This window comes from Solea solea, chromosome 7, assembly GCF_958295425.1.
Source record: "Solea solea chromosome 7, fSolSol10.1, whole genome shotgun sequence".
Lineage (NCBI taxonomy): Eukaryota > Metazoa > Chordata > Actinopteri > Pleuronectiformes > Soleidae > Solea > Solea solea.
Window position 1 is genome coordinate 7,464,514 of NC_081140.1, and position 288,358 is coordinate 7,752,871.

At 41.5% G+C, this 288,358-nt stretch overlaps 7 protein-coding genes and 1 long non-coding RNA gene across 18 annotated transcripts in view; 6 read left to right on the plus strand and 2 right to left on the minus strand.

The window, feature by feature from the left end:
- The first annotated feature begins 37,607 nt into the window (after positions 1 to 37,607).
- On the plus strand, positions 37,608 to 197,404 carry fat3a (FAT atypical cadherin 3a). 8 transcript variants are annotated; one of them, XM_058634777.1, is made up of 32 exons: positions 37,609 to 38,026; positions 43,662 to 43,768; positions 102,220 to 105,546; positions 128,703 to 129,026; positions 143,971 to 144,032; positions 145,803 to 146,117; positions 146,213 to 146,423; positions 148,312 to 148,380; positions 152,543 to 152,682; positions 155,998 to 156,273; positions 156,498 to 156,708; positions 156,824 to 159,552; positions 159,644 to 161,015; positions 163,166 to 163,362; positions 163,846 to 163,999; positions 164,085 to 164,318; positions 165,038 to 165,430; positions 168,538 to 168,752; positions 169,600 to 169,737; positions 173,602 to 173,745; positions 174,558 to 174,755; positions 176,755 to 177,556; positions 179,055 to 179,189; positions 179,592 to 179,746; positions 181,419 to 181,670; positions 182,045 to 182,291; positions 183,862 to 184,015; positions 185,412 to 186,109; positions 187,389 to 187,502; positions 189,726 to 189,785; positions 191,609 to 191,644; positions 194,237 to 197,404. In XM_058634777.1, the coding sequence occupies exons 3-32, from the start codon at positions 102,237 to 102,239 to the stop codon at positions 194,860 to 194,862; spliced, it is 13,971 nt and encodes a 4,656-aa protein (XP_058490760.1). In that variant the 5' UTR covers positions 37,609 to 38,026; positions 43,662 to 43,768; positions 102,220 to 102,236; the 3' UTR covers positions 194,863 to 197,404. The 8 variants fall into 8 exon arrangements, with proteins under 8 accessions (XP_058490767.1, XP_058490760.1, XP_058490764.1 ...); XM_058634781.1 differs by having other exon boundaries at positions 165,041 to 165,430; XM_058634779.1 differs by lacking the exon at positions 43,662 to 43,768.
- Positions 93,671 to 99,898, minus strand: LOC131463095 (uncharacterized). The gene is made up of 3 exons (XR_009240944.1): positions 99,797 to 99,898; positions 94,607 to 94,671; positions 93,671 to 93,864 (listed from the first exon to the last, which is right to left on the minus strand). It is a non-coding gene; the product is annotated as an uncharacterized LOC131463095 (long non-coding RNA).
- A 4,957-nt stretch (positions 197,405 to 202,361) lies between the features above and the next one.
- LOC131462947 (coiled-coil domain-containing protein 40-like) lies at positions 202,362 to 205,681 on the plus strand. Its single transcript, XM_058634529.1, has one exon. It carries the CDS (start codon positions 202,605 to 202,607, stop codon positions 205,329 to 205,331), a length of 2,727 nt encoding a protein of 908 aa, XP_058490512.1. The 5' UTR covers positions 202,362 to 202,604; the 3' UTR covers positions 205,332 to 205,681.
- Positions 205,682 to 205,747: 66 nt separating this feature from the next.
- On the plus strand, positions 205,748 to 237,050 carry mtnr1ba (melatonin receptor type 1Ba). Its single transcript, XM_058632958.1, has 3 exons — positions 205,748 to 206,266; positions 231,190 to 231,308; positions 232,018 to 237,050. The coding sequence occupies exons 1-3, from the start codon at positions 206,071 to 206,073 to the stop codon at positions 232,765 to 232,767; spliced, it is 1,065 nt and encodes a 354-aa protein (XP_058488941.1). The 5' UTR covers positions 205,748 to 206,070; the 3' UTR covers positions 232,768 to 237,050.
- Positions 237,051 to 242,743: 5,693 nt separating this feature from the next.
- On the plus strand, positions 242,744 to 244,120 carry LOC131463142 (uncharacterized). Its single transcript, XM_058634857.1, has 2 exons — positions 242,744 to 242,871; positions 243,442 to 244,120. Exons 1-2 carry the CDS (start codon positions 242,752 to 242,754, stop codon positions 243,988 to 243,990), a joined length of 669 nt encoding a protein of 222 aa, XP_058490840.1. The 5' UTR covers positions 242,744 to 242,751; the 3' UTR covers positions 243,991 to 244,120.
- A 4,878-nt stretch (positions 244,121 to 248,998) lies between these two features.
- LOC131463150 (vascular endothelial zinc finger 1-like) lies at positions 248,999 to 259,673 on the minus strand. 3 transcript variants are annotated; one of them, XM_058634867.1, is made up of 7 exons: positions 259,585 to 259,673; positions 254,235 to 254,992; positions 254,053 to 254,122; positions 253,695 to 253,863; positions 251,008 to 251,049; positions 250,419 to 250,484; positions 248,999 to 250,219 (listed from the first exon to the last, which is right to left on the minus strand). In XM_058634867.1, exons 1-7 carry the CDS (start codon positions 259,615 to 259,617, stop codon positions 249,855 to 249,857), a joined length of 1,503 nt encoding a protein of 500 aa, XP_058490850.1. In that variant the 5' UTR covers positions 259,618 to 259,673; the 3' UTR covers positions 248,999 to 249,854. The 3 variants fall into 3 exon arrangements, with proteins under 3 accessions (XP_058490850.1, XP_058490851.1, XP_058490852.1); XM_058634868.1 differs by lacking the exon at positions 250,419 to 250,484; XM_058634869.1 differs by lacking the exons at positions 250,419 to 250,484; positions 251,008 to 251,049.
- Positions 259,674 to 261,663: 1,990 nt separating this feature from the next.
- LOC131463153 (gap junction delta-2 protein) lies at positions 261,664 to 264,821 on the plus strand. The gene is made up of 2 exons (XM_058634873.1): positions 261,664 to 262,144; positions 263,025 to 264,821. The coding sequence occupies exon 2, from the start codon at positions 263,033 to 263,035 to the stop codon at positions 264,128 to 264,130; it is 1,098 nt and encodes a 365-aa protein (XP_058490856.1). The 5' UTR covers positions 261,664 to 262,144; positions 263,025 to 263,032; the 3' UTR covers positions 264,131 to 264,821.
- Positions 264,822 to 266,841: 2,020 nt separating this feature from the next.
- LOC131463152 (RNA-binding protein Musashi homolog 2-like) overlaps positions 266,842 to 288,358 on the plus strand; it is a 121,980-nt gene continuing 100,463 nt past the window's right edge. For both annotated transcript variants that reach the window (XM_058634870.1, XM_058634871.1), the window contains exons 1-5: positions 266,842 to 267,040; positions 269,070 to 269,110; positions 269,298 to 269,379; positions 269,783 to 269,867; positions 271,656 to 271,697. In XM_058634870.1, coding sequence (XP_058490853.1) covers positions 266,979 to 267,040; positions 269,070 to 269,110; positions 269,298 to 269,379; positions 269,783 to 269,867; positions 271,656 to 271,697 — 312 coding nt within the window. In that variant the 5' untranslated portion in view covers positions 266,842 to 266,978. The remainder of the gene's footprint in view (positions 267,041 to 269,069; positions 269,111 to 269,297; positions 269,380 to 269,782; positions 269,868 to 271,655; positions 271,698 to 288,358) is intronic.

A 288,358-nucleotide genomic window follows, 5' to 3' on the forward strand; every position in this document is an offset into this window, starting at 1 on the left:
ATGATATTCAGAGAGGGAGTGGATGACACACAGGGAGGAGAGGAGAGAGAGAGAGAGAGAGAGAGAGAGAGAGGGAGAGAGAGAGAGAGAGAGAGAGAGAGAAAAGTGATGTATTTATGTGCATATGGGGAGTGTGAAATGGCCTGCAGCTGCATTTTACCCTCCTGAGCCCAGACAGCTAAGACACCTCAAAATGACAATTCTATGTCAGCAAGCCACGTGTGTCTGTGTGAGAGAGAGAGAGAGAGAGAGGAAGGGAGAGAGAGAGAGAGAGAGAGAGAGAGAGGGAGAGAGAGAGATTGTATGCTCCTAGCACAGTAAACATGATATAGAGCTGATAGTGACTGCAGGGAGGCACACACAGGTACTGTATGCGAGTGAGTGAAAATAATTATATTATATTACCAATGAAATGCACAAATTTCCTCTTGTTCCAAATGTATTTGTGAATTGGGTCACGGTTTGCGTCTAAAAAGTTGCTCTTTTACGTCTCTCTTGCTCCCCTTTGCCCTTTGTCAGTGTACTCCAGCTCAAACAAACAGTCTACATCTGCTGATGCTACGCTGTCAAGAGCGCGACCTATTATTGCCCAAAATTGGTGGTTGTGATGTATTCATGAATGAAAGGCCGCCTTAAAAGCTGTCACATAACCAACCTCTGTCTGTCACTATCACAGTCACAGTAAAGGAACACAGCTTTTGATTACTGTCAGTTTAACGCCCTAATGAGCTGCCATGTGCACACAAACCCTGACTCAAAATCCTGGAAATTCAGTGGATATAGACAGTGGATGACATGATTTAACTCAAATGCTTTTTGACTATCATCTTCTTTTTGAGGGCCAATTATTAAAGTTATTGTTATTGGTTTCGCTCTTATTTTAGCTATACTTTTACGATACTTCTCGCATATCCAGTTTCTGTTTTCTCCTACTTCTTCTTCTTCTAGTTCACAAAATGCTCCTTTAACTTAACCACTGGATGGATGGGTTATGTTTCTCTTTCCATTCAAGCACAGTTCAAGCACTTAGTGTAGCCCGTTTTTAATTTGCATAGACAAGGACTGCATAAACCCAGTATGGCCCCCCTGGGAAAACATAAAGGGGATTATGGGAAGGAGATATTATTTCACAGCAGTGATGACATTTGGGGGTCATGAAGTCATGAAGGTGGTGGCATCGTTATGGCATTGTGATCAGCTTCTCACTTCCCTAAAAAGAAGAATAAAAAAAAGATCCTACTGAGATTAAGAACCTCTGTTTCATGATGAATAATGGAAGACATCGAACATTTCATGTTCTTTCCTCTTAATCACAAGAAGAAGAAGACAAACTTTGTTTAAGAGACGGCGGCAGGCCTGTACCGAAGTGATGATTCTTTGTTGATTTCTCTGTCGACAAATCAACTGTAGTGTGTCTAGCTCCGCCCTGTAAGAGCTGGATCCCTGTCCTTGATGGCCCGACGGTAGGGTGCAGCAAACTGGGACAGTTGTCTTGGTAGCCTTTACAACATTTGACAATGGAAACACAAATCTATCTAGAAATCTGCCATCTAACATCTGTCCATCTGTCTGCATTTGGATGAGAAATGCAAGAAAACAGGTACAGACACTGTACTAGTAATTGGATGATGTACCAAACTGAACCAAATGGTGGAAATAGGGCTTCTGCTTTATGTTCATGAAGGTAGTTTATTCTTAACCAGCTGTGGTGTCATATGACTTAAGATTAAATTATTCTCCATGGTATGTACAAAGTCAAAACCACTGGTGAAAAACCACAAGGTAAACACATATCTGTTAATCTGTAATAATGATATTTAGTATATCAGTTTTTGTAATTCGTACCTTTTTTCCTCACAGCACTCCCTCATTGTCAGGTCCTGCTTACGCAACAAAATCCAATAGAGAAAAAAGGTTTTGCACCATTATTGTCACATATTGTCTGCATGAGCAATGCATTTTAGTGAAAAAGAAAAGGAGGCAGCCATTGTGAAGAGAGTGCTTGATGTCCCCTAACAGTTCATTGTCATTCAATAGATGCTTGACAGTAAGTATCAGGTCGTGACAATTTGTCATACATATTAACCTGTGTTAATCACCATTATATACAGTCTAAGTACAAGTGAAATGAGTGTGACAGACATGGTCTCCTCACCCAATCTCTCTTAATTTAAAAAAAAAAACAAACCCTGTTAACTTGTGTCAATAACATGTGACGTGTCCACAGACATCATTTATTCCCATGCCTCTCTCTTTCTCTTGAGTCGGATGAAGACCATGCAGGCGGCTGCAGCAAATCAATAGTATCCGCATGAACTGCTCATAAGATGTAAGGCATGTGAACAGAAACGATTTTAAACCGGGAGATCAATGTAATTTACATAGTTTCATCTTTTACATAAAGGATGGATATTGAGCTGCCACAAAGGCCAAAGGTGACTGCCTGCTTAACCCATATCTCCATTATTATCTTTTATTACTACCTGAGTACATACCATCTGTATTCAGTATGAACGATTGGAACCGTTCAAACACCACCTGACAAAATTTCACATTTTATCCTGACTAATTTGCCAGGTGCATCTTCCACTGGCATGGAAGGAGAATATCATTTATTAGAGGTGCTAAATGCAGAACTGAGCAACAACACGTCACAGGAAAACAAATGTGATCGCAAATGTGCAGCCACACCAACAGGAAAACAGGCCACGTCAACAAACATACACAGGATGCATGCAGCAAAAACCGCATGAGTCCAGAAGGAGAAGAGCTTTCTTTGGAAGTAAGGACGGTCACCTTCAGCTGGACACTTTGACCTACTTTCTGTAACCACTGAGCGGCTCATTACTCACCCTGTCTATTGCTGCGTACATTTGGAGCTTGTGAAGTTGTAGTTACATGGAAAGTCGTGTGCAGGACATCCTGACGTTTTCTTAAAACTAAATAGGTCGTGAATATAAGAGGGGAGTGTTCAAATGTGCTCATCACATGGTAAATAACCCAATTTGAATGCAGCATAGTACAAGACCAGCAGTTGTGACAGTACACAAATGCAACAGCCAAACCAACTACGGACACAGAGGCTCAATAACAACACTCAGAGTGGATTACGTACAGTAATCCACTGTATATTTACGTTCATCCATTTTCTACTACTTAATCCTCCACATGAGGATTTACAGACGGAGGTGGAGCCAGTCTTAGCTGACATAGGGTGAAAAGCAAATTACTTTGATGATGCGATAACATGTAGCTTGAAATTTGTCAGGTTTGGGACTTTTTTACTTTATCTTGTTTAGTTTCTGTTGACTTTTCATTTCTCTGATTATATTAAAACTACTTTCTTGTAATGTCAACATTGGGGTTGGTTGGTCTCTCTTTAATTGTGTTTTTATGTTGCTGTTTGGTTTGTTACCCAGCTGTGGGTAATTTCATTTGACAAGGGCTGGGGCAGAGATGCAGACGTATGATAAAGTGAGCTTTAAGGGCTCAGAACTTTTTCTAAAAGAAAGCCCTCACATGCTTGATAATTTCACTCAGAGATAAGCCCTCACTTGATGGTATTATTAGGTGATAATATAGAACAGGCATATATGTTGTGCCTGTGTCATGGTTGTGTTTAACTGTCTGACTTTGTCTATGCTGTTCACATCTGTGGGACTCATTACATACACTATACTACTACTACTACTACGACATCCACACAAAAAAAATCCAGTCTATCTAAATGTCCAAAAACATTCAGAGCCAGATTATGACTAATTGTATGTGATAATTTGCTTTCAGACATATCACAAATTGTAATATGACAAAGTGAGTGACTTGATTTGATCACACAATGGTCTGTAATTCAAACTGTCACATTTTCATTTCTGGATTGTGCTTTATACATTCACATGTATTTTAAGGTGCAGTATGCACACACACACACACACACACACACGCACACACACACACGTACATAATCCAAATACTCCCTGCAGACTCATGTACTAACCACACGACATGGATATTGAGCCTGGGTGCAAGTGCATGCATCTGCAAGAATGTGTGTATTTGTACATTCACACACAGAGAGAGACCTCAGGCACCTGTCAGACACTGTACAGGAAGTCTGCCAAGTGCTTTTTCTATGTGTGTGTGTGTGTGTGTGTGTGTGTGTGTGTGCGTGCATGTATGTGAGTGAGTCTTGTTGGCTCGTCTCTGCTGGCTTCAGAGTCTGCGTGAAAGAATCCTAGTTCTGATGCTCTGCCATTGGATGTGTGTTTGTTCATTAACCTTTTATTGTCACTGTGGGGCTTGTTATTGTGTTGTATTGTGTATTGTGTATTGTGTGTATGTTGGTGAGTGTGCATGCATGCACGCTGTGTGTGTGTGTGTGTGTGTGTGTGTGTGTTGTAGAGTAGCCAGCCTTTGGCCAAAATCGAACACAATGAAAAGTAAATCTCAATACTTGCAGTAGGGGGAAGAGATTAGCATCTGCTCAGTTTTTTCTTTCCCACCGTTTTAATTCAATGGACACACTGTAAACTGTGATTTCTTGCCATCATGAAAATAAGATTAATATATAGAGGTGACATCTTTGGGTCACATGTATCTATAAATCTCCGCAGGTGCTCAGTCAACACAGTCTCTTAAAAAATAAGTTCTGAGCTAATCTGCATTCTCTGTGGTGTTTTGTAAGGAATGGATTTTCTGAAACTTATTTGCATAATTACAAACATGCATATCTTATACTAGACTTAGAATAGAGTCTTAAACTGCTTATTCACCCCAATTTCCCATAGTCTCCTTTGTTGGCATATGTTTTTAAATTCCTCTGTGTGCCTCTTTGTAGCTTTTGGCACTTTTCCACTACACAGTCCTGGCACGCCTCGCCTCGGCTCTGCACGGTTTGGTATGGTTTTCCATTACAATATAGTACCTGCTCATTGTGGGCGTCGTCACAGCACGGCTGCATGAAAGTGCCGTGACTTGCTTTACATGGGACACACACAAACTAGTGACTTGAAAACCAGTTGTTTTCGGTGTACTGAATCATTAGAATCACATGACCGGAGCGCAGGTTTTAAACATAACCTTGCTAAATGTTGGAGATTAACACAAGTTTGCAGGATTTTAAAGTCCTTTTAATTGATCTAAAATACATTTACATGACATGAGCAGAAAATGAATCAGGGTGTTAGTCCAACTAAACTTGAACTTTTACAGTAACATGTTTGCATGACTGAAATTGTACGAAATTGAATTTCTCACACCTAGATAATGGGATTGATAGTTGAAATACTATTGCATGTATAAGTTCACTTGGACTAAAGCCTAGGCACTCAGCACAGTTCACACCCCCCTGGATTTGGCTGGTGTACTAGGACAAGGGCAGTATTGAGTTAAACATCGTAGTGAAGCTACTGAGTGTAGCTCAACTTAACTGTTAATGGAAACGTTGTGATTGTAAGGTTACAAATAAAACCAGCTACTCAGGAGGCTAATGCCCTCCTGAATGGCTGCCAGGGTTTGTGTGTTGTTGTGTAAAAAGCCTTCTTCCTCTTTCTCTATGGCTGGTGAACCCAAAGGACACCATTACCCTTTGTTTTGGCGACAATAGGCCACTAACTCTCCCCCGCCCATGTGTCAGCGTCTTTGTTGGGGGTTTTCCATTCACATATTCAGTCTCTCTCTGTCTGTTCTCTCCCTCACTATAAATGACTCTGATGCTCCTCATTAACAGATAACAATAATGTCCTGCGGTTGACAGCGTCTCTCCAACATAGTTGCACTCATCCTTCGAGGAGTCACAGCTTATCAGCCGCCTGGTCCATTCCCACAATCGCCCTTGCCTTGCTGAACTAATTATCCATATGTGTGATTTATGTATCTATATTTTTGCAGCAGGAGCCTTTCAAGCTCCTCGTCTCTCCTCCACCGCACCCCCCCCACTCCGTTCTCGCTCCTTGTGAGATGAAAAAGAAAATAATGCAATGCCAAATATGAATTAGAGATCTCCATCTACATATTATCTCAAATTCAAATTTAGATCACCAGTGGTGGAGTAATTGCAATGATTTGCATGCATGTAATCGAAGAAACAAGATGCACTGCATACACGGTCCACAGATCGTCTGCAATTCATTTCTTGGCCAGAGTCCATAAATCCACACAGTGCTGTGTGTGAACTGTGGTGCATCTCTGTGTGTGTGTGTGTGACCAGCGGGTAAAACACAGGACTTTTACTTTGCTTATCTGCTGGGTGATGTAACTGATTAACAGTTAGTCGAAGAATTGCCTTTAAAAATGCAACAAATTAGGAATTAATGAACTACTTCACTTCACAAATATCTGCAATTCAGTTTGTACTCATTAGAATGACGTCACATTTTCGCCGTTCATGTATATATGGGGTCTGTCATTATAGAACGAATCAGTCGTAGATATCTCTAACTCCAGTTTCAGCTATCTACGTTAGTATGACTAGTCACAGTTCATTTACATTTAAGCATTTAGCAGATGCTTTTATACAAAGCAACTTACAAAAGAGGAATAGAAGTCATGGAAAGAAATCCACTAGATCAGAACAGTGCAGAAGTGGACCCAAGTGCAGAAGGAGGTCGTGCAGGACAAACTGACCAACCCAATACACATGAACAGCAAAAGTGACGTGATTCTGACTAGTGCCAACTATTTCTATGTCTTATCTCTAATGAACATAAATGACACATTTCACAAAATGCTAAATAAGGACCATACTGTATGGTCTACAACCAAATAATGCTTAACAGGTGACCACACTTTATCAATTTACCAAACTGCCACATGAAAAGCTGCCAAACCTGAACTTATAACATAAATAATCAAGTTTACCCAACCACCAGTTGATTCCTCCTAATCGCTGCAAACGAGTCGATCAAAATATCTCCTCACTGACGCTCTCGTCAGCCGCGCTGTTTCAGACCAAAACCACACCCCCAGAACGTGGACTGTGTTGTGATTGGCCAGCCAACGAGAGCTTTCCCACTGTCCTGTGATTGGCCAGGTACCTGGAAGTGAGGTAATAGATAGGCCAGCTCTCAGATACACAGCTCCCCCTCTGGCGCGGTGGATGCTCTGCATCTCAGCAGCTACAACGAGAGTAGTTCTTCTTCTTCTGCGGTTGAATGTACGCAACCGGATGTGCCCGGACTAGTGCCCGCACCAGGAGGCGCTAAGGTGGTGAGAGGAGTGGTAAGGATTTCTGATGACGACATCAACCTACGGAAGTGCCGATCCGCTTCGCAGAGCCCAGGAAAACAATACAACACTATTTTCTCAGCAGTGGCTGAACTGTTGTTTTGAAACTTTAGGGTTTCATAAACGAGGTTATGACGCAGATACACACACAAACGCAGCGTTAATTGGAGCTTCCGGTCTATGTGGGCTTTAAGAGATTGTGTCTATGGTGGACGCTCTCCCTAAACACACACCGGGATGTCGTCATAACACAACTATCACAACTATTTGGCATTAAACTGTGGTGTGCTGCTTGGCAGATATGTTGTTTGTTTGCTGTCTAATCAAGCTAAGTCTCTCTTAATTAAAAAAAAAAAAAGAAAATGCTGGAAGAAAATGACATATCTAATTTCACTGCAATAAGTAAAAAAAAAAATGTTTTTGAAGGAATAGATCAGCCTCTTTAACCATCAAATTGTTCACTAAATATTCATTCATTCATTTATTGTCTGCTGATTTATCCTCCACATGAGGGTTACTGGAGCCAATCCCAGTTGAGGCCGGGGCGAAAGGTGAGGTTCACTCTGGACAAGTCGCCAGGACCAACACACAGAGATTTAGATTTAATTTAGATTGTCCAATTAACAGCTGCCTGTTTCTGGACTGTGGGAGTAAACTGGAGAACCCAGAGAAAACCCACACACTCATGAGGAGAAACAATGAAAACTCCAGACCTATGTCTCTTAACTTTAAGTGCTAGCCACTACTCTACACTACGCCATGTTACCCTGTTCACTATAGAATACTTAATTACATACACAGAACGTCTCTTAAGCACTTTGGGAATTGACACCAACTGCTGTTGTCACTTACTGACTAGATTGTGATCAAAATCAGTACTTTCTTGCAGACATATGGCATTCTTGGTAGCTTTCAATTAGATCTTACCCACATTATAACTCTGAAACTACATGCACACAAAGGTATTTAATGACATTCACCTGAATAATTATTTAAGGACATCCTGTTCTTATGGATCATATTTATGATCACGGAGAACGCTTCAACCTCATCATGTAGTTTCAATTATATTGAAAAAAGAAGATATTGGACATTGGATATGGTCAATATCGTTCATTATGAAAATAAAAAACACCAATGCAATTTGAAGTCCCACATGTGGTTGCTTGTCATATTCATGTTGCTGATATAGTGTATAGCCCTGTGTTTGTGCCTATCCTCCAGTGAGACCGAGACAAGCCTGAAGTAGCTATGGTTGGCACATGTTAAAAGTTCAGTGTCCTCATCAAATCTGTATCAGAATCATCGTCAGAATCTGTCAGAATCATCCAAACAAGCTCTTCATAAAAGCCCCTGTGTGTAAAGTTGCATTTACTATATTTGTATTATCTTTTTTTTGGCAAACACTTTGTATAAACTGTGTGTATAATGAGCACATAATAATAATAATGTTGTGAGGTGGTTTTGCTTCCTGTCACTGTGTTTTCTTTTTGCTGTTTATCTGTCTCATTTGTTAATTAGCGAAATTCAGTAAATGTATATATGCTGTCAGGATGTGCCCTGCTCTCCTGCTCTCCTGCTCCTGCTCTACCACCCCCCTTTGGTGTGGACATGGCCAACTCTCCTCTCCCCGCGCAGCCTCATCACCTGCAGTATATCTACCCTGCTCTTCTTCTCAACCACTGCCAGATCGCCGGTTTCCACAGCGTGGTAACAGTGCTGGCCAGCTCTCTGAAGTTTTTCCTGGGTGATATTTTAGAGAAGATTCCAATTTTATTGTCTGCCTCAAACGCCTGGCTCACTCACCTGCCCTGGATCCTGGACTAATTAACTCTCAGCCCTGCCTGCCTGTCCACTCCCCCACCCTCCTCCATTGGACTTTAGTTTGACTTTGAATAAATCCCCTTTAACTGCTTATCCAGTCTGAGGTCTCTGTTCTGTAACATTTGTTTAGGACCTTAGAAATTACACAAATATGACTTTTGTTCCCCTCATTTTGATTGAGTTTTAATGTTGAAGTGTTTATAAGCTGATGCCACTGCTTCTTGACTTTCTGAGCACGCTGGAAGCCTTTTTCCTCTTGTGTTGAGTAAATCTTCCTGCCTAGTTGTGCTTCACTGCCTACATTTGGGTGTTCTATTGTGTTCTTGCTGAATCATTTGTGACAATCTTGACAACTTGGGATAAGTTCCAATTCTATTTTATTTACAAAGGGAACTAGAGGAAGTTCCAAATGATCATGGTTCACTGAGCTGTCTTTTTTCCCCCGGGTTTGCTGACATGTATCTGTCCACTATTGTATTTCAAGAACCACTGCTGAAAACAACATAATTCCACTGAAGTCCTCTTGCCCGTCTATATTTATCTATCTGCAGAAAACAGTCATCCACTTCAACGTGATTGGGAAAATAGGAATCAGACAATTTAAAAGGTTGTTTTTAATGACATCTTTTCTTCGTGTGATCACGTTGTCTACAAGCTGAAACGTTCATATCTACCTATGAATAATAAAATAACACATTTTAACCTTGTTGCTTCAGAAACCGCTTGGAAAACTGCAGTTATACTCGGTCAAGCCTGAGAGCAGAGGTGCACTTTGATTAAATCTTTTACTGGAGACTGTCATGTAAGAGTTCCCATGTACTCAGACAAATTGTCAGTGTCTGGAAGTTGAGACAGATTGTCATCCTGCGGTACAAGCACTTCCACAGGCTCCACATTAACCCTATGTGTAGTTCTCATAAATCTGTCACTCTCTGGTCAAGTTATGTCCCTGGGATGGAGTTTAAGTGCCTCAACAGCAGCAGCAGAGACATACATCTCAGGTCTTTGGTGCTCAGTGCTTGGTCTTGACTTGTCAGCAGACGCTGGAAGAGAACCAGATTCAAGACTAGGTTCAGATGACTTGCTATGTTTTTTTTTATTATTATTATTATTCAATTCCAATTAGATTTTGCATCTGGACATGACTGCCATCTCAAATACATTTGTCATCAACAACAGAAAACATCATATTTGTGAGACCACTCACTCTGTATTGAAATGGGAGAAGTGAAATATACTTGTTTTGATCTCCTATAAGGAAAAGCTGCTTGAGCAAATGTGTGAGTGAGATTTAGTTCTAGGGGAAACTAAATCTTTTTTTGAAGCTTTTCCCTCCACTGTCGTGTGATTTTTGCCGGGCTTCTTTGGTGCAAATTGAGGATGTCGATGCTCAGCCCGTGCACACTGTCGGTGCCTGATATGACTGCTTTCATTCATGTCGCATTGCAACATATCGAATCTGGTAGCACCGCACTCTGAAGAGACACAAATCTGATTTGAAAATTGTTATTGGCAATTGGATTTCTGTGTCTTCTTAGCCCTAGAAAGATCAGATCTGAGTTACACCAACTGAAATAAAATCGGTTATGGTACCCTGGTACCCTGAAAGTTGCCTAAGTGTCTGACTTAGTCTGGATATCACTATGACTGCTTCTTCCATTGGGCCCAAACACCAACCACCTGGAAAAAAAACTACTCAACATTCACAACTGCCAGGATAACGAGTGAACATGTGGGATCCAGTTTGCAGCTGGCAACTGGAGCTTTAAGGACAACAAGTGACTCATCTACAATTCCACGACAGAGAGGAACACAGAAATGACCTCCACTCCTTTCTGGTGGGTGCAGACATGAGACAGTTTTATATAATAGCAGCAACACCAGGGACAATCATAGCTATGGATTGGATTGGATGCTGTTTGCAATAGTCCTGGATGAATCACATGTGGGCAGGTGTCTGCAGCACAGAAAACAGTGGTAATGGCAACACTGGGAAGTAGTGTGAATGTAATAGTTTGGGTTTTTTTAACCTAGGAAATGAAAAAGTCATTCTAAATTCATTCTCATTTCTCGCTCTCAGTAGTCGTGTCATTTCTGGTGCAACTGGCTGTTCAACTAAGCAGATACAGAAGGTACAACAGCCTAAACTGGAACCAAAAAAAACAGTCAGACAATAAATGCAATAAAACACATGTCCATATGGATGAACCGTTCAGGGATGAAGAGATTGCCTCTGCTCGTGTGTCACATATTCAACAAATGCATCTGTCCGTGTTCATCTGGTGAGAGGAGCTCTGGTCAGAGAGTTGCTATCCCAAAACTTTACCACTGGGGATACAGCTAAATATCCTCCTCGAGTTTTATGTGTTCTTTTTTTGCTTCGTAACTTTATACCCATTTCATTCTTTTGTTACATAGAAATATGCTAAAAAATGATGTCTGCATTAACCTGACTGTGTTGAGTTCAACTTGCATGTTGACTCTGAACAACTCTGAACAACTAAACAAAAGCGACACAACTAAACTCAGCAACACAGCTGCATTAATAAGGAGCGCCTTATATAAATGTTTCTTCCCAAAATTGTGCGACTACTGAGGCACGTTCTTGTTTCTGTAGCTCCATCTGATTTGTGAACGTGGGATCGCAGCCGTGCTCATTTAGGTGTTTGGTAACAGTCTCATGAATCTGATTAGCAGACGTTGTTAAATTGTTTCTATGAGGCAGCTGATAAATGACAGCCAGCCAATCAGAACGAGCAATTTCCTCACAAGGCCTCTGATTACTGCAGTGAAATTAAGCCGATTCATTAAAACACAGTCATTTGTTGAAGATGCTTTGAAATAGAAAGGTTTTTAAGCATCACATTCAAATATTATGAAATATGTTTGAAACTCTCTGCTTTTAAAATGCTACTAATCTCTTTTGTGTTTCTATTTTTGTCTGTCCCGTAGGAGATGGAGGAGATGGAGTGGGGATCATATAGCGGCTTTACCCAGAAGCCTTTGGGGTTAACCTGTTGCTGTTTGGGCTGCTGTAGAAAGATGGCAGACCATTAAATCATTGTGTTATCGTCATTAGATCATTTCATTTGCTAGTTTGCTACCTTTGCAAATTAGCAAGTTACATCAATCCAATTAATTTATAAAGCCCATTTAAAAACAACAAGTTGCTGTACAATTAGACATAAAACAACATAAGAAAACACGCCAAGGATGTTCACAGGGGTGAAAAGAGTGGTAAAAATGTTAATTGTAACTTCCCTACTTCCACTATACATGACAGTTTAGCTATGAATGTCCTTAGAGGAACTGTGATGTACTGTATAGAATAAATGCTCATCTCAGTGATAGAAAGTAATGCAGTGCTGTAAATGATGTCCCTGTAGACCTGTGGGAGAATGTGGGAAATATTATACTAGTGGCGCAGTAGGTGCCCTTTTCATTTTTTTTTTAAGTAGGTGCCCTTTTAATTTTCGCCCCTGCCCTTCCAAATGTCTGTGCATGCCACTGCATAAAGCAACACAACAATGTATCCACCAGTAGGACAGTACTGTGTGAATGACTTATTAAATTGGACACAAAAAGACAGAAGTGGTAAAACAAACTACAGCTTTGATGCTCAGAGCAACCATTTTAAATTGTAAACTAGGGGCTTAAGTAGAAGATGATGGGTTGGAATCCCTGGACTGTCCAAATTCCAATTTCTTGCAACTAGAAAAAAATCTGAACCTCAACTAAAAGCTTTAAAAGCTTTGGCATTACAAGATTAGGATAGTTTCTCTCTGACACAGGAACTGTCAACTTTACCAATATGGTGGTCAGCTTTTCAAATAGCCTTCATGTCAACCCTGAAAAAAATGGATATTGCAGCTTTTTGTTATGTCCGTCCACTACCTGAAAGTCTTCCTAAAAGGGAACAATATTAACCATTTGTGGTAATCGTTTTGCAATGACATTGATCACTGACTCAAAATGATCAGCCCTCACATTTCCCCTGACCTGTTATAAAATTGTAACATAATAACACCAATTATTTTCTTTATTTTTCAAAGACTGGCCTTAAGGACTCCTCCTGTGCTGATGATTGATGCTGAGTGTTCATGTGTGGCTGAAGCAGCACAATACAACCATTAAGTGTACAGCTCTCCCAGCTGAACATCACCGCTGTGCTCCTGAGCTGCACAGGCAGGGCAACGCCGGCACAAGCCAGTAATTATGGTTAAGTCTGTGAGCTCCGTGATATCACCACCAAGAAACAATCAGCATAAATTGCACAGCAGACTGAGCTGATCATGCATTCTTTTTTTCATGGTACAAAATGCAAAACTGCATGCCAGCAGGAGAGCAAAGCAAACATCATGGAGCATTCCTGTCGTAAATGCTCCTAAATGAATCAATACACTCTCCTATCTCACAAGATTTTTTATTTTTTTTTATCTGGTTCACCACCAAAGCTAATTATTTCTTCTTTGGGCCATAACCTACATCCAAAAACAATTAGTATCAAATTACTACTTCAAGATAAGTATCAACCTCGTTTTAGTTTTGTTCACTTTCAAAAATGTCAAATCGTCACACTATAACGTCTGTTTTTTCAGCTAGATTTGATTTTCTGTTGATATTTGTCATCTACTATAAAATTGTATTGCCTATACTTTGGGTTGTTTATGTTCCCATTTTACTTTGAAGTTTATTTCCTTTTGCATGAGTGCTCATTTTGCCTTCAAACCTCCGCGCCTGATTTTTCTAGATAATTGTCAGAGGCCACGAGAAGGTCATTGCTAACTTTCCCCAGTGTTGTTTCTGGGTAATGATGTAATCTAAATGCTATCTGAAAATCTAACAACACACTAACTGTGCAAATATAATCACATAATTGGTTTGCGACAGATTTGTTAGGATTTTAAAAAAATAATAAGGGGAGACTGGATATAAGTCTTTGATTGGTAAATCATCAGGGTCAAGATTAGAGGTTTAATCACTGCAACCTTGAAAGTTGGGACCTGGGGATTGTGGCTCTCTGTCTTGAGCTCCTCTCATCAGATTGTGACATACGACCCGAGGCAGATTGTCCATTTCTGAAACGCTCTGCTGCTAGTGACATGTTTCAATGTGTGAATTGTCCAGCCGTCTTATAGACTTTATCCTTGAATTGAGGTTTCTCTGCAGTGTAGCCAATTGTTGCTTGAGTTATCCGTTCACTATAGGGAAATGTTTGCCAAGTAGTTTGACTCTATCTCTCTCTGAACTGCCATTTGTAAGTCAAACTCTCCTGTGAGAAGCCAGATTTCCAGAAGGCTGAGCCAAGAAACAGAGCCAAGATGAGGTACATAAGTGTCATTCACCCCAATAACTTTACCATGGAATTCTTGATAATACACCACAAATAATACCGACTGAACTTCTTTAAAGGTTTTAATGGAAATATGATCTAAAAGAATAGTTGATGGTTTAGATGAACAAGGTGATAAAAGGGTGGTTTGGTGGTGGGACTGGATGTTGTCATCGGGCTGTAAAAGCCTGCCAGCAACAAGCGATTAAGTGGTTGTGGTAATGACAACACACCACATGCGTAGACAGCCTTACCAATTGTTCAATTAACCACTGACCCAAGGAGACTAAATTACCCTACATGCTTCCTTTTCCTTTTCCTTTTCCTCCATGCTCCACTTGACCCCTATTTAACACCCCAGCTGTCCCATCATCAGATCTGCACTGTTACTCGGCCTTAGGCAAATGTGTTTGCCTTGAGTCTTGCCAGAATCGCTGCCAATCTCCTCTAAGGCTACTCAGTCAAACTCCACAGTAACATAAGGCATAAGACATCATTTTTTTTAAGACAATACAAAGGTGAACAAGTATCTGCATTACCTCTCATTATTTCTTCTTTGGCCCATAACCAACACTCCCTGAAAACTGCAAACATCTCCGCCATAATTATCACCAATCAGAACAACTCTGTCTAATCTGATGACGGAGGAATAAACAGTCCAGACATAAAACAATGGTTAAAGCCACAGGTTTGTTAGATTCAAACACCTGCAGTTCAAATGAAGGGGAAACACGGTCCCCACTGTCTGACTTTGGAGCAAGTCCCTGAAAACCACTGTGAGTCCTTCACCCAAGCATGCAGTCCTGGGAGTGCTAATAAAATGACCGTCCAGCGTGAATAATTCAGTTAGTGTGGTGGACATGCTCTTCAGCCAGGTCTCAGTAGGGAGCAGGAAACCAAACCTTTTAAGGGTTCTGGAGAAGTCATTCAATATGGATTTATTCTCAATGGAGCAAGACTTTGCCCAAGACAATTAATCAATTATTGGATTAGTAAGTGAATGCCAAATTCCCAACTGTTCTGATAAGTGATTCATTTGTTTGAGTGATTTTCTTTTTTCTTTTTTTTTCAAAGGAGAATCAAAACATGTTGTATAATTTGTTCATTGCTGTGAGGGGGTGGGGCTACACCCTGGAGAGGTCACCAGTCCATTGCAGGGCCAACACACAGAGACAAACAACTATTAGAGTGTCCAGTTAACCTCTGCATGTTTTTGGACTGTGGGAGGAAACCGGAGAACCCAGAGAAAACCCATACACACGGAGGAGAAGATGCTAACTCCATGAAGGAAGGCTCTTGTTCTGACCGGGTCTTTTTTGCTACAAGGCAACAGCATTAACCATTATCCACCATGTGGCCTTGTTGTTCTGTCATTTCTCTTTTTAAAGGTGAATTTGCTCTGATTTCTCTCCACGTTCCAACATTTTAGGACCAAACAACTAATCAGTTCAGAAAACAACTGGCACTAATTTGACCATCTTGAGGAACACAAGCTCCCATCACAGGTCTGTGCCATGGTGTGCAGCTAACAATGATCTGCTGTGCACTGCCGAAAGACCATCTTGGGAGTGTAATGTCTGGACTGGGAAATTAATCTTTGAAGGGGCCAGTGTTGAGAAAATACACCAGTGGGCAACATCAGAAAATGGCAGTCTGAAGGTTGCAGGTATGAGAGAGTCGTTTCACATGAATAGGATTGTACCACATATTGTGTGTCAACAGTTTGTCTGGACAGAATGCATCCAAGATGTGGTCCATATTGTAAAACACACAGATGTTCTGAGCTGGAAAGTCAGATTCATAGCCAGGTGCAGTCCTCACACACTTAAAACACACACAGTATCATCAATTTCTTGTGGACCCAGATCGTTGCCAAGCTGTATCATTTGTCCTCACATGAATTATTCATTGCTTGACTGACGATGGGAGTGAGCTGCGGGAGTTAACCCAGGATGTGAAGGCCAGTGCCTTGAGGAAAGCAGTGAGTGCTGAAGAAACATTTCTGATTTTGGAGTCAGCAACTATTGATGGATTTGGGGGGGGGGGAAAGGAAGCTGGGGACAAGGAGATGATGATTATTGATCCTCATGACTATGAACTGATTCCACACTGTGTGTCAGAGATGCTGAGTGAGGATAAGAATGTCCCAGCAGGTGAGTGATGTGGTGAAGCAGAGATAGCACTGCTGACAAAAGACGTTCATGCTGCCTGAGGGTGAATAAAACATCCAGATGTTCTGACCACTGTCTCTTTCTGGACAAGGAGGTTTGAAAGGGACCATAGGTCTTGTCTTGTCTTGAGCACCATCAAAGGTTGAATTGGCATCGCCGTCCATCAGGCACAAAAATGATAAGGCAAGCAAAGTCTTAGTAACAAGAGGGCACAGAGCAAGCACCTTTCAGACATATGAACATTCTTTCATACCATTCATCCGTCTTCTACCGCTTTATCCTCTACATGAGGGTCACAGCGAGCGCTGGTGCCAATCCTAGCTGACATGAGAGTGAGAGCCGGGGTACACCCTGGACAGGTCGCCATTCCATCACAGGATCACATATAGAGACAACCATCCTCTCTCACACTCACGGTCAGTCCACTCCACATCAGGCAGGCCCCCACACTTCTTGTTTTTTAATCTTGTTCATTCCGTTGGAACCAGAGTGAGTTGTTTCTTATGTGTGTCTTAGCTTATTTACTTATTTAGTTCAGTTTTTTTAAACGCTTCTTGTATGTGTGTTGTTTAGCCCTCATTAGCCCTCTGATTGTTGTGCGTTATAAATAAAATTGGATTGGATTTGGTTGGATTTAATTTTGACATTGGCATTTGACATTGCTTATTTTGTCACTCAATGACAAACAAAGGGTAAACAATTGTGGGGTGCTGAATAGCTTGGTTTGTCTGTCAACCAAAAGTGATCTGGTCAAAGCAAATGCATTTCAAACTTCATCCTTATCCTTAAAAAAATGTCTAAACACAGATTCCACAGCAGTTCCAGAGCATCAGGGCAAGCAGAAATCTAAACGACGTCAATTCAACAATACTGATGTCGGAGTCTTTTCTCAGTCTTATTTTACACATGTGAAACTATTTGCCAAAAGACTGTTTATTGCGTAGAATGTGGCGTTGTTTTTCTGGGATACCATGGCTCCCTCACTGCTGCTGCTGCTGCTGCCTTGCACTGGATGGAAGCCACTCTTAATTTTGCACACTGATTTCCACACTGCAGCTCTGCCTGCCTCTGTTGAAAAGTCACAGCACATTGTTCCACATGAACTGAAGAAAGTGGGAAATGCATTTTCTCTCTCCCTTCACTGTGACACTGGTTGAAATGTCAACTGTAACAAAGAACCCAGCCTCTGAGGAGCATGTCCACATTTTTATCAGCCATTTCCTCTTAACATTCATCCCACTGGAAGTTTTCAGAATGTTTGACAGCCAGATTCTTTTCAGGAGTGACGAGGTCGTGGCATTTTGATCTGAGACGATATCAATGCTTTATTTCTCCTACTGTTAAAAACCACAAATTGCTTCATAATGATTGCAGTCAAATGTGCCTGAGACAGATTAGAGCTCTGTGACACACCCACTGTTTCCCTGTAAACGGTTTACTGCTGACTACTTGAACTATTTCACATATATGCAGTTAATTTGTGCACTGTGGCTAAGCCGAGCTGAATTGCATTTAAACAAAAAAAAAAAGGGTCCAGCAGCGGCACAGAAGCACAGAGCACTGCTATTGTTCTTCGTGTGCTGTAAATCTAATCCTCATCTCAGTCAATTGAGGGTTATGAAGGAAGAGGAAGTGTTTGGCTTACACTACAGATGGTACATCCCTGGCAACACTGGAAGAGTATAGATAATTAAATGCTTAACAAACCCCCACCAGCCTTCCCACCACTCCCCCTCATCAATTCCCATCATAATTCTGTAGCTGTCAGTTCAGTTCCTCCCCACTGAGACTCTCATATTGCTGCATCCCTCACATCATCTCTCTGCTCCTGCTCTCATCCTCGCTGCCTCCTATCTTCTGTCTTTCAATCTCTTTTTCCACATCATGAGTTGCAGAGTCAGTATACTGCTCTATTTCTCCAGAGGAAGTCAAGACATTGACTTTAGTCTTTTTCAGCAGTTTTTCTGCTTACTTTTATTTCTTTTCCCTTTTTTTTAAGATTCTGGTTTATTACACTATAGATGTTGTTTTGGGTCAACTGTTTTTGCATTTTCCTGGTGATGCTGATGCGGGATGATACCATCGCCTAATCCTATAGTACCTATGGTATCAGTATCAGTATCTAAATGTATGTATGTCTAAAACCTTGACCTAGTCTATGAGTTATTCCTCATTCATTCATCAGTTATGTTGGTGTGATCTGGCCTCAGGGACAACTATTTTCATTTGTTTTGGGTTTTTTCCATCATTATTATCTTTCTTGCAAAAACAGATAAAAAAGAAAAACAAAGGAGTACAAAAAGTTAAAAGAGTAAAGGATGAGGTTTCTCAGAAAATACTCCAAGTCCCTGAGTGTCAAAGATGCTTCCTGCTTTTCTATATACTGCTGTTTTCAGAGTTATTTATATGAGGAATCTTCGTTAACTCCCACGTCAGAAGTAGCAAAAAACACAAGATATGAATCAAGCAATTTAATATATCAAACCACTCATGCAACAGAAACAAAATATTAAAGTTACAATACTCTTCAAGCAGCCTATGTATGGTCTTTTTAGATTTGACCTAAGAATATGGAACCAAAACTTTTGCACTTCTAGATCCTGTCAGCAATGCTTATGTCTTTGGTATTCAGCTCTGGTCCATTCTGAGGACATGTGTCTGACCATATACTCTTTGCATATTTTATCTTGAAGACACACGCAGTCTCATTCAAACCACCGCCAAATATGCTTTAAATCAGATTTCTACGTGTCTCAGTCTGAGTATTGCGGCTGCTCAAATTGGATTCCAAATTCAGATCTTTTGCACGCCGTTTAGCACGACGCGCGGCAGCAGTGCCAGAACTGATTGCACAGCAGGCTGCAGTCGCGTCAGTCTCTGCTGTGGCTGAGTTTTTCTCATGTGAGTTCTGCATTGCGACTTTACAGGGTGATTGTCTGGAGAGCGAGACAGTGCACCTCCATTTGTATCCACATCTGTGTTAGAAAAGCCGTGGCTCAAAGGTGGGTGACGTCTATGCTGTTGCCACAGGAGTCCACGCAGATTTGTTGATTAAGTCTGGACCCACAAATCCTTCTTCATCACTTGCAGTTACAGGGTAGACAGTCGGCTTGAAAGAATTGTCTTCTTGTACAGTTCTGTGTTTGAGATCTTGTTCGGTCAGACGATGCAGCGTCCAGTATTTCACCGGCATAATAAAGAACAGGTTTGACATTGCTGGTGAAGAGTCTGACCTTTGTTCTCAGGTTGTACTGCTTTAAATTCAAGATGGACTGGAATCTTGTAAATGCCCAGCGTGCTTTCCTGATGTTCAGACCTGTTTGTTGGGCAAAAGTGTTTTTTCATTTTCCTCCTGCGGGGGAGGTCATTGTCAAACTCCAGGTATTAGATTTGGCAAAAGAAAGTCCAGTGTAATCCTTTGCTGCAGGTCTCCTCTCCTCTCTCTGCCTCCTCTTTCCATGCTTATCCTATAAAAGAAAGATTAAAAATGCACAATATCCTCTAAGAATTGCAACAGATTAACAGCGAGATGAGGCCGAATAAAGCTCTCGGTCTATTGTCGTGACACAGCTTTCACTGCCGGGTCTTTTGACACCAAATGAAATATCTCTTTATACCTTAATGATGACACAGATGATGATGATGATGATGACGATGATGATAACACAGAAGCTGAAACTAATGAACATGCATGATAATGATGGTGGTAGTGGTGGAGATGATGATGGTCATTTAATCACTGATATTAACAAAGGAGGATATTATCCAAGCTACACAAAGTGACTCTTAAGTGGTTTTGAAGAACAGGTTATAAAACTTAAATAATAACAACAATAATAACTTTTATTTATTTATAAAGAGCCTTTCACAGAAGCTAAGGTCACGGTATACAAGTAGAAAAAAGACAAATCAGAACAAAAACACAAACAAAAAAAACAATCAGGTGGCATAAACCTCCAGGAGCAAGTGTCGCTTCAACATTGATTTAAACGACTCCAGAGTTGGTGCCAGAGGGAGTGAGTTCCGGAGGGTTGGAGCAGCGACCCTGGAAGCCCAGGTGGGGGAGGTGTGGGGAATGGAGAGGAGGCCGAGGTCAGGACAGTGCACATGGAGGATGTTGGAGAGATAATGTGGAGCAAGTGAATGGAGAAACTTGAAGCTTGAAGATCATCCGGAACTTAACGGGGAGCCAGTGCAGTTGTTTCAGCGTGGGGGTGATGTGTTCCCTGGAGTGAGAACCCTGGCAGCAGAGTTCTGTGATGTGTTGGAGCCTATCCAGGGTTTTCTTGGGGTCTCCAAACAGGACGGATGAGGGTCTCAGCAAAGGAATCCGGGAGCAACGGCCGGAGAAAAGACAGATTACATTACATTACATTCAGCAGACGCTTTTTTCCAAAGCGACTTACAGATGATCCGATACTGGAGTACAGGAGTGATGAAGGCTAAGACCAACAAAAACTCCAAAATAAAACACAACAATATACGAGTTGACACTTGTATATTCTCAGATCAATACTCCTAGACAGTATAAAGCAGAGTGACAACTACCTTGATCTTAAAGCGCAAACATTTAAGATCAAATGTTGATGGGAGGCCACGGAAAGACAATTTTGTGAGTGGATCTTATTCAATCACCCGCAGTCTTTTCTGCTGCCTGTATGAGTGAAGTGTGGAAAATGTGGAAATGTCACCATGTGTAACTCACGAAAACATGAAAAAGCTTTGACAGTTCACGGGAGAGGATGAGCACATAACATCATGAGAGGTCAATTGCTGTCAATACGATGACCTGACCTCTGTGTGTGTGTGTGTGTGTGTGTGTGGTCCCAGTAAATTGAACACCACTCCTCAGAATAGATGCTGAAACACGATAACAAGGCTTTGATTACAAGACGCAATTGATTGTTGACTGAGGGGCAGCCATCTGCAGTCTATCTATATTTATACTGCATCATCAAACAGAGTAAAACGATATCCCGCGGATGTTTAAATGAATCGGAAATCACATCCTTTCACAGATTTTACAACAGAAACCTGAAAACACCTAGTTGTTTGATAGTGCTGTGTGCTGCATGTCGTGTTGTGTCCATTCAGCAAGAACTGCAAAACAGGAGCAACGTCATTTCTGAGCTGGTGGCACATAGAAGGAAAATGTACAGAGAAAGATGCCACTCATACTGAAGCGCTAGACCGTAGCTCACCTGAGTCGATGAAGAGTAGCCAGGGAAGGAGTCCTCTTCACAGCTATTTACAGCTTGGCATTAAATGAGGATAGACTACTGTTAACAACAACAGGCTCCTCACATCAGATATTATTTATGTCTAAGGGGAGGAGCTGGGTTTGAAAAGTTAGGGTTATATTTAAAACCCAATTACATTAGTTACATTATCATAATGTTTATGCAACACAAGGGACCAGTAAAATACATGCTATGTGGAATTCATTTAGATTATTGTCACTTGCTGTAATACTTATGTGTTCTGTGTTTTTCTTTTTCTTAAATATTCAATCTTTATGAACGCAGCGAGACTGTGCTTAAGAAAGATTTTCAAAACTAGGAAAATCAAGTATAGCACATTGTATTGTGTCATTGGTCAACGCAATGATTACACATCAATACAGTGGAATAACAACGTGATTAACAGAGAAATGTTGATATTGCAAAATTCTGCAAACCACTTGAATGTTTAAATGTTTTTATGTGGCAAATATGTTCAATATTTACATTTTTTCACTCTTTCCTGTGAATAATGTGTGGTTTGGTTCAGGCACAAAAAAAAACACCTTCTCAGGGCTATGAAAAGATTATGGCTTTGCCTCATAGCAGATGTCTCGTCATATTTCACACCACCGCCAATATGAGATGTTGATGTTATTTTTATTTAATTCACTATGTCTGAACATTTAATTCTATGTTCAGAAATGTCGATATGCTATGTTTTCTTCTTCTTCTTCTTCTTCTTGCTTCTTTAAATACCCCTCCAAGGTTTGACCATGTGTTTCAGATAATAATTAGGTTGAGTTTACATCCTAATTAGTGTATTGTTCCGTCATCAGACGGGCTTTCACGACCACCATGAGGTGTGTCTCCTGTGTAAAAGAGGTTGAAAATGAGGCTGTCATGTTTTTGGAGCTGTGGCTGAAACCTGTGATTAGTCTGCAGAGTAAATGCAGATTGTATTCACGTTGAAGACAAAAGCCAGATGTTAGTGGCTGTTGGTGTTGTTTTGTTTTACGTTGTCAAGTGTGAAAAGTGTGAATTAGTGCGATTTGAACGCTAGACCAGCATATTTTTACACATCAGCTGTTGTGTTTGTTTTTAAATGAAAATAAAAAAAATCTCTGCTCGTGTGAAGATGACTGTTAAAGGCATTATTGACAGCAGATGAAGTCAGAGTGACTGGTTACACAGACGTGTTACATGCATTTTCATTACTCATTGCAGCAAAAGGATCATAATCATAAATAACTCAATGCATACATTATGTTAATGTTATCACTGGCGAGTGGCTACACCAGGCATTGTGTGTGTGTGCTCGGCTGCACTCACGAGTGGCGCTGTTGGACCTTTAAAGGCAAAACAGGACAGGTACAGGTGATGAATAACCCATAAGCATCTGCTAATGTGCCAAAAACTACAAGAGAGCAACGATGCAGGCAGCACAGTGTGCTGAGACATTAATTACAGTTGTTACACTGACCCAGTGACCGAGTACCAGCAGCACCTGACCAAATCCCACAGGTCCCTGTGAGCCACAGCCTCATGTCTCTGTCCTTGAGGTGGTCCTGTCCTCTGTGACACACAGTGGACTCATGTGGGTTCATGTTTCTCCTGCAGCCAGTGAGCTGTAGGACGTGTGTGTGAATGTGTGTGAATGTGTGTGAGGGAGTACCTGCAGTGCAGCCTCTACAGCCGGCTTTCTCCCTACAGGTGTTTAACGCTGTGGTGACGTGTGCTTTCATGTCACACATGACTCAGACATAGAGTATATGCTGAACTTGAAGGATACAATGCACTGACAAACGGAGGCAGAAAGCAGAGGGAGAGGAGGAGAGACATAGAGAAGACTGCAGACAATGCTGCAAGATATAACAGAGAGGAGAGAGAAGAGGAAGAGGCAGGCTGTTATCTAACACCCTGTGAAAGCCTCTCGGCTTCTCACTGTGCTGTCCAGCACTGATCAAAAGAGGAGAGACGGCTGTGATTCCTTCAAGTGCTGCTGTGGTTAGAATCCCGTCTCTTATCTAAGATCTGTTCATAGCAGCCGTGAACATGTATCTTGGGTGAGCCAATCAGAGTAAACACGTCTACAGGCATCGGTTCACAGGGACTGCTTTTGATCTGATCTCATTCCCCCACCGTATATTCAACACTGCTGAATTACAAAATGTGTTTTTATTATATTTATTTTATATATCATACCAGCATACTGACTCTCCCAAGCCTGGATAAATGGGAGGGTTGTGTCAGGAAGGAAAAAGTCTCTGCAAAGAGGGAGAGGCCAAATAAATAAATACATTTTTTTAAACAAATCATGATACAGATTCGCCCTATTATTGTGTACAGATCTGTATTACTGTGTACTGCTCTTTTTCTAAGAGTCTTGTAATGGAATATCCCAGTATAAAGTGATACGTATGACCTGGTCACGAGAGTGTCTCCAGATAACCTCGTAACCCTGGATTTCCACTGGACGCGGAACGGCCGCGGAACGGCCGCGGCGCGGTAGCCGTTGCAAATAGCTTCCATTCTAATCAATGTGAGCATTCCCACCGGCCGCGCTGCGGCGCGGATCAGCAGCGGCCCAGAAGCGGCTCGCCGCGCCGCAGCGCTATCGATAGGAATCAGTTCTATTTTTTCCGTTGCCGCTGCTGAACCTCGTAAATTTCAACGAAGCAGATCGCACAAGACAGGAAGTCGGACACAGTATCAAAGTAAAACACTTCCGCCCCCCTTTCAAAATAAAACACAATACGCAGGTCACAACTTCACCTCAACGTTACGTCATAACCGGTGCTCCCAGGTCAACAGTCATTTGATCCGAGGGTCTCGGAGACAATGGACGACGAGAGACTGATTATGGAAGTGGAGAAATGAAAGAAGCTGTGTTGTTGTTGTTTCCTTTATACACACAGTCTATCGCGGGATCTCGCGTCCGTTCGAGATTATCGCGCGATCTTCCGTGAATACCGCTGGCTCCAAAGGCTCCGCGCCGCTGCCGTAACGCGCCCGGTGGGGATTGACGTTTGGGAGAGGACGAAGCAGAACCGCGCCGCGGCCGTTCCGCGTCCAGTGGAAATCCAGGGTTACACACCTGCACCAACATGTGTCTTCACTTTTCTTTCCAAGGTTCCATTGTCCTGCTCCTCCTCTCTGCCTGGTATCAGCAGGTTCCCACAGTCTGTAACACACAGAGACTAAAAAGAAAAAAAGAAAAAGAGAAGAGGTCTGACACGGCGTCTCGCATCATCACCACTGGATCTCAACCAATTCAATTCATCTTAACATCCAGACATGTGGTGAGTGTTTATTAAGACAAAAAAAAGGGAACAGATAAGACAAGTGTTGCTGCAGGTGTGCTACAAAGTTATTCGGAGACCAGTTCATACATATCCATATCTGGCTTTCACAGAGTGACTCATTGGTATCAGTATTTACAAAACCATATTTGATAAATATCTTTGTTTATCGCCGTAATTTAAGCTCCAGTAACTACATCAACTTACTCATTCCAAAAGCTCGCACCTCCTCTGGCCGTGCAGCTCCTTGTGACTGGAACCAAATCTCAGCACGTTCATTTCCATTTCCTCCTTCACAAAAAAAATCGTCGGTGATTGTTGCTCCTGATTTTAGTTGAATTTGCTGTACATTGCACAGACTGTGATCGCACACTGTTGTACATTTGATTCCTTGTAGTAATTGTTAAATTAATTAATTCATTAATTATTTGATTGTTTCGGGGGCAATGGTCGCACAGTGGTAGAGAGAGTCGTCGTTTGACTTGAAGGTTGTGGGTTTGATTCCCGGTTCAGACTGTCTACATGCCGACGTTTCCTTGGGCAAGACGCTTAACCCCATGTTGCACATGTGAATCAAACCATTTATGTTGTCTTTGCTGCCTCTGGGCCAGGTGGTCATTGTAAATGAGAACTGGTTCCCAATTGACCTACCTGCTTAAAGTTTAAATAAATATCTATTATATGTATATGTATATATATATATATATATATATATATATATATATATATATATATATATATATATATATTATAATATATAATATATATTGTGATTTATTCCATTACAGCCTGCACAAAAATTCCAAAGCACCCCTCCTGTAACTGTGCATGTACAAACATGAGATAGTATTTAAACCACTTGTGGCACTTTTGGTATAATGAGGGTGATTATAACCACTTCCTGCTTTTAAATGTTGTTTGGTTTAGTCACAAAAAGCACCTTAGAGTTAGAACAATTAAGAAATCCTGTTTTTATCAATCAAACTAAAACTGGAATGTCCTCACAACACCATGGAAATCTGCAACACAGGGAGTCTCTTTGGTCTCGGAAGGGTCTTGAACTCTCGTCGACTGCTTGGCCAGTATGTGTCACCCTCTGAATGTGATCTGAGTGAACAGGTCTCAGATGGTTACTGTGGCCCGTACCTGAAAAGCATTTCTCTGGTGTGCTGCTCGGTCTTTATTCATTGGGAATGGCAGAACAAACTGTTCAGTCACTGAAAATATACTACACGCGGGGTTGAAAATAAGTGATTCAATACTGTTACCATTTAGATGGCACCAAAGCTGCCTGCCGACACACACACACACACACACACACTGGTTTGCAGGGCTATTCTTCTTCGGCACAGCCTTGACTTTCATTCATTGGGACAGCCCAAACAAAGTGCTATCTCTAACCTTAACCATAACAAGTTAATGCCTGACCTCAACCCAACCTGTCTCACGAGGACTACTGGCCCTGACAAGGTCAGTGTTTTTGCCAGAAAAGATCCGAAAGTGATAATAAATTCAAGTACACAAACAAGCACACACACACACTATTTGTGCCCAGACACCTGTGTGGCGGCGGGTTCTAAATCTGAAGTGCTGGAGGGAAAAACAGGCTGCTGCGAACATCAGCAGGGCTGCCTGACATCAAGCCCTGCAGGTTTGCAGCAGGCAGTCTTTGTTTGCCAAAACATCCCAAGTTCATAAGTGACAGACAAAATAAGTTGTGATATTTCATGATGTTGGGTTTTGCTGCGGCGCGGACAGCAAACAAGCTACACGCCTTCAGTGGATTGTGGCAGGCAGCTCTACTTCCTATAAACAAAAACAATGCCTTCGGGGGTGCATTTGATTTATTGCTCTTGTCGGCCTACTTTGGATTTTTCTTACCGCCACACCATACACTTCACTTGATATCATTAATAGTCAAAGACAGAGACGTGGTACCTGCTGCTTTTGAGGGATTTGACTGAATTCGAGATTTAAAACAAAACAATTGTGATTATGAATATATGATGATTTAATAATTTAATGGTGATTTAACTGGTGATTAGCACTCTTGCCTTTGCAGCAAGAAGACCCGGGTTCAAGACCCGGTCGGAACAAGGGCCTCTGGGTTGTTCTCCTGCTTCCTCCCACAGTCTTCAGTAAAAACATGCACATTAGGGGGATTAGGCAAATTGGACACTCGGTCACAAATTGACCATAGGTGTGGTTATTTGTCTCTATGTGGCCCTACGATCTACTTGCGAACCGTCCAGAGTGTACCCCGCCTATCGCCCTATGTTAGCACCCCCCGCAGAGGATAAAGCATTAGAAAATGGATGGATGGATGATTGCCGACTGAAAATGGTGCCACACGGTTGGTTAGCACTCTTGCCTTTGCAGCAACAAGACTTGGGGTAGCAACACAGTCGGAACAAGGGTCTTTCTACAAGGAGTTTCCAAATTCTCACCATGTGTGCGCGGGTTCTCTCCAGGTTCTCCTGCTTCCTCCCACAGTCTACAGTAAAAACATGCACATTTAGGCAAATTGGACACTCGGTCACAAATTGACCATAGGTGTGAGAGTGGGTGGTAATTGTCTCTATGTGGACTGGCAACCTCTCGCCCTACGTCGTCTAGGATTGGCACAGCGACCCTCATGTGGAGGATAAAGCGGCAGAAGATGAATGAAACTAAGGACTGACTCACATGTGCCGAAACCTGTATTTACCTCAAATATCCACCACCCAATCTTTAAACCCTTCATTCAACGTGATTACAGGTCTCCTTTTCACATTAATAGAAAAGTGGCAGTCGCTCTGTTGAAGACAGAGGTGGAATCAATGTATTCATGACTAAATGGGATTTGGAACATAAACAATTCATACGGGAAAATTATCGAATCAAGTACAGCAGAGGTGCTCACTGTGGATTTGATTAGTGTGAAAGAGTGGTGCGTCGCTCCGGCCATCAGAGAGTTTGTTTCATTACATGCAGCAATTGGTTTGACTACAGCTCACACATAGAAATGCCTTCAGAGACACAGAGTGCACAGAGCTGAGGGGGTCAATTGAACGGTGACCCCTGAGCTCACTATTTATGTGCTGAATGGTCTCCACAGCAACACGGGTCTCTGAGTTTCACAGCACAAGTAAGAGTAAAGAAAAATATGAACAGATTACTGAAGAGGTAAAGCAGACGGTGTTAACGAGTCGCATTCATGTGAACTGACTGAATAAAAGAAGTGAGAATGTATTGAATGTGTAACTTCATTTATTCCAACGGCATCAGTGATGTGTAGCAAGTCCTCTTTGACCAGACCTGGATGTGAATAATCTGACCTGGACACCATGTTTGTGTTGGCGCAGGGCCAGTGCTTTATTAGAGGAAAGGATTAGGCCAAAGAGCGCAACTGTGAGCCAATGATTTGAGTGAGGACTGCAGTGTTTAACGTGAATTCGCCCTCTTTTGACATGCGTCACAGAGAGGAAGTGACTTACAAACCACTATTTAGGTATAAATCTATAAAGTACATAAAGTAGAAGGGTGAGCCTCACTCTCTAGGATTATATTGTGTATTTCTGTAAACATGCGAGACCTCGTTAAACAAAATGACGTCACTTATTTACGCGTCCACAGATGTGTATATTAACGGTGTTTGTGGCAGCTTGGGCTGAAATGAGGAAATTAGCATGATGACAACTATTTCCTGGTGATGAATGTAGTTTACGAAAGCCTTTTATATTGTTAGCACATGGTCTCATTGCATGCTCTTCTTAATTGTTTACATTATTATTCATTCTATTAGAGTTTTACCATGTTAATTTATGTATTATATGACTTTTAATTGCCTGGTTTTATTATTTCAACCATTTCAACCAACTTCTCCATAAGAAAAACAAACAAACAAAAAAAAAACACACACAATGTATCACACGGTTAAAAGGAAAACTAGATTAGATTATTGTAACGGTGTCTTTAAAGGGTCATAACAAAAAAATCAATCCGCTGCAGCTGGTCCAGACTGTTGCTGCCAGAGTCTTGACTAATACCAGGAAACTTGACCACATCACACATCACAAAATCTTATACACTTGGTCTACAAAGCACTGAATGATCTTGGACCAAAATACATCCTAGACTTATTAGTTCCCTATGAAGCATCCAGAGCTTTAGGATCATCAGGAACAGGTTTGCTGTGTGTTTCCCAGGCGCAGAACCAAACAAAGGGAAGCAGCATTCAGTTTTTCTGCTCCTCACCTGTATAACAAACCTCCTGAAGACCTGAGGTCTGCTCAGACTGTCAGGCCTGAAAACCTTATTATTTAATGCATTTACCTTTTTCTTAAATTCTTCAATAATCATCTCAGTTATCAATTAATTCTTGTCTTTTGAATGCACGTTGTGTTGGCAAATATATCTCTCTTGATTTTAATGACAATTTTGATTTTAATGTTGATTTTAAATGCCTTGCTTTTATTTTGATTGTCATTTTCAAATCTAATTGCTCAATTCATACCTGTGTCACTTCAGTATGTGGTTCTCGATAAGATACGGTGTATATCCAATATGTGGCCATACGACATGAACGGTAATGGTCAAATTGTTGTCTTCCACCGGTTCTGGCAGTCTCTCTCCTGTTGTTGTTGTTGTTGATGACACTTGCGTTAGAATGTGAACCAACAAATCTGATCTGTAATGGAATACATTTGAATTGGATTTGAACAATGTGGCCGGTCATCTGAACATAGCCATATGTAGGGGTGGGCGTGGCTGGCAGTCCGCCGCAGGAGGAAGTCCAGGAATGGAAAATTTGGCTTATGCAAGCACTTGCAGGTGAGCTGATTGTCACAGCTGCTGCTTGTTTGTAATCATGTCCTTCCTTCATATGCAGCATTGACTGAAGCCAAAAAGTACATGGAACATGCGAGACATAGAAGCCAATGCTCATTTATTTGGGTGTTGTTTGTGTATGCAGCAGTGTATTAGAGATTCTTCATTTCTGAGGGGCAATTAGCTGTCTGAATCATGGTGAGAGAACTCAGTGTGACAAATCAAACACTTTTCTGTACACTTTTGGTCATGGAGAGTTCATTTTGTCAGTGGTTTTTCCAAAGGCCATGGAGGACTACTGTGGATATCTGCTCCCGCCAGTTCTTGTGCTCAGCCAAGATTGGTCTGTAGTCTGTGTTTAAACCCTGACTCTTCCCTGCAGTTTCCACCTGATGACACAAAGGTTATGACATCAGCGTGCATTGTTCTGATATTACCTGTTCATCTGTTTACTCTAACACGCCGTGTTCCTGCGCTTTAGGTTAGTCAGCCAGCTGTGTCCGGAGTCCAGTAACCGTTTGGAACCTGCCAGTCATATCTCATCTCGGGTCTCCAGCCCACCACCTCTGACAAACCTATCATTCATCAGTTTTGACTTTTAAAGAGCCATAGAACTTCTCAAATGTCTTTGTTTGTAACAGAAAATTGAAGTTTGTGTCATTTTGTTACAAGAATGTCAACTGGAAAGAAATGTTTTTCGGCTTAAGCGGACACCGTCTACTGCTGCCTCATTTGGTGAGTTTGTGTCACTGAGGTCACTGTAAAATTGCTATTTTAAGAGTGAAAGACGACCCATATCAGTGGAACAACCTACTGTACAACACCACTTACAATACAAACTCATTATGACTATATATTCCACTTTATGGTCTAACCTCAATGTTAATAATAATAATAAAAAAACAAAGGAATAATAATCAAGCCACCTTTACCCCAGAAGCACATTATCATACAGAATAAAGCAGTGGAAATTGAGGACAGGACAAAAACTGTTCCTCTTTCCGGATGGGCCCAGTCAAAATGTATACATTCATTTATACCAACAGGACCAATTAATCATGTGCGGCAAAGCCTCTTTGACCAGATCTGGATGTGTATAATCTGGCCTGGACACCGTGTTTGTGTTGGCTTAGGGCTAGTGCTTTATTTGAGCGAGGGATTAGGCCAAATAACTCAAATTTGAGCAAATGATTTGAACTAAGTCTGCAGTGTTTAATGTGAATTTCCCCTCCTTTGACATAGCTTAGCGTTGCGGAATGTCCGTGACTTGTAAGTCTTCACCTCAATCAACCCATTCTCTTGAATTATACATGTGGCAATATGTCAAATTGCTATTTTAAGACTGAAAGTGGACCCAGATCAGTGACAACACATTATATTCCACTTTGTGGCGTAACCTCAATGTTCGAGGAAACCAAAGACATCATAATTAAGCCACCCTCACCCCAGCAGCACATCCTTATCAGTAAAGCAGCAGGACAAAAACTGTTTCTACCATCAGACAAAATATCCACTTAAGCAGCAAACAAAGGCTCTCGGCCATTTAAAAACGCACACGCACGCCTCCTCTTCCTCTTCTATCATTCTACCGTACCGTCCCTGCTGTTTCAACACGTTATCTGTGTCCAAGCGAAATAAAAATGTGTAAAAATGCTGCTACTTCTTCCACCTACTATTACAGAACTATCAGCCAGTAACATGCATCACAGCCACAATAGCACAGTTTCACAGACACTCAGCCACCACATAAACCTTCTGCCCTCTGGGAGAAGAGACAGAGCGCTGAGGTGTGGGCAGGCTCGCTTTGGAGAAAAGCCCCCATCCCAGCAGCTATATCTGCTTTAAACAATAAAGCCATGATGAATGTTATGTTGTCACTGCTGTGAGTTAAATGTGTGCTGTTTACACACTCGCTGTTTACTAGTCTGCTTCTTGTGTGTGTGTGTGAGTGTGTGTGTTTGTGCTGTGAAAAGGAACCACCCCCTGGGGACAATTAAATCTACATCTAAATAGAAGTGTCATGATGAACTGCACAAGAGTTCTCGTCCAGAGCTGACTTTTTCCCACTCTAACTTAAAGGGAACTTCTGTCTGAGCCTTTTTTTGTTGTTGCTTATTTTAACTAAAAAAAGGGTCAGAAAAATGTCCCGTGAGTAAGAGCTTATGCTTTTAGAACTTTTAACTTTTATCTGGCAGTTATTAAAATAATCTATTAATAACTTAAAATTAAGAAAAACCAAAAGGTTTCTTTTTAAACAAAACAACAATGTAGTGAAATTTGAACAGTATACAACATATTTAAAATAACACTTGTTTGAATATTTGTCTCACTGTCTAAAAACTGGCCAAAAAATGGAAACTATGCAAAGACACTGATTCGCGATAGATAGATAGATAGATAGATAGATAGATAGATAGATAGATAGATAGATACAGATCACACACATGTAAACAGAGACACACACACAGAGGCAAGGACATAAACACAGAAAGAGTCTAGATAAATAAAGGGCATAGAAGATAGATTTGGAATGACTGACATTAAATAAAGACGAAACTTGAGGAACAGCCTCAGTCTGGTTCAGATATAAAAATAACCTTAATGTAGATCATCAGATGGTGGAGATATTCAGGTCAGGGAGGGAGGGACAGTTCGGTGACAGAACTCATCAGTGGAGAAATTCACTGAATTGAAAAGATCCACAGTGAAATACTGAAAGAGAGAGAGAGAGAGAGAGAGAGAGACAGAGAGACATCTGGGTACTTGTCAGTCTGAGAGAGGGAGGGAGAGAGAGAGAGACATGTAGTTTTTTTTGCAGCACTCTCCAGTTGCTGTGGCTTCACTGAGCGTACAACCAGCTATGTCAAACGAGACAAGGAAATGCAAGGCTTTCTGCACCATTTACTGAAAATAATGATAGTGGAGACGAAAATATGATTCAAAGGTCACTTCATTTTGCCCTGTTGTTATCCAGCAGCTCTATTTAAAGATCAGATCACTGACTGAGCTCTACATAAATCCTCATTGGGAGATGTTGGCAGGGGGAATGGTCATATAACAGAGTGTGTGCTGTGCTTTTGTTGTTGAGAGGGAAGATGAGAGGCTGGGTCTTTTAACTGAATTGGAGTCCTCCACTACAGTAAATTCAAGCTCAGAGTCATGAAGCGCTGTCTGATCAGGCAGCAAGGTCTGCAGGGATGGCAACATCTGTCCTCAGCCACCCAATTTTTTACATGCTCATGCTTGAAAAGCCCCAAATCAACTTTATAAGTATGCCTCTATTAGATCTATAATCTTGGTATTTATGCAGAAGTGTGAGCATCAGTGTAGACAAAATATGCATACTTTCAGAATGCACAGCCCCTATAAATCATGCAGTAGGAGCCAAACACCTGTAGCAATCCAAAGCACAGCAACTGAATATTATCTGGGACAATATTATGCTAAAGGGAAGCAGAGCAAAATTACGGTTACAGGGGACGGTGACGTGAAATGTGGTTGGTGGTGGTGCTTACGTGATGAGATGAACCCAGTTTGAGACAAAATATTGTCATAGTTTTCCATAATTCCTTTCCTTGCCTTTTAAAACCAAGTCTAGCTGTAAATTCTTAACATTAACCTCAAAGCACATTCACATTCATATGCACATCTGTAAGAAGGCAGTGTCTTTTCAGTTCACAAACATGAGCTCACACGTCTCTGTGGTTTGTACAAATAGATAATGGCAGCTCATGGATACTGAGTTGTCGAACCCCAGCATTGTGTATGTGCATTTTGTAAAAACCTGCACATCAGTGTAAAAAGTAGGGCTGTCAAAGGATGAATTTCTTCTTTATTGTGATTAATGCAATTAATTAAAAGTTCAAAAATATTTTTTCACACGTTTATCACCCGTGCACCAGTTTTTACTTCCATTTTAACAATGTAAAGCAACTAAAATGAATGTAAGAGAAGATACTTTAGATTTATATGATTATAACTTAATGTTAATGCAACAATTAGTGTGCATGTTGCAGGAGTTCCACCACGCTGCGTATGAGCCACAGTGTTAACATTTGCAAAGAGTCCAAAGCGATTCAAGCAGAGCGATTTTGTGACGCAGAGAAACGGCGACAATTATTTTTGCCGTCTCTCAGCAGCTGCAGCTTTATTTATCTATTCATTTCATTTCCTGACTAAGCAGTTGTTTTCGCAGTCTTTTGTGTGAACAGCATGGTGTGCGAGACACTTCATGTGAGTCATGCCATTTGAATAAAAAAAAAACGACACCAGGTCAGCTCTTAATTAATAGCAATTGTCCCGATCACAAGTATTGAGAGACAACTGTGGCACATCCACAATTCAGAGGGTCGGTGGTTTTAATTCCCTGTCTTTCCAGTCACGACTGTGAGGGTTTGTGTTATTGTGAGGGTGAAATATAAAGCACTTGGTTGGTAATTGCACAAATATGCACAACAAAGTGCATGCACAGCCAAACTAAATAATGAGGGATTTATAAAATGTGAGATTAATATCAGTTGTCTGTCTTGCTGCAGCGACACTGACTGTGTAAAGATATAAAAAACATTTGTACATGAGATGTTGTCCTCAACGAACGGTGAATTATCAGCGGCGGCCACGATGAAGCCAGAGCACTGATGCATCCCGTGAACATGGCAGTGCCCAGACCGGAGATCCTCCTCAAACACTAAAAGTGATGAGTTTCTGTTATCATGCAGAACAGCAGCTGCAGTCAGCCAGGGCTCCTGTGACAATATGCATCTTTTAAATCAGCCTGTCTCCATTATCTGTATATATATATTTATATAAAAAAAACTGTGCAGAGATACAATGAATTAAGGAAAAAATACATACTCACAGAGTGAGCAGAGAAACAATACCTCTGCAGATATGTCTCCTATCTTCCTGCAAATCAAGCAATATAATAGCAATCCACCGCGATGGCTTTTAAGGGAAATGGTAAAAGGAAATGTTATGCATAAAACGCTTGCAAATAATGCATCCTTTTTTTGCCACCGTTAAAGTAAGAAATGTTGGACATGAACCATGTGCGTGTGTGTGTGTGTGTGTGTGTGTGCGCTTAGAATGTAAAAACCAAGCTGTAAAATTCTGAAGGCTGGACTGCAGCCCCGTGGGATTTATTCACTCCCACAGAACAAATGTATTGGACTCAATGGTGAAGCTTAAACAAAGACAAGCAGGTTTCATGGTCATCCCTGAAAAAGACTGTGAAGGTGTAGACAATTATAGGCTGTCTTTCACTACCTTACTCTACTGTATGTGAAGACAATATTGGATTAGGCAGGTCTGATGATAGGTTGATTTAGATATGGGTGATTGTGGTTGGTTTTCTGTCTGATTTGCATGTTTGAATGATAAAATGGTTGAAACGGAACAAAAATCAAATATAAACCTAAATGACAATGGAATTTCTGTGGTACATGGATATATGACAGTCTGATAAGGGATTTCAGGAGTGGATGCTTTCTTATATCCCGGTTTCTCCTCTTCTTCTCAGAAGCATCTCCTCCCTTCTCTCAACAGAAAAAAGGGAACTGAGACGGAATCATTTCCAGGTAATCCAAGGAGTGGGATGATCTGAAATAAGACAAAATTACAAAAACTCAGCTTCTATGGAAATAACTGAACATCTAAGTGATTGAATGAAACCCTGCATTTAGTTGTGTTTGTTTTGTCAGTTTTATGTAGTTCTTCTTTTGACTTATTTGTTCTGTTTCCCGCCTCTGTGATATCTGTCCCACCCTGATGTTTTTCACCTGTGTTCAATTATCCCTGCCTCTCTCGTGTATTTAGTCTCTGTGCTCTCCCGTCTCTTTGTTGCTTTATCTATTTAGTTCAGTGGGTTTGTGTTTGTGAGCCCGTTCCTGTGTTTGTTCCTTATGTTTTCCAGTTAATGTATTTAGCAGTCCCCCCCCCCCCACACACACACACATTCCTTGTTTGATTTAGTTTTTTGTCTATTTTTCACTTTTTTTTAATTTTTATTCCTTTTGGTTTGTTTTCACCTGCTTGTTCGTGTGATTAATTAAAGACTCATTTATTTTGCACCACACCCTGCAATCGGGTCTCGATCACCCTGGTGCAGAACATGATGATGCCGATACAGACTCATGACAGTCAGGTGAGTGCACGTTTGTTTGTCTGCAGACTTTCCCTGTGGGGATGTAACAGCCTGATGGTCTAAGATACGGATGGAAGTCAAGCCCTACATTTACTGGTCAATAGTTTGCCATAATTAAGCACAGTTGAGCCTATTATTTATTTAGACATATCACAGATTAAGTTTCCTGCTCCAGTCAATAACAATTAGGTTGTAATGGACAAACTGCCTTCAGGTTAAAGTGCTAAATCACCTTCCAGTACACTTAATTTGGTCTTTTTACTTTTTCAATTACAGGTTGAAACATCAGCTCATGGTCTCTCTGTTCTGTTCCAGTTCACATGGGGAATCACACCGACGACAGCTTCCCCTATCACATTAGACAAAAATGTCCACACTAGCTGTTCACTTGGGATATGCATGCTGGTTCCCTGCAAACATAACAAGCAGAAACATGAAGGGATTATTAGTTTCCACATATTTTGGCAGCCGGCTTCACTCACCTTTTTGGCACACTGTTTTATCAGAGGTCATCAACAGTGAATGGAGCCACTCTGTTAGTTGGCAGTGAATACTCCTGGGGTTGTTTCTCACACATTACCATTATTAAATCTCCCAAGTTTCTTTTTTGGTATTTGCCGGCGCTTGGCATTTGTTGATGTTGCATCACTGCCCCTTTAACCTTTATCTTTTCTTCAGCTGGAACTCAAATGATGCCACTTGTTTACAGTTCAGCAGCGTTTCAATGGCACAGAGGTCACTCTTTAAACCTTTAAAAATGTGTGTTTTTTACACGAATAAACTGCATACAGAATCATTCAACCACACAAAAACATGAACTATCACTTGAGTGGGAAGTAAACAGTAACAGGATTATGCCAACCAGTGAGATTTGACATCATTTACCTCATTAACGGTACACTTTTTGGTATTAACATGGTTTGTATAAGCGTTTGCACCTTTTTGGTAACGCAGACATACTCTTTGTTCCTTTTTGATGCTTTAATGTAAGTAAGAAGTTACTTTATAATAGCAGTCATCATGTATCATGCTGTTTCTGTGTGGCTGCTGATTTTGACTGAAAGTCATTCATAAACACAAAACGATATTCAGTGCTGTGCCACATTTAGGTTCTTTTATTGCCAGCCTGTCGGGGCTGAACTATTAATCGTTTTCAGATTGTAATTGCAGTTTGAAACAGCACAGTTAGCAAATTGCAAAGACTGTAATTCTTTTATTCCTTCTTCTTTTTTTGATTGATCTGTCTTCTGTGCATATTAAAAACTAACTCGTAAATGGGGAAACAAATCCTATCTTTAATTTCTCATCCTCGCAATAAAACACAGATGACTTAATGACGTTGGTGGTGTTTTGTGCACACTCATTTTTACTTTACAGTGAATATTAAACTGAATCTTGACTTCAAAAAACGATGCGTTGCTAATGAAATCACAAAAATCACAATTACATATTTTCCCCAAATGGTTGAGCCTTATAGCCTGTACTTTAGCCTTTCAATTATATGGTCAAATAAAACATTTTTTATATATAAAAAAGTTTATATTCATATTATTTTATTTATTTATTATTATTTTTTTATTAGATTTGATGTGATATGTAGGTGTTTTCCACATGTGTTAGTGCATCAACCACTCATCCCATGGCTCTGCGAATAACTGCAGGTTATATTTGTTTAATATCAATTAAAGTGATGAATGAACATTTTAATTACATTAGCATGGCCCGTTACACAAATGCGGGGCGAGAAATCCAATCTGTGCGGTCTCCGGCAGGCTGCGCTGTGCCCGCGCACTGCTTGCGCGCGACCCTGTCCCGTCGTGAGCGCGCAGCACCTCTAGCAGCAGCAGCACCAGTAGCAGCAACAGCAGCAGCAGCAGTAGCAGCAGTGTAGTAGCAGCACAGCGGACGGTCAGTGAACAGTTGAGTGTCGGAGCGGCTCTACAGCTGTGGATGGTACCGAGCAGGACGCACTCCTTCACCGGGATATTCAGCAGCATGGCCGGGTGAGTCCTCAGCTGAGACGCGGGGTGGGTGGGAGATGGTGATGGTGGTGGCAAAGTTAAGAAGAGGTGTGCGGGGGGGAAAACGTGCGGGTGCGACGCGGGTTTCCACAATCGGTGATGGTGGTTCTCGTTTTTCTTTCTTTCTTTCTTTTTCTTCAATGGGACAAGGTGTGTGACCTGAGGCTGGAGCAGCTGCTTTGATTTAAACCGGTTTCTGCATCTGTGGAGGACGAGAGTGTGTGTGGAGGGAAAACGCTTGTGTGTGTGTGTGTGTGTGTGTGTACTGCGGGGCTCCAGCCTCAGATGCATGGGACACAAACACGCACGCACACACAGAGACATGATAGTCCGGTCCTGCTGCAGCCATCCGGACCTGATGGTGTGTAGTTATCATTGCTTCCCCCTTGTCTTTCAGCCTGCGTGATTCAAACACAATGTGGTGATCTGAAGTCAAATGTGAATGAATCGAAGCGCTTTTTGCTGCATGTAAGCCCTAATACTAATGAATCCTGCACCGAGGCAGGTGCATATCTGTTATCGATCAGGCGTCAGAAGCTCCAACTTCACAATCTGTCAGGAGAGAAATAATAAAAAAAAAGCCCAGTAAATCCAGGCCGTGCACCCGCGCCTTTACATCAACTACCTGCAGCCTATTATACAGTCAGTGCTGCTGTGTGAGGCACATCCAGCAGCTGCACTGCAATGCAAGTCAAAAGAAGGAATAGTAATGAGTGTGCATGAGCTGGAAGCCCGGGGACACGAGGAAATGCTTGGATTCTTTTTTTGTCCAGTGAAGGAAACATGATGGCAGCAGAGGTGCATGTGCACACACACACACACACACACACATACATACACACGAGAGCGAGAGAGCTGCTTAACATGCACACTTGTTTTCACTGAATGCCCACGGGACACTTCAGACCAGCTCCAGTTGTTGCTTCTGTGTGTGTCTGCATGTGCAGCCGGTATTGTGTTACCTTGACAGAACCCTCTCTGCCATAAACACTGACCTTGTCAGAACCGTTGTTCCCCTTGGGGGCCAAAGCCTGGTCCTAGTGAGACACAACCTCAATTTTGAGGCACTGGTTAACTGGTTCTAGTTAATGTAAGCCAGGGGTCTTGAACTCAAATTACCTGGGGGCCACTGAGCGTCAGTCAGGGGCCAGTCAAGTGAAAAAAAAATCCTAATTCTTACAAAAAAGAGCTTCCATCATGATATCACAATAACGATATCCATCCCTGACCATATTTCTGCTTGGTTTTCAAAATAAAAGTGTTTGTTTTGCAATGGCATGATAAATATTTCACAATATTAACATATTTATGATGCAGCATGAATATATTCATTAAAAAAAACATACCCAAATTACTCATTATACCTTGATATCGAGTGGCGGGCTGCATGGAATTAATTGGCAGGGCTGCATGTGGCTCACAGGCTGCAGGTTTGAGACCTCTGATGTAAGGGATGGGGCTTTATTTTGAAGGAATTGGTGTCTGGAGAGACACACCTTTATTGCTGTTCAATGAATGTTGGTTTAACTGAAGCAGTTCTGTGTGTAAGGCTAAACAATGAATTTGTTTTCACATCAACATTTCAATTTTGGACAAAATTGTTCTATTGCATCAGAACACAGTCATTGCAGTCGCCTTATATATATCAGCAATATCCCAATCAGACATTTTAACCAAATTGCACAGTGATATTTGTGCACCATCTCTTATTATTATTATTAATATTAAACTGTTAGGTTTGATAAAATGGAGGAAAAAAAAAGGTAAAAAGCAAAAATGGCATGAAGGATATATCGACCATATACCAGCTGCTCTGATTGAAAAACCCATATTGGTTGACCTCTACTTTTGTCAGGCTGTCCTTATTGAATGGACGTCAATGCAGTGTCCTGACTAGAATGGCTGTGCCAGCCTGAGTGTGTGAGTGAAGGTTAGCAGCAGTCAGTGGAGGGTGGAGCTACACAAACTGTCATTTTATAGGGAGGTTTCTGTAAAAAGCATCAGGACGGAGGAGACCGTGATTTCACATGAGACTGATGGGCACATCTGGTCTGTGGTCTGTCTGTGTCTACCTGTTTACCACATGCACACCTGCTTGTGCGTGTGTGGAGGGTGTGTGTGTCAATGCTTCCTCTCACCTTTCAGCAGGCAGGCAGCCAAGCAGCCACACACAGCTGTCTGTTCACTTGCTGTGCCGGCCTGCGTGTTCCATCTCCTCCTCCTCCTCCTCGCCTCTTTTTCTAACACCGCCTTCTCTCCGTCCTCCTCCTCACCTTTCTTTCCCCCGCACCTCCTTCCTCACACCCATCCCCTTCACCTGTTTCACACAGGCTCATTGGAGCTAAGCCAGTACACTGCCGTGTTAATGTGATTTACTGTGACCAGCAGCATTGGCTCTTCCTGCTGCTGTTAGTTGTAGCTACAGTGACGATAATGTTAGACCTGCAGTCAGTTGTTATTGGAGAGACACCAAAGAAATCTCATTTGCAGAGTAACAACTGTGTTTTCCTCGAAGCTTGTCCTCTAAATGAACGCACCTCCCAAACTCTTTCCGATTTAATGTCAGACTATTGGATTTGAAAATGAACTTAGAGCATTTCACTTGTGAGAACACATCATTTTGTTGTTTAGGATTTGAATAGCTTCATTGGAGAGTTGGGACAAGGACAAAAACACCAAAGTGAATGTTTAACAACCATTTAAATGTCGTGTGTTGTGCTGTTTGTTTTAGATTGTTATTGCAATTTGGAAACGCGCTGTTGTTCGCCGCTAATCTCAGAAACCATCGGCTCTGTGGGCTTTTTTTCGGAGCTTCCAGGGAAGAAAGCGGATATCTGAGCCAAGACTTTTGTTTTCCGTTCCGCTTACTGTTTACGGTCCAAAGAGTAACGTGAGATGCAAGAATGTAGACGCATTTGAGAGACATTCTTTTTGTGTTTCCACAACTGGCACGTTTTGATCTCTATAAACAGCTATCTGCATAACGAGTGCAGATCGATTAAAAAGCCGATAGTCGATGCATTTCCGTCCGTCTGTTCTGCCCCTTGTGTTCCCGGTCTCCCACACAGACTGTTTACCTGCGGGCAGCCAAAGTTGGCTCAAACGTGAGCTAGAAACAGAAACCGGGGGACTTACGGCCCTGATTCTGCCTCAAGATTCTGCAAAAAAAAGCAGTTTTATAGAGATAAGTTCAGCCTAATAACCTGAATCTCTTCTTGTATGGAGTGCCTACATGTCCGGTCTTGGAGTGAACCATTTAGGACTGATATGGGAAAGGTTACCAAGATGGAGGTTTTTCCTGTCAGTGCTTCTCCGCTGACATTGCACAAATGTAGGATTAGCATCTCTAACGAGCAAAAAGCTTCTGATTTATTAATGAGCTTTACAGGAGTTGTTTTTGTTGGATCATTTCTCCTCCCCTTAATGGAACTAAGCTTACCCTTCCTTTGCAATGCTGGGGGTGGGGGGAGGCGGCTAAATCGGTAAAACAGGTTGTCTTTTACCCAGAAGGTCAATAGTTCGATCACCAGCTACTCTAATCTGAACCCTAGATTGCTCCTGGCTTGTGTGTGAATGATGGAAAATAAAAGTGTGTAGAGGCTCACGGATGAAACAGTTGTGAGAAGCATCATGTAAATGCAGTGCATTAGCCATTAAAAACACACTAGACCTGCAACAATGAATCAACTAATAATCCCATTTTTTGATAATCAGTTAATCAGTGTTTTTTTTTTGTAAAATAAGATTTTGCTAAATTAGATTTCTTTTTTTATGATTCCATTGGCCCTCTTTAACAGTACACTGTTTTTAATTTAAGTTTTGGTTGAAACATTTGAGGACACTGGTTGATATTTTCCATTTCATTTTGACATTGCTCTGACATTTTATGGACCAAACGTTGAATTGTTTAATCAAGGAAATAATCGACTGAAATTGACAGACTGATTTTTACAAGAATCTGTAGTTGCAGCCCCACAACAAACACAGATTACCTCTAATCTGGCAGGAAATCCTATCTACCAAAATGTTGGACTTGTTTGCTTGTTACTGGTTCTTCTCTAATATCACAGCTACTTATTCCACCCGAGGCTTTTACAATGTTGTTTTCATGGCTGCATCATTTTGACAAACACGTCGATGCCTGTGGGGGCTTTAACTCACATTTCCACATGTAACTAATCTACTGATATGTGGCTGCAATACGCGAGAATCCACTGTTGGACCTGGGGCTGAAGCGACTCTGTTGTTGCATCTCCTCGCCTGTGTGTGTGTGTGTGTGTGTGTGTGTGTGTGTGTGGTAGAGGTTACCGTGGTACAGTGAGGCTTCGCCTTCCTGCCGGTGCACGGAGCTGTATCTGAATTCCGACTGCATCACTGCAGATAAAGTGTGCATGAGATTTTGCAGAGGAGCTGCTCCTGCCTGCAGAGGCTGACCTCCTGAGCACAGTGACCTCCACATGGAGAAGGGAAAAAAAAAGGGTGGGTGAGTGGGGGGGCGGGGGTGGAGGGAGGCCCTCCCTCTGTTCGTTTTTGTTCTCCTTCTCCCTGAGTGCCTTGCTCCACAGGCTGCCTGCTTGGAAATGGCATCACTGCAACCCCTCCTCGTCCTCCTCCACCCTCCCCCTCACTTTTCCTTCATCTCTGGGTTCCCGAGGGCTTTGTGAACGTCTGTTCGTGCCAAATGCCAGCACTCTGCAGCCCCCCTATCCTCCTTCACTCTGTGTGTGTACGAGAGAAAGACAGAGAGGGAGAGAGTTGGGGGATTTCTTTGGTACCCCTTCTTCTTTTTGGCTTTGGGGGGGGGGGGGGGGGGTGCTTGTGTGCTTGTGCTACGTCCTCACAGATTGTGATTCATTTGTGTGTGTGTGTGAGACCGGGTCTGCTATTGTTTGTAGCCGCTGCTGGAATGCTTTTGAATGGGGCTGGTGGCAGTGTTGTCTATCTTTGTCATTTCCAATTGTGTACAGTCCATGTTTTGCTGTCTTGTGTGCGACTGGTTGCTCTCGCCGTGACCCCGTCCCCGTCCCTCTGCTCGCTGCTCTGAACACGCTGTCGACATGTGGCCTCAGTCGACAGCGTGTTGCATGAAGACAGATAAAAATCTACATTTTGCTTTTCTTTGTTGGAGAATTGCACCGTGCTGTGTCACTTCACATCGTTAAATGATGGTGAATCTTCAGCGTTAAATCATTTTCTTGATTTCCCGTGTTGTGATATTTGAGTGTGGATGTGGTTTTCAGGGTTCAGGATGTTTATACCTCTACAATTGATATTAACATCATCAATTAATGTGCTGATTAAGTAAGGAAGAATAAGAAAGATACCTTATGTTGGAGACTAAATGAGAAAAGAAAAATGTTCAGTCTACATAGCTGACAAAAACACATTTATAATCATTATAATACATGCAGTGCATAGTAAATGTAAATGTTCTAATACAACCAAACTATTAGACTGGTTATAAAATCCAAGTCAGCCCTTTTCTTCAGTCCTGTTTGTGCACATACTAATCAGAGCTGATGCACGGTGGCAGATGTTGTGAACTCAGCTTGCACAAGACTTTTAATGTGACTTCTCATTTTCTATCACTTCATTTTCACTTTCATGTTTGCTACAGGTTCAGCTGTTTGCCAACCCCAAGTGTGAACAGATAACGGCGTGAGCGACACACAAATCCATCTCCCACAGCACTGACTGAGAAGTCATGTCACCGCACACTGTCGGGTGAGTCCATGAGCTCCACACTTCATGTGCTGGGTCGTCCCCGTTCACTCGCGACATACCGTCATGTCTCACCATCCCCTCGTAGGAAAGTCTAGCAACTCAGCTGTCATTTTGGTTAACATCTCTGGGCAGCTGTTTCAAGCGTTAGAGAGCAGACGCTTATCTGAATGAATGGGGGAGAGAGCCACAACTCCACTGTTAATGGTAGCTTGCACATAAAATAAACTTATATGGAATCATCAGTCAAATTTGATTAAAAAAAACTTAAAAAGATCAGTGACTTTGCCCCAAATAAGATGTATAATTGCCTTGTTTCCAGAGGCTACTCTTTTACTATGCTTGCACAAGGTTGCACCACATCAATCTCTTTAGCTGTGTTTCCACCGAGTTGTTAAGATCAGTACGGTACATATTCTTTTGCATTCTTATATGGAATAGTACCAAAATAACTCAGTTTTGCGGTCTCCTTCCCTTGGGCTACCAGAATAATGGTATGGTGGAGCTAGACCCACGACAGTCAGTCGATTGGGCGACAGAAAAGTGTCACTCCCTTGGGACCGATGCTTCTTCAGTGTCCACTGTCTATTCTCATAGGAAGTTTGACGTCTCGTTGTGACAAAGAGCCACAAACGGAGCAGGAAAATCACAAGCTACAGGATGTCCTCTATTGTGTACAAGTCATGCTATTGATCTTGCTGCCTTCAGTTCTGTCTATGGCTCCTCCCACCTCAGCACTTAAACAGATATATTTATTTAATCCCGGGTTTTAGCTTGATTTCCTAATCTGTGGTTTAGTTCCAAGTCCATCGTTCATCCTGTGAACCTCGTCTGTGCACTTGCACTGCAGCAACATGGCTGCTAGATGGTTTTCAAGCAGATGATTGGTTAGTGTCATCGTCATAGTCCAACATTATTTCAATTACACTGCGTTCACACACACACATGGTGTCACTACTGTTGCTTGGCGGCTGTTGCATGTTAGCAGATCAGTGCATGTCATGTGGCCAATGATGTAGTAACATTCCTAAAGTGATAGTGATGTGATGTGATCGTCGTCCGACAAAAAGCAGGCCGACCTTGGCCCGAGAGCTCTGTTTCAGCCATGTAGAATAACGATTAGAATTGTAATTACTGCCGAAGCTGTTACTGGAAACCCGATTTGTTCCGTGCATCTGCGAAGTATGACTCCAAATGGGGGTAATGACAGGAGGCATGAACGTGATTGGATTGGCTAGCGTTCATGTTTTGATTGGCTGTCACGTGGATACTCGAAAACTTCTCGAATTCCGCTGCACACAATGTGAGCAAAGTACAGCGACGGACCCACAATCAGTTCACCGACGCTTGACGCTGCAGCGTTCAAAGTGAATGGGAAGCACGTCGGTTCCAATGCATATGTGTGTGTGTGTGTGTGTCAGCGGTTACTGACTCAAGTTAGATTTGTACCTCCAGAAGCTGAAGCTGTGACATGAAACTGTGTTCACTGCCTCCCTTGTTGATGTAGGTGATTCTGAGCCAAAACTGTATTTAGTTAGTACCCAGCTGTCCATGCAGTCTGCTAAGTCCCTTTCCAGTCCGGCACCAGGACTCACGAGCCAAACCTGGAAATGAAGCTCTGAATTAATTAGTGCACCGACAAAAGGACTCGCTCTCCTTTGACAGCTGTCTAATCAGCCTGCAGAATAATTCACTGTGAGCTCTTTGTCATGTTAAATCAGGTCCACCGCTGTTCATTTTGGTCACATTTAGCTGACACAGTGCCAGGAGTTTCTTCTTACATCCACATGCACAGGAAGAGAAATGACAGTCTTGCCAGTGTGTGCAGAAAACATCAATTAAACATTTCTCCTCCCCTGAAGCCGTGGTGATTGCTGGCACAAGTCATTACAGGTGAATAATTGTACTTCTATTAGTAAAAGTGTAGAATCATGATTTAAGAAGGCGTGTGTTAGGCAGGCGACGCCTCCACCCCTGTTTTGTCAGGCAGGTCTGTCTGCACATCTCCACCACTTTCTCTATGAAGGATGTGAACAGTAGGCACTGCTCCTGTTATGCTAGCTCAGCGTGCATGTGTATACAACAAGAGGGCAGTTAAGGGATTGTGTAACTGGCCTGGAGGTGTGTTTAATTGGGCTGAAAATCCCGGTCCAAGTCATGAACATGCAGGAATGTGAGCAGGAGGCACCACGCTTCCACACAGTGCAACGAGAAGTGGGCAGGTCACGCTGTCAAGTGCCCATATGCGTTGACGTAACGTGATGTTTGTCTTAACTTTTGTTACTTTCCGCATCATTTGCGCCACACTTTCCAAATTCTATCACAGTTGGAGCAGCACCGTCAGGTTCCTGTCCAGTAACGTCAGACACCAGCGACAGACTGCAGCATGTTGCCGTGTATCCACAGACACAGCTGTCTCGAGTGCCCTCGCATGTTCCTTCATGCCTGACCATGTGTGCCTGACACTCAGTGCCGCCACAGAAGATGGCCATTGATCCCGTGTGTTGGGGGCAGGGGGGGTGGGGGGGGGGTTTGTTGTCTGACGCACCGGCCACACATCTACGGTCAGTCGAAACGCTGCTCCACCGCGTCACCTTCTACCCACGGGCCCACGTCGTCTCCACTAGACAGATGACTACATTGACACCTCCAGCACCCTTGCACTTGTTCGTATTCAGAGAGCATGACTTAAACTTCAGGGGTGAATACTGAGTATGAAAACTGTTGGAATGAATCAGAATTTCAAACACTGTCACATAGTGAGGACGGCCAAGCTTGTATGGAAATACGTCATTCTTCCCCGGGATAGTGTAGGTGAAACTTGGTTAATCGACAGATTATTCTATATTATTATGTTGGATGTTCTTCTGCGCACCTTTGGCGTAACAGGTTTATTTGAGCTGCTGTTATTAGAGCTGCTGCTTAATGGACAGACTGTTCTCTGTAAACCGTTGTTTGAGATGTTTCTGTATGAAAAAATCCAGTTTACCATTCACACAAATCACCATTGTTTCCCATTCTGATGCTTTGGTTTGAATTTGAACAGGTCGTCTCAAACAGGTCTAGCGCCTAGTTGCTGCCTCCTGATTGGCTGATTAGATATTTGCCCCAGCATGCATTTAGACAGGTGTACCTTTAAATAAAGTAAGTGTGTGGGTTATAGTTTGGTTTGTGAATAAAATGTCAGATAATATGAGCGATTGAATTCATCATCTTTCAGAGCCTGTCTTTGCAAGCAGTGAAAAGCGTTTTATATTTGTGAAAGGGTCTGAAACCCATCAGCGACTAGTCGGAGCAATGAAATGTCAGTGTCTGTGACAAACAGACACTGACGTGTTACCACACTATACCATGCTATAATTCATTCTTCTTTTAGAGTGAATACACTGTCTGGTTCATTTTACAATGACATTTTAACAGACCCATTTACATCAATGGCATCTTGGCCGACTATTACACAGTTTGGGCATCAATGACAACAGTGTTGTGTATTAAAAGTGTTGATTTCCCTTTCATTTTAGTTTCAGAATGAATGAACATACATATTTTTTCATTCCATATTACATCTGTTGGTGTGAAATGTCGCCGTGGAACAGCCGCAGTTTGGCTCTTTCATCCAGATCTCAGCTGCATTTTTGTTGTTTTTTTCCTGTCGTGAACATAAGCCTCTGCCTCTCTCCTATGCTTTGGGAGAAATGCATTCCGGTATTTAAAAAAAAAAGCCTGGCTGCACAGTGATGTGCTATACTCCATACCAAAGTATGCTGATAGGGCCGTAAAAAAAAAAAAAAAGGAAAAGTCCAGAAGGAACAGCTACCTCTCGGCGGAGTTGAGTCGTCCTGTCGCATCATTTGCTATCTAAGAGAGACTCTCATCAGCCGCTCATTGAGATGCACAGAAATGTAGAGAGGAGAGCTGAGAAGAAAGAGGCAGGTACACAAATGATGCTGAACATCTTGGTCCATATGCAACCATATTTTGTGTGTGAGATGGAGAGAGCCAGCCACTCAGTCCTGCCACAGTTTTAGTTTTATATTTTTAGACCAAATCCTCTCACTGTTTTTCTTATCTTCTTAATCTGTGCAGATTGAGTTTTTTTATCACTTTTAATTACAGCTACATGACCAATTGAAGCTATGGATAGAGCAGATACCATAAAGACAAATTAATACTTAGGTAAGGGTTATTTGTAATATTATAATCATTTCTCACGTTTTATAGAGACACTCAGTCAGTTGAGTCCACATCACATCAAATTCTCTCTTTCTCTGGTCTGGTTAACATAATGTGTAATAATAATAATAATAATAATAATAATAATAATAATAATAATGATGTGATGTTCCCAGTTAATGAAATGCAGTGAACTCCTCGCACACTGGGTTGAAATTAAAATGCACATAAAACAACGCATTTCCTCGTAATCAAACAAGGATAATCAATTATGAGCTCTGACATCAGATTAATGTCATGGCTGTCTGCACTTAGTGCAACCAGTGGGAAAGAAAAAGAGACCTTGTGGTTGTTGTGTCTCTGCTCATGTACAGACACTCCTTTTCTTTGCCGAGCAAAGCTGCTTGTCAGAGATAACCTCTCAATCATTTTCTGCGTTGTTGCTGAAGGTGCTCACCAATTGGCCCCCGGCCCCTGCAGTGGCCAGGCCCCTTCTTGTCTTTGATAGATGTCGTTGTTAAGAAAAAGAGACCTTGGCTGCCAGGAAATTGGAGAATTGTGCCGTTAGAAGCGGAGCACGGTGGCGTTTGGGGGGGCGGGTGGGATCGATAGCTCGTTAAGGGAGCGTTTGATGAGCTTCACTGTGGAATGTATTTCATCTAAGAGCCCAAATAATAACTGTGTCACTTCCTTTGTCTTGACTTGATCAAAACTGAACAAAATATTTGATTTGTCTTCATATAGGTTGACCGTGTGTGTGTGTGTGTGTGTGTGTGTGCCCTGAGGGCAACTTATGACATGCTCAGACCAAACCTTAACAAATGACTTAGTCAGCTCATTTTCACTGTGTGTGTGTGTGTGCGTGGGAAATACAGGGAGCTGCTAACAGTTGTGCTCTTATCCTCTCACTCACTCTGATGTCTGGAGCCAGGTGGCTGCGTTGGTTGGTGTGCACTGCAATATTAAGCAGACAAAAGGCTAGTTTCATTTCAACCTTGGACCGCGAATGTGAAATGAATGTAATGTGCATTTGTTACTTCAGCGAGAGAGAGATAGTGATGCTCAGTCCTGGAGGATTCCTGCATTCCTCTTCGCTGACAAACAGATTAAAGATAGATTTTATCACCCTGGAAATGGATCTAAAACATTCATTGCTCTTCCCTGGAAAAACCAAGACACCCCCATGCTGTTTTTTCCTCTTTGTTTTATTAAACATTTCTCATTTTCTCATGTGCAGTTACTAGAGCTGTAATAACCGGTGCCTTTTTATGATTCTGCTCCCTCTGAGTCACTAAATTGAGTCACTTGAGTCAGTGTTGCCAGCAGAATTGTTTATATCCAACTTTAACGTAGGTAATCAACCCTAACATAGAGAACTGTCCACAGTTTGAATACGACTTTGCACAAGCTTGACCGGTCATCAACACCCAACAGTCAAAACTCACTCTGGCAGCACTTAAGTCGTCACAAGGTGCTTATGGGGTGGATGTGTGAACAGGAAGCAAATGCACTCAGAATGCACACGTCTTCACTCTATGTTGCAGATGAGCACAAAGCAAATTATGACAAACAGGCATTAGTGCAAGTAAGATGGATAGAACACACAGGCGCACAAACACACACACACAGAAGCTCACATCCATCATTGCACTTGCAGTAATGGAAGTAAAAAGGTCTGTGCTTCAAGTCCAATGGCCACGATTACTCAGTGGCCTATGAGGGTTGTTGGGATTCTGCCGTCCTCATCTCTGTGTTTCTCGCTGAACCTGCTCCTCTTCGTCCTCTCTCAGCTTCAAACGCTCTCACAGTCCCATCACACTTCTTTTTTTGGGTTTAATTATATTCAAAGCTTTGTGGCTTTTTGCTGGGTCTGTAGCTTTAGGCCCTCCACACTCTTTAGGGAATCTCTTCAAATCTGGCACAGTTGTCCACTCAGACTGAAGGATGACCTGATTTGAATTCTAATTTGTGGTCAGAGCTTTAAGGGAAAGGTTACAGTAACCTCAAACATTTATCTGGTGATCACTCCAGAATGAAACCTCCACATCAAGGTTTCATGTGTGTCAAGTGTTCATGTGTTGGGTGATGTACACATTTGAACACAGTTTAAACTTCCTGCACATTTAATTATGATATATACATATGCTGATATAAAGCCGTCCAACACACTTTTGCTTGGTCTTGGTCTCACGGCAGCCATGTCTTAGTCATGACTTAGTCATGTGTATATATATGTATATATATGTATATGTGTGTGTGTATATATATATATATATATATATATATATAACGATTTAATGAATGTGGAACTCGTATCCCGTCAGCTTAGTGTCACATATGCTGGCAAATTTAAGCTTTGTAATTATCACCAGTTAAACCTAAATCTCCTGTGGTATTGTCTTGTCAGATTTCTAATAGTGTCTCTACTTATTCTGTGACTGGCCAGACCCTGAATTAAAACTGTCTACATTCATAACGCAGAGGTGTTTAACAAATAGTCACATCAATTGAAATCCAGCAATGAAATAAGCACTAAAATAGGATAAAACAAGTAGTTTAAAGTAGTTTATGATGGATTAAGAGACTGCTAAGCTTAAGAGGTTGAGGTTCTTCTCAGTTCAATCAGTAGGCTTTTCCAAAAGTATGTGCTATAGACACTAAATGCTGCTTCTCCAGAGTTCATGGTCTCCACTCTGGGAACAAATGAGAGGCCACGACCTTTACATTAAGTCCATTAAGATATTTAAAAACCATTAAAAGCATTAAACAATTCTATATCAAAACTTGACAAAACTACATTTAAACTCTCATACAATTAGTTGTCAAAGTTTTTGCATTATATAAAGTTTAGTAAAGTCTAAAGGTATTATTTTCCATGATAATTACATTGTTTCCTGATGACTTCTCCTCCTGGCAGAAATGAGCTTTTCATATTTGTCTGCAAGTGATAACAAGAGCTGGTCCACAGTAATGATTAGTTCTACCTCCCTCTCACAGTCTCACTCAGGGTCTCATTTCCATTTCCATTTTATTTGCACTGTGAGGAGGAGGAATGAAACATTCTGACCTGCTATGACTCGTGCACAGTCTGACTCGGAGCTCGACTTTGAAGCGGCTCACACACGCCTCTGTTTTCCCGATGAATGTGTTTGTTTGCAGCTCTGTAACCAGCTCTGTAACCAGCTCTGTAACAAGCTCTGTAACCAGCTCTGTAACCAGCTCTGTAACAAGCTCTGTAACCAGCTCTGTAACCAGCTCTGTAACCAGCTCTGTAACCAGCCTGTGTGGCTGATCAGCCTGCAGGCTCTCATGTTGGATGTGGTTAAGTGGGACGGGATGAACCATTTCCTCTTTGTGAGTGTGAAGCAGGGAGATGGTTGAAGGTGTAGGTATTCTGTGAGTGCATCAACAAGCAGGCTCTGCATGACGGTGTGATGAGCGAGTGATAGAAAATGCACTGCATATACATGTGCTGTATGAACGTGTGAGTGAATGATTGAATGGCAAAACTGTAGTAAAGCAACTTTGAGTGGTCATCAACACATCAAGACTTAAAAAGCGCTTTATAAATACAGACCATTGACCATACTGATGGCACCAATTCATTTAATTTGAATCTGCAGTGATGATTCAGCACTTGGTAGTACCAGGTCGGTACCATTTTAAAAAAAAATAAAATACCCAAACGTCAACCACTTGCCTTTGTTTTTATTTTAATTAGGAGCAGCAAGGCCCATAGAAATCGGGTTTTGTTTGATTTGATGGACTGCCTGGGTGAAATGCAACTCTGTGCCTTGTGCTGAAAAGCTGTAAATATTGAAATTTGTGTGTGGGTGGAAAAACTGGAGGATGCACAATAAGATTTGAGAGCAGGTGCTGTGTGTAAACAAAAACTGTGTCGCCTTTCATGTCACGATTCTTAGTGTGTGTCTGAGTTTTTGAAGCACTTTAGTGAAGTTTAGTGAAATCTAGAGTCATTTCTTACTTGCACATAGATGCAGTGATACAGTGATAATGTAATGAGGAGGATGCCATGTCTCATTTGTGTCCAAACTGAATAGAATCAAGGACCACACGGTTGGTGTAGTGGTTAGCACTCTTGCCTTTGTAAATGGTAACTGGTCTGTATTTATATAGTGCCTTTCTTGTCTTGATGACCCACTGATGATACACTACAGTTTTGCCATTCACACCCATTCACTCACACTTTCATACAGCGCATCTATGTGCAGCACACTTCCTGTCCCTCATCTTTCATACACATTCACACGCTGCTGGCACAGCTGGAGCATCGTGGGATTATCAGAATCAGAATCAGAATACTTTGATTATCCCGAAAATTGCTTTGGATTAAGTGTCTTGCCCATGGACACATCAGCATGACCTGTATGTGTGTGTGTGTGTGTGTGTGTGTGTGTGTGTGTGTGTGTGGGGGGGGGGGTTCTCTGGGTTCTCCAGTTTCCTCCCACAGTACAAAAACATGCAATATGGGGATTAGGTAAATTGGACACTCTAGATTGACCGTGAGAGTGAGAGTGAATGGTTGTTTGTCTCTGTATGTGGTCCTGTGATGGACTGGACTCGCCCTGTGTCGGATGAGTGAAAATAAAAGTCTAGTATAATATAAAATTATATACATCAAAAAACCTTTGTACTTAAAAATGCTATACATTCAAGTTTTAAAACTGTTATGATAGAAGCATGATTTACTTTGTTTAAATGTAAAAACAACAGTGGATTGTAATGTTATCAGGTTAAAACTGTCAGATGAATTCTGTAATCATTTTGATCTGCACACATGCTTAGTTTGCACATGTCTGTGCTTTAAATTGCAAATGCTGAAAGGCTGTGGAGCCCTGATATCTCTCTACTTCTCCTCAGCATGTCCCTCTGTTCTACATCCCTCTGCCCTTGCAAGCAGCACAAGGTCTGCTGCTGCTGTACTACATCCCTACAGGCGTGATGAATTACTACAGGGAGTGTGTCTGTATGTGTGTGTGTGTGTGTGTGGATGAGACCTGAGTGCAGCTCTAACCAGACTCCAGGGACTCAAGATGTGACTCCAGCATTGCCAGCCTCTGATAATGGTAATTACCTATTGTTGGATCCTGAACATCCTCTGTGTGCCCGACTTAGCTATTGGCTGCCTCTGGACACACACACACACACATGCACACACACACACACACACACACACACACACACACACACACACACACACACACACACACACACACACACACACTCACACAAATGTGTCTCCATGACTTCCGAGGACATTACCTTTACTTACATTTATTTCCCAGTTAAATAGTTCAACTACTATTTACAGAAATCGGGCTGACAAGCTACAAGAATTTTGTTTCATTTGAAAGTCTCTGTTATATTGTTTCGTCTTGACCCTCCATAATATAAAATAATATAATATAATATAATATTATATAATATAACGTGATATAATACGTAATATAATACGTAATATAACAGAATAGAATAGAATAGACATCATTTGCATTGCACACAGGGTACAATGAAAAAGTGTGTGCTTCACTCAACAACATAAGTTACATGACATTAACTATGAAGGTAAAATAAAAAAAAGAGAAGAAATACAAAATTTACTGTAATCTGTACAAAATACAAAATAAATAGGAAAAAAAAATCAACATATAAATAAACCTGCAAGAGGTTGCCAGGATTGTTGGTCCTAAGAAAGACGTGTACATTTAGGATGTACCCTTGCATGACTCATAAACATAAGTAATACAATAATAATTATTTTTTTCTTTCTTGCGGATTGTGTTACTCTCATATTTTGTTTGATGCTCTTGCTCTTTTACCCCGTGCAAATTCAAGAAAGGGTGTCTTGCAGTCCTTGTATCACTGTTTTATCATTATTGTCCTTTTCTATGCAGATGATACGCTCCCCTCCTCTTTCAGAATGTAGCTGTTCAACTTATTTGCTTAAAATTGTGCAATATTTTTCATATTTGTATGAATAATAACTGCTACAGCCCTAGTGCTAGATAGTCTTTACTTAGTAGAAAGTTGGATTATTGTAGTAATGGCCAGTAAATGGTGTCTATTATTTCAGAGAGATAGAGACTAGAGATTCTAAACACAAACTCTGGAGACTCATGTTGCATTTTATTTAAATCTGGATCCACATGGATGAGTGTAGCAGTGTAGAGTTGATACCCCCCCCCCCCCCCCCCCCATCTCGGCTCTCATTATTATTTTGATGGCACTTTTGTAATCTCTTAGAATTACCACTCAAAGTGCTTTAGCACAATGAGTCTCATGCACCCGTTCACGCACACACAAACGCTCTCACACACTAACGCTGAGTCACGAGGAGCAATTTGGGGTTCAGAATCTTTCCGAAGGACACTTCGACAAGTGGACTGGGACATTAAACCGCTAAGTGTCTGGTTGTTGGACAGCTCTGCTCGACCTCCTGAGCCACTGCTGCCTGTTGTGAAAGAAATGACAGCAAAGTAGCAAAAGATGCAAAATCATTGAGATTCAAGGTCACGGGAGATGAAGGTCTGTGTTCCAACTACGTAAGAGTGAGCAGCGCACGACCAATAACTGACCTGGTTGCAGGTGAAGCTGATCAATTCATATGAATGGAACTGTTCAGCTCAGATGGAACTGAGGCGGTGCTTTTAAACATTGATATTTGACAAACTGAATGTCATTTCTCTGTTGAGGATGTAGACCAAAGTTGGTATATATATATATATATATATATATATATATATATATATATATATATATATATATATATATATATATATATATAGATGACTACAAGCCTGAAAATAGTCAGCGTGTTGGTCTCCTTTCTTTTTTTTTTCAATTCAGCGAGGAATCATATACTGTTTTGAGGAACTTTTCTGCATTTGTTCCATTTTCACTCAAGACTGATGTTGGTGTGCTACTAATTCTGTCACACCTGTTATATTGTCCTGTTATTTGGTCAAGTGCTGCAGTACAACATCTAAAACAACTTAAAAAATGATTAGGTTAGTTCCTGTATGTGATATTCATAAAGACTATATCCGTGCTTTTTGTTGTACACTTTGAGAGCTCAATCTTTTTTCAGGTGGTACTTGTTTGAGAACCACTCCTATAGTAAATACTCTCATGGGATTTTTATTGTGGCACACATTGATTTGATGACCCAGTGTGAACTCAGAGGTTCCCAATATATGTTTTTGAGGTGCACCAGGGAGGTCAATGCTATATTAGAGCGTAATAAAGAAATAAATCAAGTTTCCTGTGAAGGGGCATGCGTCAGGTAGAGGTAGACCTAATATTTGACTTTTTTTGTTTTTACTAACCGGCACTTTTTAAATGATTAAATTGTTCTCAGAAACTTGATAAGCATTGCTAAGTTACAAAAACTTTTACATCCAAAAGTTTCCAGAATTTCATGCACTAGTTAATGAATCAAAACACTTCCAAGACAACAGTGGGTTTCCGTGTGAGAAAACAAATCATGTGCGGCAGTTGATGTTAATGACAGTGTGAAATGTGTGTGTAGGTCCTAATAATCTAGCTGCGGCAGTGTGGAGCCCAGTTTCACTGCTTCATAATCGCTGTTTCACACACATTTGAGTGTGTACCAGAAAAGTTTGTAGATTTGGTGTTTGGTGGGCATACATAAGCGGTTCTGACTGACTTGTATTTGTGTATATTGGATCGCTGCATGCATGCTTTCCCTTGACTAGCACAATGAGAACAATTACACATCTATGGCGTCCACTGCTGTCAGTGTCCACAACATAACTGAGGCTTTACGGAGAAAAAAATCCATTTACTGGAAATCGAGGAAACCTATGTATGCCCTGCCTGCCAATCAACCGACACATGCAGTTCACTTGTGATTTGTGGTCTATTCAGCTCTAATTAAAGGCAGATCTGCTTGTCATGATAGCAGAACAACAGTCCAATCTACAAAGAGACCCGGCTCTAAGAAGAGGTGTCGGGTTCAACTTTCCATTCTGCTGAAGAGTCCTTAAGAGTGCAATTAAACTTCACCGCTACAGTCTTGTGTTGTGCATCTGCCCCTGACCTCTGACCAGGAAGAAAGAGGATGTTCTCTTTCTTATTCGCCCGTCACTGTCGGGGATTTGGCGATTTGAATTTCTTTGGCGAACCGAGATAAGAGCTGGGGAAAAGTCAAACACGTGGAAAAGGAAATAGCATGGGGAGCCTGGCTTCAATGACAGGCTACAGAGACGGGCAGCACTTTCAGATAGTAATGTTTCACACACATTTGAAAAGGTGTGTGGACCTTATCATCTCTCCATCTTCAGTGGCAGAGACTTATGTGTGTGAGTGAGTGAGTGAGTGGATGACAAGTAAGCACAGAGGTATCAAACCCCAGTGAGGACGGAACCGTCTTTGTTATCTTAAAAAGCAGAGAAAAGGGGATCCACAGATTAAACGGTTGAATTCTAAACAGCAGCTAAACCCTGACAGGATGTAAAAGATAGTGAACCCAGCTCGACCGTACCGTCTCAGTAGAATTGATAAAGGATGAGTGGCAAAATGTTTGAAGATGAAAACCTGCTCTGCCAGAGGAGGAACATGCAGAAAGCTTTGTTGTAACCAGGACTAAAATACTGTGACCATTTTTCTTTTAAGTTCAAGCTAAACTTGACTTAATTTAAACACTTAAAAGTCTAACTTTAACCTTTCCACCCTCACTTCCTCTTTATAGACTTATTGTTCACTCATGAAAAGACTCACAAACACCTGGATTGTTGTAACAGAAACAGTCGGCATTTACTCCCAGTTAACATGGATTTTTATCTGGTTCTGATCAGCAATGTGCTTATTTTTTATTCTTATTTAACCAGGTAGAATCCATTATAATCGAAATCTCTGGCCAAGAGCTCAGCAGCATACGAGATTTAGGAAACATGATACAAACAACACCTCTTTAGGCCGTCTGTAGATGCTTGTATCACATTTTTCCAAATAGCATTCAAAAAATTCAAAAATAAATCAACCCCCCCCTCCCCTTTTAGCATCTTTAGTTGTATTTTAAAGTATTTTAACTTCTGTATAATTGTTATTTTTGTTGTAAAAGTGGTGGATCTAGGTTTAGAAATGTTGCCAGTGAACATTAGTCAGTGATACGTCCTTAATATTTATTATTTGTGGCATATTTTTGTCACATGACCTCCAGAAACATTCATAATGATAATTAAGTCTTCAAGGTCACATTTTAATGTCCCTTAAATGTCGATTAGGAGCTGTAGCTGCTGCTTATATGTTTGGTTATGATCGCTTGTCTGTTTTGACTTCTTCTTCTTCTTCTTCCTGTTCTTTTTCAAACAAACTCTTCTCTGAGGCAGTGATGGACCGTCTGGATAAACGAGCACATGTTTTCAGTGCCGGAGACACACACAGACACTGCACTAAGCTGCTGGGTCATCTGTGTCCATTTATATTCAAATTTGAGTGTGTGACCCCTGAAGTTCCTCCTGCAGCAGCCCCACCACCACCCTGTCTCCCTCCCTCTCTCTCTCTGTCTCTCTCTCACTCTCTCACCCTCTCTCTCTGTGTTTCACTGTCTTTGTCTGAATGGATTCATCAGGCTGGAAGCTGTTTGTTCACATCCCAGTGCCCTCATTAACATTTCACTGCGTCTCTCTCTCCCTCTCTCTCTCCCTCCCTCTCTTGCCTGCCTCTTTGTGCACAACGTGCACACACACACACACACGCACACAGTCTGAGAGTAACCATTGGCTCTGAGTATCTGGCAAGCACAGGCAGTTGACTCAACACCAAAGGAAGAGTCTCTGTCCCCGGAGAGAGACTCGACTCACAGTGGCCACAAATGTGTGTTTGGCCTCATTCAGACCTCCGTCCCCAGAGACTCGATCACAAGTTGACAGCGAGTCTACAGCAAGTCGGAGGACATCAGCTGAGGAGGTGGACTTTTAAAGTGTCCCAAGGACACCTTGCGTTCACGCGTGAAGACTAATGTGACCACATGTGTCCCAGACGACCTCCACATGTGATCTTTTGTGATCAAACCCAAAGATGCAAATCAGGACACATGGAGTTTCACCGCGTCTTTCAGTCAACACACACACACACACACACACAAGTAACAGGCAATTCTACATATGTAAAATGTATGTGACGTTATTTACATGTTTGGTTCGTGGTGGACAGTTTACAGAGTCTGGAGAAGTTTGTGTGTGTGTGTGTGTGTGCTGAAGCCGGAACTGACAACTGTGTTTCCTGAACTTGTCATTTTGACATTAAAACTGATTGCACCGTTTAATGGAGATGTAAAAAACCGACACTATAATTATACCCATCCCCTGTAAGCCTGACTTTGACTCTATTATTCTCTTGCCCTCTGGGATGTTTTTGTTTTTGTTTTTTTTGTCGAAAAATGGCAAACTGATTTATGATCCAAAGACACTGTGCAATTCAAATCACCATAGATTAAAGTGCTCACTTCTACACACAGGGATGTTTAATAAACAGTGAAAGGACAGGAACATTAACAGTTTTACAGAATTAAGAATGAACCACCCTGCAAACAGGAGTGACTAAAATAGACTCAACTGAAATACTGGATACGATAATTAATAAGTGTCATGATGTTTTTTCACTGATTTAATTTAGCAGACTGGGTTCAGTGTGTCTGTGTGTGTGTGTGTGTGTGTGTCAGCTGTGACGGCTGGTCTTCAGGATGAATAGAAAAAAGATATTTGCGTGAGAGTGGGCTTCTGTAAATTGGATAAATTGGCAATTTCTTAGCAGGGATTCGTGTGGAATGACATTGGTTTAAGCAGCAAAGTGAGGAACATATGTAGATAATAGAAATGGAAGTCTATTTGGGGGCTTTTATTGGCTGCACTCCACGCCGCAGTCCGGGCTACCATCTCTGGTGGAAACTTTGATGTGGAGATTGGATTTGTAGATTTAGCTTGTCACACCTCGCTAACGTGACGGCCGCCGCTGCTCTAACAGTAACTGCACAGAATCAGAGTCACTGGATGACCGGGGGGGAAGAAACTGATTGACCTCTGATGAGTTTAAGACTTCTCTCCGTTTGTGTCACTCTAAATTGCTATTTATATTATGATTAGCAGCAGCAGTCTGAAGTGTAAGTTGTTGGCCGTCAGCTCCACTGCCATGATACCACTTTATTGTGCTCCTATATGCAAACAGTCGGTAGGTTTGCATGACGTGAGTTAGTCGGGACTAAAACAGGACTTTAAAAATACAAGTAAAATTGTACTGAAGCTGCAACTAACGATTATTTTCATTATCGATTAATCTGCAGATGATTTAGAGAGAGTAAATCAGATTTGTGTGAGAATTCGTCCGTTTGTGTGAATGTCTCACCTAAGATATGCAAGCATACATGGTGAAACAAGCGATATAAGCAATAAGTAAGAATCGAGTAATTCTTTGGTCCGTAAAATGTCAGAAAAGGTTAAAAATTGTTGATTCCAAACCTGGAAATGATGATGTTTCTCGAATGTCTTGTTTTTGGTCAGCAAAGAAACCAGAAAATACTCACATTTAAGAAGCTGAAATGAGCTAGAAGCTAATGATCGAACACACACTCAAAGTGATTAATCCATTGTCAAAATAGTTGATGATTTATTTAGTAATTCATTAGTAGTCGATTAATCGTTGCAGCCCTAAATTGAACCAAATTGAGTTTTCATGCAATTATCATGCAACCGTTAGTCAAATAACTACAGAATGATCCTTGCTCGAGTTTGCTGGGACTCAGCTCTCACCTCCCAGCTTTGTGTACAGATGAAGAAAAACGTGTCTAAATCAAGACCGGTGCATTTGTGGACTGATAAGGTGACAGAACAAATTGTTATGAAGTTAATGGACGATATAAAGACTGAAAGAGAGCACATCGCCACCTAGGGAGGAGGAGGGACACACACTTGAATCAAGAAATCAATTTCCCACCAGCGTCTTTGTACTGGGAGAAGAGCAGTAGTCCAATTACACGGCATTGTCGAGCTACAACTGTAGCTCAACTTAAGTGAGCATGACAACATACTGACTGCTAACTGCTGTCACACAAAAGGTTGTTGTGGCACAATGCATGAAAAATGCTTGTTAGAAGGCCAAAAGCTCAACAGTGTCGTGGTATGTTGCTCACAGAGTAACAAAGGCTATAAACAGAACCCAGAGGAGGTGCACATGTATTATTCCTTCTCAGATCACTTTATGCCAAAAGGTTGTTAATTGTTGATCAAGAACAAATCCTGCCTACTGCACCTTTAAGGAGAACATGAAATAATGATCATAGCTCTCTGATTAGTAAACGGCGTCCCTCGTACATCGGATGACGCGTGTTGTTGTTGTTGTTGTTGTTGTTGACACACGAGTTGCGTTAATGAGAAGGTTTGGTGACTTTTCTGCCGTCGGTCTCATGTTCCAATTTGCCTCCGTTAAGGGGTCATGTGACTCGACCTGGAGCCGTATGATAAATGTGAACGCCTGCGCGGAATACTAATGCGAGTTATGAGCAACACAAGTGCTCTGCAGATATGTAAGATGGGACTGAAAGATATGCTAAATAGTTTGATTGTGAATGTGATTTCTTTTCATTTTCACTTTTTGTGCACTCGGGCATAGTGTGATATTGTCATTGTACAGACCAGATGTAAGCACATGAAGACGAAGGCTTTATTTTTAACAGGTAAACTGCTGACTGGGCATGTGTATTGTTATAAATATACCAGTTATTACATAATAGTGACAACACAGTACTTGAAGAATATAAACACTCTGTGTTTTAACGTTTAAATAAAGATTCCTGTCAGTTTGAGTATGATGGTTAGCAGACTCTGTTGTCGGGAAGTTTATTTGTAATTATTTTTGATTTAGTACTCGGGTCATATGAACTGGATCATTCAGTAATTCATGTGCAAAGAGAAGGGATCTCATTAACGTGAACAAGACTAAATGGGCTGATACTGATATTTCATGTATTACTGACACAGACAGACAATGTCAGCTGGATGTGTGCATGTCACTTAAATGTAGATGTATTTATATAAAATTATGTGTATATATATATACACAGTATATATACAAAAACACAAAAAAAATGTTAGATACGCTATGGAATGAGATTTTAAGAAGCAAACAACACAAACATGAACCACAAAATCAAAATACACAACTTGCAAGTAAAGTATCGATTTAATCATTCAAAAATATTGCATTTTTTATAAAGTGTATTTTCAAACAAATAGAATACAATGTTTGTGTCAATATTATATTTGCAATTTGTGTTTTTTTGTGTTTTTGTGGTTTATTTTCCAGGTTTGGAAGTGTTATTTGCTTCAGGAAAAGTGTTGCTGGAAAATATTGACACAAATCTAATTCCATACTAAATGTATTGATGTAATGATGTGATTATTAAATTGCAATTACATATTTTTCCCAAATTCTTTAGCACGAGCAGAAAGTCATGAGTGGTGAGAGATAGCATAGCAAAATACACGATAGACACAACAGAGCAAACTCAAATAAAACAAATTGATGGTTTGAAACTTTAGCCGCAGCACTTGTCATCCAGCAGGGCTGCACACCACACTGTTGCCATCATTCTTGCAAAGTTTATGTTCCGGTCGTAGATTTTCTCTCTGGTGCTGATCTTGTTCGATTTGTCTCTTTTCTTCAGCTTTTTGGTCTAAATAAACACTTTGCTTTAGGGTAGCCTGCTCGTGGGGTGTCCACTCAATCTTCCCCTGGCACTCCACTCATCTCCCTCTTTCGCTCCCACTGGCAGACTTCCCAAACGCTCTCTTTTCCTCTCTGATGCTGTGCATGAGATGCTGACTTGCAATGGTGTTCTGCCTCACTGTCGAGAGAGAGAGAGAGAGAGAGAGAGAGAGAGAGAATATGGATGGCCAGGTCAAACAGGAGGAGGGCCAGCCAGCAGGAGGAAGAAGGAGATGACCAACTGGGAAACTCCCACTGCCTCCTTGCTGATGGTGACAGATTAGTGCTGCTGGAGTTAGTGGGCCACGGAATAGATATGAGACATTTAAGGAACATGAAAAATTGCCTCCAATTTGTAGCAAACCGCCAGTGGTGGAGCATCGCTTCCTTTCATAGAACCCATTTCTAATCCATTCTGGAGGCTCACACTGTGCCAGCGGAGGCCAGGCTTTTGTCTGTGTGATGGAACGGAGGAGCCGTGACCTTTGACCCTTGTAAACTGGTGATGTGGATCAGTAGTCAATAAGATTATAGTGTGCATGTTTGTCCGCGAGTGTGAGTGTGTGTGTGAGTTTGTGTCTTTAATTCAGTTTGAGTGTGAGTAACTGAAGAGAATACTGATTGTGAAATGTTTGGATATATGAAATGATAAATGAAAAAGGTTATGACTGATACTAAGGGGATTTAGATTTAGATTTTCTTGGCCAGAATTGTAATATACAGAAATAGCTCACAGCCACAGTTGCCAGTTTACTTCAAAAAGTATTGTTGTGTTGTGTTGTGTTTTGCCAGTGATCTGTGCAATACAGGATTGTTGAGTGTGATTTGAAGCATGTTCACTGGAAGGCTCACATTTCTCCTGTGTCTTGTTTTGAGAGGCTCTGTTTGTTCTGGACCAGCATTTTATCTTATTTTATCTCATCACAGCCCTGGCTCAGTGAACACTTAGTGAGCAAAGCTAAAAAAAAACACTTTGTTTTCTTCTTGGCCTGATTATGTTTATTTTATTATTAGCAGGGGCAGCTGTAAAAAAGAAGAAAAGAAATAAACATCAAATCTGCTGCATGTTATGTAACTCTGTCCCATTGAATTAAGATAAGACAAGTCAGACTGACGGACTAATGTGATGTGCAATGATTTTGGATAAATGACTCGTGGCCTATTATGTCAATAAAAATCATTCAATTTTGGTTTAAGGAGGAAAAAACGAATCACAATTATTGATACCATTGACTGGCAGTAATTGAAGAATTGTAATGAAATTGCCGTTCAAGTACTGTGAAACAATCAAATCATGACAGAAGCCCAGCACGAGTAAATGCATTTGTGCAAATTAGTCTTATTGATGGTTGAGTTTTTTAACAGAGGTAAAAAAACAACAACGCATCAGACTGATATCAGTCGATACTCAATGTTGTGAAATTGTTATTTAACGGGCAAAAAAGGAACAATATTTTTTAAAGCCAAAATGTCTGTTAAATTACAATACCAGATCCATTTTTCTTTTTTTAATGTGAGCATAATGTTTTTGCAGACTGAATAGATTGTTTTAATCTTTGCAGAATAAAGTCACAATCTCTTGAGAATAAAGTTGTAATATTATGGGAATAAAGTCGTAATATTATGGGTATAAAGTAGTAATATTATGAGAATAAAGTCATAACATTATGAGAATAAAGTTGTAATATTATGTGAAAAAAGTTGTAATATTAGGAGAATAAAGTTGTAATATTATGAGAATAGAGTTGTAATACTATGAGAATAAAGTAGTAATATTATGGGAATAAAGTCGGAATATTATGAGAATTAAGTTGTAATATAATGAGAATAAAGTAGTAATATTATGGGAATAAAGTCGTAATATTATGAGAATTAAGTTGTAATATTATGGGAATAAAGTAGTAATATTATGAGAATTAAGTTGTAATATTATGAGAATAAAGTCGTAATATTATGAGAATAAAGTCGTAATATTATGAGAATAAAGTCACAATCTCTGGAGAATAAAGTTTGAAATATTATGAGAATAAATTGTAATATTATGAGAATAAAGTCGCAATCTCTTGAGAATAAAGTCACAATCTCTTGAGAATAAAGTTGTAATATTATGAGAATAAAGTTGTAATATTATGGGAATAAAGTAGTAATATTATGAGAATAAAGTTGTAATATTATGAGAATAAAGTCGCAATCTCTTGAGAATAAATTTGTAATCCTTATGTTCAGGTGATAAAAAGCATGAGCGCTGATTACTGAAACTATTCAGTGGTTAAAAAGTGCTAAAACAGTATCAGACTGATATTGGCACTGCTAGATGAGATGGAATACCAGTATCAGTGTTTGCAATATCAGTATGCAAAGAACATGCGGGTGTGAACACCACTTTACAGTCTCTTTATGTTTGGTCACATTGTGCGCGTCGGCTCGCTGAGCGCCGCATGAATATTGACGTGGTGCCATGATGTGTCTAGACTCTTCAGCTTGTCATGGATGTTAAAACAGCCACTTAGCAACAAGAGCAGGGTTGACAGTCAGCGCGCCGGGCTCAGTCGGCCTCCACTAAGCCACCGAACCAGGAATGTATTAGCACCAGGGCCATGAATTATGCAGAGACAAGAGGGCGAGTGGTTTGAAGAAGGTGAGAGGAATTTTGTTTGAGGCACTGCTGTGCGGTCCATCACGTAACGCAGTGTGATGAACTATTTTCAACTTTTTAAGCCAAGAACAGAGTTGGTAAAGTTTTATGTATGAACTGTAGTGCATTTCAGTCCACACTCAGTACACACTTCCACATATATCAAATAAACGTGGAGGTAGCTACTGTCTCTCTATCAAGTATAATCACAAGTTTATATTGTTTCTGCAGGAGAGATCACAGAAGTGATTCATCTCTTAAATAAAAATAAATAAATAAAAATAATAGCGATTCTTTTGACTGAAACCGCAATGTTAGAGGGGACGGTCATGTTTACATAATTGTTCTAGTTTTCATCGAAACTGTGTGATATTTGTGCAGATCTGTGTAAAAACAAAGATGTTTTCTTCAGTCTGTAGAATATCATGTGTAGGTAGGGACAATATTTAATCTAAAATGGAATTCTGACAGACATGGCTTTAACCCAGTACTTCTCAAATAGTGGGGCGGGCCCCCTGGGGGGCGGGGTGAGGTGTTGGGGGGGGCGTGATAGGCAGGGCAGGACAACTCATACAGTGGTTTATACAGATAAATAAATAAAAATGATCAGGTTCTCAATAGTATTTCAATTCGGGGGGCCATGAAAACATTTCTGTCCTCTGGGGGGGCATGACATAAAATAATAGAGAACCAATGCTTTAACCCTTTAACACCTAAGCCTCAAAATGTCCATCTGGCCTCTTTTGCTTATTGTACCCATAAAAGGGTTAAATCTTTGAGTATAAAGTCAGAATATTATGAGAATAAAGTCGTAATTGTTATTCAAGCAGTGTCTCAGATGATCAGCTGCAGCCTGCGTCAAGATGAGGAACGCGGAACATTTTGTGAAGTGACATTTTGATATGGGCTTCACAAATAAAGCAAATAAATACTCAATATTTTTGTCACATCGGCACTGCATTATCTTTAGCACCAGGACTTTGAAAGAACATTGTGCAAGAAACTGATTCTGTTTGGAAGAAAGAATCACACACACGCCTGGAGGAAATCATCTCTTTTGTGGAGGAGGAAATGGCTGGTAGTGGTCGACTGCAAGGATAATGCTGGTTACATGTGCTGCTGCTATTTAATGATAATAATACATTAGATTATGATAAAAAAGAACTTTATTCTCTCGTGCATCTTAGAAAATTATGACTTTATTCTCATATAATATTACGACTTTATATTTAGGCCCAGTTCAGTTCATGTTGTTACTGAGATATCCAATCAGAAGTGGATATTTCTCCATCCACCTTTTCACACCTGCCATGCATGGCGTTGCTTTCTGTGACCACTTATAATCTGATATCATCCCAGTTGACGAAGATTTGCCAAGTCGAACGTCATGTTCAGTCAGCGTGCAGCCACTTCTGGGGTCATGTCAGTGTCCAGAAGTAGCTGTGGAGTGAGCCCTCCTCGCTCTCACACTCCTCTTGGGAACACACTGCTCATTCAACTACACCAAGCTGTCCTGTCCGCAGACAATGTGTGATGTATACAGACAGCTGCAGACCGGAGACACAGGGAATACTTTTCTTTTGGCCTTTGCTTTAAAATGGTGACTTTATGACTCGGGGCAAGCTTATGTGGATGTTTAGTAGTATAGAAACGCGGCCACTATTATTAACCCATGGAGGCCCCCTGTGCCGCAGGTGCCTCCATGGTAATTTGCTGTGGGATAATAATACACAACTCCTTATATGGACATCCTGGGTGTGTGTGTGTGTGTGTGTGTTTATAGGTCTCATTATCAGCCTCTTATGTGTTGTTCAGTCAAAGTTATGATTCATTTTTTTACTCACGTTTTTAGTAGTGATATAAAGTTGCAATCATTTTTTTCCTGTTTTGTTCATTATAAACGAGCCAAGTGAACTTTGAACTGTGACGTAACAAAGAAAAGAATGAAGATATTTCTCAACTCAGGGGAAACTGAGGTTAGGAAGCACAATTTTTCAAAAATACTACCCCTGTTCTTGTAATACAAAGCTAAATGCAAATAAAAGTATTAAGTATAAGAAAAAAAAGTAGCCTGAAGATGGAGGGTTCATTTAGTGTTGGACTAGTGGAATAGAACATGTACTGTGAGTACTGTGAGTACTGTGAGTACAGTATGTACGGGGAAAATAGTCTCAATACGCTGAAGAAAACCGCACAGATTGTGTGTATTGTTTGATCTCAGTTTGGCTGCGTTGAATTTGGCATGCAGGTTGTCAAGATAGTGACAGGAACTTTGCGATTTTAATGGAAACACGCTAAAACGGTGGACCCTAATCAAATGTGGGTTAAACTGCATACTGACCCTGAACGGTGTTTATCTTTCAGTGCAGGCTGCGTGTGATAGACAGGCCCGCAGCCCAGTGTGAAGCTGACTGAGCTCTGCAGAGGGGCCACTGATTGTTGGCCTCAGTCCTCTGAGGTATGTGGTGTGAATATTTAACCCAGAGCGGCTGACTGGACAGGACATGCATACTGAGGTTAGCCTACTTTCTCTCTCTCTGTCTGTCTCTCTTGTCTCTCTTGTCTCTCTGTCACTCTCTCTTGCGGCGTGTTTAGAGTCGGGCTGTGCAGTGACTCTGAGTAATGCAGAACAGCCTTCTGCCAACATAACACCATCAGCATGATTTAGCTATATATAGTCTATATATATACATAGTCTATATATATACATACATATATATATATATATATATATATATATATATATATATATATATGTGTATGTATATATGTATATCTATACATATATATGTATTTATATAATTTTATATATATATATATATATATATATATATGCTCTCCATTGCTTGACACTTTTGATGATTAGTGGTTGTAAAACTTTGAGTCATCTTCAATGTATGCTCTTGGCTCAAAAAGGGTCCAGTCATATCTGTGGTAACCTCACGCTTCCAGCTGACTCTCCCATGTAAATTGCAGTGTTTCCCCTCTAGCCTACATTCATTCAGGTCATTAATATCTCTGTGTTATGATTAATGATTATCTCTTATTACTTACACACTGTAGGAGGGCACCAAAAGCAGCAAATTAAAATATAGGGGACAAAAATGAATAATCCATAATTACTAATAGGCCATTTAATTAACAACTATTTGTCCTTAAATGTAATGAGCTGGGTCTTTGCGGCATCCTCAGCAGGAATGCTGATTAAAAAAAATGTTCTAGGGAAATCATATATCATTACAGTTTTGACACAAAAGTATTTCCTTCTTTCGGTGTCTTTATTTGTGATAGGTTTCAACTCATTTAGATAATGGATGGATTTGATTATTACCCTTTTAAATGAAGAGAAAGAAACAATTGAAAAGAAAGAGAGGTGATTCGTACATCTGCTGAATATATGGTTCAACAATAAATAGAGAGAGAGAGACACAGTGTTGTCTCTTGCTGTGACAGTATGATGTTGTTTTCAGACTAGTTTGATGTCCACAAAAGTTTATAAAGACACCATGGACGCAGTCATCACGCGTCTCACCTGCTGTGGCGAAGACGCGTGTCCACACTGGCGCTGACGGATCTGCAGCTGCACGCAAGAGCACGTCCCGGTAGTTAACATGTTTATTTCTGGTTAGTTCACTCTTTGGGTGCACACATTTTACACCCCAGAGTTTTCCTGTCTTTTGTATTGGAAGAACGTGCCTGTGTGCATGCGTCACTATAGCGAGAGAGTCTATGGTAAAGGTTTGTGCGCCCTAAAGGAACAGGAAATACTGATTACATATATATATATATATATATATATATATATGTATATGTATATATATATGTATATATGTGTATATATATATATATACTACATATATATATATATATATACGTTGCAGCGTACAGCTATAAATATACTCGTTAATTGACACTCTTTATTTTCTCCGTACTTTATTATATGAGATGCTCCATTTTCAAGAGGGTGTATTATTTTATTGATACTTCTTCCCTGTTTCCATGTCCTGCTGTCTTGATAAAACCAATATAATGAAAACAGTCGTATCTCATGTGCCGCTGCTATCAAAATGCTACTTTCATCCCTTTTTCAATTTTTTTTCTATTTCTGATCACTGCTAAGCTGCCATGACTCAAAATCAACACCTCCCTGAATAATATTTCACACGTAAAGACTTCCAGCTGCTGAAGACACACAATCCTGCCTCTTTCCCGGTAGCCTTTCATTATGAAACGTTATCCTTTCAAAACAGTAACTTAACGGTGAATTAAAAACGGAAATGATTATCATAGATCGTATATCAACCAGTGAATGAAAACAGTATGTGGTGTGGGGGACAGAGAGCAACAGTGGTGCTGAACATGACTGCACTGGTGGAAATAGTGTTGGATACTGTACCACCTTTAGTCTTCACGGCCACTCAGTGATTTACACAAGCACAGCTGCCAGGAGCAAATTTCACTGTCTTTTCTCAAAGATAGATGAGGCCACAACTGTCTTGTTAGACGTCTACTGAGATATTACAGACCAGATGCAAGGATTAAAAAAGACGAAAGAGACTTGTGTATTTCATTGTTGCCTTTTTTTTTTATTATGAAGTTGAATTTCATCACTGCTGTTGCAGCAGCGGACTACGGCACAGGTTAAACTAAAAATTAGCATTCAAATGAACACATAACTGTGGGGAGACACCCCCACAGCGAAGGGCAGCTTGCTGACTTCCAGTTGGCTGCTTTGCTTGATTCATGTGTGTTTGTGTTGTGAGTAGGGATGGACTTGATTATAGGAGGATAAAGTGGTAGAAGTTTAGTGAGTGAGTGAGTGAGTGAGTGAAGATCCTCCCGGTCACATGGTCTAGCGTTGCAGTGAGTCTCAGTCTGAGCGCTATACAGGGGGAATGGAGTCATTGCAGCTTTCCATTTTTATTCACCTTTAAATGTGTGTTGCTGTGCTATAGAGCCACAAGGAGGATTTCCTCTGTGACTGCTCAGACTGGTCAAAGCGATGACCTGATAAAAACACAGTAGAATATCCCCTTTGCAGCCTCTGCAGCACGGCTCTGTTACAGCTCTGTTTCCAGGGTGTACCCTGAATACTGATATATCAGCGTGTATAGTCTGAGAAACGTTGAACACATAACATACCTGAGTAACTGTGTGATGACTACTGGATAAATCCAGCAATAGTAGACCAACATTTTTGCATAAAACGCCCATCCCTTACACAGAGTGTGAGAGTGTGTTTGTGTGTGTGTGAAATATGAGCCTCAGTTCAGTCAACGCTGAAAGTGAAGAAGTGTCTCTTCAGCAGAGATCGGGGCACAGAGACTATTAGGATTCAAGCTCTGCAGTGAGAATAAGTGAGTGAACCGAGCTCAGCAGTGAGCTTTGATCTGAATCAACACTCTGCTGCCATGCCACGGCCAGACGCGTGGCCGTGCATTTTAAACACGGCAGCGAAGAGCTCTTTGCCCCGTTTCACTTCCCCACACTTTCATCTGTCACTGTTGTCCGCACACCATAGGTCACCTTCTCTTCAGAGTCCTGCGGGCTACACTTCACATCGTCACCGCTGTCATCAGAGGAACACTGGCCCAGCCTTCACACACACATGTGAGAGTGTTCTCTCTGGACACGAGAACATGTCCATGCGAATACATGGAGAAATGCACTGTGCTGCTGTTCAGAAAATCCAATCAGACTCATACACAGACATTCACGCGGTCTAGCTACTGTCTAATGATGAATTAGCCAGTACTGATATACTGAATACTAATTGTTTTTTATTAGGATTTTATTTTAGCGTAATGGTAATGGCGCAGCAACCATGTGCAGTGTGGAGCTTCTGAAAGTGAGAGTTTAAGGTCAAAATTGGCCATTCTAAGGGTACCCAAAGGGGAATATTGTTCTTTTTAAACCTTATATTCTTGTACCTTTGTATCTTGGCTCAAGATATTTAAACTCAGAGAAAACCCAAAAACTGAGATAACACTTTTATGCTTTTATCATCTATGATGACATTTATCATTTTTGTACGACAGATCTGCCTGAAAGTGATTGGCCGAAATAAAAAAAATATACATATATGTATATTAAATAGTTGTATTTTATTTAAGCTCAGAAAACACATTGACCACCCGACATTTTCAAGTCTAATCTCATGGCAGAATGCTTTTCATTCAAAATGTATTTGATGTGGCAGTTTAGTTATAATATGAGAGCATCTCTCATTATTTTCCCTTGTGTTGTTGCTGTGGTGATAGTGGCTGCCTCAGTGTAACATACAGGGGGTCCCCGCTGTGTTCAACGAGGTCAAGCTGGAAAAAACCCCCACAACTGCTGAGACAAAGGGAACAAAAAGCATCTCTAACAAGGTTTTCATAAGTGGTGTGTATTAGTCCATTACATTATGAGAGAGAGCACTCCAATCTTGTCAGCACTATGTGATTTAGAGAAGGAATCACCATCTGGCCCTGAGCAGAGGGCCTTGGTGATGAAACTGAGGTATGGAAAATGTCATTATGTCTGTGCCTGAGGTGCTGATGCACCCAGCAGGCCAGTGTTCATTCTCAGGCCCCGGCAAGACAATGAGAAGGTGTCGATACCACAAACACGACGGCTTCATGTTTTTCATCAAACCTGCTGTAATGGAGCCACCTTATAAATGTCTTTAGTGGTTTAAGATGGCTTTATGAGCCACGGTAGTATGAAAGCTGAGCCCGGCTCTGAGAGCCAGCCACAGGAAATCTGTTTTAGTCATAATGGGGCTTTTAAAGAACACACTGTAATGTATAGTCTGCAGCAGCTGTAGCATGCTCCAATGATTCAACTGCACATTTAATCATTCTGGAAACATGGAAGATTTATACCTACCATTTCAAATTACATGCCGAATATTGCGCCTTTTTTTGACTTCTGCATTTGTGTGGCTTCACACAGCCATTGTTTTCAGTTTGTTTTCACAAAATCAGCTCGCTTGGATTTGAAACTTTACGCTAAGGAATGACTTTCCCCATGATTACTCACCTCAACTCTGTCTGAGTGTGTGATGTAGTTCACAGGCATGAGGCAAAAGTCCCACAGAGAGACCGAGGGCATGGTGGTGGTGGCATGTTACACAGCACCAGTGAAGGAAATCAACTCTCACTCCTGGGTCAAATAACTGCAATAAACACAGTTTTTAACAGCTCAGGCTCTAATGATTAGCTGTATTGTAAACATAACACCCAGCGTAACGCGGTAATTTCACCTTCTACAACGTAAGTTTGGCATCGAGATGCAAAGTTTGCACTTATTAGTGAGATGTGCACCGGTCAAGTCGTAATCTTTAATTATTTCCAAAAAGAGAATGTCTGCTCGGACTGAAAGAGTTAAAGAGTAAAATGTAGTTTCAACTGAATTTAGCAATGCAGTGATATGTTCTTTTCTTGTGTTGCTTTACTGCTGCACCATGTTTGTTTGTCACTTGCTTTATTTAGTGGGTTTAATCACATTTATTATTAAGGTGTTTCCTTCCCAAAGGTTAATAAGACTCATATTAAGATATTAAGATGTTTGAGCTCAAAATATACAGCCTAGAAGTTCATCAGAGTATGTTATAACCATGTTATCTAGTGGAGGATGCTCTGAGCGCAGGTTGGAACTTATGGTGTTTTCAATTATACAGTTCGAGCTCAGCTCAGCTCAGCTCGATTCTACTTGTGTTTTTTGCTTTTCCATTAGTGATAGTACCTGGTACCTGGTGTTTTTTTGATATCTGCTCCGGTGAGGTTCAAATTGGTCTGATTGGTCAGAGAGTGTCGTCACTGGCAGAGTCATGAGTGTGACATTTGACACAAACAGTAGATCATTTAAAAAAGACTTACACACCCTAAAACCATGTTTTCATCTCAAACATTTAGCAAGGAGATTTCTAAAATCTCAATATATAACAGAGGATTCATGTTTTTAGCGACAGCACTGACGAAAGCCAGGGCTCGTTAGCCGAATCACAACCTTGAGTGACCTAATCTTTTGAATTAACTGATTCTAATGATTCAGTACACCGAAAACAACTGCTTTGCTCTTCACCAATTTGTGTTTGTGTCGCGTATAAAACAACGTCATGGCAGTTACTATGACGACCCTGTCTCAATGAGGAGGTACTATAGTTATGGAGAACGACATGTCTGATACCAAACTGAGCAGAGACAAGCCGAGCCGAGTCCTACTCAAACTGGATAATGGAAAAGTGCCATTAGATTAATTTATAATATAAATTAAATGAGTTATATAAAGCTTATTCTTTTAATAATTTAGAACACGAGAGGTGCAACTGCCTACACACCGTTCAAAGTTACCTTTTGCTGTGAGAATGGAGGACTCAAGCTTATCCAACCTCCGGCACGGACAGTTAAGACATTAAAGCATCTGAAAAGCAGTGTGTAGGTTTGGATTCTATACTGTAGCTCTACCTGAGTGAAGCAGCAGGGGAGGCATCACAGATGGGCAGCACAATGAGTCAACAACCTCATGTGACTAATACTAAGAGTGATAATAAATACTGTTGTCGGGTTTGTCTGTGTTTATATAGATATGCAAGTAATTCATGTCAATTTCACAAAATGGTATGAGTATACACTGCAGGTGTGTGTGGAAACAGGATTTTTAGGAAACGGGTGAGCGTTGTCGTTAATGTGCATTGACACAGTTCCATATGGAGGAGACACATGCAGGTCGCCTGTTGTTTTTTCGCTGTCTCCACCTGTTTCGTGTCACTCAGCTGTGTGAATGCACACACAAACACACACATACACACACACACACACACACGCCCGAATTCAGCTCCCTCTGCATGTGGATAAACACGTAGCTGTACGTTCTGCCTCACATTCAGTGTTGAATAGCAACAACCTGCAGAAACAATGTCCCAGTGAGAAAACGGTTCCCACACTTGGTGATGTGGAGTTTTTATTTGATGACTTTTCCTGTCTCCCTCTGTCCACTGCTGCCTGATTAAAAGCTGCTGCGTGACATTTGAAGTTTGAAACGAGTGCAGTCACTTTACGAGCCTGTAATTTCTTAGTCATTAAAACAGATTTAAAAAAAGAAAAAAGAACATTATTTTTAGCCGGGTGAGAAAGTTGTTGTTGTCTTTTAGTGTGCGTTAGATGAAGAGGACAACGTATTAGTGTCATGCTAAAAGAAAATTGTCCTCACTGGATCTGTAACTTATATGCACAAGTAAACGCTGCTGTCAGCGATGTCATCACTTGGCAAAGTTTTGGATAACTTCCTGTCTGTTACTGTCATTAGCATTCTTCTCCCTCCTTCATACTCTGCTTGTATCCAGCAAAATGTGTCCTCAGGTCCATGGAGGAGTTGATGATAGGACATTGATGGGCATCATACAGCTATAAATGTATGGGTACATACACTAAATGCACTACTTTGTGCCACCTTATTATACAGTAAACCCCAAAATACTCTTGTATATTTGTATATTTTATGATATACTTGCTCGACTACAGTTGGCTTTTACTATTCTTATGTCCGAGCACAGCACTTTGTTTTAAAATTTAATGTGCACAAATAAAATCAAATCTTCTGTATAATATTTACAATAATTCTAAAACTGTAAAGTAAACACGAGACATCAAAACGTCAGAGTCGTGCTGAACTGAGACTCAAACTCATTCAAACTCTCCCTCTCTCTCTTTCACACACACACACACACACACACACACACACAGTGTCTGTCAGACTGCAGTAGACTTGTGAGGAGGATGTAGAATGATGATGTCAGTACTAAACCGTTACTGACTGTTATTGCAGTTGCCAAGAGTGTTAGTGCTAGTGTTCTAGCTGGAGGAATGCTGGGACGGTAGGCACCGGCCAGAAGAGACCGTGGCATTCACTGCCATGGCAACCCCCCTCCCACACAAACCCCCCCCCCCCAGACCTCCATTTATAGCTGTAGATAGAAGAGAAGGGTGAAAGGGAAAACAAAAGACTGATGGACAAGCTGAACAACCGAGAGAGACAGAGGTAACGGTCACTTTGTTAGCCCCGCCTCTACTTGAAGTGAGGCAGAGGTGTGTGTGTGTGTGTGTGTGTGTGTGTGTGTGTGTGTCCTCTGGGAAAGTGCATGCAAGTGTGAAGCTGTGCGGTAGCTCTAAATTGTAGCCAGTCTTCTTCTCAGCCACTGAGCTGCCATTAATCTTGGATGTTTGCCTGTTTGTTTGTAACGGATTATAAGGTGCCAGAACTAACGAGTTTCAGACCTGAGACCTTAGCTCACTCTAGCAGAGAGAGAGAGAGAGATATGGGGAGGGGGGGGTGAGAGTCAGGGAAGTGGAGGGGGTTGGCAAGGTAAAGAGCAAGAAAAAAAAAAAATCAAGCAAGAGTAATGGGATGAGACGGAGAGTCAGAGAGAGAGAAAGAGTCTAATAGGAGTGTAGTTGTCGATGCCTGTGCAGCAGCATCACACACCGGCACGAGCTGCAGGTCAGTGCGATCTCTGGCTGCAGATATTCGGACAGGATCGAGAGAGAGCGCCACAGACATGAGTCAAGAGGGAGGATTTCCACTGGTAGGAGGCTTCGCATGAGCCAGAACAAGCCTGGCTGAACAGGATTACACTGATGCACTGTGTCCGTACCAGACGACCCATTGTTTCCAATCAGAGCATGACAGAGTAGAGTGACACCAGCGGAGTTTGTAAAGGTGAGACCCCGACGTGTTCTATTTTGAATATGCTCACCGTGGAGTGCGTTCACGCGGCACTTTCAAGTTCAACTTAAGTAAATGTTTGCCATTGATTATATTTGTTGTCCGATACATGTCAATCAACTTGTTGTCTCTGCCAGCTCCTGCATGGGTGTCTAAAAGCTTTTTTCCAAAAGTGTCATCTTGAATGTAATCATTGGCTGCAGCGTTGTCATTCATGTGTGATAGTAATGATTATTACTTGTAACGTTCAGACACAAACAAACAACAGTTTACTGCAGGTGGTAATAGAACAATCAGCTCCCGCTAATAAATATGTTTCCCTGACATTAGAGTGAGAATCCACTTAAATGGCAAGAAGGGTTCAATTTGTTATTGTGTTTTGATGCATAGCAAAACACATTCAATCGAAAAGCAAATACTGTAGGTAATGTAACGGAGGATATGAACAAAATATGACATAAAATCATGCAGAATGTTTGTGCCGTGCAGAGATTTTAAATACAAATACAAGTGATTGCCAAATGAGTTCACAGCTCCATGCAGCTCCCTGTATCGCGTTAAGATCTTGTGTCTCCTGGCAACAATAATGATAACAGACACTTTTAAATGATTGTAAACCATCCTATGTTGAAGTTTGAGGGAGAAACAGATGATTAAACTAAATGAAATTCATGATCACGTTACAGAATTACATTTGGTGTCAAAATATCCTCCTCCTTTTTGCGGGTTGAGGATTTTTCGGAGGGCTGTGGTGCCGGAAGTGACGTATCCCAAGGACTTAGCTGAATAATATAGCCGTCGATGCCTACAAAATATAACCTTAACTTGACTTTTTTTTACTTGTTATAAGGCCTTACCAGGTCATATTGGCTCTAACTCTAACCTCACTTCTTCTCCATGCCTAACCCTAAACCCTGGGATGCTCTTTTCCCCGAAATGTAGTTGTTTCTTCTTCCACTTTTCTGAGATTTCTCTCAAAATCCTCTATTGTAGTGAAAACTTTGGGACTTCTAGCTTGGGGAATAGTTGCCGGCGGCGGCTTTTCATTGGCAGCCGGCCCTCAGTACGTCACTTCCGGCACCAAAAAATCCTCAACACTAGGGTTTGGAGCTGCTCTTATCGTGGGAATTGTCAAACCTGGTCCTGGGGAACCACTACCCTGCTTGTTTTAGATGTGTTCTCCGCTCTCAACACACCGGGTCGTTATCAGGCTTCCGTTATCATGCTCACTGATTATCTGAGGGAAGTGGGTCCCCAGGACCAGGATTGAGAAACCCTGCTTTATTGTGGTGGAAGTAAGAACTGCAGTATGACATGATGTTGATTGAATTGTCTTTACTTATTTCATATTGAATGTGAGCAAGGATTTACACCATCAGCTCCACACGACTCTCCATTTTTCAGTTTGTTCAGATCTAGTGTTTCCTGGTGGCACACAGAAAGTGATTTGTTTAATGTCGAGACATACAGAGGCCACAACAATGTTCATGAGTACAGTGAGACAGCAGCAAACAGGCTGGACTATGACCGAAAACAAATAGAAACACCCTCGATGTGAATTCTACAGCTTGAAAAACACGGCCATTCAGCCGGTTGACAGGATAAAGGCTTCTTGCCTCACCTGCCCCAACATTTGCCACTGTATACACACAAACACTCCCTCTGTCAGGTCTAATAGTTTTGCTTGACAGAGCCCATTTTCAGATGAAGGATGTAGCAAACCCATATTCTCGTCTCGGAAGAACAAACAGAGTTACAAAAAACAATAGCAACGTCAACAGCAACAAGAATCGCCAAAAGTTACGCACCGTTGCTTTAAATGATACATTTTGCAGCGACAATGTATAAAAACTGTGTGGAGTATAGCTGCTGGTCACAGCACCGTGGATCACTCAGTCTGTGCTTAATGAGGCATTGGTAGAAGGATTAGTTATCAAACATCTACATTTTTAACGTGGCTGCTTGTGCTGCACGCTAATACATTAATAAGTTATAAGCTGAGGATGGATGGGCCGTATGTTGCTCGTAGCTGTGAGCGATATAACAAAGCAAACGTTAAAGCTGCAGAGCAACATTTCCCCTAATGAGACATTTGGCTGCGTTTTAACGTGCACTCTTCTGCCACTCATCCATGCTGTTGCTGCTCTTCACTGTCCACTAAAGTGCTTCTCTGCAACAAGAGCGGGAACTAGGCTGAACATTAGCCTCCAGTTTCCAAAGTTTCCCCCTGGAGCAAGACTATGGTCATGAGCCATGCAACCATGATGGATGAACACACACATACTGTGGCCTCACTGTATTCATTAATATTCATCTGTGCACATTTATGATTCACTGCTCCTGCAAAGAAGTCATAGATACAGATGGAAACGGGGACAGAAGGGTCTGCCTCCTGTCAGAGATGGACAGTGGATGTCTTCACCACCTGTGGTGCTATCAGTGCTGCTTGAATGCTGCAGTGTTTTAATTGTAATGAGTAGTCAGTGTGTGTGTGTGTGAAAGAAATGCATAATCATATTTTTTTTTGGTGACAAAATTGCGATTCCAGTGTGGTCACAAGTTCATTACCCGTTGGGAAACTGTGAGATTCCTATTCCAAATGCTTCAGTTAGTCCTGCCGGTCTTGGTGGTCCTGATAACCTCGACCTGAACCCCCGACATAAACAGTCTTACTTATCGAGTTTTTTTTTTCTTCGGCCTTTTGAAAAATAAAGAACTGGTTCACGATGAGGCGCCGGCTCTGAACTGGCCTAAAAATGCCCAGAAGCAAAACTTTAAGCCCAATCCTCCAGACTGTCACGTTGGATACAAGTACCTGTCGAGTCAATCCACTGTAATCTAGCTCATAAAACTAGTTTCCTTTCAAACGTCCACCCTGCTGGACCCCGCTGGTAGACTCATTAGCACAACGTCATTATAAACAGATCAAACACGCAGACACACTGGAAACATTTCCTGAGATTGTTTATTTTCACTAAAGGTCTGAAGCACTCCCAGCGCACACTCTTCACATTTGTCCTCACTGTTTGACACAATCGCACATGCGATCACTGTGATGCTGACACTGGGACTGCACCTTTAAAGATACAAGTAGTCGTGCTGCATTAAACTGTCAGTGTGGAGCCTGACATATTTGCTTGTACAGGTTGGAACAGCACCACGCGGTGTTTGTTTTAGTGCTCACGGACCCTGCTGTTGCATCTGGCAGCGCAGCAGAGGTTAAATGGGGCAAATCATGGCTGAGGAGATGTTTGTTACCTCTAATGGATTATTCTCTACAGTTTACCGCAGTCGGTCAGTGCCCTGTCAATTTCCTAAACAGAAGAAGATCTATCGTTCCTATGAGGTAAACTATTCTTTCTTTTCCCGTTCCCGCTCCTCTGACCTGCCGACTGACTGCTTAGATGAGACTGGTAAACAACAGGGATTTATTGTGTAGCGGTTCGGTTGTGCCTGTGGTTAGGCGTCGAGGATTACAGAAGAGCCCGCTCAAGCCTTTGTGTTGATGTGTTGCATGATGCCGAGGAAGTCCTCCCAGGTGAAGTGTCATGAACAAAGACGCACAAAAACACACGGAAGGGATTTGAGACAGAGTTTGAAAGAAACGAGGATTTTTCTCTTATAGCCGCAGTTAAGTTCCTGTCCAGATGTTCCTGCTCAATTATCCTCAAAGAAAACAGCTGTGTGTAAATTCTATACGTGCCAGTGCATATGAATGTGTGTGAATTTATGTTTGATTATTATTGTGTGTACGGCCTCAGGCAATTACTGAGGCACAGAAGCTCTCCACCTAACAATAGCAGCCCTTTCAGGTCAGAACAGGAGGATTTTCGCTATAAATACCTGCCTACCTGCTTCTGTTGCTTCTGCAGAGGCCATAGATGAAACCTTCAGCGTTGGCACAATCCTACTGGGAAAATCCCTCGTTACTGCCGAGCCAGCACTTATGGTGATGACTCTAATTTACCTAGAGGACGTAGAACCTTCACATCTGCTCCAAAAGACTCATGGTTGGGTTACACTTAGCTTTTTTTTTCAGCAAGAACCAGACTCAAGAGTATGTTGAGCTCTTCCAGTGTATTTCACTTCTCCCCTTCTAGCCCCGTACTCACTTTCTTCATCTTGCATCCAGTCAGCTGTCAGCCAGTCCCGTTTGGGCCCCATACATCTTGTCTCACCTTAACACATTGTGGCTGCTATGGCTGCAGGCTTCTCTTCTACACCGAGCGGCCCAGTCACAAATCCACCCACACTCGAGACTAAAATAGTCGTGCTATTGCCAAGCACTCTGCAGAACTCATACAGTAGAGGATGGCTGCACTTTGTGCAAGTCAATCACTTTAACCCCATGTCCCCGACTACACATTTCGTGTTCGACTTTTTAGAATTATTGGCTACATCTACGCGACTCAACTCTGCTCTGGATACGCCTGCCATCCACGTTATCCATTTTAAAGCACCGTAAAGACTGTGAAAATGCAGATTTGTTTTCAGTTTTCACCGAAAAACTCAACTTTCTGTTAATTTTGTTGCCCCTCTCATATAATAAATCCTGTCTGTTACTTTTTTACCCTTGTTTCTCCTCAGCTGTGTTTTCTAAATCAATGCAAACACCCTCTAATCTGCCTCTGGTTCATACCATGCATGTGTGTACCTGACTGGTCATGTCCATTGTGAATGGGGATTGTTAGGATGCAGGTTACTTCTGAGATGCTCGTCTTGATGCAGAGGAAAACGTATGGATGTGTAGCATGATACCAGTTTAGAGAGACGTGAACAAGCTCCGTGTTGGTGTGTGGACTCGAGCCAGACAGTGTTCTCAGCATGCAGGAACTTCCCAGCAGGTTACACATGAGCCTTTTCACTGGGTTCCTCTTTTGTTTCCACTCCTCTCCAACGGATTTTGAGGAAGAGTTGTTGGAGCAAAATTTGGCCGGCGCCCAGGAGGGTGATATACAGTTAATGCGAGTTGCATGTGCTGTCAGCGAGTGCCAGAAGATGGTGATGAGTCGAGCAGATGTGTAATCACCTTACAAGAAAGACCGCAACAACATATTGCGGTGGAAACCCTTTCTCGCATGTGTTTGAACCACAGCGGAGGTCCTCGTTACTTTTTATCACAGCGAAAACATTTAGAGTCAGAAAACAGGGCGAGCCCGAGTGAGTGCACTGAAGTTTTTAGAAGAAACAGTAAAGTTGACAGACAGACCGACTCTTTTGTCTCTTTCTGTCCCCCCTCCTCTCCCCTGTCCCCAATTTGTCTTTTCAACCCAACCGGCCAAAGGCAGATGGCTGCACATCTTTGAGTCTGGCTCTACCAGAGCTACAGAGACGGACAGAGAGAAGATAGTGGAGTGAGAACAGACCAGATGAGCAACATGGTGAATTCCCTGTCTGCTGAGTGTTGGTGAGGTTTCTGTGGGATGCTTGTCGGGACACATGCTGTTATCATTGCAAGTGTGTGTGTGTGTGCGTGTGGCCCATAAATAAGTCAGGTCTGCAGGGTGTTTTCTGACTGCTGTTAAAATATAAGGTAGACAGAAATCTCTGGCAATCCATAGCTGTTAGCATGCTAATCTGCTGGCTCCCATTCATATTCATGCTGCCTCTCTTCTCCCACGGCTGCAGTGTAATGTGCATGTGTGTGTGTGTGTGCACTGATATGGTGATTGAGACGTACAATGAGCTAGAGAATGAGAAAATATCTGTTTTAAGATCAGCACGGGAACAACATGAGAGTGTGCCTGTGTTCCTATTTGTTCCTCTTTATGTGTCACTCACATCTCTTTATGTATGCATGTGGTCTCCAATGGCGAAATTGATATCCACAGTGCGTGCGCGCGTGTTTGTGTACAGAGCAGCAGACCCCCATAATGCATTATTCATAGCATTAGATATTGCAAAGATGCAAATTGACTCATAAAGCGATAAAGCTGCTCCCAACTTCAGCCAAGACTCACACTGATTCTCTGCCCCCACCCCCCCCCAATATAAGTGAGTCACAGCTAAACTGCATGGATGAACACACCAGCGCATATGGAATGAAAATTATAGCCCAGGAAGACAATAGGGTCTGGAAGGAGCAGAGGAGGTATCAAAGTCAAACACTTGACAGTTAATTTAAATGTTGCCAGATGTTCATGGAAAAAAAAAAAAATTCTGGGTCAGCCACAAGTCTTTCTGATATGTCGATGAGTATGTGGCACAAGGTATTTATGAGCACTTACGATATCACTTGATATGGTTGCGCGACTGTTTCCTATTATACTCGTGACGTTCTGAAGTACACTTCGTGGTTCGGGCTTTTGTTGTGGGGTATTTTGATCCGAAGCTGTCGTCTGTTTAACCTGCGACTGTTACCCAAATTCAATGTGATATACAGCTGTTTATTTTCCACGAGCATTGCCACACAACGACCATTAATCCTGACGTTGGACGCCAATGCAGCAACAGGCATTAAACACAGAATGCTTGTAAAAGTGTGCAAAGAATGCTTTGTTTTTAGACTTATACTTATTATTAGCATTAATAAAGTAAGTAAATAATATGGTTGCAAAGTTTATCATGATGAAAACTTCCAATCAGGCTGGACTAACAATTTTATAATACATTTTGAATATTTTAAGATTGACTTTTTGAGTTAACCACTTAAAGGTGCATTAAGTGGGATTATTGAAGATGAATAGTGGATTGCTGAGTATCATCTCCAAGGCATTAAATGCTCATGTTTGGGGATCACAGCTGTCCGTCCTGAGCTCAGACAGATGTTTCATATGTGACAGATGACCTGAGGCAGTCTCTACATCTTTTTGCAGCGTAGGCGATTGCTGCTGCTGGTGTTGCAGACTAACTGTAGGAACAGGAATGCACTTTGAGGAGGTGCAGAAGTGTCATTCCCTCTTAGATCACTTGATTTACATTAAGCTGAAAGGCTGTTATGGAATTATTGAGAAATAACCCCAAAATATGTTGCTTATCCCGGTTTTAATTGTGATTATAAACGACTTGATGACACGAGGCGGACACACATTTCACAAATCGGAGGTAAAACTTTCAAAGCAACGCGTTCCAACTCAAAATGTGTTTACACGACGCATAAACATAATATTATAGAAATTTACATTGTGGTAATTAGTGTTGCCCAGGCTTCATTTTTTACAGTGCGATCCAAAGGGCTGCACTCTATTGAAGTTTCAGCTGTACGTATGAACAAAATTCAGGAAGAGTATGAAGGATGTTGGAGGGGTGTGGAGTGTTTTTGTCTCATCTTGTGTGGGATCTTCGCCCGTAAACATTGACTCCAGCAGTCTTCGGCGCGGCCTCTGCTGTGGAGACACATTTCAGATAAACACATTTGTCCCTCACAAAACATTTACGAGATTTGGGAGGTGTATGCATTGATTCCTTTATGAGCTATGCATTACCCATGACACCCCTGTCTGGGTCGAGCCCCAGAGATGTTTGTTGTTTGGAGAAAAAAATCATTACAGGCCGTACGACTTGGAAGAATTGGGATAATAAAAAGTGGGTTTACTACAGTTGTATACGTTCTCTCTTCTTTTTATTGAGCATAAAGTCCAAGAACATGAGCAGCTGTTCCAAATCACAAAGGAAAGATGGCTTTAGTGATGCCTTAAAGGTCCATTGCGTAAAATGTGGGTGAAATTATTTTTTATTTTAAAGTGCACAAACTCCTGATTGTACAAATTGTTGTTTTTCATCATCTAAGAATGAGCCTTTTATATTTATATTAGGAGGCGGGTCAATGTTTTTGAGCTTTGATGCTAACTGAAGGCTACATAGGTTCTCCAACACTCTTGGAGGGGAAGTGATATTTAGCTGCGACTTCATCACTAAATGTTGCTAAATTTGACACAGTGTACCTTTAACACTTTATCAGCCTTGCACCTTCAAAGAAAACATTGATGAGCTTGTCAATTCCTACAATGTACAATGTTCTAAAGTCCCCATCCATGCCAAGCCTCAACAAAACATGTTTAGGTTTTTATTTACTTACTTTTCAACTCTGCATTTCTTTCTTTTTTTTCATGTCCGTCCGTCCAGTGTTTGTTGAAGGATGGCAGGGCAGTGTGTCTCGGCCACTGTCTGCTCCTCTGATAGCCATTCTCGGGCAGAACAGATGAATTACAGAGCAGCGCATTGTTGACTGGCCCCAGGAAAAACTGGAGACCTTTCAGGGAAACCATGTAACCAATTTCGCCAGTTTTTAACCTGTAATCTATCAAAGAAGGAGGAAACGCCGAGTGGTAATCGGTCACAGAGTTCCAGTGGTGAATGCGTGACCAGAGAAGGCATGTATGAATGAAGTCATAAAAAATGGGTTTTTACGGTCATATTTTCTATTAGTTTTCATCATGTGTGTCTTTAAAAAAATATGATGTAAAAATAGAATAAGCTGCTGAGATATTGTCACTATCTGTGGGTGATGTCATATTTATTTTGAATCTAGTGATATTTTGTCAAACTTAGTTTTTTTATTAGAAAGACCAAACCAGTTTTTCGGTGTTCTGTGACTTCCCCTCCCTGTGCCAAACCAGTTGGTTCTTATACTTTTTTTTTTACTTTACTATTAAGAACTACATCAGACTTTTAATTCACATGTAGTAATATCTCAGAAGAGCTGGGCACAGTAGTTTTTATCAAACAATTTTGAAATAGTCTCTTGGTTGGCGAGCAGTGTATCAATATTTTGGTTTGTATTGCATGTCTGAGGGCAGCAGGACCATGTGCTGGATCATGTGTGATCATGGTGACGAAGGATCATGTGAGTGTGACTCACTTAAATACTGATAGGCTGCTGGGAAACGTAGCACAGATGAATAGGATGTAGAGCTCCAGGTTTTCCCATCATCTTGCAATTTCCCTGCAGGAATAATAAAGTACTTTATTGTGATTCTCATCAGACTTTGCAGGTTCGCAGGCTGCATCACCACGGACCAATCGGACGAGTGTGTACAGTATATCTTGTTAGTAAACTACATGAGCGTATGAATTTGCCTCGGGCTTATGTTGTGGCTATTGACAGCCAGTTATGTACGATTGCCCAGTCATTGTGCTGGTACATTAACCACTTACTTCACTGTAGCATTGTTTGGCCCTTGGGGGCCCAGTCAGCAGGACATGGCTGAATTAATCTGTGTGAAGACTGAATAACAGCTCACAGTGCTGCAAGTGTCCTAGAAAAGCCACTTCCAATGGAACGCCGTCACCAGCAGGAAATGTCAGATTGCACTTATTCAGGATGACAGAATCATATTGAAGATGACCCGTTCATATTCTCAGCTCCCGTAATGAATCATAATCACTCAGTGTCACATGGGATGTGATAGAACTCGGTCTTTGCTTTAATTATGTTTTCCAATGTTATATGACCTTTATTGCATCACATTTGTGTGATGATGAGCGGAACAAGCCCCGGGCACCAATACTACACGGGCGATGATTAAAGCTGCTGTCAGTGAAATCCTCAAAATCTCTTTTAAATAGCTTTTAAAGCTTTTTTTTTTTAACAGCGAGCGCGGTCGATACAAGATAGTGTTGCGATATTTTGCATGGGGACATTGTATCGATACACAAGCTTGTTCAGTGTGCAGGGATTTTAATTTGTTATTATTTTATTATTTTAACCATAAAAGGTCCTGTGATTAAGTGCCCATTTTTTCAGAATGACTTTCAATATCTGGCGATTATATACAATCAACTGCATGTTAAAATAGTGTATTAACAATTTTAAATTGTACACAAACACCAGAATGTGCATGTTAAATTTAAAATTTGAACAATATATAGTATACAATATATTTAAAGTAACATTTGTTTGAGTCTTTGACTCTATGTCCAAAAAAGGAAAACTATGTACAGGCGTTTTTTTTAACTTTGTCTCCTCTCTGGTGACAAAGACGCTGATTTGCCGACTTCCTGCAACAGCGCGAGTGAAATTACCATAATAACCACATGTTGCCTTGGACTTGCAACTTCTCAGCTTTTGACAATGACTTGTTGTCATTGATACACTCTGTGTTAAAGGGGTTAACAAATTACAATATACCACCATATTTTTAATGGTATTGTGCCGTAAGTATCATGACTTTTGGCTATTCCTACACATACATTACAAGGTTTCATTCAGTGACACTGGGCAAGCTGATTTTCTCCTCTTCATTGAGAAGGTGAATCTAAAACGGAGCTTTTTGTCCACAGCTGATAGTCAAGCCATTAAGAACCAATCAGGAGGCAAATGTGAGTAACTGAGTTATGGTTCCATGTGATATTTGTTGCTGCCACATGTGTTTGTCTAAAGGTAAAAGGGGAGATTTAACTGGGACTTTTCCCACTGATTTTGTTTTTCCCTCCATCTGATAAAATATCAGATTTCAATAATAACAAATGATGCCCAAACGACTGTTTAATAACACTTTGTCTCTTCAGTCTGCATTGGCTGATGCTGTGTATTAAAACTTAACTCAAGTGTAAATAACCGGTGAGCGTGTCAGTGAATAAAAGTCTGCTAATCCTGTAGATTGGGGCTCTGCAGGCCTCCACAGCGAGATTGCTTGTGGAATATATTCAACTCCCGGCTGACTCTACATGGAGCAGTGAGCTGATGCATCCGTATGATTGGCTGCCTGCAGGGTTGTCCCAAGTTGTCATTGGCTGCTTATTTCCATAAGTGTGGGTGGCCCTGCTCCGTTTCAACAACTGCCTCGACCTGAAGCGCCTCAGCTGATCATTCATCAGACGACCGCGTCGTCGGACACTTTGTTTGACTTTGTTTGACTTTCTTCGTGTTTTCTTACGGTTGGCCTGATTCTGTGGGGCAGTTTGGAATTATCCATTGGTGCTTCTTTATTTTTCTTTAGAAAGTTCTCCATTAATGTTCCTCCTGTCTCTGCATAATAGTTTGGAAATTAACTGCAGATTGCGAGTTAATGCATGCACACACACACACACACACACACACACACACACTGCAGCCCTGCAGTCTGTCATGATTTAATAAGTCTGCTGCCATTTTAGAATGTCAGCAAGAGCAATTTATTCCTAATTAGGTTGAAGCTGAACTTTTGACCTGCTGCCCACTGTGTGTTTATGCACAAGCAAAATGTCAGCGATACACAGGAGGTGGGAACACGACAACCACACACCTAACCGCAGGTCCTGAAGAGGTAACTAATGCAAGCACGCGCACACACACACGGTGTATACAAGCTTAAACACATAAACCCACATTAACACACACCGATATACAGTATATATAATACATACACACCTCTCCCTCCCTCTGTATGCTGAGCCCTGAAGGTGTGAGTGATGCCGGCTGCTTGTGAACATCCCTCAGCTGAATGTGCTGCTGAAGGTTGCTGTGCGATGTGGGTCAGCCTTGATCTGTAAAATACAAATGTACTTTAATATGCCATTGATTCAGGATGGCAGTCTTATTTATACTTGAGTGTAAATATCCACAGAAGCTGCATCTCAATTCAGAGGAGGCTAAACCAAAAAGTGACGGTCTGGCCTATTGCGTTAGCAATGCATCGTGTCATTTTGTCAAGTTATTTTCTTCTTTACTCGTACTGGTAGCTTTTCAGTTCCTGGCACCTGCATTTAAAAGTGTGTTCTTTGGATGTGTTGTTGTTGTCGTCGTCGTCGTCGTCGGCTGTGGTTATCTCTTTTCAAAACATTCGTCTCTGGGGTGCAATGAATCCTGGGATTTGTTGGGCCGGGAATGATGCATTTGTTGTATCCTTTGTTGCTTGGCAATGGGTGGACACATTTGTTGGCTGCATTCTGGAGGAGCCTGTGAAATGGGACAGCTGAACTGTGACACAGTCAGCCTTCAAATGATGCTGCCCTTGAACAGAGACACCTTTTTATAGTAACATCCATCGTTACATTATAATACACACAATTACAACGTGCATGCGACGGTGACGGACCTATTTTATGATTATCCTTGCTGTTGTGTGAGGTTCTGACATATTGTTGGCACTAAATTTTGCCAAATGCTCTTCTGTCACTGGGAACGTAGCCGTAGCTATAGGAGCTCAGCCTCACTTATAACACGACTGCTCGTGAGGAGTTTTTGCAGAACAGTGAAGAAGACCCTGGAGTCTGTGATGAGTTATGTTGAGGAAATGTTTATGAATATTCTTGCTCAAGGAGAACAGAAGCAACACCATGTACACGGCCTGACGCGACCTCCACTCCTGAAGATCAGTTGACAATTTTAATCATCTGTCTAATAACCTTTAACATATTCAGTTAGAACCAGGAAGACACAAAATCTCTCTGGAATGATCTGCTCTTGGCTCCATAATTATCTATATTTTGGTTTTTGGACCAGGCTCTGATTGGCTTCTTACTCGCAAGGAATGAACACCATAGCTTTCTCTTGGAGCCAACCTTGAATCTAGCTCAGTCTGTACAATAACATGTACTCTAGGGGTGGGACAAAATATCGACTTGGTGATCGTCCTTCCTCGTGCAGTATGATAATCGATGTGCCAGGACAAATATCAAACACATTTAACAGCCCCTGCTAGTTCCACTCGCCGTGTGAATGAACGAGGGAAACTTGGAAGTTACCTGAAGAAGAGGGAGTTTACAGCGGGATAACGGCGGAAGAATAAATAGAGAAATCCTGCACTTTTAACGTTTTACTGATGTTTTGTATACATAGCACCTATTGTGATGTATCACTATGTCATAGAATTGTTGTATTGTGATATTATTGGACCATGTATCATGCATCGTATCACGAGGTACTGTGTGATTCCCGCCCATAATGTTCTCTAACTAACAATGGCTCTAAGTTTATGATAAATAATATTCAATGACGCCAAAAGACTGACCGATGGTTATGAATTCGTCCATAAACACAAATATTTTTTGTCACATATGTCCAAGAATTTGAACTATTACCTTTGTAGAGGAACCTTTGAATATATGACTTAGTAGTATTTTTCAATTCTTGAACTATTACACTGATTTGAATAATCATTTCCACCTCTGCCGTTGATCAGATTTCGAAACAGCTGAAAAGTCTGTAGATCCAGCATCTGTTGGTCCTTTGAAGGATTGCATTAAAACTTCATTGCCCAATCTTAAACCCTTCTTTTGTTCTGGCTAGAGATGTAACGATATGAAAATTTCATATCACGGTTATCGTGACCAAAATTATCACGGTTATCAATATTATCACGGTATTGTTAGATGTGTTCAAAATGTTCCAAAAGAACTGAACACACACACTGAAATCTTTTAACCAAGTTTTATTTAAAAAAAGATATTTTATATTATATGATTATTATTATTATTATTATCATTATTATTATTATTATTATTATTATTAATAATAATAATAATAATAATTATCATCTGACTGACTGACACACACACACACACACACACAGGTCCTCACTCTGTGTCGGATAATAATTAAGTAGCAGCGGTCGTACACAGCATAAAAATAAAATAAATAAACACAGAAACAAACACATTTTGGTCTGCTACGGTATGTGTCGTCTGCACACTACTCGCTTTCGCGAGACAAACCATGACGTTTCCCACTATTCCGAAATCCCGTTTTTGTTGACTTACTCGCTGAAAAGTTGTGTGTGGTGGTCACGGAGATGGCTCATCATATTGGAAGTGGCTTCGCGGAGATTTTTTTTTTGCATTTTCTGCACAAGGATTGATTTTCTTCAATTAGTTTACCCTCAACATCCTTTAAAAATACAAAATATGTCCAGACTTCTGATCTTACGGGGGGGGGGGGGTAATCTCTGGAGCGCAGGTGGCTTCAGCCGTGTTGTCGCTGGACAGACAGTGCAAACTGCGCATGCGCGCCCGCTTGAGCGAGTGCCGTTCAGGTGCTGCTGCTTCTCCAGGAAATGAGCAGTATCACTGTGAGTTTTTCGGTAATCAGTTGCGGTAATCAATCACGGTATTAACGATAATTAAAATTTGAAACGGTATGATAACCGTCGGGAATTTTACCGCGGTTTATCGTCATACCGGTAATCGTTACATCCCTAGTTCTGGCCTTAACACTTTATCAGATCGCCCAACTCCCCCTCCCCCTCCTCCTACTGGTCCTCCTCATGTTTCGTCTCCCCATCCTCCCCTCATTGTATTCTGTCTGCACTGCCCAAGACCTCTGGGGACTCCTGCAGGGACAGGGTGAGTTTAGTGTTACATGGTGAACCCAAAAGTAGAGAATAAACCACACGTATAACACACACATACACATACACACCCAATCTTGTACTACATTGTTAGTGAGGACACTCATAGGACGCTCCGTAGAATTCTAACCCTAAAAACCAAGTTATCGCGGTGAGGACCTGCCAAAATGTCCATAGAAAGATAGGATTGATTCAGAATGTGTTGTCCTCACAGCCTACTAAAGACCTGTATGGCATACACACACACACACACACACTCAAATACAAGCTTGAAATGGATATCAGCTTCCAGAGCAGAACAAATGGGCCTGGTAGGAACAGAAGTGGAGGTTAGGGGTGGTCTGGACCAAGCTGGAGCTCTCACGCCTATACATCCCTGCAGGGACACTCTGTCTCTTTCACTCACTCTCTCACTCCCTGACGCACACACACGGGCATGCACGCGAGAAAAAAGGCCAGGTTGATTGGATTTATTTTTTCCATCATGTGAGGTGCAGCAGCAGGGAAACACACTCTCTTAGTGCCATAGGATTTTCAACACACACACACTGACGCGCACACACACACTGACGCGCACACTTATCCCATCCACTTTTGCCTTTCTTCAGAGCCACTGAAGTAAATGGGGTGTCGGAGTCAGTCTTATGCAATTATTTCTGCTTCTCTGCAATGCACCCACTCGGAAGTGTGTGTGTGTGTGTGTGTGTGTGTGTGTGTGTGTGTGTGTGTGTGTGTGTGAGATAAAGGGTATCTCCTCACATCATAGCGGCACCCATGTCTCTCTGGTGAAATGTGAAACACTTTCTACTCCCCTGAAACATGGCGAGCGCGAACCATCCCGTGCACACTTCCAGTAGCAGAGGCATGAATATGCATGAGCGTGAACCAGATTCCCTCTGATTTAACACATGTACACATGAGTGGACGTGGAACACTACTTTTCCAGCTGCCAGATGACCATGAGCACAGATAGCACTTCCTCAGGCGGCTCCAAGGTCAAAGCTGCTTTTTTTTTTTAACCTTGAGTGTGCATATTTTAATCAGACACTTAAGATTTGTGTGAGAGAAGGGGAGCCACTCATCTTTTTTTTTCAAGTACTGTGGAGATACTAGCAGTCGTCCTTGGTGTTCAAGTATCTTTTTTCATTGAGCAAAAGGCTCAGAGACACAGATATGGCTGCTCACTTGGTTTCATTATCTGTGTGAGTGTGAGAGAAAAAGAGAAGGAGTGCGACCCAACATTTGTGTCCTTTTTCTGCCTGAAAAAGACCTGAGACTGACATGTTTTCCCTCGTTTGATTGTCAATACCCTTTTAAAAGTGACATCGAATGCTGGTATAGCACATATATGTTAGTTATGGAGGTCTACATACATATATTAACTTGTTTTCATGGTTAAAAACCTCCTAATCGCTGCAAACGAGCTGATCAATATATCTCCTCATTGATTCTCTTGTCAGCCGCGCTGTTTCAGACCAAAACCACACCCCCAGAACGTGGACTGTGTTGTGATTGGCCAGCCAGCGAGAGCTTTCCCACTGTCCTGTGATTGGCCAGGTACCTGGAAGTGACGTAATTGGTAGGTCAGCTCTCAGATACACAGCTCCCCCTCTGGCACGGTGGATGCTCTGCATCTCAGCAGCTACAACGAGAGTAGTTCTTCTTCTTCTGCGGTTGAATGTACGCAACCGGATGTGCCCGGACTTGTGCCCGCACCAGGAGGCGCTACAGTGGTGAGGATTTCTGATGACATCATCAGCATAGGGAAGTGGCAATCCGCTTCGCAGAGCCCAGGAAAACAATACAACACTATTTTTTCAGCAGTGGCTGAACTGTTTGTTCTGAAACTTTAGGGTTTCATAAACAAGGTAATGACGCAGATACACACACAAACGCAGCGTTAATTGGAGCTTCCGGTCTATGTCGCCTTTAAATACCCTTGATTGAGCAGCCTTACTGTATGTGTGCATGTACCAGCTGTATACACCTTTAGAATATACCTTTTTTTTAAATCACAGTCATTGATATTAACCCCTATCCCACTTACTCACTGACTAAGGCAGACATCAAGCTTTATTTCATATTTAAGTGTCTGTAAACCATGTGCCTAAACTAAAGGGGGAGGTGGTCTGAGTTAGACAGTGGTGATGATCACAATGAATGGCTGTTGAAACCCTCCCTTACCAAGACCTCTTAGGTACCAGGACGCCCCATTTCCTGGATTTTAGAAAATGTTGAAAATAAAAACAAAATGTACCTCCATCCAGAACATTCCTGCAATTTCTGCCAAACCAATTACAGTGGATTAGAGTCCAGACATATTGTATGTATTGGATGTTACCGGGCATTAGAGCAGTGGTAACTTGAATACATATGGTCTGCTGCATTTCTGGACTACTGAGTAGGTCCATAATGTGAGCAGTCAGTTAACATTAGCACTTTGAGAATGACTTCTATAAATCATATATAGCAGCTGGGTCGATGCAGTCGGATTGAGTAAATGGTGCTCGTATGTTTTTTATTATACTATATTATAGAAACCCTTCTTTGCCTGTATAACAATATCATAACTGAGAGGGAAGTCCAGTCCAGTCAGGGAAATTCATCATCTGTTATTGATCAACGGTCGTCTGTATCAGCGAGAAGCAGCTTAACACTAAATTGATTGCTCTGATCTTTATTTGAACCCGTGGGAAGGGTTTGGGCGTTTAACAAGCACGGACTGTCCGTCAAATAGACGGATCAAATAGGATCCAGTGATTTTAGAGCTACAAACAAAATCAACTTTCCTCTTCATAGTCTCTATCTTTTGAGAGCTTCAGTTCAATGGAACCAAAGTATTTATATGAAGGGTATTCCATGCAAAGACTATTTGGCCATTGTTGGGAGACAGAAATACAGCATGAAGTTTGGTTGCAACTGTGTATATTGGCACAAGTACGATCTAAAACATGTGGAGAGTTAAGTTCCCTGTAATTGTACAATAATTAACAATGTTTTACTCTGAAAACCTGGACCTGAAACAAATGCCATACTTATTCATACTACTGAACTCTTTGAAGGGGGGGGGGGGGGCAATCATGTTTCAGATTGAGGTACAACAGGTACAAGTGCTTCATTTAATGTGCATGTGAATGAGTGAATGGCAAAACAGTATAGTGTAAAGTGATAGTGGTACAGAGTCAACACTAGAAAAGACAAAACATAAAAAACGTCCTATAGAAGATCATTTTAGACCTGTAATATATGTATAACAAGACCCCACCCATTCATTTCCGCTCCTCATCTGTCCTGTTGTCATGTTTTGAGCTGCAGGGGCAGGTAAGTCATTTAGCAGACTCTCTGTCTTTACATCTCCCCCCCCCCCCTCTGCCAAAGCATTTGTTCTCTAACCGCGCACTGCCCAGCCTCACTCTCCTCTCCCTCTTTCACATCGCTCCACTGGGTAAACATGGGGGTTCTCATGTTCCACAGCAGCTGGACGGGGGATGGAGGAGCGCTTTCTGACAGTGTGTGAAACACTGCTTCATTCTATGCAGCCATTTTGTCGTGGTGGCAGCACTATTTGATTAACTTTGGCTTTGTGTGTGTGTGTGTGTATTGTTGTGTGCGGGTTGTGACACACCAACCTCCTGCAAAGCTCTCTCCCTCTCTGTGTTTGGTTTCCTGATTTGTGGTTAAACTAAACACTGCTCACAGCAAAGGCTCTCGCCACATTAGCCTCAGGTATTTCTTAAAAACAGAAGTTGATTTTCACTTTCTCTTCAGTAAGTGGTGGTTGTGTGAGCCTGCTGTGCACATACGTTGAAAGATGATGCGCGGGGCAAAGCAATGTTCCACCGTGCTTTCTTGCTTTGTGACCGAGAACATATGAAAGCAGCTCGTCTTGCACATGGTAGCATGGAACTTCATTGTTCATACAAAAGGCGGAATTTGATTTGCTCCTTTCATCCGTTGCTTATTAAATTCTACATTGGCACAAATACTGCAGAGCATCTAGTCAATGGACGCACATGCGTCTACTTGATGAAATATCCCCATATCATATATGTAGTTTTCTGTGACCCTTATTAACCGTTATTATCTTTAGCCTTATTAGAATCTGATGGGGTTTCCCAGTTATTTGAGTTAGTATTTAGGCAGTGGAATATCAGTATCCGTCAGCTTCTCCACCCGTCGTCTCGTTCTCACAGTTTCAAGTTGCTTATGGTCTTGCTTATGTGCTTTATGCAGATAAACAGTCAGGATAGTAGTTGTTTCTGTAGCTGCTGGGACTCAATACATGAAAAAGAATGATGTAGGACATGAAAGGTTCTGCATAGAGATGCATCATATGGCTGTCTGTGTGTGTGTGTGTGTGTGTGTGTGAATGGGAGAATAGCAGTGCACTGTGGTTTCTGTGGTCAAGACTAGAAAACTGCTATAAATCCAAACCTCGTGTCATTTATCATTTTTATCATGATTTATTGAACATGGTCTTCCGTCAAACAAAGAACAAGCATGTGTTCTGGTCATAGCTCGGTAACACAATCTTCAGTTCCTGAAGTAGCACTGGGAAGCAGCAGCAGCAGCGCAGCGAATGGCATCGATCGGATGATGATGATGAGTCGTTAAACCAACTTCTTCGTCTTGAGCTGAAAGCATCAGTGTAATGAGCACAAATAAGGATGAGAATGTAGGCCACACTATCATTGCCCTGCCCTCCTCTTTATTACGGTTCATTTACTCTTAAGAGATCCTGGAAGGACTTTCTCTCTCAATGTGTATCATTGTTCTTCAAACCTCCTCTACAAACATGTCATTTCATTTGGATGTGATTCAATCCCCCTCAAATGCTGATGGGTCAAAACAATTGAAACTGTTCCATGTTGGATTCAGTGTAACTACGCACTGGCTGCTGTGCACATGAATCGTTTGTCAGTGTCAGTCCGAGCAGTTGTTCTCAGAGCAGCCTCATGGAAATGTGAACCTCCTGCTCTTCAAGCCTCCCATTGGTTCCCTCACTGAAGCTTCTAACCCTTCTCAGTGAGAGGGGATGTGACCCCCTCTCCACACGCACACATACACTCTTAGTAGTCTTAGTAGAGAACAACAAACCTGCTTGGAACACAGACAGGAGCCAATTAAAACTGTGCACCGTCAGTGTGCTGTTTAGTATTCACCCTGTAGAATCAAACCCACTTTACACAACTTACGGTGAAAGTTCACTGCCACACACACACACACACACTCTCAAATTCAAGTAACCTTTGTCCTTCGGATGTTCAGTGTCTGTATTTCTCATTTGATTTTTTGAACGATTAGTATTTCAGTCTAAATACTACAGTATTCCAACAGATGTCCTCTGCTGTAAGTCCTCCAGAACCAGGTCCTCACCATCACACTGTCTTTCTCCGAGGGGCACAAGGGAGCTGAAAGAAAGGATTGAGGGAGGACAGTGGCTAGGGTGAGGAAAAGGGTAACAAGGGTGGAAGGAGAAAGAGTGAAGAGGTGAAATTAAGTAAGGGGAGGAGAAGGGGAAGGAGATTGGAGAGGTTTTTGAGCATAGATGGATGGGCAAGTGAAAGCGGAAGAACAATGATAGGGAGAGGGAAAGGAAAGGGGGGGAAAACAAGGGTAAGGAGAGGATAGATAGAAAAAAGAAAAGGGAAGATTAAAAGAGCAATCAAAGAAACAAAGAAATCCAGAGAAGGACAGAAAAGAATGAAGAAATGTTGAAGCCTTTTGCAACAACAATGATAGCAATGATTGTTGCTGCTGCTGCTGCAGTGAGCATGAGACCTCTGTACAGTAAATGTTTGCAGAATGCATGAAATCAGATATTGATCTCTGTCCCTCAGAGTGTGGGGTGATTAATGAAAGCTGCTCATGCCCTTAGACACTGTTCAATCACCAGGCAATCTGATGAAACATTTTTATTTTCACCAACCTCATCAAAATGTCTAAAATCCGACTGAATTTGTGAAATGTGGAAATACGTCCCAGTTCAAAGTTCACTTGGCTCGTTTTTATGAACTAAAACAAAAGGAAAAACGGTCTTTTTTGTGACTTCTGCACAATTATTGCTACTTTACATCACTACAAAAAATGCGATATGAAATGAATCATGACTTTGACTCAACAACACATAAGAATACGAAATAAAACACATTTTTTAAAGCCTGAATATACGACCTATAAACACACACCACCAGGATGTCCATATAAGGAATTGTGTATTATTCCCACGGCAAATGGCCATGGGTGCACCTGCGGCACTGATCCGTGCCACATTAAATACATAACTTACCAAAGTACATACGTGCCTAAATAATACATGTTAGTGTTGGTTTCCTTGCCACTGATTTATTATGAAAGCCAGAGACAGACTCATTAAGTTAGTGGATTTTAATTCTGCAGTATGAAAGCATGACAAATCCACACCTGTGCCCATGTGCTCAGAGGTCAGAGGTGTTTAACAGTCTGTCAATGATTGTTTGGACGAAATCAGCAGTTGATAGGAGCGAGAGAGAGGGAGCGTGTGTGTGTAGGTGTGTATATTTGTATGCTTTATCGATCCTCAAACAACAATGAGGTGGTAGCGAGGTGGCATTGACATATGGCCCACATGGTCACCAACGTGTGGGCTGCATGCAGTATTTACATCATAGGGACCATAGGGGACTTCAGTGGACCTAAGTGAAAGTCCGGTTTTAATCCTGTATCAGAAACGGAACCCTCCTCGTCCGACTGGACGCTCACACTTGGTCGTAAAACGCGTCCCATTCAGTTCTTGATTTGTTGGTACATTTCTAAGAATAGCCTTCTGAAGTGGGAGCTGAAAGACCAAATGATGAATTGTGGGTAATTGAGTTATTTCATGCCAGGTGCCTTTCTGCTGACTGATGTCTTAACTGGTGTTGACAGAAGTGATTGTAGTTGTCATTGTGCTGTAGTTCTCTGTGTGGATGAGATAATACACACTCGCTCTCCTCTATTCTTCCTTCTCCTCCCTCTGTGTTGCTCTGCCGTTTATTTCCTCCTCCACCTCTCATGCTTGATTCCCTATCGTCTGCCAGTCTTTCTGCTCGTCTTCCTACGCTGCATACAGAGCGACGAGGCTGTAATTATCTCAGCGGGACAGAAAACACTCCCAGTATTTTTTTTTTTTATATAGTGAAGCCTCTTAACTGACAAAACACATTTTTTTTTTTTTTTAAATGGCTCATGTTTTTGTGTGTGGTGAGAGCGGCGATACGTAAATCACCTGAACTGAACACTTCTAGTTTAGGTGCAGGTTCACACGGGGGAATGGTTGACTGAAATGAAGAGCGTGGGTCTGCGTCTCCACATGTGGTGATTCAGATAAACCTGCTTTCCCACTTGCACTGAAGTCCTGACATTCTCTAGAGAGTTGTCTGCAGAATGTTGGACACCCGTCGCTCCACGAAACCAATGCCAGCTCTCTAGTGAAATATCCAGATCGTGTCTGAGTGAGCCCACGTAGGAACACAGCAAGAGAATCCTGGGAAAATTCACAGCAAGCGAATGTGTTTCCTGCTCCTGTCTGCATGGCCTAGGGTCCAGCTCTCTCCTGGATCCTCCGGAGATCCCGCCTCACCAATCAATCTCCTGCAGCAAACAATGAATGTCCTCCACGCTCTTAAAAAACCTTCAACGGTTCATGTCTACAAACTGTTACGATGTTGCTGCTCTATTTCCATTCATGTCTTTTTTGCTGACATTTGAGTTGACAATAACTACCACAAAGACCAGAGAATGCAGGCAATATCCAATATGTAATTGAATACAGTATAATAGCTTGTTTTGGAGTTCACTGCATCCATCAGTCTTTTCTTGACAATACTTCTTTGTTCTGCCTACAGGTTTTTCCATATCTTTACATTTGCTTTAATGGCTCAGTATAAACAGAGCTTTTAAAGCAAATGTTCTTTTTATAAATGTCCATGGTTCTTGTAAATCGTCGTCTCTGTAATGTCCTTGCAGAGGCTCAGACTGCACCTTCTATTCTTTTTTTTACCAGTTATTCAGAGTTTAAATAAGCCGCTTATTTTAAAACAAGCTATTAGGTTCCCTCTCTTTCCTGTAGGTTTACCAGCATGATCAGATGTTGTGCTGTACTGCAGATTATCATCCATTCATTTTAATTCCCAGAAAGCATTTTTTCATACATCGTCATTTACTACCGAACTCGACAGATTTTGAACTCTCAGAATTGCCCTTGTTTATTTCTGGACATATTAGCGGTTATTTCTTTCCATGAAAATTGCAAATAATTATGGTGTACTTATTTATGGTTCATTTTATTCGGCTGAATACTTTCCAGCAACATTCATTTGAATCCGACTCATTTTTAGACACAATTTGTGGGTTGGCTTATGATGAATTGTTGTGGTGGTAGTTGTATTTGCAAACACTGGTGCTGATCTGATCATGAGTGGACAGCTCTGAGTAAAGGTATCAAGAAAACACAGAAGAAAGAGAACAATTCATCCTTTTTGGGGGCATTAGAATGTTCTTTCATTTCAGTGTCTGTTGGTTACTCACTGTCTGGGTCTATATTAGCATATTGCGTTGGTTTCCTCATACACGGTCCTATTCCGTACTTATGTCGTTTTTAATCAACGCATCTACAACCGAGATGTTCCCCCGGAGAGCTTCCCTATGGTGTCCATGTAAACTGTTGTCTCTGCGCGCTATGATTCATGCTTTGCTTTGTGTGGGTAGAGAAATATTTTTATACATTATTTTGTTGACAGCTTTCCCGCTGTGTGTGTGTCTGTATGTGTTGTGTTGCTTTGTCTGTATGTGTTGCTTTGTCTGTATGTGTGCTGGTTACTGACGTATGGCAGAAGTGGCAGCCGCACCACTTGGCCTGTGTCTCTCCGTATGTATAGCTATACATTGGTGGGGTCAGAGGGGTTGGCGGCAGCTGTGTGTGTGCGTGTGTGTGTGTGTGTGTGTGTGTGTGTGTGTGTGTTTGTGTGTCAGGGGCGTGGAGACTGCTGGCTGCTGTTTGCCACACAATTCAAGGCCAATTAGCCTGTAATGAAAAGCTAATGAGAGGCTGTTTAGAGCTGACAGTAAGTGGGGCTTCTCTGTGGAGAATGATAGTGTTTTTGTGTGTCGCTAAGTCGTCTCTCTCTGTGGGTATAGTGCGCACGCCCACTCATACCCACACACACACACACACACACAGAAAACACAGCGTTGTGGTGTTTCCTTGTGTAGAGGCAACATGGCAATTATGTGCTTAAAGGCAGAAGAGCCGATGACTTGAATTGAAATGATTTCCTGAATGTCTGTAATTTTTTCAAAGGCTGTTATAAGAAATATTTACCACTTTGACTCTGTAGCAACCATGAGTGTGTCCACCGTTACACACTCCTCAGGCACGGCCGAGCATTTCTTGATCCAACAGACCTTTTATTTTTGAATTATTGTATGTATGCATCCAATGATTCTGTAGTGGTCAGTTTGACAATATAATTCAAATGCCTTCTTGCGTCTTAGGCTGTTTGATTTGTCCAGGACATTCAATCAAATAGTGAGTTTTTGTGTGTCATGCACTGTAGTATGGATATATCACCATAAATCTATCTGAATGAGGGATATGCTATAAACCACAGCTGTGTTTTCAATGATCCTTGTGTCTCTCTCTGTGTGAGACTCCACTTCAAAGTCTGTTCTTCTCATAACCAGCAATGTCATTGGCTCTCAGGAAAAATAGAGGCTGTTTCAGTTTTTTGGATTTTGTTTGTGCTGCCATTGTAAATCCAAAGAGCATTCAGTGTTTCCCACATTGTTATTTGAAGGTCAGTGTTTCCCCCATTTATACATTGTTCAAAAACCATTGCTTGTAAAATCATATCTACAGTGTATTGGCCACTTTGGATAGCTGAATCTGCTGTGGCATCAGGTAGGTAGGTTTTTTGGAACACGCTCAATTTTAGTTGAATTCAAAACTCTTGAGTTGCTTTTTAATTTTGATGGGCAGGAACTGAAGCCTTTAGAAAAAGTGATGCAGTAAGTTACCTGAAACCTAATAAACAGACTCAAGAAACTGCTTCCTGTGTACACTGGTGTGCACATGCACGTTGTTTTCAAATGGCCGTCTGAGCTGCACTTTCAGTTTTCTGATAACAGTGCAGAAGTGCTTGTCTTGATGCAGGTACTTTTTGTTTTAAAAGCAAATGAAATTGTTGCAGAATCACAGAGACATTCTATGCTCTTGGTACAAGTAACCCATCACTCTGTGCAGATCATGCCTTGTGTTACATGGTTATATACTGCGCTCTCCTCTATATGATTGTAAAAATGTATTGCTCCACTGAAGTAATATTCACTGACTTCATACATGCAAACCCTTAGAGAAAGCAGATGAGGTTCATTGTGATGGATGTGGCTGTTCTTTTGTTCCATGTTGTTAAGTCTGTGCCGCATAAGTTATGTAGTGAAGAGGATAATAAAACACACACACACACACACACACCTCGCACACACTTTCAGACGCATTTAATGGAAAACACACACGCAAGCACAAATTGTGAGAATGGCAGCACCAACCTGCCGATGGCTTCTTTCTCTGGTAGATCGTCTTGGTGAACACTGTTGTCACTGATCTCAGCAGTTTTGTCTGAAGGGAAGAGCAGAGGAGCATTTCAGATACATGTGCTCATTGTCAACCTGCTGCACACTGTCCTCTAACCAGCCCTCAGGGCAATACTCTACATATGACGGGCAGGAATGAACTCTTATGGCTGCAAATGTCTATGGGTGTGTGTGTGAGAGGGTGTAGAAGGGAACACTTTACCCAGATGTCTGTTTATAGTCCTCCCAAATCTGGCCGCCTCTTGGGTATTGTGGGATTGTAACAACTGAGAATAACAGCAGGCTGAATAGAAGCTCTGCAGTAACAGCAGTGGTGCCACAGGCTGCTAAGGTCTAATGACCATTTTCCCTACACATGCCATTTATTCCTACATACACACAATAATAAACACCATTTGGAAGTAAATGAACTTTGACTGACTTGTTGGTTATTCTCTGAGCTGCCTGGAGTTCACTGTCTTGCTTATAAGATCATTTAAAAGTGAGCACGCAATCACTGTTCAGTTATCAAACCCCTACTGCTCCAAAGTACTGGTGGGTTTTATTTAAACCAGTATGCATTTCTGTGTCATACCTGTGCATACGCCCCCCCAAAAAGAGGGGGACAGCCTAAGAACCCAACTGAAAAAGTCCTGTGAAGGGTGAAGTTGGAGCCAAATCAAGTAGACATTGGGGCGTGAGCAGGTTAGAACACCCTGGACAGTTCACCAGCGTATCATGGGACGAACATACAAAGACAGCAATTTAGACTTCATTTTATATCAGATTACCTGGACAACCAGTCGTCAAAAGGTGCTTTGGACGTTTTCCAGAACCATTTCCCTAGTCCAATCTCTGGCTATAATGTAACATAAAATACTGCATAATGTCATTCAGTCAAAACTTTAAATTAGCTGTACCACTTTTCAACACTGTCTCATTATAACTGCAAGACTGCATTTTGTGAGGAAAGAAAATATAGTATATCTATATATTTTTTTTCCACCATAAGCACATTTTTTACAACAGCCTTTGGCATAGGTCTTATAGTCCTTGGACATTCACATATATTTTTCAGCAGTGTGACTTTCCAGTGTCAATAATGAGGAGGGTAAACCAAATAAACGTGGTTCCTACACCATGAAGTCTACTACTCCCATGCCAAATGATGAGAAGTGTCAATACGCTTTTAGTTATTTATGACGGTGCCATAAATAACTAAGTAGAGTGAACATTGAGTCTGCATTCAAATGGTTAATGCAGTGTTCCTCTTTCTGTGTTACCGTGCTTCCCTGCTGGCACTGTTTTTTTTTAAGGAGAATGGTATTGACTCTGTAAAGCTGACTGAGACAGGGCCAGCAGGAAAGTCCTCAGTTCCCCCTCCCATCCAGCTTTGATGAAGTTGACACAGAGATGACGGAAGGTCATACAAGACCTGAAGTGTTGTGTTTGGCATCCTTCCTGGATTGTCTCTGACTTGTGTTTGAATGCAGACTTTGGCATTGGTTTGCATTGTTTCAGATGAGGTACAATGCAGCTACAAAACCAAATGTTTTTTTTCTTCCTCCAGACTCCAGTTTGAAAAAAGCAGCTTGTACCGCAGTTACTGTAAGCATGTGTGTGTGTGTGTGCTGTAGTGAATTAGTAGACTTAACCGTGTGTCTTAGCAGTGTGTTATTATCAGTGCACTCGGACATGGTCTGTCTTTCCCTGCCCCATCTCTCCATCCCTTGTGGTGGAAAGTGCAAAGTCATCAAAATGCAGACCACTGTGGCACTCCTACTGCCACAACATGGCTTTAGCTGGATCAGGCTTTACCCCCAGAGCCCAGATTGGCACATATTTGTGGCTGCTTGCTTTCAAAACCTCTTTTTCTCTAAAGGAGAATAAAATATGAACACAGCAACTACTTGCCTCTGAGTTTCATAACCGTATCTGGTTTGCCTCTGGAGATATTCCATGGTTTGGAGACATAGGGCTACATTTGTGTATTTCAGGAAAGGGGTTATGATAGGGTCATGGTGTAGCAGCCCATCATTTTGCTCTCTGCAATTTTTTTGTGTTTGTTTTGGTGTTGCTACAGTCCGCTTCCTAGCCATACAATTATTTTGTCCCCTCTCAAACCACCTCTGGTTTTTCCGAAACGTGCAATTGACTGTCAGTGTCCAAAGACCACACAAGGATGATGTCAGCTTTCATTTTGGCTGCCCGGTAACTGTGCACACCTCCTCCCCCCCTACTTCCAATCAATCCCTCTAGCTCAACGGATAATTAGTACCTTGTCAGTCCCACCAGTTGAAAGGTCAAGTTGTGGATATGTGGCATGCCTTTTGTTGCTGTGAATCCGTCCCCCATGGCTAACCTTTTTCTCCATTTCTGTCTGTTTCTTTATGTTGCAGGATCGAGTGATGATGGGATGGATGTGAATATGGGCCAGTGGGCAGGCATGCGAGTCCCACTCCTCGGCCTGGCCCTGCTGTTGCCTTTGCTGCTCTTCAAGCCACAACTCTGCTGCAGCCAGAGCACACAGGGGGCCCCACAGGATGGACCTCACTTTGGCTTCACTCAGGCTGTCTACCATGCCACAGTTTATGAAAACTCAGCAGCTCGCACATATGCCAACAGTAAAGTTAAAATGGGCATCCACCTGGCCCAGCGCTCCTGGGAGATCCGTTACAGAATCACCTCAGGTGATGATGAAGGGCTTTTTAAGGCAGAGGAGTTTGTGCTCGGGGACTACTGCTTCTTGCGCATAAGAACTAAGGGTGGCAATGCAGCCATCTTGAACCGCGAGATCCAGGATAATTATGTATTGACAGTCAAAGCCTCTGTCAAGGGAGAGGCTTTCCTTGAGACCTGGACTAAAGTCAGCATCCAAGTCTTGGATATGAATGACCTACGTCCCTTGTTCTCACCCACCACTTACTCTGTCACCATAGCGGAGAGCACACCTCTCAGGACTAGCATAGCACAAGTTACTGCCACAGATGCCGATATTGGCTCTAATGGGGAGTTTTACTACTTTTTCAAGGAGAAAATGGAGCTATTTGCAGTACACCCAACCAGTGGAGTAGTTTCTCTTAGTGGAAAGCTAAATATTGATGAGCAGAATCGGTATGACTTAGAAATCCTAGCAGTGGATCGTGGCATGAAGCTCTATGGAAATAATGGGGTTAGCAGCACAGCGAAGCTCTTTGTTCATGTAGAGCGCATAAATGAGCATGCCCCAGTGATGAATGTGGTCACACACAACCCATCTTGGCTTGACAAAAACCCTGTGTATGCCATGGTCACTGTTGATGACCTAGATGAAGACATAAATGGAGAAATAGACTCAGTTGACATTGTAGGTGGAGACCCCTCAGAGCAATTCTTCATAGAAAGATCCGAGGAGGGCGAGTTTGCTATCAAGGCTTCTGAGTCAGTGAATTGGGAGATATATCCTCATGGCTTTAACCTCACTCTTCAGGCTAAAGATAGAGGAACCCCACAAAAGTTCTCTGCTGTCAAGGTTGTCCACATTACTGCCAAGAAACGCCAGACAGAGGAAGCAACATTTGAGCAAGAGTTGTATGAGGTTAGCTTGAATGAAATTTCCCCCCCAGGCACAATTGTAGAAGCTGTAAAAATCAAACCAGAGCCTGATGATGCGGAATACATCCTGGCACCGTCTGCAGATTCAGCTTTCTTTCAAATGAACACCTTAACAGGTGTCATTTCCACAGCTAGGTGGTTCACTCAAGTGAGCCAGGATGTCTTTAATCTCGAGGTCATGGAAATAGACAGTGAGCTCAAAGTTAAAGTACGTGTGATTATCGAGGATGCCAATGATAACACGCCGACTTTTGCTCAGTCCTCTTATGAGATTTTTGTGAACGAAAGTGTACCAGTTGGAACCAATGTATTAACCGTATCTGCAGTGGATGAGGATAAAGGAGAAAATGGATACATAACTTACAGCATTTCTAGCCTTCAGCCATTACCTTTCAAAATCAATCAGTTTTCCGGTGTCATAAGCACCACTAAGGAGCTTGATTTTGAATCGTCACCAGAGAGCTTTGTGTTTGTTGTCAGAGCATCTGACTGGGGATCACCCTATAGACGAGAGAGTGAAGTCAATGTAACGATCCACTTGGAAAACGTAAATGATAACAAGCCATTGTTTGAGAATGTTGCATGCCAAGGTGTGATCTCAAGGGATTTCCCAGTGGATGAAGCAATCACCACAATGTCAGCAATTGACATAGATGAGTTAGAGCTAGTGAAGTACAAAATCATTTCAGGGAACGAACTGGGATACTTTGACCTGAACCCAGATTCAGGGGTCCTTGCACTGCAACATTCCCTTGCCACAGCCAATCCAAAGAATGGCGTTTTCAGTCTAAAGATAACTGCCACAGATGGTGAGAACTTTTCTGATCATATGTTTGTTAACATCTCAGTTGTTCATGGTAAATCTCCTCCTCGAGGTTTCAACTGTAAAGAGACAAAGGTAGCCCAAAAATTAGCTGAAAAGCTGCTCAAAAAGTCCAAAGCCAGCACCAAGCCCAAAATTGAGGAAGGATTCATTGACCTTTTCTCTGTCAATCGGCAAACACCCCAGTTTGACAAAGCTTTCCCCACAGATATTGCTGTGATGGAAGACCTACCTGTTGGCTCAAGTGTTTTCAAGGTAAATGCCTATGATGGCGACACAGGTTTCAACGGTCAGATTCTATACTCAATTTCAGATGGAAACCCTGACAGTTGTTTCACCATTCACATGGAGACAGGCCTCATTAGTGTCTTTCTGCCCCTGGACAGAGAAAAGAGAGATCGTTATCTCCTCAACCTGACGATCTTTGACCTTGGCTTGCCACAGAAAACTGCGTGGCGTTTGTTAACTGTCTACATTGAAGACGCTAATGATAATGCACCTCAGTTTTTGCAAGAGGGAGGCTATCGAATTGTCATACCTGAAAACACAGCCATAGCTACAGATGTCATTCAGGTTGAGGCCACTGACAAGGATCTTGGACCCAATGGGGAGATCGTGTATTCTGTATTGACCAGCACCACACAGTTTAGTATCAACTCCTCTAACGGCATAGTGTATGTAGCTGGCCAACTGGACAGGGAGTTCTCATCTACTTTTAAACTGAAGATTGAGGCTCGTGACAAGGCAGAGCGAGGGAGCCAGAAGTTTTCTGTGACCACATTAAAAATCATATTGGAGGATGTGAATGACTGCCCCCCACTATTTATTCCCAGTGTATACAAAGCCAAGGCTCTAGAGGATCTTCCAGTGGGAACAGTTGTAGCTTGGTTAGAAACCCTGGATCCAGATTTGGGGTTGGGAGGCCAGGTCAGATACTCTCTTTTGAATGACTATAACGGATGGTTTGAAGTGGACAAAGCCAGTGGAGCTATTCGGCTGACCAAGGAGCTTGACTATGAGACTCAGCAATTCTACAACCTAACCGTAAAGGCCAAAGACAAGGGGAGGCCTGTGTCTCTTCTCTCTGTCACGTTTGTGGAGGTGGAGGTGGTAGATGTGAATGAAAACCTCTACACCCCATACTTTTCCCAGTTTGCCCTGACAGGATTAGTGAAAGAAAATGCCCGTATTGGAACTACTCTTCTTCAAGTCACTGCTAATGATGATGACACCGGCAGAGATGGAGAAATCCAGTACTCTATACGTGATGGAAGTGGGCTTGGAAGATTTGCCATTGATGAAGAGACAGGTGAGTTTTCTTTTAAAAATGATCCAATGTGTATCATACTTTGAATCTGTGTTGCCTTACTCCAGGGGTTGAAGTATACAATTTACAACTGCAGATGAGAAGTTATACTGCTGAACCTTTGATGTGCATTTTTGGATGATTTCTCTGACTACCTCAGATAGACATGGATAGGTCTGGCTAGGAATCTTTTGCATTCTACTTCAAAGAATCGTAAATGTGTATGTATAGAGACATCATAATCTGACATCCAGTCCTTAACACCAGAAGTTGAATTGACATACGAAAGAATAGATTTAATTACTAAGATGTGGCATGCTGTGTGATCTTCATGGTTACTTGATGGTACATAGTTAGCTATGTACGATGTTCAGCCCATGCTTGAAATTGAGCAGGTTTAGAGAAAACAATGCAGAGTTTAAAAAAGAATCAGTGAAACTACCATGTTGTTGAATGTTTCCATGGCATCAGGTTTTTACATTGCTTTCAAGTGGCCACGTTGAGAGTACAGTGTATTTAACCCATAGCTCCTCAACTGATTGGGAGATATTGTTTGTAAGCATGGAGGTAGCACAGTTTATGTTTATGTAAGTTTATGTGGGTTTATGTAATTAAACAATTAATTAAATGCAATTTTATCAGCCTAACATCAAACGCTCGTCTTGAAAATCTGATTAAACAGCTGAGACAGACAGCTCCCTTGCTTTGAAGGAGAAATAGTGTTTTTCATCTTTAGATCAATGTTGCTGCTGGCATCATCAACTCACTGCAAGCCTCACTGCATTATCTGTACTGCAAATATACAGAATTTAATTCCATCTGTACTGGCTGTTTATCATCACTATCTAGTCTCCCTTAGGAAGAGGATTAACGTCTTTTTGATCACTATTTACCAACATCTCACGGTAATAGCTGTTGCACCAATGTAGGTTAAATCCAAAGAATTTGGTTAACATTTTAAAAAGCATTAAATATTGTGTATAAGTAGAAGTTTTAAAGATATGCTTCGAGCAATAATGCAGAATACTTTGGACCATAGCGATGGCACTTTTCTAGTCTTGACGAGCACTCGCAGTGCTTCACACTACTTTGCCATTCACCCATTCATACAGCACTTATTTCTATTATACATAAATCTCACCCATTCACACACACTGTCAGTCAAGCTGTCAGGAGCAATTTGGTTCAGTGTCGTGCCCAGGAACACTTTGCTCATGTCGAATGACCCAGCTCCTGCTTTACCTCACACCCTACCTCCTGCATTTCAGTTGCCCCCTCTTGCGTTACAATTATACTTTTACCTGACTGGGATCCATTAAGCCATTGGTTTGGATACTGGGTTTGGTAAACTCTTTTGTAACACATAGGATAGAGCTGGCTTTAAATCAGGATTCAGCAAATTAACATGAAAATCAGCAAATATAATATATATCAAGTATTTAATTACTCATTCATTATTATACATATTTTCTTTTTGCTGTTTATGATCACATATGTTTATGTCTTATTGGTTGTTATTGTTATATAGTGTGATGGAGGCGATACCTGTGTTTGTGAAGACCTACGTTCGAGACATTTTGGCTATGATAATGATTATTTAGCCACTATAATAGATGCTTTTTAATTATTTTTTCCTCTAATTAGCTCACTTGTTTGGAGTAGTTGTATCACCTTGTTTTTTCAAGATTATTCACAATGCACAACCCCTATTTATTTATTTATTTACTGGACATGACGAAACACAACATTGTAATTATAACATAGTGTAGTGCTGGTAACACTGCTTGAATCCAGGTTTCACCAGATTGCTGTTGCAAGGATCTAACTTTCTTGCAGACGTATTGCAGTGGATTGCACTGAACTGTGTGGGAGTGCTTTTTCTGTACATAGGTGCTTTTTGTGAAATTGTCGCAGAGTCACAAAGGTCACATTTTAACCAGGCAGAAAGGCGGATCCTTTCTAATGGCATTTCACCTATACACACACATATATATATATATATATATATATATATATATATATATATATATAACCTTTAAACTTTTCATATTTCACATATCTACCTGTTTTCCAAGTTTACAAAGTCTACAGCTGCGTGTTTGGTTTAGGTTTCACCAGCAGCTCTAAATATAAGTGTATCAAAGCTTTGATTTAACATCATGATCAGATGTTGTATAAGCATCCTTTATCTTCAAGGAGCACAAACTCAGTTTCATCTGATTTGGGTTGATGTAATGGTTGCTATTTGCTCAGAGCTGCTCTGCTCCACTGACAGGCGAGATAGCTGCATGTCACCAGGATAGCACTGGTAGAAGATAAGTGACAGTATCCAGGTACGAGGTGTCATTAACCACTTGCAGGGAAACTGTGGCATCAAAATTGTCAAAGAGATTAACAAAAATGTCCACTTAAAGCACAAATGTGGGATTTGTTGGATTTGAACCAAGTGCACAGAATTGAACTGCACTAATCAATCATTTGTGTGTCCACTTATTTTGGCCACTGGACGGCAAAAGCTTTGTTTTTTATTTAAATGTGCATTTAGTGTGTGTGTTTGTTGTGTAGGAGTTTTTAAAATAATGAGGCGGTGGGTGGCTTAATGCTGCAGAGATGAAACCATAGCCTGTTGTTACTCTATTGATATAGATGCATTGTAGTATGCTATTAGCTGATGTAACTTTAGTCTCAATATTCAATGCCTGCCTTTGCTTGCTACATGCACAGACTAACATTTGGCTTAGAAGCCTAACCTCTCCATGTCATTCTCCCGCCCACTCTGTTCAGCAAGCTCTTCACATCAAGGCTTCTCTTAATCATAGTGTCACTTCTCCCTGGGAACTGATGTATTCTGGCAGAGAGAAAAAAAAGAAAAAAGGAGGAGGTGAGGGAGAATTCATGGCTCTCAGTGATTAATTTCTAACAGGCAGGGAGGCCCACAGCTTTGTTTCTTCACAAAACCAGCATTGTGCAGAGCCTTGAATGTACAGCCAGGAGGAAAAACACACAAACAGACACTGACACGTATACACACCATTAAAAACTGCCATCACAGGTTGGCATTTAGTGTAAACTCACTTTGTAAATCCAAACATAAAACCTACTGACCTGTTGATGTGCCTGTATTTCAGTGTTCCCATTGGACTTTGGCAATTTGTTGTTCTGCTTGGTCCTACAGTATCTACCATTTGTGGTTGAAAGACATGTTAAAAATATAATCTGTTGACTTTCAGTTTGGTGTATCAAGTTGTATTTATGGTTATTAGTTGGAAATGTGAGCAATGTTCGAGTGCCAACGCTGATTGACTTTTACAACATCGTGTCATATCATGTCAGCTGGAAGTGGATTGTGCAAAATCACATCACTGTTGTCTTCTTCTTCTGATGAGCAAAGAGGCCAAGCTGCACTCACAGCATCCTCTGCTGGACAACCTGGTAATTACTTCCAATAGTCCAGCCCCCGCCCAATTTTTACAGCCCTATTTTATGTTATCTCGCAGAAAAGCGCCTTTGTGTTTTGTGTGAAGGCACCATTAGAGATTTTCCTCATTAAGATATTAAGTCTTTCAGGAAACATACACTCGTCGACTAATTTATTAGGGTAAAAGGAATTACCCCCCCAGTGATGTCATCTGCTGCTTCTGATGTGTACAAATGGTAGTTGTGTCTTTGTAGGTCTCGGGGCAGCACATAACTTCCCTGTGACTGTGACCTTTACAGCCTAATTCCCTTAGAACTGCCCTCTACTGCTTGCCTTTAAGGATCACACGGCAACATGCTTGGCCAAGAGCACACACTAATCAGACACTCTGCACATTGCACAGAGCTCCTTCTATCCCTCTATCACCATAATTAGTGAATTAATGACTGCATTTATCATAATTACAAGCTGAGAAGGAACAGGAGTCTCTTGTAGAGTACTTTGCTGTGTTGAGGTGTCAGTGTGTATGTGTGTGTGTGTGTATGCGTGTTAGTGTGTGTTCTTGTATTTGTTCCTCTTTCTGACCTTTTCTGACACAAACACTGACCTTGTCAGGACTAGTGGTCCTCATGGGGAGCAACACCTGGTCCTAATGAAGCAGAACCTCATTTTGGAGGAACTGAATAAGTGGAAGTCAATGCAGTGTCCTAAGAAGAATAGCTGCGCAGACCTATGTGTGTGTGTGTGTCTGTATGTGTGTGTGTGAGAAGGTAACAGCAGGGAATGATCATAAATAAATGATGTTTGGATGCTTCACTGCTTATTGACTAAACCCATATTTTTAATATTTTAGTGTTGAGCGTTACAACTGCTACAAATGCTTTTGAGAAAAGGCAAAAATGCAATTTTGATGACAACATCAATTTTCAACAGAAAAGTAGAGAAAAACATTGCCTCAGTACCATGATCTTATTGTTTGATGATTGAAAACAGCACACACACACAATGCACTTCCCTCTTTCACAACTATAACAAAGTAACACTAATGTAAATTGACATTTTGGCCATAGCCTGTTTATTATTCTACACATTATTTTTGTCTCGTCTAGACACTGCTGCTGTGTCTCTCTTCACCCTCCCAAAAAATACCAGTCTCGGATTGGTCACATTGCCAGCTATATTGTGATTGGTTAGCCACTTATCTAGTGGTTTTCTTATCAGCCGAAACCACAGCTGTGGCCACTGTGACACTGGTGTTGGTTATGCTGCACCAAGCAACTGATAGATCTGTACCACTTTAGCAAACAGCACTTGGGCAGCTTCACGGTGGTAAACAGGGTTGGCCATACTCAGTCTCCAATGATAGAGAATACCATCCCATAGTTACTAAACGCGCCTCAGTCTGTTGCACTTTTTGGAAACGGAGAAACATAGAATACACTTTGTTCAATCAGGAGAGAGACAAGTGAATGAAAGATAAATATTATTTCACATTGCGCAATCCCTGATAACAAAGTGTTTCATGCTCAGAACTCAGTGGGGAAATAACCATCTGGCATGTGGCCTGAGCAGCAACAGCAGCAGGTTAATCCCCCTGGAGTTGAGACACTGTCTGGGATTGATGGTGGTTGATGATTTGGAGGATGAGACATGATGGATCTGTTGATACTGGTTGTTAAAAAGACATACATCAAGATCTTTGCAGATTGAGAGAAAGTCCAGTGTATGTATATATGTATATATATATAAATATATATATATATATATATATATATATATATATATATATATATATATATTTATATATACATACATATATGTATGTTTGTATATATATATATATATATATATATGTGTATGTATATATACATATATGTATATATGTATGTATATATATACATATATGTATACAGTATATATATGTATATATGTATGTATATATATATATACATATATGTATATATATATACATATATGTGTATATATATATATATATATATATATATATATATATATATATATATATGTATATATGTATATGACCTGCCTTAGTCAGATTTACCACGACCAGTCTGGTTATGGTATTGTTAGTGTAGTCTGACTACAACACTACTACTCACCATTGCTAATGCGAATGATATTTGCTATAGTTGATTAGACTGTGATGTTAATCTGTTTTGCGTAGTTTCTCTACTTCCGCTGCATGTGAGCATGTGAGCGTGGCTCTGCGGTCTCACTCTCCTGTTCTCCCCCATTGGTGGGTCTCAGAGGAAGCAACGGATCGGGTCCCTTCTGCGTCATCAGGCTAGAGTTAGATTGTGATGTGTTATGTGACTTCAACAATATTTGCTGCAAAGTAGCACATTTTAATCAGATTAGAAAATGTCAACTCAGCGATTTGGAAGAAAAATACTGAAGACTGGAGTCAGTAATCAGCTGGCCTGTAATAGCATATACACCATGGACTGTGTATACATAAAGAGGAAGTGGTTTTATGTCCTTCACCAATTTACTGTCTCTTTTTCCTCTTATGGGCTGAGGTTAAACTGATTGTGGCTTGGACATGTGGAAAGTGCTGCTCGGACTCTGGCTGCACCAACTTGCTCATAGGCTAGATTTCCTGCACTGGGTATGGGGTTGCCCTTACTGCAGGGGCAGCAGAGTACACAAGTACATTGTGTACTGGTAGTGTATAATTTCATCTGCAAAGTTGTGCAGCTTGGAAAGCAGATATAATGAAACCTGTGTGGGGAAAAAAAAGCCGACAGCTCTTGTGCTCATGACAAAAGAAACACATGGATGGACAAAGAGAATAATACACACACATATATGCTTGCACACACACATCCACACATACATTGTAATGCACTGCTCCTGTCATTAAGAACAAAGCCGCAGGTGTTGTGAATTAGTGAACTTGAGACACGGTTTTTGTTCTGGTTAGGAAATAAAATGTGTGTGTGTCCATGCAGTGTGTGTGTGTCTGCACACCTTTGTTTGGTACTGCATGTTAAAAAAAAAAAATAAATAAATAAAAAAAAAAAACGAAGTCCCTGTTTTACTTTCTGTATATATAAATGTATAAGCTGTTCAAGCTAATGCAGGTTGTATTTGCAGAACTAATGACACAAAACATTGGAGCTGATCCGTGGAAGTTATGGAGATTAGAAAGCAATCCATCCATTAGCTTCTTTATATTCAATTTTAAGTTACTTGAATCAAGGCCACCACATAGCAACTGCAGTTACTCAATGTACATAAGCACAGGCAACTGTGTCGAGTTTAAGATTAGTAAAAAAGATGCTATATTGCATGATTGATGAATCTAATCCCCTGTGTCCTCATTTGCTATGCAAAAAAAATTCCACTAATGTAAAGTGAAAAAAAGGACTGAATGATAGGACTCCTAATTTGCTCTTCATCTAATTTGAGAAGAGCCTCTGTTTTATGATCAAAGTTGTAAGAGCAGTTTAAAGCATAGAGGTACTCTGGTAATGGAGTTAGGCTGTTTGGATTAATGGACCTGAACATAAAATAGCATTGTTTTACATCTACAAACAATGATTAATTATGCAAACTAATGATTTGACCTGAGGGCAGCATGTTAATGGAGACAAATAATGGACCCAGAAGTCACCCTTGAGGAACCCCATGTTTAAAATGAGAAACTGGAGATTGGGAGTTTCCAACAACAATTGAGGAAGTCATGTTTGACAGGTAAGAGTGTAATAAATGAATACCAGATCCTTTACTGCTAACCAAGGTTTCAAGATGCTGTAACAGGATGGAGTGTTGTACAGTGTCAAAGGCCCAGTCAAGTTTATCAGAAGTGGAATGGAGCTCTCACCTTTATCTGCGGCAAGGAGTAGGTCATGTGTTATCTTAACCACGGCTGTCTCAGGGCTGTGTAAATCTCTGAAGGCAGACTGAAAGGGTTCAAAATTGTTGGTGCCATTCACGTAGGGTATGAAATCAGCACAAATGTGAAGCTGAATGAGGCCAATTGATGGTTGTGCCAGAGGAAATGGAAGAGGATCCCCAAAGTTATTTAGAGAGCTCATCTGAGGAGCCCGGATATCTGTACCAACCGTCAAGGAATTAACACTGGTTCATTTTCAGTCTAGCTCAACATGGAGGACGTACAGATAAACATTTCCCTGGTTCCAGTCACATCACATCACCGGCAGTGAGTGATCATAGTGGCTCATTGGTTGAAATGGAGATTGTACTAGACTGTGTGTTTGGAGGGCTAGCTGTGCCAGGCTTCTCCTCTGTGAAGATAACAACAGTAGCAGATATAATCAATGATTACTTGACACATTGATTATTTAAATGTGTCAATGTGGATTTTTATTGTTGACGGGTGTGGTTTACAAAGAGAAATCAATAGAAAAAAGGAGGTTTTTATCACAAGGACCACCTCACTGCACTGTTACCCCACTTATTGCAGAAGGGTTGATTTTAAAGTTATTTAACTCATTACGGAAGCTTTGTAGTTTTTCCTTGTAGTAAAATAGTCCATTTCCGCGTCCTCTTTACACTTGCATGCACTTGTCCAGTGTATGATTTGTCGTGTTTTCCGGTGTTGGTATGGACGCCTGTTGTTTCCGACACAGAGATGAAAAGCTTGTCTGGACGCAGATTGTGTTAGTTTGAAAACGCTGTTTATAAATGAAAACATAGTAGCAGCACTGTCTCTGTAGCTCACCTCCTCAGTCCACCTCAGTCAGTCAGTGCGTTTACATGCACAGTCCAATCGAGCTAAGGCCGTAGTCTGACTAAGACAGGCAATTGGGCAACTTGCCGTGTCCGAGTACACATGCCGAGGAGAAAGTCAATTTATTAGCTGTGTACGTGTGACTCCACCGCCATAGGTGGCGCTGTATCTCTCGCTATCAGTTTCCTCTTGACCTTGCAGGTCAGTGACTGGGGTGGAAGGTTTGGTGCATGTGCAGAAAGCCCGACTAAGTGTATACATGCAGGAGTAATCAGACAATGAATCGCATTACCCAGGTGTGGTAGTCTGACTAAGACTAGCTCGACAGACAAAAGTGTTTACATGACATTTAGAAAACCAAATTGTTGTCTTAGTCTAACTAAAATGTGACTTTTAACATGCATTTAAATGCTTTTTAAAAGTACACACACACTTGCACCTTGTTCTCATCAATATTCTTTTTTTACCCCCCGTAAATGTGGCTTCTCAGCCTCCCTCCTGTCCATGGGTCTGTGTGTCTGCGATCCTTAGGTTTATTCAGTATTGTGTGAAAACACCAATTAGAAAGCTGCTGACAGGGCACACAGAGTGTAAATAAGCCCCAGAGGGGGGCTGATTAGGGGGTTGTGGAGGATACCAGTGTTGCAGGTGGAGTCAGAAGGTGGAATCAATTGCTGGGCAGAGGCCAGCGGCTGTTACAGTAACAGCAGGATGCTCCTTCATCTACACAAGAGACACTTGCAACTTAAAAGCTGTGGTAGGCAACATTGTGAGAGAAATGGTTGATCTTGGATTCTCGATTGTGAGTTGTTCAATATGTTTTGGTCTCTCTTTCTTGGGCGCACAGATGGACTTGTTTTAATGTGACAGATGATCAATGGCAATCTCTCCATCTCTGAGACTCTTGCTAGATATTGACAAGTGTTAAATTGCTTTTATTGTCCCACTCTCTTTGAGACTCTGTAAGTGTAATTCCAAATGGGGCAAAAAACAGGGAACCATCTCATCAAAATATGGTAGAGAACGAGGCTCTAGTAACCAGGCTGAGATAGAACGCTGTCAGTCAGACTGTTTCTATCCTCCTCCTGTTATGGCACACAGATCCATCAATTAATCCTCCCTCAGGCTGCATCTTCACTCTAAATTTAGCATCAAGCTCATTCTACGAGACAGGGACAAACCCAGAGTGAGGCTTTTTCACAAACCAGACATGATGCCCTGACTTTGTATTGTTCTCCGCCACAGCGCTTACAAAATTACAGCGCATTCTAATTTGTCGACTTATAATGTAAGATTAGCTTATCTCGGCGTTAAAGACGCAGTCGCTCGAAACCCTTTCAGTTCAGCCTGACCCCGTTGTCTCATTTCGTTCACCTGCTCCTCCCCCGTCATCTGTTTAACTTGCTCTCTTCTCCGTTGTGTCTTTCTGAGAATCATCTGAAATAAAAATAGGGTGACATTTTATTGCTGAGTCTTTTAATCACCCTCTCTGCAAATCGCCATGGCAACGGGTAATTAGATTGGCAGCCACCTATCCGGCCATAATCTGAACGGAGTAGAAATAATATCAGGTAAAGGAGAATTAAAATGCATGTGTGTGTGTGTGTGTGTGTGTGTGTGACGAGTTTTTCTAAATGATCACACAACCAAACAAAAGCAAATGAAAAGGTAAACACTACACTGCTTTGATAATGGGATCTGCCGACCGCAGATTCATGTGAGCTCACTTTTTTGAACCACAATACCGTTACTTGCATGTCAACATCATCGCGATAGCGGTTGTAACCGCTCGTGGCACTTTGGACGTAAACAAAGAAATGAGAGCGATGATAATTATGAATATGGTCAGGTTTAGGCACAATGAAGTAATCTCAAACACAATCAAAAAAGACTCGAATGAGATGCCAGGCCAGCCGTGCAGTGGGCCGCTGCCTCAGTGTCTCCCCCTCTAAACGAGAAATACAACAGTAAACCTAAATCTAAGTCAAACAAAACGTGAAGAAACGAGGACTAGTGCTGATCTCCAAACCAAACTAAAATAAGGGAAAAAAAACCTGACATGAGTCGGGAAACTAGAAACCAAGCAGGGAAGACTGCTGTGGTCAAGAGGGAGAGCCAAGACTAAACACCCGCTCTCTCTCTCTCTCTCTCTCTCGTAATGCTCCTCTAACCTAGTGGCCACACATAACAAGGTTTAGACAAGGACAAGGACACATTTTTCCTCATATCATCACATAGAGACACTGTGATCGTCATGATGATCATCATCATAAAGTCAGTGATACAGTGTTAAAACACACCAGGAAGCTGCCCCTCCACCTCCTTGAGGGAATTCCACTTTTCACCAACATTTGAGAACTCCATCACTTTAAAAGTGTTTACGTCACCCAAAAGGAGAAACAATATCACATTCCATTATTTTAACAGAACGTGCAACTGTAACGTTTTACAAATATAAAACTGCAATGTTTTTTCTGAGATCGTGTCCAGGCTGATATAAACGGCCACGTTATATAACTGTTGGGCATGATAATGAGTGGTCTGAAAAGTGAAAGTGATGGACCCGAGTATTTTCACGGTACTTGACGGATCACGGATGTATTTACAGTGACAGAAACAATACAGTCTTTGCCTGACACGGTCTACAGCACTGCTTCTAGCATGTGTGAAGAGTGTGTCGTCAACAATAGTGAGCAACACAACACAGTTTACCTGAGTGCAGCTATTTTTATATGTTTTTGGGTCACACCATAAAGTCTCTAGGTAATACGGAACATGGCTCCTGGAGGGATAGTCTCCCCTTCATTCATTAAAAACCCGTGTTTGTGTCGTTCTTCAGTGCTTTCAGCACCACGGACTAGATTCCATTCATCTTTTTCAGTGTTTTTTTGGCAGGTGATGTGCTCACATATCCTCAATCGTTGTTTCCCTTTGAGGTGTACATAATGCTTTATGCATTACATCTAGGAGTAGGAATCTCATGGTACCTCACACTCTGATTTGATCGGGATCTGAAGGCCTGTTCAAAACGGTCTTGTATCAATGAAGCATAATTAGATAATCGTATTAAATCCCATTATATACAAATGGGAGAAATGTGTCGACTGGAGCATTTCTGATGAAACCAGGAAATTAAAAGTGTTTCCCACTGATTTCATTCAGTCTATGGGGGGGGGGGGTGCGCACACAGGCACACGCATACTATGTGGACACAGCAGCAACACATCACAAGTGACTGGTACACACAGGCCCAACGCCACGAAGAGTCATGAGTCATAAGGCTCGGTTGCATTTTCTCAATTTAAGCTCGATGCATCGGAGGAATCATTTAGAGAACGGCAAAACAAGAGAGGATTATTATTTTAATGGATCGTTTTTTTTTGCTTCGGGTGTATTTAGTGACAGCACATATAGCTGATAGCTGAATCACAACACGTTCGGTCGTATTTTAGTTCAGTGACTGTGTCAGACGGAGTCTATGCTCCGGTCATGTGAAATAACGACTTTGCTCGTCGCTAGTTTGTGTGTTTGTGTCGCGTATAAAACAGAGTGTAACTGCAGTTGCCATGACGACCCCACCCACTCTGAGGAGGAATATAATGGAAAATGACGCGACTGGAGTCGAGCCAAGTACAAGTAAAAAAAAGCTGCTTTTGAAAGAAATGAATACATTTGAACCATATTTACTACTTTGCTTGTTCTATGTCATTTTTAGCACGCTAATTCACGTTGTGTTTCACCGTCTGCATGGTCAAAATAACCGTCACATATCTATCCATGATTTTTGTATTTTATTTCCTCCATCTGTATCCACACCTGGACACCTCTTACTCCACAAAGAATGTATATAAAAAGTGGCTTCACAGTAGTTTCCATCTTGCAAGACTCCCACTGTGAGGCCTGGAAACTTGCGATTTGACCGGCACAATGTCTGTTTTTGAAAGTGGTCATTTGAAGACATCACCTGCAGGCAGACAGGCAGGCGACTATTATAAGATACCGGCTGTCAATCACACTGCTGTTCACTCATATGTGACGTACTTTATCTTCCTCTAATGAAGGAAACCTGAAAAAAGACCATTAACTCTCGATGAAATTGTTTCCTGTCTCCATTCCCGCAGTTTCAGAGTTCTATTTGCAGCCTGCGGAGTCGCCTCCTGGTGGCTAACTGCTACTTCTGTCCTCCTTGCTATGGCAGCAATATTAAAAGTGGAAGACTGCTTCCATTTTTATATGCAGTCTATGTTCTTCCACTGAATTAGGTTGGAGGGAACGATGTCTGAAAATAAGTATATCATCATGCAAATGCTTTTTTATTACCCGGCTTCCTAACTTCCCTCTCGGTATTATGTTTTTTTTTTTGGTTTTTTTTCCATCATTGCCCCTTTTGAATGCTTGCTACATTTTTGTGAAGCCTCACGAGGGATAAAACCCCTCTCTTATTTATGCACTAACCTTTACCTCCCCCCACTAATGCTGATAGAGGCCACATTGTAGCGCCGCACATTATCGCTCTAATGCTAGCTGGCTAATGAGGGTTTTACCTGAGGGGTCTCAGGTGCTAATCTCCGCTCCAAGCTGAAGGACTAGCTGAGGACTCATTATAACCCTCAGAGGGGGCAGCTTAACAGGAGCCTGAGAAACGCTCCCTGCTGCTCATTTCTCTCTAATAGCCTCTTCACTATCTGACAAGACTGACCACCTGACCTCTCACACCTGCAGTAACCCCCCCCCCCCCCACATTCCATGGAAAACTCCACAGGAGGATGAGGTTATTTCCTGGTGCAGGTTTGTTTAAGTTTAGTGCCGCAGCAGCATCTTTTACTTATTCTGCTGCTCTTTTTTCCCCCTTCTCATTCTTTCCATCCCATCAGCATCCACCTCTCTTCCGACCTTCTCTAAATGATGAATGAGGCAGCAGATAAAAAGCTGACTGTGGTGAGAGAGAGAGAGAGAGAGAACGTGTCTCTCTCTGGGTCTGTTCAGAGATGTCAGGTGGACGACTGAGAGCAACCTCAGACGGATTTTGAGTTGTGATCCCTCAGACCACAGTCAGTGGTGTAAATGAAAACGTGACATGGTTCACACCGCAGTCGGTGGACTCGGGTGACGTCCCCCGTGAAAGTGGAAGTGTGTCCACAGTCGCGAACAAACACGAGAAGCACACATTTGTATGAGCCGACTTTGTCTATGGCATCCTGAGAAGTTTCAGAAAGCTTTTACCGCGATTACAACCACGTGTTTTCCATCTTGCCAGAGTTCCATCATGAACTACAATCTCTTCTATTGATGTCTTGAGAGACCATAGTTCAGAGCAGCTGCTCTGTAGGGCTGCATGCAGTGCTAGTGCTGGGCAGTGTGCAGAGTATTTCACTGCCACTCTCGCTCATTATCTACGGGAAGTAATCCCATCTGACACAGAGTGAAAGGCGCGGTACACCCTGAGTAAGTTGCCAGAGATGAACGTGAATGATGAAGAGTGAATGGTTATTCACTCTCACACCTACGAGCAATTAGCCCCTGCATGTTTTTGCACTGCTCTGTGGGAGAAAAACCCGGAGAACCCGGAGAAGAGCCACGCATACACAGGGAGAACATGCAAACTCCATGCAGAAAGGCTCTTGTTTGGTTCGGGGTTGCAGACCCTCGTCTTTTTGCTGCAAGGCAACATTGCTAGCCACCATGCCATTGTGTGGCCCACTGGAGTTTTTTAATTATACCAAAATATTATAGAACTTCTTTGTGCATTGAAGTTCCAGTGTGTGCACTCTTCATCCATCGTCACATCTCTGTGTACAGCATGTACTGGAATCTGCCCAAACTCCGAGGTTTGTGTGAGCCTCTGGGCTGTGTAGCAGAGAGTCCTTTAGAGCTGGATACTCTGACCTACGGCTTCACCCCTTTTTATTTTCTGGCTCCACTGCGGGTTGCCTTTTTATTGACAGGGCCAAACGGTGTGGTGAGTTTAGAATTCTAGGAAGAAAAAGGTTTAGTGTGACTCGGCGGAGTAAAGTGAGGAAAGAAAAGTCCTCTGGTGGAATGGAAAGGGCAGTGATCTTATAACTCAGCTGAGTCTTATGGTATTACAAGGTAAAATCAAAGACCAATATCCAGCTGTACAACTGCATTGTAAATATAATGAAAATAATAATAATAAATAATGATTTCATAGATGTGATGAGATGGTAGGATATAAAACACAAAGATAAGTAGTATGTTGTTTTTTTTCATAAGTATTGCTGGGGATATCTTTCTACAGTTTAAAATAATTCCAAAAATAAAATTAAACATAAAAAAACAAATTAAAAACACCCATTGATAAGGGGTGCAGCAGCTCAACCAGCCCATGGTTTAGTATAAATTACATTTTCTTCATAACAGTTTCAGTACATTTCAGTTTGTTCACCTCTTTTCTGAAAACAGAAAAGAGGTGATTTATTCTTCTTGTTATGAAGAATAAATGTCTTACACAGAGAGGTGTGATAATAAATGAAAAGTTATAGAAACTGAATCATTATAATGTAGTAATTATAAGTATTATGAATATAATATGGTTATATCTTAATGGAACATTTATTTTTAAGTGTGGCTGGTGCACTAATGCATAAACAGTACATGTATGTCATGTCTTGCTTTATTGAAAGGGTATTTTGAATGATGCATAAGTGAAAATTACAGCCATTAAGATTTAAAGTCATTAAGCTATCCTTTTTTAAGGTTTAGTCCAAACAATGATCTGAAATGACTTCTTGTTTTTTTCACCCTGTTCAAAATCAGTGAATCGTCCTACCATGACGTGTTCATTTGAAGGATATTTGTGTTTGATATCATGGTATAGACACTGGAGAGACAGATCTCAAAGCAGCAACGTTGATCACATCACTCCTGTCATTTCCAATTATGGCTCCCTGCATGAACATGAACATCATAAAACTAGCTGTGAACACCACGGCTTCCTGTGACATTTAGCGACGTCATTATGAATGCACATTAAATATTAACTAAGTAACAGAGGGTGCAGTAGTTTGTATCGTCAAATATTCTGTTTTTAACTGTCTTTATTTTGATTGGTTCAAATATTACAATTGGATTAAATGTTTGACTGACATTATATTATATAAGGGTTGCACTAGGCTTTGCTGTATCTATGTTTCTTTAAAACCAAACTCTGTTCCATGCTGTAGCCCTATTAAATCTAACGCTGTACATTTAGGTTCAACTTTATACTTCAGTATATGAACACTTCATACATTTCAAATACAAAGAAACCCAACTATTCAAAAACTTGAGAGGTTGGGGGTCAATTCCAGGCACATCAATTCACTCAGTTCCACAGTGTAATTGCACTTAGTCCAAACTATTTCTTGTAGATATTGTTTGTGTATCGTGGGAGTTTAAACCACTTTCCTGAGGAGCTGTTTACATTTAGAGTGAAATTGACTCACATCGTTTGTAATGTCAGGAGCTTTCTTTGTAATTCTCCGCATATACTTCTCACTGCGTTAGTGTTTGTTTTTTTCCTGATTTTACTTGCGGTATTGAACACTCTGGCTAGTTAATCTCAACAGCAAATGTCTGACTTCATTTTTTTGCTGATATATAATGATATGATGGGATGATGGGATCAGTAGTGGCTGTCATTCATACTGAGCAGCTTTGCATCAATAACATATGTTTATGGAACAATCCAACTCTGACTTGACACAATAAGAGAGGAATAAAACTGCATTAGTTTTCTGCAGATGATGAAAAACACTGTGCAGTCTGAGTGCAGGGGGGAAAACGAAGCAAAGAGAAAATGGCCTGGTTTGATCTGGATCTGCCGCTGATCTTGTTCAGACCCGGTATTACCATCTGTCTTGAGGAGTAGGCGGCGGTATACGATGTGACAGCTGTTATTGGGCGTGTAGTTCTAATTAACTAACGTTAATGTGCTGACATGTACAATGTGTCTGAATAAAAGCAGAAACCTCTAGTTACCTATTTCCTGTCATTTTCGGCCTGGAGAATGTTACTTTTCAAGCTCTACGGCGTCTTCAAGGGAATTCTTCTTTACATGGAGAGCTGAAATATTTGCAGCCGATGTGGTCTGGTCTGGTCTGGTCTGGTATGCGCTGCATGGATAAACTAAATTAAGCTTTGTTAAATGCCAATTACTGAGACAGTTCACATGATGTTTGGATTCTTAATGTATACAGACACACACTCACACATTAGTCACTGTTTGCATGTGGCACCACTGCAAATGGGATGCATTTTCCTCCAGCTCCGGAAAGCATGCAACAATTAGAAACAGTGAGTGCCTGCCCACTGGGCCTCCACTCACGTGGATTCATGCACATGTGAATCACTGCATTAAGTAATTCTCTTAATTCCCAATTAGGCTTGAGAATAACATCTTTGGCTTGTTGAGATGCACTTCCCCAGAAACCCAGAAGCCCCAGAAGGTCTGGCAGACTCAAGAGCCTCAAAATGAACTGTAGCTACAGTAGCATGAGGGCTGAAGAGGACTGAAGTCTCTCACTTCAGCTCACTTATTGGTCTTAATGTATATATATATATATATATATATACATAGCTGCACTTGTATGGGATGCTAATGTCAGTTTTCAAACACATCCTGGAGGAAAGGATCTTTCTTGATAGTATATATCTAGTATATACTGAGTTTGGCACATTTGTTAAGTTCCTTAAGCCTCAGCTACCCCACTTTTAATGATGTTCTCCATCTTGTCTCCGTTTATCGTCATTTACTGTACGCTGTCCGCTCACAGCAGCGTGCAGACATATGGAGATTGGAAATAGGCCATTAAAACACACACAGTAACACACCCGTTTGATGCCTGTGGTGTTGCTCTTGAGGAAAGTGCATCAGCGCTCAATTTGACAACAGAGCAGATGTTGGAAACAAAAAAAGTAAGCATTGGGCAGGTGATGGAACACGACTGATGCAACGGTCTGGCTGATTTTGTTGTGGTTTTCTCGGATTACAGATTGAATATTCTTAATACTGGAGGTAACAATACAGATTAGGAAAGGCCAGGTCTGGTTTGCTGGTATGGTGCAAAAACATAGAGATGATTGACTGTGAATAAAAAGGCATGTTGTCTCTTGGTTCGGAGATTGAAGTCTATGCTGAAGTATTTGAAACAAGCATTCTCTCGAATGGCCACCAGGGAGCAACCCAACTGGTTCGTAGAGTATGTGTGATGAGTTTATGAGTCGCAGTCACTAGTTACAGGTCTTCTTTAATGAAGCATGATGTCCAGTTTATAAGTTATGGTCCCATTTAGACCATAAAAGCAGGGTATAGTTACACCATGCTTGAGGACATGGTTATGCTATGATTGAAATACAATAGGTGGACGTACACTGGACAAGCTCTCAGTGCGGTCTAGGTTTGTGTACTTGACGGCCAACGGATTTTGTTTTAATAAAATAAAACCGAAATGAGCCGTTTCTATTATTTGTAAATGGAAATTGGGAAATGGCTCATTTTGGAAAAATCGGCAATCATTGAAAAGGCAAAAAGACAGAATGATCAGTTCTCTCAATATACAAATAAAGAGAAATCGGAAATTTGCCTGTAGTCTAAACATGTCTTTACAGGAATTCACTAGTTTTATAGCAGAAAACAGACTGAATGGAAAAAAGGTGGGATGCTGAGGTCCAAAAAGTCGCGCAGCACAAATCCAACTGTGGCTCGCTTAACCGCGGTCAAGCCCCTGCTCAGCACATTCCGCTCAGAAAAACCCCGGGTTGCTTCATACTGAGTGTTTAACACAGCGGAGGGTTCACCACAGGACTTTCCATTCAGTCGGTTTTGCTGCTATAAAACTAGTAAATTTGTGTAAAGACATGTTTAGACTTCTGCGTACAGCGCACCAGCGTCATCGGATTCCGGTCAGTCATTTTGTTTCTCGATTTGCGTTTATTTGCAAATCCAGACAACTGATCATTCTGTCTTTTTCCTCATTCAGTTATTGTCGATTTTTGTTTTTTTCCATTTCCCTATTTGTAAATGGTAATCAGGAAACGGCTCGTTTTTTTTCTTAAAATGAAAATCCGTTGGCCGTCAAGTACACGGACCGGTCTACCCCACTCTTCCAAATATGATTTAACAGAAATCAGCAAAGTACTACACTCAGAGATGGGTTGCCACTTAGAAAGGGCGCCATGCAGATACAAAGGGTTTACTCTAATGTAATAAACGGTCTGAAATGATGCACCTCCTTGTCATATGCTGTCTATTGCTGCAGTGCGGTTGAGTTTGAGTTGCGCTGCTCTGCGAGGAAGCAGACTCTCTGTTACTCCCCGCTCTCCAGCGTGTGTTCAATTCAGCACTCCTGTGACTTTTGCCGTTAATTCCATGCTCTGAATCAGAAAGCGTGCGTGTAAGCAGGAGCTTAAGCTTTGGTGCGCTGCTATTAATTGTAGTGTGGCCACGGGGCCGGAAGGAGGCAGAGATGAATGGACAGCGAGGCAGAGGGAGAACACAGAACGGGGCAACTCTGATTTAATTAAGGCCAACCTTGAACATGCCGTCGTCCCACAGGATCAAAAACCATCAAGCAATGTGTGTGCGTATGTGTTTTTGTTCCCTCTTTAGGACCTTTTTTCTGGCATAAGCATTGACCTTGTCAGGACCAGTAGTGTGTGTGCATGTATGTGCGAGAGAAAGGGAACACAAGCACCAAAGCCACACTTACACATCGTGTATATGACGTCATTATGTTCAAATTTTACACACACACACACACACAGCCGCATTTGTGTATTTTCTACACAAAGTAGGATCAAGTGCCACTTATAGTCCATTTGTTTATTTCACTTAAGGTGGCACTTCTGTAGCTTTTAAAAGCCATTTGTCACTCAAGGCAAACAGAAGCAGTGCATCTTGTGAGCAGTGAATGGTGGTGGTTCATTTCCAAACACACATTTATGAAATACTAGGGGATCTTTCTGAGCTTATGAATGGACTGCAGAGAAGTGGATTTTGCTGTGGCAGTGGTTTGTCGCGTTGGGGTAAATCCCTCAGTAGCATTTCCTGGAAAAACAAATACATACAGTGTATATGTATATATTTATATGTATATATATATATATATATATATATATATATATATATATATATATATATATGTATATATACATGTATATATATATATATATATATATATATATATATATATATATATACATATATATATATATATATATATATATACACACAAACACACTCATTTGGGAGGGGACACAGTACAAGCTCAGGTGAGTCCTCCTCCTCCACTATAAGGATATACGTTTGTGTGTGTGTGTGTGTGTGTGTGTGTGTGTACTCGTGTTAGTCGTTAAAAGCGTTACGTCTTCTCACCAGAACGTTGGCAGTTTGATCCCCGACTTCTCTCGTTTGCATGCCAGTTTCTAATGTGCTGGCAGATTGAGGTATATTATAAGCATATTGCATATGCACGCTGCCATCATGGCTTTGCTCAGACAAAAATAACACACAGATCATCATCATGTTGTGGCTAATGGTGCTAAAGGTGTGCTGTGCACGGTGTGTAAAATTGTGTAGTAGTGTAATGGCCGATTCGTATACATTTTTCCATCTGCAAGATCACGTGACTTTGTGAACTTAAGCGGATTGCAATCTGTGCTTGTGCTGCCCAAAGAATTGTGACCACACAGGCTGCACATTTCAACCATGCATGTTCCAGGTAAGAAAATACAGCATACTGGAATAGAATGTCACAATAGATAGACCACCTAAAATACTCAGTGACATATAATTACACACAAACGCAGATGAAGACAGTACACAGTATTTCCTGCCACCCACCCACACACACACACACACACCGATTCAAACAATGCACAGGACAGCAGACAAAAACACTCACACACTGAGGTCAGAGGTCTCTGGAGTTTTGACTAGACTTTCCACTGGCAAGGCATCATGGGATTAAGTCATATGTTAAACAGATTCTCCCCTGGCCTTGATAGCTTCCTCTCTTCCTCTCTGTTTTGCATAGTTTGACAGGCCTGCCTGAAAGCCTGTGGTCGGGCTGTTTACTCATCCTGTCTGTGTTTAAATTAAAGGAACAAATGCTTCATTAGGAACACGGGGTTCGCTCTGTGTGTGTGTGTGTGTGTGTGTGTGTGTCTCAGAGGAGATCATAGGACTACTAAATGAGGCCTCCTGCTGTGCAGAATAATTGTTGGCATTGGAAGTCAAAATGTTTGAGGATGAAATCATAGCGAGACACTCACCAGCCATTTTCATGTGGCAGCGTTGAGCTAAACTGCTGTGGGGCATCTGTTATAGATAAATAAACAATCAGCTCAAGGTCTACTTATTAGCTTTTCTATCTCACACACACACACACACACACACACACACACACACACCCCACCACCTTGATAAGTGCATCCGCACATTTTAAGGATGTAATGAGATTATTGGGCTAATTTTTAAGGTTTAAGGCGATGTCCACAAAGTGTGCAGGGATGCACTGATTTATCGATTGTACATTGGTTTTGGCTGAGTTTCATCTCTCTCAGTGCCATTAGTCTTTTTAGCAAATATGGCTGATGCAGGTACTGATTTCTATCTGCTTATCCTCATTTTATAATAATTCACTCCATGTTAACTATCAGGTAGATACATTAATATGATAATATGGATATAGTGTTTGTAAACCGAATACATTTACAAGGAAGTAGTTGAATTAGAGGAGTGAGGGGCAAAGAAGGCTCGATTTTAAATAAATATATAATTATTAGCAATTATTTTGACTGAAATATGTATTGTATTAGAGGGAATGGTCATTTTCACACAATTGTTCTTATTTTTATTGGAAAAACATTTAAAATGACTACCCTGTGAGCAAATCTGTGCGAAAACAAAGATGTTCTTCTGTCTGTGGAGTGTGATGTGTCAATCAGGACAATATTTAATCTAAAATGGTATTTTTCGAAGTATTGTGACTTTTGCTATTAGGAAATTGCAGTAAGCCATATTGTGATGTTATGGAAATTTCGTGCAATCGTGAAAGAAAAAGCTGGAAGATGGGGCTTTAATTCTCACAACCCCTGGTTTTTCCAGGTCACTTTTAGGGAAACATTTATTCAGTTTGCACTTTTGTTTGCTTTACCTTGAGCTTTTAGTTCTGTTTCCTGTTTTATTTTGAAGATTTTCTTTCCTGTGTACCTTGTGTGTAGTTTTGCTTCCTGTCCTGTCATCCCTGATTGCATGCCCCGCCCCTAATCTGCTTCACCTGTGTCTCATTTGTCACACCTGTGTTTGTTTGTCCCTGCCCCCCTAGTGTGTTTAGTGTCTGTGCTCCCAGTGTGTGCATAATACAAAGATAGCTTAAATAGGACGGAAATACTTTAAATCATACTGTTACGAATTTTTTTATCAAGAAGATTTATTAGTTTCCTTGCCATGAAAAGAACACTGAAACAAATGAAACACTGGTATCAGCTGGTTGTTTTTAAGAAGGTGGTACGACCTCAGAAGGTCTCAATAGGTGCATGACCTAACATATTAATAGACTTGTCCAGCGACAAGAGATGAAGCAGCTGTTAGTCACCACCAATCTCTCAGTGACAGACGTGGTGAGCAGATGTCCAACAGCAGGTATCCACTCACAGTCAAGTGAAGCTTTAAGATAAATGAAGTGGACTGAACGCATCAAGCTGCGTCTGAGAAATGCATTTTCTTTTCAGAAAGTCTGTTTTCTCTGCACTTTCTGTCCAAAAAACATGTCCAGTTGTTGGACTGCGCTTGTCTCGCGGTGGACGGCTTCTTTATTTACCGTCAAAGGCAAGAAAAGCAATTTCCTCAACTTCATTTATTCTTCTGCATCAGGATGCTTTGTGGCTTTGTGTCTCCCTCACTTCCCCATAAACTGGATTTATAGTTGATGTAAAGCCTTAACATGAACACTGCTGTGGATGTGACCACACCATATCCAGTTATTTACACAATGCTGTGCATGTTTGTTATTTTTTTATCAACAGAAATGCTTTTAATAGAAACATTTTCCTCACATTTTAGGTTTAAATATATGCAAGACAATTCAATTTTTCAGATAAATGTACTTATTTGCATGTGCATTCAAAACAGAAATCCAAAATTAAACCATGATCATTAGTAGGTTTATCATTTCTTTTTCTGTGTATCACTACATCGATATTCACCATGTGAATGATACATCACGCAGGATTATAACAAGGAATACAACTGGAAAGCTGTCTGGATAAGTGATAATGATGTGGAGGTTTCTGACACAGGTTATGAAAGAAAACAGAAATGCTGGTTATTTAGTTGATATAGTTCATTTATTCACATGTTATGTATAAAAAGGCAATATAGAGTATGATAAAACTTGAATAAATTATGCAGGAAAGATGAGACGGACAACTTACGGAGATACCTCGCCACAAATAAAAACACCATTAACCAGGAAACCGTAATTACCTGAGAAAAGTGTCAAAAATGATTCTTTATGAGAGGCCAGAGAGTGTTAATGTAGATTTTGTTTGTCGTGATGCAGGTAGATTATCTTCTGTGTTGTTATGTGTACTGACAATGTGGAAAATCAACATCCTCTCCGTGTCTTGTGTTAAATGGTTCAAGAAAACTTTATTTATACATCTCGTAAAATGAAATTAATGTAGACACACATGGAATGAGGGCATGCCAACACTCTGGTGCATAAACATGTATGGATGCATATAGAACCACTGGGACTAAAGCACAGGGCTGTGTATGATGTGTCAGAAACAGCCTCGGGTCTTTTCTCTCATTCTTTCTTCTTGCTGCCTTGGCTTTTGACAGTATAATGAAATGACAATAAGTGAAGTCTCTGCAGTAAACAACAATCTTGATATTACTCTGTGTACTGTTTGATTATTTCCTTGTTCCAGGCAAACCGTACAGTGTGTCCGTATAATGAGAACAAGCAAAGTGGAAACACTAAGTGCTTTCTCTCTCTCTCTCTCTGTCTCCACCAGGTGTGATCTACACCACCGACATGTTGGACCGCGAGACCAAGGACTCGTATTGGCTAACAGTGTACGCCAGTGACCACGGCGTGGTTCCCCAGTTCGCCACCATCGAGGTGTTCGTCCAGGTTGAGGACGTTAACGACAATGCCCCCCTGACCTCAGAGCCACTGTACCGACCCTCGGTGCCAGAGAACTCCCCGCGCGACGTTTCCGTCATCCAGATTCAGGCGCAGGATCCTGACACCACACCCGCCGCTGCCGCCGACAGGCTGAGCTACCGCATCATCAGTGGAAACCCACAGAACTTCTTCACCATAAACAGCCGCACCGGTGAGTAATGAGTGCTGGGTGTGTGTGTGTGTGCGTGTGTGCGTGTGCTGATGAAGAGTGAGAGACCATTGCATTTCTGGTGTCTCTTATTATGGAAACGAAGAAGCGAACATGACTGATACCCGTTTTAAAAGAGTCGCTGGTTGTGTGGGCCTATGTAGGGCAGCATCCTGCATCCTCAAGCGTCCCTCCTCTTTGGTGCTGCTTGAGCTGTTTAACTCATAAGCATAAATTACTGATGGCTTACTAAAACTATTTTTGAATAGCCACCAGGGGGAATTTCCAATGGTTGCAAAAAATAACTTTGTTTTGGAGTCTCTGGTAAAATGAACCCACTTCTCGCTTGATTTATAACATCAGTAAACATTTTCCTGTGGAGTTATTGGCCTCACTTGCCAGGTACAGGTCTTCTTCAATAGAGCATGATGTCAGTTTTATAAAGGATGTTCCTATACAGATGAAAATAGATAAATAAAGCACTGCACATATGAATGGTATAGTCCAATAGGAGTCAGGTGACACCTCTGAACATTAACATGGAGGCAGCCGAATTGCAATTCTGGAGTCTTCAAATGGGAAGTTCAGATTCTTATGGGTCAGCACAAATCCTAGTTAAGCCTTAAAACATCCATAAAGTGTTTAGTATCTTGAACAGACAGATGTCTGTATAATTTAAGACCTGCAGTACTGAGATCCAGTGTTGTGAAACAGTAGCTGTTCAGTTATTTGTCTCAGCAAAGGAATGAACCTCGATAAAGCAAAGCATTTTTCCAATGACAGGTCATATAGACAAAGCTGCACTGCATCTGGTGCCAGTATTTATACTGTATCAATAGTGTGTTGTTGTTGTTGTTGTTGTTGTTGTTGTTTTTCAAGGGGCCGAATTTGGCTCACTGACACCAACTGAATAGACCTGCTCTGCGTCCATGTCCCCCGTAAGAGGCAGTGTTGTTAATTACAAACATCACCGTCCATCGTACATTGATGAATGAAGCGCATGTTCTGATATGAGATGAAACACGGATACTGTTATTGTGATTTATGAGGGAACGATTGCACGAGCAGAATGTCGAACAGAATAACAAGCCGTAGTAGCGCTGTAATTAATTATATATATATATATATATATATATACATATAATTATATGTATATATATACACATATATTTATATACATATATAGATATATATGTATATTTATATACATATATAGATATATATATATATATATAGATATATATCGAAACTGACACTTTCAATTTAATTCATTCCACTTTTAATTTGCGTAAAAGCCTAGATGCGTATCAAATATACACACAGCAAACCAACATATGACATGGAACATGTACTTTATTTGTGCAATAGTAGCTCTGCAGAGTAATGTTGGTTGCCATGGTGATATACACCAGTTACTATGGCGATCTACCCTGATTAAAAGTGTTCCAGGTGATTGCTATGCTAAACCCAAACATGCCTGGATAAGACACAACCAGCGCAGTTGAAACGTGCTGACAGTGCACACACAGTTTGGATGTGACCGATCCAGACGGACACAAACACACCATATTCACAATTGCTGAATCGTGTGCGGTTGTGAAATCTCATCCGAACCGTTGACTGAAAGCTCTGTGGAAGACGATGCTCTCACTAAAGTGGGAACGTAAGGCTTTTATTTTGACGAGGTCTGTTGTGTTCTGCTCCTGTTCTGCTCCTGACACCATCAACAGAGCCAGTTCTCCAGGGTTCATGTTGCTTTTTTAATCGTCGCTGCCACTCGGCTGGCTGACGGAACACTCCAGTCCATATAACTAGCAGAGGCTGGTGCAGCCCGTGTGTTAAAATAATGACGGGAGGAGAAGAAGAAGAAGAAGAAGGGAGGAAAAGGAGGAGAAACAATAACAGCAGCAGCTGCAGCATTGACTGTGAACATGAACACACACACACAGGCACAGGCGTACAGCACTCATGCTGCCTCACAGCTTGGTCTGCAGAGGAAAATGTTGGTCAGATATAAGTGGCTGTTGCTATATTTATCGTTTCTTTAGTCAAGATCCTTTTATTTTGAACTTGATAACACTTCACGCATTTGACTCATGCAACATGTCGTCCCTCTTACTTCTATATAATCTGATGCTCCCACTTTTATATGTCTGCGTCCTTTCACATTTAACATTAACATTCTTCTCCTGATTGCTGTTAGCCACACGTCAGTCCCTCAGTGTCGACGGCGGATGATGAATATTTGATTTTGTTCTTATGAAACATTGATGAGGCACTGCGGAGCAGCCCCATGAGAACATATCACACTTCATCAGTGATTTACACTTTTTTTTTTCTGGAGTTTAGCCTCAGTGTGAGAAGCACAGCGATGGCCATTTGTTGTTTTTAAGACTGCAGCAGAAGCTGAAACGACTCATGCAGCCTTTGTTAGACTTGTTTTTGGAAACACATTATCGAGTCATTTGCGGCTGCTGTTAATTTCAATCTATGCAGCTGTCGACACACAACGCATGTGAGGGAGGTGATGTGTGCATTCTCTTCACTTTCAGTCGGTCTAACTAAGGCGATGACTGATTAGATTAGCCAGGGGAAAAACAACACCGGTAATCCAGTGTCTTAGTTTTTATTTTTATTGCTTTAAAAAAATACAGTGAAGCTGCAGCAACTTTGGTCCTCTCATCAGCTCTCAGGTTTTGGTTGCTTAGTAACAACGTGCATGGCATAAGCACAGCCTCACAAGAGTATTAGTTAAAACAGCTCTGGCTTCTTCCAGGTGTGTTCCCAGCATTTTTAGATTCTGCAGGTGAGCAGCCTCTAACTTTCCTGTTTTATTTAAGAACTGAGTGCAGTTACTTTATTGCTGCGTCTTTTCATCTGGACTAAATTCAGCTTGTTCCTCTTCATTCTCGAGTCTCTTGAAGATACCAGACAGACACGAAAGAGCAGGAATGAGCAATGTGGTGGGAGATGAAACTGGCAGAAACATGCCCAATCTACCAAAAGAAGGTCTTGTGCTTTCATCACCTAAAAGGTCACTGAAGCTCTCGGGACACTGAAAAAGGTGAATCCCAGACATCTCCGGCATCAGCAGCTTGTAAAGCCCACAGTGTAGTGATTTGTGCCGCTGACCTCACTGCCTCCTCTTTCTGCGCAAGTTTACACTGCCAGTAAATTACATGGAAGCCTCCATTCATCACATAAGCCTCAGTAATCCGATCAACGTGGTTGGTCTTCAACCTGCAGGTAAGTTGGATCGGTTCCACCGATCCTCTGTACTAGCGTCAGTGAAATACTCTACGTGTCAGGGCAAAGCAGACTCTGTACTTTCGGTTGAATCTTTGGCTCCATGGAGGAAAATTTCATAAACAGACTCATGGGAAAGACTTGAGGAGCCAACAAAAGATGCCAGAAAGGTTTTTGGAACATAGAAAGTCAAAGCAAAGATGTGAGTAGACATGAACTTCACTTTGGAAAGATTTAAGCCCGAGATAACATTTTATGTAACGTGGTGTTGTGAAGGCAAATCAGGGCGGATTTCTCCAACATCCCCAATGTTCTATCAGAAATGAAGGACAGTCACGAGTGTGTGACACTGGGAGAAGTAGAGGCTGAGGCATTACTCTTGCACGATGAACGCCGGTAAACACAAATGATCCAGAAGTGAATCCTCACACTTTAACACACGTTTACACCATCTGCCCCCAACCCTCTCCTTCTTTATTCAGTCTTTCTCCGCCCGAGTTTGCACATACAGCGACTAGCCGTAAAAAGTCGCACAGGTAAACGTCGCACAGATAAAGACAAAGTCAGCAGGTTCTGAATGTAAACGTCCTACAACAGGACCCTGATGCACCGCTGACCTCGTCATGGGCCGCTGGACATGACTGAAAGCTGTGGGCTGATCTCAAACAAGCTACATGTGCAGGACAGATTAAAATAACTCAGGAGCTGACGTGATCCGCAGGAGGAGGCTGGAAAAGTATCGGTCAACACAACAGAAAGTGTGTGTAAGTTGTGATATACAATATGTCTGGCACCCAAATGATTGAATCAAAAGGTAACTGTGCGGTAACATCTGGAAAAGTGTTTGAGTTTGTGATGCAGGAGAGCTGCAGCTGGCTTTGCTTCAACTGCACTTCTGTGTTGTGGGGGGAAAAGAAAAAGAAAATGATACAAGACAAGAGAAATGGATTGATTGTAAACCAGTGGGCTGTTTGTTACAAAGAGAAAAGCATGTGCCGACAGGTGAGTGTGTTAAAACATGTGTGACATGTGTGATGGTTTATAGGTTACAAACACACACACACACAGAGGTTTGTGCAGCTATCCTTTTAAGGACACTGCTTTGACTTCCATTCATTTGAAACCGTATCCCTAACCTTAACCATAATCACTTAATATCGAACCCTAACTAACATAAATAATAGTCCCACTATTCAAATCTTAGCACTAAACCTAACCAGTTCTTCAGAAAGAAAGTAGATCAGGTGCTGGTCTCCATGACGACTACTGGTCCAGAAGACACACACACACACACACGGTGACATTTCCAAGACTTGAGAGTCATGCGCCTCTGAGTGACAGAAAATGTAATCAATAATAACAAGATCCAAACCTCCCTCCTATTGACTTTTCACTTCTATCAAACCACTACCTGCTCTGATTCTTCCCATATGACACATGTTCTGTTAATTAAGAAATATGGAGGGCGTTTCAACGTCTTGTAAAGATCCAGATGCATTTAGCACTGTCAGGTGATCATGTAAGAGCCTGCACATTTACTGGTGTCTGTAAGGGGGAAGTCTTATCTCTTTAAAGTCTAGAGGATTTTCAAAACTGACGATGTTGACTGAATGTCGATGTTTTTGTATGTGCGATGTTTTGTGTTAAGTTCTAAACAATTGTACGCAATCCGTTTCCCGGTCAACTCATCGGTCAACTGGCTCTGATTTGAAATCAGGAAGACGCTGATGTGTCCGTTTCCCGTTAAAATCGTGTCTGTTAACCCCTCACACGACAGGATCATTTGGCCAGATAATCTGTTCAAATCAGCCTAAATTTGGAAGGCACCCACAGTTCTCGGAAGAGCCAGATCGGGTCAGAAATCTGGCCCATAATCCAGATTTCTTGTGTAACATGTGGGCCACACTGAGCTGCAGATCTGCAGAAGTGTGAAGAGGAACCCCACACCTCTCTTCGTCACTCTTCTAAAGGTTTCCTTCAATATTTTCTCTCTTGTGTGGACTTGTTCTTTGCTGAGGATGGCATGTACAGATTGATTTGTGAATTTGGGCTAAACAAATCAAACTGATTTGCTCTTGTCCAGAGTCAGCATCTCGCCTAATTTGCTCCATGTGCTGTGTGCAGTTTGCAGAAAAATAGACGGTGAAAAAACATCCCTCAGTAAAGTTTTGAAAGTCTACATTTGTCCAATATATCACAAACATAACATAACACAGCCCCTTCCCGTACCTATTTCAAAGTCATGTTGTTCTCTACAGCTTACATTGACACACCTACTGATGATGTCATAGTTTTCAGTGTCCAAACCAACTTATTTTCCGCCATCTGTTCAAAATTTGTATCGGCGACTGCTTGAGCCTTAATGCTGGTGTTAATGTGAATAACAGCAGTTCAGGACCTGCAGCTGATTAGTAATCCAGCATCACACACTGCACACACACACACACACACATCCAGTGTGGCCCAGGCGAGGGGAAGAGTGTGTTTCCATTTAAATAAATGGGTCAGGACAATTCATTTGGTCAATGGGACATCAGGGTTCACAGGTGGTGCGACTCCAAATGTGAGAAATTAAGCAGCACTCAGAAGTCATAAGGAAAGCAGTTCCAGCAATCACATCAGGCGGGTTAGTTTATTTAATATACTGTATCTGCTCAGGATATTTGAATTATTATGGTGATTTTGTGACAGCCCGGGGCTTGTTGTGTAAAATGAAATGGACGTACGTTTCAATACATGAGATGTATGTACTGTAATTGCGTTCCGACAATAATGTGTCACGCGGATCGAGAGTGCAGATGGAACATGTACCTGCAGCCTCCAGATGGAGTTTAAAAGTAGTTAATCAACTGAGATTGAAGGCAGTCATGCAGCGTGCGAGCTGCTGTGATGACAGATGCTTGGAACAATTATGTTTTCCTTTACACCTCCTGCCTCGATTTGTTCTGTACATTTAGAAGGATGTATAAAAGGCTGCAGAACGAGTAAATCACGAGTTAAAGGTCGTCGCACGGTAGATGAGTGGATGAAGCTGTTATCTCACAGCTCTATGAATGTGACTGAATGTGTCTACGCGTCAGCCTTGATACGTCCGGGATGTATGCTGAATTTATCCCGCCTCTTGCCTTATGTCAGCACACAAGGTTGCGTGTACAAGTCCAACTCTGGTTCCCACACAGCCAAACTCAACACTCTCAACTATGTCAAATAAGGAACGCATGTGCTGCCAGATTATGTTTGTTTTTTATGTAACAACAGTCGTGACGTAGATCACAGGGGGTTTTTTAGGGCAATTCTGAAATGCGTGAAATTAAGATCCTGAGGCAGCAGACCACAGATCAAGACCAGTTCAATATCAAACATCAGACGATTTGTTTTTCGGGTGTCATGAGGACATTCTAATGTGTGTTTATAGAGATCAAGATGTCCACCAAATGGGATAATGTTTGAAGTGGATCACCAAGTAAGTAGTAAGTATCTTAAAGCAGAAAAGAAGGACTCGAGGTGAAATCACCTTCTGGATATACAAACTTGAGGACAAAGATCTTCTCATACCTCTATCTTGTTGTTTTTTGTGCCTTCACTTAACCAGAATTATAGCCAGGAAATTGTTATATCAGTGAGAAGTGCCACAAGGGGTTAGAATACTGTCATATTTCATGATAATAACATCATTTTGGTCTTAAAATTCAAAACATAATCGAGAATCCAGTTTAGTTGTATAGGAACGTTGTTTTTCGGAGACAGATGTTGGGAAGCGAGAGTGGTAGACGTGTACACTGACTTTTGCAAGAGATCCGTTAAAGTTCTGTTGTTGATCTCAGAACCGCAGGTCCCCTGATGTTTGGCATTTTGTTCCATTTGTCATTAAGTCTATTTATGAAATGGATTTGTATCAGAGACAGTGAACAGTATCCCAGTAAGAGGAAATATGGTTTATACTAGATGTATGTATTAGCTAATTTCCATATGTAGCTAATTCAGTTTGTGGCTGCCTGCTGACAGTCGAGCTCTTTTTCTCCATTTGATTGGAGCATATTAAGTTACCGTCCTTCTCCTCCGTCTTGTATTCATTCCCAATAATGAAATGAATAAAAGTTCTTTGTTAATATAAGTTTGTTCCATGTCTGGTCCTCAGTTTTCACTGCATTTGTCAAATCCATTACACAGACCTAACCCATTTCTTCCCTGGGTCTCTTATCCTGTTTCTCATTCGCAGACTTAAACAGCAATTAAGCTGTTGGCTGCCAGGCTCTTTGAGCTAATGTTGCATAATCGCTTTGCCAAAAGGCTCCTGCTTCATTCATAAGGCTGTTGCAGCGACCAGTGCAGTGTGTGTGTGTGAGTATACTTGTATTTGTTACCTTTTTAGGACCTTTTCTGGCATAAACACTGACCTTGTTGGTACCAGTAGTCCTCACAGAGACCAAAACCTTGTCCTAATGAGGCATAACCTAATTTCCGAGGAAATGGTTATGTTTAGGGCTAATATTTGAACTGTGGTAAAGTTAAGATTAGGGATAAGTCTTTATTTAGGTTGTCAAAATTCATCAGTGCAGGGTCCTTAAAAGGATATCTGTGTGGATCTGTGTGTGTGGTACTGGAAGGAAGTCTTTTGTTGGAGGAGACTCTCTCTGTCTCTCTCTACCCAAAAAAAACAAATAAAAACACACACACACACACAATGCCCTCATAAACCCATAAAATCTGACACAAATCACTCAGTATACAGTCCTGAACTGTCTGCTGCCTGGTGTATGTTATTATTACTGGTGATTTGTTAGATACAAATCTAATCTGGTGGAAAAATGTGTTCCTCCCAAAACGGATTTGAGAATGCAGTTAAATTGTGTGGAAAGGTAATTTCTGAGAGACAGGTTTCTATATATTAATTCTCCTCTCCCCAAAGGCCCAGTGGTGCAGCTAGAGAGGACCTTTTAATGTATGTTATTAAATCAATTCTATTATTCAATTTTCGTGGCTCTTAATTTATTAGTGGATCTGAGTTAGAGGGCTGTCTCACACACACATGGTGGATTAACCTGTTTTGGTCCCGGAGGAAGCATTTGCTTCTGGCCTTAATCCAACATCGCCACCACCATCAGCCGTATCATCTGATTTTCCATTAAGGCACAACTTATTTCTTCTCCCCTCTTTGTTTAATTAAATGCTGCATTGGACACGCATGATGTCTCTGCACAGGAAACGTTATTAAGGTTCACCTGTTCACCTGCTTGTTAAGGTAAATACCTTATGGTCAAGTTCAGCAGCATCAGAATGGGGAAGAAAGGTGATTTAAATCTGATTTTAAAAAGTGCCAGTTCCTATTCATGAGCAGAAATGATGTGACATTATGGTCTGTCCTTCATCTGAAAATGGCCTCTGTCAAGCAATACTATCAGACCTCATGGGGGAATACTACCAAACGATGCCGAGCTTAATCGGCGTTGTGCAAACTAATTTGATTATGATTTGGATGTAATAGACTTTTGTTGATATTCAGTGGGATGCACAGACATTTGGAAGGGCAGTAATGAAAATTAAAAGGGCATCTACTGTGCACCGGTGGGCAGACGTCACTAGTACACTTAAGGCAGGGATGTCCAAAGTGCAACCAGGGTCCAAAGGCGGCCCGTCTCTGGGGACTGAATTTCATGTGGACCTTGATATGGACACTAAATAGACATGAAGAGGACACTAAATGAGTTTTAAATCAAACAGGCACAGAGTCATATCCCATTTGGGCAACTACAGAGCATCACATTTCCCACAGGTATACAGGCACATCCTTTACAGCACAGCATCACTTTATATCACTGACATGGGCATTTTCTATACAGCTCTGAATATCATTTCCTCTAAGGACACCCTTTGGGACACTGTCATGTAGCGGCAGTATGGAACTTCATAACGGCACCCTTTTTGATTGGAAGGACACCCATAGGAAACTAAGTTGCAAGGGCGTCTTATAGTGCACTGCATCACTTTTCTCCACTGGAAAACTAAATAGTTTGTATTTATATTTCGTTTTAGAGGCCGCATCTGAATGGCAGCCAGTAGGACACTTCCTCATGTTTTTACCACTCTAGAGGGCAAGTTTTTGTCCATTAAATGACTTTGTCCTGTAAATGCCTTCGGGTTGCTAGAGTGGCTCACATGGCCGACCGAGGCATGCACAAGAACTTCTCATACCTTGAAGCTCACCAGCCAAAACACACACAGATCCCACTCTTTCCACTTTATTATTTGTGCTTTGTACCTAATAAAGTGGCCATTTCAGTGTACCTCAATAATCACACACAAAATGGAGACTCCGCATATACAGTTTAACACGATTAGAGTGTTTATGTCTTTACTGTAATCTCGCTCAGCTCTCTTGTTTGTGATTGGTGGCTTGAATCCCCCTGTGATCAGTGTAAATGAGGACTGACGGTGAATTAGTATCGCAATCATATTTAACATGAGGCAACATGTGACCCTGCAATTTTATTTGTTTGTTTTAGTGTTTTTGTTGGTCTTTATTAATTAGGTTTCTATCAGAGAAGTGTGTGTGTGTGTGTGTGTGTGTGTGTGTGTGTGTGCGCACTCGATGAGCTTTGATTATATTAATTATACAAGCATGCGTTTAAGCGTGTGGGTGTGTGTAGTAATCAGAGTTTGTTTGTAACTTTATTGTGTATTTGTGTCTTCTATCAGTTTGCCACTTAATATCCTGTGTGTGTGTGTGAGATGTGTCGGGCATTTTTGTGGGTGTGTTGTCATTTGTCACTTTGATGCTGTGACATAAAAGCTGGCTATGTGCAGAAGTGTATAGACTACGTGTGTGTGTGTGTGTTGTGTAGTTGTTGAGTGCTGTCACTTTGTGTTCTTTGTCGCCGCTAATAGCGTGGCACTAACACAAACACAGGGACTGCAGTCAGCTGCTCCTGGCTTGTTAGCCTGTCAGCCTGTCTGCTAATAAAGCAAACCTAGCACTTGTGTTCTCATTAGTCAGTAGCTTTTCTCTTATGGTTACGGTTGCATTTAAGAACTGGAACACTCCACTGCTAAGTGCTAAGTGGAGAGGTTGTCAGTACTGATCAATTTTACCAACATGTTGGACCCCGGTTCTTACATCCAGTGTCAAAACTGGACTATCAATGCACTCTAAAATGTTCTGTGTTGACAGACTTGGCCATTGTACAGTATGTTAACAGCCCATTCACATTAACTTACCTATTTTAGCTGCACAGATATTGATTTTAAATAGAAATAGCAGTTTGAAATAATGCAGTTAACAAAGCTACAATTTAGGACATGTGTATTGCAGCACATCTGATTAAGGGTTTGGTAATTCATGTCTTTAAATTCTCATCCTTGCATTAAAAGATGGAGAAGTTAATGTTGTTGATGTTGTCTCATGTGATGATGCTCCACCAGGTTTATCTTTTACAAAAATATATTCATTTCGGTTCATCGTCTACAGCTTTATCCTCTATATGAGGGTCACAGCACAGGAGTTGGAGCCATATAGAGACAAACAACCATTCACTCTCACACCTACAGTCACTTAAGACTAGGGGTGTCAAACTCAAATGACCTGGGGGGCCAATGAGCATCTAGTCTGGTCAAGCGGGGGCCGACATAGAGGAAAAAAAGTGGCAAAAACAACTATTTAGTAGCCGGTGGTCAATATAAGATATTCATTGTGATATTAGACAGAATTGCAAAATAAAATTGCTTGTTTTGATATAAAATGTTTCACAATAAAAACATATTTATGATGCACAGAAAATTTAATTGAACATTTAGCAAATAATGACGAGGATAATTGTGATTAAAACAGCTTAAATATATGTAATTTCATGTTGAGTGTAATACTTTTAATAAAGCAATGATTACAACCGAATGTCTTATTACTATTATAAAAAATATTGCCGGCAAATACATTTAGTCTTATATTCTGTCTCTATTCCATCACCTTGCACAGTGGTGGGCGGGCCACATGTAATTGATTGGAGGGCCACATGTGGCCCCTGGGCCAACAGTTTGACACATGTGCTTTAGAGTGTCCAATTAACCTGTGCATGTTTTTGCACTACCATGCACACATTGAACACCATGCCAACTCCATGCAGAGAGGCCCTTGTTCTGACCGGGTCTCAAACCTGGGTCTCAGCGTTAACCACCATACCAACCATGTGACCCATACAAAAATCTATATATGTTTTTTAAATGGCAATACCTGTGTTTACGAAATCATTCAGCACTAGAACCTACTGTCACAACACCAACGACAGTGTGGGCTCAGGAGTAACAATGTGTCTCTTCTTAGAACAGTTATCTCATCAAACTACAATCTCCTGAGCCTGGTTATACTCCCATCGCTTGAAATGCTCGATAATTAAAAATGCTGCTCGACTGTTCCTGGTTTGTCGAGCAAAGTTTGCATTTCATGCTTTCGCAAAAACCCTTTCTGTTCTTGTTCAGGAACAGAAGACAGGAGAAGTTCTGTACCCGATGTGGGCTCACAGCTGAATTTGTCTTATTCACAAAAAGTGTTTGAATGACCTGAAGAAAGGTTACCCTACCTTCACGTCTTTTCCAGTCAGCACCACCATTTCTGTTATTTCTCTCCATTCTTTTTTCTCCTTTTTTGTCTTTTCCATCTCTCCTGTCAAGTTCTTCAAATTGAGTGTTTTTATTTTTCTGAAGAGGCTTTGTCAGCCGAGAGGTTAGAGAGAGACTGTGCTGTCCCCAGAGGAGAAATAAGAAGAGTAGTCATATATTTTTATGACAGTTGTGATAAACAGGCTGTATGTGGTGTTGTATGGGAACGCTTCTTTGACATATATGAAGAACCTCTCAGAGAGGCTCTCTGCTGCACCAAGCTTTACGTTTTATATAAGATTGTTTTGGCAGTAGAGGAACAGTTTGTTCTTTGTACTTCTGAAGACGCAGATTCTTCTTACTCCGTTACTCCAAATCCTACAAATTAAAGCTGCAGGATGACTTGAAAAATAGTCGCTTGTCGAGTTTCATCTGCAGAGTGTTTGATGAAGAAAAAGAAAAACCAACATAAAAAAGCGTCTACTCTGACCTGCTGCAGTCTCACAGTGGAAGTATTGGTACATTGATGTATGTGTTGCCACCACAACAACACTGATCAACACATGATTTCAATCTCTGTCTGTCGTTTGTCTTTCAGCTGTCTGTCTCTGTCGATCTGTCTGTCTGTCTGTGAAGGAGTGGGACAAGAAAAGCCATTACATTCAGTAGCAGATCTGATAATGGAGAGGATGCAAGGGATTTTTTTTTTTTTTTTCACATTTTCAGATTTGCATTTTCAGTGTTTGCTGATGTATTTGCTTTCTGAAGACTTTGTGCTTTGCATAAGTAGCAGCGAAGTGAAATTCAATCACAAGTGGTCTCCGGAAACATACGTGCAGCCACACTCTAATGCACTGTGCATTATTTCGGAGGATAGTTACCTCCACCTCGACTGAAATATGGCCCTCAAGCTTGGATGTGATCATCCTCCCCTAATCTCCTCCTGCATCCATGAATAACCACTGGAGACAAATGACATCAGCCACAGGTTCTGTGACTCACAACCGATCACAACCAACTTGGTGACAACCGAGCTGTCTCCAGTGGCTGATGTAGACGTCAGCGTGTGGTAGGAAGACGGAAAAGGGTGTCGAAAGTTTTTGTTTGTGATGGTTCTGTTCGTTCTCCTTGTTCTAATTTTATTCCATGCATAAAAAGCAGTCAGTCGACTTCACCAGCTTCACACTAACACACACACACACTATGCATACTTGTCCTGGTTTCTGCCTGCTCACAGACCTCTCCATGTTTAATTCACTTTTTGTTGCCCTAAAAAAACAAAACCCACTTCTGGCAGAGCTTAGGACTGGAAACAAGATCCCAAATATGCTTTTGTATGACTCTTTCGTCAATATAACACATGTAAAGCAATGGAAACACAATGTACTGATGATACACAAAGCCGCAGCTCTTTCGCAAAGAAAAGGAGATGTTTTACTTAAAGTGTGTTTGCTCAGCATGACATTGTTTACAGCTGTTTACTGCAGAGCTGTGATATAAAAGCAGCATGAACATTGCTTTAGAACAAATGACCTATTATGTCTGGTCGGGTAATTACTGTACCTCTACTCCTTGATACACTGGGTGGCTAAAATAAAAGTGATGGTAATCGTTTCCTAGTTATAATTGTGGTTTGGTTTTGGTTTGTCCTCACAATTTCAACTGCATTTTACCTACTATATGCCAATGTTTTCCTCATTGTAAATAGGAGGTCTATCTTCTCCAGAAGTGACTGTTACAGTTCAGCTGCAGTTGAAACCACTGTCCCTCTGCTTTTTATTGTTATTATTGCGATGAGGATGCTTCAATGCACAATACTGCGTTTAGAATTCCGTCACCAAAACCCATCAGAAATCAATACACAAAGCCAGATCTAACATTTAACACCATAATGACACGTTTGGATCAGTGTGTCATTTGATTTGTGACTAAACAACGGAAAATGATTCACAAGTGTATGACGCACCACTATTGTTAGCGCTGTTGACTTTAGGGGCTTTCAGGTCTAATGGCTTCTCACATACAGCTGTTCTGAAAACCCAGAGTTGATATAATGCAGCTTTCCAGTCCTGGAATATGTCCTGTGGATAAATAAGAGTGTTGTTGTTTTTGACATTATTGGATAGATCAAATTATATACACTGTGTATTAGAATTATTTTATTAGGAATTGTCCCTTTTTTCGAGTTGGTCCTAAATCGCATTAATACTTGAATATACAGTCGATGTTCTTTTAATGCCTGCTTTTAAGACAAATGCATGTCTCAAAACCTGTATTTTTCTTCTGCTGCTGAACTTTAGTCTCCACCTTCTTCAGCAACAAAAGTAATTGCACAGGCGACCTTTTGTGCCCTCATATGTCCTGGTATTTCCTCATCTTTCTTGTGCAGACCGTCTTTTTTTTTTCCGCCCGCAGAGTTTTTCTTTATCCGGAGCATCATAAACTTGTCCTGTGTAATCGTAGCTGCTGTAGCTGCTCCGTCTGCATCGCCACAGCTGCTCCAATCTCCGTGTAATTACAGCAAGTCAGTCATCGTGTCTGACATCCACAGCTAATTGCTATGGCACTTAGCTCATTTGGCTTAGTGGCACTGTAGTATGCAGTAGTGTGTGTATGTGTGTTACCTCTTTAGGCACTTCTCCAGCATAAACACTGACCTTCTCAGGACCAGTAGTCCTCATGGAGACCAAAATCTGGTCCTGGGAGTAGTATTTTTGAGTCGAGAAATGTCTTCATTCTTTTCTTTGTTAGGTGCCCACCACTGACACTTGGTCCTAGCCTTGGTCTGAGGCTTAAAACTGCAGCACATTAAGCACTTTTTAGACCCACTCATAGGGGGGTGGGACCTCAGTCCCAGAATGTAAACAGTGTCCGCCATCTTTGCTAACAGTTATGCTAACAGGTACGTAACAAACAAAAGAATGAAGATATTTCTCGACTCAGGGGAAACTGAGGTTGGGAAGCACAATTTTTTAAAAATACTACCCCTATGCTAGTAATACAAAGCTAAATGTAAAGCAGTGAAGTATTCCTTTAAGGTTAAGATTGGGTATGAACAGGTTACGGTTAAGGTTGCGTGTGTTTTAACTTCCTGTTCTGTTTTCTCTCTCAGGTCTAATCACCACAACCTCAAGGAGGCTGGACCGTGAACAACAAACAGAGCATGTTTTAGAGGTGAGGACATTTTTATGTGTGCGTGCGTGTTTGCGTGTACACAAAGGTGAGTATTTTATTACCCTCACACACACACACACACACACACACACACACACACATTAGTCATTACAGACTCTGTTACTCTCATTACCAGAGGAAAGAGTGTCAGTGCACCATCACTGTATATCTCCACTCAGAACCTCTTCTGGGACTTGGGTATCGTTTAAAATGATTTATTACTCATCAATATGATGAGTCAGAGAAACAGGGAGAGAGAGAGAGGGAAGCACTGACCTGTCTGCTCTTTGTTTTCCACAGTGAGGTTTGCATTAGCGCCATAATTGAAATAGTCTGAGGATTGTGGTGCGTGTATTGGTCTCCATTAGACAATAATGTGAACCTCTCTCTGCTCTGCTTTGCTCTGACTGGAAGTAAATTGTACCTCTGCTTTTCTCATCACTTGTTCTCGTTTGTGTGCGAAGACTGTTTGTCTGCTTAGTGCATCTTATATTTGGCTGCATGAAAAAGTTTCTATTCCTACTCAATATAATAACCATATAGGTTGTACTCTATTGTTATTATGTTTCATGTTTGTCAGGGCCCCCACATACAATATAGAGCAGCAAAGTTATTGAACTCGAACGTCCACCGTCATACTTACCAGCTTTGCAATTCTGCACAAACCTGAGCTTCCATTCTTACTTAAAGGAGGGTCTGCATCAGTCTAGTGTTCCACGCATGTGTGCGCCAGTTGTGCTTGTGGTGGTAACAGTGGTATTTCTCATATAACCTTGGGCAAGTTCCCATGGTTACTTTCTTCTTCATTGTCTTTTTTTGACCAAAACGAAAGTGTACCACAGACTGGAATGGAAAGTGTTGCGCTACATGTGCAGCCGGCGTGTTTGAGGAGAATAAACTCCACGAGACTCCGCGAGGAATACACTGGAGGTGTGGGCAGATTCGTCCGTGTAGGGAAATGGACATATAATGAACTGCCCATCTCCTTGGGTTGTGTCGTTGAATATTTCACACTTAATCACTGCCAACTGCAGTCTCAAGAGCTGATTAGGAGCGGTAAGAATTGCAAGAACGGGGGGAAACACTGCTTAAGATGATGTCTCAAGATGTCTTCAGATGTCTCGTACAAAGCAAAGATTTTTAGTTGTCATTAGTAATGAACCGATACAATACTCAAGCACTGGTATCTATTTTGGCCAAATCCCTGGATCGGATATCGGAAACAGAAGGAGTAAGATCCATTATATACTCGAGAACTGCAAATGTCTGCTCCACAGTTGGAGATTGTTAAGTGTCACAGTGTTACAGCTAAGTGGTTTGAATGAGGTAAAAGACTCTCTGGCAGATATCTGCATGGGTAGTGAGGCATGCCTAGTTTTTCTATCTAGAGTAGATTGTTGTCTTCTATCAAAGGACGCTGGAACTGCAGATTCCTCTCAGTTTTGTGAATACAACTTTGCTCTTTCGATTACTGGTTAATTAGATTTCAATGTTTTACACCTCTTGTAGTCAGAAAATGTCCTGCTACATTGCCAAACTTTAAAAGGTTTTCACCTGATGGGTAGTCAGAACACAAAAAATGGGTTAAAGAGTAGCCCTTGAATAGACTATTCGGTTTTCTGTGATTCAAGAGTAGTCTGATGAGAGAAGCACAGCATGTGTCTCCTCCAAACCACACACCTTAATATTCAAGGCACATTCCAGGCCTTGAAATGGACACTTACACGTATGATTTGTATTCATTGTGTCATTCTCTTCTGCCCCGTGCAGGTGTTGGTGTCAGATGGCGGTCCTAGCCCCAGACAAACAACAGTTTGGGTGATGGTTCAGGTACTGGATGAAAATGACAACAAGCCCACGTTTCCAGAGAAGGTTTACCAGGTCAAACTTCCCGAGAGAGAGCGCAGGAAAAAGGGCGAGGCCATCTATCGGGTGTTTGCCTACGACCGGGACAATGGGCCCAACAGTGACCTCTCCTACAGCATCGTGGACGGAAACGAGGAGGGGAAGTTCTTCATCGACCCCAAGACAGCTGTGGTATCATCGCGCAAAGCCTTCACTGCGGGGAGCTACGACATCCTGACTGTGCGCACACTTTGATCAGTTATAAAGCATGTCTGCTGGCCTGTGTCAGGACATAACCACAGAAGTTTTACAGGACTTTCTGTATTTGTCTTCAGATCAAAGCGACGGACAACGGGCGTCCTCAGAAGTCCTCCACAGCTCGTCTGCACATCGAGTGGGTCCGCCGACCTCCTCCCTTGACTCTCCCGCTGCTCTTCGACGAGGCATTCTACAACTTTACTGTCATGGAGAACGACAAGGTGGCTGAGATTGTGGGCGTGGTGTCCCTGCAGCAGACTACCGCCCCCTTGTGGTTTGACATCACAGGTAAAACCTCCCGTCAGTGAGGATGCTCGTCTCTCAGCCAGTGGAGAGCTTTGTGCTGTGTGAGCAAGTGTGTGTTTTCCAGGCTCGGTGCATGGTGTGTTGGACTAACACTGATAATGTGAGGTGGTGTATATGAGGCGCAGCTTAGGATTTATGGCCTCGCTGCATGATCTGTTCTGCTTTGCCCATCCCAGTCACCATGGCGACAGCTTGTCCAGCTGCTCGGTCTGTATGCCCTGTGGGAGGTAAAGCAGTGACAAAAACTTGGCAGTTTTTTACAGAGATTCCAGATGAATCCAAGAGGACAGAAAACTAACTTTTCGTTTATTATCCCGAGACTTCTTTTTAAAGGGACTATCCTTTTAGGAGATTTAGTGCCAGTGTGACGTTCCCTATAAGTGGCAATTACCCAACATGACAGACTTAAATCCCTTTGAACTGTCAGAGTTCAATTTTTACCCATTTAAAAGGCTTAATCAGATTATGTCAAGGATACTGCGCCAAGCTTTATGTACACACATGATGAAAAAGGATCCTGGTGTGGTTAAAGTGATTTCACAATCCTTACTTTTGATTCTAAATTATGTTAGTTTTTAACGCCTTTCAATGCGACATGTGTACACACTGACAGTTCCTTGCTGTGATGCAAGCACTGTGGGCACCGACTCAGTCCAAACTAGATGGACAGCAGCAACCAGGATCCCACAATGCACCATCCATCTTTCCCTTTGTTGTCACTGAGCAGTGACAGTCGGTGTGTATCCAGCTGGAGATACCTTCTGGCCTGAGCTTTGGCTCTCCATCCTTCCCATCTCTCCTCTTTCTTTCCCTTAATGTCTCTGTCCATTTGTCTCTCTCTGTGTAGATGTGTGACTCTTAACTGTGTACGTCTCCTTTCTCTGAGATCACAGCCACGTTATGTCACTACTGTTAGGAAATATGAATTGACAGCTTGGTTTATCTTAGTATGCGCTACATAAAAAGGATAATACTTTAGTCTTGTAGAGCTTATTTCAAGGTACCTAAGGCAGCTTTGTGAAGTAAAGGAAAAAACGAATGAAGACAGAAAATAATGGTAGGAATACTTGAAATGACCGTCTTGATTTTTAAGTCTGATGCCATGTTAATGTATTTATGTGAACTGTGTACATATTTACCAACCATATAAGCAAAAAAGCACAGGTCCAGGACTGTGTTGAACTAGTAACTGTTCAGTATCACACACGGACTAAATCTCCTGCAATGGATAAAAGGGTTGTCATTGTTTTATGCAGAAATGTTTTTAGAAAATGAATATGAAACTGAAAGGGCATCAAATCAGTGACTTAAAGCACTTCTTTGCTCCACGTATTACTCGTAATTTTCAGTTCTGAGATCTGAGGAGAGAAAAAGCTGATGGAGGTTGTTTTAACATCAATAATCCAGTCAAGGTGCTGCAGTGAGGTTTTCCTGCAGGGATCAGTAAAAAAAACAACAACTGTAAGAGTTTTTAATTTCCACTTGTGAATAATTTGATATAGAGAAAGGAAAGATTCCACCTCATGAGGATATTCTCCCAAATTTAAACTTATACCCGCCCACCGCTATAAACAGAATATTAACTCTAATCACTGTCTTTTAGTAAGACGTCATTATAATATTATATGATTCCACTTATATCATCAAAAATGTGGTTCAAGCCCATGAGTCAGTGTAGCCGTAGTTGGTAACCAAAATGAATCATTTTCCTCGGCTCATCAGAAGCAGGTGCTGCCTCTGCGTCTGTCCTTGTCTCCTCCTCTTACTTCCATCTCACCTCGTTGTCCTGTTGTCCTCGTCTCTGAGTCTGTCTGTCCCTCCTGTCTCACCTTCTCTCTCCTCTCTTTCCTCAATGCTTCATGCCTGGAAGGTCCCAGGTCTTTCCGTGAGATGTTCTATATTCTGCAGAGCGCTTGTGGCAGGAACTGTTCCTCAGAAGGTATCTCACTTCCAACTTCCACTCCCCCACTTTGCTGTATAATTTCCTTTTCCTTTCCTTCCCCCCTTTTTTTCTTTCCTTTTCGCCGATGCCCATCGTTCACGTCTGTGCTTCTTATCTGTGCTGCTGACGTGCTCCTGTGAAAAGTTGGGTTGAGAGCGTGCATGCATGTGTGTGTGTGTGTGTGTGTGTGTGTGTTGTTTCACATTAATGGACTACATTGCTGCTCAGGTTAATTGAAGGGATGAATGTTTGGGAAAAAGGTTCCATCACCTTTTTATCTGCTCCCATGGCAACAACCCTGGGGTTACCTGGGTGACAGCTCTGTCTAATGACCTGCTGTTAGCAGCACCTGTACACACATTCCTTCAGGCATTAATGCATGCCCTCACGAGGGCACATTCACACATGCACAGAAATCTTCCACTGTGTGCTGACCCATTAGCTCCTCTAATGGATGCAGTTGACTGTTGGGCAGCTGGTTTGGGACTGAGGGAGCACAACACAGCCGGAAGCACCAAACATTCTGCAGAAAAGGAAAAACACACCCAGAAACTGATGACTAAACCCAAATACCCAGCATCCACTCCTCACAGCCAACAAGTGGACTGTGTGAATACTTAAAATGTGAGGAAAGGAAACAAAGGGCAAGAGCACAACGGAGTATTAGGGACAAACAATAAAAGAAAAGTAATATTCATTTTTATTATTACTTATTCTCGTAATATTACGAATCATAAGAATCCATAAATCCATGTTCTTAGTTCCGGTGTCAATCTAATCGTTCTTTCGACAAAAAACCTCTTTGAACAGCACGCAGATGTAACCAGCGACCACCACAACCAGCCATTTCCTCCTCCACAAAAGAGATGATTAGATGTGATTCTTTCTTTGAAACAAACTCAGTTTGTTGCACAATCTTTTCAAAGTCCGGATGCTGATGATAAAGTGGTGCAGATGTGCCAAAAAGATCAAGTACTTCCTTATTTGTGAACCAAAATACAACTTCAAAACCACAAAATTCTCCGCATCTCTCATCTTGTCGCAGGTTGCAACTGATCGTCTTTGCTTGATTAATATCGACTTTACTCTCATAATGTTACGACTTTATTCTTGGTTTTCTTTTTGTGAGGAGTGAGGAGTTAGAAGAACAGTAGAAGAAGTAAATATGAGTAAGACAAATAAACGTGGGGTTGTAGGTTGAGGAGTAAAGAAATGTTGAAGTTTAACAGCCAAGCCATAGTTTCCACACTGCCAGTTGGTTGAGGTCTGCTATATGGTCAGTGTGAAGGTACACAAGGATGTCTGCATGCAGAACCTAAATGTATGACTGCAAATGTGGGATTGCATCTGCACTTCTCTGTGGATATTGATAGATAGCACTCGTTGTGCTCCCTCTCCACTTTCTTTGAGTGTACTATTCCTTTAAAATGAAAGGATTTGGTACAAGATAAAGAACATGGTGACATTGCTTTAGTCACTCTCTATTTTTTTTTGAGTGAGCAGAGTGGAGAACAATAAATAGCAGAGCAGTCTGCAGTGGCTGTGAAGAGGAAAGAACACCCAGCTATAATTTTATGACTAACAGCTAGGGTTTTCAATTTCTGAAGCACACATGAACAGACCCACAGTGCAGTTTGGCAATGCTTGACACGGCTCCCATTTCAAATGAATGAGAAGCGTTATTAGCTGACGCCTCTGCGGCATACATGCGAGTCTGCCGTTAAAGCTGGGTTGAGTCAACTTTTTAGGTTCCTCTCTTGATTTGTTTTTCCCTCCATGCTTTCACATCACGCGCCTAATGGACTGTGAGTACGACCAATCGTGCTGCAGCCCGTCGAGGTGTTGTAGAAAAGTACAGAGCGGCTGAAACTCACACTCGACACGAGAAGTGCATTGTTTCAAATCAACTCTGAATTGTGGGTTAAAATTGCACTTTGTCAAACACCAGAGTGAAAAAAAAGGTCACTAAAGAGGAAGGCAGCTACACTAGAGGGAGTTTATCTTGGAAATTAAGTCCAAATGGATGAGTATCTGTGTGACTGTGATTACATTCTTCACACACACACACACACACACACACACAGATAACCCAGGTTTAAATTGCAGAATGCACAGAATCTACTGTGTGCTCACACCACATCCACTAAACACACACCAGTGATCCATTTTTAGATGAAGCTACTGGTGCTCCACCCAGCACACTGAGCCAGACAGATTTATAGACGCACACACACACACACACACTGGATCACAGACAGCCTCCGTCTAGTCCACAGTGCATACACACACTCACGCTCACCAGCTAAAATATACAGGCTGTACGCCCACATAGACGTGTGTGCACCTGTAAAGCCTCTGTAGACCCATCAAAAAAAGGCACCCCTTAGATATATTGTTTGTATTGTGTTTACATTTTGTTAGTGCAGAGTTTTTAGTATTTCTATCAAAAAGAAATATCTGCTAAATGAGAAATTAACTGTTACAGAACGCTAGGGGTTTCAGAGACAGGATATCATGGACATCAGGCAGGACATTACTCCATATCCTCATTTATGTCCGATTTTTTTGTATCATTCTGGAACTCTTGGCTACATGTATCACAGAAGGAAATAATTCATTGTAAAAACTGCAAACACATTTTGTACTATTGGAACACAAGCCGTGCTTGAACAAACACACACTGACAATTTAAAAATAATTGCATAATTATACATTGTAGTTGAGATATACGGCATTGTGACTCTGCCAGAAGCCTGTAAAAAGTTTTTGGCTCCGATTGTGTCTTATTTTTAGCGCGTGGTATAATAAAGCAGGTGCTCTGATGCAGAAAAACAAGGATTGAAGCAGTCGCTCTAAATGACATTGTCTCTGCGTCTCTGCCTCCTGTCGGCTGCAGGGGGAGGTGATAGACATCAGCCTGTTCTGTGGTGAGACTGGCAGTGGGAAACCGATTTAGAACAGAGAAGTGTGTTGTTTTTTTTCCTCCCTGACTTTGCGGAGTGTTGGATTTTCTCTCTCTGTAATTTGGCAACGGTAAACCAGAAGCTTTTTCCAGCCTCAGCAGGATTCTTGCCAAACCCTCTTCTTCTTCTTCTCCTTCTTCTTCCTCCTCTTCTTTATGACCTAAATGAGGATGAACTGTTTCGAATCTTGGTTTAGCAGTCCCTCTGTCTGTACTTGCTCATTAATATTTTGTGGTCTCCATAAGCACAGTGTAGGTTACAGTACTGTAACCCCGAAGTTATTTACTTATTATGTACATCTATAAATATCTGAAAAGCGCTGGCAACGGTTGTCTTCACTCTAGATGAACTTAAAGTCCTGCCTCCCTCTGAACACTTAATTGCTTCCCAAGTTTTAATTTCTATTTCTTAAAATTATGGTTATAGTTGTATGTGCACAACTAACTCTTGTTAGACTATAGAAGACATTTAAACCGATTTAATTCACAACTTATATCCAATCAGATGCACACACAATCACACACTGTTACAGAGTTAAATGAAGCTCTTAATTCAGTGGTGATGAGAATGAAGGCCTGATGGAGCCATCGCTAATCACTAATACTTTGGTCAGTTCTTCAGACCTTCCTCTCTGCCCTCAGTGAAACCATCATTGTCATTAATTGTATAGGTTTAGACACAAACTAAACTTTAAAAAATGAGTTTACATTATGTAGTTTTCACTGGAGTTCTGCGCTCTCGCTCCACAAAGACATCAAATCCACATTTTAGTCATCACAGACAGTAACAGGGACACGAACACGAACACAGGGTGTGTATGTTGTTGGTGTGCTTGCATGGCCAGCGCTTGTGCTTACTTGTGATTCTGAAGTGTGTCAGCAGTGCAGGTGTCAGCAGCCATACCTTTTTACCTTTTTTTTTTTTTTTTTTACTTCACATCCAAAGTGTGCACAGCAGTCATGTGCTGTCTGGTCTGTGTGATCATTGTACATGCTCAGTCAACTAATTAGTATATGAATTAAACACATTACTTTGCAGTTGGCACATTAATAAACATGAGTGTAAACCATTGTTCCATCAATAAAACCATGTTCTGTGTGTGTGTGTGTGTATATATATTCATATATATATATATATCTGTATGTCTGACTTTGCACCTTTCCCTCTTCCCGTCTGACCGTCCTCCCGTGGATCAGGTGGGAACAGCGACAGCGCGTTCGACGTGGAGAAGGCCGCGGGCACTATCGTCATTGCTAAGCCGCTGGATGCCGAGCAGCGCTCCTTCTACAACCTAACGGTGCAGGCCACAGACGGCACCAACACGGCGTACTCGCAGGTACCACGGAACTGTGTCGTTGTTTGCACGGCTGCACTTATGTAACACTTTAAGGGAGCACACAGTTAATCACAGGTCTGACACTTAAAAGAATACTTCACCGATTTGCATTTAGCTTTGTATTTCTAGAATAGGGGTAGTATTTTTGAAAAATTGTGCTTCCCAACCTCAGTTTCCCCTCAGTTGAGAATCTTCATTCTTACAAAGCTAAATGCAAATTGGTGAAGTATTCCTTTAAGAGTCAAATATTCATATTCACAGTCACATATTTTATTCAAAGGTTATAAGTTTGGCAAAGACGATTAACAGTTCAGACGTTTAAGGCTCAAATTTGGCTTTTTATTAAAGTGAACTGAGGTTTTTACTGAATGTTCAAATGGCATTTTGTAAACATATATATACAGTATATATATATATATATATATATATTTTTTTTTTTTTTATGATGTCTGACAAAATAAAAACAAACATTATTACAGTATTTCTGCAAACTTTCTAATATAAATGACTGTAAAATGCTTCAATAGCATATGTCCGCCAACTCTTCTTGTTGATATATCTGTATTATTATTATTATTATTGTTATTATTATTATCATTAGTATTATTATTATTAGTGTGCTTATGGTGATGATGATTATTATTACCATTATGATAATGATGATGATGATTATAATCTGTTCACACACACATATAAAAGGCCCAGACACACACACCTGTAAATTGGGAGGTAGGCTCCCAGATGGAGAGTCAGCATGGCGTCATGCTGCCAGAGAATGTCTCCGCAGTTAAAGAACAGAAGGCCGACTGCTGCAGTATGGTTTAAATTTAGACCCACCACCTGGCAGCATTCAACTCCTGTCTCTGTTTCCCTTCATTTCTCTTCATGTTTTCTCTGGAGAAGAATCAGGGCAAATCTTTTTTCTACATGTGTGTGTATCCTGCACTTTGGCACTTTTTCCTCCCCCACTAAATCCTGCTCCAGCTCCCGCTGTTGTTTCGTGCTTTGTAATGGTTGCACACTCCAGCAAGTATATTCTGACAGGGGCATAGATAGTACAATGGCTTAGAAGTTCCCACTTTCACTTCTCAGGGAGAAGGTCGTGGTTCTGAATACAGCCGTGTGAGTGCTCAACACAGTCACTGAGCACTCACAAGTGTACTTTAACACTTAACGTGCCTAATGTTGCAAGAGAGCAAGGGGGCCTGGTGCTTGAGGCGGATTTGGGAAGTTACCGGAGCGGTGTCTGTGATGGCAAGAGGTGCTACTGTTGCTAAAGCAGTGATTGGTGGATGCCTGACAAAAACGTTGGGATGGTAGAATGTGATTTGATTCACTGGTACCTGTGTATTTGTATAACACTATCTCATTGGCTGGTTGGTGACTGTCTCTAGGAAAGGGATTGCAGGGATTCACGCAGACATTTTGCAGGACATTTTTAAACTGCCCACACTCAAGGACCTCAGGAACTATAGTGCAGACCATATGTGTGAACACACCTGCAGATATATAGTGTCATATAAACAGAATTCCATGTGCTTCTACATACTGTTCACGCCGCTGTCCTCCGTTGTCTTTGATATTCAAGTGTTCAGTGATGGGTCAGAGGAATCAGGTCATAAAAGGTGCTGTAAGTCTCAGGTTGAAGGCCAAAGCGTTCCAACCTGCTCCAGGAGACTACGCAGTCTCCTGCACGCTGCATCACATGGCCTCACTGATCTGGAGTTGATGCAATGAACTGAAAGAATGCAGAGCTCCTCACAACCGTACGTCACGCTGCATGTGGATGTTCACTCGAGGACTGACAGGAGTAGGTTGAAGAGGGTTTCAAAAGCTGTTATTTGATCTGAACAAAATATTAGTTTGAGGGAATAGTCCTGCCAGTCTGCAGAGACACTGTCCTCCAAACTGTCATAAGGTCCATGAAAGCAGTTTTTTTTATTTAACTTGTATCTTTTCTAACTGTTAATACTATAATATAATATTCCCACTATTTTTAATGCTACTTGGATAATCATCCTGCTTTTTGTCACTCTTCTCTACCTTGCTTCCTCGCCACAGTCACCATCACCCTGCTTTTCTTTCTGGCTGGCTAATTTCTGTCTCATGCCAGATTACACCTGATAGCCTAACCTCTTGTCCCCCTGCTTAGCCCCTCGCTGTAGTAGCAGCTTGTATCTTGATGCCCCTGGCTTCCATCCCTGCCCCCTTACTTTAACCAGGGTCGGTATCCTGCCACCCATGCCATATAACTCCTGAGTGGGAAATAGAGACTTTTTTTCTTTAGATTAAGCAGCCAAACTGCTTTTTTTTTACTTTTGTCACTTTCGCTTGACTAAATGAAATCCACTCATGTTTGATTTCTTGCCTTACGCTCTGCCTCAGTACCTGCTTCTGCCATTCCTCCTGTGTTTTCCTGACTCACGCTGAGCTCCATCACCAGTCATCTGTGACTCAGGAACTTTCCATGAGTCATGACACACGCACACACACACCGTCCGCGAAACACCCTACATGACTTCTCTGCAGTGTGTAAAATGTCGTGCATTCCATCATGTTCGGCATACTCTCTATTTCATCATTGAAGTGGTATGAAAGTGCCACACTTATTTACTCAGCACCTATCATCTGGAATTCTTTTGTTTCCATTACTCTTCATGTCCATGTGGTGAAAGAAAAACCACCTCAGACCTCAAAACGGAGACATACCGTAACAAAAGCATATACCAAACACTGTGTGATGTCTATAAACACAGTCTCCGTGTGAATATGCAGAATGTGTAGGCGAGAGAGTATAATTTTTGGCTCCGGAACCTTGGAGTTTGGCCAGTCACATTTTAGCATGCTTTGTTTGCCTGCAGTTTAGTGCTTGGTGCGGAGAGCAAGAGTGGTGGAAAACATTTACCAAATGCATCAGTCATCACCTTTAAATTCATTTGCATTCATATGCAGAGACCTGTTAGTCATAAACATGCAAGTTGATCATAAGTAGTTTTCATGCAGTGCTCGTCAAACTGAAAACTGCATACAGCCAGATATCCAATGTCTACACTGTAAAATAAATGATGAGCCTTTAGCCCCCAGAGGCTAATTAATCACCAGACAATTCACAGATGTGCTCTTTGGACTGAAATCAATGGCTTCATCCTGTTGTTTCCTGCTAAATTGTTACAATAAACGGTAACAGCAACGATAGATTAGCAAACTCAGTCATGCAGTCATGTTCACTGGCTGCTCGACTGACTTTACTCCAAAAAGTCATGTCTTTATTCATTCCGCTTTCTTTTTCTTTGTCTTTCTCTCTTCAAATTGTAGGTTCACATCTCGGTGATGGACTACAATGACAACACCCCCCTCTTCTCCCAATCAACCTATGATGTCACCATCTCCGAAGATACACCACCAGACACTGAGGTTGTCCAGGTTTTAGCATCAGACCGCGACGAGCATCACCAGCTGACCTTCTCTCTGCAGAGTGCGATAGACCCCAACAGCATGCGTCTGTTCCGCATCCACCCGTCCCTGGGCACCATCTACACTGTTCAGAGGCTGGACCACGAGGCCTGCGCCCAGCACATCCTCACTGTTGTTGTAAGACGTGTTTGTTTTTTGATGAATTGCTAATTATATTAAGGACCTTGTTCAAACTGCCCCCAACTTTAACAGTTAAAAATGTAGCCTTCTTTTTCACACCGCTAAGGGCAAAAGAAAAAGAGTTTTAGACTGTTGTCTGTTCAGCTACATCCTCTTTTTTTGGACCAACATTGCCCATGTTGAATGGAACTGTGTATTTAATTCCTAAATTTTCTCCACAGGTAAAGGACCAAGAGTTCCCGTATCGGAAGAACCTGGCTCGTGTGTTGATAGAGGTGGAAGATATAAATGACCATGTACCCATCTTTACTAGTGCACTGTATGAAGGTCAAGTTTACGAGTCAGCAGCAGTGGGATCAGCTGTGGTCCAGGTAACTGCCCTTGACAAAGACAAAGGAGAGAATGCAGAGCTACACTACTTTATTGAAGCAGGTAGGCACCAGTGATAACTGAGTAATTGTTCCTGTTTACTGTGTGTACCCTTCAAATAACTGCTTGTAAAATGTCTACTTCAATAATAACTTTGTTTTTGATTTTTTTTTTATAGGAAACGCTGGAAATGCTTTCAGTATTGAGCCAGTTTTGGGTATCATCACTGTTGCACGTGACTTGGATTTGTCCAACATAGGCCATTATGTTCTCACTGTCAGGGTCACCGATAATGGCTCCCCTCCCTTGTCCACCACCACTGTAGTGCGTATCACCGTCACCCTCTCTGACAATGCAGGTCCAAAGTTCCCTCAGCCTGAGTACCAAGCTGAGATCTCAGAGAAGGCAGTGACTGGAACATCTGTTACCACAGTCAGCGCAGTCAGTCAGTCCACCCTCACTTATGACATTAAACAAGGAAACGCAGCCCGTGTTTTTCAAATTAATCAATACAGCGGAGTGATAACTACTCAAAAGCCTCTAGACTTTGAGACTTCAGCATCTTACACCCTAACAGTCCGGGCTACCAACATGGCTGGCATGGCCTCAAATTCTACTCTGTTAATTCAGGTTGTGGATGAAAATGACAACCCCCCAGTGTTTCAGCTGCTTCATTATCATGGTAGCATCAGTGAAGCGGCACCAGTCAACAGTGTAGTCTTGGACTCAGATGGCTCACCGTTAGTAATAAAGGCTATTGACGCTGATCGTAACCAAAATGCTCTGTTGGTTTACCAGATTGTTGAGGACACAGCAAAGATGTTCTTTACAGTAGACTCAGGAACTGGCTCCATCCGAACTATTGCTAATCTAGACCATGAGACATTTGCCACTTTCCACTTCCATGTCCATGTCAGGGACAGTGGTAGGCCTCAGTTGACAGCAGACAGTCCAACTGAAGTCACAATACAAGTGATTGACACAAATGACTCACCGCCTCTTTTCACCCAGAATGCTTATGAAACAATCCTGCTACTTCCCACCTATGTAGGAGTAGAGGCTTTGCAAGTTTCAGCCATAGACCCTGATAAAGATGTCCCCACAGAGCTTACCTACTCTCTGACTGATGGAGCACTGGAATACTTTGCCATCAAACCTTCCAGTGGAGTCATCATCGTCAAGAACAATAACTTCTCCAAAGAACGATTCCGCTTTAGTGTCAGAGTTTCGGATGGGAAATTCTCCAGCATGTCTTCGGTCACCATACTTGTCCGAGAAGCTCTGGATTCTGGCCTCAGCTTCACCCAGAGCCTTTACTCTTCATCTATTCAAGAGAATGTGTCAAATATCACCAAAGTGGCTGTGGTCAATGCTGTTGGAAACCGTCTCAATGAACCACTGAAATACACCTTGCTGAATGCTGGTAACCGCTTTAGAATTCGTCCTACTTCGGGCGTGATCCAGACCACAGGTATACCGTTTGACCGTGAAGAGCAAGAGTTTTATGAACTGGTTATTGAGGCAAGAAGAGAGCATGACCATCTGCATGTGGCCAGAGTCATGGTGAGAGTTCAAGTTGAGGACATCAACGACAATGCCCCTGTGTTTGTTGGACTTCCATATTATGCAGCCGTTCAAGTAGAAGCTGAGCCAGGATCACCCATTTTCAAAGTCATGGCAGTAGACAGCGACAAAGGCATTAATGGAGAGGTATCTTACTATCTAAAGGATGACCATGGTCACTTTGAGATCAACCGACAGACAGGTGGTCTTACCCTCAAGAAGTCTTTTGAATCTGACCTGTCCAACGTGGAATACCAGATGGTGATATATGCCAGAGACGGTGGTTATCCACCTCTTTCAACTACAATAGAGTTTCCAATCACTGTAGTCAACAAAGCCATGCCTGTATTTGACAAACCGTTTTATTCTGTTTCTGTGAATGAGGATGTGGCTGTGCACACACCTATCCTCGGCATCAATGCCACTAGTCCAGAAGGTCAGAACATCATCTACACGATAGTTGACGGAGATCCATCTCTTCAGTTTGACATTGGTTTTGACACTGGAGTCATAAGTGTCATCCACTCTTTGGACTATGAAGCAGCATCATCTTACCACCTGACCATCAGAGCTACAGACTATCTAACTGGTGCCCGTGCTGAGGTTGACGTTGATGTGATAGTCCTGGATGTAAATGATAACCCTCCCATCTTTCAGAAGATGTCCTACAGAGTTGTTTTGTCAGAAACAGCCATGATTGGAACCCCAGCACTTCAAGTCATTGCCAATGATAGAGACTCAGAGAAGAACAGTGTTGTCCGCTACCAGATCTTCTCTGATACACACAACAGCACAGACTATTTTCACATTGATAGTAGCAGTGGATTAATCCTCACAGCCCGAATGCTAGACCATGAACTACACCAGAAGTATGAGTTCATTGTCAAGGCCACTGATAATGGCTTCCCACCACTAAGCAGTGAAGTATCAGTCGTAGTTGTTGTGAATGACATGAACGACAATCCTCCAGTTTTCAACCAGCTTCTCTATGAGTCATATGTGAATGAATTAGCTCCCAGAGGTCACTTTGTAACCTGTGTTCAGGCCTCAGATGCAGACAGCTCAGATTTTGACAAATTGGAATACAGCATCCTGTCAGGAAATGAAAAAATGAACTTTGTTATGGATAAAAACACCGGAATCATCACCTTGTCTAGTCACCAAAAGCAGAGAATGGAGCCTGTCCACAGCCTCAATGTTTCAGTATCTGATGGGGTGTTCACCAGCACTGCACAGGTTCATGTTAAGGTGATGGAAGCCAACCTGTACAGTCCAGTGTTTGGGCAAAATGCATATGAGGCAGACCTAAGAGAGAATGCTGCTGTAGGAACCAAGGTTATACAGGTAAGTGTTCAAATTTAGGGGGGTTTCTTATCCCCAGCAACATAAAATACTCTTGTCTGTATTGACTAAGACATCTGTTTTCTTTATCCAGGTAAAGGCGACAGATGCAGACCCTGGAATGTTCGGCTACATCACTTATTCCTTTGTTAATGATGTGGGAAAAGACCAGTTCAACATTGATGCCAGTGGTCAGATCACCACGGTAGAAAAGCTTGATCGTGAGGACCCAGCTAATAAGAATATCATCCTGACAATAGCAGCCCGCGACTATGGCGGACGTGCCTCTTTCTGCACAGTACAAGTTGCTCTGTTGGATGATAATGATAATGTGCCTCGATTCCACGCTACAGAGTACAGGGCTTCCGTCAAATCTGATGTGACTAAAGGATTTTTGGTGACACAGATTCAGGCTCATGACCCCGATGATGGAACAAACGCCAAAGTAACATACTCGCTTTACAGTGAGGCACATGTTCCTGTGGTAGATATTTTGGAGATCGACCCAGACAATGGTTGGATGGTGACTAAAGGCAGCTTCAGCCACTTGAGAAACTCTGTATTATCTTTTTTTGTGAAAGCTGTGGATGGGGGAAATCCAGTCCGACACTCTCTAGTGTCCGTTTACATCCATGTTCTTTCTCCAGATGCCGTCATTCCGCATTTCAATCAACATCAGTATTCATTTAGCATTCCAGAGGATACCCCCATAGGCATAGCAATGGGTACAGTGCGCATTAACCTTCCACCTGGACATGACCCACTAACCGCTACCTTTGCCCTAGTTAATGGAGAGACTGGAGAAAACAACCAAGATGTGGTGTTTTTGGTGGAAAAGGATACTGGTGTGATTAAGCTTGATAAGTCCTTGGATTATGAGGTGATCAGAGAGTATCATTTCAAAATAACTGCCACTGTACAACAGGCTAAGCTAGATTCTGTGACTACTGTTGATGTTGAAGTCAAAGTGTTGGATCTAAACGACAACAAACCAGCCTTTGAAGCCAACTCCTATGAGGCCACAGTTATGGAGGGAATGTCTGTTGGTACCAGAATTATTCAAGTCCAAGCGCTAGACCCGGACTCTGGAGCTAATGGCCAGGTGACATACAGTCTTGGGGCATTAATCCAGTCTCAAGGAGATTCAGACACACTGGGTGGAACCTTCAGCATTGATAGTAACACTGGCTGGATTTCTACACGTAAGGACCTAGACCATGAAATGAATCCATCCTACACCTTCACAGTTGTGGCGTCAGATCTAGGAGAAACCGTGTCTCTTTCCAGTACCACCACTGTGACTGTGGTAGTATCAGACATCAACGACAACCCGCCCAGGTTTTTGGAGCCGCACTACTTTGGTTCAGTTCAGGAGAGTGACCCACCAGGCGAGGTTGTGGCAGTGCTGAACACCAGAGATGATGACAGCTCCGCTGTTAACCGTCAAGTCAGCTACCACATCACAGGTGAGTCAACTGTATATGTCATATTGCAACTATTGTCGAACCCTGTGTCATCTTTTTAAAATCCAATGCTAGTGTTAGTTGCATGCTTTCCACAATACTTTAAAGAGATTATGTTTTCCATGTCATTTAAGTTGATTACCTCTGATATCTTTTGACAGGTTATTAATCCTGGTGTACTTCATGATGGTCAGATACTCTTTTATGGTCAGCTTCCCCCCATTTATCCATCCCCTGATTTATTTTTTCATCATAGAAGAAAAGAAAAATAGTGCTGGATTTTGATTTCCAACATAAATTCAAATCAAAGAATCCTGTTTTCTTTGTGCAGACGTTTACTCATGACACAACTGCCATCCCACTCAGATTAGGAGTATCCTGAATTGCCAAGCGATACAATTTGCACAGATTCTAGCCAATGGCATTTATGCAGCTACAGTTCTCTGTAGGCCAAAGAAGTAGTAAATATAGATTCATGGAGTAGTCTTGATATTGGTGTAAAAAGCCGAGTTATTGTCAAAAAAGTTAAACTTTTGGACTTTTATAATATATGCATCGACAGAAAATGTATGCAACAAAAAAAAAAAAAAGTTGAGTGGAATGCCAGGTGAATGCTCATACTGCATTTTTATACTGACTCTACATAATAGTGAGGAAGTGACTTTGCTGCCGATTGATACGGCAGATGGTAATAATGAAGTTAGGATTCCCCAGGAGACTGAAACAGAAGAGTACCATCCCAACAGGAGATGCAGCGCTAATGAGGAATTCCTAACAAGAAGTTGCATTGTAATGAGCAAATGACAGACATTTTTGACGACGTGACCTTGTACATGACAGCTAAAAACGAAAGCAGGCAAGGATGAATGAGATGCTGCCACACTGCAAGAGGAAAGAGACGGCAAGATAAAGATGAGAGAAATAATGAACACATGTCTGATATTAGAACGGAACAGAACTTACCCCACCGTCTTGTTATTAAAATGTTGTTTCAGTTGTGAATGTAACCATAAAAATACTTATATAGCCTGCTGTTCAGCATTATGGACATGGACAGCATGGACTGGATGTGAAGGTACAGCAGGCGTGAGGAGTGTTTCAAGTTTAAAGATACACAGAAATGCTTCTCTGCTCTTTACAGATGAAGTAGTTCTGTTGACATCATCAGACCATGACCCTCAGCACACACTAGTGCTGTTTTCTGCCAAGTGTGAAGTGACCATGAGGGTCATGCACCTCCAAGTGGGACGTTGTGTTCTAACCCTAACCTGTTTTCATGAGCTCTGCTTATTGATTCTTCCAAAAGGAGTTTCTGCCATTGGCTCATATTTGACATCCATAGGGGGGGTCAGAAGAGAGCCACTCCTGCTTTGAATCAAGCGTTGAAATGGTTCAGACATGTGACCAGCATCTTCCTTTATACCCTCTATTTGAGGTTTTCCAGGAACAGGAAACAGCCTCCAGAGTAGACTCAGAATGCTCACTGACTACATCAGTGAGTGTGTCATAGCTACATTTACCAGTAAATGTCATACTATATGTCGATGTCAACTTTATAGCACATTTAAAACAACCTTAGTTGAGACAGGCACAACAAATACACAGCACCGACGGGTAGAACTATAGAAATATATAATATAATACAATAACAAAGAAGCAGTGCAATAAAAAAGGGCAAGCTGTCTAGCTCATCCTGAATTGACTGCCAAGGAGAAGGTGTGTCTTCAGGAGGGACTTAAGAGTTTCAAGAGTCTGGGCTGCTCTTACATGATAAGGTAAACAATTCCTAAGATTGTGGGCAGCCACTGAAAAGGCTCAATCACCTCTGGTTTTGCACCTCGTTTTACCACACAAATAAGCCCTTTTAAAATATTAAAAACAAGCAATAAAAACCTAAAATCAACCCTGATCCAGAGGGGAAGCCAGTGGAGGGAGGTGTAAAAATGGTGTAAAGTGGTCATGCTTTCTTTTTCAAAGATTAACTGTACGTTTGCCTGCAGCCCTACTGTGTTAAAGTCCTTGTGAAGTGGAATGTACTGTCTCACTTCTGTGATTTCACCTTTGTGACATGCAATCTGTTTCAGTTAGAGACTCCATGTTGGCCTACGTGTCTAAATGCTTTACTGACCTGCACATCTTGTCTTTGTGTTCAGGCGGTAACTACCGTGGTGTGTTTGCACTGGGCCTGGTTCAGGGTGAATGGAAGATGTACGTGAAAGGGCTGCTGGACCGGGAGGAACGCAACCGCTACATCATCAATGTCACTGCCAGCGACGGACTCTTTGTTTCCCAGGCAACAGTGGAAATCACGGTGATAGACACCAATGACAACAGTCCTGTCTGTAACCAGGTGTGGAATAAAGCTGATAATGCTTAAAGGTCCCATGTGTAACCTTTTGGAGAGTTTACTGGCAGAGATTTAATATATTACCCATAAGTACATATATATATGTATAAGTTTAGATTTTTGTATCCTTTGAATAAGATTTTGTATGTACTTAAGGCAAGGGGTGATAAAAACTATTTTGAAGCAAAAGCCTACTGCAAACAAAGATAAACATCATCCTTTATAGTATACAAGGGTACTTCGCTGACACTCTTAGGAAAGAAAGGGGGGAGAAAAGTCTCACCATTAGATGTCACATATTCTTACACAATTGACCTTTAATGAGAGTTGCAAATAACATATACTCATAGATTTGTTGCTGCTCCACCACATTTATTTAATTTTTCTAAGTGTAAATACAGCCTTTGGTGATGCCTAAGCAAGTTTTTAACAACATTTAATTGCATTGACTGCATTTGGTGTGTGTGTGTGTGTGTGTGTGTGTAGGCTGTGTACACTGCCTCCATTCCAGAGGACCTCCCAGTCAACAGTGTGCTGCTGAGGGTTGGAGCTACAGATGCAGATATGGGGATCAGTGCTTGGATCCAGTTCTCCTTACATGGTCCTAGTTCCCAGGACTTCAGCATAGACCCAGACACTGGTATGAATGCAATTGAAACAGTACATTTAATGCCACACAATACTTTGAAAACGTATGTCTCACACATGTTTTCTAACCCCACCAGGTGAAATCAAGTCATCTGTGACTCTGGACCATGAAATGACGCCCAACTACCATCTGGTTGCACAGGCAACCGATGGCGGTGGGAGGTGGTGCCGTGCTGAGGTGCAGCTTGTAGTGACTGATGTGAATGACAATCCGCCCATCTTCACACTGCCACAGTACACTGCCAGTGTGTATGAAGACACAGCCACCAAAGCCCTGCTCACCCGCATCCAGGCCATAGACCCCGATGAAGGTGATGCAAGCACTACTGCTATTATTACCATCACTTTAACCCTAGTGTTTTATTTTATTTATTTTTTATAATAAGAACCCTTTCAGACAAAAAAAATGCAATAATTCAGAATAACAAAGTGAAAGACAATAGAAGAAGAGAGATTAGATCACACGAGTAAATATGAGGTAAAACAACCAAAATGATTATATGTGTTACATCTCAAAGCGTGTCTGCATAATGTATTAAAATCATCAGAGAATTGTATTGCAACCTTTATTGTTAATATTGCCCGGCTTTAGCTGCAGCTGGTAATTATTTTCATTATTGAAGAATATGTTGATTATCTTCTTCATTAATTGATTAGTTGTTTGGTTCATAAAATGAAAGAAGGAAAATAGGACAAACACATACAGTTTACTGTCATGGAGAAACAAAGGAACCAGAAAACATTGATGTGTAAGAAGCTGAAAGAAAAAAACACACAAATCAAGTAATTGATTATCAGCTTAGTTGATGATGTATTTAGTTGTTGATCAGTCACCAATTCATTGATTTATTGTTGCAGATAACATGGATGGTTTAAAAAAAAAAAAAAAAAACAACTTAAAATTTAGAACAACACACCAAGCCAAACTGTCTGATTTAAAGTAAAATTTGAGTAAGAATTTGTCTGAAGCATTCATTACCCTTGCATTACACTTTCTGATATGCACCTGACACTGATCATGACTGTGCAGCAGGTCCAGGCAGGATGGTGATCTACTCGCTGGCTGACTCCGCAGGAGGAACCTTTTCCATCGATAAATCCTCCGGCATCGTGGTCCTGGAACGTGTTCTTGACCGCGAGGTGCAGCCAGCTTATCAGATAATAGTCCGCGCATCAGACCAGGGCCCACCGCTTCCTCTCTCCTCACTGGTTAACGTGACCATCACTGTTCTCGACATCAATGACAACCCGCCTGTGTTCGAGCGCCGCGACCAGCTGGCGACTGTGCGAGAGGATGTGGGAGTGGGCACTGAGGTTCTGAGAGTTTACGCTGCGAGCAAGGACATCGGAACCAATGCTGAGATCACTTACAGTATCCGATCAGGCAACGAGCATGGGAAGTTCCATATTCACCCACTGACTGGTGAGTTGACTAAACACATTCACTCCCTACATTTGAACTGTTTTAATCAAAAGAGAGGAAAAAAGGAGAAGAAAAACCAGCGTACCCAGATCGAAGTGGTGGGTGATTGATTAAAGATCAGACATGATGCTCTGTTTGGAGCTGAGAGAGAGACACACACACACACAGAGAGAGAGAGAGAAAGAGACACACACTCACACGGAGAGAGAAAGAGACACACACACGGAGGGAGGAAGAGAGAGAGACACACACACGGAGAGAGAGAGAGAGAGAGAGAGAGAGAGAGACAAACACACACGGAGAGAGAGAGAGACTCACACACAAGGAGAGTGAGAGAGAGAGACAAACACACACGGAGAGAGAGAGAGACACACACACACAAGGAGAGTGAGAGAAAGAGACACACCCACGGAGAGAGAGGGAGACACACGCGGAGAGAGAGAGAGACACATACACAGAGGGAGGAAGAGAGAGAGACACACACACGGAGAGAAAGAGAGAGAGACACACACGGAGGGAGGAAGAGAGAGAGAGACACAGAGAGAGAGAGAGAGAGACACACAGACACGGAGGGAGGAAGAGAGAGAGACACACACAGGGAGAGAGAGACGCGCACACACAGAGAGAGAGAGAGAGACACACACGGAGGGAGGAAGAGAGAGAGACACACACGGAGAGAGAGAGAGAGAGAGAGAGACTCACACACAAGGAGAGTGAGAGAGAGAGACAAACACACACGGAGAGAAAGAGAGAGAGAGACACACACAGAGAGTGAGAGAGAGACACACACGGAGGGAGGAAGAGAGAGAGAGAGACACAGAGAGAGAGAGAGAGACACACACACACGGAGGGAGGAAGAGAGAGAGACACACACACGGAGGGAGGAAGAGAGAGAGACACACACAGGGAGAGAGAGACGCGCGCACACAGAGAGAGAGAGAGAGACACACACGGAAGGAGGAAGAGAGAGAGACACACAGGGAGAGAGAGACGCACACACAGAGAGAGAGCGAGAGAGACAGACACACACACGGATAGAGAGAGAGAGAGAGAGAGAGACACACACACACACACAGGGAGAGAGAGAAACACACACACAGGGGGAAAGAGACACACACACAGGGAGAGAGACACATACAGGGAGAGAGAGAGACACTGAGATGCAGAGAGTGTTGCCTCTTGCTGTGACAGTATAGTGTTTCTTTTCTTCTTCTTCATGTGAGACTGGTGGGCGGGGCCCTAGCGCCCTCTATGGAGGGGCCGCCACTGCATTTGAAAAAGTTGCAGCTATTGTATTGAGGCACACATGATCTCCATTCACACAGATAATTAATGAGGTATCTCTGAAGTGCAGTAAAAGGAGCCAATATTACACTCCTTAAGTCACTTATACTTTGTTTCCTGATGTATTTCTCTCTGTCTGGCACTGTTTCCTTTTCCCCTAACACTGGAAGTAATAGGAGTTTATATAAAATGATATAAAAGGTCCTTCTCATAGTGACAAACCCATAGATAATAATCACCTCTGCAGTGCACCTCAGCTGTGTGGAATGTGTTTGGCTACATTCACACAACTGTATTTGACTTTTAAAACACTTCAACACCTACTATGTTCACATTTGCTGTCCACATTATGGGGTTTTATAGCCCCATAAAGCTGAGAAGTGTGGAAACACTTCTGGCTCTGATTTTAGTTTGGTGTACCACAATATTACAATCTTCTATGGTATCGTTCGTGAGGTATGAGCTGTTTTTAATGACTCATCAACAACACGAATCAGATTGTGTGCGGGGATGAGTAACGTGATCCTGTCGGCTGTGTTTTGAATGTTGTGATGACCAAAGGAGACCTTTGAGAGCTGTAATTGTAATACCATGATATTATTATTTTTACCTCATACCACTCCATGCCTAAAACAATGGTGCAGCTACTTCCCAAATGGTTCTCATCAGTCTTTGTTTTACTAAAAGCTCACAACACTCAAACTCCAAAAACACAGGGAAAGTAACTTAAAGTAAAACAGGCCAAATCAGTCAAATAAACCCAATGGTCACCGTGTCCAGGGGCAGAAGTTAGTGCACTTTTTCCATCTCTGAGCCTGAAGTTGCACAATCACACTGGATATGCTGCAGTAAACTCTTGCTCTTACAAAGTGAAGCAGTGCAGCAACACTAGGAGGCTGATGCGAACAAAAGAGCACAGTCAGGAAAGGACTGGACTATGAGTCTTTCCCTCAGCCTGATTGCATCCATTAAAATATGCCCGTACCACTGTACCCCCCCACCCCCCGTGTATCTTTTCTTTCTCTCATTTTAACCAAATATCCAATACCAGCCGTAGTGTCATCACATTAACATTTATTTTTTGCATCTCGACTTCTTCCTGCTCTGCAATCACAATCACCAGTGAATGGTCTGAGTGGAGCCCTTTGAAAGCTTTGAAAATAGCGAAAAGATCAACAGAAAAGGAAATAACGAGAAAACACCTAAGAGCTCCCATTCGAAAGGTTTTTATTGCTGTTGACGTTCCTCTTCCTCTGACTTTGGAAGAGCGTGCTGTGCTTGAAAATGTCACCGGCAGTGAAAAATCCTTTAAATGGGAGCTCTAAGATCTTTTTGTCCTTCTCACTGTTTCATATTTTGATTGATCTGTCAACCTCCTTAATGTTTTTTGCTGGACGTCTGTGTGATTTTTCTATTTTCAATCTTCAGGCTTATAAATAAATAAATTCAATAAAGATTAAAAACAAAAAGACATTATCACTTATCACGGGTTATCATCATATGTTCCTCAAACTGGAGGATTTGCTAGATTTGTTGGGCTCTCTTTTCATCAGTAGTTTGAGCTGCAGTTGGTGCTCTAATGACCATGTGAAGCAGCAGGACGGCGACATAAAATGAACTAGTTTGTGTGCATGGAGATGAAGGAGCAACAATGTGGTTTTTAGACACTCTTTGGATTCACACATGGAGAGACACACACACATAGACAAATTGTTGGTTTGGCTATGTTTGTTGGGTTTAGATGACATTAATAAAGAGTATAGATAGACACCAGACTAAATCCTCCTTAAAATGCTTGTGTCTATTCTCTTTTTCTTCCTCAGGAGCCATTTTGGTGGCCCAGCCTCTGGACTATGAGACCTGCAGGGACTACTTCCTGACAGTGGAGGCTCGTGATGGCGGCACGCCACCGCTGAGTGCCATTACCACCGTGAACATAAACCTGACCGATGTCAACGACAACGCTCCGATGTTTAGCCGTGACCTTTACAGTGCGGTGGTGTCAGAGGACTCCACCATTGGAGACTCTGTAGTCCAGGTGAGTTTAAATCCAGAGCCAGGTTGTGTTTTTGTCCCACTACTGGCTGTGTAATTACATATTTGTGACTTAATGTCTTGTAAAGCGGAATTTTGCAAAAATAAATGAACCCACTGAGTCAGAATGCATGATTCTAGACTGGCTCACCTTAATGGAATGCAGCCTCCATGAATGCTATTTATTAAGCCTGTGCTTTTAACTCAAAATGTCCACTTTGAAAAAGGATTTATGAAAAATATGAGTCAGTTCATGGGAAATGAACAAATTATACATAAAAGAACATCACTAATAAGTTAAATTGTCTTTGGATTCTTGAGTTTCATTACTTTTAGCTCCTGTAAACGCGAGAATATTGTGCTGTTGTTGTCTAATCAGTCTAATTTAACAACATACAGCGCACAGACCTTTCCTCAGAGGTTTATGCTGCCATTGGAAAAGTTTAGGTCAAGCCAATAATACTAATAATAACATGATGGGCTCCAACACATGCAGAATTCTGCTGCCGGGGTTCTCACTCGGACCAAACATTGGCAACACATCATCCTCACACTGAAACATCTGCACTGGCTCCCCAATAAGTTCTGCATCATCTTTAAGTCTCTCCATTCGCTCACTCCACATTATCTCTCCGACCTCCTCCTCCACGTGCGACATTAGGTTTGGTGAAAGACGCTTTAGAAATCAAAGTTATTATTATTATTATTATTATTTACAAGTCACATTAATGCAGTTTATTAAAATATTCATTCCATTTGCATTAAACAGTATGTTTTACATATTACATACGGGTTTATCATGTGTGACTGTTGCATGCTCACTCCTCCTGCGTGTCCCTGTGTGTCTGCAGCTGGTAGCAGAGGATGTGGACAGTCAAGTGAACGGCGCCATCCTCTACTCCATCGTCAGCGGGGACCGAGACAACCAGTTCTTCATCGACCCGCTCAGTGGGGTCATCAAAGTCAACAAACACCTGGACCGTGAAACCGTGAGGACACAGACACACACACACACACACATACATACATTTTTGTACAACTGTCTTAGTGAGGACACTTATTTCCTAGCCCAATACCCTAACCTTAACCATCACAACTAAATGCTTAACCCACAAACAGCCCTTTAACGGTGGGACAAAGTGATCATTTCCTATGGTTTATATATTATATTTCATAGGGAGCCTTAAAGCTCCAAAAATCAGGGATGGACAACATTTTCTGTGTGTGTGTGTGTTATTAGGCAACTTGCCTAATATCTGCATTTGTAAATAAAGAAAACTAGCAATCACTGTCATATATTACTCATTATAATTTCAACCACCGTTGAAGATGGCAATGTTATTTACAAAATGTTTTTAAAGCATGTTTTTAATATGCCGTGACCAGGGTAACACCTGATTATCTCTCTAGTTCTCATACGATGACACTGAAGCTTTTTCTCTATTCATCTATCTTCTATTTAAAACAGAGAGACGGGAAAAAGAGCTGCATTTCTAAAAGGACATGTGCTTCACTGAAGCAGTGTTACTTTTTAGCAGTTACTTGCCTTTCCTGTGACCTACTTTAGAATAAAAGTCGAGCTGTGTCTTGGCAGATAGATGTGTTTAATGTGGAGATGCTGCAGTAGGAACTGAAATGTATGGACTGCAGTTGCAGTAACCCAATAGAGCAGAGGTTCTCTTCTCTTTTTCTCAGCCATGGAGCTCCTTACGTGATTAAACAATATTCCTTATGCATTTCCTCTGGAATCATATGGGGATAAAGTGTCTGATTAGAAAGTAAAGAAAACGAGTAATTGTTATATGCTGAAGAAAATAGAAATATAGACCCACTGTATGTAAGATCATTTCAAAAGCTGAATCAGTAAACTTTTCATGGACACCGATTTGAGATCCAAAGCTATATCAGTCTACAGAGACTGAGCATCTTCTCATCTTATTAATGAATATCTGATGAGGGTTTCTCAATCCTGGTCCTGGGGACCCACTGCCCTGCCTGTTTAAGATGCTTCCTTGCACCAGATTCAAAGAAATGGGTCATTATCAGGCTATGCAGTGCTTGCTGAAGAGCTGACCATTTGGGTCCCCCAGGACCAGGATTGAGAAACACTAGCCTTAAAGGAAGCAATTGAAACATCACACACTCTGTTTAACTCACTTGATGAGTGTCTCATGCATTACTTTTCCAATATTGTCATCTCATGATATGCAATAGTTGAGTCTGACCATGAGAAGGAACTGAGCTGCTGCGAGCCGGTCGTGGTCTCCCCATCTTTGATGTGAAGAGCTCACATGGAGCTGCTTTAGTGCTGGAAATATCGCGCCAAGACCGACCCCTGACCTGATGACAGTTAATCACACTCTGTCAGGAAACACGTACACAAGACAGGTTGAGTTGCAGCAGGAAACAGTATTAAAGTGGAACTTAGGAACGCCTACACCCGTCCCCCCCCCGTCTTCTGACGTGCTCTTTCGCCCCTTCACCACTCTCCCTCGTCTCCTTCTGCTTGAAAACAGAAATGTTCATATTCCTATCATAAAGAATTCATGAGTGCAGTTGATGAGCCGTCTGAGCGTGCTCAGAAAAAATAGTGCAGGGGTGTGTGAGGGGATCAAAGCCTTTCACTGATGAAAGTGTGTTAGCGCACACGGAGCAGCAGCTTTCCTCTCTTCTCTCTATGTGTGTGTCTGTGTGTGTGTGTGTTTTATTCTGTCTTTTCTAAACAACGTCTCCCTTGCTCTCTCTCTGTTAAACAGGTCATAGTTGTTTACTACTGATTATTTCATACATTGCACGCAGCAGAATATTGTTGTGTTGGTGCTGCTACGTCTCTTCTCAGTCAGCTTCATTAGCTCTTTATTGTAAAGCAACGTGGAAAAACAGAAAAATATCCTGCAGCAAAGTTTGGGAAGCATGTGTTTGTGTGTTTGTGTGTGTGTGTGTGTGTCCTTCAGAAAACACACGTGATAAGCCTCGCCTGTGTCGTGTGATATGAAAGCACTGGTCCAGTGAGTGTGTATCAGCTCAGACACAGTTTAGGATCAAAGACCCGAAATCAATCAACCAATCAAGTGGTTTCTACCAGACACTCGCAGCTCTTTGCGTTGACATTTAGCGACTTTGGAAAGGCAATGAAAAGCCACACTTGATTTTCATCACTTGGCCGTTGCTTATTGTGTGATTAAATCAATATGCACTTAATGTGTGCTGTTATGCCGGCTACAAGATCATCTCCAATTCCACCCCTGCACGTTGCTGTGAGAGAAGTGGAGCAGTAAAGCTTTGGTCCAGACAGATAAACACGGAACCAACGGCAACGCTTCATTTGCGCAGTTTTATTTTGTGTCCGTTATTCTGTTCCTACTGTTTAACGCAACAGAAAGACACTTATTTACAGATGGATAGAGACACCACTGCAGCCACAGGATTTCAGCTCAGATTGGTGGTCTGAGCAGATTGTTAATTTCGATGATGTTATCGCCTACGTGCAAATAAAGGAATGTTGGCTTTATGTATGTAAAAAAAACAAAAGGTCCCACATTTAGTTGACCTCAAATATTGTTGAAACGCACACTTTATAAAGTGGCACATTTTAATTATACAGTTCCGCTTGTTTTGTTTTTTTTCCCTTTTCATTATACAGTGAGGAAACACTCAGCACCACAGCACAGGGGAGGAATTTCACAGCACGTTTGATATCACGGAAGTTGCCATAGCAATGAATACACCTTCAGTTTACTCGCACACAGACACAGAATTATGTGGAAAGGACACGCAAAGACAGTCCTCTGTGGTATTGAGCAAATAGAAATAACGGTATCAGTGTGCGACAGGCAGCCTCGGCTGTTTTCCTTCTCTCAGCTCTTGACATCGTGTGTGAAGTTCTGTCCTCAGACGTCTCCAGGGAGACACAAATAAAACACCGCCACATTAAGACGCTTCTATTAACCACTGACCTTTTATTGCACAATAATGATATATTTGTATTAATTTATCCACCTCTAACGTGGCTCTCTGTTCTACTCTCCTCCAGGGACCTGTTCTTAAATCTCTTGTTTAACTAAATGGTTTAGATAATCAAAGCAAAGTAGTTGTTTGTCATTAACCCGTCTTGTTGTTTGCGGCAGGTAAACTGTAGGTGCACTGAAGCTTGAGGAAATTACAGGGCAAAGAAGACTCACAGAATACACAAGGGAGTGATATCAAACTAAATCAGGTTGCTTGTAATAAAGCCTGGGTTTCTGGCTTCCCATGGTCAATGGTTGAGGATTCATAGTCAAAGAAAACCATCAGCCTGTTTGTGTACACAGTAAATCACAGCGATGGTCCTTCAGGTATAATAACTGCTTTAGATCTGAATCCCCCACTGACTGTTCTCTGCTGCCCCCCTCAGGACGACATGTGCAACATCACCAAATGCTTGGACGCTCATAAAATCATCCCTCTGTTGATGTCCAGCAGTTTAGCAAGTGGCGAGAAATGGACACGACATCCTTTCATACTGATGTACTGTCTGTTAAAGTAATAAAAGATACAATAAAATCAATAAAATTAGATCATATACAATAAGAACGTGGCATCGTGCTACAGGACATTAAAAGCCGATCTAAATAAATAAGTTATCAGTCAGTTGTAACTGAAACAAAAACCTAACCAGAGTCTAACCAAACCAAATTAACCATGGTTTGAGAAAGAGACACTGACTGGCACCTCAGGTCCCAGATAATCCCTCTCACGAACACCGTGTTCACACAGAAACAGGGGCCTGTGGAGCTATCACAGAATCTATGTGTAATACATCATATTATACTGTGTGTGTTTATTTTTCTCTCATGGTTTTTCATGTGTCTTAGGTTCCCAGCTACTCACTGGCCATCAGAGCTCTGGACAGTGGAGCACCGCCCATGTCCTCCACCGCCATGGTCAACATAGACATATCTGACATCAACGACAACCCGCCCACCTTCTCCCCGGCCAACCTCACCACTGTCATACAGGTAAACCTGATGATTGACTGACAGCACTGACGAGATCAGAGGGTGACATTATTCATAAACTGCTATTACTGTGTGAAGCTGTCGTGACTTATTGTGTCTCTATTCTGAGCTCCACAGACACTCTCACAGTTTCATTGCTGCAGCAGAGACAGTTGTTATTGATGTTGTGGAGTCACATGTGTGTATCAGGAAGTATAACAACCAATAAGAGCAGCCTACTTTTAAGAAACACCAAAATATCTTACCGACCTACCCCAGCTTCAAATCAGTATTTGTGAGGTTGACTCACTCTTTGTGGGGTTGTCGAGATTTAGTGATTATTTTAGACCTTTGTTTTCAAACAGAAGCAGGCAACCAACCACCACCTAATTAATAAAGCCAGTTTCACTTAGTGTCCTAGTTAGTTTGTTAATTGTTTATTTGCTTGTACACTTATTTCTGTGACACCATGTCTTGCGATTCCATCGCTCATGGATTATAAAGACGCTAAACTACTCAACATTTAAATAAACAAACAAGCAAACAAAGAAAGGAACAACATTGTGAAATGTTTCATTTGTAAGAGTTGTTAATTTGGTGCATTATATGTTAACTTCTTGTGACACAAAGTCAAAGAAAATCACAGCAGAGGTTTTGTGCACTGTATATGGAGGCAAATGTGGAGCAAAAAGTACACAGAGCTTTGTGGAAATTAAATTTGCTCTGAACCCTGTTTTTTTACTTACTGCAGCTGATGCCTCTGTTTCAAATATAGTTTATAAAAAAAAAAAAAAAATTTAAAACACTGTATAACGCTGTGTCTCCTCCCACAGGAAAACAAGCCAATCGGCACCACCATCCTGCAGTTGTCTGTCATTGATCAAGACTCCTCCCACAACGGCCCGCCTTTTGACTTCCGCATCCTGTCGGGTAATGACGGTGGAGAGTTTGTGCTGGAGAGCGATGGAACACTGGTGGCCAATCACGTGTTCAGAAGAGACCTGGCAACTAAATATGTTCTTCACATACAGGTAGAGTAAAAGTGCGGTTTTTCCCACACTGCTGCTGCTTCTGTGGCAAAACTGTTTTTAAAGTAACTTCACATCAAGCAGATGAGGGAAAAACCCACAGTAAAATTTATATAAACATTTATTTTAAAGGTCAATTGAAGCAAAATGATATTATGTTGACAAATATCCTGCTTTTACACAGTATTTCCTCACTGAGATGAAGCCGCTTCAGTTGACTGGCTTTTTGAAATGTCTTTGTTGTGGCAGTAATGAAACAAACAAAAAAAAAATGTTCAAGACATTGATGATAGGAAGCAAACTATGCAAGAAAAGTGTTTCCATGGCATTGAGATTGAAACTGTTCTCTCTCCTTCAAACATTCAGAGAGCTTTAATTGGGTTTTTATCTCACAATCTTTTTATTGTCTTTTCTGCCCAAAAAGAGACTTGTTACCCCCACTTTTATGTCTGTGCCGGATATTATGGCAATGTTTAATGCATGCATGCATCCTCCAGCACTGAGATTTGTCACAAATCTTCAGGCCCTTAATCATCATTGCTTTTTTTACATGCTGTGGTTGGTTGGCCCTCTTTTATCTACCTGCGTATCTGCAAGTGTTTATTGCCTTCCACCGCAGGGACCTACATCCATCAGAAAAGTTGTGGAAACAATTTGGTTCCCAGTGTTACTGCCTCTCACAGCCAGAACCCTCTTGTAAAAGAGATTTTTAATCTCAATCAGACTTTCCGGGTTAAATAAACCTTGAAACAGCCTCCCTTTTGCAAACAATGCAACATTGTTCACCTTTACTGGGTTTGCTGCCGGAGCTGTAATTGCTCTTCAAGCGAGATATTGATACTTTATTTGCTATTGTTGTGCCATCATTTCGCGTTTAGCATCTCGAAGTTTGAAGTCTAATCTTCAAGACAAATACGGTGCATGTGAAGTTCAAGCGGTGGAAAAACAGCTGGAACAGATTCCCTGAAAGAAGTCAGAATGGCAGTAACGTGTTGGTGCTGAGAAGATGTAAAGTGTTAGTGTTGGAACAAAGTTCAAGTGTGAGCTGCGTTGAAATATGAGTGGAGGCTGAAAGCGGTAAACACTGAAAGCGTTTAAAAGACGAGCTGAGCGGGAGATGAAAGAAGCTGAAACAGTGATTGAAGTGCGAGCTGATGCTTTTACTGCTGTGAAGATTCTCACTCATCCTCACTCATGTGCTGTAAATCTAAACCCCGCATCAAAGTTACTGGACTGGAGGTTCTTGACATTTTGTGAAACTTCTCAGTAGGTGAAATCTCTTCAACTCCAAGTTTTATAGACAACACTTCAAAAGCAGAGTTCAGGAACTGTATTTGTTAACCGAAAATGACACCAGCTTAAATTATTTTAGGATAAAGTTAGCCGCTCTGTCTTCTTTGTCTTCCAACCTTTTCCAAAAAGAAACCTAAGTGTGTGTCACTATGTAAACTGCTCACTTCCCGCACCAAAGTCCATAGAGTTGTTGATCCACATCCGCCTGCATCAGTTTTGCCAAGTTGCAATGTGTTATTTTGTGACTATTGTGGTGTTCAAACTGTGTTCGGAGGAACCTCCGTGACACAAACTTAGCAAACAAAGCAGTGGGAGACGAGGAGCTCCTGTTTCCCAGAGAGCTAAAAATGCAGTTTTTCTCCGTGGACTTTGTTGTGGGGGAGTGAACAGATTTGAGTCTTCTGTTGGTGAAAGGCTGTGTAATTGGCAAAATGAACATAGCATCGCTTCCCCTTGAGATGGTGTAGATTTTATGAGGTGAGACTTTAGTGAAGTGGCTAAACAGAAGCACAGCTGTACCACATTCAACCACACCATTCATGAATACTTCTGGTTAACACATTTAGCAGTAAGGTTTCATTAATAGTATAATGTTGTAGTTAAGGCTATTTAAGTTTCAGCCAAAGCTTCCTGTCCTCTGGCAGCCAAAGTCCTGTAATCTGCTTTTAATGAAGGTCTTTTCTCTGCATCTTCTCTCTTTTCCTCCAAGGTGAAAGACTCAGGGAAGCCTCAGCTGTCCTCGTCCTCCACACTCACTGTCCGGGTGATAGAGGAGAGCCTCCACCGGCCTGTGGCGTTACCTCTGGAGGTTCATATCATCACCATGGAGGATGAGTTTCCGGGCGGTGTGATTGGTCAGCTTCACGCCACCGACGCTGACCCTTATGATGCGCTGACCTTCGGCCACGCTCCTCCAGCCCAACGCAGTCTCTTTAAGATCAGTCCTCGAGATGGGAAGATCATCGCCCTGGGCGGGTTGGATGCGGGCAGGTACTCCCTGAACGCCAGCGTGAGCGACGGCCGCTTCGCTGTGCCCGTGCCGGTGAGCGTGCATGTGGAGCAGGCCACGCCGGAGATGCTGCGCGAGGCGGTGACGGTGCGCTTTGAAAGCGTCGCGCCACAAGACTTCGTGGCGTCGCACCTGAAGAGTGTGTTGAAGGTGCTCCAGCAGGCCGCCGCCTCCCAGCAGCACGACAAGCTGCACCTGCTCAGTTTGCAGCCGGTTGGAGGGACACAACAGCTGGACTTGCTGGTCGCCATGGAAACAGTGGGGGGCGGTTACTACAAGGCAGCCTACCTCACCCAGAAGCTGAGCGCGTCGCGGCGGCAGCTGGAGGAGGTCCTCAGGGTGTCGGCTATCCTGGACAAGAACTGCTCCGGGCTGGAGTGTCGAGGCGCACAGTGTGAGCAGAGCATCATCCTGGACTCACACAACCTGGCTACGTACAGCACTCCGCGGGTCAGCTTCGTCTCGCCACGCTTCCAGCGGACATCGCGCTGCACATGCAATGGTGAGTGATCGAATCCTCCACGTGTGGACAGACGACGGCATCGCCAAACAGCTGATTAAAATACATGTGTGAATATGATAGCCGACAGAAATAGACATTTTTGTGAGAGACTCCTCGAATTCTATGATCAGCCAAATTTAAATTTAAATTATAAGTTTTTGAGCTCCATACTACTGTGGCCCTGTTTCACTGTTGAGATCTTCCTCTGCTGCACACAGGAAGTGATTTGTTTTACTGAGGAGATGGAGGCAACTGAAAGCCCAGTCAATGTTCAGTTAGAGTTTGTAGTTGTGCTCAAAAGTAAAACTCAATTCTTTGATCAGATACGCTGTCTGCCGAATGTCGGAGGGTTTCCCTTCCCCTGCCCGTATAACACAGGTTTTAGAGTCATTACTATGCACAGTCAATAAGTGCTAAGTAATCACGAGCTGCGCGTCACTCTGAATCCATTTGGTACCTGCTGATGACGACTCTGACAGATTTGATCATGTCGACAATATCACTGCTTTACATTACAGTAAAATCAAACGCCATTACATTTCATTTGGCAAGCAATTGGTGCGTTAACGTAAACTTGGCAGATATCACACAACACAGAATGTACCCCACGTGTAATGGCCGTACTTTTCATAGTACAAGTTGCTTATCAAGAATCAATTTGTGTTTGTTTTTGTTGAATGAGAGCCAATAGTTTCATTAGCATAAATGATTTTAGTGCAGGCATGTCGTGAAATGCATGTTGCAGATGAAACGTTAGCTGAGAGTCATGGAGACGGATTCAGTGCTGACATTTCTGTCAAATGTAGTGTTGGTATATATAACTTTTAAAAGAGAGTAAAATAAACTAAATTACATCTTCAAAACTAAGTCAAGCAGCAAACTGCACACTCATGAAATTACTCTCATTAAAAGGTTAAAATACAGTGGTGTAAACAGACTTTTCACAGGAGGCAGATTTATTCCCAATAAGATCATTTCCTCTCGTCATCCTCCTCTTCCTCACATATACTCACAAACTGGTATAGTGGAATTAGATTAAGATTGAGCAAGAGATAAGGTGACTTATTATTATCACATACCCATACAGTAGAACAGTAGGAGGAAGCTCATGTACCACTGGTGATACACGTACCACAGTTTGAGAACCATGGCTCTAACGCATTACTTTTTCACCCATTGCCTCCAACACTAGTCAAGTGTGTTGATGTTACACAAATTGTGATACTGCAGTTTTAGCTGTCATCTTCCTTTTGAAAAAAATCCATATTCTTTATGTAATAAATCTAAAGTACAAAGGGATTTTTATTTAAGTGACAAATCTATGTTGTTACTTTTTATTTTGAATCTCTCCTGCACTATGTGTGTGTTTCGTTGATGTTTCACTGCTTTTCACTGCAGTAAACCAAACCAATAAAGCTCATGTTCTCCATGACAACGTCCTCAGGGTATTATGATAAGTGTGTTTTCTTTCTCTCCCTGTGTGTGTGTGTGTGAACAGATGCCACCTGTGCTGTCCTGAATGAACAGTGTGAGGACCAGCCTTGTCCAGCAGACATGCAGTGTGTTTCAGTCGAGGCCACCAGAGGGCGATACGCATGCCAGTGTCCACCAGGCAAACTGGGAGAGTGTGCAGGTGTGTGTGTGTGTGTGTGCATGCTTAGCGCTTTAGTACCTTTTCTTGCATAAACACTGACCTTGTCAGGACCGCTGGTCCTCATGGAGACCAAAACCTCATCAGAAAGATCACAGAAACAGATTTCAGAGGAACTGGTTAAGTTTAGAGTTAAGATTTGAATTGTGGTTAAGGTAAGGGTTAGGCATTAAGTGGATATGGTTAAAGTAAGGGATAACACTTTATTTAGACTGTAGAAGTTGCAATGCAGCTAAGAAGAATAGCTGTGCAAATCTGTGTGTGTCAGAGAGAAAAGGAAATACTGAAGTCTGGATCTGTTATATATAAAAAAATAATCATATACACAGCAATTTTTAAATCAAAGCAACGTTTTTACTGTCATGTGCATTGTTGTCGGTGCAGGCCATTCGTCTCTGAGCTTCTCTGGTAACAGCTACATCAAGTACAGACTCTCTGATCGAGTGCAGACGGAGCTGAAACTCAGCCTGAGGATACGAACACTCCAGAACCGAGGGATCATCATGTATACTCACACTGAGCCCTGCACCGTGCTCAAGGTAAACACATACACACACACACACACACACACACACACACACACACACACGTACATGTACACACACAGGTGCTGGTATAGACTCAATCAGTGCTTGGTTCATAAAGATTATTAACTTGCTGTAGGACGGGGTGACGGCAGCTGTTAATCAGAGAGAAGGAGGAGAAAACATCACAAAAACACACATCGCAGAGAGCAGAGTGGTGTATCTGTGGGCATGAAATTGAGATTATTTAATCTCGATTTAATGCATAGTACCCCATTTTTCATTTCTCACACGTTTTCATGAAAAGATACTATTCCTGGTCACAGACTGTGTAGTATGTCAGTCACTAAGACTCCTGATCATGTGACAGCATATAGTTCGAAACTTGTCTTATGCTGTTAGTTTTGACAACGCCATGGATATAATTATTAAAGATGTTCATATTCTCAGTAGAGGTTGTCAATCCCATTGTTGCTGAAGTCATGAAGAGATTTATCTTCCAAAATAAAGCTGTGAGCCTGATGAGCTGAAAATCCCTGAAATACTACATTAGTGTAATTTAACAAATCGTATTGTCAGTAAATGTGAAATCAAACGTTTTCATATCAGTTAATTATTTTTGAAATAACATTTGTTTTTATGTTACATTTAATCCATTATTTCTGTTACGTGCAAAAATGCTCGTGTTGAATTTTGAACTGAATTTGGATTTCTTTTGTGCAGGAAAAAAATGTTTGAATGTCCTAATGCAGGGGTCTCAATCTCAAATGAGGGCGAACAAAACCAAGAACTTAAAATAATATCACAATATTCCATGATTTTGTTATGATATTTCATAGAATTTCAAAATAAAAGTGTCTGTTTTGATATGGAACAATAAGAGAGAAATAACTCATTATATCTTGATGTTAAAGGGCCACTTCACCCAAAAAAATATACAGGTTTTCACTAATTTCCTTGAGATAAATGTGTTATTCGATCATCAGACAGTGGATCTGAGATACAAGTCTCATCCCCACAACAACCTTCAACCTTCCTTCAAAGAAAATAAAAGCCCTACACTGCTCTTTACTGTGTTTCTGTCAAGTTTTATGAGGAAAATATCTGAAAAAAATCTGAAAATCGCCCTTTTAAGTGGAGGGCCACATGAAATTGACTGGGGGGTAGCAGATCACAGTCAGAGACCAGCTCAAGACCAAATTTCAGTGTGTTTTAATGCTGCAGCAATGTTTTGCTTTGGTTTTTTATTCTTTATTTTCGATAGTTGTTAAGGCTATGAGGAAAAAAAACAGGTATGTTCCTAACCAGGTGCAAGTGCCACAAGCTATTGAAACACGATCACGTTCACATACACATGAACATCTGTGGACATGTAATATACATAACAGCTTTTTTGGTTTATAGATATGAGCTCACACGTATCTGTGTTGTAGACTGGGCTGCAGCCAGTGTTATAATGAAAACCTGAGGCCAAAGCAGCAGCAGCAGCAGCAGCAGCAGCACTATTATGTGTAAATGTATAGCACAGTCATAGCTTTTCATTAAAGGGAAAGAAAACACTCGAAAATGAGCCCAACGAGGGAGTTGAAGTGTCTGAAAAAACGATGTGAGGCAAACAAAATGATTTTCATTTGATGAGTATATTGATTGGATATGTGTGTGTGTGTGTGTGTGTGTGTGTGAGCAGCTGGAGGAGGGAAAGCTGTGGTTCCAGCTGGCCTGTGGCCTTGGCGGCAGCGGCAGTGGGGGCAGTGACAATCCCAACATGTTGGGCATCTCGGGCCGACGCATCAGCGACGGCAGCTGGCACACTGTGGCGCTGGAGCTCAACCGCAACTTCAGCAGCCTGGCTCTGGATGACAGCTACGTTGAGCAGCGCCGTGGGCCGCCGTTCATGCAGCCGCTCCCTCCGGACAGAACCATCTACTTTGGAGCACTGGTCAGTCTTTATATGGTCTTCGTGTGAGATGACAGTTGCTTTGTTAGACCTGCTATTAACGTCTATTATCAGTGACACGATTGCATGTGTCGAGTGTCCACATCTGACATTAAAACACTTCTTGGATGTGTCTCCTGGGACCACATCTCAAACCACCTCCAGAGGTTTCTGTGATGATGACATATTCAGGACTGAATGCGAGCACTGTACGATCTAAGTGCGATCTGGCCATGATAGGATCAGTCAGGATGTCTCACATGTCTCAATAATCAGCCGATTCGTCATGTGTCTTTACCTGTTTTTTTCATCACACTGCACGTGTTGAAGGTGTGTTTGTGAGTCCCTCTCTGGATTTGTTTACTGTCTCACTGCAGGTGCAGCACCCAAACTCTCGCAGCCTCATGGACTCCCAGAAGGACCCGCGGGTGCTGGAAGGGTTCCAGGGCTGCCTGGACTCAGTCATGCTCAACAACAACGAGCTGCCGCTGCAGAACAAACGCTCGCGTTACGCCGAGGTGGTGGGTCTGACGGAGCTGAAGCTCGGCTGCATCCTCTACCCGGACGCCTGCCTGCAGCAGCCCTGTCGCAATGGAGCCACTTGCACCAGCTTGCCCTCTGGTGGTGAGTGCAGAGGCTCACACATGAATTGTGACATTTAGCTTTCAGCCTTAAAACTACTGACTGGAGCAAAAAAATGTATCTGTAACTTCCTTAAACTTTCTTAAAAACACCAATTTAAATTTGATTACATTTACGATACACAGTTTTTAATGTGTGGACTGATATACAAGAATTCATGTCCAGTAATTACACATTACATTATGTTGTAAAGGTGTTTTTTTTCCCCTGGTGACTCCCAGACCAAACTCACTATGGACTGATTCATTTTTAAAGATGTATTATATTTATTGGTACGTTTGTAAAACCACACTAAAATACTAGAAACAGGAACAATGACCCCCATCAAAAGTGTCCTTGCTCCGTCTGTCTCAGCTCAGTCAACCTCATTGCGTGACACGCAAGACACAAATATATTGTGTTCTTTTGAAAAAAGGCCCAGCAGTGTCTCGAAACAGATGGACTGTTGGTTTTAACTCACATTCGTCACACAGAAGGGAATCGTTTTGATGGTTGAGCCACATATGGTGTAAACTGGTAAATAACTGTGAACCACAGTGTTTAGTGCTCAGGGGTCATAAATGAAAATGTCCACAATAATAGAACTCAGTTGCACAGAAAGAGACCGAGCCTGGTTACAAACTGGCTCACTTGTTAACATGAGTTAACAAGGATGAGTCTTTCTGTGAAGCCTGATCTCTTAGATAAACTTAAAAGAACTTAAAAGAACTGAGATATAACTTCAAAGAAATTCCGATACAATCAACATCAATCCCCTATTTGTCTAACTCCTACGTCTGCTAAAGAAACTGCTTTTCTAACAACGTCGATGGAAAACACCACAAGGTCAAGGGAAGACGTGGAGGAGAATTCTTAAGGAGTTAGACAAAGTCTAACATGTGTTTACACAATGTGACTGCACAAGATGGAGGGAGGCATTACCTCACTGGTGCAATCTTTATGTATATAATAGTTGGTCATGAAGATTGAATACTATCATGTTTTTGTTCACCATCATTCCTCAAGAGAACAAATCTTAAAGCTTAGATGTTGTTTAGATGATATCACAATTGTTTTATTGACGTGTCTTCACTGGTGTAACCACCGGCTGACATAATCTGCTGTCTTAATGGAGGGTCCTGTGTTCTCTATACTAAAGGAGATAAGATAAAAAGCACTGAATTACTGAAGTGGGCTATGATCAGTATACACTGAGGGCGTCAAGTGAATGTAGCAGCACACTGCAGATGTGTCTGTGTGTGTTGTAAGCTATAGTAGCCCGACAGCAGGCTAAAATGAAATGTTAAAATCCTCCCAAGTGCTATAGGTTCCTCATTTCCACTGCCTTGAGCAAAGCAGTGAACTGCTGTCAACTGTTGTTGACTGTGTTGTAGTTTACAAGTTTCCCATTGTGCGTGTGTGTGTGTGTGTGTGTGTGTGCGCGTCTTAATTACATTATATAGATGATTTCCCAGAGGTGTGATTTGTATTTGAGACAAACAGCATTGTATACAGTTGCACTGATGCCTCTTAATATTTAATGAAGCCTCTCACGTCTCTCTCTGTGTGACAGGATTCTCATGCAGCTGCAACCCACAGTTCACGGGAGCGCGCTGCGAGCTGGAGATAACGGCGTGTGTTCCCAACCCCTGTCACAACGGTGGCGTGTGCAAGGCCATCGGCAACGCTTTCCTCTGCAGTTGCAGGAGAGGATTCAAGGGTTTGAAGTGAGTTCCCTTGCATGTACACAAAAAAAGTCAAGTAAAAAGTTCTTAAAACCACATTTACCGACATTGTAAATAGACATTTTGTTATATATAACACTGGTGGTACCTCTTTATGCAGATGGTCTTTGTTTATTTCATAGTATACTGTAAATATCCTGCCCAACACAACAGAGGTGATGGAAAACAGAATCATCCTCAAACAATCACAAAGATCTGTGGCTTGGTGTAGATAAAACTTTATAATTTCACAGAATGATCCTCAGGATTTGTTGGATGCTCACTCCAAAATTCCAAGCAGCTATTGAAGCACACAGCGTAAAGCTGCAATCAGACATGAACTGATGTCCAGACAGTCTCCCTCTGTCCAGATGGCCTCTATGTGAGAAAGCCAACGCCCACTTCCTGCCAGGTCGCCTCACTAAATTTCCAAATAATACACCCGAGTGTGTCCACGTGAGAATGAAGCAGGAAAACCTTTTGTGTCTCGCACCCTGCGTGCTCGAGCCAGGCTCCACCCCTCGCCTGCATGTTCTGGACATTCATGTAAAAGAGAAAATGTCCAGTGTAATTGTGCCTGAACATTTTCCAGAGTTAATGTCTGAAAACTGTTTATTAAACATACAAAGAACTGCTGAAATAACATGCATGGCTTAGCTTTAAATACATATACTGTACATATGTATATTCAGGATAGCTATAGATCCAATTGAATGCAAGTTAAACACTTGGAAAGTCATTACCTGAAATGGGATTCCAGATTATTGAGTTATTTTTAATAATCAAAGTAGTTGGTCTTCAACTCTCCAGATAGGATTACAAATTCTGCACTCAGCCTTTAATAATGCTTCAAATCTGATTTCAAAAGACACATTAGTACATTGAGGTCAGAAAATGTGTTTAATGTCAAATTGTAAAAGACCACACATATTGAGCATTATAAAGATTGTATTGACTGCAATGTTTACTCATGACCACAAGGTGTCAGTAATGGATCACAAGACACAATGACAGTAGAGAGCGTGTCTTAAAATCATTATGATGCTGCTGTGTTTGTTTAATTCACATTCTATTACAGTGTCGGATAAAATTTGACTAGTTTTTGTTTGTATTTATTTGATTTCTTCAGATCTTTTACTCATAAAACATGACAGAAGTTAATCTGACCTCGACTTTTGTCAATTTTCTTTTTTTTTTTCAATCCCAACGTGCTCTGTTGTTGTGGGAGTGAGACACATAACTCTGAGCCACTGTCTGATGATCAAATAACACATTTATCTCTGGAAATTAATCCAAAAAATTTATATTTTTTGGGTGAAGTGTCCCTTTTGTAGTGTGTGTGATCTTACAAACATTCTCTTCCCTTGTTTCCTCCCCCCCCCATCATTGCTTCCTGCAGCTGTGAGGAAGATGTGAATGAATGTGACCGCAACAATCCCGAGGGCGATTGTGAGAACGGCGGCGCCTGTGTCAACACTCACGGTTCCTTCTACTGTAACTGCACAGCAGGCTTCGTGGGCCAGCGCTGCAGCCTGCGCCCTGTCGTCGTCCCCAACATGCAGGCGGGCCACGCTGTCGTCGGGAAAGAGGAGCTGATCGGCATCGCCGTGGTGCTGTTTGTTATCATCACCCTCATCATCCTCTTCATCGCGTTCCGCAAGAAGGTTTTCCAGAAGAACTACTCCCGGAACAACCTGTCTCTGGTCCAGGACCCGGCCACGGCGGCGCTCCTCAACAAAGCCAATGGTGTCCAGTTCAAGACCCTCCACTGTTCACCTGGAGACCCCATCAACCTGTACTCTGAGCCAGTGATGGGGAGCGGCGGGATGATGGGGCCACCGCAGGTCCCCGTGAGGCCCATGGCTTACACGCCGTGTTTCCAAGGAGACCCACGCTCCACGCTGGAGAAGATGGTTGATGGACGCGGTGTGGAGCACACGGAGATGAGCACCTTTCACCCAGAGTCACCCAGAATTTTGTCAGGAACCATGAGAAGAGGGGTGGTGGTGTGCAGCGTGGCCCCCAACCTGCCGCCAGTGTCTCCCTGTCGCTCAGACTGTGACTCCATACACAAAAGCCCGTGGGACAGTGATGAGGGTGAGTGTAGAGCTGAAACAATTCATCGATTCATCGATTATTAATCGACTACTAAACTATTTTGATAATCGATTAATCGGTTTGAAGCTTTTTTCATGATTAGAACGAGATCTCCGATTGTTTAAGCTTCTTAAATGTGAATATTTTCTTCATTTCTTTGTTCTGGGTAACGAAGAAATCATTAAAAGTCAATCATTTTGGTTTGTGGACAAAACTAGACATTTGAGAACATCATCATATATCATCATAGTTTTCTGATATTTTATGGACCAAATGATTAATCGATTAATCGAGAAAATAATCAACAGATTAATCGATTATGAAAATAATCGTTGGTTGCAGCTCTAGGTGAGTGTGTGTGTGTGTGTGTTTCTAGTACCAGTTTAGACTGAAACCCATAAGCCTGTCAGCTCCACACAACTCCACAATTTCCACTCACTGGTGTGATCATGTTTAAAGAAGGAAGAGGATGAAAAATGCATTTGCATGCTGGGTCCCCATAGGTTTAAATGGCGTCTCAAGTAAAGAAAGTAGTTTGCAAATACTTATTAACAAGTACAATTCAATCAGAATAAAACATGGAAATAGCAGCTGTGTTTGCTGCCGGCAAAAGTTAATTAAAGAGGCTTGAACTTCATCATGATGAAAAGGCATCAGATTTATGGTTAATTCATACATTTGGAAAATATATTGATTCATTAAATTATTATCTATTAAAGTTTTTTTTAAACTAAAGGGAGTATTAATATAACCGAGTTCTGATAAAAGGATTTGTATTTACATTTCCTTAGATACCCGAGCCCAGATTTGTGTGTATATGCACCGTTTATGACTGAGGTCCATTATAACTGCGGTGAAAGATCATTTTCACTGTCTGTTTAATTGTAAACCGTGTGCACCATGCGGAGAAAATAGGCAAGAGCTGTATTGTGAAGAAGAGCAGAGCAGCAGGCGTCTCTAATCTAATAACACAGGTGCCTAAATGAAAAGCGAGAAGACTTTCCACGATGCAGAGCCGCATATTCAGTGTTGCCCAGTTCTTACTGTTGGAGGCAGCGGTCGCTGAGCTCACTCTCGACACACAGAGCGCTGTCACCTCACCTGTTAGTAAGACACTGACACTGACTGAAGGTCAAACAACCCCACTTCAAAACCCATGAACTATCAATTTCATATCACAAATCAAGAGCTGTAGGAGAGACAGTGAGGTTGTAATTCTCATGCACAGTTATATATATGACCTGACCCCCACCCCCCCTCCCCCACTCTCTCCCCACAGGTAAGATGGTCGACATGGCAGAAGAAGTCACATGCTTCTCAGGCAGCAACAAAGGCAGTAACTCCGAGGTGCAGTCTCTGAGCTCGTTCCAGTCCGACTCCTGTGATGACAACGGTAAGACACGTCGTTCGCAGGAAAGGAAGAGAGGTTCAGAAACCTCTGAGTATCACAGTTGTGCTGTGTTTCAGTTCATGTACCTAGATGCTGTGTTTGCGTGTTTATTATGTGTGTACACAGGGCGTCTCTGTCTTGTGTACGACGGTTGTGCTCATCGAGACACTTGGCGGCTCATGCTTGCTTGTTTCATGCATTTGTGAGAAAAAGTTTGGCCAGTGGTTTGTCCACCACTCAGGCTGCACAGGCTGCAGCTCGGAGGATGTCCCCCCACAGACCACAGACCAAGACTAGGAGGATAAAGAGACAGAATCACCTGTCTCTCAATAAGCTACCTTTGTAATACATTGACGAATAGTCACTGATTGACAATTTGTAGTCAAAAGAATAATAAAATAATTGAATCTTCATCCCAATGGCTACATATGCACATATGCAAGCTCACCAGGCTTTTAAAGAACCAGTATGTAACATTTAGGGTCGTTTAATGGCAGAAATTGAAAATAGTGAACAATTGCTTTAAAATAATAATAAAACATGTTTCATAGCCTTAGACTAAGCCTTTTGTATGTCTCTAGGGTTAGGCCTTGCTTTATGGAGGCCACCATCTCGTGCAGCCATGTTTCGCTTTTGCATTTTGTTGCTTAAAAACTACATTCTGAACTACATTCTGCGTGGTATGTAAAGGCCACTGTATTTCCCTGAGTTGCAGTCTCGCCATTATATCCCACTTATTCTTAAACACTGGACCTTTAACCCTTTAACACCTAAGCCTCAAAATGGACTCTGGACTTTTTTTTGCTTATTTTAACCATAAAAGGGCCAGAAAATGTCCTGTAAATAAGTGCTTTTTCCCCATTTTTTATTTAAAGTAACATTTATTGAAGTCTTTGTCTCAATGTCCAAGAACATCGAAAATATATACAGGCATTTTTCCAACTCTCTCCTCTCTGGCGACAAAGACGTTGATTCGCCTGGTTCCTGCAACAGTGCGATTGAAATTACTGTAATAACCACACGTTGGCTTTGACTTGCAACTTCTCAGCTTTCAGAAAACTGTTGGAATTTTTCCGACAGCACAAACCGTTGCATAATTGCAGTCATGCAAAATGCAAAAACGTGTCGTCTGCGATACGCTCGGTATTAAAGGGTTAAAGGGAATGTGAGATTATTAAAAAGTTTGAAACACATGTTTGGTGGCATTCATCTATTAAAAGTTGATGTGAACCTGTGCTATAGGCTCTAAAATTTTAAAATATAAAAATGCAATAGATGCTCTGGAGTGTGAGGCCAAAATCAAAAATCGAAACAACTCCTTCAGTTTCAATGGTGTTCTTAGGCACTTTGTGCGCTCGGAGTGTAACAAGTTCTAAAAGTGCTGTAAACATAAATGTCTGCTGAGATATTATTTGACTTTTGAAAAATTGACTACATATACACAGTAAAGTTTTTTATAAAGTTTTATTTTAAAGCTTTAATTGTGATTTTGGTTTGCTTACACTCCACATGGCCAAAGTGTCGGTCATCTGTCTCACTGCCATGGTCATCTGTCTCACTGCCATGGTTTCCTGACTGGACCCAAACTTTTTCTCACAACTGTACATATGTTCCCTCTGGTAATTCCACAGCAGCATCATTGTCCACATCTCAGAGAGGCTGCGGGGATTCGGCAGCTTCACAGTGTGGTGTTGGTGGTCTTGGTGTTTGTGCTGGAACTGCGTATTTTGATTTTGTCTTCCATTCTCATTGCATTGTGTTGTGCTCACTTTATTTGCAAACCATTATGATTCACAGTTTGACTTTTCAGAATGATCATCATTCAGAAAATATCCAACCTTTTTGAATTTTGCCTCAGCCATTGTCATTGCTGTGCTTGCTGGAGTCTGACTGTTGTCTTCAGATGGAAAAAGTGTGCGGACGCGGCAGATTATGTTCCACTGCTTTTGGCTGTTTTATTATTGTTTTGTTCTCATGTGGCTTCCTTTGAATTTGTTAGTTGTCTTTGTGTAGTGGTTCGAACTCCCTCCATATACTGTATATTTACAGTACTGTGTGTAAATTGCCCCAAACATCCAAATCTCAACTATGTCAGTGGCAGACCAACGTCGGCCATAAGCTATGCCACAGGTGTGAGGGTACAAACCTGACCACACCGTGATAAGCAGTTTTCACTCTGAATGACTGTATTTCAAAACTTATCTCCTCCTTTCTTCCTTCCACAAGCCTCCATAGTGACCGTCATTCGACTGGTCAATGATGCAGTCGACACAATCGAAAGTGAAGGTACCACGTCTCATCCCCTTTGTGTCTATCCTCCTCTTACTCCTCCACTCTTCTCTTCTCTTCTCAGTTCTTGTCATTGCAGAATCTCTTCTGAAAGAGGTGTCTCAGTTATACTACACGATATATAGTCTTAAGTGTGTGGAAAAATACATAGATCAGCTCAGAATTTAACTTGTATTCCATTTGATCTCAGGTTTCAGAATATTATTTCATACAGCGGTACAGTAATGGACAAACATTGTTGCACAAACAGCTGACTCCTTGCAAGTTTTCATTCCAACTGATCAACCAACTGAGTTCCTACCTTCTGCTTTATTGAGGAGTGTCAAGCCTGGTTTGTTCTCCGTCATGCGTCACTTTTGAAATTGTATAGAAAAATAGAAAATGGACAGAAAAAATGTTTTTGTGACACAGACAACGTCATTCTTTGGACCAAAACTTAATCTCCCTGTTGAGCTCTTGGTTAAAAAGACGTACTGTCCTCTCAGTACAAGTAAATTCAAACTCTCTGTTTGCGCACTTTTATCAACAACTTCACACCAACTCCATCCATTATCACAGATGAAGAATAGGTAGATAAACGCGGTGTCTGTACCGGTAAGGATAATACATGTGAAGTGGCAACTGAAAGAGGGAAAGAGGGGAGAGGCATACATTGAAAAATGTTGTTTGACTTGAGCAACAATTATCTAACGTGTCGAGGAACAGACTATAAATCAGGCTTCAGTCAGTGAGTAAGTGTATTTGGTTTGAAATGAAAACCTGCAGGCTGTTGGCTCTTTGTGTTACATGCACGATCCGGTCATCATCAGCACCTCTCAGTTCCTGGGTTAGCTCACACTACACAATTTTCAGCCCAATTTTCTGGCATCAATCGAGGGTGATTAATATATAGAGTCCCACTAATGCTTTCCTAATTTAATTTTTAGCCTGCTGCAATTTCATAAGAAATCATGGCGGGTGACAGCAGCTGACATCGCAGCTGTCGTGTTTGTTTTTGTAATGAGACTTTAAAATGCTGGAATATTGTTCAGTTTGATATATATTTTGTGATATACAGTATGTATATATATATATATATATATATATATATATATATATATATATATATATATATATGTGTGTGTGTGTATATATATATACTATATACATACATATGTATATGAATATATATAAACATATGTATATGAATATATATATATATATACATATGTTTATAAATATATATATGTATGTATATATATATATATATATGTATATATATATATATATATATATATATATATATATATATATATATATATATATATATATATATATATATATATATGTACATATATATATATATACATATAGCCTGTGTCTACACAGGCAGGATTACCAAGATGTAACTTGATGGTTTCTTCTTGAACTACGTAGAGAAATTCTGGGTTGTTTTTCTTTATCAGTCAGGTGATTTCTAAATGTCATCTTTTATACTTGATTGCAATAATAGTTTTGCTTCTTTTTTTTATTTCCTACAGAACAGTATTAGGACCACATGTAAAAAAATAAAACAGCATGAATTGAGATTAATGACATGAGATTAAAGCCAGAATTATGACATTTTCTTAGAATTCTGACTTTTTAGCTTTCTGCTGAGTACTGTTAAATAGTTAATTTAAATAATCAAGTAAGTTAGAATTTTTCCACTAGTATCACTACAAATATTATTAAGAGACACCACTGCCTCTCCACTTTCCATCTTCTTCTATCCTGAGACCTTAGACACACTCACAATGCCAATGCTAAAGGCTTCTGTGTTATTTTCTTCCATCTGACAGTGTCTGTCATGGACCAAGGTCAAACCTACAACAGAGGTGACTACCAGCCCCTCCTCCTCCTCTAAAGCCCACCCCTCCCTACCCATCTATCCTTCTTTCTATCTGCAGTGAGTAGACAAAATAGCAATTATTCAATGAAAATGGATTGAAGCGTGCAGTGACAGGGTTTACATGATAAACACTGCTGACCGTGTTTATTCAGGGCTCGTATTAGGATCGATGTCGCTCAGAAGCAGGAGCCTCTCTGCAGCTCATGTATATCCATGTCCTTCAAAGTCATGATTAGCAGACTTATCGCATGATGACTGACAAATAATCAGCACTTATTACTCAAGAGCTGATGTAAAACACACGACAAACCAATGAGGTGAAAGTATTTTTTGTCTCTGGCAGCTGTTGAGACACGAGAGTGTGATGCAGTCACACTTCATTTCAATAGAATGAATACAGTGGCTGTACAGTATGATGTCGCCGCATGCGTTACCACTTTTCTACAGAAGCCCAAAATGGACAAACCAAATGTTGCTTCATGCATGGAAGGGGAAGAGAGAAGCAAGGGTTCTTCCTTTGTGATAGTGGTGGTGAGACATGTTGTAATGCATCATCATCAAACAGCAGGGAAGAAGACAGCTTCAGTCTACTGAACATGGACGTGAATGATGTAGACGGCAGTAAATTAGCTGCACCTTCATCGTCAGTAACATGCAAACAGAAGCAGATGGACACGGAGGTAGTTTTGTTTTTGTTTTTTTTCCAACCTGCTGTCAAAGCCCGTAGTCACACAATCACACCTGTGTGAAAATCAAAAACACGTTTGTGGCTAAAATGATTTTGTCTACTCCCTGTGCCTTTCTACATCCATGTAAACCCAGCTGTGGTTTCACATTTTCATTCTTTTTTCATTGATATATCATCTGCTTGCCTGATAAATGTGTGTGTGTGTGTGTGTGTGTGATTCCCCCCCTCACCAACCACCCATTTCTCATTATGCTGAATGCTTGACTTAGCAGGCCAATCTATCTCTCAACCCCCCACATCCCCACTCTCTCTGCCTCTCTTTTGCCACCTTTGCTTTCCACTTTTTCACCTTACCGCTTCCCCATCACGATCCTTTGAAATATGTAATCCAGTCCTGTGATGGTCCCGTACCCAGTTGTTGCTTGACGAGGTTTTCACAGCCTCCGTTTTCAGATGGTTTGCGTTCTGCTTTGATGCATGGATGTCTTTCTTTTTTTTTACTTTGATCTGACATTTTTGTTTTTGTTGTTTTAACTCCACTCACAATGTGCTTTTTATGAAACCTGCCCTCAGTCACATGATTTTACAGGGTTCTTGGTAGCTTGTCCTCTTGGTCAGCCAAACCTTTGCGGTCATTCATGCTTTGTCAGCACATTGTTGGCTCCAGTGATCAGTATTTAACAATCAAAAAATTGTGCTTCCCAACCTCAGTTTTCCAACCACTGTTTACATTGTGGGAATGAGGTCCCGCCCCCCCTACGAGTGGCTCTAAAAAGTGCGGAATTAGCGTTGCAGTTTCAAGCCTCGCACCAAGTGTCACTGGTGGACACTTAACAAAGAAAAGAATGAAGATATTTCTCGACTCAGGGGAAACTGAGGTTGCAAAGCAGAATTTTTTTATACCCTATTCTAGTAATACAAAGCTAAATGGAAATCAGGGAAGTATTCCTTTAAGGCTTTTGCACATACAATTAAAATGGCACCCTGCATGTCTCACTGCATTGGGCCAGTCATCATCAACTTGCAAGGTTACATTTTATTGGTTATCTCGTAAATGCTGGACAACTGAAATTGAAATAGTGGCTTCCAGGCATATTCAACCGGCTGTTTTATGTAGCGTAGACACAGCGCGGGTAGTAAATTCAGACATTCCAGCATAAGAGGTAGTTGCCCCTTGTGACTTATCGATGATCTGGCATTCCCATCAAGCCTTTGATGCTTAAAAACAACAAAAAAACCTCTGTTTTGTAATGGGGTAACGAAAATCCCTCAGATTAAGTTAGAGTGAAGTTAGGATGGTGGTTAAAAAAAAAACAACAACACTGTGTCGTGCACTGACTGACAGAGAATAGAGATCTCTTCAGTCCCTTGCCAGGAAATTGTAAAAATCTAACCACTAACTCGTCAGCTGCTGAAATGTTAACGGGGCATTGGAGCCAGAAACCTGCCACCAGCTCGTAAAGTAGTTGTTTTATATCACGTTGCTTGGCTGTCCAAAAGGACAATTCCCCATGTGTTTGGAATATCCCTCCGACATCCAGAATCAAATGTTGCTGTTGTTCTGAACCCTTTAACATGGCTGCAGTCTTTTTGTTATGATGATCTCAGCATGCTGTGACACCTGTGACCCCAACCCTCAGCAGGCTCCTCTCGTGCATGTAACGTCCCCTCCAAAGACCTAACATGTTTTCTGAACAGGTTGTGCTATGCCATGTACTTGACCTTCAACCCCTCTGTGTATTGTTGATGTTACTGAACTCTCTTTGCCTGGTGCATACTAAAGGCATGTCTGACTGTGTGGACACCCATTTGTTGGCTCAACCAAGTGGGAGGCTGTTCATTTTTCTTACTGTTGACTGCTACTCACCATCTCATCCTTCTACTGTGCAGCATATCACTGGGACACGTCAGACTGGATGCCTAGCACCAGGCTGTCAGACATTGAGGAGGCGCCAGCCTATGAGGCCGGTCCTGGCAGTCAGGTATCAGGCTCGGCCCGCCGTCTTGGAGCAAGCACCCGCGAACTGGAGTCCGACTACTACCTGGGGGGCTTTGACATTGATAGTGACTACCCTCCTCCCCATGAAGAAGAGTTCATGAGCCAAGACCAGCTGCCACCTCCGCTACCCGTGGGTGAGGACTATCCGGAGCCCTACACGCCGCTACCCACCAATCCGCCAGTCTCCAAGGAGAGCACTCTGAGCTCCGGGAGCACTGGGCGTCAGCATTCCAGGCCAAACTTCCATCCCAGCCAATATCTGCCTCCCCATCAGCTGCCTCTTGGGGAGGCGCCACAAGGGGACTTTGGCACTTGTGGCGTAACGCCAGGTAATGGGGACACCGATGACTCTGTGTCCCTGAACATGCGACTGTCTGTCGGTGCGTCATCGGCCTCAGAATTGTCGGTGCCAGGCGGGCTGGAAGATTCTGAACACGGCAGCGATTTCGACAGTATGGACGAGCTTCGTCGCGGGGTGACGATCACCACGGAGTCTCAGCAACAGACTGAGGTGTGACTGACTGGTCCCTCCAGGGATGATATAAGGGCATAAAAGTAGTGCAGTTGTCAGGAGAAGCACAGACGGATGCTTCGTCAAGAACAATAGGTTCTGCTACAAACACATATTGTCAGAATGACCTTTTAATCGCAATATCTTTGTTTTACAGTACCAAATACAACAGATTTACTCTTAGTACTCCTGTCTCCACAGTGCAGAACTGTCCAGTTCCAATAGGGAGTCGTTTGTGATGTGAAAAGAATGGTATAGAGAATGTCAGTAAGAAGGACTAATCCAGCAGAGAGAGACGTGTACAGAGGTGCTAGAGAAGAACTGAAAGGTAAGAAAGGAAAATCAGGAATGTGAAAAGATTGTGTAGTTGCCCGCTCCCTCACAGATGCTCATCAGACCAATTGTTTTTAAAAAGAGAAACCCCCAGTTTCCCTCTTTTTCCTTCTTGGATTTGTAAATTTTGTAGCGCTCCAAGCTTGTACAGACTTTGTAAAATAGGATGACCTTGCAGGTGAAAAAGTATGAAATAATGTTCTGGCCACATTTCAAAAAGCCATTTCTTAGTTTTGATGTGGAATGTGCTTGCCTCTTTTTTTCCCCCAGAAGTATTAAGTCTCTCATTGAGACGTGACATTTCGCTGATTCACCCTCATTAGCACAGAATGTTCTGCGTGTCATTGATCTTTCATATCTCTCGCTTTGTGTTGCGTGGAAGACAAAAGCTAATGGAATTCCTTTTATATTTTAAGGCCTATTAGACCAAGATCACACATCAAACTTATCTCCAGATAAAACACGGTGTCTACATTTACCTTTTAAAGACAGGATCATTATTGAATTGTAATATCAACTCGACAGGCTTCTGAGAGACAGTTATTATGGAACATAAAGCTAAGTAAAGTAACTACAGTGCACTGCCTGAAATAACAACAGTAAAGTCGTAATAATGCTTCATTTTGCTGGACTTCATTATTGTAATGGAGTTTTTTTTTATATTGTCGAATTTAGGGTCTGAATAATCTCAATATCAATGTTTTATGTGGTGAAAATGACATATTTAAGACATGGTTGTTACAAAACTGTTTACCTTCAGAAAAAAACAATATTGGCAAGTTGTAATGTTGTGACAAAAAAAAAAAGAAAAGTAGGAGCCACAGCTTCTCTTAGCTTCAGTCATTTTGTTTTGAGAATTTGGATAATCTGTGTTGCACTTGTTGGTGAATCATGAGGTTTTTAATGGAATTTTAAGCCCAAACAGAAATGGAAACCTTGAAAGACATTGACTATAAGAGCCCAGTCACCCATACACACAATTTGGATAAACTGCTTCCTGTTCAGTCTGACGGAGGGGGAAAATAATAGAGCTCAACTATGACCAACAAATTGTAGCCTCCATCAGCCAAGTGCTTGGCTGATATTAGCTGTGTCATTAAAAGTCTCAAATTCCCCACAAAAGATTATCTAATTAGCCAATCACATGGCAGCGACTTAATGAATGCAGGAGTGCAGGCATGATCAACATGACCTGCCAACGTTCAACGTGAGCATGACCAGATGAGTTAGAGGATAAAAAGGTAATAGATGTTCTACAGCAATGGTCACTTTATTAGGTACACCAGTGAGTGAGTGTGAGAGTATTCAGCATTGTAAGAAACGTCGTCCCTTGCGTTTGTGTATGCGTGACTGTTCCTCTAACACCCATCATTCATCTCTTTGTCCATTTCAAGTCCACGTGAAGCAGATACACTGACTGAGTAGAAGTGATTTTGCATTCCAGTGTTTTTTTGTCACCGTGTCGCATCATCACCTCGTCTGCAGACACAGGTCAAACCTTTATCAAGGACACTAATGGCTGACTTTCCATAGGGCCTTGAGTACAGAGAGCACATCCGCCTGCTTCACATCATCACTGTATTGTATTATACTGTATATCTATCTGATCTGCTCAGATATCAGCGTTCTTTTCTTTCTTTGTAAAAGGTGTATGTTTAAATCTCTGTACAGTGTACATAGCTAGGATGTTAAAATGCAGATTTTGTAGATATGGAATTGCCATCCTGAACTGCCTTTGAATCTTTTTTGTTTTGTTTGTACGACTATTTTGATGTGAATGTGACAACAAGCGACCTTGGATTCATCAGATATTTGCTCATGGTTCCTCCTCTGGAGTTTTAAGTCTTCTCGTGTTGCTCATTTTACTTCCGCACGAATGCCATTTCAATATCATAGGTGAGTATTGAATTCAGACATTACATCTCAGCAGATATTTTGTATTTTGTTGAAACATTTGTAAAAGGTAATGAGGGAATCTTTTTGTACATTTCTTTCATATCTGGGAGGAATTTGATGAATTTCTAGTGCTCTTTTCAGGTGTTTGTTTTCAAATACATTAGCCAGTGTCCAAAATATGTCCCTGAAAAATATGTCTGCAAAAACTTGAGTGTATAATGTGAGTGGTTTTTTTGTTTGTTTGTTTGTTTTTTGCTTTTTTTTCTAACCTTTTTTAATTCAGTGCAGAAAATAAAAAGATTCTTGCTCGCCATGTCAACACTTTTCCATTCTTAAGATAAATCATCACAGCTGCTCACTGGCTGCTGTGTTAAATACCCTGCTCCACTACACGTGACGCTTTAGAGCTGCAGAGGCAACGTCTTTTGTTACTGTTTCGGGAATTGTGGTTGTTTTAAAAAATGAACTGCGGGTGAACGGTAGTAAGAGTCTAAATGATTTGACAAACTGAGGCTGTAATGAAACCTGACAGCTGCCTCCTGCGCTGCCTGGTGGTAAAGTGGTTTCAGGAAAGTTGCGACGTGAGTGCACGACATATCTCCATATTCCAGTGTGAGTGGAAGAGTTGATCGAACGCAACACAGGATAAAAGAGGTTGACATTTATACTGTATGTTGATTGAACATTGATTTCCAGGGTTTTACTTCTGATGGCTTCACCTTAACCATTACAGCCCAAAATCAACTTTCTCCCAAATGTGAACTTCTCCTTCTCTCTCCCCCCCCAAAAAAACCTCAAGATGACACTTAGCCTTCTCAGGTGTGCTGCATCTCACACCAGCTCCACCCACTTCCTGAAACAAGGAGCACTCAACCAAAACAAAGGGACGCATTTGATAGTCGTTTGAAAAGCTGGGGCTGAAGTTATTGTGAAAGGATTTCTGTTCACAGTGCAGAGGGCAAGCTCGGTGAGGAGAGGCTGTGCTGCTCTGTGCTGCAGCACAAACGTATCTATGCTGGAGTTTCTGTGGTTCAGATGAGAGTAGAGCTGCAACTAACAAGTATTTTCATAATCGATTAATCTGTCGATTACTTTCTCGGTTAATCGATTAATCGTTTGGTCCATAAAATATCAGAAAACCTTAAAAAATGTTGATCAGTATTCGTCAAACCTGGAAATGATGATGTTCTCAAATGTCTTGTTTTGTCCACAAACCAAAATGATTCACTTTTAATGATTTCTTTGTTATCCAGAGCAAAGAAATGAAGAAAATATTCACATTTAAGAAGCTTAAACAATCGTAAATCTTGTTTTAATCATGAAAAAACATTCAAACCGATTAATCGATTATCAAAATAGTAATCGATTAATTGTTTCAGCTCTAGATGAGAGCCTGCATGCTCTCAGTGAGAACACTGCTGCCAGCAGAGACACTTTAACAGATTTTTAGCCACTTAACCAAAAACATATCCAATAAAATCTACGCCAGCCAAAGTGCACCCCATCCAAGAGTGTGTTTATTAACGTATTTCACTTTTAGACGGTCCTTTCTCGAAGGAAAAGGACGTTTGTATTGCTTTGTAAAATGCTTACTCCACTCTCCAAAGTCCAGGAGCAGCTGGTCTACTGCGGCATCATTTGGTAAGTTTGTGTCACTTGGGTGAACAACCTGAATGAGGAATTTCAAACACTTCTCAAAATAACACATCTGAATTTACTGACGGCGCCAGCAGTGGATCAACGACTCCGGTGTACTGTGATGTAAAAATGTATTTTCTCTATGGACTTTAGTGCTTTACAGAAAGGAAAGGGGTACAAGGACAGTATTAGAACATACATCTTCTACCCCTTTATCCTCCACATGAGGGTCACGGGGGATACATAGGGCGATATGCGGGGTACACCCTGGACAGATCGCCAGACCATCGCAGGGCCACATATAGAGACAAACAACCACTCACTCACTCCTACAGGCAATTTACCTAATCCCCAAATCTGCATGTCTTTGGACTGTGGGACACACACACGGGGGAGAACATGCAAACTCCATGCAGAAAGGCAAGAGTGCTTACCACTACACCAACCGTGTGGCCAGTACTAAACCAATGCTTAAAATCTTTCTTTGTAAACGTTATGAGCTACTGTCACCAATTTTGCATGGAGGTATATTAGAGCATGATACTGTGCTACACTTTCTGCACCATAGCCACTGGCATGGTAAAAGTGATGCCCTCCTCTGACCCTCAACATGATTTACTCCCCCACAGGGGGAGCTCAGCTGTTTCTCTCCATAACTTGATCGTCTGAGATGGATGTAAGGTAAGGAGCTCAGACATCCAGAGGGAGCTTAGACTAGAGCCACTACTCCTTTTGCATCAACATGAGCTAGTTAAGATGTTTCAGGCGACTGGGAAGAGACCTCAGGGCAGACGCAGAACCTGCTGGATGAGCTGAGAGCCACTTGAGATCCCTCAGGAGGAGCTGGAGAGTGTTGGTGGGGAACGGTATGTTGCCACAGTGTATGGATGGATAAACGGGCAGTTCTGACTGATGCAACTGACGGCTTCCTTCGCATACTTGGGTCAGCTTCTAATATATTTCCTAATCATATACACTGGTTTGCTATGATCAGTTTCTCCTGGCTCAAATTCTGAAAACCAAGTCATTTCTCTCACGGGGTAATAAGTTGCCTCCACAAATGTCAAACATCACCATTCTCACAGTCCATACCATCACATATCTCTGCAACTGCGTCCCAAAGGTGACATTCAGAAGTCACCGTTGTTGGGCCTGCTCTTCTCTCTTGGGATAAGATCAACCGTCACCAACACTGTCGGGTGAATGAATGTAAAGTGGGATGCAGTCAAGGTTAAACACACGCTCATGTCATCTCACTCTGGCATTCCATACAACATACGTACCTGGTGATGTAATTGCAGTGATTTATAGAGATGACACATTGAATAATTTATCATTATCATTGGAGCAGAGCAATATATATTCATAAGCATGTTGGCTTGTTCTCACCTAGGTTAAGTATATTTAACCTTGAACGTGTTTCTCGCTCCTCAGCTGATCCACTGATGATGAATTATGACTTTCTGTGATAAGTGATTTTCTTTGTTTTCTGCATAAAAAAAAAAAATTGCGGTCCCATCCTGTCCTCTGTGAGGGGGGGGGGTTCTCCAGTTTCCTCCCACAGTCCAAAAACATGCAGATTTGGAGATTGGGTAAATTGACCGTAGGTGAGAGTGGATGGTTGTTTGTCTCTCGATGTGACCCTGTGATGGACTGGCAACCTGTCCAAGGTGTACTCCACCGTATGCCCTATGTCAGCTGGGAATGGCACCAGCGACCCTCATGTGGAGGATAAAGCGGTAGAAAATGAGTGAGTGAGAAATGAAATGGGCTCTATTGGTCTTAGACCAGGATGTGAGGAAGCTGTAGTTGCATTAATTTCAGTGTAGGACTCTAGGTGGCGGAAAGGAGTTTAATTTCAGCTTCATGATGCAGACATTACAGGTATAATGTTTTACTGGCTAGAAAGTCACATTGTTACTCCCCTTATCATTCCCTTATTATTTTTCATTGTTTGCAGATGGTGGTGCCATCTGGTTATTTATTATCTGGCATTTATTTAGGAAAAATCAATAAGCCTTGGATCAAGTGGTCCAGTGGTATCATATATGGGGATTTAAGATTTCAGCACCTAAGACTAAGTTCATGATTTTTGATCTGACAAAGAAAGAAATTCCTGGATGTGTGCATGGGTGGAAAAACTTGACATGGTAGACCCATGTACATGATATAAAATGTGAACTGTGACTGGGAAGCTGAGAGGAAAACCATGCTTATGATTTATCAGGCAATGGTGAGGTCCACCTTAGACTATGGGAGTATTGTGCTTGCGGCAGCTGCTGAATGCATTCTTCACAAACTAGAAAGGGTGCAGGTTAAGTCTTTAAGAATCTGTGGCAGCAATGTTCCAACATTTGTCTCAGCCTTTACTTGTTGAAGTGGGAGAATGCCCTCTAAAACTTTGAAGAGGCGGAGCAACGTTGTTTGACCAGGTTGATTCGCCTCAAGCACAAATCTGCTGGATAATGCCCGTTGCGAGACTGCTGAAAGTTGGAGGATTAAAGGAAAACAACCTCATTTCCTTCCTCACATGTCGCCGATTCATTGATTTTATTATTTAGTAATGACACCTGCCCCTAAAACCTGCACGAAACAAGCATGGAAGACCAGGATAAGAGCAAAAATCTTGCAAAGAAATCGGTAGAAGATGGATGGGTGTTCTATCGTAACTTTAGTGAAATTTTATTGTAAACATGAGGGAACTATTCAAAATCACTTGTTAGTAAGCCATTGAGCTGCTACACATCACGATTTATTGGGTGACTCATTGATAAACCCAATAAAAGGACATTTTCTGTTGACAAATGAAGGAAGAACGTAATGAGCTGTGTGAGGAGCATCTGGCTGAAGGCGACCCCTGGTTTGATTTAAAATGAATAATAATCGTGAAATTTGAAATTTCATTTTAGTTGAGAGTTGAGAGTTTGGATAGAGTTTGGATAGTTTGGAGAGTTTGGATAGCGTTTATATAGTTTGGAGAGTTTAGGGAGAGAGAGAGAGAGATTTAGGAGAGGGAGGAGAGTAGGATAGGTGATATAGGATGGAGCCAGCGAAGCTCATCATTGTCCAAGTTACACAAGCATAATCTGTGCCCTTTTCCTAGTTCCACAAGCACTTTCACTGTCCTCTGCCTGATTAAGCCCATGCCATTTTCAGAAAAACATTGCACAACCTGCCATATTATGATATTACCATTTTGGGAAGATTTACACACACAGAATACATTCAAAAAATTTATTAAACACATATGTACAGAAATTATTTGGTCATACATTTTTTGTAATTCATAGTCATTTCTAACAGACACAAAAATTAAATTCATCACACATTATGTGGTTCAGATACAGCTGCCTGTGATTATACACTTGGCCAGTAGGTGGTTTCGTGTGCACATGAAGCTTCGAGAAATGAACCCTTTCTCGAACCAATTGGCTCAAGTGGTTCAATGCCTCATGAGTCTTCATCTCACCATCACTAGTATTAAGGCGTTACTGCAACATAAGATACTTATATTAAAAATGCAGTTAATGGTCAAAGGAGATTTTCTCTATTTTCAGACTCCTTTGATGTCCTCTTCTTCTATGGGCTTTAACAGCAGCTTATACCCATGATGTTGCGTTACTGCCATTTTCTGGAACTAAAAAACTCTGGTTGCAGTTTTATGGCAGTTTTATTTCTTTACCATGGCAACCGGTAACAAACCCTTGATGATCATGGCAAAGTCTGAATCAAAGGCACATTTGTGACATCATGTTTGGACATAGACTCTTTTATTTTTTTCAATTACTGAACAATACCAATTACTTGTTTAAGTTCTACAAATGAGAACATGAGAACGTTCTTCACATCAAGAGGGAAATCCTTCTGAAGACGCAGGTACAATGGACAGCACTGGATACACCAGCCTGGATGAAGCAGCAGCGACTGCAAATTCTGCCAACGCTACTCGGGTGCAGATGACATCAGAAGACATGGAGGATGAGGAGCCATTGATGGAGGATGAGGAGGAGGAGCAGTTAATTATTCTTCATCCTGAACACCCGCTTGTCCAAAGGCTACAGGCTACTCTGAACAGACAGCTGAGAAGGCAGCTTGATAGGATTAACCTGCAATTAGAGGAGCATGTGGCACAGGAGAAGGAAGATGCCAAACACTCACTGGAGACTGGTGTCGAGATGTCCAGGATTCAGGCGAAGTTGGCCAGACTTCACAACAGCCTGGAGAATTATCATCAGACCAAGTCACAGGCAGAAGACAAACATCAGCAGGCACAGTCCCAAATGGAAGAAATGAAAAGCCAGTATTCCAGTACTTTCAACCGCCACAGCAAAGCCAAAGCCGGTTTGTCCCAGCTGCAGGCGGAGTACGACAACTTGATGCTGCACACTGTCTTCACACAGGGAGTCAGCGATGATCTCCGCATTCATTTCAATGCCACGAAGAATGCTCAAGGCAGAGCAGGAGCTGAGAAGACCCAGGCAGAAGATGAGAAAAAGCAGCAAGATTTGTATGTGGAACGTCTAACCAAGGAAATGGAGACGCAGACTCAGCAGATTGCCATGTATGACGCCCAGACCAGTGTTAAAGCAGAGGAGTGTCAGGCAGTCAAACGGGCCTATTCTGAGGCCGAGATGGAAATTGAGTCTCTGCTGATGATGCGTAAACATTTGCTTCAGCAGTGGAACAAAAGCCTGTTGGGCATGGAGAAACGAGATGAGGCATTCAGTGCCATGCAGGAGGCTATGCGCACGATGGACGACCAGATGAACTTCTTGGACAGTGAGATTAAAGCCTACATGAAATCAAGCGACGAAGAGCACGAGCGGAATGAAGCACTGACGTACCGGCTTTACTTTTCTAAGAGGAATGTAGCCCTCACCAGGAAGCTGATCATTGAAAAGCAGAAGCAGCAAGAGGATCTGCAGATTCAGCACAGCACCTGCCTCAGCACTCTGAAGGAGACAGAGGACACCCTAGACATTCTCATGAAGGAAACCAGCGAACGCTTGGCTGAAATTAATGCTCAAATGAGACAGGTGGAAAAAGAGAGTGCCATTCGTTTGGAGTTAGAGGACAAGATCCTCAACTACGTGCAGCAGGAGATAATCCACAATAGGGCTGCTAAGTACTCGAAGAAGCTCACCCGCAAGACCAGCACACTGAAGGAAGAAAAGATCTCTCAACTGTGGCAGAAGGAAGACGAGATGACAGCGGTGGCCATGGAGAGCTACAAGATACATAATAATTTGGAAAGCCTGGGCTTCGTTCAGAAGGCCCTAGATCAAGAGATGGAAAAGTACAATCAGTGTGTCAATGACATCCAGTTTAATATTTCTTCCTTAATTTCAGCCATCAAGCAGAAGCAGAACACCATTACCAACTTCAACAAAAAGATCGGTCACATCGTAACCAGCACGGGGCGCGATGACCTAAGTCCTCTGCAGATAAACCTGGAGAGAGCGCTTACTCAGATTGAGCAGATGGAGGCAAATATCAAAAGAGACAAGCAGCTCTGGATGAAACGACAAGGGTCTCTAATAGAACTGACTCAGGAGATGGAGGTCAACAGCAAGAACATACTGAAATTGCAGAAACAATTCACTGCGATGGAGCAGAAGAAAATACGCTGGGAGAATCAGATTGAGAACGAGCGCCAAGAACAGGCAGAGCTGCAGAAGAACACGGAGATCTTGAGGGGGGATTTGGTGAAGCTCAACACGCTGCTCACCAAGAATGGACAGCTCAGCCAGGTGCTGGAGCAGGACAATGTTCTGATGGAAACAGATTTTCTTCTCATAATAAGGGAAGCAGAGCGGGAGGTTATTCAGATGCAGATGAAACATGAGAAGTCTCTGACTGAAAAAGACAGACTACTCAGCAATCTGGTGGAAGCTGAGCAGCAAATCATGCTGTGGGACAAAAAGACCCAGCTTGTCAAAGAGACTCTTTCAGTTGTGGACTCTGAAGAGTTACATGTAGAAATCAAGATGATGAAGGCTGAGATCCACCGAATGGAGGTGCGAATCAACCAGCTCAGGAAACAGCAGGAGAACCTGCTGAGGGAGAGTGAGTCGACAGTGGTGAGGAGAGAGTCCATCATCGAACGTCGGGAGGCCATGGTGTACGGTGTTAGCAAACAGACTACAAAGTTTGAGCTGAGCATCAACATAAAGCACATGCAGCGCAAAATCAAGGACACACACAAGCACATAAAGGAGCATGAACGTGAGACCAGGGAGCTTCAGGAGAGCATGGATAGCCTGAATAAGAAGCTTGCGTGGCAAAAGCAGCAGCTGACCCAACTATGTAGCACCAACTCCACCATGGACTCTGACATTGTAAATCAGCAGGATAGCAAAGACAGAGACCTAGCATACCTGGTGACTCTGCAGAACCGGATTAAGAAGCTGCAGGCGGTGGTTACGGACAGCTACAAAACCTTGTCCACCAGTGAGTCCGTTGAAGCCACTCTGCAAAGCCAGATAGAGCATGTGCACAAATTTAGCACGGTGTTGCACCGCGTCTGTGAGAAGTTCCCCACCCACCGGCAGCCACTCCGCAGGCTGTTGCTAACTTTGGAAGCATGCACTCAGAAACTGAAGCAATGACACAAGAAGGAGGAGGAGGAGCAATCGACATTGTATTAATGGTACATTTTTCAGACAACTCAATGAGAAGAAGGAAGTGTAACCTGAACTTTACCTTTGATGAGTTTAAGTTCACAATGGTTCATTAAACAATTGTCCCATGTTATTAATTTCATTGCATTTCTCTCTTTTTTTTTGCACTACAGTAAATAATTCGGATATATGAAATCATAAGATCATCGTTGAAACCATTTATATGTTAATGTAGTTTTTATCTAAAATATAATTGTGTATTTATTTTGTGTTCTTATTTTCTTATGTCTGAGGTCTATTGCTGCTGTAACATTATCTATCTATCTATCTATCTATCTATCTATCTATCTATCTATCTATCTATCTATCTATCTATCTATCTCATATGGTCAATAAACCATTGCTATTTATCAGCAAGTGCTTTATTATCAAAATAATTAAGTATGGTCATTAAAACGATGCTGAAACAATAGTGACTTAAGACCTCCTACGTATGTGGGTCCCTCAAGAAGAAGACTGGGAACCTCCGTCCATTCAACAGAGGAGAGGAGAGGAGAGGAGAGGGAGAGGAGGGAGGAAGATGAAGTCAGGAGAGACAGAGCAGGAGAAAGACTCGGAGGTGAGGAGGTTGTGAGCAGCAAAGCTGCTCCGGACTATCGCAGTGAAGCGACATGTCCGCGGTCAGTCACACCGACCGCGGGGCGTGCAGGAGGCGTTGAGGGAGGCTATGGATATGCCGGGGAATGTCTCCCCGTGGAAGGACCGGACGGACCACGGGCCAGAGCAGAGCCACCAGGCAGCGCGTCCTGCGTGGGCAGTCACGGCGCTAGCCAGCGTGCTGATCTTCACCACTGTGGTGGACGTTCTGGGAAACCTGCTGGTCATCGTGTCCGTGTTTAGGAACCGTAAACTACGAAATGCGGGTAAGAGTTGAATATTTATTTCAAATGCGCGCGCCCGCGTGTGTGTGTGTGTGTGCGTGTAAAAACAGTCAGTGTAAATTATGATACATGTGCGTGGACTATTCAGAGGTTGTGCTTGTTCTCAGTAAAACAGGTTGGTGTGAATCTGTGAATGAGCAAAGAATGAATGAATGAATGAATGGTTTCACAAATAGCCTGAAACCACTTAACTGAATGAGTTTGCCTATAAAACAAAAACCTATTCTCAGTGTGCTCCAGCTTCACTGCCACTGTCCAAAAACATGCAGATTGGGATTAAAGTTGATATCATATAAGAACTGTATTCTATTCATTCACAAAATGACCATCAGAGATGAAGACAAATGATAAAGCTTTACCATAACAATATGGCGCTCTCTCACACTCTCATACCCTTTGTCAGTGGATATTTAATGTGTGTAACGTTTGGGTTCCTTTATTGTCGCCTCTCACCATGTGATAATTGTCTCTATAAAGCAGACACACACACACTCATTTTCAATCTCCGCCTGTTGCTGACACCGGACATTAACCAAATAGGTTTGTAAAAATAAAACAGACAATGGGACATAAAAGTGCAGCCTCTCATTTACATTACTATTTAAACCCTGTCCATGCCATGTTTAAAATATGGATTACTCTTCCTAAAACTGATAGTTTCCATCTGAACTGACATCTTAGAGACATGTTGTCATAATACTGCAGAGGCCTGTGTGGACATTACAGACATTACATTGTGCATCTTCTGCTTAAATTCAGTCTTTCTAATGTTGTAGCTGTAGTTGTATAGGAGCTACTAAGAATCTGAATATTGCAGATATTATAAATCACCAGTTGATTTGATCTATTATTTGAATGGGAATAATAAATAAATCACTTCCTGTGTATTTTAAAGATTAATTTGATCAAATTAAAATCACTTTATTTTAAAAACTCATTTCAGGTAAAAATTTGAGGGGAAAAGCACATCTATCAACAAGAGACCAATAACAATATATTGTCGACCTTCAAAAGGAGCTGCTGCTGCTTTTGCTCATGAACAGATGTAATTTAGCCACTTGCAATCAGACTTGTTTACGCAGCAATGTTCACTGATGTGCAATCACCCTATTCTGAATAAAAGGATAAAAAAATCAAACATTTCTGTTGTTATACAGCTGGTAATCCATTCACCGATGCCAGTAGTTCCAGCAGTGCAGTTGCGAGAAGAATAAATGGATTTTATAGATGCACATGTAACTTGATGTGATGTATAGCACTTGTGTAGTTGTACAACAGTGGATGTATATCTGTGGTTTAGACGTGGCAGCTCTGTACGCAGGGTCAGACAATCGCCAGGAGACAAATGAAAGGACTATATTTCATCTCAGGCTGCTTTTGTTCATTGACTTTGTTTCACGTTACCCATGCACGTCCCCACTGTCTGCAAGCAGCAATGCTGAGCTCAGTACTTCCTTGCTACTTTGGTCTCTTGACTCTCTCACCTCTCCTCTACAGCTGTTGTGTGTGTTCATGTTCATTAAATGCTCTGCAAATAGTCTGTGAACTTAAAGACAGTGTGAATATTTGAGCTCACATCTCCAAACTAAAATCAGTTAATGGTTACAGCTTTGAAATCATTGTCCTGACTGAACTACACTTGTTGAAATTGTCAATTATCTAAGGATGTCAGTAAAGAAACACAACAATAGAGCTTTCTGGGAAAGTCCAACCAAATCATTCATTCATTCACCCTTGAACGCCTAAGCTTCGATATCTGTGTGGAGATTTTTTTGCTTACTTTAACTATAAAAGGGCCAGAAAATGTGCTTTCACCCATGTGTCCAGTATAACTTTCAATATCTGGCAGTTATTTACAATTTACTGCATGTTAAAATAGTGTATTAACAATTTTAAATGAAGAAAAACAATGTTTTATTGAGAAAAAACACTGTAGTTGGACATGAACACCAGATGTTGGCAGTGAAATTTGAACAGTATAAGACATTTAAAATAAAAAGTTTTTTTTACCATTTTTCCAACTTTTTCCCTGCAACAGCACCAGTGAAATTACCGTAATAACCCCATGTTGGCTTTAACGTGCAACTTCTCAGCTTTCAGAAACCATAAAAAATTGTTCTGATGGCACAGACCGTTGCGTAATTATGGTAATGCGAGGGTGCTTGTGCAAACGTGTTGTCGGTTTAGGTTGGTTTTCCACTACAAAATAGTACCTACTCAACGTGGGCGGAGTCATCACTGCACGGCTGCATGAAACTGCTGTGACTTCGTTTTACACACGACGAGTTTTACACACAAATGAAACCAGCAGTGCTGTCACTAAATACACCAACTCCTCTGTTAAATATTGAGATTTTAGACATTTCCCTGGTAATTGTTGGAGATGAACTCATGTTTTTCGGATTGTTAAGTCTTTTTAACTGATCTACAGTTTGGCATTGTTCGGCTAGATTCTTGTGTCAGACGTCTCTTCCTGTGACGGCACACTGACCAATCAGTGGCTGGCAGTCTGGTGACGTCACGCATAGTCACTCACTTGGAACCTCGTCAGAGCTGGTACTAAAAAAAGTACCTGGTACCTGGCACCAAGACTTTGCCTTACAAAGTCAATATGCAAGTCTTACTAGCCTCCTATTAGTGCCCCACTGTTTAATAACATGACATTGCTTATGCTGCAATGGTCCTGCTGAAGTTATATAAACCATCATCACACGTTTGGTTCAGAAACAGCACTTTTGTCACAAAAGGCTTACGTTAAATAGTGGATGTTGGATTTTAAAATGCGTGGCTATCAAGATGCACATTTGAAAGGGAGGGATAAAGAATAAGAAGTAGGCAGTAATGCCACCATGTATCAGGCTCTTCCTGAACAGAAATGACACCCACAGATGGCAAATTATGTTTTGTCACAGCAGGTAAATGTAAGGTTGGAGGGTCCGGGGAGAAAGTGAGAATATGATTGATGCTCCCTGAAGGAGACGGCTGAGGTACAACTTTAAGTATCAGGCCAGGAAGAGGCGAGAGATTCCATACTTAAGTTGCTGTACAGAGTGAATCGACTGCAAGGGAATGGTGTCAGTAAGTAGAATCACTATCACAAGGAGATAAAAGATGCTACATCGAGGATACTAGAGATTTTGGCCAGATCACTACCACGTTCTAGTGAATGGCGGGGATGAACTGCCTGCCATCAGTGGACGAACTGATGGCAGGCAGGTGTGCAGGGATAATAAGGTGATTTGTAACAGGTGAGCAGTGGAGCCAGCAGCCAGGCAGAACCAATCCTTTTTTAGACTCAGGGGAAAAAGTGAAAGGAGAGGGAGGAGAAAGAGGGGGAGGGAAGAAGGGGATGTTGTAGCTCCCACAAGACCATGCCGGGTGTAGGCACGGACATCAAGACAGTTGCAGGTGAGGTCTGTGAACTTCTGTTTCCAAAATATCAACATGGCCCCAACCAAAAATGAGAGTTCAGATCCTTACAGGTGATGTCACAAACAGTTGCTTCTTCATAGGCAGTCAGGCTGTCACTTTCTAATCTGAAATTTGGATCTCGTTCCAATGTTCCACTCTAAATTGGGAAGAAGAAAACCCTTGCAGTTTCCATATAAACACAGCCTAGAAGCGCATCAGAGTACCTGAAATAATGATGGCATGATCCAGCAGAGGGCACTCTTTTCTTCGAATGCCCTCTTGACTCATCAGAATAACACGGCCGTAATATTATGTTGTTTTGCTGTGGGCAAAAGAAAGATAAAATCCCCCTGAGCAATTGGAAGTAGTGGAAGTATTTTGGTTTCTACACTGTAGACGGCAAAGTAACAAAGAAATCTGTGGAGTCAGCTTTCCACCCGAGTGGTGTGGCGGAGGACAGACGGCCAGTGCAACAATGCTCATTCAGACTTGCCCTATAGTCACTATATTTCATTAAATTGTCACATATCCTTTTAGAAGCACCTGTCAGAGTGCTGAGACTCAAACGTGTACCTGTTCTACTCACATACGTTTCACGACTATTCAGTAAATCCCAGTATATTCGGGATTTCAGCTTGTAAATAAAGGATATCAATTAAATGTAAGGCCTCATGTAGTGCGGTACCATCAGCAGAGGGTGCACCGCTCATTGAAATGCCGGTATAGTTCCTAACATTCCCTGCAATCCCACACCTAATGAAAATGAGCCAATTAGAGAGAAGAACAAAGGGAAGGGGACTCCTGAGGCACAGTGGATAAGATACCGTGATACAAGCCATACAGAGAAAGAAAGAAAGAAAGAAAGAAAGAGAATGTCAGCATATCTCTCTGTCTGCCTCATCATTTCTTTATAAATTCTCTCACTCTCTCTCTCTCTGCCTCTGTCTGTGTCCATCGCTGTCACCGTCTCCTCCATCCTGGGTTCCTCTTTTGTGTTCATGTGTGCGTCAAATTGAAAAACCTAAATACACATTATTGAAGAGATGGAATGATATACAATTTAATTACATGTTGCATTAAAAACCTCTTACAATATAATGATAATAATTGATTGTGGAGAAGTTTTATCATTGGGATAATTATGAATCCACTAGCGCTGCATGGCTGGAGGCCAAATACCCGTTGAGTGCAGCAGTGCTTCAAGGTAGTGGTGGACTTAAGTTCTCGTATTCCTGTGTTTGACATTCAGAATTGGCCGTATTTCAATGCTAAGTTTTCTTATGCACCAGAAACCTTAAAAAAAAGTATTACTTTAAAAACAATACCTTAGTGGCCAAGGTGATGCAGTAGAGAGACAGTTTATTGTCCTCATTTGGACATTTAAAAAGCAACACTGGACTTATTAGCATCCATCGCCAGACATGCAATGTAGAAAATCATTAAAAACGGAAAACATCATTGAAAACCAGGAGCATAAATAAATGTAATTGAAACAGGAAAGTAAGGTTTGAGGAGGTGAGCTGTGATTTATTGCACATTTATCTCTCAATTAGCACTGCTGCAGACTTCCTTTGCTTTCAATTTTCTTTTTTTATTCTTCCTGCTTTTGAGCTTTGACTGAAATTGCTTTCTCTATTTTACTTAACTAATTTCTTATCTTTGTCCCATAATAATTTTCTTCTTTTTTGTCACTTCTATAAGTCGCTCTGCCTTACCCTGCCCTATTTTCTCTGCTTTCATCCTCTTTATGGACATTGTCTTGTCTTTCTCTCTCTCTCTCTCTCCCCTCGTGCTTCTCTTTCAGCCCATCAAGGTCATTCATCACTCCTTCTTTCATGACCCAAGCTTTAGATAAATAGGTCGGGTTCTGTTTAAATTTATCCATCAATCCGTCATCATCCGTAGATGGAGCCTGGGGGGGTTCCACCACATATTATGTCTTTTTCTCTAGTTGTACTTTTATTGTGACTAATATCTTTTATGAAGCTGAAATCATGATTATACCTCATACATTTCATTTTACTGTGCAGCTGTATATTATCAACAATCAACACTAGAACGTACAACCTGTAACTTGCCCTGCTTTTCTAAGGATGAATGAAAATAAGTCCAGAATTAGTCTTTTGGGCCTTTCTGTTACTTTTCCCTCCATTGTCCCCGATGCATGACTTGTGTGAACAGTCACACCCCGAGGGTTACTGAACCAAACAGCAGCAAACTCCCCCGGACCCTCATCAGTCCTGCTCCCCTTCACTTTGCCCTCTCAGTGAGAGAACCGGCACAGACTATATAAAGAATCAGAAGGAAGGAAGGAACAGAGTATCTCTATTAATACCTAAGAGGATGTCAGCAGACATGTATAATTGATATAACGGCTGTTTGTGTCGCTTTTGAGAGTCGGCTGCGCTCAGATCAGTGTTTCTTCAGGTCACACACTGCGGTGCTGAGACAAAGAGGAAATGTGATGTTGTGGGAGCATCCAGTCTCCTGTCCTGAAGATTATATAACCTTAATCTGCCTCTGCATTGGCCTCTGTGGATGTGTGTGTGTGTGTGTGTGTCGCAGAGGGAGAGGGCGAGACTTGCCTCAGATGACTTATGCCTCTATAGACATACTTTTACATTCCATACACTGATGCCAGATTGGCACTGGATTGTGTCATCGCTGCCAGAATGGAAAGTAAATGGTATATAGTCTCCATTGTTATGGTACTTACTTAATAAAACAGTTTACGTCCATCTTTCACATGCTCACAGAATTTCTATACATATTCACTTCATATAACTGACTTTCCCAAGCACATTTGGGCATACGGACTGAAGAGAAAAGGGGGTAGCTGTGGTCTGTCTGGATAAAAAAAATAATGTCATTAATTAAACATTAAATGTTTACTTTTCATTGAATTTCTGACGTGATTTTTGCATGTTTTAGATGTTTCCTCGGTCCAACGGTCCACCTGATTCAAATCAGCCCATCATCAAGGCGTTCATTTGAATCAGGTGTGTTGGAGCGAGGACACACAGGCCAGTGTGGGATTAGTGTCGTGAGCGTCAACAGCGACGTGAAGCGAATTACAAATGTGGCGGACAATATCGTTACACTGAGGACTAGCAATATTTCATCATCATTGCGCTTTTTAGATTTCCATTGCAGTGAGAGTTGAAAAAAACTGGACATGCAGGTGTGACAGCAGATTACCATAGTTTCAATGATATATGGGAAATGTATAGAACAGTAGAAATAGTAAGTAAGGATGGGTATAAATGGGATTTCATCATAGACTGATGTTGGTACTGCTTATCAGTGCCAATACTAAGTTGATAATGTTTTTGCTACGTCCAAGTATTGCCAGAATTTGAGTTGAAATGTAAGAAAAGACCAATATATTATCATCAGAATGTGCAAAAAGGAGTAATATGTAACAAAAGGTCACTTTCTATCATGCAATGCCACGATTTCAGGGACATGTTAGCACATCTGCTCCAAAAACATTATGCAAATACGCTTGTGCCACAATCGCGTGCCCATCCATTATAACACTCGCTAGTGTATTTTTCAGCACCTGCAAAACAAGGACCTTCAGTGTATCTGGTGGCAGAGTTGTTGGACTTCTGCCTTCTACTTCAAAGATGTCATGAGTCCAAATCTAAACTCCAACAGAGTGAGCAGATTGGTGACAGAGCTGGCAGGCATCCAAACAGCAGGAGTTCAGCCGAGCAGAGCAGGAGAAGTTTGGCAGGTGTCGCTGGTTTGCAGGTGATTCTGAAACACAGGCTGTCAGAGACTCAACTGAACTGAACTGAACTGAACTTCAAAGTAAAAGACACAGTGCCATTGGTGGTACATACAGGGTCACTGCAGGCATGATGGATAGATAAAGGATAAAGCATTGTGGATGTTTAGGTGAATGAACAGAGCCAGAAAGGATGGATGGAATGGAAAGGAAGCCACTCTGTGTCACAGACAAACGATTAACAGGAGGGGGAGTCTTTAACTATTATTCTTCCACTCATGGATATGGGAATGGCATATGCACAAACAGCTAAAACAATTCATTGTACTGTTATTATCCCTATCTTTTACTGCCCGCAGCAGCTGACTATGGTGCTGATAACAACAAGTGTATGTTTTATTGAGTTATTACAAGTATTGCCCACAGCCACACAGTTACATATTACATTATCATACTCTCACACATTTCATTAGGCTGATTGTTTAAGTTGCAGCGATTGATAATGTCTTAAGACGTAGTAAAAGAACAAGGAGGTTTCAGATTCATTCAGACATGCTAATGTGCGTGTGTGTGTGCGTGTGTGTTTATTGATACAGAGGGAGTGCGGTTTTATCATTTGGAGTAAAAGCAGCAGCCCCGGTGTTTCCCTCTGCGACTCGCTCTGCTTTCCACTCGGCTTCAGTGTAATGTGATGTGATGTGATGTGGTGGATTCCCATGGCATTTACTTATCTGAAAGCGTGCAGGCCGCCATCATTTCACAGCTGCGTTGCTTCCACATCGTTACCAGCAAACACAGCTCGAGACAACAAAGACCTGAACCCAGCAGCTGACAGTAAACAGATAACTAGTGCTTTTGCCTGTGAGCACAGAGTCTCACACACACACACACACACACACACACACACAAAACACCGCCACACTCGGGGGCGTTGATGGCGAATTCCAGACTTGACAACAGTCCCTGCAGCTAAAGACTCTCACACCTGTGACTTTAGACAAACCCTATTCACACACTGTGTCATGACGTGCTGCAGTTGTGTGTAGGTGTGACACGGACTGTCCTGTGCACTCACAACACAACAAGCAACACAACAAGACTCTCTCCCAGGTAGGGGTGGGAGGGAAATCCATTAAATATTTTGCGATATTTTGTTATATATTTGTTATTATATAATTATCTATTTTATTTTTTTTTAACTGACGTTACAAATAAATATTCAACTTTTTGTGGATTAGCATAAAAAAAATCAATTTCAAACGTTTCAGTCCACTAGGTGGTGCCAAGTGCTCACTCTTACTACAGCTGTTGCCTGAGTATATCGCGATATATGATTCTGCAGATACTCTGCAGGTATTTTGCAATGTCGTTATAATATCGTATTGTGATAATATTGTATCACACACACAAACACACAAATCTTCTTCTCTCAGCTCCTCCCTCTAGGGGTCACTATAGCGCATCATCTGCCTCCATCTTGTCCTATACTTTGTGTAATCCTCTGTTATAAAAGTTTATATCAGTATCAATATTTAAGGCAGCCTGTGGCCAAGTGGAAAGGGAACTTGACTTGTAACCCAAGGGTCGCTGGTTCAAATCCCCACCTTGCCAAAAAGGGCTTGGGTACCCCTGAGCAACATAGGTACCAATGCACACATTGGGGGTTGGGTACCTATGTTGTATGTAACAGATCGGCTGATACATACAACATTAAAGTTTAATAATCCCCTTAGGCCTCTGCATTTGACCCATCCTAGAATTAGGATGCAGTGGGCTGCCACACTGAGTAGCACCTGGGTGCTGTTGTATTTATCAGCCGATCTGTGGTTGTCTGGAACAACCCCTAAAAAAAGGGGTGGTCACTCCAAAATAATAATTTAGATTTCTTTCTGTTAGCTCACTTTGAATTTTGTAAATGAATACATTTAAACAATCACAATTTATATTTGTGAAAACATTCATACTTTTACACAGTAATGTGTGTTTTTGGACCTCAGTCAGTTTCTAAAAAGACGTCTAACTGCTGTCAAGTGTAGTTATTACTACACTAAAACATTGTAAAAACAACAACATCAAACTGATAACATGAACATAAACCATACAATTATGGAAGCCAGTGATGTATATTTAATGGTAATGAAAGGTTCCATATCATGACCGCTATTATCCAACAACATTTCTTTTCTTTTTTTTTTTTAACAGCTTGATAGTGTAAGACAATAGAGTTTAATTACATCCATTGTATATGATCCTCCCAGTGTATTAACCTCACACCATTCCCACAACATTATTATGTTAATTTGTCAACATAATGTACATTATCATTAAATTATGTACACGCATAATCTTTTGTTCCCTCAGCTATGTGAGAGTGGATGATTGTGTATGGGGAAGCTACAGATGAATCGCTCCTTCTGGGACCAATAACGTTTTCTGAATCTGGATCTGAATTATGTGACTTGGAGCTCATTTAAGTTGGCAACAGTTCTTTGGAGATGAATGAAACCTATATACAGCGGTGCCATTTACCAGAATTAAAAGGGCATTTGGTCACGCATACAGAAGCAGTCTTTGAATCCTATTACTTAAGGATAGAGTGCTCTGATTTCCTTTATCATCTTCATTTAACCAAGTACTGTGTCTTCTTAGTCCAAAACTCCCATGTCTCTGTCCTACACAGGGAGAACACTGCATAGCACATTTCATTTACAGAAATGTAAAATGTAAAAGAGAGCTGTAATCATAACAGAAACTAATTGAAGAGAGGCAAACGGTCACAGTAGCAGTAAATTCAATTACTCGTGGTACGTGGATGTGAATTCCACATCTATTGATGATCCAGGTGATGCGGAGCAAATCAACCGTCAGCAAATCGAGTTGAAATATTTGCTATACCTCATTGCACTTGCGTCACAATGTTTTTGTTGTGATCAGATCACAATCAGACTGAGCTGAATCATGTGGATGTGCCGGAGAGAGAGCAATACCACTTGGTTGTAATTGCATCGAGATACATACGTGTCAAAGACTTATCTAAGCGGTGATAAATTCTGTGGTCGTATGCTGGGCATGCCTTTCATGGGGTCAGATTTTCATGTTCCGCTCACCATGGTTCAGTGACAAACACAATACGTCGCGTGAATGGCCGCTTGTCTCTGTGACAGACAGGGGACTTGTCTATCCCTCCTGCCACCTAATGTCAGGTGTGAGTGACGCCAGCCCACATAACCCATAATGGTTAACAGTGCCAGGCATATCTGGTGACCTTCAGAAGGTAATGGTCTTGCTGCGTAGCGTTGTAGACTTCATTTAGCCCTAGAAACAAAACAGTTGCATGTGTTGCTCTGTATATGGTTCCCCCATTATTGTCTCACGAGTGCCGGCTGCCACATCAGTGAGCCGGTGAGAGCAGAGAAACATAGTGTTTAGATGTTTGCATGTACAGCAGTTCGTATGTATATTATGTTGTGTTTATGCAATAAAAGTAACTTCTTAACTGCTCTATAGTGCATAAATGATTCAAGTGAAGCCTCTTACACTTAAGAGTTCATTTTTCCAAGCATTAAAAAGGTTTTTGGTGAAGGTTACGCCACACACCACATTAATGACTACAAATGTCAGCCTGTGTTGGCAACTACCACTTTGAATGAGGTGCATTGTTGACTAACAGTGAATGGTGAACCACTTTGTTTGAATTCATAAAGATGAGGAGATGAAGTAGAGAAGAAGAGAAAGAGGAGCAGACTCCTGCTGTGACGCTAAAGGTACACAGGACGAGGGAGAGAGAGAAAACCAGTGCTGTGTTTGTGTTCAGCATGTCAATGAGCTGTAACCAACATGGTGGAAATGCTGTTTCTCTACATGTTTTTTTGACATGCAATAAGAATTTCTTTTGACAAACAAAAGAAAAGTGACATGACACCGAGAGACACTAGAGACAGTGGGAAATGTTTCTCTCTCACATAGATTCAGTCGAGCAGATGACGTGATATGTGAACAACCCAACGGACAATCTACAACAGCAACAGCACACCATGACTAAACCACAGCTAAGTTGATGTCCACAAACCAAGAAGATGGTGAAAGGATTCTGAAGTTAACGGTCCAAACAGATGAAGATGAAAGCACCTCATGCACCTCATTGCACTAAAATGAACATAAACCCATTGGGAGAGAAATGAAAACGAGATAGCAGTCCTGCCCACCACACTACTGTTCCTCTATGTTCCAGTCATTAAACATGTTGGCCTTTTTAGCAGTTGTGTTGTGAATGTGCAAGAATCTCCCTGAGGTAATGTTGAAAAGCATGAAGCCAAGTTAGTAAATTGTTACAAAAATGACTTTAATTCCTCTAGTGACACAAGTGTGTGGAGGCTTCAGGCTGATTACACACACACACACACACACACACACACAGCTAATAAATGGTAGTGTGTGTAGAGTAATAAAAGCATATCAACAAGTGGGAATTCAGATTTACGAGCATCTGAATATTGTTGGTATTGGTAATAATGTACATTATTATTTCCAACGATTGTAGTGTGTGCATTTAAGCCTCTAGTTCTTCCTCAGATACCAATACTTCGATCGTGGGTGGTGATAATTAGCTGTGAAATCACCAAGGACCAAGTTAGTGAATATTATGTTCTGGCTCATAAAGCTCTAGTTCTTCCTGAAAATGAAACAAGCTCTTAGATTCACTTACTGCTCTTTCCAATGGTTTCCCAAGTCATAAATAATATTAAACAATAACAATGCATAATGTACACAGAGAAGTTGTACAAATGTATTTTGGTTTTATGGCTACAGTTTGCTCAAGTTAAAGTAATAGTAAGTCAGCGGTTTCACAGCACTTTCCTCTCTCTGGTTTCCAGCCACAGGTTAAATTATAAAGGAACTCTGTGAATTCTTATTGCATTTTTATTGATTTGATGTCCACTCAAAGTGATTCTTTAATGGCCGTTCTTTAATTAAATAACTAAAAAATCTGAACATAAGGGGCAGAAACACTCAAAAGCAGGTGATTGTGAAACAAACAGAAAATCCAAAGTACTTATCAACTCAGAGAGTGAAATACAACCAGAGAGGCAGGGACGATTGAACACAGGTGGAACACATCAGGGCAGGCCAGAGAATCAGCATCGAGGGAAACTAGACAACAACTAGTGAAGTCTGTCCCACACTAGAGAATTTTAAAATCTGACTGGGAGACCACAGACACAACAAATTCTGTAACCAGTTTTTGATGTTTTAATCCTTAGAAAGCACGGACTAGAAGATTCGAGTCAAGACGCAGGACCACACTCTTATGATTGCAGGGAGGAGATTGCAGGGATTTGGGTTTTGTGCTGTGACTGGCTGAAAAGATGGAATCAACTTGGCTTGTTCAAGGTAGAGACTGTCCTCCAATAAAACGTGCATATAGGTCGTATGCAGGAATTACGACCTATGTTTACGTTTTCAAAACATGCGCCTCTAGCGGTTGTATACATAACAGCAACCACTTCCGCCTTAGACGCCGTATCTAGTGGCTTCGCTGATGCCGGCACCGGCAGTCGGCTCAGTAGCGAGAGCGCTGCGCAGGAAAATGGTCGACAATGGTTCGGTCCCTAACTATACCACCTTTTTAATATTTTTTTTATTTTTACTACCTAACCCTGTCTTTTTGCCCTAACCCTACCCTCAGTAACATCTGTGCATATTCGAGTTGGAAAATACTACCTTTACGTCGCATTCAGGGGTTTGAAAAAAACGACCCACAGTCACGTTTTCAGAAAACGACCTATATGTACGTTTTCAGGGGTTGAAAAAACGACCTATATGTACGTTTCAGTTGGAGGACAGGTTGCAAGGTACGGTCTAAACAAAAGTATGCAACATCCGTTTCCCGGTCAGCTTGCTCTCACTGGTGATTGTGGGGTACTGCTCACCCCGCAATCACTGTTCAGTCAGGATAATTTGTTCAGGTAGTGTGTTCAAATCAGGCTAAAATTGGAAGCATTGTTGGAAGGGCCAATGATCCTCTAGTGTGTCGCAGGCTTTAAACAACACAAGGTACAAACTAAACAAAATAATAATAAAGGAAACTAACAAGAAATAAACTGAACTGAAAACAACTTAAAGTCCAATTCAAAATAAATAGACCACAACAAAATTCCAAAGAGGAACAAAGAGGTACTGATGAAATCATAATCCTAAAGAAAAGCTGTGATCATAGGCTTGGTGCAGGCCATCATAGAAAAAGATTATTCAAGATTTGTGGTCATTTATAGAGCTGCCTTTACATCAGAGGTAGTAAGAAGACCAGTTTCAGGACAACTGAGAGAAAACAATTTGTTCATTGTCATTTGTTGGATCTTTGAGGCAGGATGAGTAATTTGGGGACCTTCAGGTTTTAATGCATTAAAACCTCTATGTCAGTGTGCAGTAAGTGTATATGGCCATATACAGTTTATATGCATTGAAGCCATCCAAGAACAGGATGGGTTGTCTTCCCCTATCTGTCCTTCTTTGTACTTGACTGTCACCATCAATCAGCTGTGAGCTTTGTCATTCTCGGATTGTCTCCGCCAGCCGAGGTGTTGCGGAATTGAAGGAGAGCCTCATCTCCCAAACAACTGGCTCCCATAACATGTTACCGGTCCCCCAGTGGTTGGCTTAAATGGAACAGGGATAATAGGAAGAATTCTAATCAAGAGTGTGATAGTGGAGAGTGAGGGTTTGGAGGGAAGAGAGAAATGGATGGAGACAGATGAGATGATAAAAGGAAGGGATGGAATGTCAGGTAATCAGGGGGGAAAGGGTAAAAAGGAGAAAGGGGAATTTATAACAGTGCGTCAGTGGGTGTGTGTGGGGGGGGGGGGGGGGTGAGGGAGAAGGACTATGATAGGTCACACCGACATTTACAGGCGGAGGGGGGGTCAGAAGGTCACCATTAAACCTTTACATGCCCCACATGTACACTCTCCTGTGTATTGTGTTATAGCCTCAGAGCATGCGTTCAGTGTGCTGAAATCCTGTTTGCTTCCACTGATGTATGGGTAAGAGTTCGGGGATTCACTTTTAATGACTCTGGCACACGGGCTACCCTTACTGACGAATGGCTGTAATTACCTCCTGTGGGCTGTGATAGTGCTATACCTCCCAAACATTGCCAACATTGGACTGTCCATAGAAGATGTGATACCTCTATCATGACCTTTGTGGTGTGAGCTCATTGGTCTGGTGAGCTGTATCAGTATAAAAGAAAATTATGTTGAAGCCCACTATTACCCTTTGAATGGGTTTCTATGTTGGTCAGAAATATACTCCAAAGCAAGGATCACAGGCTACTCCACGTTCCAATTAAAGGGACTCCCAAATCAGCACCAAAGATTTTGTCTCTCCAGGAGACCACTATGTTCTCTTTCCTTTGACATTTTCACCATCATGTTGTCCTTTGTTCTTTCTCTGATAGCTTACATTGACTTGACCACTAGAGCTGGTTCATAATTGGGTTTGGGAACTGGACGCACACTGTAGCAGTGCTAATATGAAAGGGCTGTCATAACCTATTTTGGCAGCTTTTTAAAAAAAAAAAAAATAATAATAATAATTTAAACACCATATAAACCAAACATTTTTGTTTTTAAAGTAGTGGTTAAAGCTCAAGTCTGTAATTGCTTTCTAAAACACTTTATCTTGCTAGTAGAAATCTTTTTGCATGGCCTCACAGCTTTAAAGTTAAAGAGTAATAAACACAACAAATCATTGTGTTTGGACTGATTGGACTGATTCCGTGGCGCAGACCTCTGCAGATGGGTTACGCCCTATGAGCAGGCATGGGGCGTAATGTATGGGTAAGAGTTCGTACAAAGAAAATCATCTATGGATAAGCAGAAAGTCAATGACAGTGTCTTGACGACGTTGACGTAGTTGATATACTGTAGCCGACGTAATTCTACCCCGTGAGACTCCTTAAAAGTTCCTCTCCAAGAATCCAGAGCCATGCGATTGTCTCTGTGGTCTTGTAGAGATACTGTAAAGCCAAATTGTGGTGGGTCCATTTACTCATCTGTGGGTTTCACACCTCGTCCCTGGGGATGACTGTTTTCCAGAATAGCCCTTCTGATGATGACACAGTGTGGAGGAACCCCTTCTCCTGTGAAGAGCGTTTGTCATGCAGGCTTTTTGTGAAACATTGCTATGAAGATCAACCCATTCAACTCAACAGTCTCATTAAACGAATGTCTGTGATGCCATTGCTGACGTCAATCCATGAATATTAAATAAAAGGTTACACAATATAGCATAAAAACTTGATGAGCAATGTGCTAGAGTGCTCTCAGATCATCATATATGTGCTGGTTCTTCACAGTGAGCTATATGAATTATTGTGCTGTGAGGCCCCTCATCTGTTTATGACCCACGCATGCACAGTGATGTTGGTTTTCTAATCAGCTTTAAAGATGAAAGTGCCGGGATACAGTGACGACAGATGGAGCTAATTCAAAAATTATTGTGACGAGAGAGAATCATCACTGCTGCATTATTAATGCCTGCCCTGAGGGGAGTAGCTGATTGCTTACATCCACTTGACATGTCTCAGATTATTGACTTTTTCAAGGTAGGAGCTGCAGCCATGGATGAATATGCCACGAGAGGTACAGTATATCCCCAGCAATTGACTTGACCCTCCATCTCTGCACTAAATTACTTTAATAATGAGCAGGACAGCAACGTTTCAGTACTTTCCTACAGCAAAGGCTTGAAAGTTTGTGTGTGTGATTTTTGTGTGAAATGGGTTAGTGCTGCAGAGTTGAAGGGAGCTGCACAGAGTTCATCTATGGGGGAAGCTTTGATACCTAGGGCCAAGTTATGCTACACAAAAAAGGGGTAGGTTGATATCTACTGGGAAATATCTTGCAATTTGGGTTGGTGGACATGTCTGTTAGAAGCTGTGCTAGGTATATAGGGAATATTTCTATGTTGTTGATCCGAGAGAGGCTTGGATATATGTGGATGGAAATGTAATCTGGATGTAAGGCAAGTGGAAATAAATGTGCAAACCCCTAACGTGACTCTTCCTTGCCTTGGTGATTGAGGAACTGAAACAGTACCTACGAGTCAAGCCCATAGGAACCTGCCTCACAACTTTGGGTGGCTTTGGAATTACGTTTACGTTTGCCACTACATTTATATTAGAACAATTACAGTCAAAGATCAAAGCATCCATCCACTACCTACAAAACGTTTGTTATTCAAGGGTGGAGCCAATTCCAGCTAGTAGCAGAACTGATCCCTATGGATTATGGTCTAAAACATATAAATATGTGACAATTCTTACAACGTCGGAAGGATAGTAAAGGCCTTGTAAGTCATTGGGAGAGTTTGCAATCTACCCTGTGAAAAAAACAGATCATTATCGTTATGGTTACACCACAGTAAAGCAGTTTCAGTGTTATGTATGCAGCCACACTCAAAGATTCAAGCATGTATCAGTTTTTCCTGGTCAGGTTTTCTTTCATTTCCACATGTCTTATACCACAGTTTCTGTTAATAATCTCCAAATTTGTCCCAGCCCAAAAAGTATTGGCATGTAATCTGCAAATAAACCTTGCAAATCTCATTGATATATAACATTAAAAAGGTTTGGGCCCAAAACTGACCCTTGTGGAACACCACATTGTGTGTGATTGACGTAGTGTCCTAGTCTCCTTAAACTGAACAAACTGTTTCATGTTTCCTTAATAACGTCTGATCCAGTTGTGGATGTTGTGTAATCTGAAAAATGACAATGAATGGTTTATTGTATCAAATGCATTTTTAAACTAAATGAATGTACCATTGTGAATCGTTATTGCTGTATTTACTTGTTCTGAATCAAATTATATTGTATTACCATTTCTTAAGAGTGGAATTAGCTTAGCTATCTTATTTGTTCTGGAAAGATGCCAGTTTGGAAAGCCAGAACACAGATGTTAGTCAGTTTAATTATGCAGTGACTTTTTTCTTTATTATTATCATACCAATGAAATCACTATCTTTCATAACAATGTAGATAATTGTATTCTCACTTGTCTCTTCAAGAGACACTGACTGCAAAAATGTATTCCCACTGGTTCCACTTACTGTGCTCTTAAGTCAATATTTAGTCAATAGTGGATCAAAGATAAGAAGCAAACTCATTCATTAGCAGAAGTGTGTTGACCTGGCACACTGTTGATCCCAAGGACAGAAAGAAAAGAAAAGAAATGTAGAAAGAAAGAAAGAAAGAAAGAAAGAAAGAAAGAAATGTAGAAAGAAAGAAAGAAAGGTTACAGGTCTGTTAATCAGGAGCTATTTGATGCACCTGTGTTCTCCCACAGTTGCCCCTTTGTCTGGAGCTTTTCTGGCACTATACAACTCAAAATCTTCCATGTGCTTGTTTTTTATTTTCCTTTAACTTCAAATTACAATAATATTACTTAGTCTGTATCATTATTGTTGTCAGTTTATTTTAATATAACTTGTGTTTCATTTTTATTGTTGTGAGTTGATATGTATCAGAAGTGTCTTGACCTCACATCATTTTAATCCATGTTGGAGCTGTGAAAAAGAAAAGCAGAAGTAAATAAATAGTAAATGTTACTGACAGAGACCCAGAATCTAAGTCGCAGGTGTTAATCTGTTAATCTGGAGCTATTGGGTGCGCCTGTGTTCTCCCATAGCTGCTCTTGGCACTATACAACTCAAAATCTTCCATGTGCTTCTTATGGCACTTTTTCCCCCTTTAACTTCAAATTATAATAATTATAAATCTTTAGTTTCTGTCGTTATTGTTTATTTTAATATAACTTATATTTCATTTTTTATAGTTGTGGGTTGACATTTATCAGAAGTGTGTTGACCTCACACACTTTTGATCCACTAAAGACAGCAGAAAGAAGGACAGAGATAAATAAATAAATAGTAGATTTTACAGACAGAAACACAGAATCTAAGTCACAGGTCTCTTAATCAGGGGCTATTGGGTGCACCTGTGATCTCCCACAGCTGCAGGCATCAGTCTGGCTGGGAGGTAACAAGAGCAGGTTGGAGAGTCACTGCTCAGTTGATTTTCTGTTGAGTTGGGTGTGTTGTGAAAAATGTGTTTTCTTCTCATGTATTTTACAATTTGTGACTCCTGCTTCGATAGTTTTGGGATCATTTTGGTAGAATAAGTGGGTCGCTGTGGAAAGTTTTCTACCAAACTGTAGCAAACACAACGTCCCATTTGTTGGGGTGTTTTCTTATTAGTTTCACAAACACTACCCCTAACTTTAAGGTTGTTTTCTGGGGAAATGTTCAAATCTGGGGGAAATGTCTTTCACTTGGAAGTTTGTTTTGTTCACTGCAGTAAATAAAATTGGATTTGGGTCATTGAGAAATGCACTTTGCAAAAGAAACATGGAACGCACTCCTGCAATCCATGTTTGGCATTACATTGACATCAGGAAGCATAAAAGATGCAATGAAACAGACCGTAGTCACGATTTTGTTTGGGAAATCGATTCTTACTGATTATTCTGAGGTGGGAGTCGCTGATCCTACTGCTGAAGTTGCATTAAATTGGCTAGACATGAAGCTCAAGCTGGTTGGATTACTGGGAAAGTCAAAGTCAGGAGGTCATTTGTTTGAGAGAGCTGGAATCAAAAGACTTTGATTTAGCTCTAAACAGCCAACCTGTGCCTCCATTTTAATGAGACAAATTGGGATGAGTTTCAGATGAATCCTGGCCAGTGCTACTCCAAAATGTTCACAGTGTTTATGCATCATTGTTTGTGGCTCAGATATCTGACTACAAGACTGTGAAAGAGGCCATTCTCTGGGCTTATGGATTAGTGCCAGAAGCACATAGGCAGCAGTTCTGAAAGCTCAAACACAGATGGGATTTGCAACGGAATAGTTTTGTTTGAGCCTTGGTACAAATCTCCGGATGTTGAAGATCTGTTATTGGATCAAGATCTTGTCGGAAACAATTCAAGAGCTGGGTTTATGAACGAAGACATGGGTCATGGAAATGAGTTGGTTTAAAGAAATGTTTTATACTGTGATCTTGGAATCTGATGTGATCACTGGTCCTGTGGCGGTAGCTCTGAGGGATGAAGTAGAGATGTTTTGGCTGGTGATGGTCACAAGTCACTCAGCAAACATAATAACAGCCACATAGGCGAACATGACGGAAAGCAAGCAAGCAAGGAAGAGAAAGATGTGGAAACATTTCAAAATGTGATTAGAAAATGAGGGGTTCTGCTCTTGCTTACCCTTTCCGGATGCTGAGAGCAATAGTTGCGGATACCTTGGTTAATATAAGTACAATGTGAACATCAGAACACATTAACCTTTTGGCTGACTGACACAGTTGATGGAATATTTCAGCGTCTAGAATAACAGCATAAAGAATGTGTCACTGACTACTCTTGACATCTAACTAAATGGTGAAATATTGCTGTCTGATGAACTAAACTGAAAAAAATAATAATGAAATGACAGCTGGTTATATGTGAGACAACACATCCATGTGCTTAAAGTAATCGTCTCACATGGGCTTATATGAGCTATAGGAGCAGTTCTGCACACCTGAAGCAAACTGGCTACAAGGTTTATGTTTGATTCCCAATCAAGAAGCATCATTGTGTAGATTAACAACAGATTAACATCCCTTTTTAACAGTTTGAAAGCAGATAACCTAAATCATGTATTTCATTGTGTTAAACTTCACTTCAGGGCAACAATTAATAATTCAACAGTCACATCGGGATTAACAGGCTGTTGACAAAAATGTAGAATCTAATCTAATGTGTTCATTCTGATCAAAAATCATTAGACTCAACATTATAAACCGTAATCATTTAAGTTTCTTCTGTAAAAATACTGTCTATTTTAGGGTGAGGGTTACTGTCACACAGTGGTTAAATGTGTTTAGCTAAATCCTCCGAAATCTGTCGCCCACTAAGTGTTTGAACTGCTGTTTGGTTTGAAATATAGTAGTAAATGGAAATAAAATATTGAGTTCTGCGATGCTTCCTCTCTGGTTCACAGTCTCTGAGGGATGTACTTTGTGTGCTGATCCCTCAGTGTTTACCTCAGTGGCTTTGTCAGCAACGTCTGTCGTGTTACATTTCACTGGAGCGTCTGAAGGCTGAGGGAACCATCACAACTCAGACAACGGCACTGTAACACAGGACACCTCAACACTGTCAGAGGTTATTGCTTTCATGCTGGTGGCAGCTGTGGCCAGAGGAATTATTCAGAAAACACTGGAAATTATGTCTATTTTTCTGATTAGGACTGATGGTGGTTTTAAAAAGAAATACTAAAGGGAGACAAATGTTAAAATGCAGTTTATAAGGATGGTATTTTGGCACTTTAAGGTGCTGAAAGTGAGTATTTGACACGGCACAAAAGGTGAAGACTGTGGCTGACAGATTTTATTTGGATAAAATCTGTTTTCTGAATGATTAGGGAACGTATCTAATTGCAATATTTTGTACTGTAAGTGATTAGATTTGGTTCAGTAGTAGCTGCATTGAAGACTTTTGAAATGAAGACTTAGAAACTGTCATTAATACTAATTACTCTATATTCCACTGTGAGTTTGAGAGGTTAAAGAGATGGATTGCTTCAAACATGCATTTATTATTACACACAATGTTGTTTTTCATTGACATTTAAGTAATAATAATGGGCCGAATGATATAAACAATACGTTTATTTTAAATTTCAACCCTTGCGTTTTGCTATTTGTGTTTGAAAACAACTGATGAGCCCAATCACTGACTATGTGCAACCACATTTCAAATCTCCAAAAGAACAAGACAATCACATGGCAGACTTCACCCCATTCACGCAACAAGCCTCTGGCGGCCTCTGTTGGTCATATTGGCAAGTGTGGAAGCACAAACAGACACACAGAACCCCTAAAAACACTTCACTCCCACTCTGTGCACCTTAGGTCACCTAAAGTCTGCCTCACACTAGAGGATAATTGGTCAGATTTCTGTCCTTCCAACAATCGTCGGTGCTTCCGATTTTTAGGCTGATTATTATTATTATTATTATTATTATTATTATTATTATTATTATTATTATTATTAGAACCGATTATCTGACCAAATGATCCTGTAGTTATGAGGGGTTATTTTTTCATCGCACACGCACAACACTGACATATAAAACAGACTTTCGTGTCTGTTTATATTCTGAAGTCACGTTAAATCACATGAGCTTCTGATAGATCCCAAATCTCAGTGTTTGGAGTCTTGACTAGATTATCTACTCTGTGCTTTCTCAAGATTAAAATAGATTTGAAAATCCACTAGTGTGGGGGGGCAGACTTGAATCACTATACCCTCTCTTTGAGAAATGTCTTGGCTCTTCAGCCATGAGATGCCCTGACACTTGAAAAGAGATTAGATATTAGAGATGAGAGATTACCTACCCCTAAACCCCCCCCCCCCCCCCCCCCAGTTCTACCCTAACGCTCAGTTAGCTTTCATGTTTCGGATTGACTGCGTCATTTGTCTTTGCTGCTGAATGATGCGAGGAGGTCACCACTGAGAGGAGAAGGATGGAGGGGATTGGCAGGCTGAAAAGGTCAAACTGTGAGGGATGCTCTCAAAAACAGCGTCTCAGGTGGTTTCTGTTTTTCTGTCAATATGCTGTCATTTCTCGCCCACTCTGCAAAAATGATAAAAGATGATGATGGCACAGTCCTCCAGCACAGTGGTTCACTATGATAAAAGCGGTACCACCATGGCGTTTCTCAACTTTTATTGCTAATTGCAAACGACAATAATAATTTGAGAACAGATTTAATTTTTTTGGCCTTGTCCTTTACTGTTGTCAACGATCAGTTTGATCGGATGTTTCGCTGCAGTGTCGTCTGTGTGATTCTTAACATTATGATTTAATTGTGCACAGCTTTGACTGTTTTTTCAGTGTTTTCTCACTTTAAGAGCACACAACTCTTAAGGGAACATGGTGCATTCAGCTCATTAAAGAAGCAGGGAAAACTGTATTTTGAAACCAGGCTGAGCCTTTGTGAGCCTAACCCAACTACAGTGTTTTTTCCAAATAGACCTTTTTGTTTTTCTTCCTTTTATATTTTAACATGCAGTAAATTGTAAATAACTGCCACACATTGAAACTTATTCTGGAAAAAATGGCGAAAAGCACTTACAGGACATTTTCTGGCCCTTCTTTTTTTTTTTTTTTTTATGGTTAAAATAAGCTAAACAGGTCCAAACGGACATTTTGAGGTGCAGATGTTAAAGGGTTAATACATCATGTGATTTATTGGACTGTGTACATTAGAGCTGACGCTAACGATTATCTTCATGATCGATTAATCTGTCGATTATTTTCTCGATTAATCGTTTGGTCCATAAATATCAGAAAACCTTAAAAAATGTTGATCGGTGTTCGTCAAACCTGGAAATGATGAGGTTCTCAAATTGTTTTGTCCACAAACCAAAAATATTAACTTTTAATGATTTCTTTGTTATCCAGAGCAAAGAAATGAAGAAAATATTCACATTTAAGAAGCTTAAACAATCAGAAATCTTGTTTTAATCATGAAAAATTCAGTTTCAGCTCTAGTGTACATACATTCTGTGTTTTAGAGGTTTATGGTGAAAAGGCTGATGCTCTCTCGCATGAATATGAGAAGTTAACAATAAAACATAACTGCTTGATGATTCTTGATGATACTATATGGTAAATTGACCAGAAACGGTTTTATAAACAAATCACAGCTGCAGGCCTGTGGCTCGGCTGCCTTGAATAATCATCTCTCTCAAGGCAGAAGGACAAATGAGATAATACTGTCCTGTCTGGGTCGCACACTTTGGAACAATGACGTGACATTTTAAAATGGAGCCAGTGCTTAAACTAGCCATGTGTCATTTTCTAATATAAATATAATCTCAAGGGAAGATTGTCCTCTTTCAGGTTTGGTGAATAACCATCAAACAACACTGACAGTTTAATTTCCTCTACATCAAGAGGAAAGTGTTTGGTTACAGGGTGTTGAGCAGAGAGTGTGTGTGTGTGTGTGTGTGTGTGTGTGTAAGAGTGACACATGGTGTAAGAATATTTACACTGTATGTTTTGTTTTGTTTTGTTTTAGTCTCGAAGACCATTTAAAGTGCTTTACATGCTCACGTACACATTCATACTACAGTAGATGCTGTGTTTTCGTCATTCACACACAGTCGTCAAGGTCAGTTCATTGTCAGCAACACTTGGCTTGTGTATGAGAGGAGCAGGAGATCCATTTACTTACTTCAGCTGCTGGTTGTAATGTTGAGGCAGTGGAAAAGTGATCAATCCTGGCAGTGTTTGGTGTTCGTACACAGACGACTACTGTTGGGATTTTTGCCTTTTCAGGTTTAGTGACTTTTAATTACATTTACATTTCAGCATGTTGCAGACGCTTTTGATCCAAAGCGACTTACAGAAGAGGAATAAGCTACATAGAAGTAGTCTTGGAAAGAACTTTTTTTTTGAACTCATTAGTTTCTATTTGGGCAGCCCGTGGCCAAGTGGAAAGGGAACTTGACTTGTAACCGGAAGGTCGCCGGTTCAAATCCCCACCCGGCCAAAAAGGGCTGGGGTACCCCTGAGCAAGGTACCCAACTCCCAATGCTCCCCGGGCGCTACTCAGTGTGGCAGCCCACTGCTCCTAATTCTAGGATGGGTCAAAATGCAGAGGAATACTTTCCCTAAGGGGATTATTAAACTTTGAAATGATGTAGTTTCTGCCTTCTTTTTTTGTTTTTCTTCACATCTGTGTCTGTTTTCCTGCCCTGTCTTAACGTGTTTCACCTATGCTCAGTTATCCCTGCCTTCCTCGTACATTTAGTCCCTGACTGTTTTTGTTTCGTGTTCTTGTTTGTTTCTGTTCCCAGATATTTCCCTCTAACTTTTTTTTTGGACTGCTGTGTTTCGTTTGACTGCCTGCTAAACTAAGTCTGTCTTTTTTTGGACCAATTATCCTTTCACCTACTCTTCTGCTCTCTGCTCTTTGGGTCCTCTTGACAACGAGCTATAACACACACACACACACACAAACATACAAGTTTGCACAGCTGCTATTCTTTGGACACTGCACTGACGTCCATTTGGACAGTCTAAACAAAGCCCTGGTGCAGTAACAAATAAAACACAATCTGCTTGTGTGCAAAGTGAAAGTGCTTCTTATTGTACCTGGATAAGCCATTATGATTATTATTATTATTATCAACCAATGTGGTTATAAAGGGAATGAGAGACGGCAACTAAATTGGTTTTAAAACATGTTACACTCAAAATGCACCCATGATGAATTAAGGAACTCACTCCAACCATTTGGACCATTAGTGCAATGATTGGATTTTTCTCTATGTAACTTACAAGGTGTGTTTTTGCTCCATGGGCTGTAAACCACAAGCTCCGATTGTTAATGTGTCCTCAGCAAAGACGGCGATAAATGTGCTGTCATCCACATGACTGAAAGCAATAATTGCGTCACATTAATTATGTGGTTAAAAAAGAACTTTAATTAAGTAAAAGAATAGAGTTTGAGACGGATGACATTAAACACTGAGAGAATAATGTGCACTCACCTATTAGCTCATTGTTTTCTTTCTACGTGTGATTGATGGGTGTACCCTGTTAGGAAGCCTGCCATGGGTGTGGTGTAGCCATGCATGTTCAGTACAAGGACCAGGAATTTCCATCACTGTCTCCTACGATACTGTTTCTTCTCTTGTCCTTACAGGAAACGTCTTTGTGGTGAGTCTGGCCTTCGCTGACTTGGTGGTGGCGTTCTACCCCTACCCTCTGGTGTTGTACGCCATCTTCCATGATGGCTGGTCACTAGGAGAGACCCAGTGCAAGGTGAGCCATGTCTGTAACAGTGGCGATTGCTCTAAGACAACAAGGGACGCTCAGCTTCCTCTAGAATGTAGTCAAATATGTACTTGGTTGGACATGGAGCGCAAGGTGTCACTATCACGGATCACGGATGACGAATCGTCTTGTGATTTTTATCCTCACGTAGCAGCATTAAAAGCACTTGAAGTTGAGCTCAACTGTTTTCTATGGGATGGCACTAAATAGTTTTTGTTCTTGATGTGATTGTGGCAAAAGCGTCACTTCCAGGGAAGCTCAGCTTCCACGACTGCGGATGGGCAGGTAGGCGGGTGCGGACGCTGGGCTTCTCCATGATGATTGGAGGAACCGTCTGAAAGGCGGAACCGATTTTTGAATGACATGTTGCAGAAACATACATGACAGCGGAGCCTTTTCTGCCTTCTACACAATATAAAATAATAAAAACACTACTGCAGCATTTCAGCTTTACATAACTATCCCTTTTCCTTGTTTGCAGAATGTATGTATAAATAACTGGGCCTGAAATGAACTTCCCTTGTTTCAAAGACGAGCAACCTTCACTGCTGTGTATCACATACTGTTCAAAACCTTGACTTTATTATGCAGTCCAGAACCAGTGAAGGTCACTTTATCACGGCAGAATATCGACAACAAAAGTTACACTGCAACAGTCGTGACTTACACTAAGCTGTCATCTCTCTCTCTGTCTCAGGTGAGTGGCTTCCTCATGGGCTTAAGCGTCATTGGATCCATCTTCAATATAACAGGAATCGCCATCAACCGCTACTGTTACATCTGCCACAGCTTCAGCTACGACAAGCTGTACAGCTACCGCAACACGCTGCTGCTGGTGGCGCTCATCTGGCTGCTCACTGTTCTCGCCATCGTGCCCAACTTCTTCGTTGGCTCGCTGCAGTACGACCCGCGCGTCTACTCGTGCACATTCGCGCAGACGGTCAGCACCTCCTACACCATCACAGTGGTGGTCATCCATTTCTTCGTGCCAATCACCGTGGTCACCTTCTGCTACCTGCGCATTTGGATCCTGGTCATCCAGGTGAGGCGCAAGGTCAAGTCAGAGGTTCGCCCTCGCATCAAACCCAGCGACCTGAGGAACTTCATCACCATGTTCGTGGTGTTTGTGCTGTTTGCCATTTGTTGGGCGCCGCTTAATTTCATCGGGCTTGTTGTTGCGATAGACCCTGAAGCAGTGGCACCTCACATCCCGGAGTGGCTCTTTGTGGTCAGCTACTTCATGGCTTACTTCAACAGCTGCCTTAATGCTGTCATTTACGGCCTGCTCAACCAGAACTTCCGCAGGGAATACAAGCGGATCGTCATGTCGGTGTGGATGCCACACCTCTTCTTCCAGGAGACGTCGCGGGGGGGCACTGAGGGCATGAGGAGCAAACCCTCGCCGGGTCTCAATAACAATGAACAAATGAAAGGAGAAAGTGTCTGACACTGTTTTTCCTCCTTGTTCACACTCTTATCTCGACAGTGCCAAAGCAATTAACTCTGGTCATACAGAGTGACAGAGGACTAAGATTTATAAGTTAGCATATTGGCTACAATAGCTGTGTTATCCAGTCTGTCAAGAGTGCCATTCACGAAAGCTATGGCTCATCAAAATATGGTGTGAACAGGTTTTTATATGCTCAGCCGTCACCTGGATTTCACGTCTTTTTTTCTTCTTTTTTTTTGCATAAAACACACCAGAGACGGCAAGTAAGGCGTCAGGATCAATTCTCTTTTTTACACAAACTGTGAGGATGAAAATGACATTTATAAGCTCATTTACATAACAATGATCAAGCGCTAGCAAGTGTGTGACCTGTCGGATAAACACAGTGGTCAGAACCTGATTTATACTCCTCTTTATACATACGTTTGTGTCCCACGGTTCATGATGAAAGGTCTCCATGGAGACGGTGAATAGAAACCACACTGCATGATACATTTGTGACGAAAGTATGAGGCAACTTCTTTTTCTGTCTTTCTGTTACTTGATAGACTCAAGCATTGCATGGCGGAGTATAAACCAGGCTCAATAGTTCTACCTCAGGAGCAGAGCCCTAACTGGGACCAGGAATGAGACGTAAGCTTGGTTTTCCCTGGAACTACTGCACGGGGACCAGGCTCTTAATTAATCCGGGTAAATGTTTAACTCCTAGTAAGTCTCTGCATGGGAACTAGTTCTCTTTGAAAGTTCAGGTATCATTAGGTCAGGGTTTGCATCGCTGAACATGACTGCACGGTTGTGCTCCGGTGTTTTATTTAAGATCCCTTGTAAAAACTATCATAGTAATCTCCTCACATTAAAATGCCAGCATTTCAGGAGTTTTGAATTTGCTTTGTTAGGGGAACTCTTTTTTTGTTTTTCTGAAGCAGCCGTAGCACCACTAGATTTATAACAATGTTCCTTATTCATGACCTTGTTCAGTCTTCCACAGTAACACCGTCTGGTGGACTGGAATGAATCTCCCCTGATGCAAACACAAACAATTGTCTGCAACAACGTTTCGCTCAGTAGTTCTCAAACGGAAGCTGTCTCTCACTGCCAGAGGGTTTTTGTAAAGGTTCATTTAATAAAATGATGGATACATTTTCCAAGGGAAATAACATTATATGGACAAAAGTGTTTGGCCGCACCTTTGAATTCAGTTAAGAATTTAATTCAGGCTTTGGGCTCTAAACCCCTTCTCTTCACTCTTCACTCGTCACACTTCAGCATACCAACACTCTTTGGACTGTGCTATGCTTCCAACTTTGTGGCAACACTTTGAGGAAGGAACATGATTGTGTCCCAGTGCACAACGCAAGGACTATGAAGACGTTTTTGTTTGACTTTGAGTTTGATGTGGAAGAACTTGACTGACCTGCACAGAACCCTGACCTCAACCCCATCGAGCGCCTTTAGGATGAACAGAAATGTTCTACAGAATGAACAAAAACACTTCAAAATCTTGTAACTCCATATTTAAGTACTGTATATGTATTTGAATACATCAGTAATGGTCAGGCGTCCAAATACTTTTGTCCATATCGTGTCCATTTTTACTTCCTTAAAATGTTCCTGGGAAGTTTCAGGTACTTTTACTTTAAAATGCAGCAATATACCATTTTCTTTGGAACAGGGACATCAGGGTAGGTTCCAGAGTTAATGTAAGGGTTTAATGGATTTTTATTATTATTATTATTATTATTATTATTATTGTTTATTTCATCCTGCATTTTTCCAAAGCTGTGAATTTCATGTTTTTGTATAGTAAGCTTAGTAAAATAGGCTAAATGGATTAGCCCTAAACGTGTGTCATAACTGTACGTGTCGAGTTGTGCGCACCTCAGGTCGCCTGCCTCCTCTAATGTGTGAGCAAAAATGTGTCGAAAGTGGAGGCGTCAAGAGATTAGTCATTTGTGTGATTCATGACGTCCACAGTGTCTTCATTATCCTTATGGATTTCTGTGCTGTACTCGTCACGTGCTACTGTGTCATGTGTTTGACGCAGTCGTTTTTAAACTATACTGTGTGTCTTTAACTTGTGTTCTCTGATATTTATAACTACAGGTTAAATGCACGACTCCATCACAGACGGCGCTCACTTTTTGTTCCTCATTGAAGCCTCAAATTTCTAAGGGACATTTCTGCCGTTTTCTCAAAGGTGCCTGATTTAATTTTTCATCGCCTCAAAATAAAAATCAAACCAAAAAACGACACCACGCTGACGGACGGTTACTGTCATTTCTCAGTGTTCGTGCTGAATGGGAAGCCAGACTGACGGACATATTTCATCCAGGACTGGACATAAACATGAAGATACAATATGTTCTACTTCTGACATCTTTGCTTGTTGCATTCCTTAAGCCTTGATTTCTGTTTGTTTGAAGGAGGAATACATGAACAGTCATTTATGTACTAATAATAATAACTGTCGTGTAGGTTTTTTTTATTGCATAGCACACAGTAGATATTGATCCATTGCTCCCTCTGTCAATACGTTTTTTGGTGATTTCAGTGTTTGAAATCTTTCATTCAAGAAGACCCGGTCAGATTAAGGGCCTTTCTGCCTGGAGTTTGCATGTTCTCCTGTTTCCTCCCACAGTCCAAAAACATGCAGATTTGGGGGACTAGGGGAACCTGTCTTTCACCCTATGTCAGCTGGGATTGGCACCAGCATCTCCTCCCCCCTATGACCCTCATGTGGAAAATAAAGCAGTAGAAGATGAATTAATGAAATCTTTCATTCAGATTTACCCGAGTGACACAAAACTGCAGAAACGGGAGTGGAGCAGCAGCTCCTGTGTCCCAGATTCTCTCTTTGGACTATGGTGTTCCAGTTAAAGGCTGTGTGTGACACCTATTGTTGACTTGAACAGATTTTTATCAGATGAGCCTTTAGTTAATCAGCATAAATCTGTTCTTTCCCTGTGTCCCGGCTGGCAGCCATGATTTCAGTGACGGTGGACATGGACTGTATTTCTCAGGCTGATTCTCAGAGACAAATGTTTGGTCGTACATTCGGTGAAGTCAGGGCCATCAATGGCTCAGTCAGTGTCACACAATCACACTTGGAAAACTTTTTTTTTAACAGTATCTTAAGGGGACTGAGGCTTTTGTCTAAGCATTCACTTGTGATGTACGCAACCTGCAAGAACTGTAAGATAAGTGAAGAAGTAACTCAAATGACCTCTGGGCAACAGAGTGTCCAGTTTGGTCGGTGAAAGTGGGGAAAAGGAAAACGCATCGAAGTAATGTTTACGATAGTAACGTTTAAAAATAAAACTGTTGATATGGAGCGACACATAGTTTACAATAAATAAACATACAGAAATAAGTCATAACTTGTGTTAAGACTTGAGTGTCGGGCCGCATTAAAATTGATTGGGGGACAACATGTGGCCCGCGGGCCGCAGGTTTGGAACCTCTGATATACAGCAGCTAGCATCTATACACCCAGTGTGGACACAGTTAAACTGCACACAAGAAAACCAACTTGCTTGTGACTTTGGTCTGCACTCACCTGTGGTCAGCAGTGCTTATAAACCCATGCTTTGTCAACTGTGTGTGTGTGTGTGTGTATACAGTGCAGTATATATATATAAACCTTCTTCAGTATAAAGCAAACAAAACCCTGAAGGTATATAAAAGCACAATTTTCTATGAAGCCTGGGTGACAGTGTACTTCCTGTAATATGCAGTTTCCTGGCTTTAATCTTAGTAAAGTTGTATCTTAGTAACAATGATGAGAATCACCACTGTCTCTATGCATTTCTCTCTCTTTGTTCCATATCATGACCAGAGAACAAGGCTGCAAAAGAGGTTTTTCTCAATTCTTGTCAATATTGCAACTAATATTTCTATCCAGTCGATCTTAGTAAAGAAAACAGAAGTTAAAAAAAAAAAAAAGAAGCCAGTGAGTCAGCATTTGCAGGCTGATCTCCAGGCGTGTGTTGTATTTTAAGATGCTAAAAACAATGTGCATGCATTTTATTTTTTACTGAGCTTTTGTGTTAAATAATTCTTTATGACCTCCTTGATGGTTTTGGTTCAAGTGATGTTTCTGTCTGTAAAAGTTGCTGCTAAGCATGTGATGATGATGATGATGATGATGATGATGATGATGATGATGATCAAAATATGGACCTGATGCTGCATATTGAATCTGCTGTAAATATAATAATAATTAAAGGATGAAAAGTCTTTAAAGGAGCACCAAACAACTTTGAATATCACTTTTGTTTATTTGTCAGTAGAGAAAAGTAGGTCTTTATTGATTTATTGATTTATATATATATATATATATATATATATATATATATATATACATATATATGTATAGTTCACACTACATGACTTTAAAGGCTTTGCTGTACAGTTACAAACCATATGAGCTGCCGTACAGTCCCTGTGAAATGACTGGTGATCATCTACCAGGAGGAGGAGCCCAACCAATATCAAGCATTTTAACCAGTTTTTTTTTTTTTTCTCAAGGACAAACCATTGTGACCCAATTTACATTTTAAAATTGTGACAAGAGTAATATGTGCATCCAACTATTTGTACTGCCATCTGTAGCACAGAATATCTGGTAAAGGTAAACCACTCGTTTCTAAGTGATGAATGAACCACAGCTTCATTCAATGCATGTTTTTATTAAAGCTTCAGTAAAAGGACAAAAACGGCTCGTTTATTTCACAAACTCCTGTGATCCATATGTGCGTCCCAACCCAGTCTCTGTGAAGAACTCTTACCTACAGACGGTCATTACAACTGGACCTGTGTTTCTATTCTGGGTGTTCACTCTGTCCTGGTCTGTCATTGCTGTTGAATCAGTGAGCCTCTTGATCATGTGACTCGGTGAATGTTGACTAATGATTAAATTGTTGTGTTTTTTTTTTGTCAATGAGTCTACAAAACTAATCAGTAACCGGGTAAATCAGGCTAAAGATCATGTCATGTGAAGTATCGGCTTTAGACTCTCTTTGAAGTAATTACTGATGCAAACACATCCTTTTTTTAATGGTTTTAAGTGCATCAGAGAACTCATGTTAATTAATACAGCACTTTGAAAATTGTCATGCTGTGATGGGGGAGGGGCATCTTTTCACTCTTCTTACTGACTGTAACTTCAGTGTGAAAGAAAACAAACAGGATGTTGATTTGTGATCATTAATGTACTGTTACTCTCACTCTCTGTTATACAATACGTACTAAACCAGTTTGCAACTTTTAAAAGAGACGAGAAGCAGATGCCCGTGAAGCACACATGACACTCTGATGTGGATCCAGTGAAAGGGGCAGATTTGTTCTTTTCAGTTTCTCGGGATTATTATTATTATTTATGCAGATTATTAATCTTGTCCGGTTCTTTTCAGTGTCATTGCAGTTAAAGCATTATTTTGAAAGTGGTTTCTTTGAGACTGGATGGTACAGTCAGGTCTCTTAAATGTTCAAATCTGCCATTGGGGTAATGTTTTCTTTTATTTGATTAGTTTCAGTACAGATGATTTGAATAGTTTGAGATAACAGTGTTCAAAGTGTGCTTTCTGTGTAATATGTTTAAAGGTTTCCATCAAGTGAAGCAAGTACTAAGATGAACTCAACTTCATTTAAATGTTAGTGTGAAAGTCAGATGATAATGGACTGTAAATAAGAACTACACAGCTAAATACTAAATAGTTTTTTGAAGCCAGTATAGATGCTGGCCAGACTATAAAAACCTGATGACATCATGAATATGCTAATTGTCATATTTCCTCATATTGCACATGGACCACACACAGTCCACATACTGAAGTATGGACAAGTCAGACTCCATGTTCTCTCCTGAAGCATCAACTATGACCTAACTCTCACCCTGCAAACATGTCTGATATCCATCTGTCTCCCGTCAGTGCACATTATTATTTGACTTGATTTAATTGGCCCAACACATTGTTGAGTGGTCCTTTAAAGTGGTGGAAAAGAAAAAATAGAAATGAGATGTTGTGTGTATTATTGTGATATGATTTGAAAGTATTTGTTTGTCACTGTAAAATGTCAATAAAATTATTTCAACTTTCCTAACTTGCGTTGTAAGTGGTTTCTTCATACGACACAAAAAAGCTGATTATTGGTGCAGTCTACAGAAATACAAGGAAATAAGATGTGAAGCCTCCCATGGAAGAACCCTGCAGCAGCAGAGGCATGGACCTTCAGTCGTACCCTTCATCTGCTGCAGTTACAGTTTAAAAAGGAACTTTGTTTCCTATAAATTAGTCTTCCCTTTTATATGAAGGATGTAGCAGTTAGCCACCAGGGGGCACTGCTGATTGCAGAAGGACTGATCACAGACAGTCTAAACCAACACGGTCAAATTGTAGAGCTGTGTTCAGTGCTAAATGCAGCAGTGTGCCTTGTGCGTACATGCAGATGCTCAGACCTCTTATCCATAAATTAAATTAATCTATGGATAAGTTTACCCCAAACCTGAGACATGCCTCATCCACTGAGAGCAACCTCAACTCACCCCACTTAGTTAAAGTGAGAGCCAGCAAAGACGCCAAAAGTCAAGACAGGAAAGTGACTCACAACAACAAGCACCACAACCACAAACCACCAGGAAGGTCCCAGAAGTTTGGAAGACATATCAAGGATGGATGACCTCGTCTCACTTCCCTCGGAAAACAGCGGCACCAGGGGAACGTGTTCCCAGAGACAAACCCTCACACCTGTCACGAGGAGTCGAGGCCGCTGCACGGGAGGCCCCTGAGAGGAAACGCCACTCGATCAAGGACAAAGAGGTGCTGGAGAAAGGGCAGAATCTGAGTTTCATGGGGGGGGGGACACAACATTCATTATTCCTATCTATAGGCGTAGAGAGTGCAAACACTGCCCCCCACAGACTAGACTGGGCCTGTCTTGCACTGCACCCAGAATATTTCATCCTTCTGACTTAAAGATGTCATGGTGTCTTCATCACGGGTATTTTAGCCTGTAGACGAGAAATCCAGGGTCAAACAGTTGACCTTGAAAAGTCTAATATATCACAATCTGATAAATATTCATCATTGCATATTCCCCAATCTTTACTGGATACATTTTACTTACTAATAATAAAAAAGCTTCCTTTATTTTTTAAAAGACATAACTTGCCGCAGAAATAGACGGTCATGCCACACGGATGTAGCGTCTTCGAGGTGCTGCTCATCACTGTGGCGTCTTCATGAGCGATTCAGCTTTCATCCTCCCTGTTTCAGTGGCAGCACACAAGGCAGAGGGGCTTCCAGCTGCTACACTTGGAGTGATTAATAAACGGCACAGAGTGAAGAGGACGTCAGAGTGATATTGATTTTAAATAAAGTCTGCTGATATGATTTATATGCAGGGAGCGAGCTTGGAGTGAGCTCCGCTCATAGTTGGGGGGACAAGAAGATTGCGAGAGGGAGCACAGGACTGTGATATGCATGGTAAATCTCCAAGGATTTCTCTATCATACAATATTTCTGCTGCTTCTTTAAATGTTGTAATAATTGTGTTACTGAAGTATTTAGATGGTGTGGTTGTATGGGGTACTGACATATTTTTAACCTATTATTATTATTATTATTATTATTATTGTTATTATTATTTTATTATTGTTATTTTATTATTATAATTATTATTATTATTATCATAATTATTATTATTATTACTACATAAAAGCCTGCATTGTTTGTTCTTCTGCCACCCTTCAAGTCTTCAAAAACAGAAATGGTGTTACATTTCTATGCTGCTAGACAATCACACTTAAGTGAGGGAGCGTCTGTGTCTATACAGCAGCGCAAAGGCAGCATTAATACCCTCAATCATTACTGAAAGCTTTTGTTTTTAGTATTTTCAGTCAAAACTCCAACCTATTTGCAGCCACCTTGCTTAACTAGCGCAATATTGTTGTTGCCTCAGTCTGTCTTGACCTAAAACGAGTCGCTTCCTCCATGAGATCTAAACACTGCTATACTGAGACACACAGAGACACACAGAGTCAGCATTGTGTGAATCCACTGACTTATTTTTAACTTTGAGTTCAGTGCTGCTCTTTTCCTCCCATGAAAACAGATGTGAAAGTAATGAGAGAGGCAGAGGGGAGGAGAAGTCAGCCGTTGGTCTGTGCGCCGTCATGCTTCTGCACATTAGTATCATCATCATCATCAGGTGCTGCCTCCCTCTGTGCGCACTGCCCGAGGCATCTCAGGAGATGAATGCCTTCACTTTGTCTCTGTTGGCCCTGGCCACTGTTTGTTCCAGGCTGGCCATCATCCTGGCAGAGGAGTCAAATAAGTGCTGACAGGGATGGCGGCAGCTACAGGTATTCAGCGACGGCTGAATATTGATTTCACTTGTGCATCCTACCATGACCACAATGCCTCGGCTGCTGCATTCTAATATCATTTATTTCCAATTGAATTTGAAAAAAAATAAAATAAATTGCAATGGCTGAACCACCACTCATAACAGTTTCAAACTGATTTGGACCTTGCAGGGAGGGCCAACACTGGCACAGAGCCGCATCATCACAGGCGAGCAGCAGCCAATTGCTCACGAGGGGAATCTATGCTGATGGAGATCCAGTTAAAACTGTTCTTCTTTAGTCTAATGCAGTGTCCACACACACTCAGTCAGCCATCAGGCAGTCAATCCAAAATGTCTTATTTAACCTATGTTTGAAGTGCCAGTTACAAATTAACACACCTGTGGTTGTTAAAGGTGGGGTGGGAGATCATTTTCTAGAGCTTTTTTTTTACTGTATTGCTTAAAATCCTCTTCCTGCCCCTTACACCAGAGTGAACATCGGTGCTGTGTTTGAACAGTGACCCTAACCCAGAAAGGGCTGCAAAATGATGCCATGGCGGCTCTGTTTCGAGTGGAACTAGACTTTGTGATCTTTTGAGAGTATTTGTTAGTGTCGTCACCGAAATGTACCGAAAGTTACAGATGTTGCGCCGTGCTTGTGAATCCGTGTGAAAGCCGTGCTCTTCGTGAACAAGCATTGCATGTTCCTGAGCCGAGGGACGTGTGAAGAATAGTGGTTTAGACCTTTTGAATCCAAAACATAGCCTGCTCAAACACTTTTTCCAGGTCCAGACCTCGATGAAAAGAGACTCACTCTTTCCAGTTCACAAGAAACGACCAGCAACCACAATGACAACTTTTTAAAGGGTTTGTCAAAGTAAAAGTGTGTGCTGGGTGATTGTCGTTTAAGCAGAGTCCAAGGTTAATGCTTTTTCATGTTTTAAAATGAATGATTATGGTCTGTGTGCTGTTTTTGTTTATGCAGCTGACAGAGCGCCTCGTTAGGAAAACGGCAAAGGAATTTAAAGGAGTTACTGGATCGATTTGGTGTTCAACTTCAACTCAATGACTCTGAGTCTGGGCTCTAACTACATCCAGTTTCAAAGTATATCTCGCTGCATGAATCTCATTTCTAATGCCTAATATAAATATTTAAAGATGGACAAATCTCTGCTGCCATCAAGTGGGTGGAGGTGTGTAATGCTGTCGAGGCACCGACTGCAACCCTGCAACTCTCTGTCACTTGGATTAAAGTGATCAGAGGAGCAAATGAACATGAGTCAGTGGGTGAAAATCATCCAGCAACAGGCTGGAAATATATCAGTAACTTCAAACAATGTCATGTTAGTGGATTTATTTTCTGTAGTATCAAGTGTTTCCACTAAAACAGAACATTCATGTAAACAACTGCTTAGAGTATTTTCTGGTGATGGTTAAAATAAAGAGAGCAGCTCTTGCATCCTGCGAGGTCTGATGCACCACCCACAACGGCAGGTTGACGCCCCAAGATTATTTTCCTCCTTTTAATTTAAAAATGTTTTTGGATCAAAGGCAGCAGAGTGAATAGATCAAAGGCAGCAGCATCAATATTCAGCATTCGTGTGGTATTTTCAACTCCAATAAAGAAACTGGACGATGGAGTCAGACAAGAAAAAGAAGAGACCCACTGAAGTCCTTCTAGATATTAGTGAGGAGGCTTTTTTGAAAGAACTGGAGCCCTACGAGTACCATGGCTACTCTGGTATTGGGGAAGCTGTAAGGGAATGAATGAATGAAAAATGAATGAATGAATGAATGAATGAATGAATGAATGAATGAAAATGTTTTCCGCCTGCCTTTACTGTGATTGTAGTTAATGTTACATTTGAACAGCTGTGTTGGACAAACAGTGGCAAACAGTGTTGGGCAAGTCAAAGAATGTGTTACTTTACTTCTTGTATCATACGTTACACTACTTGTGACAATGTTGTATTATTTTTATAAATACAATCAAAAATGTACCTGAATCCACTTTATTGAGTCCCCGAAAACGTTTCTCCCAACGTTGCCGCTGCTGTGACGCGTCATACGAAAAACAGGACTAAAACAAATTTCAATCTCGTAATGCTATAACTTGGCATTAGTTAGTAATTGTAATATCCCTGTTGTGTAAACCCTGTTCACCACAGTAATAGTGGCTAATGCCTCACTGCCCAACACTGGAGGCAAACCATTTCATCTACATGTCCCTTCTGTCTATCTAATCTATCCATCTACGACTTAATTCCATAATGAATTCCTCCGGTTTGTCAATTAAAACATTCCAACTGATGCATTTCAAAACAGGTCTGTGGTTGGGCCAGAGCTGCTCCACTGAGCTGCATACTTCTGACCAGGAGGGAAAACGTTCAACCAAAGACTGAGGCAGCTGCCAACCCCGTCCCCTTATCTGTTGACCCAGTGCTCCTTAACAAAGAGGGTCCAGCCAGCGTTACAGAGCCCTGCTCCGACCCTCAGACAGACTCTAATGCCGCCTTAAAGAAACCCACAGCATTGAACCAGGAGGAGGAATCACTGAGCGACGCTGCTCTGGCAGCTCAGCAGCTCGACGCTCAGGAGGAGCCCGACGTCGATGCTGTGCAGGACAGTACATCACCCAAAAAGTTAGAGGAGGAAGGGACTCTTAAAGAGACACCTCTGCCACATCTGTCCTCAAAATCCTCTGATAACAAAGACACTCATTCTCAGAAGAAGAGATACAGAGCCCGAAATATTGTCAAAAACAGCCCAAAGCCCCATTATGCTCTGGTGCCCATTACACACTTAACTGTCTCCATACCTGACGCCCAGAATCTCAGCAGTGGCAAGAAGATTTTGAATAAAAGAGTGAGATGAAAGGAGTGAAAACTGCTGCTGTAATTGCTTCTCGAGCAAAGAAAGAAAACTCCACAAACTTGATGAAAAATGATGGTATTGGAAACAATCCAGTTTAATAACTAATTTATTTGCAAAGGATATTTTCCATCCATGTTTCAATAAAAGTATTACTTTAGAACAAAGATATCACTGTCTATCAAGGCTGTTCATCCTTCTTCTTCTCCTAGTAAGATGGATTATAACTCTTTGTGGTACATGGCGCCAACTACTGTACAGGAGGATTCAAAATGCAACTGGATTCTTTCGACAAGACGTGCGGTGCCGTGACATGTCAGTCAACTGGGATGTCCAATCAGATTTCGGGGGGGGCACAGAACCCTGTTAGTGTGTGAGGGTAACCCTGATCCGAAGACTTGATCTGACCTCTGTTGCAGCCATTTTTTAATTTTGTGAGCCATTTCTGGACGTTATCAGGTGATGTGTGCTGATTACTGACCCAACAGCCAATGAAAAATAGTAGGTGGGACGAAGGAAATAACATCAGAAGACGAAAACGTCAGGAATGATGCTGAGGAAAGTTACGCTCTCGTAGATATAGTCACTCTTGTGAGTTTGATGCGTTCAGTTGGCTTCACAAATCCTTTAATCTCTGCTCCCTCGTTAGAAAACAGCAGCAGCCGAGTCAAACACAGACATCTTATTCAAACTTATTTTATCTATTTGCTGTTTTTATAGTTAAAGCACAATTTAAATAAAATGACTTACTCATCACACGCAGTCATTAAACATGTGATAACCACAAAATCTGCTGAAGTCTTTTCAAAATCGGTAATGACCACCAGCTTTAGTCGAGCACTTCACTCTTGCACTGTGGGGACAACAGCATAATTGACTAAACCTCGGATATAGGAGCCAGATAATAAGAAATAACAAGACCAATGAATGTATTGAAGGTAACTTTACCCTAATTTTGACCCACCATCCAGTGTTTATCTGCACCTAACAAGAAGTGTTGTTCCCAAGACACATGATGACGCTTTACAGTGCTCATACAGTTACAATTTAAGTAATGATGGCAACCAGAATACAATTTTAAAATCTAATTTCCTACCTAAATCACATTAGACAGATGGACAGTGTTGATTTTTCTGTGACACTCAGCAAGGACAGTCCACGATTATGTTTTATTGTTTTCTTTTATTTAGACAAACCCAAATAAAAGGCACATAAAACATTGCGCATATGTTTACATAATTATTCTCAATGGACATACATTTAAAAAAAATGTAGGAATGTTTTACCTTTCTGCTAATCAGAAAGCCTAGCCTTTGTATATACAAAATTACCATTGTTAATGTTCTAATACAAAAAGATTTATAAAAGGTTATTTTTCTTGCATGTCTGTCATAACTAACATGTCCTCTGAACTAAATGTTTGTACAAAGATATACATTCATTTGCCTTCACATCTGCCAAATTCATCATACAAACTAACTTCACAGAAAATAAAGAGTAAAAATCGTCTTCCAAATCATCATTTGGCCAAATAAAAAGGTTGGTTTTTCACATTAGGTTGGAGTCAAATTAAAAAATGAAAACACCACGGTTCAAAGTCACAACAAAACATGACATGACCGTGACTTACTGATCGCTATTCATGTCTCAAGGTTGTTCTTGAATTGAAAACATAATATCAAAACCGTTATGTTTAAACATAATCATTAAAAAAACAACAACAACAACACAAAGCTAATCACAATATAGTTTGGTTGCCAGACCTGTTTGGCCATCGGCCGTCTGAACTGATGAAGGCTTCCTTCACAAAACTGTTCCATCACACAGCACATCTAGAGGAGGAAGCATTGACGTGTGGGAAAAGTCTTGCAAAGTATTTCAGGCACACTTGTTTTACGGCCACTGGAGAAGGACAAATGATGCCACGCGCTTTTCCTTTCGCCCTAATTTTTTTTTCTTTTAGTGTTTTCTCTTCGTTAAGTCACTAGCCTTCTAAAACGGTTGTCGAACTCAAACCTACGCTGGACTAGCTCAGTCATTCACATGCAACATTGGAGGAGGGGGGGGGAAAACAAGACAACAAAGATGGGAAATGAACCCAAGATCATAATGCCATTCCACATTAGAGCATTTCCCTTGATGGACAGAGTTGGCATGCATGCAGCAAAATTCATGGGCCAAGCAACAAAAAAGAAAAAAAAGCAGATGTGGCCAGGTGAACTGCAGAACTAACTCCATCACCGTCTCATTCCATCCAACTGAAATGCCTTGTTAAGTACCACTCTTCTGTAGTGTGCACATCCTACAGTTTGCTGCAAGTGCTTCAGAACTCCTGCACTGAAAAAACCCTCAACTACAAACTAATTCTCTCCGACACACACACACTCACACACACTCACAGACACACAGGTGCAGGAACAGTCGAGGCTGAGATCACAAAAAGACGAACACACTTTCTTTTGTCTGTATGGTTCGGGCCAAACAACTGTTGGGAGACGCTATTCACACATCATCATAGTAGCTGGCGCTTTCCCACAGGTGGTTTTGTAGCGTGTGACTATTATAAGGCATCATAAGGACTACGAACACAGGTCTGACAGCGATAAAGCTATGGGTTCGATCCATCAGGGCCATTTGGGCCGGCGTTTGTTACACAGTAAGACAAATTACAGAGTACAACATCACAGGCCTGATAAGGAGGCTTCACTGGAGACAGCTTTGTTTTCTGAAATTTGTCTTGGTGATGCACTTAGCTCAAATAGAGCTCTTGGACGCAATGGAAGACGTCGCTATCATACGAGTTTGCCATGATATAATAATATAATAAACAGGCCCATCCACCATCAAGCGTTAAATTTGATGGGTAAGAACGAGGGCTATAACCTGTGGTGGCAATGTTATTTACTTAGCGGCTGTTGCTTGGCAACATACAAAAATGCAATCTCTCAGGTTGTCCTGAGCTTTGGCGTGACAAGTCCTTTTGTGATCAAAGCCTCAATTTTCCAGTTAAAGATGAAAATTTAAAAAAATAACTACAAAAATAATAAACTATGAGCTATGCAAGTGAGATCTACGGAGAAGGTTGAGATTAATAAAAAAAAAAAAAAGGATAAGGCTGGATTTATTTTGCCTCTTAATGTTAACTGATAAGTCTCCCTGAAGAAGCTCTGACCAACACGTTTAGCCTGGTCTGCTTTGTGTAGCTTCCGTCTGATACAGTGCTGCACCACACAGAACACACCAGTGTTTATTCTGCAGAACTTGTTTTCCCCCTGCTTTGATGCAACGTGAGGTGAATGAGACTCGAGACCTTTTCAAACTCTCCTGTGCTAAGGGCTAATATCAGCTCTAAAAAGGCCCGAGTGTTCACCTCCATGAAGTCAGCTCAACTACACGACTACTTTGTGACTTCTACAATACTGGAAGCGCCTGTAACATAACGTTTGTAGCCTTTCATGGATTCTGTTGATCAAAGAAAACCGACACCAGCCTTATCCTTTCATTCGTCTCTGCTCAGTTCTCTGTCCTCTCCAGGATGGACGGCCACATCAGTGGGGGGATAGAGCTCTTGCATCGCTATCCTGCGGTAAGTGGAGACCCACTCACTCGCAGGTAAAAGGCAATAAAATAGTGTTTCATATTTACAAAGAAATGGTCAGTGTGTAAATTGTTAAACACGGTTTTAAAAGACTATTCTCAGTAACCTTCCTGAGTTTGACTGACAGTGACGGATCCTATACCTGCTAAAGTAAACTTTCTACCTCGAACAAACATACCACCACTGCTAACTTTGGAACTGCTTTCGTAGTCTAGAGAGCCACGGCGCAACCCTTCTGACCTCTACAAAAATCAGTAATCAAAAACTTAAATCTGACATTTGATAATACTGCCATTTTAAGGGCAAAACCTAGAGGACACGCTTCCCCTCCTGTACCTTCAACTGCCATGTCCTCATATAAATACATAAAATAAATCCTAACAAATGTCACAGAGAATCCAGCAGTGAAGAGTGACTGGTTTCCAGCTATTTGAAAATACAGACATGGTAGAAACTGACGGTCGAATCGATCTCACCCGCGTCTATACGATCAGTGAAATCCACACCACCACTCACCCTCCCCCGAAATGGAAGCTTCGGTTTTTTTTATACTTAAAACTTTAAAATACATTAACTATTAAATACTGATAAGTCCACTAAAATAAAAAATATAAAAAAAAAAAACACGAAACTAAAGAAAACATGCTTCAGGGGAAGCATTTAAAACAAGTCTGGCACTACACTTCCGTTTAAGGAGTCGTTAAACAATGCCTCAGGTACAGTTGAGTTTTCACACATGACCCATGTTTTGAAGTCAAATGACCAGGTGAGGAAATAATTTAACTGGTCGCTTCACAAGATGACGCTGAGCTCGGTGGCTGAAACGAGATGAAAGAATTAAAGGGAAAAGGGGGCTCAGAGACGGTTTCACACCTACAGTCTCCGTTTCTTCTGGTGAGTCGGCTGATATTTGTAAAGGTGGATTATTTTCCCAAGTGGTTTGGTTTATTTATTTATTTTAAAAATCCATGCAAACCAAAATGCATCGCTAAAAACGACGAGAATGTTTGAGGCAGGAGGTAAAGACCATTAGGAGGCAGCTTGTTCTAAGATGTGAATCCTTGTTTCCTTCACTGGTTGACTGTTAACAGCCTGCTGCCTCCCAGAATGCAAAGTACTTCTGGATAGAGGAACACTCAGTACATATGGTAATTGGGTCGAATCCAGGTTGGATCACATCCCTTCACCAAACTGTTTCAGAATTAGTTTGGGAGCAAACCAAAAAGGGTCTTGTACCATGATCACAGCAGCCAAAGCAGGAAAACAGAGTCTGTTTAATCCAGACTGCAGGTGTGAAATCGTGCTCAGAGGGTTTGCCTCTCACAGCATACATCATGTTCACTGCCATTACTGCTGCACTGAGCCAGCTAATGGTCAGCTATCAGTTGTAGTGAAACAAACCGCCTTTGTTTAGAGAGACAAAAGAGATAAGCAAAACAAATGTGGTTTCAGCAGATGAAAATGTAATAACTGCCCAATAATTCAACCCACGTCAAGGTGGAAAAACAATACTCTTGGTTTTTAAAGTGTAATAAGCCCCGTTCATGATAAACTGACATTAATGCAAGTGGTTTATCATGAACTTAAATCCTGCAATAAGTAGCATTCTTGCAACATACTATACATGATGTGTAACGATTAAGAGGCAACATTTTACCATGTTGGCTTTCACTGTAAAACGGTGTCGACAAATTAGGGACGGGTGCAACACTCATTTCATCTTAACAAAAACTTTTGGTTCCTCGAGGGTCTTAATGTGCAAAGGTTTTCTTGTTTATTGTTCAAAATATGTCATTTTAGTGGCAAACACTAAGAAAATCTTTGGTACAAAATTGTCTTTTTCAGGGAACCTGTTTCCCCCATCGACACGTGGAAGAATTTATTTCAGATACTCTGTCGTCTGTGACACCATTCAGGAAATTCATCTAGTGAACAGGTCATAAATGAGTCAATCCGAGTTTGTGTTTACTCTTCGCTCTGGAGTTAGCAGTACTGAACTTCAGGACCATTTCCAAGCTTTTTAAAAACCTACCAACTGTGGTGGTCTTTATTTTAAAAAGAGCGGAGGGCGGGAAAAAAAACACTCCAGACAAAACCAACGCGATAGCAAACAGCTACAAACCCGATGACTCCTACAAGTAATGATTATGGTTACTAACCACGTGGTTGCAATACATTAGTTGTTGCCTTTTGAAATTCAACGCATTTTGACAGGCTCATTATTAGGCAGTTGAGACATTATCTGCTGTTACATGGGCTAAAACCGGCTCTACCAAGGAGGGGAGGAAGGCAGAACTTGGGATAGAAAAGGCATGCTCTCCATGGGCCTCATGGCGATGTTGAGCGGCCCGGTGATATTCATGGACATGGCATTGGTGATAGCAACCGGATGGGCGATATTCATGTGTGCCGTCGTCGGGATGTTGACAGAGGTCAGGTTCACGGGGCCAGTGATGGTGACGGGGTGCTGCAGGTTGATTGGTGACGTGATGTTGACCGTGCTGGTGGCGATGTTCATCTGAGCGGCGATGGTAATGGGGTTGCTGGCGTTGTTACCGCGGTTCATAGATGAAGTGATAGCTGCCGAGTTGGTGACCGGTGTCGTGTTAGCCGAGTTGTGCACATTGTTGGCATCTATATTAAAAAGAAAAAAGGGGGGGAAGAGAGAGAGAGAGAGTAAATTTGGGCTTTGCTAAAGTTGCTGAAATGCACTACCCCTCCAAAAGAAGGAAAGCCAAAAGCTCTCAATTTCTTGGCTGTTTAGCCGGGTCACTGAAAAACACAATTCACCATTAATATTGTCAACTGTGGTAATATTATTGAAGAAACCTACCTTTGTGAGAGTTGTCAATTAGGACTTGGAAGGAGTTATTTAAAATCTCTCCTACTGTCAACTCACCTGAGGGGTAAATTCAAAAAGCAGGATCAATAGACTAACCAGCTAACTGTTGGTTTAATTCAAAATTTCATTTGAAACAGTAACACATTATGAAGGATATTTTAGTCTCTGTGTAGGCCAAAGGCGGGTTTCACACTTTTGACCATCTCAGCCGAGGGCAGGGCCTGTCGGCGCAGAGCTGGGTTTCATTTTCTGACAAATCAAACATGTTTAGCTATCAATCAGATCAAAGTAATGAGAAATTATTGTGAAGCAATATGGCCTCTGATGGAAGGTCAGGTAGTGTGCATCTAGCCTGTGTTATGGTCCAGTTTGTGGTTCATTTAAATGATCTACTGATCCTGCTTCATGAACTTTTAACCTTACTTTAGCAAAACATCGCTAATCTGTATCGTGACTACACCAGTCCTCAAGAGAAGAAAAATTCTTCTGTGGTTGAGTGACATGGCAAATGTGAAGAAAAACTGGCCACTTGTGTTTTGCAGAGTGTTAAGCGGTTTCTGGTTACTAACTACTGGATTACCTTTTCGTGGCCCTGAGTGGTTCCACTGCCAGTCACTTATGCCTATTCAGAAATACAGACACATATGGGGTTACAAGAGCATAGGGCAGCAGTGCTGTCATGTGGGGATCACCTTTTACAGTTGGCATGGTCAGGTTCAAGGGGATGGGTGTTTTGTTGGGGTCAGAAAAACAGAAAATGTTTCTCTTCTTGGACGGCCAAAGTCCCAATAACAAACACATATTCAAGCACTTTCTGATTAGAAGCCAATTTTTTCAATTTGATCAAGGACGACTGACTCTAAAATGCAGGAGAAGCTGTCAGGACTACATTTTTTAAATGACACTCTTTTTGCGCTTTTTGCACTCTGTTTGAGTTTATGCCTTTAAAATACTGCCATACTAGACGGAGCAAGTAGCCACCAACATTATCAATCACTCATGACATCTTGTGCATGTGTGCTCATGGCGAGCACAACAGTGGTTAAGTGCTGCACTTCCACAAGATTGGCAATTTACCAGCTATAAAATGTAATGTTGGAACCAAAGCAGCAGCAGTGAGAAATCCTGACTTTACTGAGTTCTCAGTATGGTCCAGGCAATGTAATGCAACATTATAACACTTTTGTTGTCCTCTCTGTCTCAAAACACATCAGCTGTGAAGTCTCTGGGCAACACACCTGAAACAATTAAAATGCGCAAAACAATCAATATCGTTGAAAAAAAAAGAAAGAAAGAAAACAGTTAATTGTGAGCAGAAAAACACATGTAAAAGCAGCAGTGTGTAACTTCTAAGTACAAATTAATGCCCCTTACATTCAAGCCATAGCAAAATGCTTATTATAGCAGCTCCACACAACTGGGTTTCTTGCTATAGCAGTGTTTTGTTGTCATATCACCAAAATGACATCACCATGCTAAACACAGGAAGTGTGTTTAGCATGGTGATTCCCCCCATACACAGAGGCAAGACAAATAGCCGTTAATGGCCTAATTATGATGGAGAGCACCAAGAAGCACTCAAAGATTCAGTGGATTCTATTCGCGGTGTGACAGGAAACATGCCTATTGAAATTGGGGAGGTGAGGGGTGGTGGTGTGGTGTTTAGGTAATTATACAGGGAGCTTTAACCAGAAAAACCATTTCACACAGTTGATGTGAAACGTGTTATATCTAGAAGCGTGCAACTCATACTGAACTTTTGTTATTAGGAGCAATTATGTGTTCAGACCATATGCTGTTTAAGGAGTGAGCATGGGCAGCCAAATTCAATGAGTATAAATAGTGACTAGACAGTATTGTGGTTGAATTAATGGTCACAGCAAATTGTCAAACAATTTTAGCGACGCGTTGGACATGAAACTTGAAAATATTGTATTTTGTTAGATGAGCTGCCAGCCCATTGAGATTTCACTATCAATAGGGGACATAGACTAAGCAAATTTCAACACCAAGTTGAAGAAAACATTTTTCAAGTCAGATGGGGTGTTTGATACATGTCCCACTCATTGACTAAAACTAGCAGCATTAAAAACTATAGTCACATGTTGTACAAATGACATGATCTTATAACTTAAGAGTTTGAAGACTTGCATAGTCTTGACTTGAGTCTTAATTATAAAGCACAAACCTTAAATTAAAAATTAAACAGAAAAAGTAGTTTGTTCAAATGAATTTAATCCAGCAATGTTGAGGTTAAAAAACAAAATATCCATCCACCACTTTGTGATAGGGAAAAACATGTAACTGGAAAGAAAATCATCATTTTTATGGACAAACATGGTTATTATTAGCCTGTAGTCCAGTTCCACTCTCCATTAACAAATCATGTCATAAGACACATTGTTTTGAAACATTGAATCCAAAGTGGGGAAATATAAACTCAAACCTTGCACTCTCTGGCTCTGGATCAGAAAGGGAATATATTTAAAAGAAAATCATTTGAGAGCTTCAACCTCTGGCTTTTATTGTGAATCATTACCTTTGCACATAGAAGTGTATAGGACTGCCAATAAGCACATTTTAAAATGTCCCCACATTTCTGACTTCCAAAAAGGGCAGCATGGTGAAGTGGTAGTTAGTACCAGAGCCTCACAGCAAGGTTCTCTGTTAAAATGTTGGTTCAACTGGGGTCTTTCTGTGTGGAGTTTGCACATTTCCCCTGTTGTTTGAGGGGGTTTTATCCAGGTACTCCAGCTTTCTCCCACAGTCACATGCAAATGTGAATGGTTGTTTGTCTCTGCTGCATGTGTTAGACTGGTGACCTGTACAGGTCTGTCCCAACTAAGGAGCCATCAGTGTCAAGTGGTTAAAGATAGGGGGTTAAGGTGGGTTAGGTGGTAAATAGGTGGGTTAATAAATACAATATTGACCATTAAAACAAAGACAATGATTTATAAAAAAAAAAAAAGCTGAAGGTTGACACTTTCAAATTTATTTTTACAGAGGCAGATATTTGATAACCCTGTGATTGAACTCTATTGTCAAGCACCCTCACTCACCAAGTCAGCTTATAACGGAGTGTGCATGTCAAAGTGTGACTCTTTCTAAGCAATTGCCATCCTTTTCCTGTTGTAACTATTGTACTCTACTTGAGTGTCACTCTTTTTTTGCACAGACCATCACCAGCTGTCTGAATCAAAACCTTTGTGGACATTTGAGTAAATCCAGTTGAAAAAGCAAAGAAGTGATCGGAGCCATATGGCCTACCTTTATTGTTACATGGGTTGCTGAAGTTGGCCTGGCCATGTGTCTTGAGGTGACTTGTGATGTAGGCAGCGCTTAGCATTTTACCACAGATGCTGCAGGTCACTTTGCCTTCATGCCTGATCATGTGGGAGCGCAGACGGTCTTTGGTAGCGAAAGCAGAGGTACAGGCCTAATAGAGAAAAGGTATTGTGAACTTGTAAGAAAACAAAACAGCATTCTGACCTCGTGATCTGATCAAAAGGTGGACAGCTTTACAAACAAGACTTGTAGGAAGCATGGCCACATTTGTTTACATACAAGACTTCTAGGAAGCATGGCCACATTTGTTTACATGAACATTTGATGGGAAGACTCTTACCGTAACTTGGCACTTGAATGGCCTCTCAGAGGAGTGGACATGCTTGACATGACAGCTTAGGTGATCAGGTCTGCAAAGATACAGACAACAAGTAGGATAATGTAATTTAGTTTTTTTTGATTAGTTAGGCAAGGCAATTTTACAGATGACTGTGATTTCTGATCACAACTATGTTATAATACCTGGAGAAGCCTTTCCCACAGACAGAACAGATGTAAGGTTTGTGAACTCCACCATCATGGGAGCGTACATGGTATGTCATGCGGTCCTTCCTCTTAAACCTCTGCTGACAGATGGGACACTCAAATGGCTTCTCATCAGAGTGTGACAGCTTATGGCGGTTGAGGTGATATACATCTCTGAAGGCTTTACCACACATGTCGCAGCCATGATTCTTTTTCACTGGCTTGGCAGGCTTCTTAGGGAAGCTCTGCTGCTGTTGGTGTTGGTGTTGCATTGGAGTCATGACGCTAGTACCTGTGGATGTTGACGTGGTGGCTGTAGTCAAGATACCAGCTACAGTAGTAATGTACGAAGCATTTCCGCTATTCTCCCGTGGTACAGTGGATATGAGCGGCACCATGGTGGGGGCTGTTTGCATTTTCTTAGGTCTTGAAACCATCTTGATGCCGGTGTGGCAAGACTCGTGTCGCCGCAGATGGTAGCTGTCTCGGAAAGCCTTGTTGCAGTAGCCACAGATGAAAGGTGTTTTTGATTTGGGCTCCTTTTTGACCACGGCAAGAGGAGGCCCACCACTTCCTCCACCAGTCCCACTGGCCACATTGTCTTTAAGAAGTTCCGCAGCACTGACAGGGGGTTTCTGGTCCAAGGGAATTGGCAGCACCGGTTTTTGATCAGGTGGCTCCGTTCCAGAATTGAGCAAAGGCAAGAGGCTATTCCCGGCTACTTGGTGCTGGTGATGCAGAGCCTCATTGGCCTGCTGAAATGACAAAGAGAGCAATGTGCAATGGTGTTAATTAACATTTAGACACACATGAAGCTAACCACTAGCCGAGTGGACTTTGCAAAAAAACAACTTTACTAGGTTATGACAAATAATCCAAATTGACAGAAGATGAATGATGAACATGTGACGGATGTTTTTTTTGAAGAAAAAGCTCAAACTGCTTCTATATAACTAAATATCAAAAAATGCATCAATGTGTCCCCTTCAAATGAATAAATAAGATATCACTTTTTTGAAAACAGAAACAGAATCATGGGCATCTACAATTTAGAGTAGTTCAGTAGACTGTTTATTGTCACTGTACTACAAAAACTAAAACAGCAAGATATTCTACAGATAAATGCATAAGAAAAAAAAAAACAGGGAGCAACTTAAAGTGTGGAAAACATAAAATAACACAAATTCATGAAAACCATAAAACTGTGCTTCTCAGATTAATAACGCAATGACAGGCACACAAAATGCAACCCAACAGCAGTTAAAAAAAAAAAAACTGCATAGGGAGGACATCTTAAGTCTGCAGCTGCTGGCAGGCATTGTCCGATTGGTCATGGCAGATCCCCAGTGGGACAGGACGAACAGAAGGTGGGGGCTTATATGAATATTTTGGCTGGGGAGAAAGCTGAGATTCACGTTGTAACCAGCAACTTAACAACAGGTCGGCCCAGAGCCTGGTGATTGAGACAGCCTTGTTCTTTTCTATAATCGCCATTGGGCAGGGTTAAAGACCTGACCCATGGCTTTTCAGGTTCAGCCAAGCATCCCAACCCGGTCAGTCAGGAGGGGGATATGGTCTGAGTGGGGCAGGATCCCAAGTGCTGCTTTTCCCCCCACTGTGTTCTTTTATGGATGACACAAATCCAAGCGCTGATGCCGTTATGGCCCTCAGAAGATTGGCGCGCGAGTGGAGGGGGGGGGGGGGGGGGGTTTGTGGTCCCTACTCAATGCAGGCGGCCACAGCATGTGTTTTAGCATGCTAGAGAGGGCTGAGGGCCGTCACAGGTTGTCGACTCGCTTTAATATCTGCCACACTGTAGCAAAACTCAAACAAAATAATTTCTGCAATTAGCATTTTTCCAAGCATATGTGTATACAAGTCTGGGATAGACAAATGTGCTCTCATTCTCAGCATAAAAAGACAGAGCAGCCTGCTGTTCCATCACACTGCTCTAATGATTTTGATACAAATCTGCTGTGAAGGGTGGGTAAAACCACTGAAAAGGATTTAGGAGCGTGGAAATTAACAAGAAACAGTACAAATAAAATACTCTCTATTGTTTTTTCCCCCAACTGCAAGGCGGGATATGGATTCACCATATAGCATCTCCTTTGATAGAATTTTATGTCTACAAAGCTGTCTCTCATTGACGCTATTGTATTCACTACCTTTCATTGTCTCTATGCAAACCTCAGATGGAATCAGTTTTGTCTAAAACAAAAAAATAAATATGAATGTTCTGCTTCCTTGAGAAATTCTGTTAATAATTATACTGCCAAATGTAATAAAGGCTCAAAAACATTAATCAGTTTAGCTCTACAAAAACATCTTGTTCATTTGTTAATTAAACTAAGGCCAATGTGACCCACAGAGAACTATTGTCTGAAAGCAACATAAACAAATGCTGTGACATTGTTTCCACCAAGCGGTGCGATTTGGTTCCGTTTGTTACATTTACACAACTGTTTGCATTTCCATTGTCAAACTTTGAGAAGGGTAAAATAACTGATCCATACCACCCCAGTTTTTGGCACCAAGAACCTACAGGGTGGAGCTATACACACTGCAGTTTATTGATTTGTAGACCGAGAATCAACACTTAAGTGCCACATTTGGTAGAAACTGCGGTGTTTTTCTATGCTGGTGGTTTTCTTGCTACATGCCAGGAAAAAACAACAACATTGTGCTGATGTCCTCCAATGTTACCTCTTGTTTACGGTGTCGCATTACTCTTCTTGTGGAATTTACGTATATGCAAGCTACACTTTGTCAAGCTGTTATGAAGTTACACTATTTATGTAGCTGTAGCAAATTGCGTAAATAGCGATGTATTTATGTAACACAAGCCTGATCAGGGATTACCGTCTCACACCATACGGTGGTGAGCTGAAGTGCACTGTACTGCTTGGTGAAAATGGGGGTTATCAGTGCCTATACTTCACACCTCATATGTCAAGTATACTTCATTTAGAGTTTTCCATCATGGATTCTCCTTTACCTAACCAAGATGACCCTGAACTATTAAGTCTCCTCCTGCAAACTAGTATCAGGTATTCTGGGCCATGTCCACCATTAAATCAAATTGTCAATTAGAAACCAATAGCAGCTGTATCTCTTTAGCAGTGGAACAACACAGTCTATACTCACACTAACTTTTACTACATAAATATGACCAGCATCAAGGAAAGGGAAGCTTCAGGAAATCCACTGCACTGATGGGCTGTGCTCCTGTGTCTGTGTGATATTGTAACTGGGATTTTAGATCATTTCAGTTCAGTATACTGAAACACAGAGCAGTGTTTCTCCTTCTGCATTCTCACATAAGCTCACTAGGACATTATCCGACTAGGAAGGAGTAGGAAGCTGGCAGGAGACTGTCCAGAAAATGTCTGCAGCAATTTCTAAAGGCGTTTGCATTCACACATACAGAAACTCTGTTCAATCTGTGCTGAAAACAGAGACTGACCATAACAGTATTTCTCCTGGAGGAACAAGAGACTCATATGACAAGTGTTTGCTTCATTAGGAATGTAAGATGCTATATAAGTCAATATTAAAACATTAATTTAATCAAAAAGTCAAACAACCAAAGAAAAACAAGAAGGCTGCTAACAGAGACAAAGTAAAACAGAAGATTCATAAAAAATATTTTAACAAAATTGCCATACAGCACACATTTTAATATTTGAACACAGCATATTCATAAAAATAAAACATATCATCTTCACAAAACCTGCACTGGTGTGCCACCAACAATTATTTCAAGATATTTCACCATCTGTAATTTTTCACTGCATGGCAATGCAAACCTGACATTGGGTTCTGTCAAGTTTGTAAAAGGTTACCTGAGGTGCAATGGAGCATTCACATCCACTACCACACTAATAATGTCACTTCTAAAGGTAACATGTTTTACACAGGTCATTGGACACATTAAATCATTTTAATTTTAAAATATATCTTGCAGTAAATGTAGGCAATGTAACACTGTAAAATCTGCTACAAATCAAAGTACTTAAATGCCTAAACTGTGTTAAAAATATTGATGTACAATATCAAGACAAGCTCTTAATCCCACGTCACAACCAACAGTGAGTAAATTAGACTTTATGGCTACTCTTTTTTAACTTGTGTATATCAGCTACTTTTTTAGACAAGGACCTCGCAAAATTACAACTCGGATTCAGTTGAACAATATATACTCAAGAAACACTCAAACGTTGAGAGGCAGAAAACGGTTCACATTCACGACAGTCATACAAGCAGCTTCTGTACATCAGGACCAAAACAACATTAAGCGATGCAATTTCCTGCAAGTCTGAGTTTTCTTTTCAACTCTGCACACAAGTTAAGTAGGTAATAACCACGGTTGTTTACGGCCCTGTTTTCACTAAATCGCAGCTGCAGAATTACTGCACACCTACCGTGAGGCCCAATCATTAGCACTGATTTATACGACCCTGATATTGATCAAACATGTGTGTTCATTCCCCAGATTCAAACGGCCGTACAACACGCTGCACTTGCTATTTTTCCCCCAAAACAAAAGGCCACACAGAAACTTTTCATGATACATGCTGGCTCGCGTAAATAACTCTTGGTCGGCCAAAGGCGATATTGTGTTTATGATAAATCACATAATTGTTTGCATTCATTATTCATACACTTGTGGTTATGCTGTAAAGTTTTGTATTCTTGACGCGTGGTTTAATCACTGCAGTCCGCGTGCTGGGTAGCCTTTGAGAAATACAGCGTTAGCCAACTTCTCGTTTAAGAGCGTAACGTCAGCGTTGATGGAATCCTGCGTTCCTTTGCTTAGTGAGCTAGCTGCACTTTAGATGAACTACAGCTCGACCACTACGTGTTTATATTGTGATAGTGACTCTTGCGCTACAGGCGATAAAATACTCTAAATAACGAACACAGTAGCCAATTAGCTTAGCATACCTCAAGCAATAGCTACTAGCTAATTTCCTAGCGCGCGCATCAACAGCAGTGCTAACAGAAATTAGCCCCGCGGTGATTTTAGAGCGAAATGAAACAAACACCATGTTTTGGTATAATGCACCATTCAAGAGGGTTTCAATATCTCCCAATAGTCTACGCCGGTAAGTCTCGGTAGACCACAACCATACTCGGCTTTTGACAAGGCTGTTTATAAGCAGTGTGCTACAACAATCCGCACAGTGGAGCTAGCCAGTGGTATGCTAATGCTAATACCTTTGTTTTGCTTGGCTAAATTTAATTCATTTAATCAAGTGCCACAATATAGTAACCAAACAACGTTTAAGCCATTTCAAAACCGCTGATACAGCTTGTTGAACTAGTGCCCTACTGTGTCTCTTACCTGAAACAAAAACGTACTCCAGCTCGGTTCCATTGCAACACTAAAATCTGCAGGAAACCTACAAGGAATCTATAACAAAGCAGCCGAACATGGCAGCTACAACTTCCTGTGCGCCCCGGGTTTAAGTGTGCAGGAGTAGTTTTTTTTTGTTGGCCTTTACAAGAAAAATAATCTGAAATATTTTTTATTGCAAACTCAAAATGTTCAATTTCTGTTACTCTAGATACATACACATGTAATACATTATGTAAGCATTTGGTTATAAATACTAGAAAAATAAATTTCCACTGAGGTAATCTAATTATGTATACAAAAATATAAAATTATGCAGGTGATCAGTTCTTTCATAAGAAGTACTTTTATCACAACACTCCACACAAAAAAAGAAGAATAAATCACCCACAAAAACAAGGAATTTGAAAGATGAATTTGCAAAAAAGGTGGTTGGAAACATATTTGAATGAAGATAATTGAATAAGATAATTCAAATACATTGGAAAGTACATAGACTGAAATGTTGAACTTCTCTCTCCACTTTTAACTTAATTTGTTCTATGTATGAGATTATATTCTGTTTTAGATGTGGTTTCTATAACAGAACCATAACTGTAATATGTAATATGTAATATGAAAATGATTAAAGTAGATAGGAGTAAAGTACTATAAGAAGTACTTTTAATGAATGAATTAATGTATATTTCATGTAGTTAACATGAAAAAGCACTCAAAGAGAAACCTCTGCCAACTTTACCACAGTGCCAATGTTCATTCATATTCATGAAATAAACCACATTCATGTTTATTTCATGCATCAGATCCAGATGTTCTTGATTTTGACCAGTCCACACAGTAACATCGTTCTATATGAGGAACTGACATTTTAGCACATTTATTTACATAAATGTCTACAACTCCCCTATCTTGCAAGGTTACATCATCAAAAAACATTCTTAACATTTTGAGTTAAACAGGCCACAAACAGACAGTCACAAAACATAAACTTCTTGGTGGCGGTAGCTTCACTGCACTTGTAGAAATCGACTAATTCAGTCATTCTCAGAAATACTGTTATGTATGCCGCTGGTGTACAGTTCAAGTAAGGTTTATGTTTATGGTACGTTTAAAGATCACAAGATTACAAAAAGATTGTTAAAGATTACAAGAACAAACAGGATTGAAATAAAAAAATTATAACATCAACAAATTGTCAAGTGTGGTTTTTTTTTCATATGCTAAAGGCTATAAGGTAGGAAGCTGGGTTCCTTTCGTTAGTATTTCAATAACTGGACCAGCTCTTATCATGGCGGCCACAACACACACTTTTTAACTTAATTTGAACTATGACTTTTCAGCCTACATACTGACCAAGACTGGCATGTAAACAAACACTGTACAAACTCCATAGCTCAAGAGTGAATGTATAAATCTCTTTGTAGGAACAATTTTATTGTCTGATAGCTGTGGTATGTATTTCTTGGCAAACATTATTTCGCTTCCTGAGGACTTCAGATTAGGCTTGTGCCAAATAGTGTTAGATGCAGAAAAAAATATAACAGAACAAGAACCAAATGAGACAATAAAAAATTGAATTAGATATATGGCAAAAAAACTAAATTCATTTAAATATAAGAACAATAATGGTGGCATAATATGTAAGATATAAATATTCTCATGAAACAATTATTGTAAGACCATGAATCAACAGTTGGGATAGTGAGACTCTGTTGTTGTCATCCTGTTGTGATTTAATTGCTGTTCATATTCGGCTGACCTATGTTGTTAAGTTTTGTTTGAACATGCTGAACTGGATCCAACCTTCCACTAAATTCCAGCCTGGTGCAAAGTGCTCGCTGTCTCTCCACCAGCATCGTCTGTGTTAGATAGCAGGTGAGTGAATGGGCGGGAGTGGCTGGTGACGCTGCTGCTGATAATCCAAAACATTCCCAGTTGTAATGATCATTAACAGAGGTCACTTCTGGAAAACATCTACTGAGATTCCTGGACTGGATTCCCGAGAGGAGCATCTTTTCCACCTGTTTACCAACACTGCTGTGCCCAGAAGACCCTCTTCATGGACTTCAGTACTGTGTTCTAGCATGTTTACCTGAAGTGAACCGCTGCGTTCTGACTGGAAGGGGAGCTACACAGACTCTGGCTGAACCCTGCAAATGAAGGAAATGTAGACTAATTTATTTCTCTCTAACCTGTGCTTTTCAGGCTGGCTAAACACAGAAGTTTAGTATAAACCTGCATTGTGTCCTCTTTCCAGCTTGTTCCATATGGTTTTTTGTTTTTGACTGTTCCAGGCCATTCAGAAAAGGAACCCCCCTCATTGTGCTGTGAAATCTTTGTTGAACTGTACATTGCCAGCTTTTGTAGCCACATAGCACAAAGTCAGTTTCAGATAAACTGGCTCAATTTGTGTGGTCAGCCTATTCTCCCTTTCCACTTCCCAACAGGATTAATCTAATCAACACTTAGATTAAATATAGCCATGCAAACTGCATAGCAAAGTCTTCATGTAAGGGATTTATTCTGGAAAGCTCAAGGTGACATTAAGGTAAGTTCTGATTTCATCGTGCTTCTTTTTTTCTGGTCTGTGGTGTAATATATACTGTAGTAGATGTATATGCATGTCTGGGACTGTGTCTGAGAAAGAATGTGATACTTTAATACGTGGTGTGTAGGATTAGTGCTCACTGTGGACACAGAGGACGTGTCCTCTGGGATTTGAACTGAAGTGTAGTTTACAGTTTATGATCTAAAGCTATACATGGCAGTTTTTGAAATGGCACATATTTGGTAGATAAAGCAACATGAAATGGTATGCCGATGTAAAACAAACATTAATTAACACATAATAAAAATAGATAAAAAACGATGCACAACATAGTTGCACTGTATGTCAATTTAAGGAGAAAAACAGCATATATATATATATTTCTCTGTTACTCCTTTACTTTTTACATTCAGTCTGAAATGAAAGCTCTTTTTTCTCTGTGTTTATTGATAGCTGCAGAACATGAAGAGAAAAAGTAAAATAATACATGAGCAAATAAAGTGTTGTAGAAACCAATATCTTTATACACAAATCCACCCAGTCAAAGTCACATGATTAAACATAAATAAGTCGTCTGTGGGAAATAAACACACAATGTGTAAGTAAACTTATTTTTTACTAATATTATTACTTACACATTAATATTAATATTTAATATTATAAAATATATTAATACTTAATATGGGATCAGAGAATGTGATGCATGGAATGGTCGCACATTGTTATAATCATGACAAAATTATAAAATGTCACATTCAGTATCACTTTTAATTTGCTTTTTTGAATGATTAGCCCAAACCTGTTGATGGCTGATAACATTTCCAAAGTTATAGATCTATAGTTCCCACCTGTTTAATAACTCTTTTGTTCTCTCTTTAAGCATAAGCCATGGGTGACTGGACCATACTTGGTCGCTTCCTGTCGGAGGTTCAGAATCACTCTACAGTGATAGGCAAGATCTGGCTCACCATGCTGCTCATTTTCCGTATCCTGCTGGTGGCATTGGTGGGTGACGCTGTCTACAGCGACGAGCAGTCAAAGTTCACCTGTAACACGCGGCAGCCCGGCTGTAGCAACGTCTGCTATGACACATTTGCTCCTGTTTCACATCTGCGGTTCTGGGTCTTCCAAATTGTGCTGGTCTCCACCCCTTCTATTTTTTACATAGTTTTTGTTCTGCATAAAATCGCCAAGGATGAGAGGCAAGCTGACCAAAGCGCACATGTGTTAGCACAGAGGCCCCCCAGACAGACAGGTGGACACATGGGAAAGGATGGCATAGTGAGTGCTGGGATGCCCACTTACTGTCCACATTACATAGAGGATTGGGACATGAGGGATAGCGATGGAATAGAAGAAAGCTTTCTGCCAGAGGAGTGTGGCGAATTAGAGGAGGACCCAACCCAGCAGTCCAACCAAGTTCTACTCATCTACATTCTTCACGTGTTACTACGATCTGTCATGGAGATTACCTTCTTGGTGGGCCAGTACTTCCTGTTTGGTTTTGAGGTGCCTCACCTGTACCGCTGTCAGACCTACCCTTGCCCTACCCGTACAGACTGTTTTGTGTCACGTGCCACGGAGAAGACCATCTTCCTGAACTTCATGTTCAGCATCAGCCTGGGCTGCTTTGTGCTCAACATCGCAGAGCTCCACTACCTTGGCTGGGTCCACATTTTCCGCGTCCTCCACTCAACTTGCTTGACTTGCTGCAGTCAGGACAGGGAAATGGTCAGACTGTACTCAAACCACAACCCTCTCCTTCTGCATTTCAGGCATTCTCTGAGGGGCCAGCTTGTTCTGCAGACCCCAGCAGCCATGGTCCCAGAGAAGTCAGTAGGTCGGCTTACACATGCCCCAGCTATCTCCTTTGAGACAGACTCCACTGTGGAATGCATCTCCAAGAGAAATCCAGAGAGCAGAGACAAAGTGAAGGTCAAGTTGGCCAACATGACCAGAATGGGACGTATTAAGTCTTGGTTATGAGACAGAGACATTGTGCTGTAGTTAAATCTGTGAAAACACTTCTGGGCTGCACATGTGTGCAACATTACCACTTGTCCTGAGTGACCCAATCACAAGTGGACAACTCACACGGTGTCCAGTAACCACCTGTGATTGGATCTCATATGCAAAGGAGAACATGTGCAATTACCAGTAATGTGCAGTTGGGAATGCTCTTGCTGTGTCTGAGTTGAAGTTGGCTGAAGGTCAAACAATTCAACCATGTACAGCTGAGCCATAGCAGTTTTGTTTATTTTTAAAGACATTGTGAATGTGCCTGATTCTTGCAGTTCTTGCATTTCTTGCCAGTGTAGCATTGTGGGAAAGTACACTCAGTAAACAAGCATGTTTTAGAGAGTATCTTTTTGTCTCTACATGTGACGCTTAACTCCTTAGTTATCTTGCTGTAAATGAACTCAGGTGTTTTTTTTATCCACAGAAATGTAAACATTCATGGTGAGTTCATACAATACATAGTCAGAGTTTACTGAGCACTTTATTAAGAACATCTGTCCAGCTGCATTCATTTAAACTGGCAATCGTGTGGCAGCATGTAATGGGAGTTTTTCGACTCTCTGATGAACATGACACATGTCTGTATATATACTGTATGTATATATTTTGAAGGGGTGGACATGATTATGCCATTACATTAAAGGTATCTTTTCAAAGTTTAAAAGAGCGTCATGGAGTTTTCTTTGACTTTGTTTCTACATGTTTCTCATCCAAGGAGCTATAACCTTATTTGAGTGCAGGAAATGCTTCAATCCAAAGGGTTTTGTCCACCTTTTACCTTATTTGTAATTTGCAAATGAAGGACAATGTGTCTCTAGATCAGTGTTCCTCAATCCTGCCCTGCATGAATCAGGTGTGTTGGAGCAGGGAAACATCAAAAACATGCAGGACAGTGAGTCCCCAGGACCAGGATTGAGAATCACTGCTCTAGATCAATGCTCTATGACAAAATTCAGGGAAGAGACATTGCGATATGCAATGACTTGATGCAATAAAATGCTTTGTTTTATGTAGAAATTACATTTCAATCACAAAATGTTCCTGCTTACCTTCAAATAGATATTACACAAACAATGTACCTGCCGTTGGATTTATTTAGTCACAAAAAACTTGAGGACTAAAGCATTAACATGCATTTTTGACACTGTAAATACAAAGCAAAGTCTTCCACATGCATGCCCAGGTGCAGTATATGTACCTTGCAATGCCTTTCTCTACAAACGAGAGAATATGACACTACAAAATCAGATGGAAATATTACTGAAACCCGTACTGGACACGTTCTGTGTGTGAGCTCTGTGAGCAAGCTTTCAGTTTAATTTAGTTGAATTTATTTTCAGAAAAGATCAAAACATCTTCTCATTTTGTAATATATTAAGTCAGTGTAGTGCTACAAGTTTAAACATCCACTCTGATAACTCACACCTTCACTAAGCACATGCGTCATTTCTGCATGTAAGCAAATACATGTGATATGTTTGATGCAATGACAGAGCTCATCCTATGGGTGGTACTCAAACACTTGCAGTTACTTCTTATTTTTTTAGCTCTGGCTAAGAGAACAGCCCCATGTATAACTCACACACCACAAAGGAGAAAAAACTTTGTTCTAAACTGCTGTGACATCTGAAAAACAAGCAGTTTCTGAAGAGTTCAAATGATACGTCCACCCCTGGAAGTTCAGCTGAACACTGTCATTTCCATTTTGAAACATTTCATTCAATCAACAGTGGACTCAAGGGTGAGCTGTTCAGGCGGTGAGGTGCAGACATGTCCAGCAGATGGCAGTACGTGTAAGCAGGAGAGAGAAAAAGCACATTTTCAACATTGCACATCCTATTGAACAGCTGTTCATGCTGCAGGCTGACAGGAACACATGATCAGAACACTTCTTTTCACTCAATTATTATTGATTGGACCACAGGAAGTGTTCTTAACGATCCACATGACTCATAATGCAAAACTGAGTGGAGAATTCTACTGCACATGTGAACAGCTGCGAGGGTGTGTGATTAATTGCATTGATTATTAGAGCAAATACTAAATCCCCAGGAATTTAATAAGAAACTAAACCAGTTATTTTCAATTGTCTTTTCCAGTTACAATTAGTTCCACTAATTGCATTTTTAGTTGCATTTCTTTGATCAGTTTTTCCCCCCATGTGCACCCTCAAACTGCTTTAAAAATCTGCTAACTATTATTCATGGATTTGAGGTTAGGACAACTCAGGGCATACAATGATTGATAATTAGTCCATTTGACAGGATGGATTAAGAGAAATTAAAGATGAAATGTTCCACATGTATGTTTGAATGGCCTCATTTCTTAATTCCAAGCAATGACTGGTAGATTTGATTACATACTGAAAATAATAATAACTGCTAATAATAATCCTAATGATAATTATAATAATTCCCTCTGATAAATCCTCATTTGCAAAGTGTTCAGTAGCTCCTTAGTTATTGATTGATTGATTGATTGATTGATTGCAATGTTGCATGTGAGTCACATGATCGTGCAGGAATCCTCTCGCAAATATACGACGCTGCCCGTCATTGAAAGAACTCCAGGTTAATGCACATCTGCATTTGTGCTCCTTGTGGGCGGGCTGTGGAAAACTGACGTCAGCGTGGTTGGTCGGTGACAGTGGAGGGAGGGAGGGAGAGAACAGACCGGGCTGATCCCACGTGTGACGGACGGAGCGCTGCCTGCATCCCCCCGGCTCACTGACACCGGAGCTCCATCCGCTCCGCTCTACCTGCCGACCCCACCGTCTGCTTGTGTCCGCCTGTCACTGCCTGTACCTGGGTCAGACATGGAAGGAGACGGCAGCCAAGCACCGTCAGGAAGCCCGGCTGATCCGCAACACGACCCCGGGTAAGGTGACTCCAGCCTGTCAGCGGAAACATGCGCGCTTGTTACGTATGATCCGTTAATGCTGAAGTGAATCTGTTGACTCCCCGGGATCCGTTTGTCTTACCCTGGTTCTATCTTCAGACGGGCCTGCCTCTCTTTTGCTGAATATTCCCCCGCCAGGGTCCCATATGTGCCATATTACCATATCCCATATTTATGCATGTTTGGAAAGATCACACGCCAAACTTCCCTCGGAGATGTTGGGAGTTTAACAGTGTTGTAGTTGTTGGTAAAAGTGCGGGGGTAAAGGATGAGTCACGGAGGGCTTTTATGAATCTAAAGCTTTGTCTGGTTAAGTCGGCACAGTTTTTCTTCCGCTTAGTCGCGCTGTATTTACATAAAACACGCTCCGGCTGCGTTTTGACACGAGGACTGAGGAGACGATTCTTCTAACCCTCTTTTTTTATGCAATGGAACCACTTTGTGAAGTTGAGACTGACGGTATTAGTTGATCACATGGAGACTGTGCCAGGCTGCAGACTGTGGCTGTGTCCCTGACTCAGGTGTTGTAAATGGAGCAGGTCTCCAGCAGAGAGACAGATACACCACCTCATGCAGCCTTTTTTTTACTTCTCTGTTCAGACTGCCAGAAAAAGCATATATATATTTTTCTTCTGCATGTGCAAGTGCCTTCTAGATTGTTTTTTTGTAAGTTTTGACAGTGCAAAACAAAACAAAATTGTAGGTGGTTTGAAAAGTGTTTGTGTCTCAGTCTGAACGCTCCGGCTGCTCGGAAATGGATTTCAAATTGTCTTCTGTGCCACTCTTAGGCCTGGGTCATACTTTTTGCAGTCTCTGCATTTCCACACGCTTCCATTCATACTGAAACGAGGGTCAGTCAAGAGCACCAGGATGTGTCCTCATCTGTATGTCCCTTTGAGTGCTACGCGTGTGGGCACCAGAAGACTTCCTCGCAAAGGAATACTTGATTTGCATTTAGCTTTGTATTACTAGAATAGGGTTAGTATTTTTGAAAAACTGTGCTTCCCAACCTCAGTTTCCCCTGCTTTTCTTTGTTACATGTCCGGTAGTGACACTTGGTCCTGATAGCGTAACTGTTTACATTCTGGGAATGAAGTCCCGTCCCTCTAAGAGTGGGTTTAAAGTTGCAGTTTAAAGCCTCGGACCAAGGCTCAAGACCCAACTGAGGTTGGGAAGCACCATTTTTCAAATATACTCCCCCTATTCTAGTAATACAAAGCTAAATGTATTCCTTTAAGTAAGTGCCCACCCGTCTTCTTTGGTGAAGACAGGTCTTGGGTGCTCATCAATGTCCACGTAGGACTCTAGTGGACCTCTGTTGTCATTTGGATGCAGGGATGATCCGGACTTTAAAGATCCAGTGTGTAAGAATTAGTGACATCATTGGTGAGACTGCAGATTCCCGTCAAATGAAGGAAGTCCTCCACTCGCCCCTCCCTGTCTCAAGCACGTCAGGGATGGATGTAGAAAGGATGTAAACACTCATGACTACTGTCTCCCACTCACTCTGTTTCCTCGTCCTCTTCTTCATTGGTTTTTCTGCATTGGCTTAATGTGGGCGGAGTTGTCCTTGGTTTTTGTGCAAATTTCCGCTTCAAAATGCAAAAAAAGTGCACTTATTCTGGCAGGTTTGTCTCCATAGGCTGCTGTGGAAACACGGCAGTGCAGTTCTCCCTAAAGCAAGTGCTTTGTCTGAAGCTTAATAAAAGGCTTATTTTAAGACTATGAAAAAAGTCTTACTTTTTTAATATGAAGGGATTATACACTTGGAGGTGAGGGGGAGGTGAAAGAGGAAGAAGAAGAGGCAAGGGGGGAAGGAAGATGCAAAGTGTCATAAAACATGGCTGAGTTTCTGATGACGCACCACCACCAAAATGTGAATACGCATCTGTCGATACCAAAGTGAGAGAAAAAGAATCCTGCAGTCTCAAAATAGTCTTTGTTCGCTAAACATCAACGGCCAATGACAAAAACCTGGACTGACTTCTGTTGTTCTTTCACTTGGCAGGAAAATGTTTATCGGTGGCCTCAGCTGGCAAACTTCACCAGGTACGAACAGCATCCGTATCTCTTTCTCTGTGTGTGTGTGTGTGTGTGTCCTCCACTTGACCCCTGTGTATCACCGAGACAGTCACTGCCGACAAAACACATTCATCTCTTTTATTTAACGAAGGAAGTATAAATGAAATCAACTCGTAACCACTTTGTCTCTTTGTTTTTGTCCCCCCCTCCACAGACAGCCTTAGAGATTATTTTAGTAAATTCGGTGAAATCAGAGAATGTATGGTGATGAGAGACCCGACGACAAAACGCTCCAGGTAAATGAATAGACACGTTTCCTCTCTTGCAAAAATAAAGGGGGAGGGAGGGAGGGAGGGAGGGGGGGAGAAAGCATTTTTGCTGGAGTGATTATTCATGGGATGACGGGGTAATGCAGTTTGACATTGACCATGGAGCGACGGAACATATTCACTCTACTGCCATTTATTATGGGGGCTTTAATCTGTTTAAGGCTACATCCACACTACTCCACTTTAATTTAAAATACCATTTCAGGCAAAAAGAAAGCAGAAAAAAACAGAAGCGCTGTCTGCTCTCCACAACATTAACAACATGTATGAGACACGCCGTGTGTCATTGTGTCGCGTGAATTGAAAACTGCGGCGGAGTGGGAAACACGGTTACGATTGTCATGTGCTCTTGTTTGGTGTCTCTCTGCAGGGGTTTTGGCTTCATCACGTTTGCGGACGCTGCCGGCGTCGATAAAGTCTTAGCACAGCCGCTCCACGAGCTGGACTCTAAAAGGGTACGTTCACCTTTTCACTCTGATTGCATGAGAGACAGTGGGTGTGTTGTGTTCTGTTCAGCCATGTGTGTGTATGTGTATCGTGCTCACGAGCAGAGCTCAGCTGACTCACACACACACACACACACAATTAACCCAGCAGTTTGATTTCCTGAGTAGGTCCAACTGTTTTAGTGAGGTTTTTTCATTGAGATAATTTCCTCTGATTTAAAAAAAACAACAACAACAAAAAAAACAGGAAATGAAAACATACCTCATATTTGTCTTTTTATGTTGTCAGCCATGGCTAAAGGCATCATCTTTTTAGTGGTTTGTCTGTCCATCCATATTCCTTTAACCATATTAGCTTAAGCTTATTAAGGGGAATCATTGTAATTGACTTGGTTGGTGGTCAAAGGTTCACCGTCGTCTCAGAAATCCCGTATTTTTTGCCTTGTGACGATCATATTGCAGGAACACCATGAGCAGGCTTTCAACAAATGTTTGGTGGCATTTTGGAAGGCCAGGGTCACTCCAACCTGGCAATAAAATGTCTTCAGAACACTGATCACACAGGGGGCAACATTTTAATTATTTAGATATTGCCGGTCAAGGACAAGGAGGACCTCGTCCTTCCAAATACAATATAAGTACTATAATAAAATATAGATAGTTCTTTCTTTTGAATCTGTCCCCCTCCTTCCACTTCACAGAAGACACATTCACACAAGCACACCTTGCACCGCCGTAATTACGCGACGGTAATTGGAAAAATTCCGACATCTGGTTATTACGGTAATTTTACTTGCGCTGTTGCAGGAAGCAGGACATTGAGACAAAAACTCACATTTTTTAATTTTAAATAGGTTTTATGCTGTTGAAGTTTCAAATTTACACGCATAATCTAAATTAAAAAAACGACAGTGTTTTATTTACATAAAACCTGTTTTTCTTCATTTTAAATTGTTAATATTCTATTTTAACATGCAGTAAATTGTAAATAACTGCCAGATATTGAAAGTTATTCTGGAAAAATGGGCAAAAGCACTTACTCACAGGACATTTTTAAGTTTAAAATAAGCAAGAAACAAGTCCAGACGGACATTTTGAAGCTTAGGTGTTAAAGGGTTAATATACTGTGTGAGTATACAATGGAATATTACTTTTCTCGTTAGAACATAATCTAAACAGATGGATTAGTGAAAAAACACAGTTGATAATAAAGCTGAGTAAAAGTTGATATCCGTATCATAGTCATCATGTCAGTCTTGGAACATTGTTGACTGACAAGGATTCAGAGTCAGATCATTTGCTGCCTTGTGTTGAATCAGAGGATTTCTTCTATCTTGCCTGTGTCAAAATACTTGCACTGAAAAATAAAAACGGCTCCATCATAGAGGCGTTAGTTTCTGATTCAGTGTCAGGACATTGCAACATCACATCATGCGATTTTTTTTTTCATTTTTTAATATTTGAGTTCACATATTTCAACCTAAGCCTGCAGATTCTATTTCAATATATTTTTTTCCTTCCTTTTTTTTGTGTGTGTGCAAAATAAAGTAAACTAAACAGGAATTTTGTGTCTTCGTGGGATTTGGCTCCCAGGATTAGCGACGCCCTGTGCACACGACTGCAGTGAAATTTGCATCCTGTCTCGTTCGGTGTGAACGCACCATAAGAAGGCAGCACGTGTAGAGAAGGATGTCACAATGTCACATTGGGAGAATTGATGTCGTCCTACAGTGTTTTGTTTCTGTGTCTTTGCTGACTGAACATCATGTGCTCCTCCTCTTCCTCCTCCTCCCGCAGATTGACCCTAAAGTTGCTTTTCCTCGACGTGCTCAACCCAAGGTAAAAAGACCTTTATCCTTTCCTGCATGCACACACACACACACACACTCAGGATACTCAGACATAATGTATTCCCTAACTCATTACCATAACCATCACAACTAAATGCATAACCCCTAACTCTTAACCTCAAAACTAATTCTAACCTTAACCATAAAATCAGGTCTTTATCCTCAAAAAGCCCTTGAAAGTAGTGAAGCCCAGACAAAACATCCTCACAAGGTCAAAATGTCCTTACAAAAACAGGTTTGCATCAAAATGTGTCCTCACAGCCCACTGCAGCATCACACACACACACACACACACACACACACACACACACACACACACACACAGACAGAGGGATGATGCTGAGGTTTAGTTGCCTTTGTTGAGCTCAAAAACACTGAGCAGTGTTAAGACGAGACAGAGTTTGACTACTGACGGTGCACGTGTGCCGCATGAATGCATCCGGAACGCTGTTTGTTTTGCTGTGATTGCTGAAGTGTGTTATCACACAGAGCGAGAGAGCTGTTGTCACTCTGGGCGCTGTGGTTGCAGAGTGAAGAGGGATTGAAGAGATCTCGCTCTCTTTGATGTGGGATGTTGCTGTTGAACCCACGACCAGCATGGGATATTTTCTTGTTTAGGTGAGGCGGCGCACTTGTTTAAGTGGAGCTTAACAACTGTCGTAATGGCCGGTAAAGAGGACGTATTGAGGGTGGAATTTCCTCACAGTGCAATGTGGTATATATATATATATATATATATATATATATATATATATATATATATATACAGACCACAATAACAAGTGCAGTCATTTTGGCAGTATTCAGTATATTACAAGACAATCATATAGACCCTTTCATTGTATACAAACAACCCCACCGAGAATGCATGCGCAGTTTGGGGTCAGAAAACGTCAGAAAACAGGTAAGCAAAGAGCATGTATGTCTACGGTCCTCCATCAAATAATTCTGAATGTTCTTTTGTTGCCGATTAAGGATCGCGAACAATACCTAAATAAATTAGTACTAGCCGACGGCAATAGCCTGCCTGACCCAGCTTCCGTAAAAGATTGGCTAGATCGGCGGTCCCCAACCTTTTTTGCGCCACGGACCAGTTTAATGTCAGACAATATTTTCACGGACCGGCCTTTAAAGGCCACATAGACCGGAAGCTCCAATTAACGCTGCGTTTGTGTGTGTATCTGCGTCATTACCTCGTTTATGAAACCCTAAAGTTTCAGAACAACAGTTCAGCCACTGCTGAGAAATAGTGTTGTATTGTTTTCCTGGGCTCTGCGAAGCGGATCGACACTTCCTTAATTTGATGTCGTCATCAGAAATCCTCACCACTCCTCTCACCACCGTAGCGCCTCCCGGTGCGGGCACTAGTCCGGGCACATCCGGTTGCGTACATTCAACCGCAGAAGAAGAAGAACTACTCTCGTTGTAGCTGCTGAGATGCAGAGCATCCACCGTGCCAGAGGGGGAGCTGTGTATCTGAGAGCTGGCCTATCTATTACGTCACTTCCATGTACATGGCCAATCACAGGACAGTGGGAAAGCTCTCGTTGGCTGGCCAATCACAACACAGTCCACATTCTGGGGGTGTGATTTTGGTCTGAAACAGCGCGGCTGACGAGAGCGTCAGTGAGGAGATATTTTGATCGGCTCGTTTGCAGCGATTAGGAGGTTTTTAACCATGAAAACAAGTTCATATATGTAAGTAGACCTCCATAACTAACATATATGTGTGATACAAGCATTCTATGTCGCCTTTAATGTGTGGCGGATAAATACAACAAAATAAAATGATACGACCAGCATAAAAACTGGTATTTTCTAAATATAATAATAAACGCAACTTTGCGATCTCCAGCAGTCGATCTTCTTCTTCGACCGTGACATGTGACCGAGGCAAGCATCTTGACATGCGTCAAGAGTGAGTCATAGACAGATGTGGTGTGGATAATCTGGTCATTTTTCAAAATAAAACATTGTTCAGAATCGGATAATAACTAAAACGGAAATAATGTAAGTTATGTATTCTTTCTCTGTGGCCCGGTACCAATTGACCCGGGGGTTGGGGACCACTGGTGGCCAGCTCTCCAGTGGCCAGCTTTCACTCTTACGTTATAGATAAACCTAGCCTGTACACGCGAGAACGTCTATGCGCATACAAGTCTTACAAGGAGCGTTTTTAGCACACCATGTTTACTTGTCAACGTGCTATCCCTTTTTGAAAGGGATGAGATCCTGTAGGGGTTCTGAAGAACTTGACGCCATTGATGGTTCTATTTTCACAGCCAACTACGCTACAAGTAAGCATCTTATGTGTTGGACTGTTGTACAAGTTAATGGTACGAGTGTGTTTTCTGACCCCCAACTGCACACGCACATTTCTGTGACGTAGCTCTCGAAAGGATCTACACTGAAGATATACAGTACGTAACACAAGAACACAACTTCTGTTAAAGTCCCCACGAGCAACATTTTAGTGCTTTAATCACATCTGTGTTGTTTGAAATGTAATCTACATGCCCATATGCAATCTTATAATATCAAACGAGCACTTTTTCCAATATCCCTATAGGATTTTAAAGGTTACTATGCCCTCAAATCTGCTTATCTTAACACTTATCTTGTTACAGTCTTCTGTATGATTCTTTAAACCCGACATACTGTACCTTTTAGATGCATTAACTCTTTAGGGTCTGCCTTTCTCTGGTCTCTCAGCAGCTCCCCCAGCATTGATCATGTATTGGTTAATGTCTTTACTTCACAAATGTCCTCCTCCTCATCGTCTTCTTCCTCTTCCACAGCAGATTAAGGTGACTGTAGTGGCTTCTCTTAATACCAATCAATACTGTGACAAGACTCTGCCTCACAGTTTGTTTTATCTGGAAATATTATGTGATGCTGGTGAGTCAAGTTGGCATGAAATCTTTTTTGACATTGCTGTATTGATATTTTTTTTTTGCTGTACTTTACATTGTGCTGTTTTTATTTATTTTTTTGGGCACAAACGTTGATATTTCCCCTCCGGCGTGTGAGAGTCATTTTTCACGGTGAAGGTGGGGAACTTTTGCATTCATTATCCGAATAAGCGTGAGACTAATTCAAGGACATGGACAACAATACAAGGAGGGGGCAGCAGATAGCAGGGCTGTGCACAGTGGAGGAAGGCAGAAGGTTAAACAGCACCTCGTGTCCTGGACCTGTTCCTTCAAATGTCATTCTTTGTACCTTTCAGTCGCAGCATGTCGCTGGTTTATATGGAAGGGAATGCACACACTTTAAAGTAATTATTAGTTGGTGTCCACGTCGACAGGATACAATTATGCATAATCTTGATACAATGTGGCAAATCCTACCCTTCTCTTCACATCGTGTCAGACTCGGCCTCAAGTCGTTTTTTGCTTAGCATTATGCCTGTTGGCCGATAATGTACAGTGTAATATATGCAGATAGTGCGCGAGCTTTATTTTCAGTCAGTGTGATGTAAGTGCCTGCAGTGCAGAGCTGAGTCATACAACAGGCAACTTTTTATCAGTGGCATTCTGGGTTCTTTGCTCATCATGGTAGCGGAACAACTGATTTTTTTATTCTTCAGTGAGTAGTTATTTATTAATAGTAATAATTGTTCTTCAGCAAATAATTATTCACTTCGATAGAAATTCTATTGAGTAGCATATTCCCTATAAAGATGAATTCAACATTTTAGGAGCGCAAGTGGGCAATTTAGGGCTGCGGGCCTCCCATTTTCACTGTATTACCGATATTTACTTGAATAAATGCAGGAGTTCCAATGTGCTGTTTTAAATTCACAGTGTTAAAATGAAATGCTTCTCTTCAAAATGAAGAAACCAACTGGATGTTACAAAAAAAATGGAATTGTTTGATTTGCCCATTTAACATATTTTGGCAAAGCAAAAACAAATAAAATCAATGTAACGCTGGGTTTGTACATCTGAATGCTCACGAACGTAACTTTGAGTAAAGACACAGGATTGAACACTGAAACCAAAACCAATACACAAACACAGAACTCAGTGTTTATCTTAACTGAAACTGTTGATAGTTATAGATTTTACTTTGCCTGGACATGTCTACAGTACTGCTTGGAGATTGCAGCTGTAAAATTTGTGCGTGCGTGTGAGTGTGTGCGTGTGTGTTGCCTTCTCTCCATTGTGTCTGCGTTAGCTCGTCCTGTATTGTGTTTCCGCTTCTTCTTCTTCGTCTTCTGTGCATGCCACGGTTGTCATTCAACGCGCTGCGGCATTATTGCCCCCCAAACCCAAAACCAAATCCAAAATGTTGTACAGTGTGTTTGCCAAACTTTCGGAGTGACGAAATACTCGGCAGTGCTCTGTGTAGAGCTGCAACTAACGGTTATTTTCATAGTCGATTAATCTGTCGATTATTTTCTCGATTAATCGATTAATCGTTTGGTCCATAAAATGTCAGAAAATCTTAAAAAAGGTTGATCTGTGTTCTTCAAACCTGGAAATGATGGTGTTCTCAAATGTCTTGTTTTGTCCACAAACCAAAATGATTCACTTTTAATGATTTCTTTGTTATCCAGAGCAAAGAAATGAAGAAAATATTCACAATTAAGAAGCTTAAAAGATCGGAAATCTTGTTTTAATCATGAAAAAAGCTTCAAACCGATTCATCGATTATCAAAATAGTTGTCTATTAATTTAGTAATCGATTAATAATCGATTCATCCATTAGTTGTTTCAGCTCTAGCTCTGTGTTCATGCAGGTGCATTTACACAACTGTTTATTTTTGTAAACATTGAACCTACAGTACAGGTGTTTTAGGCGGGTGTGCATAGCTGGGTTTGCTCCCCTTTAATTTCTCATTGAAGGCCAAAGTTTTTGATGCAATTCTTCCACGAAGACCACCTCTTGCTAGACAGCAGATGGGTATAATCTGTCACACTTATGGCTTATGGCTCAGCTCGCCTCGCCTCGACAGGGCACGGTTATTTTGTTTTTCCATTAGCGTTAGTACCTGGTACTTTTTCTTTAGTACCTACTCAGGCGAGGTTCCAAGCGAGCTGTGGCGACCCTATGTGTGATGTTGTCAAGACTGCCGGCCACTGATTGGTCAGAGTGACGTCACAGGAAGAGGCACAGGAGTTAAAAAGATCAGTTAAAAAGACTTAATCCTGAAAACGTGGGTTAATCTCCAACATTTAACAAGGAAATGTCTAAAATCTCAATATTTAACAGAGGAGTCTGGTGTATTTAGCGTGCGATCGCGGCCGGCGAGCTGCATCACAAATCCCTGCCGCTGTATTTCAGTGCTGTGACTGTGTCGGACAGAGTCCGGTCATGCAGGAAGTACCAAAAAATCTTTTTAATTAACTGATTCTAATGATTCAGTACATCGGAAAAACAACTGCTACAAGTCACTCGTTTGTGTGTGTCGCGTGTCAAAAGAAGTCAGGGCAGTTTCATGCAGCCGTGCTGTGGTGAGGAGGAACTATATTGTAATGGAAAACCAACCAAACCGTGTAGAGGTGAGCTGGGACCACGTAGTGGAAACACGGCATAAGTTTCCTTGGCTGACCACTGCGTCCACAGTCCTCAACGTTGCCCGTTTTCTTGTCGCTGTACTCAGTCTTACCGTAGTGTGAGACCCGTGACTTCAAACTGGGCTCCACAACCTCCCCCTGGTAGCAGTGTGTGGCTGTTCCTCATCCACTTTCAAACCTCCTACACAGCTGTTTCTCTTTCAGCTAATGACTGTGTTTCAACCTGCATATGAAAATGAGAAACGCACGAGGTAACAATAACACACTGTAAAAGCAGATACTATAAATTGGCATAGAGAAAGTGTATCAGAGAGAGAGAAAGAATTAGCTGACCTTTCAAATCTGGAAAAGGTGGCTAGTAACACATTTTCCCGTGGGGTGATAAAGTCAGAAGAGATATTTTTGATCATTTTAGAGGCACTTCAAAGAGGCCCGAGCCGTGTTAAGTGTTCCACGGCCATGCACCGCTTCACTGATCTCATATCTGCTGCAGGGTCACACAGCGCTTCACAGTGCACAAGAGCAACAGGCGGAAGGCGTAGCTTCGGTCAGCCCACAAGTACCTCTCTCACTGAGTGACATTAATGAGGAGAGCAGCTGAACAAATGTGCTCAAACAAAGAGAGAGAGCCCCCATTTTCTCAAGTGGAAACCTTTGTTTCGGGTGTCTTTTTCTTACTGCATGGGGGAAGATGTAGTCTCTCTGCCCTGGTGCTTGTTTCGCCCACACACATCCTCATCTGCTGCTTCAAAGAGAGCGAGCAGACAGGCCTGGGTGAACCCCCTCTTTGATGAGAGGGATGCAGGGGCCAGGAGGCTGCAGGTATGGATCATTTGACAGGAAGCTGGTTTGCTCTTGTTAGCAGTGGGAAGGGAAGCTGTACAAATCACAGCCTTTATCATGTGAAGGACCAAATCATGCTAAAATAAATTCTTATCATTGCAGACGTCGTGCGCCGCGCTGTATTCCGTTCTGTTGAAAGCCCATTTTGCTGCAATATACTGCACACATTGTCTGTAAGAGCAGGTCTTTTTTCTGATTAAAATCTGCTCGTCGGCACATTTTCCAGACGTACATCTGACAAAACAGATGCACTTTGATTTTAATTAACCAAGCTGTCGACACGAGCTGCACAACAGCCCATTTACTTGTGATACACAAACATGAGTTAAAGCTTCAAGGCTTTATTTCTTGTTCTGTTAAACTGCTTCTTACTTAAACTGTAATCCAGTCACCAATAAATTGTGCAACTTGCACCAGATTGGTACGGGGTTCACTTAAGATGCTCTGTGGTGCCTTCCTGACTCATCACTGACACAAGGAGGTAAAAATGGATGGATGAACCCCATTTTATCTTGCTTTTAACTCTTTTTGATGGCAAACAAAAGTTTGAAACTACTCACTCTTCTGCACCGATGGCCACAGAGAAAAAGACCCAGGAGCTGTTGGCCTACTGCTGCCTCATTTGGTAAGTTTGTGTCACTTGGTTAATTCCGAACAAAGCAGTTCAAACACAAAAGTCACAAAGTAACACATGTGGAATGACTGATGGAGGCGGCAGTGGATCAACAACTAATGATTTACTCTGTGGACTTTGTGACAGGGAACAGTTTCCAATACACAAAAAAAATATCATTTAAACAGTTTAACAGTAAAATCAAGTGGCAAACACAAAGATACTGTTCACTTAAGAGGGCAGTGATTTTATAAACAAATATTATAGTCACCAATTCTTCTACTGAGCTCCCCAGTAGAAAATGGATGGATTCTTCTTTTTACTGATCAATTGAGTGATTGAGTTGTTTGATCCATAAAATGTCCGAAAATGTTGAAACATGTTGATCAAAGTTTCCCCAAACCTCAAAATGATGTTGTCAAATGTCAAAATAAATCAGTTTAAATGGTTTTTGTTGTTGTATTGAAATATTCACATTTTAAAAATTAGGAGAAATTAGTTGAATTATTAAAAAATCAGTTCATAAGCAGTTGATCAGTTCTCTGGTATTTCTAATGTTGCATTACTTTGCTCCTCTTCTTTCCTTTGCCTCTTGATGCAAAACGTCTTCATGAATCGACAGCCAAGTGCAGCTGCTTCTGATTTAGTGCCTTTGGATAACCTTATACTAAATGCTAAGTTTGTATAGATCAGTCTGAATTTGTATTAAGATGCCTCTGGGGCCTCTTTCCCCAGTAGAGAGCTTGTCTGCTGCTCTTCTTGGCTGCCACTCAGAGCTGAGATGTCTGATTGCTCCTGAACGACTCGGGTGATAGACAGCGTCTGTCTGTCAGCGATCCCCGCCACCCATTCTGTCTCTCTCTCTCTCTCTCTCTCTCTCTCTCTCTCTGACTCTTGTGTGTGCATACTCTCTTTCTCTCTGGCTGGCTGTCTAGTTTGCTGCAGGTTTTCCTGCCGCATGATAAATCTGATGCTAAATTTAGAGCCACTTTTTCTAGAGTAGTGAGGGATTACTGGCAGAGCAAGAGGGAGAATGACAAGGGGAGAGAGAGAGAGAGAGAGAGAGAGAGAGAGAGACAGCAGCAGTCTCACTCACTCTGCCGAGCTCAGTGAGAGCTACCATCCAATTTTTGCTCTGTCTATGTGTCTCATTTAGTTCTGCAATCTAGCGGGCGACAAACAGCAGCAGCAGTGGAGTGACTGAAGGACATGTCACGGTGGCCTGATATAGCCGCTCCGCTGCAGGTTTGAAAGGGACCAAGCTTTTCAGTGTGGATTTACATTACAGATGAATCGCTCCCATAAAAGCTGAGTGACGTTAATGACCTGTCATTGATTGGGGAAATGAATCTGCAACATACAGCATTTTCAGTGGCAATGCATTTCTTGCATGTGTTCAGTTGCCAATGATGTTAATTGGCAATCATTTTGTTGTGGCGCGTCTTTTTCGCACTGTGGAGCTAAACAACGTAGGAGTGAGTCATCTCACTTTCTACCCACCTCTGCTGACAAATGACAAATCTGACGGCAGATGCTTTTGTCATGCCGACTCCGTTAGCTTTGATTGATCAGACGGATAGATAGATTGGTTGTTTCAATAATCAACGACTGTCCAAATTGGTTGTTTGTTATTATTACTGGCAGCACTTGTAATAATATCAATAATTCATCATGACATCATGAATATATCATATAAAGATGACTAATGTGCTTCTGCACCACCTGAGAAAATATTGAGCACATCATCCTCCTCTTCCTCTAGGGTTGGGTACCGTTCATAATTGAACCGATACTGGAATACCGGTACAAAACGGTACAAAGTTTACACCTCTCAGGTTCAGTTTTTTATTAAGAAGATTTAAGAACAGTAAATAAATAAACAAAAATCTGTGTAATGCAGCCACACTTTGACCACTTTCAGCTCGCTGTTATTGCTGTCGTGCTCTCATAGTCTTGCGACGCGTAGACAGTTAAAGTACCAACATTTGACACCGATTCATTAAAAGTGAACCAAGTTCAAAAAGCACCAGCTTTTGGTATCCAACCCTATTTTCCTCACATGTACTTCAGACCAGAGAAAAATTAGATTAAGATGGAGTGAGAGATAAGGCGATTTGTTTCATTTTGTCCTTCCTCTGGTCAAAACTCCTCCAGCTCCACTCTGATCACATTCCCCTGGTATATACAGTAGAACCGTCTTTCTTTTCCTCCGAGCTTGCGTACCACTGGTGGTACACGTACCACAGATTGAGAACCAAGGCTCGACATCATGCCTTAGATACGTCGCTATGGTTAATGCATTTTAAACGGGAGGAATCGTCTCATTACGTCCTCCGGCCCTTAGCACCACATGCTTTAACTTCCTCGGTGCCTCCCGGGCAAGAGGCAGTGATCTACGTCTGAAGATTTACATTTTACATTTGCTGTCTCAGTCAGACTCCCTACTTTTAAAGGACTGCTGATGCAGACAAGTGCTTGAGTCCAATGAGTCACAAAATTGCGACCCAGCTGTGCACTGGCAGCTTTCAAGGACAGCGTGAGCTCTGCAGGCGTACTTGTGGTCTCAGCTGTCTCCCGTGCTGGATGGAGTTTGACATCCGACTGTTTGTTTCACTTTGACCATTGATGCAACTAGCCATTCTGAAAACTAAGAATACAACAGAGCAATCATTTTTTAAAACTTTCAATGGCCCAGTAAAGCCTTTAAAGGGCTCTTCAGGTTTTTTTTATGTGTCGTTCTATGAGGATAGTGACATATAGTCAGTGTCTTATGAAGATCTCACTCCCACAGTGCCTGGCATATGCATGTGACCAGCACAGCATGTAAACATGACTGCAACCAGAATCATAAGGAAAGGAAAAATCTGCTCCTACTGAAGTCTTCAATATCCCAAGAATATATTTGTTGTTCGACAGCCTTTTCATGCTGGAAATTGAAGTTTGTCAACAGCTCTTTCTCCCATATCAAAGTCCTTAGAGAAAATCATTTTGTATTGTTCAACAGAACGTTTTTTCGATGGAGGATGCAGCATCTTTTCTGCTCGCAAAGACCAAACAGGGGCACTAAATCCCTAAAAGCACTAAAAGAAATGCAGTGTAGCTTTAAGGACAACCTAAAAGCTGCACTCACTGCTTTTTCTCAATGTTTAGAGTTACGATTGTAAACCACTTACTCTCTGATGTAAAATGAGCCATTTTACATCAACGCACACAAGCTGTTAACCAACTGCTGCCTCCATTAGTAAGTTCAAATGTGTTATCTTATGACTGACCTTTATTCATATTCACCTCAATGATACAAAAGGATTTTCTCTATGGACGTTGATGTGGGAGAACAACAAATATATTCTTGGGATACTGTAAACTAAAATCAGTTATTCCTTGTGACCCTGGTTGCAGTCATGTTTACATGCTGTGCTGGTCACATGCACATTCTACGCACTGTGGGCAAACACAGGGGAGGCAGCTCTTCAAAACCTCATAGAACTACAGATAAAAAAACCTGAAGAGCCCCAGTGAAAGTTTGAAAAAAATGATTTGGCTGTTTTTTTATTAGTTTTCAGAATGGCTAGTTGCATCAATGGTCAAGGTGAAACAAACAGTCAGATGTCAAACTCCATCCAGATTGTTAGACAGCTGAGACCAAAGGTCCGCCTGCAGAGCTCACGCTGTCCTTGAAAGCTGCCAGTGCACAGCTGAGTTTAGATCACTCTCAATTTTGACTCCAATACTATCAGACCTGACTGTGGGAGCATTTATGTGTATGCAGCAGAAGCACAGGGGCATTTATTTACTAATTTATTTACATTCACTTGCGCTTTTGCAGAAAGCTGACGAATCAGCGTCTTTGTCGCCAGAGAAGCGAGAGTGGGAAAACGCCTTTACATAGTTTCCATTTTTTGCCCTTTTTTTGCACATTGAGACATTGAGTTATTGCAAATATGTTAATACTGTTCATAATTGTAATTTAACATGTGACATCCGTTGTTCATGTACAACTGCGGTGTTCTTTCTCTAAAAATCAATTTCCATTTTTTTGTTTTTACTTCATTTCGATTTGTAAAATGCGGTAAATTGCAAATAACTTCCAGATATTCAAAGTTATTCTGGAATAATTGTCAAAAGTCACTTATTCGAAGGACATTTTTCTGGCACTTTTACGGTCAAAATAAGCAGGACATTTTTGAGGCTTAGGTGTTAAAGGGTTAACAGGAGTTTGTTTTGCATCCAGAAGTGTAAGAGTCCCTTTTTTGTAAAGTGTGTGGTTCAAAGAAGGACTCTGGTGTTAAATGTCCTGCTTGACCTTTCTCTTCCTGCTGACTGATCTATTGACAACTGAGCCATTTTCATGCTAACTGATGGAATGCATTTCTGTCCTCATGTACAGCCTGTGGTGGACTACAGTATCAAACATCCACTTTCATAATTACGATCCTACACTGTTTACCGTCAGGTCACAGTTGTAATAAAGTCTTTGCAACGCACTGGGGTTTCTCTGCTGTCTTTTATTACTCTGCGCACACACACACACACACACACATACACACATACACCATTTCTTTTTTTTTTCAGACACACTCAGCCTCCCGCAGTAACCCACTCAATTGCTGTGCTTTTGTGTAATTGTGTAATTACCGAGTAGGGCAGATGAATAGTGCAATCACCACCTACACACAACAAGCACTCAAAGTGGCTTAAAGTACAAGCAGCTGAGCGGCTCTATGGGCAGTCTCTGATGGATCTTATCAATGTGTTATTGTTTGCTTCTGTGTCTTAATAGACACCCATATATCTGATCTTCTCAACATCAACACACCCTGCTCTGTACTCGCTGCGTTTCATAAGAGCAGGTTGATATTGGAGTGCAGATTATAACCGTCTTGTATAAATTTCCCTAAAGCATTGGTCTAGAAGCGTTATTTGTTTCAATATAACGTCCTGCGTGATATCCTGGTATGCATTATTTTTGCTCTTGTTTTTCCTTTACATTCATTTGCTATCATTCTCATTACACAGGTGTCTCTTTTGTTGAATAAATCGTGCTGTGATATTTGCGTCCTCAGAGCTGGGATTGTGTCATTAATAATATACCTATATGAAAACACAGTAGATACCAGGTGAGTGTTATCTTCAGTGTGTTGGATATGAAATATTGCTGTTCCTTTGAGCCACGAATAGACTTTTAATCAAAGTTTAGTCGAGCTAAGGTTGCAGTCTGACGGAGTCAGGCAATCGGACAACTTGCCGAGTCCGAGTATACATGCGGAGAAGTCAATCCATTTATTGGCTGTGTACGGCCGTGTACGTCTGACTGTTTCAACAGTTTCCTGTTGACCTTAATGTGACGGAAAAGCAAACCGCAAAATGGACAGTTCGATTGATCGTGCTGTGGTTTGAAAGCATAAATCTTGTCTCTTCGTTAGTCGATAAGTGGGTCTTCTCTGTAGCTTTTGCAAGTCCGACTCCAGTCCGACTAAGTGTATACATGCAGGAGTAATTGGACCATGAATCACATTATCTAGGTATGGTAGTCCGACTAAGACTAGCTTGATTGAAGTGGGACTAAAGTGTTTACATGACATAAAGTAAACCGAATTATTGTCTGACTGAAATCGGACTTTTAACACACATGTAGACTCACTGATTGTGAATGCAAGTCTTCAAGAGAATCAATATAAACACTGATAGTGTTCATTTTATGTCCCCATTGCTATGTACAATCAGTTTTATTATCATAATGATCAATTTAAGACAAAAAAGTTGTCCATTCCAGTTTCCTCCTACAACATGACACACATGTCACATGTAGAGAGGATCCTGGTAGAACACTTAAAACATCAATCATAAAAGGACGTCACACTGGAGGCGTGGTTAAATCCTCAATTCCACCTTTGTCGTTTCGATCAATATTCAATAACCCTACTGATGAGGAGAGGGGGGATATTGTGACCAGAGAAGGTGATGCTGGTTATGGATGATGACTGGGTCTGATTGGGACTGTTCAGTTGGAGAAAGATGCTTTTCACATATAGCTGTGTGTCATCAGCGTAGCAGTGGGATCGAATAACAAGCATTTGGCTGAAGTTGCCACGTGAAATTTACGTGTTTTATTTGACTTCTACAGACCTATGGTCAGACCAAATCATTTGACAGTGCATTTTATCAATGGCGACTGGACTCTGCAGAGTGTCTGCCTCCAAACAGCTTACCTCCACAAAGACCAGGGGAGGGGGGAGGGGGAGCACATTGCCCAGCGGCTAAAAGATGCTCTGAGCTCCTGGAACCTTGCTGAAGACCAACTTGTCTGTACAACAACTGACAGCGGCTCCAGTAGATAACAGGTAGCCCAACCACACTGCCTTAGGTGAGACCCAAGGCTTCAGTGTGTGTGGTCTTTGTAGACTTGTGTGAAGGTTATTCATGTCCTGCAATGTTTATTATATAGAGAATGGTGAAGAACCCTCGGATTGACTGTGCCCTTGGGGTTTGTAAAAAGGATGTTGCTGCCTTCTGCCATAGCCCATGCCCTGGGGACAGACATGAAGCTGGACATCCTGTGCCCATGTGGAAAGACATTGTGTATTATAGCTTCTTCTACACCAAACGTACGTATCAATAACTACAGTGACAATGAGAAGGTTGAACTCTTGGACATGACCCTACTGATTGACCCCAGGTTAAGGACATGGAGCTGATCTGTCAGCACGCTGAAAAAAATACACCACAGCAGCCTGGTCTCAGACCAAGACGAAAAAAGTCTTCTTTTTTGGCTAAGAAGAATGTCCCAGTTTCATCTCCCCACCAGTCGGGGGAAGAGAAAATAAAGACCAACTTGTCAAAGCCACCTCAGGTAGAACACCAGACACTGATCCACTTCAGCGGCGGAAGCACCGTGATGCAAACATCCCAAAGCTCAGTCATGTGGCGATAAAATACCTCACTGTCTCTGCTTCAAGTGCTGTGTCCGAGAGGGTTTTCACTCTGTGTGTGTGTGTGTGTGTGTGGGTGTGGGTGTGGGGGGGGGGGGGGGGGGGGAGAGCGTTAACTGTGACAGTGCATGCCTTAAATCAGAGGCAGGAGACAGGCTTGTTTTCCTAGCCTAAAAGGTTGAATGTTGAAAGACAGCCAGCATGCACCTCATGTCCTGTACTAAGTATCCACTGAAATGGGATGTTGACTATTCAGTGCAGTGATGGGAAATGTTTATTTTTTTTACAAGAGGCACCTTTGATTTATCTGCAAAATGTGAAATGAAATGTGTGTTTATTATATCAATCTCAATGGCAGCAATCTGATTTGTTTTGTGTCAGAAGTAGCATTCAGTCTGATATTAAATTTATGTTCACAAACTTGTTCCTCAAGAGGAGTCACCTTTATTTATTTCTGTAGAGAGTTTGACGTTGCAGTATTGAACATTGTCTGTATGTTTTAAGCAGGGAAATAAGATCCCTGGATTTGGGTTTAAAAACTAGTAGGAAGCTTTACCGAATAATAATGTACATTTCCACACGCTAAAATCACTGATTTTATCTATGGGCTTTGGTGTGGGGGAGGGGTTGAGCTGGGATTACATTTTCTTTGACAAGAAACCCACTATGACCGCGATCTGCAGACATTACATGAGTGAGAAGAAGCATTAGTTGAGAGTGGAAACATCTATGAACTCGTGCGAACCTCTGTGTTTATATAGCAGCGGTTTGAGCAGTGAACCGCTGAGTCAGCACCTGCCTGACCCCGACTGTGTCCACACACAAACTGAAGCGACAGCGCTGTCATGCTGAGTTTTTGATGAGCTGCTCTGTGTAGATATGAATTCAACATTCAAAATTAATTATTTTCTTTTCTTCTTTTGATTAGAAAACAGTCTTGACAAATGTAGCCGCCATGTGTGTGGATAGTTGTCTAATTCAGTCATTGTGGTGGGTGTAGTAATACTGCTTTCAAGAAGTTTGCACTAACTATTGCCCTCTAACCAGCAGTTTCACATTTTAAAGTCTCTGCTCGTGATTAAATGGCTACATGTGATCTTGGTCGTGTGACACCTGCTTGTCCTTTGGGTCACATGACCAGTGTCATGGGTGTTTTTTTTTGGAGTCTTTAGAGGAGAAAACGAAAACCGACTATTAAACTCACACGCCTGGAGAGCAGAGGATGGAAATGACTTGCTGCCAACAATAGATTTCACCCACGGCACAGAGGCTCACAGGAGTAAATGTCACTCCCCATGTTGTGTTGGAGTGATGGCTGTGGGTTAACATTTCACTTCCTCCCACCCCAGGGCTCCATCCTCGCTGTCTCACTGACTCTTTCTGTCTCTGTGTCACTCAGGAAACATTGTAATCAGATATTTTCCCCTCTTCAGACGTAGCCACTTCTTTTTCGCGACATCAGATCACAGTCTGTCGTGTCTTATGTCTGTTGACTAAAGATGTAGCCGATTTTTCCAACGCCTGTCCTGCAACAGCACTGGAATTTGACATTTTCAGCTTAAAAGATGTCCCTGAAAGTGGAAAATAGAGTCATTTTTTTCCTCATGAAATCTATTACATTGTGATATCTCAAAGCTAAAAGTATCAGTTTAAAAGACATTCACACATTCACAGGGTAACATCACATACTGGCTTGTACAGGAACACCCCAGTGTGCTTGGGACAAAGTCTTCCTGTACTCGTCTCTCAGAGAGAGGGACACTGCTGTGCATTACAGCAGGTGTGTTTGCTTTACTGTGCATCACAACACTTTCCCTGTTGTTTCTGCAGCTGACACAAGTGGTGGGTCCCGTCCTAGGGAGGTAAAACTAGTGAAGTCACCCATAGGGCACATGTGGGGGTCTTTGGTCAGGATTGTCAGTACTATACTCATCTACCTTCTCCTAGGCGAGATATCTGCATATCAACACTGAGGTAAGGGAGAGAGAGAGAGAACAGTGGACTAAACCACTTTGTCCTCTGGTTCAAAAACTCCCACTAACATCTGGTTTTGGTCTGTGATGGGAATAGTTATAATGGGCATTTACTCCCAAGTCAAATTAATCAGCCATAAACACAGGTTGTTTTCCACACTGGCGATGCAGCAGTAACGTAAACATGACACCTGCGTAAATGTGGTCTCACTACTTTATTTCGTAGTCTGGAGTCTGCATCATCTGCAACTTTTCCAGTGCAACATTATTATATGCACGTTAAGTTAGAACGAGAACTAAAGTGTAATATATATAAGTTGGAACCACTTACTGTTATTGTCTGCTCCGCCTCTGATTTGTCTGGTGTATTTATGGCACTTTTTATTAGTTATTTTTTTTTGCTTTTCCATAAGTGATAGTACCTGGTACCTGCTGCTTTTTTTAGTACCTGCTCTGGCGAGGTTCCAAGCAAGCTGAGCCGATACTAAAATGTGACATCAACAGACTGCTGGCCACTGTCAGAGAGTGTCATCACTGGAAGAATCAAACCGTACAATTTCGAACTGTAGTTTGAAACATGCACTAATCATCTAGCAAGGAAATGTCCAAAATCGCAATATTTAACAGGAGTCTGGTGTATTTAGCGGCAGCACTGCCAAAAGCTTGTGACCGTGAGCTGAATCACAACCCGTTCCGCCGTATTTTAGTTCAGTGCCTGTGTCAGACAGGACGTACGGAACGAAGCGGTGAACAAATCTTTTTAATGAACT

Coding starts and splice junctions, on each gene's coding strand:
- fat3a (XM_058634777.1), top strand. CDS start 102,237: ATGGATGTGAATATGGGCCAGTGGGCAGGCATGCGAGTCCCACTCCTC. Junction 105,547..128,702: donor TGCCATTGATGAAGAGACAG/GTGAGTTTTCTT, acceptor TGTCTCCACCAG/GTGTGATCTACACCACCGAC. Junction 164,319..165,037: donor GGCCATAGACCCCGATGAAG/GTGATGCAAGCA, acceptor ATGACTGTGCAG/CAGGTCCAGGCAGGATGGTG.
- LOC131462947 (XM_058634529.1), top strand. CDS start 202,605: ATGGACAGCACTGGATACACCAGCCTGGATGAAGCAGCAGCGACTGCA.
- mtnr1ba (XM_058632958.1), top strand. CDS start 206,071: ATGGATATGCCGGGGAATGTCTCCCCGTGGAAGGACCGGACGGACCAC. Junction 206,267..231,189: donor CCGTAAACTACGAAATGCGG/GTAAGAGTTGAA, acceptor TTGTCCTTACAG/GAAACGTCTTTGTGGTGAGT. Junction 231,309..232,017: donor TAGGAGAGACCCAGTGCAAG/GTGAGCCATGTC, acceptor TCTCTGTCTCAG/GTGAGTGGCTTCCTCATGGG.
- LOC131463142 (XM_058634857.1), top strand. CDS start 242,752: ATGGAGTCAGACAAGAAAAAGAAGAGACCCACTGAAGTCCTTCTAGAT. Junction 242,872..243,441: donor ACTCTGGTATTGGGGAAGCT/GTAAGGGAATGA, acceptor ATTTCAAAACAG/GTCTGTGGTTGGGCCAGAGC.
- LOC131463150 (XM_058634867.1), bottom strand. CDS start 259,617: ATGGAACCGAGCTGGAGTACGTTTTTGTTTCAG. Junction 253,864..254,052: donor CATTCAAGTGCCAAGTTACG/GTAAGAGTCTTC, acceptor TTTCTCTATTAG/GCCTGTACCTCTGCTTTCGC. Junction 251,050..253,694: donor CAACCCATGTAACAATAAAG/GTAGGCCATATG, acceptor ATTTCTGAATAG/GCATAAGTGACTGGCAGTGG.
- LOC131463153 (XM_058634873.1), top strand. CDS start 263,033: ATGGGTGACTGGACCATACTTGGTCGCTTCCTGTCGGAGGTTCAGAAT.